The sequence below is a fragment of the Coregonus lavaretus genome (assembly GCF_964263955.1).
Source record: "Coregonus lavaretus genome assembly, chromosome: 16".
Classification (NCBI taxonomy): domain Eukaryota; kingdom Metazoa; phylum Chordata; class Actinopteri; order Salmoniformes; family Salmonidae; genus Coregonus; species Coregonus lavaretus.
In genome coordinates, this window is record NC_140003.1 from 21,157,453 (window position 1) to 21,445,810 (window position 288,358).

The following is a 288,358-nucleotide window of genomic DNA, read 5'->3' on the forward strand; positions in this document are numbered from 1 at the left end:
TTTACATGCACTCAATTAGTATTTGGTAGCATTGCCTTTAAATTGTTTAACTTGGGTCAAACGTTTCGGGTACCGTTCCACAAGCTTCCCACAATAAGTTGGGTGAATTTTGGCCCATTCCTCCTGACAGAGCTGGAGTAACTGAGTCAGGTTTGTAGGCCTCCTTGCTCGCACACGCTTTTTCAATTCTGCCCACACATTTTCTATAGGATTGAGGTCAGGGCTTTTGTGATGGCCACTCCAATACCTTGACTTTGTTGTCCTTAAGCCATTTTGCCACAACTTTGGAAGTATACTTGGGTTCATTGTCCATTTGGAAGACCCATTTGCGACCAAGCTTTAACTCCCTGACTGATGTCTTGAGATGTTGCTTTAATATATCCACATCATTTTCTTTCCTCATGATGCCATCTATTTTGTGAAGTGCCTCGGTCCCTCCTGCAGCAAAGCACCCCCACAGCATGACTGTAAGTCGCTTTGGATAAAAGCGTCTGCTAAATGGCATATTATTATTATTATTATTATTATGATGCTGCCACCCCCGTGCTTCACAGTTGGGATGGTGTTCTTCGGCTTGCAAGCAACCCCCCTTTTCCTCCAAACCTAACAATGGTCATTATGGCCAAACAGTTCTATTTTTGTTTCATCAGACCAGAGGACATTTATCCAGAAAGTACGATCTTTGTCCCCATGTGCAGTTGCAAACCGTAGTCTGGCTTTATGGCGGTTTTAGAGCAGTGGTTTCTTCCTTGCTGAGCGGCCATTCAGGTTATGTCGATGTAGGACTCGTTTTACTGTGGATATAGATACTTTTGTACCTGTTTCCTCCAGCATCTTCACAAGGTCCTTTGCTGTTGTTCTGGGATTTATTTGCACTTTTCGCACCAAAGTACGTTCATCTCTAGGAGACAGAACGCATCTCGTTCCTGAGCGGTATGACGGCTGCGTGGTCCCATGGTGTTTATACTTGCGTACTATTGTTTGTACAGATGAACGTGGTACCTTCAGGCGTTTGGAAATTGCTCCCAAGGATGAACCAGACTTGTGGAGGTCTACAATTTCTTTTTCTGAGGTCTTGGCAGATTTCTTTTGATTTTCCCATGATGTCAAGCAAAGAGGTACTGAGTTTGAAGGTAGGCCTTGAAATACATCCACAGGGACACCTCCAATTGACTCATGATGTCAATTAGCCTATCAGAAGCTTCTAAAGCCATGACATAATTTTATGAAATTTTCCAAGCTGTTTAAAGACACATTCAACTTAGTGTACAGTGAGGGAAAAAAGTATTTGATCCCCTGCTGATTTTGTACGTTTGCCCACTGACAAAGAAATGATCAGTCTATAATTTTAATGGTAGGTTTATTTGAACAGTGAGAGACAGATTTGACGGTACATGGCCCCGTCCATCGTCCCTTTGATGCGGTGAAGTTGTCCTGTCCCCTTAGCAGAAAAACACCCCCAAAGCATAATGTTTCCACCTCCATGTTTGACGGTGGGGATGGTGTTCTTGGGGTCATAGGCAGCATTCCTCCTCCTCCAAACATGGCGAGTTGAGTTGATGCCAAAGAGCTCGATTTTGGTCTCATCTGACCACAACACTTTCACCCAGTTCTCCTCTGAATCATTCAGATGTTCATTGGCAAACTTCAGACGGGCCTGTATATGTGCTTTCTTGAGCAGGGGGACCTTGCGGGCGCTGCAGGATTTCAGTCCTTCACGGCGTAGTGTGTTACCAATTGTTTTCTTGGTGACTATGGTCCCAGCTGCCTTGAGATCAAGATCCTCCTGTGTAGTTCTGGGCTGATTCCTCACCGTTCTCATGATCATTGCAACTCCACGAGGTGAGATCTTGCATGGAGCCCTAGGCCGAGGGAGATTGACAGTTCTTTTGTGTTTCTTCCATTTGCGAATAATCGCACCAACTGTTGTCACCTTCTCACCAAGCCGCTTGGCGATGGTCTTGTAGCCCATTCCAGCCTTGTCTAGGTCTACAATCTTGTCCCTGACATCCTTGGAGAGCTCTTTGTTCTTGGCCATGGTGGAGAGTTTGGAATCTGATTGATTGATTGCTTCTGTGGACAGGTGTCTTTTATACAGGTAACAAACTGAGATTAGGAGCACTCCCTTTAAGAGTGTGCTCCTAATCTCAGCTCGTTACCTGTATAAAAGACACCTGGGAGCCAGAAATCTTTCTGATTGAGAGGGAGTCAAATACTTATTTCCCTCATTAAAATGCAAATCAATTTAACATTTTTTACATGCTGGATTTTTTTGTTGTTATCCTGTCTCTCACTGTTCAAATAAACCTACCATTAAAATTATAGACTGATCATTTCTTTCAGTGGGCAAACGTACAAAATCAGCAGGGGATCAAATAATTTTTTCCCTCACTGTATGTAAACTTCTGACCCACTGGAATTGTGATAGTTAATTATAAGTGAAATAATCTGTCTGTAAACAATTTTTGGAAAAATTACTTGTCATGCACAAAGTAGATGTCCTAACCGACTTGCCAAAACTAAACTATAGTTTGTTAACAAGAAATGTGTGGAGTGGTTGAAAAACGACTTTTAATGACTCCAACCTAAGTGCATGTAAACTTCTGACTTCAACTGTAGATATTCCATTAAAAATCAGCCGTTTCCAGCTACAATAGCCATTTACAACATTAACAATGTCTACACTGTATTTCTGATCAATTTGTTATTTTAATGGACAAAAAATTGCTTTTCTTTTGAAATCAAGGCCATTTTTAAGTGACCCCAAACTTTTGAACGGTAGTGTACCTGTATTCCAAATTCTACATTTCAGAAATGTGACTGATGCATACAATTATTTAGAAAGTAGCATAAATGTAAGAAGCCTGAAAGCATAGCATTTCTGCTTGTATGTAATCAACCTCCCAAGTTCCAACAGCCTGAATTAGACAGATTTGATTGTTTGCATGGAGTCTACGAGGCTCTCTTTAAGTATCAAGCATGTTGGAATGAAGTGCACAGGTACAGTCTGGTCAGACTGGTATCATCCCTATCAATCAATGGATATCCATGGCAGGAGAACTATAATGACATCATCATTGGTCCTCTGTAGCTCAGCTGGTAGAGCACGGCGCTTGTAACGCCAAGGTAGTGGGTTCGATCCCCGGGACCACCCATACACAAAAAAAATGTATGCACGCATGACTGTAAGTCGCTTTGGATAAAAGCGTCTGCTAAATGGCATATTATTATTATTTATCATGAAGACCAGACGGAAGCTATCAACATGACCAGTTAGTGGCGCTGTTGCTAAACGGAGAGGATACAGTAGTTCATACAGTAGATATTTGGTCTGATTGAAATACTTTTTCCACTGACTACCATGATGCAGTTTAAAAATGTACAATTGAGGAATAATCTATGACCGAATGTACTGACTCTCTAGAAAGTATCTACTGGTTTGTCCAGTCCTCATAAAATCGGCATAATATGATACAATATGATAATACAAACTTGGGTAGATGTATTTGTAATGCGGTTCATGATTAGCTACATTGTAATCTCATGATCACTACTATAGAAACGCCCAACAATAGAAATATAATTCAATTTCTATGCAGTCGACCAATGACTGCACTCAACACCCTAATGTCCCTTTAAATGCAAATAGCAGTTTGTTTTGGATTTATTATGACGTCAGTTCCTGAGGGAAATCTTGCCTCCCTCTTTTCTTGGGACTTGTGAAAATTATCCCGTTAGAGTATCGATCGAGTAGGAAATACAGTAGAAGACTTAACAACCATGGAAACGTATTAGTTTTCATTTTGTAAAAGTGAACCATGCAAGTGGATTGGTTGTTACTTTAGGCAAGTCTTTCGTGAGTAGCTATTCCTTTCGGATCTACAAGTGGCCATCCGCGACAACAGCAGCAAGTGTATGTCGCCGGATTTCTTTCATCTGTTGCTTCAGTAAAGCGTCGTTTCACAAGAGGTAACGTTAGATTGCTAAACCTGTTGCTCTTGTTCATGATGGGGCTAGTCAAATACAATTTGTCGAGTTATTCTTCAATAGTTAATGCTGTAATGAAACGTATGAAATTTAACTAAGATAAAAATTAATACAGTATTTATTCGGGCAAAACTTCTAGCTGACTACTAATTGGTTAGTTAACGTTACTAGTTAGCTAGCTAACCAGCAAGTTAACTAGCATAACCAACCATCTGGTACCGCAGAACTAGCTAACTAGTAGCATAGTCTGCTAACTAGCAGTGATAAGTCACACCATTTTGATTTGCATACTAATGTGGCTTCTGTCACAGTACAGTATTTAACAGATTGTTTTAACATCACAGCCCTCTGATTGAGGAACACAACAGATTGTATCACTAATCCTTCCTCTCACATGAGCAGGTAGTGTTCACTAGGCCACCACCATGCTGAGTTTCCTCCGCCGGACGCTGGGCCGGCGGTCCATCCGTAAGCATGCTGAGAAGGCCCGGCTGAGAGAGGCCCAGCGGGCCACCACACACATCCCTGCTGCAGGGGAGGCCAAGTCCGTCATCACCTGCCGTGTGTCACTGCTGGACGGCACTGACGTCAGTGTGGACCTACCGGTGAGACTTTACACTACAAACTTTACACATAACACAGTGGGAAAGATTCTGAATCTAACCTGCTGTTCGAGGTTCAACTGATGTCAAGGCATGCCTCATGAGAAAGTAACAGGTGGGTATTGGGTCATCAAAAGTTATTTCAAAAGAAGGAAGACAGAGTAGGAGCATTTTTGGCATGGCAGATGCTCTCGCTCTGTGTGTCTGTGTTGGTTGATTGCCGTGTATAAGGTTCTGCTGTATAGTACTTGCTGACCAGCTCCCTCAATTGCTCCGAGATCCTGATCATGTTGTGGGGGTGGTAGCTAGTTGCCCTCCTCTCGCTGTGCTGTTAATGATTTACTGAGAGAGTCACCGTCAGGTCTTGGCTCACTGAGGTGTGACTAGGCCACATGAGAGGTGCGTGCCAGTGTGTTTATGTATAGGACAGTGTGTTGTTGTGTTGAGTGCTGCTGATCACCTGTAATTCCATGATCCCTCTACAGCACACCTGGTCACATGACCCACCCACTGCCAGGAGCCAAGTGAGTGGAGATACTCTTCTCAAATGGGAAGACTTGCTCTTGTCCCACAATGTCCTCTGATTTCTCAGGGTTGGAATTTCTAAGGCATTCCAGCTGTCAAACCAGTTGAATACGTGATCGTCTGATCCCACTCTGGTATTCTCCCGAGTGGCGCAGTGGTCTAAGGCACTGCATCGCAGTGCTAGCTGTGCCACTAGAGATCCTGGTTCGATTCCAGGCTCTGTCGTAGCCGGCCGTGACCGGGAGGCGGCGCACAATTGGCCCAGCGTCGTCTAGGGTAGGGGAGGGAATGGCCGGCAGGGATGTAGCTCAGTTGGTAGAGCATGGCGTTTGCAATGCCAGGGTTGTGGGTTCGATTCCCACGGGGGTATGAAAAATAGTATGAAAAATAATGTATGCACTAACTGTAAGTCGCTCTGGATAAGAGCATCTGCTAAATGACTAAAATGTAAATGTATTCCCACTCTGGTATTCCACTGTAAATGCTATAGGTCTATTGTTACAGAGCTTCTCCAATAGTTGATTCTGTTTTTTTGCAATGCCTCTGATTGCAATGCTGGTGGAGAGCTATTACAACATGGGATAGGCCAACCATGTTTATGTCTGACGAGTTTGTGGAGTTCAGGACATGAGACAGTGTGCCGTTTACTAATAGCTTTGTCATAGTCATGTGAAAATACATTTGAAAGGAACATTGAGAAATGTTAGGCTACCTGTATGTCTGGATCTATAGCTCTGCTATGTATGAGTTCTAGGCTAATTGATATAGTCTGATGACCGTTTATTCACTTGGTGGCTTTGATTAAGTGTTACAAAGCAGAACTGCTGGGTTGCATAAAACTGTCATTGTTTAGGCTGCCAATGGGCTCCCCAGGCAATAACTCACTGACTGATTTTGATTATCAAGGCCTTATGTTTTCTTTGTTCTTCTGAGACAGCTTTGGGCCTAATGGTCTTCGGGCCTAATGGTCTGTCCCTGTTGTTTAGATATTTTGTGTGATCTCTGACATGCATGTTGCTACTGTTCAGCAGCCACACTCGGGACTAGCTGGAATAGTGGGATTGAACAGAGTGAATAAACATGTTGACAAATAGGGCTAGTACAAGATGCTGGGTTTGGATTGATGAAACATAACATCTTGGACTTATTTCAGTAATAGTACAGTAGTCTCCTTTTTACTGTAAAGATACTTAGCTGACTCGAGCTGTGGATAGTCATTACCTAACCAGGCTAGGCCTTTGGTGAGGCCTATTTATTTTGATTAATGATGAGTCGGGTTTAGTGCTAGTCAGTAAACTGTCCAGAATGACTCTTGAAGAAAGAGTGTGGCGTAGCATGTTTATTGCTCTTACCAAGATGGTTGAGTGCTTGGTAAGTCAGCGCAAAGGGTTTCCTAGGGTTACTCCTCTGAAGCAGCAGCTATCCCTTTTGACGCAGACAGCACTGTAAATAACCTAGGAATAACCGTCTCTCCTCTGACACCACCAGTTCCAGGACTCAGTCCAGTCTGAATAAGGGAGCCTCAAGCTTTTAAAACTATGGGTGGGAAGAAGGAGGAAGGCTGCCATATTTCTTCCTCAGTCCTCCCCTCAGTGGCACTCCTCTGACTTGCATTCGGGGAGCAGCCTTAGGAATGTAACTGTGCCTCCAAAGGCAGATAGTTGGTTGGGCAGGCTGGAAACCTCTGGTGAACAATGCGACAGCGAGGCCTGGGGTTCACTGGAGCGCACAATGGCTCCTTTGTGTCCATTCTCCCTGGCCGCAGGGGCGCTTTGTGAGCTATGCCAACTCTATGGGGCCTGTGTGAGCGTCCGGCAGGCTTGGATTAACACTGGGGACTGAGGACTGTTCAATGGCAGCATCCTCTCCTCTCTACCCATCACGACCTCTCCCCCTGTATAACATACTGGACCAGAGCATGGCAGTGCAGGCCTGTGTCCTCACTGCTCATGTCAATGTTTGTTCCCCTGAAGGGTATTGTGTGTTTCACTGTGTGCTTTATCTATGTGCACACAGCAGTGTCACAACCAGTAATATGCTTGTTAGGTTTCAGCAATGCTGTTGCAGACTTTACTGTATGTGGTAACTTTTTATGCTTAACCTACATCTTTCCTGTTTTGAGTTTCCATTGTTGGTGGACTTGAAATCTGACGTTGCTTTTATTCATCTGAGAAACTCGAGGCAAAGCTCCCCATTTGAGCAGAATGGCAGTGAACTCTCCCAGCCACTGCAAGGGTCATTTTCACCCCTTCTATAAGCTTTGATCATTCAGTCACCTTGAACACAAATTAGCGCAGTCATTCAGCCCAGTGGAGTGACTGACCAACCACAGCTTTTGTTTTTGCCGTGTCTCACTCTGCTCTCTGGTGATGTGAGGCAGGACAAAGGGAGTGGGAGCGTTTTGTTTTCGTAGGCTGGCCTGTGGATCACTCATTAGCTGAGACTTCTCTACACGGCTACAGACTGTACTGTGTAGTCAGGCTACAGGCTGTACTGTGTAGTCAGGCTACAGGCTGTACTGTGTAGTCAGGCTACAGGCTGTACTGTGTAGTCAGGCTACAGGCTGTACTGTGTAGTCAGGCTACAGGCTGTACTGTGTAGTCAGGCTACAGGCTGTACTGTGTAGTCAGGCTACAGGCTGTACTGTGTAGTCAGGCTACAGGCTGTACTGTGTAGTCAGGCTACAGGCTGTACTGTGTAGTCAGGCTACAGGCTGTACTGTGTAGTCAGGCTACAGGCTGTACTGTGTAGTCAGGCTACAGGCTGTACTGTGTAGTCAGGCTACAGGCTGTACTGTGTAGTCAGGCTACAGGCTGTACTGTGTAGTCAGGCTACAGGCTGTACTGTGTAGTCAGGCTACAGGCTGTACTGTGTAGTCAGGCTACAGGCTGTACTGTGTAGTCAGGCTACAGGCTGTACTGTGTAGTCAGGCTACAGGCTGTACTGTGTAGTCAGGCTACAGGCTGTACTGTGTAGTCAGGCTACAGGCTGTACTGTGTAGTCAGGCTACAGGCTGTACTGTGTAGTCAGGCTACAGGCTGTACTGTGTAGTCAGGCTACAGGCTGTACTGTGTAGTCAGGCTACAGGCTGTGTATCGTGTGTGTGTAGTCAGTCAGGCTGCTCGGCAGAGAGTAAAGACTGACTGGGGTCACGCTGACTCGCTGTGCTGCGGCCTACTAACAAGTTGCCATGGCGACCCCAGTGCTGCCATTCTTCCTGCTGTTTTGAAGTATGCAGAGTACTGAACTAGCTAGTACAGCAGCAGGCTACAGGAGTTGGGCAGCTAGCACCCCGTCTGAGCAGTGCGGACTAGAGACTGGTACGACCTGTCAGACTGACTGCAGGAAACACTGAATCATAGAGTTCAAACTGCTCACCAGAACAGAAGGGCAAGACTAGACTAATACATGTGGCAATGTGCCTGATTTTAAAGTAGGTGAAGCCAGCAAAATAATGTGTTCTACTTAGCTCTTGTCTCTTTTTTTGTTTGTTTTCTAATCAGTTATAGAGGCAATGAAATCAACACTGTGTCTGGGGAATGTAGTGTCAGGGAAAAATACACAAACACCTAAAACAGATCTATATTTTCCCTTTTCCACCAGTGGTGACTTAGTGAAACTTCACTACAATTGCTCATTCCACTTGTTTTGTTTTGACCATAATAAATAACATTGAGCAACAGTTTACAAATATTTGAAATATTTAACTATTATTAAGATGCTAAAGAGAACACAGTGAAAAGTGTAGACCTAGTCTGTTGAATGATTGATGCCATTGCTTCCAGACTAATGACTGTGTGTGTGATGTGACCTCTGACATCTCTCCTGTCCTGTCAGAAAAAAGCCAAGGGTGAGGAGCTGTTTGACCAGATCATGTACCATCTGGACATCATAGAGAAGGACTACTTCGGACTGCGCTTCATGGACTCTGCACAAGTACCGGTAAGACCAGAGTGGCAGACGGAGTGGCAGACGGTCCTAGAGACAGACATACTTTTATTACCACCCACCCAACCTTATTCTGATTAGGAATTAAGAAGGGGTTTGTAATGGTTAGATTTATTCACTCAACTTGAATTGCTCTTCTCTGGAATAGTGATTTGAATAACAGTGTGTGCAGTTTACGTACAATCTGGGTTTTCTAATGTAGGGCTGTTCTTATGGAAAGTTCAAGTACAGTTCTTTGCAGAAAGTAATTTTTAAGTTCACAGACCCAGCAGCCAGGGCAAGCTGATATGGTGTGAAGGGCATGGAAGGAGTGAGAGAGGTAGTAGGGAGGGAGAGCTGGAGAGAGGAATGTGGGGGAGAGAAGTGTGAAAGAGGGCTGTGGCAGAGACCTTCCGTTCCCTCATCAGCATGAGCATCACCCCCCCACCCCTCTACTCACACACTCACTCCTAAACCCCCGCCCCTCCCTCCTACATTGTTCATGCCTCACAGACTCCCAACTCCCAGACAAGAGTTAGAAATCAGAAATTCACTTTCTAGTGACACAATCAAACTGTGTGTGATATCCTAAGTGAGGCTGCTGTCAAATTAATTCGTTGTTGGCCTTTCCAATGACGTGAATGCCCTTGAGCCTAGATAGTTGATTCTTTCCTGTCATTGAAATATGTTGTTATTTTCTCATCTCTTTTGCAGCATTGGCTTGACGTTACAAAAAGCATAAAAAAACAAGTCAAAAGTAAGTATATGTTCTTTACCTCGCAATCACTGGAGATACACAAGCTATATACCTTCTATTGCCTATTTTCTGTACCAATGTAGACCTAGAGATGTATAATGGATAAACTATTAACAGATGGGTGTGTTGATGGAACAGCCAGAAACAGATTGATTTCATTAGTGCCATTCTCATTTCAAACCTTTATTTTCTTCCGTTCCTCATCTATCTCTCTGTGCAGTCGGACCCCCATACTGCCTTCACATGAGGGTCAAATTCTACTCCTCAGAACCCAACAACCTGCATGAGGAGTTGACCAGGTCATCTTATTGTTGTCTTGTTATTACTATTCAATAATCATCTATTGTTTTTACAACATGATTTATGTTGATGAACATTGTATTTATTGTGGACATTTCTCTGGACTTTTTATAAACAAATGACCCTTTTATTCCCGCAGGTATCTATTTGTATTACAACTAAAACAAGATATCCTCAGTGGCAAGTAAGTAACCCTCCTCATTCAGACTGTTTTGCTCTTCCTATATTAGATATACAGTATATTAGATTAGTGTAGACTTCATGTGCTTCAATATGTTTAACATCGCTGATGTCTATAGGCCAAGTACATCATTAGATACATTACATGTTAGTTATATATGTTCTGTTGCATCATGCTACAGATGCTAAGAGGCTTACCTGCAGTAGTGGATTACACGTGATGTTTTAACGAAACTATTTACATTGATTAATAGATTGTGAATATTAGTATACATTTTCACTACATAGGGATTAGTGTTCATGTTGTCTGTCTGGCTATCCAATAACACAGGGTTGTTGTGTGTTAGCTCTGGAGAGAGAAACAGGCTGTTAGAAACAGGCTGCTATATCCTTGCCTAGTGTGTACTGTACCTTGTTGAAAGCAACAGCACTCAGACAGCAGCATTGTTTTCTAATGAACACTCTCCTCCTTGTCTCACAGGTTAGAATGTCCTTTCGACACAGCAGTGGAACTGGCGGCCTTCTCATTGCAAGGTAAGAACAACTATGGCCCAATGTCTTTGTGTGGTTGTCATAACTCTTCTTGAATGAGAACCACTGAGTTGCAGTTTTCTGAGGGGGTGGAATCTTTGCTATCAGCAGGAAGAGACCATAGCGCCACAGTAGCCTTTCAGAGCATGTAACATGGTGGAGTATTCATGGTAATAAAATATAGTTTGGGCTTATCGCTACCCTCTCTTCAAGAATGTGTGTGCTACTGCCGCACTGTCCAAAGGAGTTGGCACAAATGCTGGGGCTGCAGTCCTTGCTCAGTGTTCCATCTGTAAATGGGCCCTCCAGGGTTGTTCTTAATGGAAGTGAGCCCCCCCTCTCCCTCCCTCTCTTCCAGCTCCTCTGTGGGGTAAATGCAAGCTCATTAGAGCCCAGCTCTTTGCAAAGGCCCCCCTAATCCAGCCCTCTCCCTCGTCCCGCTCTCTCACTCCCTCTCTCTCGGTCTCTCTACCTCCCCTCTGAGTTCGCATGAAAATCATCCACAGCTCCAACACAGACCCTTTGACATACAGCAAAACCACTTTTTTTTCTCCAAACTCACTCTTTTTAGCCAGAACTCCAAATGGCCCTTCCCGAACAAAACTCACGGTTTGTCTTATGAATTTTAGGTAGAATAGATATCAGGATTTCAGACTGTATTCTGTTCTGCTAAATGGCGTAGCAAGTCAAATAATGGACACTCAAGCAGTTGGTCAAAGCCTCAGGTTTCAATGTAACACCAACTGAATGTCCGGTCGGTAGCTAGACTCCACTCTTTTTGGGAGCTAGGCTGGATGTCTGTCCATATTTCCCACACTGAATTTGATTTGTTGACCAATGACCAGGAGGAGGTAAGGCATTCCCTTCTCTGCCCTGTTAGAAACATCCATCCCTGTCATGGCCCCGCCCCCCTGAACCTTAGCCCCACGCTGAGCTCTGTGATGCATCACTACTCTGCCTTGGTCTGCAGCAGCACAGAGCTGGAGCACATCACTGATAACAAAGAGCCTCTCCTCACCTCCATTACCCAGATAACATACTGCTGCCCTATTTATCCCCCTGCCTGCAGAGTCAGACACGGTTATCTCCATGATGCTATGTAAGGAAAGAGTGAGGCGTCATTGGAGGTCTGTTGCTCCACTTAAATGTGATTTGGATGTCTTTTAATGTTGAAGGGGGCAACTTTAAAGGAATTATTCAAAATTACAAATGTCATTAATAGCTAACAGGTCATCTATAAATCCTAAATCAGTGACCAAAATGATGGGGAGAGAAGAATATATATACAGCTTCTCATTAGCATTACTTTCATTGCAAAACAAGCCCAGACCCCAGATAGCATGCCTTAATCAACCTTCTAGAGTGATTCAGAGAACTCATGTCTACGGTTGTGTTCCAGCTGAGCTGGGAGACTAACCCTGCGGAGCATGCTCTGGACCTAGTGTCTGAGTTAGGGTTAAAGTACTCAGTATGTAACCTGTGTTCCAGCTGAGCTGGGAGACTAACCCTGCGGAGCATGCTCTGGACCTAGTGTCTGAGTTAGGGTTAAAGTACTCAGTATGTAACCTGTGTTCCAGCTGAGCTGGGAGACTAACCCTGCGGAGCATGCTCTGGACCTAGTGTCTGAGTTAGGGTTAAAGTACTCAGTATGTAACCTGTGTTCCAGCTGAGCTGGGAGACTAACCCTGCGGAGCATGCTCTGGACCTAGTGTCTGAGTTAGGGTTAAAGTACTCAGTATGCAACCTGTGTTCCAGCTGAGCTGGGAGACTAACCCTGCGGAGCATGCTCTGGACCTAGTGTCTGAGTTAGGGTTGAAGTACTCAGTATTTAACCTGTGTTCCAGCTGAGCTGGGAGACTGTGACCCTGCCGAGCATGCTCTGGACCTAGTGTCTGAGTTAGGGTTAAAGTACTCAGTATGCAACCTGTGTTCCAGCTGAGCTGGGAGACTAACCCTGCGGAGCATGCTCTGGACCTAGTGTCTGAGTTAGGGTTGAAGTATTCAGTATTTAACCTGTGTTCCAGCTGAGCTGGGAGACTGTGACCCTGCCGAGCATGCTCTGGACCTAGTGTCTGAGTTAGGGTTAAAGTACTCAGTATGCAACCTGTGTTCCAGCTGAGCTGGGAGACTAACCCTGCGGAGCATGCTCTGGACCTAGTGTCTGAGTTAGGGTTGAAGTATTCAGTATTTAACCTGTGTTCCAGCTGAGCTGGGAGACTGTGACCCTGCCGAGCATGCTCTGGACCTAGTGTCTGAGTTCCGCTTCATGCCAGAGCAGACTGAGGCCATGGAGCTGGCCATCTTCAACACCTGGAAGGAGTGCAGGTAAGACATTGATATCACAGCAAATGTCTCAGTAACAATTTATGATGTCACCATTAAAAGGCTATTTATAAGGCATGTGTTAATGGTAAGGTATTGTAAAGTGTTACCATTGTCTAGAGGTTGTATAGCCCATCTTATACAGCAGAGATGTTCACAAGTCTTTGAGGTAAAATCCAAGTCAAGTCTCAAGTCTTTTATAATAATAATAATAATAATAATATGCCATTTAGCAGACGCTTTTATCCAAAGCGACTTACAGTCATGTGTGCATACATTTTTACGTATGGGTGGTCCCGGGGATCGAACCCACTACCCTGGCGTTACAAGCGCCATGCTCTACCAATTGAGCTACAGAGGACCTTTTGGCAATGGCTTTCTGCCTGATGTGGGTTAGGTCTATAAACCTTGTAAATTATTTGAAGAGACTCCCTTGTTCATTAGTCCATACTTGTATGAAAGTAAGCACATCAGGCACTATTTAAATCAAAATACATTTCCTTTTAAAATGTAGACAGTTTACATTAATAAAAGTAATTGTACCGGAAATGAAAAAAATAAGACATAATATTTAAAAGTGCATGGTAGTTTGTGGCAGACATGGTCTATATTTCACTTCATTCAGTCACACAAACAGAAAATCTGTAGGTGAGGGATGTATGAATGTAAACCAAAATGACAGACAACTGTTGAATAACTGCACTACTAAAGTGTCCTATTTTTCAAACGATCCCTAAAATATACTTACTGACCTGGACACTTAACAGAAATACAATTTCCTGTAACAAGTTGCAAATTACGTCCTGTGCCCTAAGACAAAGAACATTTCTGTTGCAGACAGGTTACATTTCAGATCAAGTTAGTGAGCCTGACATGATGAGGCCTCCATGACTAAACACTCTCTCCACTGGGGCACTGGTGGCAGGCACAGCCAACACGGTCATTGCTACCTGCTTGAGCCTTAAAGTCTTTTGCATGGATTCTCCCAAAATCCAAACAATCAACTTCATTTTCATCAGAAGATACTTGAATGTAGCGAATAATCTCTGCTCTGACAGATGACTTTATGTCTCCTTTCTTCTTGCTGATCTTGTTGCGGTAGCCAGAGAACAGTCTGGAGGTTTTGGCAGGTGGTTGTTCTTCTTCTTCTCCACTACTGCTCTCCGTAACGGTGACTTTCTGTGCCTCAGCCAAAACAAGGTCTGAAATAAACTCATAAAATGATGTATATGATTAAGAAATAACAATTTTCGTGGTCAAAAGTTTTGAGAATGACACAAGTATTGGTCTTCAAAGTTTGCTGCTTCAGTGTTTTTAGATATTTTTGTCAGATGTTACTACGGTATACTGAAGTATAATTACAAGCATTCCATAAGTGTCAAAGGCTTTTATTGACAATAACATTACATGTATGCAAAGAGTCAATATTTGCAGTGTTGACCCTTCTTTTTCAAGACCTCTGCAATCCGCCCTGGCATGCTGTCAATTAACTTCTGGGCCACATCCTGACTGATGGCAGCCCATTCTTGCATAATCAATGCTTGGAGTTTGTCAGAATTTGTGGGTTTTTGTTTGTCCACCCGCCTCTTGAGGATCGACCACAAGTTCTCAATGGGATTAAGGTCTGGGGAGTGTCCTGGCCATGGACCCAAAATGTCGATGTTTTGTTCCCCGAGCCACTTAGTTATCACTTTTGCCTTATGGCAAGGTGCTCCATCATGCTGGAAAAGGCATTGTTCGTCACCAAACTGTTCTTGGATGGTTGGGAGAAGTTGCTCTCGGAGTATGTATTGGTACCATTCTTTATTCATGGCTGTGTTCTTAGGCAAAATTGTGAGTGAGCCCACTCCCTTGGCTGAGAAGCAACCCCACACATGAATGGTCTCAGGATGCTTTACTGTTGGCATGACACAGGACTGATGGTAGCGCTCACCTTGTCTTCTCCGGACAACCTTTTTTCTGGATGCCACAAACAATCGGAAAGGGATTCATCAGAGAAAATGACTTTATCCCAGTCCTCAGCAGTTCAATCCCTGTACCTTTTGCAGAATATCAGTCTGTCCCTGATGTTTTTCCTGTAGAGAAGTGGCTTCCTCGCTGCCCTTCTTGACACCAGGCCATCCTCCAAAAGTATTCGCCTCACTGTGCGTGCAGATGCACTCACACCTGCCTGCTGCCATTCCTGAGCAAGCTCTGCACTGGTGGTGCCCCGATTCCGCAGCTGAATCAATTTAAGGAGACGGTCCTGGCGCTTGCTGGACTTTCTTGGGTGCCCTGAAGCCTTCTTCACAACAATTGAACCTCTCTCCTTGAAGTTCTTGATGATCCGATAAATGGTTGATTTAGGTGCAATCTTACTAGCAGCAATATCCTTGCCTGTGAAACCCTTTTTGTTCAAAGCAATGATGACGGCACGTGTTTCCTTGCCGGTAACCATGGTTAACAGAGGAAGAACAATGATTTCAAGCACCACCCTCCTTTTAAAGCTTCCAGTCTGTTATTCTAACTCAATCAGCATGACAGAGTGATCTCCAGCCTTGTCCTCGTCAACACTCTCACCTGTGTTAACAAGAGAATCACTGACATGATGTCAGCTGGTCCTTTTGTGGCAGGGCTGAAATGCAGTGGTAATGTTTTTTGGGGATTAAGTTAATTTTCATGGCAAATAGGGACTTTGCAATTCATTGCAATTCATCTGATCACTCTTCATAACATTCTGGAGTATATGCAAATTGCCATCATAAAAACTGAGGCAGCAGACTTTGTGAAAATGAATGTGTCATTCTCAACTTTTGACCACGACTGTACATTATGCATGGGAAACAAAAGCATGATTATTTGAATGCAAGTGACATAGAAAACGTTGCATGTTGCAATGCATTGTACCTACCAATCAGACTCTCCTTCAATTCAGCTTCATCTTCATGTGGTATGAGGACATCATGATCAAGCCAGAACAGGCAGAAAGATGGGTCCAGCAGCCATTATGTATACATTGTCACCAAATGGACGTTTTGTTGCCTGTTCATCCGTGTGCTCCATTCTGACATTCCCAAACACCCCATGGAATCGGCGTTTGAGGGACTGCTGCAGTGCTTTTACTAGACTGACTAGGTGACGACTTGTGCTCAGTATACTTTGCAGATGATAGTTGAGTGACAGTACACAAGGAAGGGCAGCACTGAGAGTCACCACTTTCACCCCAAGAGTAAGGTCGGTGGCCTGGACAAAAGGGTCCAAAATGTCCACTAGCTCCAATAGCTGGCTCCATTCCCTTGGTGATAAGCAGAGCTCCTTGTGTCCTTGGGCCTCAAGTAGAGAACTGAGGCTTTGTTGATTCAGATAGGTGACTGCTTTAACAAGCCGGAGGATGGAATTCCATCTGGTGGACACAGCAGCAGGGATACTACGATTGGCTCCGAACTCAGCTTCAAATGCTTCTTTCAGACCACAGGTAGTATGTAGTAAGCTGCAAAGTTTAGTTACCTTAGCCATCACACTGTTTATGATTTTTGTTTCCTTTAGTCCATCTCTAATCACCAGTTGTAATGAATGGGCAAAGCAGTGTAAGTGCTGTTGCCTGCAGTTGGTTTGGATAGCTTCAACATCAGCATTGTACTCTTCACCAAATTCTTCCTGTAGGCTGTGGTTATCCACATCATCATGATCATTGCTTGCTTTGGGGAAACAAACTGTGAAAGCCTTTTTTAATATTTGCAGCGTTATCACATATGATATAATCTCATTTATGTTTTAAGCCAAAATTATCACTGATTCTTTCCCCAGTGTGTGACCCTGTGAATCTATCACAGCTCAACAGAACTGACTCCAGTCTGGGAGTTTTCTTCTCTTCCATGGCCATGTAATGGGCCGTTACTCCCATGAAGCCCCACATGGTCCTGTCAGTCCATATATCTACAGTGACAGACACTGATTCCATCTTCTCTAACGCACTTTGTTCAGTCATGCAGGCACCTGGTCAACGTGGGCCTACTTACTGGTCTATATTTGTCATCTACCACTGACATGAAATGCCTAAAGTGAGGGTTGTCCACTAAGGACATAGGCAGGTTGCAGGAAATGATCAGGTCTTGCAGTATAGCCTCTGTTATGGCCTTCTGCCTGGGATGGCCCTGGCTGTACACATGGATACCTGTGGTGGTCAAGAATGAGTCAATGCTGCTCTGTCCTTCTGTCCCTGCGCTGGCCACCTTTCAGTGAACCTACAGATGAACAACATGATGGATAGTTGTTGCTGACTTGAGATGGAAGTACAAGGACACAAACAAATATATATGGTCTATTGGATTTTTCAGCAGAAATGTCCAAGAAGTTGCATGCTTTGAACTCTCGTTTTATACTAAATTACTTCCTAGGACCAGGCTACAACAGAAAGTATATTAAATCTCAGTGATTTGCATATCGCCGAGATGTAACTAAATCATCTCTGCTAAACAAGTAGGCCTAGCTATCTGACAACTCGCTTCTTAACCTTTCAAGAAATATTCTACAGTAATACATTTCTTGTTAGCTAAAAGATGACACATAAGAAAGCTAGCTATATCAAGCTGGCATCTGCTAAACAGGCTATTATTAGTCTAACCACATTGTAACGTTGTTAGCTAGCTAACCTAACTGACCTTTCGCGGTGAGTTTTCAAATGTCGGATGAAGTTAGATGTAGTTGCGCCAGCATCTTTAATGTTAAGTCCACAAGTTTTGCAAACAGCATTTCGTTTTTTGCCACTGGCATTATACTGCAGGTTCTTGTAACCAAATGTAATAATGAAAGCCTCACCACCTGATGACATTGTTGCTGATTATTGTTTAGCTGAAGTACTACAGTGACGTACAAATGACGCAGATGTTCTAGAACGCTTTTCAGCCCTCTGTATTAAACTACTTTCTCTGTGTTATAATGCCACCTGTTCCATGTTATCTGACAGAATGCACAACAGAAACGTATCCCAGTACTGACTTGCATTGTTCACGAGTCTCTCATCTAGAGTCCAAGTCAAGTCTCAGTTTTTGTTAGGTTACAGCCTTATTCTAAATTTTTTATTTTTTTTATTGTACTAATCAATCTACACACAGTACCCCATAATGACAAAGCAAAAACAGGTTCTTAGAATCTTTTGCTAATTTATAAAAAAATTAACGGAAATATCACATTTACATAAGTATTCAGACCCTTTACTCAGTACTTTGTTGAAGCACCTTTGGCAGCGATTACAGCCTCGAGTCTTCTTGTGTATGATGCTAATTTTGGCTTAAAACTGTTTTCGCTTTGTCATTATGGGGTAGTATGTGTAGATTGCTGAGGAAATGGTTTTATTTAATCCATTTTAGAATAAGGCTGTAACGTAACAAAATGTGGAAAAAGTCAAGGGGTCTGAATACTTTCCGAAGGCACTGGTTACAGCCAGGAGTTTGTCCTGTATTTGGGTGCCTATAGGGTTAGGCTATTTAAGCTACTCACGTAATGACCTTTCCTTGGGGAGCATAGGTCATCCACCGGCTATAGGGCACCTATATTATTTGATCACCCTTGATGTACTGTGGCTGGGGTATTCCCAGGAAGGGTTAGGTGCAGTTATTAGTTTTTATTGATTTTAAAGCATGTGTCAGTGTGGGCCGGTCTTGACCGGTGGTTACCCTGAGGTTACCTTGATGTAACAGATGCTAAATCTTGACAGTGCTTGCTCTTTAACCTGGAACACATGCATGAGCTACCTGTGATGTATGACTTCGTCATGGTTGAGATTTTAATGTCACCTATATGATTTATAATCAACAGTCGTGGTTAATCTCAAGAGTCAACATTCTTTGTATGTGACCTTATCTCACACACACCTCATCCCCTGTTTAACCCAGTATTCTGCCTCTTCTGCTCTGTCCCAGGGGCCAGATGCCATCGCAGGCAGAGATTAACTACCTGAACAAGGCCAAGTGGCTGGAGATGTACGGGGTGGACATGCACATGGTGAAGGTGAGGACAACAGAATGGGAGTCTCTCCAGCTCTCTCTCGCACTCTCTGTCTCTTTTCTGTCTCTCTCTCTCTATGCCTCTTGCTCTCGTGTTATACAGGGCTGTACTGGTATGAAAACAAAACGCTAGTGGAGATTAAGGATGGTGAGTAACATAAACGGTGACACTGCGCTGAATGGGTGTCTACTGTCCCTCCAGGCTCGAGATGGTAATGACTACCAGCTAGGACTGACCCCCACCGGAGTGCTGGTGTTTGAGGGAGAGACCAAGATAGGCCTGTTCTTCTGGTAAGACCATTGGCCATACTTGATCTCTACCTGTGTCTCTACTAGTTCAAGAACTAGTGGGTGTTGATCACTATCTCTTGTTTAACTGTCCCTATAATTGTGTTTTTCCATGTGTGTGTCTCAGGCCCAAGATCACCCGTCTAGACTTTAAGAAGAGCACACTGACCCTGGTGGTGGTTGAGGATGACGGAGAAGAGGCTCAGGAGACAGAAGAGGTAATGAACCAACCCTCCTCTGCCACAAACACACACAGTGGGGGTAGCCATGGTCCCTACTCTTACCTCCGACTCTTTACTACTGGGCCCTCTTCCCGTACACTTATCCACCCACTCAGACTCAGTCTCTCTGCTCTGAGGGCCCTAGTGTAGCTGGGGATTGTTTGTTCCGCCTGGGTCTGAATCTGACCTATCCATGCATCCATCCATATCCTGTTCTGTTTATCATGCTGCATCACTCTTTCTCTTCCATCATGCTGTTCTGTTGTGCTACCTTAGTGAATTATAGTGGCTGGTGTTGAAATGCGGTCCATTTTCTCCCACTGCTTTTCAATACAACCCAACGCCCCTGTACTTTTCTGTACAAGCTCCCGTCATTGCGGAGATATCCCTGCAGTTTTCCAGTCTCATCATGAATGGTCCTAAGGTCACTTGTTACTTAGTCATAGATATCATTTTCAGTAAATAGACTCTGTCATTCAGTTTTCAGTCAACGGATAGTTGATTACTCATGCTCTTTATATTGTGGTAGCGCTATTTGAAATGTGTAGCCTATACTCTCTGACCCTGTTTCTGTTCTGTTCTGACCAGATCATGTCAGTAAAGGCAGTTACTTTGTTCCAGTCCAATAAAACGGCTTTGTATTGAAATGAAAATGAAAACCCCTTATTATAGTACACCACCGGAGGCTAGAGCAGAGCTGTACAAAGCTGCTTTTATAACAATGTGCTGTGGTGGGGTGGGCCAGTCCTACATGGAATGTACTTAGTTTCACCTGTAGCAGGGATACAGTCAAGGAGGTAGGCGGGCATGCGGGGAGACAGGCGGGCGGGCATGCAGGGAGACGGGCGGGCGGGCATGCAGGGAGACGGGCGGGCGGGTGGGCAGGCAGGGAGACGGGCGGGCAGGCAGGCAGGGAGGGAGGGAGGGAGGCAGACTGGCAGGGAGGGAGGCTGGCAGGCAGGGAGGGAGGGAGGGAGGGAGGGAGGGAGGGAGGGAGGGAGGAAGGCAGACTGGCAGGGAGGGAGGGAGGCAGACTGGCAGGCAGGGAGGGAGGAAGGCAGACTGGCAGGCAGGGAGGGAGGGAGGGAGGGAGGCAGACTGGCAGGGAGGGAGGGAGGCAGACTGGCAGGCAGGCAGGGAGGGAGGGAGGCAGACTGGCAGGGAGGGAGGGAGGGAGGGAGGGAGGAAGGGAGGGAGGCTGGCAGGCAGGGAGGGAGGGAGGGAGGGAGGGAGGGAGGCTGGCAGGCAGGCAGGGAGGGAGGCTGGCAGGCAGGGAGGGAGGGAGGGAGGGAGGCTGGCAGGGAGGGAGGGAGGCAGGCAGGCAGGCAGGCAGGCAGGCAGGCAGGGAGGGAGGGAGGGAGGGAGGGAGGCAGACTGACAGGCAGGGAGGGAGGGAGGGAGGCAGACTGGCAGGGAGGGAGGCTGGCAGGCAGGGAGGGAGGCAGACTGGCAGGCAGGGAGGGAGGGAGGGAGGGAGGCAGACTGGCAGGCAGGGAGGGAGGGAGGGAGGCAGACTGGCAGGGAGGGAGGCTGGCAGGCAGGGAGGGAGGCAGACTGGCAGGCAGGGAGGGAGGGAGGGAGGGAGGCAGACTGGCAGGCAGGGAGGGAGGGAGGGAGGCAGACTGGCAGGGAGGGAGGCTGGCAGGCAGGGAGGGAGGCAGACTGGCTGGCAGGGAGGGAGGGAGGCAGACTGGCTGGCAGGCAGGGAGGCAGACTGGCAGGCAGGCAGGGAGGGAGGCAGACTGGCAGGCAGGCAGGGAGGGAGGCAGACTGGCAGGCAGGCAGGGAGGGAGGCAGACTGGCAGGCAGGCAGGGAGGGAGGGAGGCAGACTGGCTGGCAGGCAGGGAGGGAGGCAGACTGGCAGGCAGGGAGGGAGGGAGGCTGGCAGACTGGCAGGCAGGCAGGCAGGGAGGGAGGGAGGGAGGGAGGCAGACTGACAGGGAGGGAGGGAGGGAGGCAGACTGGCAGGGAGGGAGGCTGGCAGGCAGGGAGGGAGGCAGACTGGCAGGCAGGGAGGGAGGGAGGGAGGGAGGCAGACTGGCAGGCAGGCAGGGAGGGAGGCAGACTGGCTGGCAGGGAGGGAGGGAGGCAGACTGGCTGGCAGGCAGGGAGGGAGGCAGACTGGCAGGCAGGCAGGGAGGGAGGCAGACTGGCAGGCAGGGAGGGAGGGAGGCAGACTGGCAGGCAGGGAGGGAGGGAGGGAGGCAGACTGGCTGGCAGGCAGGGAGGGAGGCAGACTGGCAGGCAGGGAGGGAGGGAGGCTGGCAGACTGGCAGGCAGGCAGGGAGGGAGGCAGACTGGCAGGCAGGGAGGGAGGGAGGGAGGCAGACTGGCTGGCAGGCAGGGAGGGAGGCAGACTGGCAGGCAGGGAGGGAGGGAGGCTGGCAGACTGGCAGGCAGGGAGGGAGGCAGACTGGCAGGCAGGGAGGGAGGGAGGCAGACTGGCTGGCAGGGAGGGAGGCAGGCAGGAAGGGAGGGAGGGAGGCAGACAGACTGGCAGGATGCAGACTGGCAGGGAGGGAGGCAGACTGGCAGGCAGGCAGGGAGGGAGGCAGACAGACATATGGGTAAGGAGGGAGACAGAGGGAGGTAGGCAGGCAATAGCTGAAGCAGCCCATGTAGTGTAGACGTTTGCAATCAGCTGGCTGTCTGCCTCAACCCAGGAATCAGGATGTGCTCATTAGCAGCTAAGGAGAGCTGTGTGAGGAGGGCATTTAGAAAAGAAACATTGTCTGCAGGACTGCTAATGTGTGCTCTGAACTAGGACGTTTGCGTAGCTGTGAGGGTATGTGTGTGCGTGTATGGGGATTAGTATAGCCTAGGTCAGTTCTGAAGCAGAGGAATATCCTTGAATTTCCACACACCTCTAGGACGATATGTTTTGTCTATCTCCGAGGCTGCCTGGCTGGGCTGGCTCATCTCCAGGGATAGTTAATTAAAGCGTAAGCTCTTTCCCTCAGGCATCTGTGGCATCCACAGCCCTTACAGCAGCTCCTAGCACTCCATTAAACCAGGCTGTAGAGCTGTTAACATGGAAACACCCCCCGCCTGGCTGGGCCGGCACTAGACAGGCTAACAAGGCTTTGGCACTGGTTGTCTTTCTGTCTGTCACCTACACACTGCTGAACACCTGGGAGTGAGAGTTCTCTCCATGGTCAAAGATACTTCACCTTGTCAAGATGTTTTCAGACATCTAAAGTCATTTGTTGTGTGGATGCAGTTATACGCTATACCTCAAACCCAAATGATTTGGGAAAGAACTGAATGAGGTTTATTTGAAGCAGTAGTCAAAGGAATCGTACAATACATATTACATGGATGTGACTCGTACTATGCTATAGTGTTGCAACATGTACAGTATGTAGATGGAATCCCCTCAGAGAGGAAAGGCTAGACAGACAGTGTTGGAATGGGACAGTAGACTAGTTCAAATCATGACTAGTAGTTGATGGGGACTGCTGCTCAGCCATTCTGACAGGTGACCACTTGGAATGTGTTGCACCATCGGAATGTGGCCAGTGTCTTTACTTTGGGACATTTCACTAATCTCTGATGTGTGTGCATGTCTATGGAGGATGTGTGGGGGTCTGTGTGTGTGGGGGTCTGTGTGTGTGGGGGTCTGTGTGTGTGCATGTCTATGGAGGATGTGTGGGGGTCTGTGTGTGTGCATGTCTGTGTGTGTGCATGTCTGTGTGTGTGTGCATGTCTGTGTGTGTGTGCTAAGCCTATGCACATCCTGTGTGTGTCCGACACTGGACTGCACTTTCTCTCTCTCAAAGGTATTCTGGTTCTCATCTCCCGAGGTCTTTGTTTTCACGTCTTAATCCTCTGTACCCTGTTCCTGTGTCTGAATTAATGAAGCAGTGTTAGTAGAGCACTGAATAGGGCTGGCTAGCAGCAGGACAGAGCACTGAATAGGGCTGGCTAGCAGCAGGACAGAGCACTGAATAGGGCTGGCTAGCAGCAGGACAGAGCACTGAATAGGGCTGGCTAGCAGCAGGACAGAGCACTGAATAGGGCTGGCTAGCAGCAGGACAGAGCACTGAATAGGGCTGGCTAGCAGCAGGACAGAGCACTGAATAGGGCTGGCTAGCAGCAGGACAGAGCACTGAATAGGGCTGGCTAGCAGCAGGACAGAGCACTGAATAGGGCTGGCTAGCAGCAGGACAGAGCACTGAATAGGGCTGGCTAGCAGCAGGACAGAGCACTGAATAGGGCTGGCTAGCAGCAGGACAGAGCACTGAATAGGGCTGGCTAGCAGCAGGACAGAGCACTGAATAGGGCTGGCTAGCAGCAGGACAGAGCACTGAATAGGGCTGGCTAGCAGAAGGACAGAGCACTGAATAGGGCTGGCTAGCAGAAGGACAGAGCACTGCTGAGAAAGTTGCTACGCTGGCATAACTGATTAGGACACGAGAAGGGATTTAATTTGCCTCATCGAGGCCTGATGGAAAATTGCATTCATGAGCAAGTTATTGGAAACTGCACTGCAAGCAGCTTCTTCTCTGCCTGGCCATGCACTGACTCAAATGAAGGTTGGAATCACAGGGAATAGGGTTGTTTTATATTGTCAAGTTCATCCAAGGAGACATACTGTACTAACCCGTTCTTATTGCAAAATACATTTGTGTTCAATGAGCTTGTCTGAATCCATAACCGACCAGTTAAAACATGTCTACAACCAGACATATTTTTCCTGGCCAGCATATGCTGTCCTATGGCCAGTTTTTATTCTGGAAAAACATTAGGCCCTAGTTAGTTATAACATGCATGTATTATCCCACTGTCTAGTCCTACCACTGCTTCATGTCAATGCGTTTCCTCTGTCTCCCGGTCTCCTCTTGCTGTGACACTGATAGAAAAGTTATGCTAATGCTATGTTCCTGTCTGTCTCTCTCTCTCTTTCTCTCTCTCCGTCTCAGGGTAAAGAGCAGGAGCACACGTTTGTGTTCCGTATGGACCACCCCAAGGCCTGTAAGCACCTGTGGAAGTGTGCTGTGGAACACCACGCCTTCTTCCGGCTCCGCGGCCCCGTCCAGAAGGGCTCAGCACGCTCCGGGTTCATACGCATGGGATCACGCTTCCGCTACAGGTAGCTATTGAACAGCATATGTACACTACACTCTGCTTAGCATACTACTAACAGTATTCACTCCACACTACACAAGTCTCCACACAATTCAATCCCCAGTTCATTTTTATAATGCATGTTTCATCAGCTTATTAAAATTCCAACAATTTGCACATAAGACAAATCCACAGATTATAATTGTAATAGGACTCAACCCACCATATGCGCTCGTTAAGCTGACTGTGCCTAGTGAAACTGGCTAAACTTCCAACATTCAACTTGGCCCGTTGTGTAATAATAAGTTGTCCTGCTGCAGTGTAAACTTCGGACTGCTGAAACAGCAGCTGCAGGCTCTCTCTGGGGCCTTGTTGTTTCAAGGTGGGGTATTTCTAGTTGGATGGTTACAGAGTTCAGCAGGGGTCAGTCCCATATCCCAACACCTTGTCGAGGTGTTGAGCACTGAATGCCACCCTGGGGGTATGAGGGAGGGCTGGGGGTGAAGGATGGGAGGGGACAAGTAACGGCACACTGCACTGGTACACCCTCTGTTTATCTTTTCTCTGGAGTACCCCAGCGGTGGTTACAACAACACTGCTTCTCTGTCTGCTCCACTCTACCACTTGGCTATAGTCCATATTGCCAGGTGTGTTTCCATCCTGACCATGTGGCCTGACCAGTCAAAACTCTGGGATCAACCTAAACCATTCTCAGCGATTTTAAGGAATCTGATCACTTGCTGCCTGTGCCTTTGTGTTTTCATGTAGTCTCTTTTATTTGTTTCTCTATCTGAAGTCTCTTCCACAAACTGAACCTGACTCCAGGTCAGACACTCTTACCCTCTTTTTCTCATTACAACCATTACAATTACATGTGGTCAATTTCCAAGGCTCGCTAGCTCTTTTCATTTTAACAAAAGCTTTTCAGGGTGTCTGTCTCTGTTTGAATACAAGCTTTCTCTTCAGCTGGATCTAGCTAAGGATTTTCAATATGTTTAAGTAATTAACTAAAACAGTTTCCCTTTGTGGAATCTGAGCCCCAACAGATTCCACAAGTTCCAGTCATTATCTGAATCAGTCCTGGCAGTCTGAACCTCCCTATCTCTGCCTGTTTTCAGTCTTCACTGGGCACTCACTGCCTGACTGTTCCCTGCCTGGTGGTGGGTTGGTTGGTTTCACTCTCATTCCCCCTCCTCCTTCCTGTGTGTTGTTCTGGGTTGTATTCACTAGGAACGAAACCGAATAAAAAGGGCAGAAATGGGGAGGGGACTACCTGAACTTGTCCAATAATAAATGCTTGTTTACATTTCCCATTGTAAACCATTTTGCTACGGTGTGTACTAACGAATATGACCCTGTTATCCCCAGTGGGAAGACTGAGTACCAGACCACCAAGGGCAACAAAGCCAGGAGGTCTGCATCGTTTGAGAGGAGGCCCAGCAGACGCTACTCCAGGAGGACCATGATGAACCGGGGTGGGTGGATACACAATTTATACAGTACACACACAGTGTAATATATCGCTTATGGGTCTTATGGGTCTTTCTATAAACTAGGGTACCAGTGAGGATTTCCTACACTGGACAACTTGTTACAGCTGTTGATAAGGCATTTATAATAATCAACCAATTTCTTAATGTCATTACATTAATATATAAGGGGATTCAATACAATTCACGAGTTGATTTAAAGCCTATGTTTAACCCTTTATCATAGTTGGTGTCTGGATGGATTTGTCCAAAATTGTGTGACATAAAACATGTACTTTTCTGTCCTTACATTTATGGCAGTGTAAGTTGTCGTTATACCATATATTAAGCATTCATCAGTTAAATTAGACATTGACCTTGTTAGAATCCTGGATCTAGTTGTCGGACAGTTTTTTTGTATAGAGATCTCAGAATTACAGCGTAAGTACGTGTCTCCTTATGTTACGGTGTGTAAACAGTTTTCATGGGCACACAAATCCAAAATGATATATGCGATTGCAAAATCGAATGCTTCTAACTGAAAGAGTCGCCTTACCTTAATACTTAACCTAGATCCTGGCATTAACTTGGTTCTTCAATAATTATGCATGATACTTGTTGGATGCGCATTTGGGTTCCAGCAATTTTTCCGAATGACTGTCAAGTGACAAACAGATTTTGTGATAGCACTGGTTTAAGTGAGGAATGTCCAAAATATGTTTGTGTCTCATTCGTTACAAAGACAGTTGTGCCTGGATCCATGTTGGATCTAATATCCCTAGCCAATTAATGTTGATCATCTGTTGTCTGCAATGAGTTCTGGATATAATGACAACAAATTACATTACCTAGTGGGCTTATTCACAATATGATCTAGTAATGAAATAACATGACAAATACATGTTTTCCATGTTACACCTGCAATTAAAAAAAAAGGGGCTTGAAGTAGCTTACTTGAATTTGGAGCTCAGGACTGCTTGGAAAGTCCTTGTAATTATTGTAGCCAATTTATAAGTTCTCCTGCTCCCTTATAATTATCAGTGAATTTATTTATGATCAGTTTTTGTGAGAGATGTGGCCACTTTCGGTTTTTTCCCGCCACTTCAGTTGAAGGGTGTTCAGATAAAACCACGTGCGGTTATTATGAGGACGATAACATTTAATGTTGGCTTCAACTTGGCTTTCCATACAAATATAGTTTTTTGTCACTTTCTCATGATAAAAACAGTGACGGTGAGATGAATGCTACCGTTACTAATGGCTTTATTATGTGTGCCTGCGTCGGCCACATTGGCTACAGAAACATCACAGTGCATCCAATCTATTTATTCAGGCAATGTCCACATTATTTTCAGATATTTTAGAATGTAATAATGAATATCAATGCATTGGCAAGGCCAAAAAACCTAATTGTTCTTAATGTTATTGGCCTACTTTTTTTGACACTTTTTGCTTAAGGGGGGAGGTTCTATATGAGGCCCTATATGTATAATTATATAAATTATACAATTGTATAACATTGAGGTCCTTGAAAATTACAATTAAGTGCTTGAAAATGTCCCTGAAAGTCCTTGAATTTGACTTGCCAATGTCTGCATGAACCCTGCTTAAAGGATGCATGTTCCTAGGCCTATGTTGTATAGGTAGAGGGCAATTTGCATATATTCAATTTGCATATTCACAAAATGTTTCAAAGCATTATTACATTTTTATCCCAGTGTCACACATTGGCCTCATTATTTATAGAAAGACCCTTATACATCATACCTGACTCACTTTGATGTTCTTTCTTGTATTATTTCCCAGGAGCCAACAAGCCCCAAGAGTAAGTAAACATTTTTTCAGAACTGAATGTTTGGAATGGGCACTGATTAGTGATCCATGAGTAATCTCTTCCTCTAGCTGTTTATTATGGATATCTCTCCTCTGTCGTTGTGTGTAAGACTTGACTCATCTCAGTGTGATAAACATGACACACACACACAGTGAGAGACGTGCGCGCACACAAACTATATCAGAGTTTGTCACACACAGTCTGTACCCCTCTGGTGTGTAACCTCCTCCAGGCTTGCCTTCCGTTGGGGGTCTTTATCTCTCCTGTGTGCTGGGGAGGAGAGTACTGGTTATCATCACAACCACACAGAGTTCTCACAGTCCTCACTGTGCTGTCTGCCACAATAAGTTATTGCTCTCTGTACACTGTCTGTGATCAGTGTGCGTTATGTTTTCTTCCAAAGAGTTATTTGTGTGTGTGCTTCTGTGCTCTTTCAGGTAGTGACCTTTTTACATAGCAACAGCAATAAAACTTTGGGAATGAAATGTATACAGTGCCTTCGGAAAGTATTCAGACCCCTTGACTTTTTCCACATTTTGTTACGTTACAGCCTTATTCTAAAATTGATTAAATTAATGTTTTTCCTCATCAATCTACACACAATGCCCCATAATGACAAAGCGAAAAAACAGGTTTTCAGAAATGTTTGCAAATTTATAAAAAAATACAAAACTGAAATACCTTATTTACATAAGTATTCAGACCCTTTGCTATGGGACTCGAAATTGAGATCAGGTGCATCCTGTTTCCATTGATCATCCTTGAGATGTTTCTACAACTTGATTGGAGTCCACCTGTGGTAAATTCAATTGATTGGACATGATTTGGAAAAGCACACACCTGTCTATATAAGGTCCCACAGTTGACAGTGCATGTCAGAGCAAAAACCAAGCCATGAGGTCAAAGGAATTGTCTAGAGCTCCGAGACAGGATTGTGTCGAGGCACAGATCTGGGGAAAGGTACAAAAAAATTCTGCAGCATTGAAGGTCTCCAAGAACACAGTGGCCTCCATCATTCTTAAATGTAAGAAGTTTGGAACCACCAAAACTCTTCCTAGAGCTGGCCTCCCGGCCAAACTGAGCAATCGAGGGAGAAGGGTGACCAAGAACCTGATGGTCACTCTGATAGAGTTCCTCTGTGGAAATGGGAGAACCTTCCAGAAGGACAACCATCTCTGCAGCACTCCACCAATCAGGCCTTTATGGTAGAGTGGCCAGACGGAAGCCACTCCTCAGTAAAATGCACATGACAGCCCGCTTGGAGTTTGCCAAAAGGCACCTAAAGACTCTCCGATCATGAGAAACAAAATTCTCTGGTCTGATGAAACCAAGATTGAACTCTTTGGCCTGAATGCCAAGCGTCACATCTGGAGGAAACCTGGCACCATCCCTACGGTGAAGCATGGTGACGGTAGCATCATGCTGTGGGGATGTTTTTCAGCGGCAGGGACTGGGAGACTAGTCAGGATCGAGGGAAAGATGAACGGAGCAAAGTACAGAGAGATACTTGATGAAAACCTGCTCCAGACCTCAGACTGGGGCGAAGGTTCACCTTCCAACAGGACAACGATCTTAAGCACATAGCCAAGACAACTCAGGAGTGGTTTCGGGACAAGTCTCTGAATGTCCTTGAGTGGCCCAGCCAGAGCCCAGACTTGAACCCGATTGAACATCTCTGGAGAGACCTGAAAATAGCTGTGCAGCGACACTCCCCATCCAACCTGACAGAGCTTGAGAGGATCTGCAGAGAAGAATGGGAGAGCTCCCCAAATATAGGTGTACTAAGCTTGTAGTGTCATACCCAAGAAGACTTGAGGTTGTAATCGCTGCCAAAGGTGCTTCAACAAAGTACTGAGTAAAGGGTCTGAATACTTATGAAAATGAGATTTCAGTTTTTAAAAATAAATATGCAAACATTTCTATAAACCTTTTTTTGCTTTGTCATTATGGGGTATTGTGTGTAGATTGGGAGAGAAAAAACTAAACAATTTAATCAATTTTAGAATAAGGCTGTAACGTAACAAAATCTGGAAAAAGTCAAGGGTCTGAACTTTCCGAATGCGCTGTATATGTATAAGCTGGAAGTAGAAGCCTAAGTGTTTACTCCAATTAGGGAGTGGTGGTAGGGTTAGGGGAAAATAATCAAGGAGAATATATTTAAAATAATATATATTTACGCAAATAACAAATATATGGGGGATTGGAAATGACGCAGACAATTACATTGATAGAAGCCACAATCTATCTGCAATGTTAGTTGATCTACCCCTAAAAGAAACTTGGGAATGAGTAATGGCGAATGTCATGGAGGGAAGGGGTAGGCCTAATTATAGAATACAATAAGCCTGACATCCTCTTCTCACCATTCGTCATGTTCATGTTATCATGCATCAGGGTTATATCATGTGACAATTACGTAATAGTTAGTTAATTAGCAATGATGTCATGACTGGGATTGATAATGCTCACTTCAAGTGGATTGTCATGGCAACGAGTGATTAATCAAAGGCATAGCACTCTGTGACATTGCATGCCAAAAGCATGGGTCCTCCATAGCAGCCTTGACATGGCAGCCATGTCTTATAGTGAAAGGAAAGTGTGAAATGTGATTTGCTTCAGGGTTATATCAACATAAGCTCTTAAGGCTGAAAGGTCAAACTGTTAAAAAAAAAACAATATGTCCATTGACTGTTGATTTTAATGCTCTCTCTCCTCTCCCACCTCTCCTCTCTTTACCAGTCAAAACAATGGAGTGAACCCCAACAAAGACGCTAAGGTATGTTGCGCTCCTCTTCTTGAACTGGACAGACACTAGTGGCAAAGAGCTGGTTTCCCAGACACATTAAGCCTGGTATTGGACTAGGTAGCACTTTCTATGGAGAATCTCTATTTTTTATACTAGAACGAGGCATAATCTGTGTCTGGGAAACCGGTCTTTGGACTCCCACCCATGGTCCAGTGTCCTAACCCCTGCCCCTCTGTGTCTCCCCCAGCCCCTCCACATCAGAAGCCCCTGGTCTCTTCCCGTGGTCAGCCCTGCTCCCTCAGCCTCCACCAGTAGCCCCATGGAAATCGAAACCCTCCCCAGGAGTCCTGGCGGTGGCCAATCAGAGAAGAGGAGGTGAGCCGCTCGCTGTTCTAATGCCATAAGAGCGTTAAGCTGCCTAATCTGTCCATCCTGCTGTAACTTGGTACTGGGTGGTTGACACAGAGCCTGCATCCCAAATCACACCCTATTCCTATATAGTGCACTACTTTTCATCAGGGCCCATTTTTTATTGTCACATACAATGCCTTCGGAAAGTATTTAGACCCCTTGACTTTTTACACATTTTGTTACGTTACAGCCTTGTTCTAAAATTGATTATATTGTATTTTTCCCTCATCAATCTACACACAATACCCCATAATGACAAAGCAAAAACAGGTTTTTAGACATTTTTGCTTATTTATTAAAAATATTAAACTGAAATATCACATTTACATAAGTATTCAGACCCTTTACTCAGTACTTTGTTGAAGCACCTTTGGCAGCAATTACAGCATTGAGTCTTCTTGGGTATGACGCTACAAGCTTGCTATACCTGTATTTGGGGAGTTTCTCCCATTCTTCTCTGCAGATCCTCTCAAGCTCTATCAGGTTGGATGGGGAGTGTCGCTGCACAGCTATTTTCAGGTCTCTCCAGAGATGTTCAATCGGGTTCAAGTCCGGGCTCTGGCTGGGCCACTCAAGGACATTCAGAGACTTGTCCCAAAGCCACTCATGCGTTGTCTTGGCTGTGTGCTTAGGGTCGTTGTCCTGTTGGAAGGTGAACCTTCACCCCAGTATGCTGTCCTGTGCGCTCTGTAGCAGGTTTTCATCAAGTATCTCTCTGTACTTTGCTCCGTTCATCTTTCCCTCGATCCTGACTAGTCTCCCAGTCCCTGCCACTGAAAAACAGCCCCACAGCTTGATGCTGCCGCCACCATGTTTCACCGTAGGGATGGTGCCAGGTTTCCTCCAGACGTGACGCTTGGCATTCAGGCAATAGAGTTCAATCTTGGTTTCTCATGGTCTGAGAGTCTTTAGGTGCCTTTTGGCAAACTCCAAGCGGGCTGTCATGTGCCTTTTACTGAGGAGTGGCTTCCATCTGGCCACTCTACCATAAAGGCCTGATTGGTGGAGTGCTGCAGAGAAGGTTGTCCTTCTGGAAGGTTCTCCCATCTCCACAGAGGAACTCTGGAGCACTGTCAGGGTGACCATTGGGTTCTTGGTCACCTCCCTGACCAAGGCCCTTCTCCCCTGATTGCTCAGTTTGGCCGTGCGGCCAGCTCTAGGAAGAGTGGTTCCAAACTTCTTCCATTTAAGAATGATGGAGGCCACTGTGTTCTTCGGGACCTTCAATGCTGCAGACATTTTTTCCCCAGATCTGTGCCTCGACACTATCCTGTCTCGGAGCTCTACGGACAATTCCTTCGACCTCATGGCTTGGTTTTTGCTCTGACATGCACTGTCAACTTTGGGACCTTTATATAGACAGGTGTGTACCTTTTTCAAATCATGTCCAATTTGAATTTACCACAGGTGGACTCCAATCAAGTTGTAGAGACATCCACATAGCAAAGGGTCTGAATACTTATGTAAATAAGGTATTTCAGTTTTTATTTGTAATACATTTCTAAAAACTAGTTTTTCGCTTTGTCATTATGGGGTATTGTGTGTAGATTGCTGAATTTTTTTTTTTATTTAATCAATTTTAGAATAAGGCTGTAACGTAACAAAGTGGGAAAAATCAAGGGGTCTGAATACTTTCCGAAGGCACTGTACACCGGAAAGTTGCAGTGAAATTTTGTTATACAGGGTCAGCCATAGTAGTATGGTGCATCTGGAGAAAATTAGGGTTAAGTGCCTTGCTCAAGGTCACATCAATAGGTTTTTCACCTTGCCGGCTCAGGTATTCGAACCAGCGACCTTTCGGTTACTGGCCCAATGCTCTAACCACTATGCTACCTGCACTCCCAAAAGTAGTCAAAAGTAGAGGGAATAGGGTGCCATTTGGTATGCACATGGAGGCTCTGCCTAGTGCCTGCTCTGCTCTGGGACAGCTAGTGACCAGACGGGATACCTGGGCCGTGTTCATTAGGCAACAATTGGAAGAAATTGGACTGCAACAGGAGTGGGACTACCTGGACTTGTTCAATAAGAAACACACATTTTTGTTTTCCCTTGAAAAATGTTTTGGAACGTTTCCCATTGCATGCCCTAATGAACATGACCCTTGCTGCACTATGCACATCCTGGAGCTCTCAGGAAGTAGGGTGGTGGTGGTTTTGTCTGTGTGTGTTTGTCTGTGAGGATGGGGTACAGTGAGTGACTAGAATGTGAAGGGGGTGCATGTTTGGCAGTGTGCTCTGACACTGAGCAGATGGCTAGTGGTGGTAGTCCTGCTACTGCTGCATTGCTGCTGGCCATGGCCCCCGCTGGCTTGGCAACAACAAACTCTTGCTCTTCTAAGAAATACCTCATCCCTTTCCTCAACCCCCTCTCTTCTCCTCTTCTAAACTTTATCCCCAGAGGATTACTGCGCAACGAAAGGGGGTCTGCTTTAACTTCCTGAAATATGTCTGTTTCCTGTATTTGGTTGACTTTGAAGCTGTTCTCTTTTACGTTAAATCCCCATTTTAAAGCTCTACCTTTTTGTTCTAGTATGATGATGTACTGAAACCAAACAGGCCTTTTCTAAAGGCAAGGTATGTACCCTCCAAGTTATCTGTAGATTTGCTTTAACCAATCAATTTCTCTGGGCCTTCTGGGTCCTGTGATTCAGGACTGGTGACTGTCTCTCCTGCGGTAAACAAATAATCTTCCAGCCATGGTAATGCTTGCTCTCTGTGCATTGATCCTCCTTCAATACCAACCCAATCAGTGTAGATGTCATCACAGCTATGCCAATACTCTAGTGACCTTTGGTCTCTTTCCATGACCACCACTTGTTGTGATCTACTAATGATACTGTACACTTCTCCTCCTCCCCCTTTGTAAGTGAAATTTAATTTTGCCTCAATACCTGACATTGCTGCGGGGACTTCCTTCCATTCAGCCACGAGCATTAGTGAGGTTGGATGCTGATGTTGGGCGATTAGGCCTGGCTTGCAGTCGGTGTTTCAATTAATCCCAAAGGTGTTCAATGGGGTTGAGGTCAGGGCTGTGTGCAGGCCAGTCAAGTTCTTCCACACTGATCTCAACAAACCGTTTCTGTATGGACCTCGCTTTGTGCACGGGGGCATTGTCATGCTGAAACAGGAAAGGGCCTTCCCTAAACTGTTGCCACAAAGTTGGAAGCACAGAATCGTCTAGAATGTAATTGTATGCTGTAGCGTTAAGATTTCCCTTCACTGGAACTAAGGGGCCTAGCCTGAACCATGAAAAACAGCCCCAGACCATTATTCCTCCTCCACCAAACTTTACAGTTGGAACTATGCATTCGGGCAGATAGGGTTTTCCTGGCATCCGCCAAACCCAGATTCATCCGTCGGACTGCCAGATGGTGAAGCGTGATTAATCACTCCAGAGAACGCGTTTCCACTGCTCCACAGTCCAATGGCGGCAAGCTTTAAACCACTCCAGCCGACGCTTGGCATTGTGCATGGTGATCTTAGGCTTGTGTGTGGCTGCTCGGCCATGGAAACCTATTTCATGAAGCTCCCGACGAACAGTTCTTGTGCTGACGTTTATTCCGGGGGCAGTTTGGAACTCTGTAGTGAGTGTTGCAACCGAGGACAGACTATTTTTATGCGTTTCAGCACTCGGTGGTCCCGTTCTGTGAGCTTGTGTGGCCTACCACTTCACGGTTGAGCCATTGTTGCTCCTAGACATTTCCACTTCACAATAATAGCACTTACTGTTGACCGGGGAATCTCTAGCAGGGCAGAAATTTGACGAACTGACTTGTTGGAAAGGTGCTATCCTATGACGGTGCCATGTTGTAAGTCACTGAGCTCTTCAGTAAGGCCATTCTCCTGCCAATGTTTGTCTATGGAGATTGCATGGCTGTGTGCTCGATTTGATACACCTGTCAGCAACGGGTGTGGCTGAAATAGCCGAATGACCTAATTTAAAGGGGTTTCCACATACTTTTGTGTATATAGACTTCATTACGTTGTTAATGCAGTACTTTAGCCTAGTTGTTGCCGGTGTGTTTTGCTCTGCCACAGAAATAAGTCTAAGATTTGAATATAGCAACGACTGAGGAAAGATAAAAATGTCAGCCCCGGCCTATAAAAACTTAATTCACACTTGGTGCATATTTCATGACTCCGACCAAACAAGCCTGAAGCGCTCGGTGTAAACAGGCGATTAGAATTTAATGGAAGTTTACTGAAGGCCAGGAGATGTCTTCAGAATCACTTCATAGGCGCTGAGGCGATCAGATCAGGTGGTGGCAACTAAAATCCTCCTGTGATCTAATTCACCGTCAGTGGTAACTAGCAGGTCAAACATCAGTTCTGTATACATGCATGTATCTTATCTATGCTACTGAGGACGGCAGGGTTTAGTCTCACACACTTTCTCCGCAATAACCTGGGGACCATTGAACAATGTTTGATCTAATAATGAATCCCTTTGTTGTAAGGCTAGAGCAATACACTGAGTGTACAAAACATTAACAACACCTGCTTTTTCCATGAGACTGACCAGGTGAATCCAGGTGAAAGCTATGATCCCTTATTGATGTCACTTGTTAAATCCACTTCAATCAGTGTAGATGAAGGGGAGGAGGAGATGTGTTAAATAAGGAATTTTAAGCCTTGAGACAATTGAGACATGGATTGTGGATGTGTGCCATTCAGAGGGTGAATTGGCAAGACAAAAGATTTACGTGCCTTTGAACGGGTTATGGTAGTAGGTGCCAGGCGCAGCGGTTTGTGCCAAGAACTGCAACGCTGCTGGGTTTTTCACACTCAACAGTTTCCCGTGTGTAACAAGAATGGTCCACCACCCAAAGGACATCCAGCCAACTTGACACAACTGTGGGAAACATTGGAGTCAACATGGGCCAGCATCCCTGTGGAACGCTTGCGACACCTTGTAGAGTCCATGGCCCGACGAATTGAGGCTGTTCTGAGGGCAAAAGGGGGTGCTTCTCAATATTAGGAAGGTGTTCTTAATGTTTTGTACACTCAGTGTATGTACATGTAGCATGTTATACCTCTGAGTAAAGCAAGGTTTTCAAGGGAATTTTACTGTAAGGAGATTCAGAAACACTTTTAATGGAGACTATGTAGTAGAATTGAAGGATTTAGATCAGTCAGTGAAATTATTTACTGGTAGGCTATAGCTTCTACTTACTGTTTCCTAATAGCAGCTGTGGCCATAGCACAGTGGTAGGTGGGGAATTCACATTGATAAATGAGGCAGGGATTTGGCTGGAGCTCTGCATCTGATCATGTGGAGCTGACACACACACATACCAGGACCAGAGCATAGCCTTTAAGGACTAGTATCATGACTAATTTGTTTACTGATAGGGGTTTCAGAGGTCAGGCTCACTGAATAGTTAATTTGTTACTGTGTGTTTTTCAGGGGGTTTTGGTTTTGTTCCTTCCTTTAATTTGATAATCTCTTGCAATGATTCATGTTGAGATGAGAATTTGTTTGTTCAGTTACTGGCAATTAAGTAGACCTGCTAGATACATTCCTTAGGTTCTGTGCTGACTGCTTAGCGGTCCTGGCTTTACTTTGGAAGATATTCAAGATAACGTCATTGGTTGCGGTTTCAGTTGTTGAGCATTCACATAAGTGAGTAATAAGATGTAGGTAAGGCCTGTGTTCATTTTCAAGCCCTAAGAAATGGAATCTTACAGAAGCATAGGAGTTGCAATGAATTGGTCATTAGGTTACACCCCCCTCCCCACCCCAACCGGTGGTTGATTCTACATACTAACCTCAATCAACCCTTTTCTCCCTTCATCTTCTCTCACCCTCAATTCACCTGCATTAACCTCGACCGAACACACTCCCACTCACTCATCTGCCTGCTTTTCCACTAATCTAACCAACGCATGACAACCGCTTCAGCATGCAACACAAAAAGCACATTTATAGCTAGCTAGCTACCGTAGCTCCACGTTTGCTTAAGCCTGGTTTAGTTTATTTGCTGTCAAACTGTCCAACATGTCTCTGTTTGATGTGTAATGTCATCTTCATCTGAGTCCCCATCTGTTTTCCTGTTACCACCTCTTTGACCTCTGTTTCCCACTCAATAATACACACCTCATCATCCACCTTCTATAGAAGTACTGGAAACATATCATATTAAGAATTCAAACCCCTAACTAACATATACATGATTAGTAAAGCAGCACTGGCATGCATTTATTTAGCTTTTTAATCCCGTCTCTTCTCTAAAGAGAGGTTAGCCTAATGTATGGGTATTAAGAATGTACTATTTCTCCTTTTGAGTTGACTGAAGTGCTTGTTAAGCGGCATGCATAAGTATGAGAAACGCTCCCACATTGGTAGAGATGTTTCCTGTCTGCCTATAATCTGTGATTTGATATGCAGTGCTTCCATTCCACTGACATAGTTATGTTAGTAAAACACACTGAAGAATGTCAAGATTTTTCATGTGTCATAGAGATCATAATGGAGTGATATGTCAATATAATGTATGTAGTGAAGGAGCTGATGTAGGGTCTTTCCATCACTCAATAGGTTCATTTCAGCCTTTTCAACAGCAATGGTGACAGTGTAATTGGAAACAATCTCAAACTCTTTCTCAATGCTATCGTAAAACTATCATGTAAGGGAAGGCTAGCTTCAGGACATCCAGTTCACCTCTCTCTTGTACTTCATCACATAGTTTGCAGAAAGAATAGTCACACACAACAGATAGTCACTGAACACCTAATACAGGCAGGTTAAGTCCTATTCTGTACATTCTGCTATATTTCCTCCCTCTCCTTATCTGCTCTGCCACTCCCTCTCTTCCACACACTCCTCTTTTTGACTTCTACATTCCTCCCATCTTGTGTTAACTGTGCCATACCTCCTCCTCCTCTCTTTTCCTTCACCTTTCTGTCCAGGCCACTCCCCCCTCTCACCACCCAATGCTGACCCTCTCCTTCTCCTCCTGGAGGTGGGTTGGCGGACACCACTGGACCTTATCACAACCCTTCCCCTGTCTCACTAGCCTAATCTTCAACAAGAGACCGACCAGACAGAGACAGAGCTCTGTGGCTCTGAGCTCAGGTGACGTCACACTACCTAGACTTGTTCACTCCCCCGTATACCTCCTCCTCAGTCAACCACTGAAACTGCCATGCCACCCCCCACACCCCTCCCCAGTGAAACTTTCCAGGGCTGGCAAGATGGTACCGAGGGAAAGAAAGATTGACAATAACCAGCCTGTTGACAGGAGCCAAGAGGAGACCGAGAGAGAGCCTGAACTCACTGGACCACTGTTCTGTTCCATTATAGACAGACATCTATCTCTCTGAAGAATGACTTTATATTATCCAGGGTTATTAAATGTTCCTTTTTGGCCTTCACTGCCCCAAGCAGTTGGTTTTATCTGTTATATTTCATATGACTGTCTGCTGTCTGTGTCTAGTCTTAATCATCCAAAGATTTGATTCAACCCACGTTTTATGAGTGTTGATTTTTATCTATGTTGGTATGTTTTATGGATCTGCACGTTTCTAATGTCTAAATCTTGCCTTTTCTATGTTGAATTAATCCACAAATTATGAATACAGATAGAAGATGGAATTAAAAACTTATAACAGTGTACTGTTAGTTCCTAGCTGGTTAATTTGAATGTTCTCTATTATTTGTAAATGTTGACACTACTGGTACTTGCACAGCTCTACCAATGAAGATGATTTTTTATTTTAAATTAGCTTCCTGTTTACATTAAGTCATGTGACCAAATATTGTCTCTGTATCGTACTTTGAGACCTTTTGATAATGAACAGCAATAAAAAAGAACTCCACTTGTGAGTAGGCAGTTGTTTATGGTTTCAGTGTAGAGGGTCTGCACTCAGTTATTATTATGCTTATTTATTATTTTTCTAGAGGCAGCAAGTGCTGTTTGTGGCTGAAATATGGCCATGCTGTCACACTGGTCCCTGTGGGCTAATTATTAGCAGCAGGCAGCATGTTCTTTACCATGAGGGAGGGAGGGAAGGTGTCTCCTCTGTGAAAACTGAAACCAGTTGTATCAAAGCTTCTTACAGCCTGTAATCTCACTGCAGTCACTTATGGAATGTGTCTCACTAGCTAGTACACCTCCCCCACTGTCTACTCCCTCTACCCCTCTCTCCCTCCCTCCCTCTCCAACTCCATTCTCTTGCCTGTCTCCCTTTCCCTCCCAAACTGTCTGTGTGTGTGTGAGAGAGAGATTTTTCTAAGACCATCGTTCTCCCGACGTGGAGTTTGTATGGATGAGGCCCATGTCATCTAACATGATGCCTGGTGTGTCTGGTCTACAGGTCTTAAGGCAGTATGTGTGGTAATATTCTTCTAAGCTTTCACCAGGTCACACTTCCAGGCCCTCTGATGGAGGGAACAAGCTATTTCGTCATTCCCATACAGTGTATTCTTACTTGCGCTAACTTGAGGGCTGATAAAGCAACTTGAGTTACAATCGTAGTTATGGATATGAGGGCATTTCTTTCATCCATGTTTACCTGAGTTGGAGCCAGGTTGACTCCTGCATGGTGCTGAGCCTCATGCACTGTCAGTATGGCAAACTCTTCAGTCTTTGTCTTCCAGAGTGTTCAGGTAAGTCATACTTATGTTAAGGCCCTGGGTTTTTCCTGACCCTACATGTTGGTGTATCAGTGTGTGCCTCTGTCTGTCCTCATGTCCTGCCCTCCTCTCCCCCCTGCAGCATGCCGCTGCCCCTCGTAGCTGATCTGCTGGAGACATGCATCGATGATGTCATCCAGACACCTGTTCCCATGGTGACAACAGGTCTGCCTGAGGAGGCGGGGCCAAGCATGGCAGCCTCCGCCCCCAGCCTCACAGCAGACGACACCGTCTCTCTTGCCGGTGAGCTTACACACACACACACAGACAACAGTCATGCAAATACTAGGCTTACTGTAGATAACCGTAGTAGTAACAACCTCCATAAAAAGTACTCCCCCTTGCAAATTAAGTTATTTGGTAAGGTTGTATAATGTTAAGAAGAACAAAGGCATATTTTGTAATGGGAGGCTGAGTACACCAAAAACGGTCAAATTTTTTCTCCAATGTTATTGAAATGGAACTATGAAATGTATTCAATAGTTAGATTTTCTCTGTGTGCTCCACCAGGATTGGTGTTGGTGTATGTGCTGCGAGTAAAGACTTGTCTGTGTTTCTCCCACAGAGGCGGCAGCGCGGCTGAAGCAGCTGGAACTAGACAGTGCCCCGCTCCCTGTCCCTTCCAGAGCTAACGTCAACCTCAACATGAACAACCAGGTCAGTGCACTGAGCTGGGTGAGGGAGAGAGAAAGACAAAATGAAAGGGCGGATAGATTCTACATGCCCTCTGTGCTCAAATACGCAGAGACATGCATACTGGGTACACTCTCAGACACATGCACTCACACTACCAGGAACACAGACACACCACACTCTAAAGGGGAAAAAGCCTGGTTAGTGTCACTCACGCGAGCAGCGCTGCATTATAACATATGGGAACGGGAGCAGAGAGCTGCATGGACAGTCTCTGGTGGGAGTGGGACAGTTTGTCAAAAGCAAATGTGGGATGATATTTTATTTTGTATGTAAGGGCAGGGGGTTTGCCACTAGTTCTCAGGGAACCTAATGGGTTCCATATGCTGAGGCAAACAGTAGGTAACTATGACAGGCTAATGTATGGAAACAATGGCAGACAGGGAGCACCCCAGCTGGGTATGGGCTGGGGTGGCGAGCCATTGTATGGCAAGGGGGGCACAGTGTATCTGACTGCTCATAAAAGTTATTGGTAATTTGACAATGGTTACTAAAGTGTGACACTTCCTCATGTGTGCATCTGTGTATATTAGAAGGGTATGGCTAGTTTTAGGTACTAGTTTTCGACTATGCGTCGCAAATAAACATTTTCTGAAATAGTTGCCGCCCGAATGTGGGAGGCCAGACAAGATGTGAAGCTCCAACCTCCCGCCTCCTCTCAGCCTATCAGACCTCTCTTCTGTAATTTTACTATGTTTATTTCTCTTGAGAGAGGTGGAGGGCAAAGGAGACCACCTAACTACAATCTTTCCAGGAAGTGAATGACAAATAATGTAGCCTAACTCATCCATGTCCATGTCCATGTCCGTCTGTGTGTCTGTGTGTGTGTGTGCGCGTGTTTGTGTCCGTCTGTCTCGTTGTCCGTCCGTGTGTCTGTCTGCACGTTTGTGTGCGTGTGTTCCCCCCCACAAGGAGGACGTGGTGAAGCTCACAGAGAAGTGTCTGAACAGTGTGGGTAGCAGCAGCAGCCCTGTGCTCGCTCCATTGCGCCCCCCAGATGACCTGAAGAGCAACATCCTTAAAGCTCAGGCAGAGGCTGCCCTCAAGGTACTTCACTAGCACTCTGTCAGTGGACACTCAGAAATGATCTTGGTTCAACATAGAAATTGCATAGGGATGCTTTGAATTCTTAGATGTAGATGAGGATGTGTTGTATGAGTACTGTAAACCCTTGGATTACTTGGAATTTTGATACAGCTGCAATTTTATGTTTGAAAGACATGCAATCAGGCATATTGATTCTTCTAGACCTCTACTCAATGTACTGATGTTCTGTGCTGTATGCTTTAGGGATCACTGGAGGAGCACGTTGTGATCGGGGACAAGAACACCAACCTACAGGAAGCAGCAGCCAGGTGAGTGAGGTCACAGAAAGACACTATGGTTGTGTTCCTAGTCTCTACCCTTCACACAGAAATGTGCAGTCTTTCGCTCCCCCTCGTGCATTAAGAGCATTGGACGACCAGGCTTTATTGTACAGTATTTGATGACAAAGGAAACCCCTATCTAGGAATGATGGGCGGCTGGTAGCCTAGCGGTTAAGGGCGTTGGGTCAGTAACCAAAAGGTCACTGGTTCGAATCCCCAATCCGACTAGGGGAAAAAACATCTGTGCCCTTGAGCAAGGTCCTTAACCCTTGTCGCTCTGGATAAGAGAGTCTGCTAAATGGCTAAAATGTAAATAGATGTCACCAAGCCTCCGCTGTCTCCATCTCCCTGAGCCACCCCAACACTCCACAGCCAGCCTCAGCCAATCATAACCTCCCTGCCGTTCAAGGCCATTAACGGCTAGAATATTAATGAGGACTCTTAACATAATTATGTTATGACATCACTCCCTGAATCAACAGCTCATTCCCAGGGGCTGACCACTTGTCTGTGGGGCTGGACTCTTGCGGTTGATAGACAGTAGTGGTTCTTGCATAGAGGTAAAGATTTGTTTTGAAAGAGCTCAAAGCAAACAATGTGCACAACAACAAGAATTGATGCAACTTGTGTAATATAGTACAGTGTGACTCACCAAACTGAAACTGTGACTCATTGAAAATCTCAATTAGCCTCTACAAATAGTGAATGTCTAGGCTGAGTTTTGGTGTGGTGTAGATCTCTCTAAATGTCCGCTGCTCGTCTGTCCCAGGCTGAAGGTGCGTAGTGGGCGTATGGGCAGCAACTCGTCTCTGACTGGACGTCCTGAGAGACAGGAGTCATGGGACCTGCTCAAACCCACACTGCTGACCAATGCTGGGGCAAGGTGAGACTGGAAAATAAAGACCTCACACTCACTACAGTGCTATGAAAAAGTATTTGCCCCCTTTCTAATTTTCTCTACTTTTACATATTTGTGATACTGAATGTTATCAGATCTTCAACCAAAACCTAATATTAGATAAAGGGAACATAAGTGAACAAATAACACAACAATTACATTTTGATTTCATTTATTTCATAAACAAAGTTATGCAACACCCAATTCCCCTGTGTGAAAAAGTAATTGCCCCCTTACACTCAATAACTGGTTGTGCCACCTTTAGCTGCAATGACTCCAACCAAATTGTTGATCAGTCTCTCACGTCGCTGTGGAGGAATTTTGGCCCACTTTTCCATGCAGAACAGCTTTAACTCAGTGACGTGTGGGTTTTCAAGCATGAACTGCTCGTTTCAAGTCCTGCCACATCATCTCAATTGAGATTAGGTCTGGACTTTGACTAGGCCATTCCAAAACTTCCAATTTGTTGCTTTTTAGCAATTTTCATGTAGACTTGATTGTGTGTTTTGGATCATTGTCTTGCTGCATGACCCAGCTGCGCTTCAGCTTCAGCTCACAGACGGATGGTCTGACATTCTCCTGTAGAATTCTCTGATACAGAGCAGAATTCATGGTTCCTTCTATTAAGGCAAGTCGTCCAGGTCCTGAGGCAGCAAAGCATCCCCAAACCATCACACCATGCTTGACCTTTGGTATGATGTGCTTACTGTAGAATGCAGAGTTTGGTTTTTGCCAGGCATTACTGGAACCATGAACTTATGAAAAGGATCAGGCCTGCCTTTTGAACGTTTTTTCTATTGTTTTTTTTTGTGTTCTTGCTTAATTCTTCTTGAAGTGCCTTTGACGGTGCCTATGGGATGCTAATCTCCCTGTGTGTGCATGCGCGCTTGTGTGTGTGTGTGTGTGTGTGTGTAAAATGGTGTATGCGTGTGAGACGGAGGGAGGGAGTGGGCCACACCCAGATTAGACGGGGCCACCTGTCCCGTGTTTTCCCGGCCATAGGGTACCACGAGGCAGCCTCATGCACTCAGGATTACAGCTCCATCTGAGAGAATCATTTGAGGATATATACTGTATGTTACTACTTAGTTTCTAGTAGTTTTTAAGAGTACTCGAGGACTGGAGTTGGGAAACACGGTGGTAAGCTATTAGGCTATATGTCGCAGTACTCAAGACAAAAGCCCTTGTTTCTACACAGCTCTCTGCTGCTATCTGGTGGAGCATATGAGTCATGCGTGTGCCCATGTCACATGACTCAATTCTGCCTGGATACATATATTTTAGGGATGTGCATCTTTCCCTTTTACATCTACATTTTAGTCATTTAGCAGACGCTCTTATCCATCTAGATATTAACATTAAAATAAATGTGTACTATATATATATATATACATACATACATACATACAGTGAGGGAAAAAAGTATTTGATCCCCTGCTGATTTTGTACATTTGCCCACTGACAAAGAAATGATCAGTCTATAATTTTAATGGTAGGTTTATTTGAACAGTGAGAGACAGAATATAACAACAATCAATCAGAAAGATTTCTGGCTCCCAGGTGTCTTTTATACAGGTAATGAGCTGAGATTAGGAGCACACTCTTAAAGGGAGTCCTCCTAATCTCAGCTTGTTACCTGTATAAAAGACACCTGTCCACAGAAGCAATCAATTAATCAGATTCCAAACTCTCCACCATGGCCAAGACCAAAGAGCTCTCCAAGGATGTCAGGGACAAGATTGTAGACCTACACAAGGCTGGAATGGGCTACAAGACCATCGCCAAGCAGCTTGGTGAGAAGGTGACAACAGTTGGTGCGATTATTCGCAAATGGAAGAAACACAAAATAACTGTCAATCTCCCTTGGCCTGGGGCTCCATGCAAGATCTCACCTCGTGGAGTTGCAATGATCATGAGAACGGTGAGGAATCAGCCCAGAACTACACGGGAGGATCTTGTCAATGATCTCAAGGCAGCTGGGACCATAGTCACCAAGAAAACAATTGGTAACACACTACGCCGTGAAGGACTGAAATCCTGCAGCGCCCGCAAGGTCCCCCTGCTAAAGAAAGCACGTATACAGGCCCGTCTGAAGTTTGCCAATGAACATCTGAATGATTCAGAGGAGAACTGGGTGAAAGTGTTGTGGTCAGATGAGACCAAAATCGAGCTCTTTGGCATCAACTCAACTCGCCGTGTTTGGAGGAGGAGGAATGCTGCCTATGACCCCAAGAACACCATCCCCACCGTCAAACATGGAGGTGGAAACATTATGCTTTGGGGGTGTTTTTCTGCTAAGGGGACAGGACAACTTCACCACATCAAAGGGACGATGGACGGGGCCATGTACCGTCAAATCTTGGGTGTGAACCTCCTTCCCTCAGCCTGGGCATTGAAAATGGGTTGTGGATGGGTATTCCAGCATGACAATGACCCAAAACACACGGCCAAGGCAACAAAGGAGTGGCTCAAGAAGAAGCACATTAAAGTCCTGGAGTGGCCTAGCCAGTCTCCAGACCTTAATCCCAGAGAAAATCTGTGGTGGGAGCTGAAGGTTCGAGTTGCCAAACGTCAGGCTCGAAACCATAATGACTTGGAGAAGATCTGCAAAGAGGAGTGGGACAAAATCCCTCCTGAGGTGTGTGCAAACCTGGTGGCCAACTACAAGAAATGTCTGACCTCTGTGATTGCCAACAAGGGTTTTGCCACCAAGTACTAAGTCATGTTTTGCAGAGAGGTCAAATACTTTTTTCCCTCACTGTGTGTGTGTGATATATATATATATATATATATTATACACACACAGTGGGGAAAACAAGTATTTGATACATTGCCGATTTTGCAGGTTTTCCTACTTACAAAGCATGTAGAGGTCTGTAATATTTATCATAGGTACACTTCAACTGTGAGAGACGGAATCTTAAACAAATATCCAGAAAATCACATTGTATGATTTTTATGTAATTCATTTGCATTTTATTGCATGACATAAGTATTTGATCACCTACCAACCAGTAAGAATTCCGGCTCTCACAGACCTGTTAGTTTTTCTTTAAGAAGCCCTCCTGTTCTCCACTCATTACCTGTATTAACTGCACCTGTTTGAACCCGTTACCTGTATAAAAGACACCTGTCCACACACTCAATTAGACAGACTCCAACCTCTCCACAATGGCCAAGACCAGAGAGCTGTGTAAGGACATCAGGGATAAAATTGTAGACCTGCACAAGGCTGGGATGGGCTACAGGACAATAGGCAAGCAGCTTGGTGAGAAGGCAACAACTGTTGGTGCAATTATTCAAAAATGGAAGAAGTTCAAGAATTTTGGTCAATCACCCTCGGTCTGGGGCTCCATGCAAGATCTCACCTCGTGGGGCATCAATGATCATGAGGAAGGTGAGGGATCAGCCCAGAACTACACGGCAGGACCTGGTCAATGACCTGAAGAGAGCTGGGACCACAGTCTCAAAGAAAACCATTAGTAACACACTACGCCATCATGGATTAAAATCCTGCAGCGCACGTAAGGTCCCCCTGCTCAAGTCAGCGCATGTCCAGGCCCATCTGAAGTTTGCCAATGACCATCTGGATGATCCAGAGGAGGAATGGGGGAAGGTCATGTGGTCTGATGAGACAAAAATAGAGCTTTTTGGTCTAAACTCCACTTGCCGTGTTTGGAGGAAGAAGAAGGATGAGTACAACCCCAAGAACACCATCCCAACCATGAAGCATGGAGGTGGAAACATCATTCTTTGGGGATGCTTTTCTGCAAAGGGGACAGGACGACTGCACCGTATTGAGGGGATGATGGATGGGGCCATGTATCGCGAGATCTTGGCCAACAACCTCCTTCCCTCAGTAAGAGCATTGAATATGGGTCGTGGCTGGGTCTTCCAGCATGACAACGACCCAAAACACACAGCCAGGGCAACTAAGGAGTGGCTCCGTAAGAAGCATCTCAAGGTCCTGGAGTGGCCTAGCCAGTCTCCAGACCTGAACCCAATAGAAAATCTTTGGAGGGAGCTGAAAGTCCGTATTGCCCAGCGACAGCCCCGAAACCTGAAGGATCTGGAGAAGGTCTGTATGGAGGAGTGGGCCAAAATCCCTGCTGCAGTGTGTGCAAACCTGGTCAAGACCTACAGGAAACGTATGATCTCTGTAATTGCAAACAAAGGTTTCTGTACCAAATATTAAGTTCTGCTTTTCTTATGTATCAAATACTTGTCATGCAATAAAATGCAAATGAATTACTTAAAAATCATAATGTGATTTTCTGGATTTTTTAGATTCCGTCTCTCACAGTTGAAGTGTACCTATAATAAAAATTATAGACCTCTACATGCTTTGTAAGTAGGAAAACCTGCAAAATCGACAGTGTATCAAATACTTGTTCTCTCCACTGTGTGTATGTGTATATATATGTGTGTATATATATATATATATATATATATATATATATATCTCACACACAGTACCAGTCAAAAGTTTGGACACACCTACTCATTCAAGGGTTTTTCTTTATTTTTACATTGTAGAATAATAGTGAATACATCAAAACTATTAAATAACACATATGGACTCATGTAGTAACCAAATAGTGTATATTATATATTTTAGATTCTTCAAAGTAGCCACCCTTTGCCTTGATAACAGCTTTGCACACTTTTGGCATTTTCTCAACCAGCTTCACCTGGAATGCTTTTCCAACAGTCTTGAAGGAGTTCCCACATATGCTGAACACTTGTTGGCTGCTTTTCCTTCACTCTGCCGTCCGACTCATCCCAAACCATCTCAATGGGTTGAGGTCGGGGGATTGTGGCGGCCAGGTCATCTGATGCAGCACTCCATCACTCTCCTTCTTGGTAAAATAGACCTTACACAGGAGGTGTGTTGGGTCATTGTCCTGTTGAAAAACAAATGATAGTCCCACTAAACCCAAACCAGATGGGATGGCGTATCGCTGCAGAATGCTGTGGTAGCCATGCTGGTTAAGTATGCCTTGAATTCTAAATTAATCACAAACAATGTCACCAGCAAAGCACCCCCACACCATAACATCACCTCCTCCGTGCTTTACGGTGGGAACTACACATGCGGAGATCATCCGTTCACCCACACCGCGTCTCACAAAGACACGCCGGTTTGTACCAAAAATCTCACATTTGGACTCTAGACCAAAGGAAAAATGTCCACCGGTCTAATGTCCATTGCTCGTGTTTCTTGGCCCAAGCAGATCTGTTCTTATTGGTGTCCTTTAGTAGTGGTTTCTTTGCAGCAATTTGACCATGAAGGCCTGATTCACACAGTCCCCTCTGAACAGTTGATGTTGAGATGTGTCTGTTACTTGAACTCTGTGAAGCATTTATTTGGTCTGCAATTTCTGAGGCTGGTAACTCCTAATGAACCTATCCTCTGCAGCAGAGGTAACTCTGGGTCTTCCATTCCTGTGGCAGTCCTCATGAGGGCCAGTTTCATCATAGCACTTGATGGTTTTTGCGACTGCACTTGAAGAAACGTTCAAAGTTCATAATTTTCCGTATTGACTGACCTTCACATTTCTCTTTGCTTATTTGAGCTGTTCTTGCCATAATATGGACTTGGTCTTTTACCAAATAGGACTATCTTCTGTATACCCCCCCCCCCTACCTTGTCACAACACAACTGATTGACTCAAACGCATTAAGAAGGAAATAAATTCCACAAATTAACTTTTTAGAAGGCACTTGTTCATTGAAATGCATTCCAGGTGAAGCTGGTTGAGAGAATGCCAATAGTGTGCAAAGCTGTCATCAAGGCAAAGGGTGGCTATTTGAAGAATCTCAAATATAAAATATATTTTGATTTGTTCAACACTTTTTTTGGTTACTACATGATTCCATATGTGTTATTTCATAGTTTTGATGTCTTCACTATTATTCTACAATGTAAATTTTTTTACAAATAAAGAAAAACCCTTGAATGAGTAGGTGTCCAAACTTTTGACTGGTAGTGTAACAACACCTGCACAGGATTGGTACATCTGAACATGCGGGACGGGTACAGGATGGCTACAACAACTGCCCGAGTTACACCAGGAACGAACAATCCCTCAATCAGTGCGCAGACTTTCCGCAATAGGCTGAGGGAGGCTGGACTGAGGGCTTGTAGGCCTGTTGTAAGGCAGGTCCTCACCAGACATCACCGGCAACAACGTCACCTATGGGCACAAACCCACCGTCGCTCGACCAGACAGGACTGGCAAAAAGTGGTCTTCACTGACGAGTTGCGGTTTTGTCTCACCGGGGGGATGGTTGGATTCGCGTTTATCGTTGAAGGAATGAGCATTACACCGAGGCCTGTGCTCTGGAGCGGGATCGATTTGGAGGTGGAGGGTCCGTCATGGTCTGGAGCGGTGTGTCATAGCATAATTAGACTGAGCTTGTTGTCATTGCAGGCAATCTCAACACTGTGCGTTACAGGGAAGACATCCTCCTCCCTCATGTGGTACCCTTCCTGCAGGCTCATCCTGACATGACCCTCCAGCATGACAATACCACAAGCCATACTGCTCGTTCTGTGCATGATTTCCTGCAAGACGGGAATGTCAGTGTTTTGCCATGGCCAGCGAAGAGCCGGATCTCAATCCCATTGAACACGTCTGGGACCTGTTGGATCGGAGGTTGAGGGCTAGGGCCATTCCCCCCAGAACTGTCCGGGTACTTGCAGGTGCCTTGATGGAAGAGTGGGGTAACATCTCAAAGCATGAACTGGCAAATATGGTGCAGTCCATGAGGAGGAGATGCACTGCAGTACTTAATGCAGCTGGTGGCCACTCCAGATACTGACTGTTACTTTAGATTTTGACCCCCCCTTTGTTCAGGGACACATTATTAAATTTCTGTTAGTCACATGTCTGTGGAACTTGTTCAGTTTATGTCTCAGTTGTTGAATCTTGTTATGTTCATACAAATATTTACACATGTTAAGTTTGCTGAAAATAAACGCAGTTGACAGTGAGAGGACGTTTCTTTTTTTGCTGAGTTATACACAGTGGGGAGAACAAGTATTTGATACACTGCTGATTTTGCAGGTTTTCCTACTTACAAAGCATGTAGAGGTCTGTAATTTTTATCATAGGTACACTTCAACTGTGAGACGGAATCTAAAACAAAAATCCAGAAAATCACATTGTATGATTTTTAAGTAATTAATTTGCATTTTATTGCATGACATAAGTATTTGATACATCAGAAAAGCAGAACTTAATATTTGGTACAGAAACCTTTGTTTGCAATTACAGAGATCATACGTTTCCTGTAGGTCTTGACCAGGTTTGCACACACTGCAGCAGGGATTTTGGCCCACTCCTCCATACAGACCTTCTCCAGATCCTTCAGGTTTTGGGGATGTCGCTGGGCAATACAGTCTTTCAGCTCCCTTCAAAGATTTTCTATTGGGTTCAGGTCTGGAGACTGGCTAGGCCACTCCAGGACCTTGAAATGCTTCTTACTGAGCCACTCCTTAGTTGCCCTGGCTTTGTGTTTCGGGTCGTTGTCATGCTGGAAGACCCAGCCACGACCCATCTTCAATGCTCTTACTGAGGGAAGGAGGTTGTTGGCCAAGATCTCGCGATACATGGCCCCATCCATCCTCCCCTCAATACGGTGCAGTCGTCCTGTCCCCTTTGCAGAAAAGCATCTCCAAAGAATGATGTTTCCACCTCCATGCTTCACGGTTGGGATGGTGTTCTTGGGGTTGTACTCATCCTTCTTCTTCCTCCAAACATGGCGAGTGGAGTTTAGACCAAAAAGCTCTATTTTTGTCTCATCAGACCACATGACCTTCTCCCATTCCTCCTCTGGATCATCCAGATGGTCATTGGCAAACTTCAGACGGGCCTGGACATGCGCTGGCTTGAGCAGGGGGACCTTGTGTGCGCTGCAGGATTTTAATCCATGACGGCGTAGTGTGTTACTAATGGTTTTCTTTGAGACTGTGGTCCCAGCTCTCTTCAAGTCATTGACCAGGTCCTGCCCTGTAGTTCTGGGCTGATCCCTCACCTTCCTCATGATCATTGATGCCCCACGAGGTGAGATTTTTTATGGAGCCCTAGACCGAGGGTGATTGACCGTCATCTTGAACTTCTTCCATTTTCTAATAATTGCATCAACAGTTGTTGCCTTCTCACCAAGCTGCTTGCCTATTGTCCTGTAGCCCATCCCAGCCTTGTGCAGGTCTACAAATGAATCCCTGATGTCCTTACACAGCGCTCTGGTCTTGGCCATTGTGGAGAGGTTGGAGTCTGTTTGATTGAGTGTGTGGACAGGTGTCTTTTATACAGGTAACGAGTTCAAACAGGTGCAGTTAATACAGGTAATGAGTGGAGAACAGGAGGGGTTCTTAAAGAAAAACTAAGAGGTCTGTGAGAGCCGGAATTCTCACTGGTTGGTAGGTGATCAAATACTTATGTCATGCAATAAAATGCTAATTCATTACTTAAAAATCATACAATGTGATTTTCTGGATTTTTGTTGTAGATTCCGTCTCTCACCGTTGAAGTGTACCTAGGATAAAAATTACAGACCTATACATGCTTTGTAAGTAGGAAAACCTGCAAAATCGGCAGTGTATCAAATACTTGTTCTCCCCACTCTATATGTGTGTGTGTATGTATGTGTGTGTATATATATATATATATATACATACACACACACACACACACACACACACACACACACACACACACACACACACACAGTGAGGGAAAAAAGTATTTGATCCCCTGCTGATTTTGTACGTTTGCCCACTGACAAAGAAATGATCAGTCTATAATTTTAATGGTAGGTTTATTTGAACAGTGAGAGACAGAATAACAAAAAAAAATCCAGAAAAAAGCATGTCAAAAATGTTATAAATTGATTTGCATTTTAATGAGGGAAATAAGAATTTGACCCCTCTGCAAAACATGACTTAGCACTTGGTGGCAAAACCCTTGTTGGCAATCACAGAGGTCAGACGTTTCTTGTAGTTGGCCACCAGGTTTGCACACATCTCAGGAGGGATTTTGTCCCACTCCTCTTTGCAGATCTTCTCCAAGTCATTAAGGTTTCGAGGCTGACGTTTGGCAACTCGAACCTTCAGCTCCCTCCACAGATTTTCTATGGGAATAAGGTCTGGAGACTGGCTAGGCCACTCCAGGACCTTAATGAGCTTCTTCTTGAGCCACTCCTTTGTTGCCTTGGCCGTGTGTTTTGGGTCATTGTCATGCTGGAATACCCATCCACGACCCCTTTTCAATGCCCTGGCTGAGGGAAGGAGGTTCTCACCCAAGATTTGACGGTACATGGCCCCGTCCATCGTCCCTTTGATGTGGTGAAGTTGTCCTGTCCCCTTAGCAGAAAAACACCCCCAAAGCATAATGTTTCCACCTCCATGTTTGACGGTGGGGATGGTGTTCTTGGGGTTATAGGCAGCATTCCTCCTCCTCCAAACACGGCGAGTTGAGTTGATGCCAAAGAGCTCCATTTTGGTCTCATCTGACCACAACACTTTCACCCAGTTCTCCTCTGAATCATTCAGATGTTCATTGGCAAACTTCTGACGGCCGTGTATATGTGCTTTCTTGAGCAAGGGGACCTTGCGGGCGCTGCAGGATTTCAGTCCTTCACGGCGTAGTGTGTTACCAATTGTTTTCTTGGTGACTATGGTCCCAGCTGCCTTGAGATCATTGACAAGATCCTCCCGTGTAGTTCTGGGCTAATTCCTCACTGTTCTCATGATCATTGCAACTCCATGAGGTGAGATCTTGCATGAAGCCCCAGGCCGAGGGAGATTGACAGTTCTTTTGTGTTTCTTCCATTTGCGAATAATCGCACCAACTGTTGTCACCTTCTCACCAAGCTGCTTGGCGATGGTCTTGTAGCCCATTCCAGCCTTGTATAGGTCTACAATCTTGTCCCTGACATCCTTGGAGAGCTCTTTGGTCTTGGCCATGGTGGAGAGTTTGGAATCTGATTGATTGCTTCTGTGGACAGGTCTTTTATACAGGTAACAAGCTGAGATTAGGAGCACTCCCTTTAAGAGTGTGCTCCTAATCTCAGCTCGTTACCTGTATAAAAGACACCTGGGAGCCAGAAATCTTTCTGATTGAGAGGGGGTCAAATACTTATTTCTCTCATTAAAATGCAAATCAATTTATAACATTTTTGACATGCGTTTTTCTGGATTTTTTTGTTGTTATTCTGTCTCTCACTGTTCAAATAAAATTATTAAAATTATAGACTGATGATTTCTTTGTCAGTGGGCGTACGTACAAAATCAGCAGGGGATCAAATACTTTTTTCCCTCACTGTACATGTATGACAGCCATTCCATTCCAGTGTCTGTTGAATTCCAACACGGGCACACCTCATTCTACAGAATTAGGTACTGATTAGGTGATCACATGAACCAAATCTTATTTAACGAGGAAAAGTATAAAAACCACTGCTGTGGTCATCACTATCCGCTTGCAATAGGACCAGCTGGATGGCAAAAACAGTGCTAATAGTACCTCAAAAGTAATATGAATCAAAAAATAACTATTGACCATGCCAAAAAAGTTGAAAAGGAAAGTGTTGAGTGAGGAAAAGAAGGGTTCAATTCTGGCTTTACTGGTGGTTCATAAAAACAAGGTCAAGCAGCAGACATTGTGGACAACAATGCTACAGACCGGCAGAGGGCAAAAATGACACTCTACTGACCGGGATGACCGCCAACTCATTCGAATGTCACTCAACAACCGTAGAATGACATCAAGTGACCTACACAAAGAATGGCAAACGGCAGCTAGGGTGAAGTGCATGGCGAGGACGGTTCGAAACAGGCTCCTAGGGGCAGGGCTGAAGTCATGCAAAGCCAGAAAAAAGCCCTTCATCAATGAGAAGCATAGAAGAGCCAGGCTGAGGTTTGCAAAAGACCATAAGGATTGGACCGTAGAGGACTGGAGTAAGGTCATCTTCTCTGATGAGTCCAATTTTCAGCTTTGCCCAACACCTGGTCGTCTAATGGTTAGACGGAGACCTGGAGAGGCCTACAAGCGACAGTGTCTCGCACCCACTGTGAAATTTGGTGGAGGATCTGTGATAATATGGGGGTGCTTCAGCAAGGCTGGAATCAGGCAGATTTGTCTTTGTGAAGGAGGCATGAATCAAGCCACGTACAAGGTTGTCCTGGAAGAAAACTTGCTTCCTTTTGCTCTGACATTGTTCCCCAACTCTGAGGATTGGTTTTTCCAGCAGGACAATGCGCCATGCCACACAGCCAGGTCAATCAAGGTGTGGATGGAGGACCACCATATCAAGACCCTGTCATGGCCAGCCTAATCTCCAGAACTGAACCCCATTGAAAACTTCTGGAATGTGATCAAGAGGAAGATGGATGGTCACCAGCCATTAAACAAAGCTGAGCTGCTTGAAATTTTGCCCCAGTAGTGGCATAAAGTCACCCAACATCAATGTGAAAGACTGGTGGAGAGCAAGCCAAGACGCATGAAAGCTGTGATTGAAAATCAGGGTTATTCCACCAAATATTGATTTCTGAACTCTTCCTAAGTTAAAACATTACTATTGTGTTGTTTAAAAATGAACATGAATTTATTTTCTTTGCATTATTCGAGGTTTGACCAGTTGTTATTTTCTGCAAATAAATGCTCTAAATGACAATATTTTTGGGGGGAATTTGGGAGAAATGTCAGTAGTTTATAGAATAAAACAAAAATGTTACTTTTACCCAAACAAATACCTTTAAATAGTAAAACCAGAGAAACTGATAATTTTGCAGTGGTCTCTTAATTATTTCCGTAGCTGTGTGTGTATATATGTATGTGTGTATGTACAGTGGGGAGAACAAGTATTTGATACACTGCCAATTTTGCAGGTTTTCCTACTTACAAAGCATGTAGAGGTCTGTAATTTTTATCATAGGTACACTTCAACTGTGAGAGACGGAATCTAAAACAAAAATCCAGAAAATCACATTGTATGATTTTTAAGTAATTCATTTGCATTTTATTGCATGACATAAGTATTTGATCACCTACCAACCAGTAAGAATTCCAGCTCTCACAGACCTGTTAGTTTTTCTTTAAGAAGCCCTCCTGTTCTCCACTCATTACCTTTATTAACTGCACCTGTTTGAACTCGTTACCTGTATAAAATACACCTGTCCAAACACTCAATCAAACAGACTCCAACCTCTCCACAATGGCCAAGACCAGAGAGCTGTGTAAGGACATCAGGGATAAAATTGTAGACCTGCACAAGGCTGGGTTGGGCTACAGGACAATAAGCAAGCAGCTTGGTGAGAAGGCAACAACTGTTGGCGCAATTATTAGAACATTGAAGAAGTTCAAGATGACGGTCAATCACCCTCGGTCTGGGGCTCCATGCAAGATCTCACCTCGTGGGGCATCAATGATCATGAGGAAGGTGAGGGATCAGCCCAGAACTACACGGCAGGACCTGGTCAATGACCTGAAGAGAGCTGGGACCACAGTCTCAATGAAAACCATTAGTAACACACTACGCCATCATGGATTAAAATCCTGCAGTGCACACAAGGTCCCCCTGCTCAAGCCAGCGCATGTCCAGGCCCGTCTGAAGTTTGCCAATGACCATCTGGATGATCCAGAGGAGGAATGGGAGAAGGTCATGTGGTCTGATGAGACAAAAATAGAGCTTTTTGGTCTAAACTCCACTCGCCATGTTTGGAGGAAAAAGAAGGATGAGTACAACCCCAAGAACACCATCCCAACCGTGAAGCATGGAGGTGGAAACATCATTCTTTGGAGATGCTTTTCTGCAAAGGGGACAGGACGACTGCACCGTATTGAGGGGAGGATGGATGGGGCCATGTATCGCGAGATCTTGGCCAACAACCTCCTTCCCTCAGTGAGAGCATTGAAGATGGGTCGTGGCTGGGTCTTCCAGCATGACAATGACCCGAAACACACAGCCAGGGCAACTAAGGAGTGGCTCCGTAAGAAGCATCTCAAGGTCCTGGAGTGGCCTAGCCAGTCTCCAGACCTGAACCCAATAGAAAATCTTTGATGTATCAAATACTTATGTCATGCAATAAAATGCAAATTAATTACTTAAAAATCATACAATGTGATTTTCTGGATTTTTGTTTTAGATTCCGTCTCTCACAGTTGAAGTGTACCTATGATAAAAATTACAGACCTCTACATGCTTTGTAAGTAGGAAAACCTGCAAAATCGGCAGTGTATCAAATACTTGTTCTCCCCACTGTATATATGTATGTATGTGTATATATGTGTGTGTATATACAGTGGGGGGGAAAAAGTATTTAGTCATCCACCAATTGTGCAAGTTCTCCCACTTAAAAAGATGAGAGAGGCCTGTAATTTTCATCATAGGTACACGTCAACTATGACAGACAAAATGAGGAAAAAAAATCCAGAAAATCACATTGTAGGATTTTTTATGAATTTATTTGCAAATTATGGTGGAAAATAAGTATTTGTTCAATAACAAAAGTTTCTCAATACTTTGTTATATACCCTTTGTTGGCAATGACACAGGTCAAACGTTTTCTGTAAGTCTTCACAAGGTTTTCACACACTGTTGCTGGTATTTTGGCCCATTCCTCCATGCAGATCTCCTCTAGAGCAGTGATGTTTTGGGGCTGTCGCTGAGCAACACGGACCTTCAACTCCCTCCAAAGATTTTCTATGGGGTTGAGATCTGGAGACTGGCTTGGCCACTCCAGGACCTTGAAATGCTTCTTACGAAGCCACTCCTTCGTTGCCCGGGCGGTGTGTTTGGGATCATTGTCATGCTGAAAGACCCAGCCACGTTTCATCTTCAATGCCCTTGCTGATGGAAGGAGGTTTTCACTCAAAATCTCACGATACATGGCCCCATTCATTCTTTCCTTTACACGGATCAGTCGTCCTGGTCCCTTTGCAGAAAAACAGCCCCAAAGCATGATGTTTCCACTTCCATGCTTCACAGTAGGTATGGTGTTCTTTGGATGCAACTCAGCATTCTTTGTCCTCCAAACACGGCGAGTTGAGTTTTTACCAAAATGTTATATTTTGGTTTCATCTGACCATATGACATTCTCCCAATCCTCTTCTGGATCATCCAAATGCACTCTAGCAAACTTCAGACGGGCCTGGACGTACTGGCTTAAGCAGGGGGACACGTCTTGCACTGCAGGATTTGAGTCCCTGGCGGCGTAGTGTGTTACTGATGGTAGGCTTTGTTACTTTGGTCCCAGCTCTCTGCAGGTCATTCACTTTCCCCCCGTGTGGTTCTGGGATTTTTGCTCACCGTTCTTGTGATCATTTTGACCCCACTGGGTGAGATCTTGCGTGGAGCCCCAGATCGAGGGAGATTATCAGTGGTCTTGTATGTCTTCCATTTCCTAATAATTGCTCCCACAGTTGATTTCTTCAAACCAAGCTGCTTACCTATTGCAGATTCAGTCTTCCCAGCCTGGTGCAGGTCTACAATTTTGTTTCTGGTGTCCTTTGACAGCTCTTTGGTCTTGGCCATAGTGGAGTTTGGAGTGTGATTGTTTGAGGTTGTGGACAGGTGTCTTTTATACTGATAACAAGTTCAAACAGGTGCCATTAATACAGGTAACGAGTGGAGGACAGAGGAGCCTCTTAAAGAAGAAGTTACAGAAATCTTGCTTGTTTGTAGGTGACCAAATACTTATTTTCCACCATCATTTGCAAATAAATTCATTCAAAATCCTACAATGTGATTTTCTGGAGAAAAAAAATCTCAATTTGTCTGTCATAGTTGACGTATACCTATGATGACAATTACAGGCCTCTCATCTTTTTAAGTGGGAGAACTTGCACAATTGGTGGCTGACTAAATACTTTTTTTACCCACTGTGTGTGTGTGTATATATATATATATATATATATATATATATATATATATGTATATGTATATGTATATGTATATGTATATGTATATATATATATATATATATATATATATATATATATATATATATATATATATATATATATATATATATATATATATATATGTGTGTGTTTTATATATACAGTGGTGTGAAAGTGTTTGACCCCTTCCTGATTTCTTATTTGTTTGCATGTTTGTCACACTTAAATGTTTCAGATCATCAAACAAATTTAAATATTAGTCAAAGATAACACAAGTAAACACAAAATGCAGTTTTGAAAAGAAGGTTGTTATTATTAAGGGGAAGCAAAATCCAAACCCACATGGGGCAAACACTTTTTCACACCACTGTATGTGTGTGTGTGTGTTTATATTTTTATATATAAGGATATTTTATGCTGAAACCCTCATATTAAACACCAATGGTATTCACTAAGATGTTTTTTTTTAAATGTTTTACAACTTTGGCATTCTGTTTTATTTTAAATCATGTTATTTAATTATTTCATATATTTTACATGTGTTAAGGCCACACAGAGGACAAGAGATAATTAGACGCCTGTGATAATCTGTAGTACCCAAAGGACACTAGATGTAATTTTATAGACTTACAAATAAACCTTGAAAGTTACCAAAATTCGGATAGTTTACTGGTAAACCTTGAACGTTTCCAGTTATATACCCTCCTTTTGCAACTCTAGACATAGCCAATGAATATATAGCACAATTTTGGATTTCACACCCATCTCAAAATCGAATGGTATTGACCGTTTGGATGTGATTGCTGTCCTCGTTATGAAATTAGTAACTTGACCCTGTATATCTACATATGACCATATACACTGACTATTTAAAGCAAAACTACCAAAACTATTGCTGATGGTGAACCTGAACAATCACAAAATCAATTGTAAGCCCCGTTCAGCAGGTATAGCCAGATGAGTTGTCTCCAGTAGCTTACTTTTATTCCGGTAAACACCATTTTCAACAGCAGATAGATAACAATATCCTAGCAAATTACAGGTTGTCACTCTACTAATAAAGCCTAATATCACGAAAACCATTTTAGTATTTGAATGTTGAATGTGCCGTGCAAGATCAGGAACAGGCCACCAAGCTCGTGTTGGTCAGCGCGTCAAGCTGTTAGACTAGGCTACTGATTTCCTGGTGTTGTTCGGCATGCAAAATTACGTATAGATCAATGACTGTCAACACAGTTGCATGCTTAGTTCGACACTGAAGGAGAGGACGCATCAGTTCTCACAAAAGATGAGATGTATTTTCAGAAAGTAGAAAGAAAGTAATATGAGCAAAAAAAATGTGAATCGTGATTCGTAACGTTTTGAATCTATTTTTTCTGACAGATGCATGCTACATTTTGATCGGTTTGGGGTCCACGGACCGATGCACTGCTATCTTAAAGATTTTAATCGGGGACCGATGTGTATTGGTGAATCGTTACATCCATGTCTTAGCAAATTAAGCACATGTCAGTATTGTTTCCATTGATAATGTGCATGATAGCCTTGCAATGTTTCAGGACCTCATCAGACCCCAAAGGAATGAAAGAAACTCTTATCCATCTGTCCTCTGTCTTGTCCCTCTGTTCTCTTCAGTGTTGAGATGTTGGCTGAGGATCTCATGCCGTTAGCACCCATGATGGCTGCTGAAATACTTAATGAAGGACTGACAGCAAAGGTATCCAATTTAAGCTGTGTTTTTCTTTACCAGTTTCTCGCTTGCATTGCATATAGCAAAATACATCTGAATGCACAGAAAGAATTGTATGCCATTTGTGTGTATGTGTAAGCTGTTGGCTTGTCGCTACGCAGGCCAAACCTGAGGAGCTGGAGATGCCCACCCTGCCGCCGCTGCTGGCCCCGCTGAGCGATAACCTGATAGATTTCTCAGACCCAACCCCAGTAGTAAGTCTCTAGACCCCCATCTGCCATAAAATAACCCTCACTGTCTCGTGTTTTAGCTACTGTAGCTGAATGCTGTTGTCCACAACAGTCAAGGCTTAATAATAAACCAGTGTCCTAGACTTAAAATGTCTATCACAATAGGCCTACAGTATGTTGACAGATGTGATGCTTTGAGTGTAACTCTTGAATGTGAATCTCTTGTAGTTACCACCACCACCACCAGTGCAACCTAAGCCCATGATATCACCTCGCTGGATCGTCCCTGCTGCTGCAGTGAGTACTGGTGTCCTCTGGGCTTTAGTGCTCCTGTCTGTCTTTAGTCTGCCTGTTTGTCCATGATGGACTGTCCTCTGGGCCTAAGTCTCTTTTAGTCTGTCTCTAGACAGTCTATGTCAGTCTGTCCATAGTCCATCCCTCATGTAGTTACATCATGTAGAGACTGACCCAGTCCACTTTCCTTCTCCTCCCATTCTAATGCAGCCGCCCACTGCCATCTTTACTAACGGCCTCCTTGACCCTTCTGCAAAGACTGCCACCCCTCTCCAACCTGAAGGGGGGGCTCTTGCCCCAGCTCTGCACCCCCATCTCTTCTCTCAAACTCACAATGTGATTGCCACAAGGTAAATCAGTCATGACACATCATCATCACTGCCTTGACCTACTGCTCTTTTGATCATCTCATCTGGCCATTGTGGTCATGGTAGCAAGTCTTAGTTGCTATGTGCTTTTGGCACCATGTCATATGCTATGTTTAGTATGTTGTGTAGAGAGTAGACCATATAATTCCCCTTCTTGTTATTAATTGAAGCTTGTAGTGATTAACATCCCCATTGACTTAACTATGTTCCTGATGAGCTTCCATATCTTGTAATAATAGCATGGTGTAGGCTGGAGCTCGATTTTTCATTTTACACTACATCTCTGCAGAAGTTGTACAGTTTGGTTATACTGCTGAATAAAATCTGTTAGTTAGGGTTAATGTTGTGAACTCTAGAAGGTAGTAGGCTTTCTCATTAGTAGGGTTTCTCATTTTACAATTACATAAAAGCAGCGCTCGCATCAAGTAAATGGTATGATTTCTGCTGCAGACAGGTCTCCTGAAACAATATGCATAGGATGATGGATATGCACGTTCTCATTTTGGTTTCTCATTACATTGTGTTCTCTTGCATCACATTATACTGGTTAGCAATACAATATTACTATTATACATTACCGTATGTTGTGCACACTGAAAGGTAGGAGGACCAGGCTTTTCATTTTGTTGTGTTCTCCTCTCACCAGCATTGCGGCCCAGCCACCCAAGAAGGACTGCACAAAGCCCAAGGGTCTGTTGACCACTGAGCTCTGAGAGGAAACCGGGGTTCTAGCTTATACCCTGCTCACAACAAGTATGTCCTATTCCTGGGATTCCCAAACTAGGGGGCTACTTCCCACCCTGAACACAAGATTCATATTTTACTGCATTTCCAAAACTGGGGAAAGTTCCTACCCTAGTGACAACCAGCAACTCCTATGGCATTCCCAAACCAGCTGCAATCATGAGATTGGATTATTGGATTTCCTTCTCTCACTACATTCCAGTTTGGAGAAGTATTTATTCTCTTTTTTTTCTTCAGAATTTTAGTACTACAATTGTGTGTCACTGGTCCTCTCATAAGCATTCCTAATTATCTACACAGTGCACACACAGTTCTTTTAGATATGTTTTAAAGCAGGAAGGGACTGCAATAAATGCTAAGAGCTAATGAGGAGGACATCAAAGGACAAAGCAAAGATGACTATGTCTGACTGGACTCTTTGAGACAATTATTTGACATCCTTTGGCATTGGGTACATTCCTGTGTTCAGAACACCATCTCCACACAGCCCATTCAGGTAGATGATCTGTCAACCTGAGGCTGCCTACCTGGAGGAAGAACCACTGTCTCAAAGAACCTAGCCTCATCTCTGTACCTCAAACCACTGGATTAAATTGGAGCACTGGACCTGGACTCTTTTATAGGATAGGCAATGACTATCTAATGACATTTTACGATTTGTCCTGTTCTTTTTTCCCTTTGCATTTTTAAGTGAGTTGAATTGATCAAGCGCCAGCATTTAGTGTTCAGTTAGGACCTGGCTTTCACTCGAATTTTTTTATCCAGATTTATGACTCAAATCATCTGAGGATGACAACGGCAAGCTGTAGCATGCAGGAATGAATTGAGCCATGAACAAGTCATATCTAAAACATTATTCTGTATCCATATAAAAACACTGTAGCTACGACTTGCCTTATTTAGCTAGCTGACTGTGAAATTTTGATTTGTGTATCTTTATACAATAAGGAAATACTACTAATACTTCTACTATTACTGCTGTGTCAAGGCCTATACTGTACTTTTGTTTTTCATGTTAGTTACTGTAAGCCCACTGTATACTGTATGTGATGGTCATTTCTCATCATGTAATCTTGACACCGTTTCTGGCTGTGGTCATCAATGACTCTCATAGGCTGACACGGGAAATAGGCCTATCACAAACCGGCGCTCCATTGGTTCTTCTCCAGACTTAGCCGATCACATCTAGGATCTCTGGTGGTACGAATGAGTCAGTCAACTGTATTATTGACTCCCATAAGAAAATGTATTTCAGATATCAGACATTTTATATGTTGCCTCTGTGGGCGGTAGATCAGAAGTAGCTATTTTGTGAGACTGTGCAGTAGAGGTAAAAGCAGAAGTAATTATTTTAAATACTGCTAATTAGAACAAGTGAACTGTGAGCTATGAACAACACCCATCTCAATGGAAAAGTGGTAAACATCACATTTATTTTATTTTTGTGAAGTTCCAGATAAAATATTGATGGTTTCTTCTTGATTAAGTTTTCGCTGGAATACTTAAAAGAACCACTCAGCTAAGCTTTGTAATATTCTCTCTTTCTCTCTATTTGCTGTATCATGAATTATCTAAACTGATTTGCCTGGCAAGAACAGTGTAGCTTTTTTTTAGGCTCTATCTGAGATGAAACTTTTCTTAGTTAACTATATAAAAAAAATCTCTGCTGTTAGAAATTATACTTCACCATGTAAGTGCAATTTTGCTGTAGCTCTTACGTTAATTTATTCCTCTTTTTTTAAGAGCACCCTCATTCACACTGTATTTAAGTGTATTTTAGATGTAAAAACTGCTCTAGATATTGTCACCACACCAATTTGTATCATGTATGTACATTGATCATCATTACTCTTGAAGGATATGTAGACTATTATGCCAGTAGCAATTTTGTACAATGTAGTAAATTCTTCAAGTAAAAAAGTATAATAAAAATGTAAAAAGTTTGAATTATTCCATTTTAATATATCTGGGTCTCTACTACTACAAGTGAAAGAAATGTGAATCATATGTCCATCAGCATCAATTGGAACTATTTCTTGGTACTGCAGGAGCTGTAATTCTGTGTTAACATTCTAACACTAGATGGCAACATTAGGTGATGTTGGACTGCAGCTTCATCAAGCTTTATTATCAACCCTGTCTGTTATTAAGTGCTCTGGTTTAACCCCACAATGCATTTGACCCGTGGGATTGGTCTTTAAAAATATATATTTAATAATTGTAATTTTGTCATGTGAAGGCAAGGCCTATTTCTTAACATGTAGGCTAAAGTGTAGATTGATACCAAGTACCGTTTATGTAGTAGTTGTGTTGTCTAATATAGTATCAGGTCAACAACCACGCCAGGCTGATACTGATCACTTTCTTTTACATGTTCATTTTGAATGCATAAAAGGTACCATTTGATCACTTTGTTTTTTTCTATACAGTACTGAGCATAATAATGAAGTCGTTCCAACAATAGTCGCCCACTACCTTATCCCCAGAATAGCCTGCATTCTGCTTAGGCTCCCGTGGCTCTCTCACTCACACTCTCTGTTGGTGTCCTGTCAAGAGAATTTACGCTCGAGACCCAGCAGTTCACTGGAGGCGCAGGCTCTGTTCTGGCTCAGTGCTTCTCGTTCGCGCATGGTTGGTTGGAGTTGCCAAGTACCTCGTAGTGAACACTGATCTTGCGCAAGGTTTTTGAACTCGTCTAATGGACTGTGTAATCTTTGACTTGTCCAGCCGCGATGGTAGCTGCATTCATTTAAATGATAACGAATCTATTTCTTAAAGACAACTGACCGGATAGGTTCGGAAAGGGAACTCCTGACGACCCGAACCATGTGTACGTCTCCGGAGTTTTTTTGCGCAAGGTGATAGTGACCGTGACGACAGTTGAGCTGCCTTTTATAGTTGGCTAAAAGGAACGAGTCAAATACTTATGGATTACTACCCAATGGTTCTTTGACAGGGTCGTCTCGATCTTAAAGTGGAACATTAGGGAGGACAATTGTGAGGCTTTATCGTCTGTTTTACACATTTTAACGCTTTTCCAACTTCTAGCATTGGACAACAGTTTTGAAGGAAGACCATGGCATCGGATACCACTCCAGTGTTGTCGAAACAGGTGTTACTTTGGCTGGTTGTAGGTGAGTTTTGGAGAGACGCACAAGCGTAGCGCAGGCCATCGCTATCCCTACATCCCTCTCAAGGCGTTTGTTCCTTTTCTACAGCTGATGGCCTGACATGAATGGGATATCATTTATGAATGATGACCAAAACATGCGATAGAAACTGCAAAAGTGATTATCATAAAGTATTGAAATAACCCTTTCCAGGTGGGGTAACAATAGATGCAACCGAATAATATTATTCAAAAATAGATTATCTTATATTCAAGAATAATAGAAACATGCGAAATAATAGATTCATTCTAACGAGCAGGCCTACATTTGCTTGTCTGATGCCATATGGTTGACTTATATGGAAAGTAATTCTCATGAAGCCTAATTATAAAATATCATATGTGTATTTGCATAACATTTCGTGAAAGGAGGATGATCCAGACAAGAAACTTAGGTTTACGGCTTGTCAAAATTGCATGTCTTTGAATAGGACAACATTTTGACTTACACTCTAAAAAGTAAAGGTTCATGGAGGATCCTTTAGGAGATCTTCATATTGAAACTGTGGGGGAACCCCTATAAATTCTTCGAAGAACCCTTTAAAAGGGTTTTAATGGATCCTCAAATAATATTTTGAAGAACCTTTTGGGGTTAATTTTGAAAGACTCCCCCCTCCCCTATTATTAGTAGTAGTAGTAATACGCCTAACAATAACACAATATTTTAGTTGTCAGTGTTTATTATGATTTTAGTGGCAAAGCAGAATTAAAAAATCAAAATATAAGGTAAACTCCCAGCAGAGCACCAAGTCCAATGGTAATATCCTCTGGCATGTTGATGTTAATGTGCTGATGTTCTTCGTATCCATAGTCATAATGATTTTGCAGTATATGGTGATCGAAGAGGTTTCCTGTTATATTCATCAGAGGTGTAGGGAGGGTGAAGTCTGTGAATCCAAAAAATAGTAATTATACAGATGTTTAACAAAACATGCACACAACAGTATTCATATCTTAGTTTTTGTGGTAAATGTGAATGGAAAAAACTATTTTGATAATGGTTTTCATACACATACCAAGTCCATAATGAAGAGGCCTATGGGATTTTCATTGAAGAGGTAAGGGAGGAGGATGGTACATGTGATCTACATAACATACCAATACCAATTGACTTACCTTTGTATGCCTCCTCGTCTGTATACCTGCAGACACAGACACAAAAGTGAGCAGTTCATTCATCTGCACCCAATACAGCTAGCCTTGAACATATTCTTATAGCATACATATTGTTACCTCTTTGTTGATTGATATCCATTGAATTATGTCAATTTTCTGTTTTAGAAAGATTTGCACAAATGTGAAAAGATAGATGGTATTATCATAAAATAATATACATTTAGATCATACAAGGGACAAACCTTACCTTCAATTGAGGAGATCTTAAAACATTTAGTTAAGTGCCTGCACCTGCTGTCCTTTCAAATCCAAATGTTTCAGTTGGGCAGTTAGGTTCCTGCAAGAACCCCCACCAACTAAGGAGGTACCTCGATGAACCCCACCTCCTGTGGTGTTCTTGGAAGAACCTTTTGGGGGCCATTTTCAGTGCCAAGAACCCTAAGGTTATTCAAAGAACTTTGAGGATCTTAGAAGAACCCTTGTTGAATCCCTAATTTTTAGAGTGTAACAGCAAGTTGGAGGTGCTCAAAACAGACCTATCCACACGGGTCAATTATCTAATGTTTTAATAATGCATGGGGCCCTCCTGCTGTAGAGAAATTGTGCACACTTATCTTAACCAGCCTGCTGTGCTGAGGGCTGAAGTCTGACTAGGTGTGCTGCTGTCTGTGCACACCTAAGGGTCCAACTCAAAGTGTCATAAAAACGAAATGCCCCCCAATGTAAAAAATATTTTCATATGACCCTCCCCTTGTGCTGAATTAACTCAAAATGATGTTTACGACCACAAATAACAATATCTGTAGTGACCCTGTGTTTATAAATGTGGAAATCGATTTGTTTCTATTCAGCTTGCTTTTGTGGCACAGTTAATGCCACGCAGGGCTACGGGCCAGAAGGTTGAGGGTTCACCGACGAGCTCACTCTCCCTGCCTGTTTCATTAGGCCTACACTACGATCTGAGCCGGCTGCAGACAATGATCAGCTGTGGAAAATCAGATGTTCAACATTTTGATGCCATATTTATAATTATATAAAATATATGCAATGAATTTTCCACCAACAGGTTTCTGTGCCAATGCACCACACAACCAATAAACAAATCATACCGACTTCAGGAGCTTCAATATCATGGTTTGTGTTTTCAACAACACATTAAATAGACTATGTCAATCTCAACCAAAAAAAGAATGCATCCCTCCCTACCTTGTAGGCATACCCAGTATCAATGGTTTGGCAATCTCCGAATGTCATTCAACTTGGGGGCGTTTGGTAACATGTCTCCTTCCATTCATCAAATACCCACTGCACAGTTTGGATTGTTTGATTAATTTTATCTGACAGTTAAAAACAACTATACATAGATTTTAGTACAAAGATTTTAAAAAGCTACCAGGATTGAGCAATAAAGTCGGGGATTTATTTCCATTCTGGTCCCTATTTTGTTTTACATAAATACCTATACAATTACATAGATATAGACACAGTTCAGAGATATAGACAAAAAAAGGTTATACTGTTCACACCTTAGCCAGCTTTTGACATTATTTTTAAAGTGGTTATGGTTGTTATAGCTTTGAGTTGCTGTGTTAGTGTGTTCCACTTAACAGCGCAGGTATATAAAAATTTGTTCTTATCAGATAGACTCATATTTAAAACTGTGAATATTAGAGTCTCTGGCTCTGGTATTATACTGGTGGACATCTCTAACAAATGAAAAATAGTTGGATATCAACCTGGGGGCTGAGTCCGTGATAATTCTGTGGACCAGACCAAGTTGAAGTAATACTACAATTTTTTTCCACAGATAGCCAGCCTAGCTGCTTAGAATGCTTGACCTCCAGATGAGTATGAGGGGGAGTTTAAGTACAATTCTTACAAGCTTGTTTTGGTTGGTCTGTACACTTAGAAAAAAGGGTTCCAAATGGGTTCTTCAGCTGTCCCCATAGGATAACCCTTTTTGGTTCCAGGTAGAGGCCTTTTTGGTTCCAGGTAGAACCCTTTCGGGTTCTATGTAGAACCCTCTGTAGAAATGGTTCTACATGGAACCCAAAAGGGTTCTACCTGGAACCAAAAGGGTTCTACCTGCATCAAATGGTTCTTCAAAAGGTTATCCTATGGGGACAGCCGAAGAACCCTTTAAGGTTCTAGATAGCACCTTTTTTTCTAAGAGTAGCTTATTCTTTAGATGTTTAGGGCTGCTGGTGAACCATGATGTGCACGCATAATCAAAATGAAACTGGACTAGCGCACTTGCCAGAGTCTTTAGGGTGTCTACAGTTAGGTTTCCATCCAATTGGCGACCGATGTTCATGTAATATTCTAAAATCTGCATAAAAACAATATGCGCATTTTCCCATCAGTGTTGTTTCCATCTAATTGACTTGTTGCAGATAAGTCTGAGCATAAATACTTTGTGCACATAAAAATAGCTTTTGCAGTAACATTTTCATGTACCAAATAAAAAATACAAGAAGTATAGTGACGCACCCGTGCGTCAATCTAATTAACATAATAAAAAATCCCCATTAAAATCGTCAGTTTAAGCTAGAGATCTGTTTATTTTTGCATGGGTTGTGTCGGCCTTCCACATCTGCGGTGGAAAGTGGCGAGCTATATCGCTGTTTGTCAGACCAGGAGACATACCGAAAATCGGTCTTCTCACGAAAACGTGTGTAGCGTCCGAACGTTATGGCCTGTTAACTAATAGGACCCCATTATAGAAAGACCCATTATGACTCTCAAAAGGACTTGTCTGAAGTTAACCCATACAAATGAATGGAAGTATGGCGTTAGTTTTGTGCCAACAAAAAAGGGGTTAAATATGTGTCCCAAAAATTTTTTTCCTGAGCTTTCTTATATCTCCTAGATATAGGACACTTCAAAAACGAATTCCTTATGATTTTTTTTTACTGTCTTTTTTGCCATTTATGAATGTGTTATTCAATGTGTTTCTATGGGCTATAGTAGTAAAGGCCAAATTCAATATTTTTATATATTATTTTATACATAAAATTCAAAATAAAAAAGCTTAATGATCCATTGTATGACCATCTTAAAACAATTCCATATGCTAGCTGGTTGTGTTTATGCCGCATATAAAAAGTAATGCATTTAAAAAGTTACAAGACAAATATTTAGGCTATATTGAAGCATTAGGTTCTAGGTTCGCAAGGAATAGCCGCTCAGATTGGAGAGGAGGCCGAACTTGCATTAAGCTTTCCTGAATAACTGGGCCTGCCAGGAGCATATGTGGCCACACTATTATAGGACGACTTGGGAGAAGGAGGATCTGAAACAGACAGCACATTCAGTATCAGAAGTAAAAATACAGCCAGACTGGCCTGCTACTGTGCCTGTCTAGACCTTATAAACTGTCGAGAGTAGACCCACAACTGATCCAAATGGAATTAAACATTCAAATCACAGGGATTTTGCGTCATTATTCAAATAACATTTTCACTGCTGCCTAGAGTATAATTTTGTACTCACTTGAAAATAATAATGCAATTACTCATTGCATTGTGGTGTTCTAGGCTAGTGCAGGTAGGATAATTGTATTGTCCCTAAACAAGATCAATAGGGGAGATTTTTGAGCGCATCTCATGTCTTCGCTGTTCTTGTGGATTCATATTGGAAATTGATGCAGCTTTGAATGCTTTCACGTGTGGTATGATTGCTAGTTAGTCTATTGCAGATATGGACAAACGATCCACCTACCACTATTGTCACTATGAATGGTGGATGGAGGGCAGGATAGACAGTTAGACTGGTAGACTATTGACCTGGGCAGGATAGACAGTTAGACTGGTAGACTATACTGACCTGGGCAGGGTAGACAGTTAGACTGGTAGACTATACTGACCTGGGCAGGGTAGACAGTTAGACTGGTAGACTATACTGACCTGGGCAGGGTAGACAGTTAGACTGGTAGACTATACTGACCTGTGATATAGTAAAAGTTAGCACACGAAAAGCGTAGTGCATAAGGGAAGTACCAAATGTAAGGGTTGGGGTGAGGTGTGACCCAGGTGCGGCGCAGGATATACAGTAGGCAGTAGGCAGAGAAACAAGGATCTTTGCTGGTGGTCCCGAAGCCAAAATACAAAATAACGAACTTATCACACAAAAAAAAGGCGCCGCAAATAAGTCTCCAAAAACCATCCGACAGAAATATGAAATACTACTACGACGAACCTGGGGGACAGGTTCCTGGACTCCACGCGGAGTTAGATCCCACGTGGAGAGTCACACCCTCTGTCCCGGGCGAAAGACCGGGGCCGGGCGACGCCTGCGGTTGGCCTGATGTTGAGTCCTGACCCGAGGTCCGCTTAAGCGCCGCCCGTACCTGCCTCCAGGTGCGGCGACAGCGACTGATGTGGGCCTGGACCGACGGGACCACCTCCTCCTCTTGCTTGGGGAATAGGGGGGGTTGGTACCCGTATTGGCACTGGAAGGGGGACAGGCCGGTGGACGAGCAGAGAAGGGTGTTGTGGGCATACTCCGCCCACGCCAGTTGCTGTCTCCACGTAGCTGGGTTGCTGGACGCGTAGCACCTCGGCACCCCCTCCAGATCCTGGTTTACGCGCTCCGTCTGCCCGTTCGACTGGGGATGGAAGCCAGAAGACAAGCTGACGGAGGCGCCGAGGCAGGTGGCGAACACCTTCCAGAACCTGGAGGCGAACTGAGGGCCCAGAGCCGACACCACATCTTGGGGAAGGCCATGGACCCGTAAAACGTGCTGCACCACCAACTTAGCCGTCTCCCGGGCCGACGGGAGTTTGGGAAGGGGAATGAAGTGGACAGCCTTCGAAAACCGGTCCACAACGACCAGGGTGACTGTGTATCCATCAGAGGGGGATAGGGCGGAAATTAAATCCAGCGAGATGTGGGATCAGGGGCACTTGGGGATAGGCAGGGGTCGGAGCTGAGATGGTGAACCGGATCATGGTGAAGAAAAACGCCCACCTGGCCTGGCGCGAGTTGAGCCTCTTGGCCCCCTGAATGTAGGCTAAGTTCTTGTGGTCAGTCCATACGACGAATGAATGGGCGGCCCTCTCTAGCCAATGCCTCCACTCCCTCAGGGCGAGCTTGACCGCTAGCAGCTCACGGTTCCCCATGTCATAATTCCGCTCCGCCGGGGACAGCCGATGGGAGAAAAACGTGCAGGGGTGAGTCTTACCGTCCGTGAGGAACCGCTGGGACAGGATTGCTCCCACCGTAACGTCTGAAGCATCCACCTCCACAATGAACGGCAGGGACGGATCAGGATGCCCGAGGACCGTGGCCGATTTAAAGCGCCGCTTAACCGCATCAAATGCGTTCCCCGCTTCCGGGGTCCAGGCGAAGGAACGTACGCTCATCTGGGTGAGGGCTGTCAGGGGAGCGGCTAGGGAGCTAAAATTGCAAATAAATCGGCTATAAAAATTAGCGAACCCTAAAAACCATTGTAGTTGCTTGAGGGATGAGGGTTGGGGCCAATCCAATACCGCGCTGACCTTGGCTGCGTCCATCCGTAGGTCCCCCTGGGTGACGATGAACCCCAGGAAGGAGACTGTCTCTGTGTGGAACACACACTTCTCCGCCTTGATGTAGAGCTGGTGATGAAGAAGGCATGGAGGACCTGCCGAACGTGCTGCTGGTGTTCACTCATGTCCTTCGAAAATATTAGGATGTCATCCAAATACACGAAGACGCTGTAGTCGAGGAGGTCCCGGAGCACGTCATTGACCAACGCCTGGAACACCGCAGGTGCGTTGGCTAGACCGAACGTCATGACTTGGTACTCGTAATGCCCACTGGCTGTATTAAAAGCCGTCTTCCACTCGTCCCCCTCCTGAATCCTCACGTGATGTCGTTGAGCGCCCGGTAATCAATGCACGGCCGCTGCCCACCGTACTTTTTCCCCATGAAGAAGAAGCCCGCGCCCGCGGGTAAGGTAGGGGGATGGATGTGACCCTCGACGAGTGCCTCGTCGATATGCTCCCTCATAGCCAGCGTCTCCGGCAGGGACAAGGAAAACAATCGCCCTTGTCAACTGCAGTAGGCCACTGTGTGATATGACCCATACCACAGCTCCTACCTTTAAATGAGGCTGTCTCACATGTCTCATTTAAACTCTCAAAACTGAGAGCATAGAAATGGGAAAGTGTCATGCCAAAACATTCCCCCCTTGTGTTTTGTTCATTACAGAACCTCAATCAATACCCATGACCTTTTGTGCTAAATGCTGTGTCCACACACTACGAGTCTCATTTAAACTCTCAAAACTGAGAGCGCAGAAATGGGAACGTGTCATGCCAAAACATTCCCCCTTGTGTTTTGTTCATTACAGAACCTCAGTCAATACCCATGACCTTTTGTGCTAAATGCTGTGTCCACACACTACTGTACTCAGAGCCCTGGCTGAACATCACAAGAAAATCCCATTCAAAATGAGCTCAAATAGCATTTAAATGGCCTGTCTCGGTCTCTATCATCTATTTCCCTGTTGTCTAAATAAAGCTTTTAAAAAATACCTGAGGGTGGAATTCCACTCTCCTTTAAAAAAGTAAGTTAGCAGTTTGTTTTTGAGGAGGGTGGAATTCCACTCTCATTTAAAAAGGGAAGTTAGCAGTATGTTTTTATAGTTTGTGATATCCCTCCTGAACTGGGGTTGATCCATGCTTATAGCTTAGCTGCAGTGTGCTTCTAATAAAAAATGTAAAATGTAGAAATCACAAAAGGGCTCCTGCTCCTGAATAATGAGTGACTGTGAGGGCCGGTGCTGGATTAGAAGTAGCATTCTTGGGTGACGCAAACACTTAAAATAATAAACACTATAATGCATCTTTAAACCCAGATTATGCTGCATCCTCCCCATGAAGCACACCAGCATTTCTTTCCCATATGAGGTTATGCTCTGGCAAGGACTAAAATCTCAAACTGAATTAAGTTTATATGCATGTTGTCATGTTGCAAAGCCATCTCTCCTGTTATTTCTCAGTTCTGTTTCTTTGGAACATACCTTTGAACCCTGTTTTTCATCATTACATGACCACTGAGAGGGAGTTTATCAAGCGTTCAATCAGAGGTGCTGACAAGGCTGAGGTATTGACTTGGAGCGGAGGAGGAGGGGGTAGGAAAATTAGAGGAGGAGAAGGATAAGGAAGAGGGAGGTGAAGCTAAGTAGCTTAGGAGACAGAGCGATGGTCTACCGCTGGTAGGGAATAAAACCATGACCCCATGGGGATGACGACAGCAGGGAGAGAAATGTCAAGTGTTCCTCTCCTCCCATTCAGAGCTGGCTTTGTGTGGCAGTCACCATTGAGCCTCTCATAGATTTATTACCCTCACAGGAGAAGCAAGTGGCCTCCCCACTACTCTCTCTGGCCCTCTCCCTAACACACATAGACATACAGTTTAAGTCGGTCTTCTGTCTTCACTAGTGTGGGGTTCTTTACATTTGTTTTGGACACACTTTGCCCCTCTCCAACAAAGCATACTTCACTATTCCTGGGAGAAGGAATCAGATGACGTGCAAGAATCTGAATAAATCTCCCTGTTTGGCGAAGAGAATTCCTCTTAACAGGAGAGAATAATAAGAAATGGTGGAGGCGGGACCGAGGTAGGCAGGATGAACAAGTGGAGATTGATGTTTTGCTTGTTTATGACTTCACAGTTGTCAGCTTTGCTTTGTTCTCATATCCAGTTGGACTCGTGAGACAGGTCCACCCACTTGTCATTGGACTGATTGGATTCATCTGGCATAACCTACACTAGGTGTGGAGAGATCAGAAATAAAACCATGCCTTCTTTTGTGTAGTTGTGCTCAAGTGTAACATGATAAATACAATGAGGGAAACAAGTATTTGATCCCCTGCTGATTTTGTACATTTGCCCACTGACAAAGACATGATCAGTCTATAATTTTAATGGTAGGTTTATTTGAACAGTGAGAGACAGAATAACAACAAAAAAAATCCAGAAAAACGCATGTCAAAAATGTTATAAATTGATTTGCATTTTAATGAGGGAACAGGGACGGCCTGTTCAATAGGGCGATATGGGCGACGCACTGCCAAACGGGAAAAGGAAGGGATTTTTTTTCTAATCAATTATATCACTGCAACAGTAGTTATCAGTGTTGTAATCTATACGTCTGATCTGCCACAGTGCCACACTGCCACTAAATGTCGAATCAGGCTAAAGTCGTGCTTCAAATGGCTCCACCCCCTTTTGGGGCGATTTCAGTCAGATTGAAAATCGCCCAGAACTTCTGTCATAGACTCCCATGTAAAATCTATTTTTTTCAAATTTCAGAGCCTTCAATACAATCTCAATGGGTGTCTGTGGGCTTGCACTTACGCGCTTTCGTCATACGTTACGTAACCATGAACGTAACTGAGAAAAGAGTGGATTGTTTGAAAGAAGTTCCTTTTTGTCGGCGAACAAATTAAGATAAATTGGCAACGAAACAATTAGGACCTCCCAGACCAAATTTAATAATTCAACAGGTTTCTACTAAAGGCGGAAAGTCCTACACCCGAGGATTTTCCAAAAATTGGTACGAACGAAAAAAGACATTGCCACTCACTCAACTGGATGACGAGGGATACAGGCTAGCTGTCCGCCGCCACAACGATGAGGTTAGTGTTGATAATCACAAGTTTACTGGATGTGGATATGGTGTAATAAAGGCAGTTTATTCAGAGGTAAATATATCTGGAATCGCGTTCACGGACCCGTTCGTCAAACTCTTAGGGAGCTATAAATTAAGCCCCATTACTTACCATATCAGATAAGAGAAATTGCTGCAGCTACATATATTTTACATCCTGGCCCTACATAGTTCACTATTTGCATCACTTACCAAAATATTACATGTGGTCATATATGCTTGGAAAGTGGAGATGCCATAGAACGTCAAAAAAGTAAACATTGCTGGAGACACATTGCCGTTTTGGAGAAGACATCGCGTTTGCTAGCGAAGAGATTTGTGGCAAATGAATTTGGGCTGGGAATTGCCAGGAACCTCACGATAAGATATATGCATCAGCATTGCGAGTATCATGATTCTATACGTATTGCGATTCGATACTGTGATTTTATTGCGCACCATATGTCTGTTGCAGAGGGATCAGAAAGCCATGAGAACGAGTTTTGATCAGTAATGGAAATAAAAGTGCTGAAAACAAATTGGCTCCCAATGTGAAAAGATTGAGAACAAGCTATGAAGGAACAATAATGGTGTTTTGGTGCAGGTACAGCCAACTAGCGCTAAAATATTGCGATATTGTCAATACAGTATATCGTAAAGTATCACTATGTAACTCGATTTCTTTCACCCCAATCCCTCAAATTAACGGTAAATAACTGAATTGTTTGCCCCACATTTAGCTAAGATGATTAGCTAGCCAGCTAAAATGTTTTAGTTAGTTAGCAGTCGCATCTACAATAGTTTACTGTCAATAACATGTCTCCAAAAATGACGTGGTGTCTCCAATTGTGTTGACATTTTACAATTGCAATGCGCATCCATGAGTATCCACTTTCTGTAGCTCAGCTGGTAGAGCATGGTGCTTGTAACGCCAAGGTAGTGGGTTCGATCCCCGGGACCACCCATACACAAAAATGTATGCACGCATGACTGTAAGTCGCTTTGGATAAAAGCGTCTGCTAAATGGCATATTATTATTATTATTATTATTATTATTATCTGAAGAGAGCCCCGAAACATTGTGTGCAGACATTTTATGCAATAAATGAAGTAGGTTCAATCTAGTAGTTCTGATCTTCTGATTGGTCCTGATGAGTTGGGCGAGGTCCCCTGCAGGCTACTGTCACTGTTGCATTGGCTCTGAGTCGGGTTCTCTGTCTTCAAATGTTCAGCCTAAGAGAGGGGATTTTTGTGTGTGTGTGTGTGTGTGTGTGTTTAACAGTGATGATGTGTGTGTGTGTGTGTGTGTTTAACAGTGATGATGTGTGTGTGTGTGTGTGTTTGTGTGTGTGTGTGTCCTCAGAGCAAGAACTCGTGAGTTGGAAGAACTGAGAGGCCTATGGCGTGGGTGTTGTCCTTGGCCACCTGCTGACAAGGCTGACAAGATAGGACCCTTTTGTCCATTGTTATTGGATAGGAACAGAACTTATAACCAGCTCCTGACCTAAATAGATCTTAGCACAACATTTTACTCAACATATCATATTCCATATTCACTATAACAAATATATTTACTACGACATTAGCAAGAACCGCCACATCCTCAGCCGGCTAATCCAGTGTGTGAAGTTTTGCGGAGTGTTTGAGTTAGCTTTGCGAGGCAAAGATGAAACTGAGGGCTCCACCAACCCTGGTAAGCCAACACTTTTGAGATCAGTCAATAAATGCTTCTGGTATTGACTTATATGCTGCCCCTGTCTTCATGTTGTTGCTGGACATATCTTTTTTAAAATGTGTGTAGGTCACCTAAATCATCAGAAAAATTGCCCCTCCTGAGAATTTTTTCAGGAGCCGCCACTGTGAGGGAAATAAGTATTTGACCCCTCTACAAAACATGACTTAGTACTTGGTGGCAAAACCCTTGTTGGCAATCACAGAGGTCAGACGTTTCTTGTAGTTGGCCACCAGGTTTGCACACATCTCAGGAGGGATTTTGTCCCACTCCTCTTTGCAGATCTTCTCCAAGTCATTATGGTTTCGAGCCTGACGTTTGGCAACTTGAACTTTCAGCTCCCTCCACATATTTTATATGGGATTAAGGCCTGGAGACTGGCTAGGCCACTCCAGGACCTTAGTGTGCTTCTTCTTGAGCCACTCCTTTGTTGCCTTGGCCGTGTGTTTTGGGTCATTGTCATGCTGGAATATCCATCCACGACCCATTTTCAATGCCCTGGCTGAGGGAAGGAGGTTCTCAACCAAGATTTGACGGTACGTGGCCCCGTCCATCGTCCCTTTGATGCGGTGAAGCATAATGTTTCCAAAGCATAATGTTTCCACCTCCATGTTTGACGGTGTGGATGGTGTTCTTGGGGTCATAGGCAGCATTCCTCCTCCTCCAAACACGGCGAGTTGAGTTGATGCCAAAGAGCTCGATTTTGGTCTCATCTGACCACAACAATTTCACCCAGTTCTCCTCTGAATCATTCAGATGTTCATTGGCAAACTTCTGACGGGCCTGTATATGTGCTTTCTTGAGCAGGGGGACCTTGCAGGCGCTACAGGATTTCAGTCCTTCACGGCGTAGTGTGTTACCAATTGTTTTCTTGGTGACTATGGTCCCAGCTGCCTTGAGATCATTGACAAGATCCTCCCGTGTAGTTCTGGGCTGATTCCTCACCGTTCTCATGATCATTGCAACTCCACCAGGTGAGATCTTGCATGGAGCCCCAGGCCGAGGGAGATTGACAGTTCTTTTGTGTTTCTTCCATTTGCTAATAATCGCACCAACTGTTGTCACCTTCTCACCAAGCTGCTTGGTGATGGTCTTGTAGCCCATTCCAGTCTTGTGTAGGTCTACAATCTTGTCCCTGACATCCTTGGAGAGCTCTTTGTTCTTGGCCATGGTGGAGAGTTTGGAATCTGATTGATTGATTGCTTCTGTGGACAGGTGTCTTTTATACAGGTAACAAACTGAGATTAGGAGCACTCCCTTTAAGAGTGTGCTCCTAATCTCAGCTCGTTACCTGTATAAAAGACACCTGGGAGCCAGAAATCTTTCTGATTGAGAGGGGGTCAAATACTTATTTCCCTCATTAAAATGCAAATCAATTTATAACATTTTTGACATGCGTTTTTCTGGATTTTTTTGTTGTTATTCTGTCTCTCACTGTTCAAATAAACCTACCATTAAAATTATAGACTGATCATTTCTTTGTCAGTGGGCAAACGTACAAAATCAGCAGGGGATCAAATACTTTTTTCCCTCACTGTACCTGCCTTTCTCTTTAATAACTACAATATCTACAACTCTTTGTAAGGTCATTCTTACATATCGATAGGCCCATGTTTTAAGTTTTAACTCTGTTTTTGGGGCCCCACAAAACTTAGAAACAGCAGCATTATTTATTTCACTTTCAATTTTACAGCCCATTGGCTTTAATGCCTGTCTTATAAATCACATTTAACCTTACATAACAAAAGGCACAGCAGCACTGTTAGCTGCAGACAGAGACAGCCAATGGCTTCTCATTAGTGACCCAAAGTCCCCCAGGTAGAGAAGTAAGGAAAAGAGACTCCTCTCTTCCATCACCACCTCCGTATTTAGATACAGTATTGCTGCAGCCTAAATGGCTCTATATTCCCATTATAGTGCACTACTTTTGACCAGTGCACTACATAGGGAATAGGGACGCAAGCTACATCTCTCCACAGTTTAACTACTGGTCACAGCTGGCTGGGAGAGAGAGTCAGTACAATACTTTCAGAGGCCATTCATTCAGTGAGCAGCCAGCCACATATCTGGGCCTTAAAGGTAATGAAGTGTATTTGTGGAGCCTGGCTGCTTGGCTGTTTCCCATTGAAGCCATGCTTCAACTCTCTCTGAAGCCCCCTGTGTGTGCACATAGCAGCACTGCTTCAAGCACTTAGCTGGTCAACTCATTGGGTACCGCTTGCTCTCTGATCCAAGGGAGCTGCATGCTACGTATTAAGAGATTGCACACAGCTCACAAAAGTATGCTTAGAGGCACGCACACACGGACACACATATTTCTGTCAATTTGTGGTTTTGTTCTGCTTTTACCAGATTGCTCAGGACAGTTTTTTTCCCTAGATTGTTATAATTTATGTAATGTTGAGTATCTTGGCACATGAAGGTTATGACTGTCTTTGTAGTATTCTCACTGAGTTAACATTTGAGTGAAGAGCAGTTTATGACGATAAAATACCACAATGAATGAGTGAGCCATAAGCAAAAACCAGTGGCACCTGTCTCAATGGCTGAGTACAACAGGTAGCCATGAAAAGCAAAAACGAAAACCTGTTCACTGAAGGCTCAATGGAACTCCTGAAAGATTCAGGATGGGGCTATCGTTTAGCTGCTTTAAGGGACAGGTGGAAGCTTAGTGGCTGGTGAATATTTTATGAATATTTTATGGGCCCTGTTCAAAAGTAGTGCACTATAGGGAATAGGGTGCCATTTGGGACACAGCAGAGCATAGTTCAGTGGGCTGGTTCCTGGCTGGCAGCTCCCTGCCTTAGCTAATTATTCATTATGCAGATCTGGGCTCACCCAGTCTCATGTCGGCCCAGCGCTGCTGCAGCACAGCGTTAATTTATTGAGGACAGAAAAGAAGGAGAGGCAGGATTCATCTCTCTCTCTCTCTCTCTCTCTCTCTCTCTCTCTCTCTCTCTCTCTCTCTCTCTCTCTCTCTCTCTCTCTCTCTCTCTCTCTCTCTCTCTCTCTCTCTCTCTCTCTCTCTCTCTCTCTCTCTCTCTCTCTCTCTCTCTCTATCTATATATATATATATATATATATATATATATATATATATATATATATATATATATATATATATATATATATATATATATATATATATACAGTACCAGTCAAAAGTTTGGCACACCTACTCATTCAAGGGTTTTCTTTATTTTTTATTATTTTCTACATTGTAGAATAATAATGAAGACATCAAAACTATGAAATAACACATATGTAACCAAAAAGGGGTTAAACAAATCAAAATACATTTTATATTTTAGATTCTTCAAAGTAGCCACCCTTTGCCTTGATGACAGCTTTGCACACACTTGGCATTCTCTCAACCAGCTTCACCTGGAATGCTTTTCCAACAGTCTTGAAGGAGTTCCCACATATGCTGAGCACTTGTTGGCTGCTTTTCCTTCACTCTGCAGTCCAACTCATCCCAAACCCTCTCAATTGGGTTGAGGTCGGGTGATTGTGGAGGCTAGGTCATCTGATGCAGCACTCCATCACTCTCCTTCTTGGCCAAATAGCCGTTACACAGCCTGAAGGTGTGTTGGGACATTGTCCTGTTGAAAAACAAATTATAGTCCCACTAAGCGCAAACCAGACGTGACTTTCAAAGTTCTTGATGTTTTCCAGATTTTTTTACCTTCATGTCTTAAAGTAATGATGGATTGTCGATTCTCTTTGCTTATTTGAGCTGTTCTTGCTATAATATGGTCTTTTACCAAGTAGGGCTATCTTCTGTATACCACCCCTACCTTGTCACAACACAACTGATTGGCTCAAACACATTAAGATGGAAAGAAATTCCACAAATTAACTTTTAACAAGGCACACCTGTTAATTGAAATGCATTCCAGGTGACTACCTCATGAAGCTGGTTGAGAGTCCCCTGTAGCTCAGTTGGTAGAGCATGGCGCTTGCAACGCCAGGGTTGTGGGTTCGTTTCCCACGGGGGGCCAGTATGAAAATGTATGCACTCACTAACTGTAAGTTGCTCTGGATAAGAGCGTCTGCTAAATGACAAAAATGTAAAATGAGAGAATGCCAAGACTGTGTAAAGCTGTCATCAAGGCAAAGGGTGGCTACTTTGAAGAATCTCAAATATAAAATATATTTTGAGTTGTTTAACACATTTTTGGCTACTACATGATTCCATATGTGTTATTTCATAGTTTTGATGTCTTCACTATTATTCTACAATGTAGAAAATAGTAAAAATAAAGAAAATTCCTGGAATGAGTAGGTGTGTCCAAACTTCTGACTGGTACTGTATATACATACAGTGCCTTCAGAAAGTATTCATACCCCTTGACTTATTCCACATTTTGTTGTGTTACAGCCTGAATTAAAAAATTGATTAAATATTTTTCTCTCACCCATCTACACACAATACCCCATAATGACAAAGTGAAAACATTGTTTTTAGAAGTGTTTGCTAATTTATTGAAAATGAAATACAGAAATATCTCATTTACATAAGTATTCAGACCCCTGAGTCAGCACCTTTTTGTACTCCTGAACTTATCTAGGGTTGCCATAACAAAGGGGTTGATTACTTATTGACTCAAGACATTTCAGCTTTTCATTTTTAATTAATTTGTAAAAATTTAACATTATGGGGTATTGTGTGTAGGCCAGTGACAAAAAAAATCGCTACTTAATCCATTTTAAATTCAAGATGTAACACATTGAAATATAGAAAAAGTAAAGAGGTGTGAATACTTTCTGAAGGCACTGTCTCTCTCTCTCTCTATTCAATTCAATTTAAGGGCTTTATTGGCATGGGAAACGTATGTTAACATTGCCAAAGCAAGTGAAGTAGATAGTACACAAAAGTTAAATAAACAATAAATATTAATAGTAAACGTTACACACAGAAGTTCCAAAAGAATAAAGACATTTAAAATGTCATATTATGCCTATATACAGTGTTGTAACAATGTGCAAATAGTTAAAGTACAAATGGGAAAATAAATAAACATAAATATGGGTTGTATTTACAATGGTGTTTGTTCTTCACTGGTTGCCCTTTTCTTGTGGCAACAGGTCACAAATCTTGTTGCTGTGATGGCACACTGTGGTATTTCACCCAGTAGATAAGGGAGTTTATCAAAATTGGGTTTGTTTTCTAATTCTTTGTGGGTCTCTGTAATCTGAGGGAAATATGTGTCTCTAATATTGTCATACATTTGGCAGGAGGTTAGGAAGTGCAGCTCAGTTTCCACCTCATTTTGTGGGCAGTGTGCACATAGCCTGTCTTCTCTTGAGAGCCAGGTCTGCCTACGGCGGCCTTTCTCAATAGCAAGGCTATGCTCACTGAGTCTGGACATAGTCAAAGCTTTCCTTAAGTTTGGGTCAGTCACAGTGATCAGTTATTCTGCCACTGTGTACTCTCTGTTTAGGGTGAAATAGCATTCTAGTTTGCTCTGTTTTTTTGTTAATTCTTTCCAATGTGTCAAGTAATTCTCTTTTTGTTTTCTTATGATTTAGTTGGGTCTAATTGTGTTGTTGTACTGGGGCTCTGTGGGGTCTGTTTGTGTTTGTGAACAGAGCCCCAGGACCAGCTTACTTAGGGGACTCTTCTCCAAGTTCATCTCTCTATAGGTGATGGCTTTGTTTGGGAATCGCTTCCTTTTAAGTGGTTATATAATTTAACAGCTCTTGTCTGGATTTGGATCATTAGCGGGTATCGGCCTAATTCTGCTTTGCATGCATTATTTGGTGTTTTCCATTTTACACAGAGGATATTTTTGCAGAATTCTGCATGCAGAGTCTCAATTTGGTGTTTGTCCCATTTAGTGAATTCTTGGTTGGTGAGCAGACCCCAGACCTCACAACCATAAAGGGCAATGGGTACTATAACTGATTCAAGTATTTTTAGCCAGATCCTAATTGGTATGTCGAATTTTATGTTCCTTTTGATGGCATAGAAGGCCCTTCTTGCCTTGTCTCTCAGATCGTTCACAGCTTTGTGGAAGTTACCTGTGGCGCTGATGTTTAGGCCGAGGTATGTATAGTTTTTTGTGTGCTCTAGGGCAACGGTGTCTAGATGGAATTTGTATTTGTGGTCCTGGCAACTGGACCTTTTTCGGGAACACCATTATTTTGTCTTACTGAGATTTCCTGTCAGGGCCCAGGTTTGACAGAATCTGTGCAGAAGATCTAGGTGCTGCTGTATGCCCTCTTTGGTTGGTGACAGAAGCACCAGATCATCAGCAAACAGTAGACATTTGACTTCAGATTCTAGTAGGGTGAGGCCAGGTGCTGCAGACTGTTCTAGTGCCCTCGCCAATTCGTTGATATATATGTTGAAGAGGGTGGGGCTTAAACTGCATCCCTGTCTCACCCCACGGCCCTGTGGAAAGAAATGTGTGTGTTTTTTGCCAATTTTAACCGCACACTTGTCGTTTGTGTACATGGATTTTATAATGTTGTATGTTTTTCCCCCAACCCCACTTTCCATCAATTTGTAGAGCAGACCCTCATGCCAAATTGAGTCAAAAGCTTTTTTGAAATCAACAAAGCATGAGAAGACTTTGTTTTGGTTTGTTTGTTTGTCAGTTAGGGTGTGCAGGGTGAATACATGGTCTGTCGTACGGTAATTTGGTAAAAAGCCAATTTGACATTTGCTCAGTACGTTGTTTTCACTGAGGAAATGAACTAGTCTGTTGTTAATGATAATGCAGAGGATTTTCCCAAGGTTGCTGTTGACGCATATCCCACGGTAGTTATTGGGGTCAAATAGGGTGATCAGTCCTTGGTTCCAAATATTGGGGAAGATGCCAGAGCTAAGGATTATGTTAAAGAGTTTAAGTATAGCCAATTGGAATTTGTGGTCTGTATATTTTATCATTTCATTGAGGATACCATCAACACCACAGGCCTTTTTGGGTTGGAGGGTTTGTATTTTGTCCTGTAGTTCATTCAATGTAATTGGAGAATCCAGTGGGTTCTGGTAGGCTTTAATAGTTGATTCTAAGATTTGTATTTGATCATGTATATTTTTCTGCTGTTTGTTCTTTGTTATCTCCAAAAAGATTGGAGAAGTGGTTTACCCATACATCTCAGTTTTGGATAGATGTCTCTTCGTGTTGTTGTTTGTTTAGTGTTTTCCAATTTTCCCAGAAGTGGTTAGAGTCTATGGATTCTTCAATTACATTGAGCTGATTTCTGACATGCTGTTCCTTCTTTTTCCATAGTGTATTTCTGTATTGTTTTAGTGATTCACCATAGTGAAGGCGTAGGCTCAGGTTTTCTGGGTCTCTATGTTTTTGGTTAGATAGGTTTCTCAATTTCTTTCTTAGGTTTTTTCATTCTTAATCAAACCATTTGTCATTGTTGTTACTTTTCTTCGGTTTTCTGTTAGAGATTTTTTAGATTTGATAGGGAAGCTGAGAGGTAAAATATACTGTTTAGGTTTTCTACTGCCAAGTTTACACTTTCACTATTACAGTGGAACGTTTTGTCCAGGAAGTTGTCTAAAGGGGATTTAATTTGTTGTTGCCTAATTGTTTTTTGGTAGGTTTCGACACTACTTTCCTTCCAGCTATAGCATTTCTTAATATTATTCAGTTCCTTTGGCTTTGATGCCTCATGATTGAGTATTGCTCTGTTCAAGTAGACTGTGATTTTGCTGTGGTCTGATAGGGGTGTCAGTGGGCTGACTGTGAACGCTCTGAGAGACTCTGGGTTGAGGTCAGTGATAAAGTAGTCTACATTACTACTGCCAAGAGATGAGCTATAGGTGTACCTACCATAGGAGTCCCCTCGAAGCCTAACATTGACCATGTACATACCCAGCGTGCGACAGAGCTGCAGGAGTTGTTAACTGTTTTTGTTGGTTATGTTGTCGTAGTTGTGCCTAGGGGGGCATATGGGGAAGGGAATGCTGTCACCTCCAGGTAGGTGTTTGTCCCCCTGTGTGCTGAGGTTGTCAGGTTCTTGTCCAGTTCTGGCATTTAGGTCACCACAGACTAGTACCTGTCCCTGGGTCTGGAAATGATTGATTTCCCCCTCCAGGATGGAGAAGCTCTTCATTAAAGTATGGTGATTCTAGTGGGGTGATATAGGTAGCACACAGGAGGACATTTTTCTCTGTTGAGATAATTTCCTTTTGAACTTCTAGCCAAATGTAAAATCTTCCTGTTTTGATTAATTGAATAGATGAGTTAGGTCTGCTCTATACCAAATTAGCACACCCCCTGAGTCCCTTCCCTGTTTCACACCTGGTAGTTTGGTGGATGGGACTACCAGCTCTCTGTAACCTAGAGGGCAACCAGTGGGTCTGTCTCCTCTATACCATGTTTCTTGTAGGATGACAATGTCTGTATTTCTGATTTATTTGGTGAAGTCCAGGTTCCTGCTCTTTAGCCCAAAGGCAGATGACAGGCCTTGGATATTCCAGGATGAAATAGTGAAGGCTTTGTGTTCCATAAAGTGTCTAATGTCGTGTGGTTTGGCCTCTCTCTCTTTCTCTCTCTCTCGCTCTCTCTCTCTCTCTCGCTCTATCTCGCTCTCTTGATGTGGCCCATGTTGACTCCAATGCTTCCCACAGTTGTGTCAAGTTGGCTGGATGTGCTTTGGGTGGTGGACCATTCTTGATACACATGAGAAACAGTTGAGCATGAAAAACCCAGCAGCGGTGCAGTTCTTGACGCACTCAAACCGGTGCGCCTGGCACCTACTACCATAGTCCGTTCAAAGGCACTTAAATATTTTGACTTGCCCATTCACCCTCTGAATGTCACACATACACAATCCATGTCTCAATTGTCTTAAAGCTTAAAAATCCTTCTTTAACCTGTCTCCTCCCTTTCATATACACTGATTGGAGTGGATTTAACAAGTGACATCAATAAGGGACCATAGCTTTCACCTGGATTCACCTGGTCAGTCTATGTCATGGAAAGAGCAGGTGACCCTAATGTTTTGTATGCTCAGTGTATATATATGGACTCTGGAGCACTGGAAACACGTTCTCTGGAGTGATGAATAACGCTTCACCATCTGGCAGTCCGATGTTCGAATCTGGGTTTGGCAGATGCCAGGAGAACGCTACATGCCCGAATGCATAGTGCCAACTGTAAAGTTTGGTGGAGGAGGAATAATGGTCTGGGGCTGTTTTTCATGGTTCGAGCTAGGGACCCTAGTTCCAGTGAAGGGAAATCTTAATGCTACAGAATACAATGACATTCTAGACGATTCTGTGCTTCCAACTTTGGGGAAGGCCCTTTCCTGTTTCAGCATGACAATGCCCATGTGCACAAAGCGAGGTCCATAAAGACTTTTGGCTATGTAGTGTATCTCTGTTTGTCACAAAGTTTATCTTTCTCTCTCTCTCTCTGGATCAGCGAGCTGCTTGCATGCGTGTGTGTGTGGAGCTGAATGTGCCCAACGCTGCTTCTTAACACTGTGCTAAGAGAGGATCATTCTTGATGGTTGCCAGGGTGGCCAGTGGACCCAGTCCATTACACAAAATGGCACCCTATTCCCTATACAGCTCACTACTTTTTCCCCAGGGCCCCAAAATGTAGGCATTAGGGTGCCATTTTGGATGCACCCCTATCCTTATCTCATCACTGCACCTCTGGCTAGTGCTACTCCCTTTTTACAGTCTGCAGTGTCTCAAGTAAGTGTACTTCACCCTGGTGAGATTGAGCTGTAGCCTGACTTACTTTGTGTAGCCTAGCATTATCTATTTTCTGCACCTCTGTCTACTCTCTTCTCCAGTAACTGTGTAGGGCTGAGAAAAGAGATCCTTCTCAAAGCCCAGAGAGAGAAATCTGATCCACTTGACTGGTCTCTAGTCTAGTGTTTACCAACTCCGTTCCTCAAGTACTCGCAACAGTACATATTTTGGTTGTGAGTGGCGCAGTGTTCTAAGGCACTGCATCGCAGTGCTAACTGTGCCACTAGAGATCCTGGTTCGAATCCAGGCTCTGTCGCAGCCGGCCGCGACCGGGAGACTCATGGGCGGCGCACAATTGGCCCAGCGTCGTCCAGGGTAGGGGAGGGAATGGCTGGCAGGGATGTAGCTCAGTTGATAGAGCATGGCGTTTGCAACGCCAGGGTTGTGGGTTTGATTCCCACGGGGGGCCAATATAAAAAAATATGTATTCACTAACTGTAAGTCGCTCTGGATAAGAGCGTCTGCTAAATGACTAAAATGTAAAAATGTAAAATGTTGTGGCCCCGGAAAAGCACACCTGATTCAACTTGTCAACTAATCATCAAGCCCTTCAGGTGTTTTTCTCCGGGACCGGAGTTGGGAAACGCTGCTCTAGTCTATTGCCCCTAAGTGTTAAGCCAGACAGCTGGACATGGCAACAATAGAGGTGTATTTATTTCTCTTTGGATTGTACTAGGCAGGAAACATGAACACAAATGTTCTGTCAGTCAGGGTAATTCAGTATTCTGTCCACCACGCACAGCAAGCTGAATTTTCGACAAAGCTTTGTGAGTCACTCTACCTTGAATTGATCTGGCACCCACCCCTCAAAAGCCCCTTGTGTGAGCAAATCGTAGTGTCACCTTAATTAATGTGTAGGTGTATTCATGTAGAGACCATAGAAATGCACTGAAAATGAAAGCCTAATTTCTGGCCGGACTCCAAAGTTTATGAATATATGTGTCTGTGTGAATGTTGCAAAAGTTTCTGTTGACAGCTCGTATCAAATAAAGAGAGCACAGAGAGGGCTCCTGGCAGCTAGGGACATTGTGTAATTGTATTCTTCCACCGTCATCCACCTCTCCTTCTCCTCTGTGTCTCTCTCTGTTGTGTCTCTGTCGTGAGGTGTCTCATCCAGTGGTGGGAACAACCCCATCTCTCGGTCTGTCTCTCTGTACTCATCATGTATTGTAGCATGATGCAACCAGGAAGTGAAATCTCAGACTCTGATAGCTCTTTTCTTTTTTACTCTGAATCTTAATCTATTGTGTACAGCAGAAAGAGAGTAGCTGCAGGCTTTTTTTCAGTCAAACGTCTGCCACTGCCGTGTTGAAACAATTACATTTGCCTGATGCTGTATGAGTTATGAATTTAATCACTTCCAAGTGTCACAGTAAAATGTTGAAGTAGTCACAACATTATTATATAGGCTACCTGCTCACTTCTCTGAAATGGACACAGAAGCTTTGTAGAGGCTGTGTATGGGTTGCATGTGTGGTTAGTCGTGTGTCCATTGTCTATCCCCCAACAAATTGTGCGCAATTAGAATGGCGCGAGAGAGAGAGAGAGAGAGAGAGAGAGAGAGGGGCAGGCAGTCTGTGTTTAATTGCTGGCTGCTGCAGGCCTAATGGGGATGTGGAAGGTGTAATGGATGTCAGTGATCTATCATCAGCAATGCACAGAGAGGTGATAGATCAGTGCCACAGTAATTACCATAACACATAGGGTAGACATCACAGAGATCTAATTTGTGGTGTGCGTGTCTGTCTGTGAGTGTGTGTGTATGTTTGTGTGTGTGTGTGAGAGAGAGAGAGAGAGAGAGAGAGAGAGAGAGAGAGAGAGAGAGAGAGAGAGAGAGAGAGAGAGAGAGAGAGAGAGAGAGAGAGAGAGAGAGAGAGAGAGAGAGAGAGAGAGAGAGAGAGAGAGAGAGAGAGAGAGAGAGAGAGAGAGAGAGAGAGAGAGAGAGAGAGAGAGAGAGAGAGAGAGAGAGAGAGAGAGAGAGAGAGAGAGAGAGAGAGAGAGAGAGAGAGAGAGAGAGAGAGAGAGAGAGAGAGAGAGAGAGAGAGAGAGAGAGATTGAGAGAGAGAGAGAGAGAAAAATATAGGTGTTTATGGGGTCATTAACTTTGTCATTGTGCAGTTTTTATGACCTCTTCAAAACGGCAGGCCTATAAAATGTAAAACCAATTTAAACTGATTAGAATGTATTTTCTTGCATATAAATGGCAGCTCTCAAACAGTCATACGTTTGCCATTTGACTCTTGGAATTACCTTGTTTGAACGACTTAGTATCTCATTCAAATGACTTAGTATCTCATTTGAATGGCTTAGTATCGCGTTTGAAGACTTAGTATCTTGTTTGAATGACTTAGTATTGCGTTTGAATACTTTTTTAAACTAAGTCGTTCAAACGTGATACTAAGTTGTTCAAACAAAATACTAAGTCGTTTTAACAAGATACTAAGTCGTTCAAACAAGATAATTGTTATTTTGTCTAATTAGGCCTAATTTGTTATGCAGCTTGTCAGATCATGTACTGGTTGCTGCAACCATTCATTCACTGATTCCATCCATTGATATGATTTGACAGTTCTTTGATAGCCTAAAGCATGGCTGCTTTTGAATACCAGAGCATGTAAGTGGGCAAGTGTGGAGCGAGTAGCAGAGCTAATTGAGCAGATTTTTTTATGTGTCTATTGTGCTATTTTGGGGGGGATTTAGAGAAAGAAAACAAGTAGACTGCCAGTATGGTGCAATAAACATTAGTGAACGATTTACAGAAAATATATACAAAATAATACATATAGGAGCAAATCAGCCTGAATATCAGGACGCACAAACTGCAACGTGTTTCGACTACTAATTCAAATGCATATTGCATCTGAAACTGTTCTTTAGAGATTGCAACCCCGCTGTCCACACGAAAAGTGTGTTTAGGGCTCCATCTACGTTCATTCCACCTGGGCTTATTGACTTAGTTGTGGATACGAACAGTACTACAGACTGGTGCGTAAAGACATATCCAAGCTAGAGGCAATAGAAAATGTCAGGAATAACTTTACCCGCTCTGAGAAACAACCCCTTAAATCTCCAGAATGACACATCTATAGTCATCCTCCCAGCAGACAAGGGAGGCGCTGTTACTGTACATGACTACACTGTCTATAAGACTGAAGACCATGGTGCTTGCCTATGGAGCTGTGAGGGGAACGGCACCTCCGTACCTTCAGGCTCTGATCAGTCCCTACACCCAAACGAGGGCATTGCGTTCATCCACCTCTGGCCTGCTGGCTCCCCTTCCTCTGCGGAAGCATAGTTCCCACTCAGCCCAGTCAAAACTGTTCGCTGCTCTGGCACCCCAATGGTGGAACAAGCTCCCTCACGACGCCAGGACAGCGGAGTCACTCACCACCTTCCGGAGACATTTGAAACCCCACCTCTTTAAGGAATACCTGGGATAGGATAAAGTAATCCTTCTACCCCCCCCCCCAAAAAAAAATAAAAAAAAATAAAATAAAATAACAATTGTAAAGTGGTTATCCCACTGGCTATAGGGTGAATGCACCAATTTGTAAGTCGCTCTGGATAAGAGCGTCTGCTAAATGACGTAAATGTAAATGTAAATGTAAGTACTCAGGCAACTGATTGATCAGAAGTTCTATAAGAGACTCACTACTAACCCCACAAAACAGGTTTTGGCTGTAATCGAACAGACTGTCATCAAGGGCATGCACAATGGTGATATCACCAAAAGAAAACACAGATTATTGGTGTATAAAAACAGCTACTCACCAGTAATCTGCAGTCCCTAAATTACTGTTTAATTATCTAAATCCCAAAAGGGACAGGACATATCTTATTTGCGATTTCAGATTAGGTTTGGCAGAAGACATGAAGATCTCTGCTTGGCTTCAAATGCCCTGATTGATAAATATGCCCCTATGTATTGTGTCACTTTTGTTTACCAAAGACACAATTAGACAATAGTTCAACTTCTTCCCGCTAATAAAAACGACTCCACACAACATTATTGTCCAAATAATCTGTGCGCACCTCCAAATCTTTTTGCACAGTAGGTGGCTTTTGACTATAGCTTGAAGTATTTAAAATAGCCTAATTGGTCAGCGTCAGCCTGCGCAGAATAGTAAGGTAGTAATAGTTTATTATTATTATTATTATTATTATTATTATTATAACTGCTACTAATGCATGAGGCTATAAAACTGCATGCCACAGCAAGTTGATCCCTGCAATGGGAGAATATATTTTGCAACCCGTCTGCCAAATCCATCCATTATGCATGGTTCACCCTTATCATCAAATTAGGTATTTCTCATCGGTGCTATTGAAAATCGGATAGCTTCCTTATGTTTCAGTAAACCATTAGCCAACACTTCAATGATTAAACGAAGTGTCATCATGAAAGTTTGCTATCTCTTCATTTTGTTTTGGTGAATACATTTATTTTTTCCTGTTATTGTGAACTGTAGGCTATAACAAGTTAAACCTTTTAATTGAAGGCCTATCACGAACCTCTTTTTGTTGGCGATTCTGGTAGGCTAATAAAAGCATGTTGTTCACAGCATAAATCAGCCTATTTTTTCTGAAGTTCATTCATTTATTGGTGATGGATACTTTAACTGTACGTTTAAGCTACTGTTAAAGAGCTCACAGGCTACTTTTCTGCCAGAGCGTGTGCGGTCTAAGCAATTCCCTTAGGATATCACCTTAACCCACTACACATAGGTGGCGTGTCCATAAGGTTAGGGGAAGCTTTCCCTAAAGTAAATTGACATATTTGCCTAAATTATAAAGCCTAATTAGCCTAATCCTGTCTATACAGAAGTAAATACAATAATTCAAAATAGGCTACTAAAGCATGATTTGGCCACAGAGGATCATTAGCTTCTTAAAAAAGTAATATTTGTGGATTGTTTTGAATCGCATTGCCTACAGTCGGAAGGAAAGGTAGCATGAGCAATTTGGGCAGCTCGCACAGCAAATACCAAATAGATGATTGATAAGTTGTGACTGTCAGTGAAAAGTAGAGAGACCCAGCCAGGCATTTCGCAATATTTCAAAATACAATCGCGGGAAAACATAGTTTGGAAAGCAAATGGCTATTGCTGTAAAGAGAATACAATGAAAAGACTAATCTGTCTTTTAGTTATCCAAATTCTGAACTTAATTAAGCAAACAACAGTATAGCCTATCTTATTGGCACCAGTGGAGAGCATCGGCCATATCCCCGGTGAGTGCGCACTGTGCATATTCACACCTTATCATTGTTGGGTCAGTGCCACTTAAAAATGTCCTCCTCCATTTTAGATGGACGTCATATTCTATTTGTGGCTCCCCTTCTCATAGGCCTATTATATGGACAACGTCATTTTTATTGATCTGTTTGTCAGTGTCAGCAAAGTAGGCTACCCTGTAATTTGTCGTATTAAAAAAGATTCTGCTAATGTCTCCAGCCATATAAAGTGTAGTAGAATTGCATAAAATGTGTTTATAAAAAGGCACATTTTTTCTTGTGCAAAGAAAGAAGAAACGTATTTGATATAGGCTAGCTATAGCCTAGGCCTGCGCTATTGTATTTGTGGTCAGCCATGCATTGAACGGCAAGGTGCCTCAGCTGAGCTCCTTTACGCATAGATTTTCCTTCGTACCATTTGTTTGCCATGCGTCCTTGATAAAAATAGCCTTTATTCCAATGCATTAGATTTATCCGTTGATTTATCATTGTTTGCTTTTGTCAGTCAGCTGTTTAGAGCGCTCATTGTATTGGTTTTCAGGTGAGCGCGGGTACTTGTGTTTGCTGTGCCATCCGTTGGCAGAAATAGTAGACCATTTATGTAGCTTTATTATTTTCTATCAATATTTGTTTTATTTCCTGATGATGGTTGACAATATCCCTAGACAACTAGCCTACAGCTAGACACCAATGCACATCCAATCCATCCAACAAGTAGGCTATACTTTAATGACAGTAGGCCTATAAGGTGACTCTTTCGGTTAGAAGAGTTTTTAACGTCCGGTTAGAATCATTCGATTTTGCAATGGCATAGGACTACATTATTTTGGATTTGTGTGCCCATGAGAACTGTTTTCATGGCGAAACATACATAAATGTTACGTAGGCATAGTTGCACTAACATTGCATTTTACGAGATCTCCAAGATCCATGATTCGTACAAGGTTTAAGTTCAATGTTTTAAATCAATTGTTAAATGCTTAATAGTGTAACTAATGTAAAGAAAGAAAGGTAGTGTTTTATGTCACACGATCTGTGAAGACTCCAAGCGTTAACTCATGAATTATGGACAACTCTGAATTAGGGTGTAAGACATGTTTTGATTCAGCTCATATTAGAATGTCAGGACACCTGAAATGTAGGCTACCTGTTCTGCATATATTCATGTGTGTAAAATTGCCTTGGCTGAGAGGGTAGGCTACCGGCAAGTGGTGTAGGCCTAGTGGAGGGTAAACGCTGTTTACCCACCTTTTTCAGAAAAATGCATTGTATAGGGAGAGCTACGTTTTTTTACTGCGACAGAGTTTAACCACCAATCTTTTTTACCACTACATCACTGGCTACCGGTAGGCTTCTTTGAAGTTCATGGTAATACACATTGCAGCCTATTCTAGAAAGTTGACCATGTGTGTTAGGGTGACCATCCCATTTTTCCCGGGACAGTTTCAGCCCCATTTCAGGTGTCCCGACTTTTCATGCTACAAAAAAGGTAAATGTGTTCATATAGGCCTAATCAATGGCATTAGGCACACTTTTTGGTGTTTTGTAACAGATGTCTATTTCCATTCATCAAATAGAGCAAATATACATGCAGTTTGGATGCTGGAATTATTGGACGGCTTCATCTCAATGTATTTTTTAATTTGAGGCTTTTCGAATTCCATTTTCCTTTCCTCTTGTTCATATTATGGCTGTATTCCCACCAATATTATTTTATTTAACGAAGCTTTTACATGTGTAAACTAGATGTAGGCTACTGTGAGTGTGGTAGGCTAAATAATTACAACTGAATGGGCCTAATTAAAAGAATAGTGATAATGGAAATGAAATATTCTAGGCAGAGCATGCCTAAAGCTTGTGGCGGAGCAGTACCAGAGCGAAATTGAAGCTGGAAAGAAGGCCGACAGCTTCAGGGCTGTCAGTTCTGTCAGTCAGACTACTGTTTTTCCCCCAGAGGATTCCTAATTAAATTATATGTCAAAATATTTTTTTCTGCATCTATGCATTATGTAATGTTGAGATTAGTATATCTAAATTGTTCACCCTATGGCCATAGAGCTGTGCTGAAACAATATTACACTATCTGTGTCTGACAGACTCTATTTGCTCTAGCACACAAAGGACGGGGTTGGGAGGTGGTGGTGATGGGGACATCCAACACCGGAGGCAGTTCTTCCACCAATTATTTGGTTGTTACTTTCCCCAGAGCACGATTGCTTGTCAAGGTGACAAAAACCAATTTGATGGTATCTTGATGAATCAGGGCACATTTTGCTATGCATATAACTCTTTTTCCCTCATAGCAATTGTGGTGGCTTGTTGCTGAATGTAATGGGTAAAACATCCTTGATGTGTGATTTGATCTAGGACCAATTAATTTCTGTGAAGGTTGAGATATAGATGGAAATGCTTGTGTTCTTATTGACTCAAAGCGACAGGCTTTTCCCTCAAATCTCAACTCACTGAACATAACCACTTTACCATTTCTCATGATTGTATTTAGTAGAAATAGACCAATGGAATTGTGAACCATATACTATACTCAGTTTGTGTGATGCAGTCATGAGTTTGAATCTATTTTATGCCTAAATAAGGAATTTGGACAGTCCAGAATAAATGAAGGTAAACAGATAACCAGTCCGTTCTATAAACAACAGGTTTTGAATAAAACAATTATATGAGATAATGGTGCTCTGCAAGGCATCTCTCTGGGTTATTTTGGTCTGAGTTAGTCTGGTTCTGCTGGGTTGCTAATGAGAAATAGCTTGTTCATAGGGGAAGCAGTTATAGTGGTTGTATATCCTATAGGACACTTGTGACTGTGTGAAGTGTCCGTTCATGTAAATGTTTTAAACACTGTAAACACATTTAAACTCATTCTAAACATGGTACTTGTCTGGTGTGACAGTATCTCTCCATCCAAACACAGTGGACATTTAAAGCGTGTCTCCCTTTGCACCAGTGGATATCCTATACTGTACATTTAAGCCCTGTGTACTGTACAGGCTTTCTGCCCTATTTAAATTCACTGGCTTGTTTGTGTGCTTTATGCAACTGTTAAAGAGCGCTGAGAGAGAGCTGAGAGAGCACTGAAAGAGAGAGAGAGAGAGGTAAAAATGCATGATTTCATGTGCATCCCACACACTGCAGTCCTGATGAATGATAGATGTTGGCCTACTAATAGGAAGAGTTTTAGGGATCAAATGTTCATTTTGAAGCAAGCCAGAGATACTCTCCCTCTTACTCTTGCTCTTATTCAATGTCTATGACTGGCTTCATTCAATTCTAAGGATGTAAAAATACATTCTTAGTCAGAAGTGGTGTTGCCATGAGACCCATCTGTCTGTTTGGAAGTAAAGCAGTTCTTATTGGTATAAGAATGAGGAGTATTCAGACCCCTTGACTTTTTCAACATTTTGTTACATGACAGCCTTATTCTAAAATGGATTCAATTAAACGTTTTCCTCATCAATCTACACATAATACCCAATAATGACAAATCGAAATCAGGTTTTTATAAATCTTTGCAAATAGAACAAATAGAAATACCTTATTTACATAAGTATTCAGACCCTTTGCTATGAGACTCGAAATTGAGCTCAGGTGCATCCTGTTTCCATTTATCATCCTTGAGATGTTTCTACAACTTGATTGGAGTCCACCTGAGGCAAAAAGGACAGGATTGTGTCGAGGCAGAGATCTGGGGAAGGGTACCAAAACATTTATGCAGCATTGAAGGTCCCAAGAAACACAATGGCCTACATCATTCTTAAATGGAAGAAGTTTGGAACCACCAAGACTATTCCTAGAGCTGGCCGCCCGGCCAAACTGAGCAATCGGGGGAGAAGGGCCTTGGTCAGGGAGGTGACCAAGAACCCGATGGTCACTCTGACAGAGCTCCAGAGTTCCTCTGTGGAGATGGGAGAACCTACCAGAAGGACAACCATCTCTGCAGAACTCCACTAATCAGGCCTTTATGGCCAGGCAGAAGCCACTCCTCAGTAAAAGGCACATAACAGCCCACTTGGAGTTTGCCAAAAGGCACCTAAAGACTCTCAGACCATGAGAAACAAGATTCTCTGGTCTGATGAAACCAAGATTGAACTCTTTGGCCTGAATGCCAAGCGTCACGTCTGGAGGAAACCTGAGACCATCCCTACGGTGAAGCATGGTGGTGGCAGCATCATGCTGTGGGGATGTTTTTCAGTGGCAGGGACTGCGAGACTAGTCAGGATCGAGGGAAAGATGAACGGAGCAAAGTACAGAGAGCTCCTTGATGAAAACCTGCTCCAGAGTGCTCAAGATCTCAGACTGGGGCTGTTATGATGAGTTTCTGGTATCGAGAGGTTCAGTATGTAAGAGAATATGGGACACAGATGGAGAGTTGATTCAGTCATTATTTAATGGGTACAATAATGTATTCAATGACAGGCGGTACGGACGTAGCCTCCTGCCATCTGAATGACTTCCCTATAAAATCTCTCAGTTTATATAATGCTCTCCGAGCTGCTTCTTCCAACATCTGCCAACCATCATTGAGTGTCACTCATCTACCACAATAGCATCCCCATACTTGGTATTGTCACCCTAGACAGGCCATTCTATCACATACACCTTCTAAGATTAGCACAAGTGGCCCCCAATCTATCTTGGCACGCAGACCTTCTGTCCATCACCAGTGACCTCTATAACACATGGCGTGTCCTTGTCCTCTCTCCCTCACATACATCTTATGAGTTTTACAGACATTAATGAATCTTGTATCACAAGTCATTATAACAATCCCTAATTTTCTTTCTTTTTGTTATTGCAAGAAGAATTCCATTAATATAACATTAATTGAACCATACAAACAAAACATACAAATGAATTCCTAACCTCCTGACATCATCCCAGAAAATACATTGATTCATGACAATTTGTAAGTTGCATGGAAATTATAATATATTCAAATGAATATATCCCAATAAAATAACTTCAGTCTTGCCATCCATGTTCCTATTGAATTATCACTAAAAACCATGAAAAGACACCAACAGCGTTTAAATTACCATATTTCCCCACAATCTTTGCATCTCTATTCGTACTCTTAATACCTTCCTGTATGTCTCTAATATTTCTCATAGCTTTAGTTAAATTCCCAAGACCTTCCTATTTTGATGGCAATTATGTACAACCTGATTCTCCCCCTATAATCACATACATTCCCCCTTTATCTACTATAATAGCATCCAATGCTATGCGATTATCAATTGCATAGTGTCCCATGAGTGACATTTCAGACCCAATTGCTTGAAAACCCAAAACTGTTAATAGTTACAATATTCAACTCTGTTCAACCCTGACTCTGTTCCCCTAATATGCCTGAGATAGAGATAAAGGATAACACTTTGTTTTCAGTCCCTGTTAAATCAGTACAGCCTTGAACTAGTTAGGATTGAGTAATTCAACCAAAGGTCAGATCAAATGGAAATATAATAAACATTCCTATGTCACAAATATCAAAACCCCATGATAGGAACCAATTACGTTCTTGCCTAGCAACAGAGATATGTACCACTCTAAACATCCATATCAATACCACCCAACACTTCAAATGTATATAGTGACTAATATGTGAATACGGTAACTTAATAATCAACATGTTCATGATATCCGTCATAATCCTTACATTAATTTACATGTTTCAAACAGTAAGATTCAAAAATGTCTACTCAAAATACATCATATAAGAGTATCCTAATACATTACCATAATCTATCGCTGTTTTAACCATAAAATCTATATAAGACAGTTATCTCAATTGTACAAGCAATACCCCTCATGCTGAAAATAGTTAGTTACTAATATATACTAATGATTTACTTAAATCACTCAGTCATCTTATGCATTATAACCAAAACCAAATTACTTAACTCAACCAAATTTAGAATGACAATTCTTATTGATTCACTTGGCCCTTATCAATCAAAGTTAAAACCCTCAACTTTATCACCCATTACAACTGTCACAATGTACACTTACTCAGTTGGTAGAGCATGGCGTTTGCAACAGTGGACTCCTGTCACACTCTCTCGATATAAAAACATGAGAAAATCAGTTGATAGCTTCGATTGGCTGTTGTACACCGGTTGCAGGTAGAAGTGGTGCTGTATAGGAACGTCTTCAACGCCTCTTATGTTCATCTTCAGCCGGTTCAGAGATTGTTTCTTTTTATAGGTTCACACCATTCTAGACCAAATTATCCATGCTATGCGTCAATACACCATCTGTATTTACCTCACTAGAAGACAGAACATAACAGTTTAGTTGGTCTGCTAAATGATGTAAATGTAAAAATTTCATTTCTAATCCAAGAAACCATATAAGCATTGACTATATGACAAATTATTATGTTTTACCAATTATTCTTAATACCAATTTCTAATATACTTCCCAATTTCTGTTAGGTAAACCCTCCAAATACAGAGAAATTAATGATGTGACAGTCGATTCTTGAAATTCTGGAAGATCTTGAAGTTCTTGGATGTTCTTGTAGGTCCGTCCATCCACCCAGAGAATCAGCCATCACCCGTAGCTCATCAGTAGCATCCCCTTATAATCGTCTCCCATCACCTGATCCTTGTCAGCTCCTGCATCCTCATCTCCCTCATCTCTAGGTCATTGGTTTCCTCTTAGTACTCTGTTGCATTGGTTTAGATGATACCAGATCAATCTCCCCTCTATCCATACATCCGTTGGTGTAGACTGGGTGACGATGTATGCTCCTTTTAGATCTGACCCTTCTTCCTTCACTATGGTCTAGGATCATGCAGAGTCCTTCTCCATTTATCAACATCGCTCTGTGGAGTGTGTCCTTCTTGCAGCGTACCAATAGGGAAGTTGAGAGTCCCTGCTGCAAAGACACATAGACAGACACAAAAGAAAACAATGCTCCGCAGTGGCGATGCCATCTTCCTCCTCTGATTTGGAATACTCCTACAGTGGGACAAATAGATGCAGGTATCTCTCTCTGCTACTTTCCCCTCCATCGAGATAGCCAGCAACACCTAGTACTGACCTCCCCACCTAGGTTTTGTCCATCTCTGACTACTTTAATCCTTTACCGCCAGTCTCCCAGGTGCATACAATGCCCAGATTCTCCTGCTAGGTTTGGCAGAGAAGCCTTCACCCTTTGGAAGAAAGTCTTAGCAACATTGTTAGGTGAGACACCATATGCTACTATATCCTGTCTTCATATCAGTCAGTAGAAACCTTGATATTAGGAAGTGCACATCCTTGCAGCTTGTTATAGGTCACTAGTTTCATAGACAGGCTTCCTCTACATACTGCCTTATACCACAAATACACTTTCACCTAAAAAATGTAGTCTAACCCATAACACATTAATTACTACTGCTCATATTCTTAATACAATTAGCATATTTACCCAAAATCCTCATGCGATCAGTACTTCCCCCCTGTGGACACATGACTCACATCATGATTCATGCGTTCAAAAACAAAACAACAACATTGTTTGTTAAACCAAAATAATAAATGAAATTAAAATGACAACCTTTGATAATACCTTAACTTAATTGTATCCCATAAGGTAATTCAATAATAGTAACACTGACTAGTGACAGGTATCCCTCATTCAGGGATAGCGCTCTCTCTCTGTCCTTGTCATCGTCCGAATCATATATATATATATATATATAAGACTATTGCCAAATTATAAACTTCTTCATAATTATCAGTATTATAAATGTTCCTCAACTCGGTATAATAAATTACCTTAAAATCCTAATCCCATGCCTCTAGGCTTTCCAGTGTGGGTGATCAAATCACACTAGAAAGTCAGGACAGAGTTCAGAGGTCATTCAAACCCTTCAAAGAAATGTTCCATTTTATAGTATAAACTAATCAGTAACAACAGTCAAAACATTTCATAAATGTTATGTATCCCAAGCATACAGTAAGTCCTCATGACATTTATTCTCAAAAGAAATCACGTGTTTACCCGAAACGTACTCATAAAAGAAAAAAACGTCATAAAGCTCAGTGTGTGTGCTCCTTTAAGGCTTATCATCTTTGACCCGTTAAAACCCCCTAAATTCAAAATAACAACCCTATATTACCATTGTAATAGGTGGGTTGTGTGTGGTTATTTGAAAAACCCAATTGGAAAACAACAAACAAAAATAGCCAGGCCTGACTTAATTAGGTAACTCCCTTTTACGACCTAATTATAAAACTGCCTAATTTTACTAACTGCTCCCCCTAGCCCATAGACTTAGGAAACATCCCAATGAGAGATAAGGAAATCCCCATTTTCCTGGAAGAGAAAGTATACATTTCGTTAATGTTAAATTATAATCAACAATCCAAAAAGATAAATTACACCCCAAAACATGATGCATATATACCCTGTCCTATCTCACATCAATAATCGTTTGTTTTAATCTAATTCCTCATAACTACTCCAGAAGAAGATGACATACAATCTCTCAAAAGATGAAAACCACTCAAATGTCTCTGAGTTTACAATGAGTATGTTTAATTGATTACCCTTCAGACTTCATCCTCTGTAATTCTCACAATGATTATTCAACCCCTTTTGATCCCATATCAAATTATCCTAGTATCATTACTTGATCAACAACATAGGAAATATCTGTTTCCCATTATATTGTTCCTGTCACCCCTCATATTTTATTCATTCGCCAATATATTCAATTACTCTGCGTAAGGAAGCCGTGATATCTTATCCCAGGCATCTATTAAAACATTTGTTTGAGACGTTGTCTCCTACTTTCCCTTAACATATACTGTAGGGGACTTCCATCTCTCATTGTTCAACATACCAGAAACAGATAATCGTTTTTAGAATTAATTAACTGTCTGCATAACTCACTGGTGTTTAAACAAACTATAGAATTTAATAATAATAATTACAAATTGTCAAAGAACGTTCCCTATTCAACTATCTAGATGTCTGCTCCACATTACCCTCTGCGTCCTTTACATCCTGATATAGCACAGCCAGCCCGACTCTCTTTCACCCAATTTCAAAATCATGGCATTAGTAAATTATATCCACAAACCACTACTACATAATAAAATATTTTAATTGACCTTACTAGAAATAATTATTTTAATACCAGTCTACTTAAACAATCCAATGCAACATTTCTCATCTTCCAATTAACCTACTTTCTTTTTAACACAGAAAACCCTCTACAATCTCTTTTATCCTCTACCGCTGTCTTTCTATCTAATGGTACTTTAGCAGATGACAAATAGTCAAAACAAACAAAACATCTATTCACAGGTATGCCACTTTAATTACTATGTTATCCTATGCCACAATGGGTTGGTAGGACAATCTCTTTCGTATAATCTTATCAATTCACCCAGTGATCTAGGTCAATAGCATCAATGTAACAGTTTTGCTTCTTTCCCTACATGGGCTTGAACCAGGTACCCTCTGCACACATTAAAAATAGTCACCCTCGAAGCACCATTACTCGTCATTCAAGTAAGTTACGTCTATAACTTCCACTCCTTATGGGCAGTTAATTTCTTAAACCTTATCTCTATCAAAGGATCTAACAACGGTACAAATTTAGAAAACCCGTATTCATTATTTCCCACCCATGACGTACGTCTACGTCTGGGTGAGCAAGTTAATACATACATAGCACTCTAATTATGATTTTCTCACTTCTCGAGTAATCGATTACACACATAAACTTCATCCTATTTTCACATCGTCACAAACTCCATATAGAACGTTAGAAACGTCTAGGTACTCACATCAAACAATCCCTTCGTGTTTTATTAACGATCCTCACTCAACACAAATCAACTTCTTCAAACATACTCCCAGCGGAACCAAAAAAACAGACTGTAGTTTCAAGGACACTGACCTTCCTGTCATTGGATCCTCACCGGTTCTCTAACCTTCAGGAAACCCCTTCAAAGTCAAGCCTCCCCTTAAAACATATACTTTTCCCCTACACTCTAGAATAACCTCACGTTCTCCATACCACTCCTTGATATTATATGATGGGCATTGATGTACGGAACCACAATATAATGTTATATCAAAGCTTATTATCCAAACTTATATCAACCTATCATACACATTCATATAATTTATTATGCACCCTTTCAAATTAAAATTACTTTCTGTTTTTTGTTCATAAAATAGCCTGTTGTTCCATATACCTCGGTTGCATCGAGTTTACTTAAAAGGTCTCTTCCCATGAATGCCATAGTAGTTGTAGCGTTTACTATAAATGAATGTTGATCATTAATATCCTCCAAATCAATTTGTAATGGGAGAGATATTGTCACGCTCGTCTAAGGAGGAGGACCAAGGCGCAGTGTTGAAGGCAAACATCTTCTTTATTTGATAAATGATCACACGATCAAAACAACAAAACGAAACCGTGACGTCCCTGGTTACATACACCAACCAACACGGAACAAGAAACCACAAACACAAAGTGAAAGACAGACAGTTAAATATGGCTCCCAATCAGAGACAACCAGCTGACACTCGTTGCCTCTGATTGGGAGTCACTCAGGCCAACATAGAAATACAAACATAGAATTACACACCCTGGCTCAACATAACAGTGTCCCCAGAGCCAGGGCGTGACAGTACCCCCCCCCTAAAGGCGCGGACTCCGACCGCGCCAACTAAGTACCACAGGGGAGGGACCGGGTGGGCACTCCGCCTAGGCGGCGGATCCGGCTCCGGGCATGATCCCCACTCCTTCTCTAACCCCCCAAAGTACCCCTGGTCCGGTCTGGCCCTGCTGACCAGAGCTGAACTGAACACTGGTGGAGCGGATTGCTCTAGCTCCGGCGTGACGCAGCACCTGACCGGTGCCGGACCCGCCACCGGTGGAACAGGCACGGGCCGTGCCGGACTGACGACGCACACCACTGGCTTGGTGTGGGGAGCAGGAGCGGGCCGAGCCGGGCTGACGAAACGCACCACTGACTTGGTGCGGGGAGCAGGAGCGGGCCGGACCGGGCTGACGAAGCTCACCACTGACTTGGTGCGGGGAGCAGGCCGTGCCGGGCTGACGACGCGCACCACTGACTTGGTGCGGGGAGCAGGAATGGGCCGGACTGGGCTGGCGACGCGCACCACAGACTTGGTGCGGAGAGCAGGAACGGGCCGGACAGGGGCTGACGAAACGCACCACTGACTTGGTGCGGGGAGCAGGAATGGGCCGGGCCGAGCTGGCGATGCGCACCGTAGACTTGGTGCGAGTGGCAGGAACAGGCCGGACCGTACTGGGAACACACACCACTGGCCCTACGTGGGGATCAGGAACAGGCCGGACCGGACTGGCAACACACGCCAGTACCTCTCGCCGTGCCTCTACATCTTCCACCCCCTCTTCGACCAGTGGCCCCCGTAACCTGGCGGCCTCCTCTGCCAATCCGCTGGGCCGCTCTGCCGCGGTCTCCTGCTGGCCCGTCGTCCACGGCGTTAGCCCCCCCCTAAAAATTTTCTGGGCTTCACTCCTACCCGTGGCCAAGGTCTCCATGTCCCTCGCCAGCCGTTCGCCCTTCTGCCACAATGTCAAGCCCCTCTCCTCCTCATCCGGCTTGACCCAGTCGAGGAGGCGAAGGAGATCTGTTAGAGATCTCCCTGGTGATGGCTCCTGGACACGCTGCTTGGTCACATCTTGGTGGTTTCTTCTGTCACGCTCGTCTAAGGAGGAGGACCAAGGCGCAGCGTTGAAGGCAAACATCTTCTTTATTTGATAAATGATCACACGATCAAAACAACAAAACGAAACCGTGACGTCCCTGGTTACATACACCAACCAACACGGAACAAGAAACCACAAACACAAAGTGAAAGACAGACAGTTAAATATGGCTCCCAATCAGAGACAACCAGCTGACACTCGTTGCCTCTGATTGGGAGTCACTCAGGCCAACATAGAAATACAAACATAGAATTACACACCCTGGCTCAACATAACAGTGTCCCCAGAGCCAGGGCGTGACAGATATATGATCAATTTGCGTAGTTCCACTAATTCTGATACACTGGACTTTCTGTTTACTTAAAGGACACCTTCAATCTTGTTGAATATATCACCCAGCTTCTCCTCTCTAGGTTTATTCGGGGAATTAGGGTGCGGTTGGGCAGGAGTCCAATTTCCCCCTCTCTATCTCCCTCGATTATTATCGTTCCCTTGCTTCAATGAAAAATTCATAATTTAATTTGCTAATCTATTGTTTAAATCGACATTTTGGTTTTGTTTGATTATTGTAAATATCATGTTATATTCATTTCCCACACACTCTCTAGTAGATCTAATTTTTTCAATGTTTATTCGTCCTGTATGACCTCTAAACTTTCTTTCTGTCGTTTCAAAAGCTCTACCAAACCTTTGTAACCACAATGCCCTGCATTCCTCGCGCCACAGTCTGACCTCAAAGTTATCTGTTTTAGCTATAGGAAGCATGTATGTTGACCTGATTTTAGGAATAGCCCATGTGGACTGACTCTTTTCATAAGGTAGATTATGTTGCTCCATTACCAAATTACGTAATGTCTTAACTGACTTTTCCTCCTTCCTAATTATATTTACCAGCCATTGTGCACTCATTAAATTCCATGCTTTATACTACTCTTTCATATAATCTAAATCCCATTTTGGGTTGCTTATGGCTGTATTATCAATCATATACTTTTGCGCTACTTGTAATTTATCCCTTTTAAAACTACCGTCTTGAGGATAGTCATTATCTGTCCATGCTGACCTATCACTAAGATATGGTTCCACATAGAAAAACCCTAATTTAATTTACATCCATTTGCACATTGTCTGATTTTCACTACTTTTACAAGAGACTTGTTCTAAATGCGGATTTGCCTGTAATAATTTCGTCATTTCCTTTCTCTCTCTTTGAGGTAAATGAAGCTCTGCTTTACTCTCAATGGTGACTGTTTTTCCAGATACCGGTCTACTAAGCTGGCCATTCATTACTTCTATTAGTTCATGCAATATTAGTAATCAAATACTTGAATCAAATCCCCAACTTGATCTTTATTAAAATTTTGTTTGCCTATTTTGCCATTGGTGCCATGATTCAACATGCTTAATTGTATCTGCTCTGATTCTTCATACAGTATGAGTTATTGTTCACTCTCTCTCCTCTCCTGACCATTTTGAGTAATTCACACAGGACTAATTCTCTCTTCACCAAAGTGCTCTACCTCTTAGAGGATTGAACCTCCTTAAGTTATACTTTTCCTCTATAGTGCGCTTAATCAATGATGTCTTATTTTAACTGTAACCTTCTACCAAGGACTTTAATCTTCATCCCTAAGCTTGCTGATGACTTGAACCTCACAACTTTTCACATTATAATGTTGTCTTTCTACCAAGGACTTTAACCTTCAAACAAGGACTTGAACCTTCAACAAAATACTAATTTTCCTAAGCTTGCTGAGGACTTGAACCTCACAACTTTTCACATTACAATGTCATCTTTTTACCAAGGACTTGAACTTTCAACCAAGGACTTGAAACTTCAACATTAACCTTCAACCAAGGACTTGAACCTTCAACTTTAACCTTCAACCAAGGACTTGAACCTTCAATGGTTGAGGCCTTGAACCTCTTCACATCTAATATATCTCTCTCACTTAGGACTTGAACCTATCTTATCACTTATTTCATGACTTATTCCATGATGATACTACACATCTCTTTAAGTCCTACACCCACTCCTGTATTCTCTTTTGTCTTTGTACTCATTACTCTTAACACACCCTGTTTCGAATCATAGCACCATGTCATTGTGTAATTTGATATTTCTCCTTACATCTATTTACGTACTCGAATACCACTCATCTGTTCCCATAAAAAAAATTGAATTTTAAACGTTTGTTACAGCTCAGCTTTACCACAGATAAGCTGAATTTGACATAATCAAAAAAATGACAGTCTGCTTACCTGTTAGTACGGCTGTAAACTGCATCCTGTTCGTTTAGACGTCAATCTGTTATGATGAGTTTCTAGTATCGAGAGGTTCAGTATGTAAGAGAATATGGGACACAGATGGAGAGTTAATTCAGTCATTATTTAATGGTTACAATAATGGATTCAATGACAGGCGGTACGGACGTAGCCTCCTGCCATATGAATGACTTCCATACAAAATCTCTCAGTTTATATAATGCTCTCCGAGCTGCTTCTTCCAACATCTGCCAACCATCATTGAGTGTCACTCATCTACCACAATAGCATCCCCATACTTGGTATTGTCACCCTAGACAGGCCATTCCATCACATACACCTTCTAAGATTAGCACAAGTGGCCCCCAATCTATCTTGGCACGCAGACCTTCTGTCCCTCACCAGTGACCTCTATAACACATGGCGTGTCCTTGTCCTCTCTCCCTCACATACATCTTATGAGTTTTACATACATTAATGAATCTTGTATCACAAATCATTATAACAGGGGCGATATAGCACATCTTCCAACAGGACAACGACCCTAAGCACACAGCCAAAACAACGCAGGAGTGGCTTTGGGACAAGACTCTGAATGTCCTTAAGTGGCCCAGCCAGAACCCAGACTTGAACCCGATTGAACATCTCTGGAGAGACCTGAAAATAGCTGTGCAGCGACACTCCCCTTCCGACCTGACACAGTTTGAGAGGATCTGCAGAGAAGAATGGGAGAAACTCCCCAAATACAGGTGTGACAAGCTTGTAGCGTCATACCCAAGAAGACTCGAGGCAGGAATCGCTGCCAAAGGTGCTTCAACAAAGTACTGAGTAAAGGGTCTGAATACTTATGTAAATGTTTTTGCTTTGTCATTATGGGATATTGTAGATTGATGAGGGAAAAAAACAATTTAATCAATTTTAGAATAAGGCTGTATCATAACAAAATGTAGAAAAAGTCAAGGGGTCTGAATACTTTCCGAATGCACTGTATATACACACCATATACACACTCACTCACACACACTACATTGACACTCGCACACGATACCCACAAACATTCACATACAATACATATCCACATACACACACACAAAGCACACACACGCATACCGACACAACACAAACACATATACATACACATTAAACATTCACACACTCACAATTTTACACTCATAATTTGCTTCTTCTACACTGTTCTTTATTTTACTCTTATTATTATCTATCCTGATGCTTAGTCAGTTTACCCTGCCTTCATGTACAAACTGCATGTACTTCAAATACCTCGTACCTCTGCACGTTGATCTGGTACTGGTACTCCCTGTATATAGCTCCATTCTTGTGTATTTTATTTTATTCCTCTTGTGTTACTACTTTATTATTTGTAAACTCGTAAGCAAGCATTTCATGGTAAATAAAGTCTACACCAGTTTTATTTGGCGCATGTGACAAATAAAATTCGATTTGATTTTGATTTCACTTCATTTGATTAAGACGAATGTACCAATGTAACAATGGATGTGGAAATTGCCTTTTCCATTTTATTGGGTGTAATTGCCAATTGGGTAATTGTATGGTCCTGGGAGGGGTCAAGTATTATAAACTCAGCAAAAAAAGAAACGTCCTCTCACTGTCAACTGCGTTTATTTTCAGCAAACTTAACATGTGTAAATATTTGTATGAACATAACAAGATTCAACAACTGAGACATAAACTGAACAAGTTCCACAGACATGTGACTAACAGAAATTTTATAATGTGTCCCTGAACAAAGGGGGGGGGGGGGGGGTCAAAATCTAAAGTAACAGTCAGTATCTGGTGTGGCCACCAGCTGCATTAAGTACTGCAGTGCATCTCCTCCTCATGGACTGCACCAGATTTGCCAGTTCTTGCTCTTCCACCAAGGAACCTGCAAGTTCCCTGACATTTCTGGGGGGAATGGCCCTAGCCCTCAACCTCCGATCCAACAGGTCCCAGACGTGCTCAATGGGATTGAGATCCGGGCTCTTCGCTGGCTATGGCAGAACATTGACATTCCTGTCTTGCAGGAAATCACGCACAGAACGAGCAGTATGGCTGGTGGCATTGTCATGCTGGAGGGTTATGTCAGGATGAGCCTGCAGGAAGGGTACCACATGAGGGAGGAGGATGTCGTCCCTGTAACGCACAGCGTTGAGATTGCCAGCAATGACAACAAGCTCAGTCCGATGATGCTGTGACACACCGCCCCAGACCATGACGGACCCTCCAACTCCAAATCGATCCCACTCCAGAGTACAGGCCTAGGTGTAACGCTCATTCCTTCGATGATAAACGTGAATCCGACCATCACCCCTGGTGAGACAATACCGCGACTCGTCAGTGAAGAGCACTTTTTGCCAGTCCTGTCTGGTCCAGCGACGGTGGGTTTGTGCCCATAGGCGACATTGTTGCCGGTGATGTCTGGTGAGGACCTGCCTTTCAACAGGCCTACAAGCCCTCAGTCCAGCCTCTCTCAGCCTATTGCGGACAGTCTGAGCACTGATGGAGGGATTGTGCATTCCCTCACTGTATATAGTGCACTACTTTTGATCAGCGCCCAAAAGTATTGCACTATATAGGGAATAGGGTGCCATTTGAGACGCAGCTGGGCTCTCCTCTTCAGGTTCAGGTTACACATTCTAAGCACCTGGGTCTCTGTGCTCCTTAGTGCAATGTCCATGTCCCATTCTCCCTGGGCAGCCTCAGGGTGATGTAGAAGGGACACACTGACAGTCAGACAACTTTGCCTTGGTCTCCTCCTGAGAGCTCTCCTTTATCTACACAGCTGTGGACATTGGAAGTTGAACTACTAATATACAGAGAATGTTCACTGAAAATATGTTAAGTGCTCTGACTTTTCCCCTTCTCTTAGTACAGGAGTTTATTTCCAGTGATATATGTTCATGTGTTTCCAAGCTGCTAAAGGCAGGCAGAATTCACTTGACAATCTAAGTTTGTGCTTTGCCAACATCCACCAAATGTTTGCATTTCAACAATGCTTGTCATCTTCCTCAATTAGTAAAGGCAACCAAATTGGACAGAGGGGTTGATTGTGGACAGAACGATTTGATTGTGAATGAATGTTTATGTATGAAGCTTATCTGCCACCAAATTGAAAACAGCACAGGACATTTTCCTTGAAGACACTGACTAGAAATAAACGTTGGCTATGATAAGACATTTCTTTCTACTCTAATATTTTGTGTATGGGTGAATCAGATGTTCTTTGCTTCGTTGCTCCTCCGTTTCTTCTTTCTCCAATCTCTCCTCAAGTCTCTCACATATCTCAGCTTGGATTTCTTATGAGAAAAATATTTTCCTGTTAAAATTTTATTTTCGTAGGCATGCATCCTCTCTTGGCAAAGCACCAACACCGATAAAAGGCAAGAAGCGAAGCACTCAATGATGTGATAGTTTTGATAAATTCTGGAGTCTCTATATGCGGTGCGCATACTGAAGCCTTTGAATAAGCAATACGCTTTGAAGAAATCAAAAGGCCTGGGTCAGAGGAAGAGGATGGAGGAGATGTTATATTTGTAGCCAGATACAGACTTAACACACTCCGTATTCACCGCCTTCTGAGTCTTACAGCACACTACAGTGTAAATTAGCTGCTGGCAGGTTCCTATATAAAAGAACAAACCATGTTGAGACATCTTTCTGTTCATCTTAATAGTCGAGAGGTGAAGAAGGAAGACCTTTTGTCTCTCTCATGACCATGCCTTCCACAGACAGATGTTATATGTGTTCTTACAGATGTAGGATCTTAATTTGATCACTCTTTTGTTTCTGATCATTTTTCTGCACAGCAGGAAATGCAAACCTGTAGTGTATTTGAGGTTTAAAAAGGCTTCTAAAGTTTGTCATTTCCACTTTCAAATGCCAGACTTGATTTGCCCTAACAAAAAATTCATCAACCCTGAAAAAATTGCCATTAATTATAATCCACAAAATAATGCAAATTGTATGTTGCTGCAGAATTATTTTCCTGCTCTAGAAAACTGGATCAAATTAAGATCCTACATCTATAGAACACTGTTCTTCCTAGAACATCCATTCAGTGAGTTCACTTTGTCATTATGGGGTATTGTGTGTAGATGGGTGGGTAAAAAAATCTATTTAATCCATTTTGAATTCAGTCTGTAACACAACAAAATGTGGAATAAGTCAAGGGGTATGAAAACTTTCTGAAGGCACTGTAGCTAGAGACAGGGAGGGAGGGAGGGAGGGAGGGAAGAAGAGATAGAGAGAGAATAAAAATATGAAATAATAGCGTTGGCTGGCGAGTCAAACCGTCAACAGTCATTTGAAAAGGTAAGCCCATTCTGTCAGAGTTAATTAGATAAGTCTATTGTTCTCTCTCTCCACTTTTTCTTTTTCTTTCCTTTCTTTCTTCTGTACAGACTATGCTATACCATCTCGGCACTCTGCTCTCTGTACCCCCAGCTTCTGTCAATGCTTTTCACCATTAGCTGCAGGAATTTAAAGGAATAAGTTTGTATGCATTGTAGTGCACACAAAATGTACTCATTCGCTAAAGTTTTCATGTACCGAATAAAAATCTAAAGTTCAATGTGTTTCCATCGCATTTTGCGTTAAATAGCAAATGTGTCTACTCTGGTCTTGGCACATGCGCTCTAACCAACAGCTCGCAGATACAGTGCGGGTAGGCTAGTCTACATGATGAGATTATTATGGATAAGAGCAATAATATTTGTATTTGTCAAACGGCAGTCAAGCACCGATCAGCATGTCGCCAGAATCAGACCCTAAATATTTATTGTAAAGGAGCATCAAGATCACCTTGCACTTTCACCACCCTGTGAAGGTCATCCTAACTTATTTCATCTGTAGCCTAATAAACTGCATGGTTTCCCGAGTCAGTGGGAGGACCACACAACATATCACAGCGTGACTCGATATGATGGTTATTATATCAATATTTGCATAATTAATTTTACTTACACAAAAAGATCCCACCATGTTGAACTAATTATCAGCATTTATACAATTTGACCGAAAATTCCTGTTTCCATCACAGCTGTTGCGATAAAAAAAAAAAAAGGTATAACTTTACTCGCATAAAAACTGTGGATGGAAACGTGGGGTTATGTCTGTGATATATGGTTGTCCCACCTAGCTATCTTAAGACTAATGCACTAACTGTAAGTTGCTCTGGATAAGTGTGTCTGCTAAATGACTAAAATTGAAATGTAAAATGTTAAGGCTGAAAATGTTCCCCCAGACTAAAGATTGAGTCAGCAGAACTGAGTGAGCTCAAACAAAGAGGACATTTGGCCATAATGACCATCGTTATGTTTGGAGGAAAGGGGGGGGGGTGGCTTGCAAGCCGAAGAACACCATCCCAACCGTGAAGCACGGGGGTGGCAGCATCATGCTATGGGGGTGCTTTGCTGCAGGAGGGACCGAGGCACTTCACAAAATAGATGGCATCATGACGAAGGAAAATTATGTGGATATATTGAAGCAACATCTCAAGACATCAGTCAGAAAGTTAAAGCTTGGTCGCAAATGGGTCTTCCAAATGGACAATGACCCCAAGCATACTTCCAAAGTGGCAAAATGGCTTAAGGACAACAAAGTCAAGGTATTGGAGTGGCCATCACAAAGCCCTGACCTCAAGCCTATAGAAAATGTGTGGGCAGAACTGAAAAAGTGTGTGCGAGCAAGGAGGCCTACAAACCTGACTCAATTAAACCAGCTCTGTCAGGAGGAATGGGCCAAAATTCACCCAACTTATTGTGGGAAGCTTGTGGATGGCTACCCGAAACGTTTGACCCAAGTTAAACAATTTAAAGGCAATGCTACCAAATACTAATTGAGTGTACAGTGGGGAAAAAAGTATTTAGTCAGCCACCAATTGTGCAAGTTCTCCCACTTAAAAAGATGAGAGAGGCCTGTAATTTTCATCATAGGTACACGTCAACTATGACAGACAAAATTTGAAAAAAAAATCCAGAAGATCACATTGTAGGATTTTTAATGAATTTATTTGCAAATTATGGTGGAAAATAAGTATTTGGTCAATAACAAAAGTTTCTCAATACTTTGTTATATATCCTTTGTTGGCAATGACACAGGTCAAACGTTTTCTGTAAGTCTTCACAAGGTTTTCACACACTGTTGCTGGTATTTTGGCCCATTCCTCCATGCAGATCTCCTCAAGAGCAGTGATGTTTTGGGGCTGTCGCTGGGCAACACGGACTTTCAACTCCCTCCAAAGATTTTCTATGGGGTTGAGATCTGGAGACTGGGTAGGCCACTCCAGGACCTTGAAATGCTTCTTACGAAGCCACTCCTTCGTTGCCCGGGCGGTGTGTTTGGGATCATTGTCATGCTGAAAGACCCAGCCACGTTTCATCTTCAATGCCCTTGCTGATGGAAGGAGGTTTTCACTCAAAATCTCACGATACATGGCCCCATTCATTCTTTCCTTTACACGGATCAGTCGTCCTGGTCCCTTTGCAGAAAAACAGCCCCAAAGCATGATGTTTCCACCCCCATGCTTCACAGTAGGTATGGTGTTCTTTGGATGCAACTCAGCATTCTTTGTCCTCCAAACACGACGAAATGAGTTTTTACCAAAAAGTAATATTTTGGTTTCATCTGACCATATGACATTCTCCCAATCCTCTTCTGGATCATCCAAATGCACTCTAGCAAACTTCAGACGGGCCTGGACATGTACTGGCTTAAGCAGGGGGGCACGTCTGGCACTGCAGGATTTGAGTCCCTGGCGGCGTAGTGTGTTACTGATGGTAGGCTTTGTTACTTTGGTCCCAGCTCTCTGCAGGTCATTCACTAGGTCCCCCTGTGTGGTTCTGGGATTTTTGCTCACCTTTCTTGTGATCATTTTGACCCCACGGGTGAGATCTTGCGTGGAGCCCCAGATCGAGGGAGATTATCAGTGGTCTTGTATGTCTTCCATTTCCTAATAATTGCTCCCACAGTTGATTTCTTCTAACCAAGCTGCTTACCTATTGCAGATTCAGTCTTCCCAGCCTGGTGAGGGTCTACAATTTTGTTTCTGGTGTCCTTTGACAGCTCTTTGGTCTTGGCCATAGTGGAGTTTGGAGTGTGATTGTTTGAGATTGTGGACAGGTGTCTTTTATACTGATAACAAGTTCAAACAGGTGCCATTAATACAGGTAACGAGTGGAGGACAGAGGAGCCTCTTAAAGAAGAAGTTACAGGTCTGTGAGAGCCAGAAATCTTGCTTGTTTGTAGGTGACCAAATACTTATTTTCCACCATAATTTGCAAATAAATTCATTAAAAATCCTACAATGTGATTTTCTGGATTTTTTTCCTCAATTTGTCTGTCATAGTTGATGTGTACCTATGATGAAAATTACAGGCCTCTCTCATATTTTTAAGTGGGAGAACTTGCACAATTGGTGGCTGACTAAATACTTTTTTTCCCCACTGTATGTAAACTTATGACCCACTGGGAATGTGATGAAAGAAATAAAAGCTGAAATAAATCAGTCTCTCGACTATTATTTTGACATTTCACATTCTTAAAATAAAGTGGTGATCCTAACTGACCTAAGACAGGGAATTTTTACTAGGATTAAATGTCAGGAATTGTGAAAAACTGAGTTTAAATGTATTTGGCTAAGGTGTATGTAAACTTCAGACTTCAACTGTATACACCTGTTCTGAAAGGCCCCAGAGTCTGCAACACCACTAAGCAAGGGGCACCACCAAGCAAGCGGCACCATGAAGACCAAGGAGCTCTCCAAACAGGTCAGGGACAAAGTTGTGGAGAAGTACAGATCAGGGTTGGGTTATAAAAAAATATCAGAAACTTTGAACATCCCACGGCGCACCATTAAATCCATTATTCAAAAATGGAAAGAATATGGCACCACAACAAACCTGCCAAGAGAGGGCCACCCACCAAAACTCACGGACCAGGCAAGGAGGGCATTAATCAGAGAGGCAACAAAGAGACCAAAGATAACCCTGAAGGAGCTGCAAAGCTCCACAGCGGAAATTGGAGTATCTATCCATAGGACCACTTTAAGCTGTACACTCCACAGAGCTGGGCTTTATGGAAGAGTGGCCAGAAAAAAGCCATTGCTTAAAGAAAAAAATAAGCAAACAAGTTTGGTGTTCGACAAAAGTAATGTGGGAGACTCCCCAAACATATGGAAGAAGGTACTCTGGTCAGATGAGCTTTTTGGCCATCAAGGAAAATGCTATGTCTGGCGCAAACCCAACACCTCTCATCACCCCGAGAACACCATCCCCAAGGTGAAGCACAGTGGTGGCAGCATCATGCTGTGGGGATGTTTATCATCGGCAGGGACTGGGAAACTGGTCAGAATTGAAGGAATGATGGATGGCGCTAAATACAGGGAAATTCTTGAGGGAAACCTGTTTCAGTCTTCCAGAGATTTGAGACTGGGACGGAGGTTCACCTTCCAGCAGGACAATGACCCTAAGCATACTGCTAAAGCAACACTTGAGTGGTTTAAGGGGAAACATTTAAATGCCTTGGAATGGCCTAGTCAAAGCCCAGACCTCAATCCAATTGAGAATCTGTGGTATGACTTAAATTATACAAACCCCCCAAAAATCAATTTTAATTCCAGGTTGTAAGGCAACAAAATAGGAAAAATGCCAAGGGGGGTGAATACTTTCGCAAGCCACTGTGTCATGTAGTAAAAGTCGTAAAATAGCTTGGTGTCTTTCTGTGGAGGTTTGGTGGTAATACTTGAACTACTAAAGTTCAGCAACAGAAGAAGAAGTCTGTAGAAGTAGGAGATTTTTAAACATTCTCTGCTGACAATAACAGTGTTCTTTTGAAGTATTCTAAAATATTAATACTATTTTAACAGTAGATTTTCTTAGGAACCACTTGTGACCTAATCCCGGAACCCAGACCAAATCTTGTGTGAACTGGCCAGCTAACAGTGTGCCATGAAGGAGTACTTGAGAGACCTAATTAATCTTTTTAGCCAGAAGCCAACTTTTTGCCCTATGATTCCTCCCTTTGTTTCTACTCCTCTCAGAGGTTCAGTTTGGGCTGACCCTGAACTGGCCAATTTGTAAATTCCTCCCCTATTACAGAGATATCTCTAACACAGAGTGCTTTTCCCAGCTCTGAGCCCTGGGGCAGTGATGCTCTGCTCCTTGGAGTTGAGAGTGTGTTTGTGCCCTTTTAACAGTTTAAAGCAATCTCCCAGTCCAGCAAGCCTTGTCAAACAGTGAGAAACTGCTACCACATGGTGTAGTGTAGACCGCACTTAGAAAGCCTCTCAAAGCCAGAGCTCTGAAGCTTTCTACAGCATCTACGGGTATGAGGTTTTAACCTGTCAGCACTGTGTCAGGTGAGATCTTTCCAGAGCTCTGTTGGATCTCAGAGATAAAATGTTAAGCAGTGTCCTCTATTTAATATATAACTGATAGATCCCCATACCTCTGCTCATCAATATGAAACATCTGTGAATGAGAGCTACACTGGCTCAGACCGATAAGGTGTACCATGTGGCTATTGAGATGTAAGTCTATGGTGTGAGACTACCATGTAGATAAAGGTAAAAAAACAAGACATTTATCTGAGTCTCTACACTACATCTCTGTTCTAACCCTCTGTCCCCTCTCTCTCTCTGTTACCTCAGTGTGTTATGCTGTTTTGGTCTACAGTACATCTCTGTTCTAACCCTCTATCCTCTCTCTCTCTGTTCCCTCAGTGTGTTATGCTGTTCTGACCCTTTCCTCTCTCTACTCCCCAGCGTGCCAGTCTGTGTCGGTGATGGCTTGTGGCGGGACCTATGAGTACGCCATCGAGGAGTTCTGCCTGGGGAAATTCAGACTGGACATGGAGGAACTTGACCAGCATCACTGGTGCAGCTGGGAGGATACAGTGGAGTGAGTATTCTATGTAGCACTAATGTAGTATCTTAGTAGTATTCTATGTAGCACCTATGAAGTATTCTTATATTCTACAGATGTAGGATCTTCATTTGATCACCCTGTTGCAGGAAATGTAAAACTTGTAGTGTATTTTCGGTTTAAAAAGGCTTCTGAAGTAGACTTGGTTTTCCCTTACGAAAAATGTATCAACCCCAACAAAAATGTCCATTAATTATAATTTCATAATAATTCACATTTCCTGTTGCTGCAGGATCATCTTCCTGCTCTAGCAAACTGGCTCAAATTAAGATCCTACATCTGTATAGCATTCTATGTGTTGTAGCACCTCCATGTCATTAACATTACAGTCACTCCTCTACTGGGAGGGAGGTAATAGGGATATGTAACGTTTATTTAATTAGTATGTGCACAACCTTTGGCCTGACAATACTTGCAATTTGAATATGCTGGCGATAGGTTTTCACCTTTTCAACTTACCACCCTCTCTTGGCATCTTATTTGCATATCATTAAACTCTTGGAGGGTGACCAAAATGAATCCAAATGTAATAAGCGCAGCCAGTTCATATTTTAGTCATAAATGGCAAGTTCAGGGAAGGTCAGCTTCTTCTTTAGGCTCATATGGTTGAACGTTTTCGGGAGGATCTGAATGACTTAAGGCGGGCTGTTAACTCTAGGAGTAGCATCTTAAATGGAGACTGGGTCTGTGTCCAAATGGCACCCTATTCCCTATTTACTGGGGTACCACATACTATGCTAGTATACACCACTACGGTGGTCATCAGTCCAGTCTAGTGTCCTCCCACCATGAACCAGGAATGCTGGGTTGACAGGTTGTTTGTTGCCTGTTTGTCTGCCCCCATGGCTGGGGTTTTTCCTCTCTGGCTGTAATGTTAGTCTGGATTTGTCAAGCGGAGCCTTCTGGAGGGTGACACTGGCGTCACAGCTGTCAGAGCAGGGCCAGGACACTCAGCCCTCTCTTGTCATTGACAGAACAGTCACCTGTCCCCCTCCCGTCTGTGTACTTACATAAAAATTACTCTTCCCTATTTCTCTCCCTCTATCCGTCTCTCCTTCACATCATCCCTCCGTCATTGAGGCTGGAAATGTTGATTTCTCATCAGGGGAATTATCTGTAAAGGTGTTTATTTTTCTAAATTCTTTGTGAATGGCTGCACTGATACAGTGCTCTGGGGATATGCAGCTCAGAGAGTATCTAATGCGGAACAGCTCAGCAACATCCCCAGTTCAGTTACTTGTCTTGGACATACACACCAGAACAGTACCAGTGTCTGTCGTAAGGCAAGGCAGACCACCCAGTGTTCACCACAGGAACCATGGGGAGCAGTCTCCTGATCAAGATGCAGTAAGGGCTACAGTAACCTTTCACTGTCTATATCACATCTTGGCAGGCCCTTTTATATTTATTATTTTAGTCAAATCTAGTCAGGTTCATGCTTAGAGGGGGAGATAAACCCACACTGGGTAAGGGAATAAACCAGTTTCAAGCAGTATTTGTATATGTTTTCTAGCAGCCAGTAAGAGTATTTGTGTATGTCAGGCCAGTGTTTTCATGCACACAGCCGGTGAGAGTGTTTATGTCATTCAAGCAGGCAGGCAGGGAGTCAGACAGGCAGGCAGGGAGTCAGACAGGCAGGCAGGTAGTCAGACAGGCAGGCAGGGAGTCAGACAGGCAGGCAGGTAGTCAGACAGGCAGGCAGGGAGTCAGACAGGCAGGCATGGAGTCAGACAGGCAGGCAGGGAGTCAGACAGGCAGGCAGGGAGTCAGACAGGCAGGCAGGTAGTCAGACAGGCAGGCAGGTAGTCAGACAGGCAGGCAGGGAGTCAGACAGGCAGGCATGGAGTCAGACAGGCAGGCAGGGAGTCAGACAGGCAGGCAGGTAGTCAGACAGGCAGGCAGGGAGTCAGACAGGCAGGCAGGTAGTCAGACAGGCAGGCAGGGAGTCAGACAGGCAGGCATGGAGTCAGACAGGCAGGCAGGGAGTCAGACAGGCAGGCAGGGAGTCAGACAGGCAGGCAGGTAGTCAGACAGGCAGGCAGGGAGTCAGACAGGCAGGCAGGGAGTCAGACAGGCAGGCAGGTAGTCAGACAGGCAGGCAGGGAGTCAGACAGGCAGGCAGGGAGTCAGACAGGCAGGCAGGGAGTCAGACAGGGAGTCGGGCAGACAGGCAGTGTCAGTGAGGGGCTGTTGGTTGCTGTTTTAAACACAGGTTGTTCCTCAGGGCAACGAAGACCCCCTGGTGTGTGTTCTGATGTACCCAGGGAGAAATGACCCCTGTCAATGCCTCTCATTTTCAAACCAACATATTGAGTCTCTTTGCTTATAGTATTGTGAGCTCACAGACACTTTCATTCCTGTCTTTCAATGCAGACATAATTAAAAGTTTGTTCTGTTTCGCAGCATGTGTATGTACTGTGTGTGCGCGTCCACCCCCCTACACCAGAGTTGACCTAGACAGTGATGGCATGTTATTGTTGTATCATGTTAGCGTTACCAACACTGCAGTAGAACAAACACAAGAGTGCAGGGTGAAAGGCACAGCCTCCTTAGTGATGATATATCTTTGTTGTAAAAATGTGATTCAATTTCATCACACTTTGACAGGCATATACTGACCTAATTTTATGACCTTACACGTCCCATACAGTAACGTAATACAGTATTTTACAGAATTTATTAGATATGTAAAAACATTGTCATGGGTCTTTTAACATAGGTCTGGCACTCCCTGTTATGCTCAGACTGGCAAAAGCAATAGGGAAAGCAACAAGTCACAAAGCCTGTACAGCTATGAACCGATTCCCAGATAGGATTCTTTCCAAACTATTTTATACATTCTCCGCTCATCAACAGTGAGAACAAACAGGGCTAGTATAAATTAATAGTTAGCGTGTCATGCCTGGCTTGTCTGTGTGTGGTCCTTTGAGGTGAGGTGGTTATGCTTGGCTTGGGCTCCAGTCCCACTTGGTCTCTCAGCCGTGAAAGGACTCATTAAAGTATGCATAGCCCCCTGGCTGCCTCAGCTCCTCCATAATACACACTGCACTGTTAGCATTGTTTTCAGGACAGTCAACCCATCACTGTTCTGAGAGGACTGCCTAGCAGGTTTAGTTAGCACTGGTGACTCAGCATAGACTGTCAAACCCACCTTAGCAAACCTGCACCAATGTGACTTGACGATTGAACCTCAGACACAGAACTTCACTTATTGTGAGAGTACAGTGAGCAGGCAAGATGGGCTCCTTTTCAATGTTGTAGTGTTTCTGCAGTCTCAGTCCCAACAATACAGAAACCCATTCTCTATCACAGAAAAACACATCTAGCAGAAGGCTGCACACCACTCCACTAGCATCATTATAGAGACAACCTGCTGGCCACAGTGTAGAATACATCACGCACTCTGCAGAGTCTAGTAGCTAGCGTAGAGCTGCACTGCTCCAAAGGTCCCTTCGCGTGCAAACTGCATGGGGCCACATCACCTGCCCCAGGCCTGAGCTCTGTAAACTCCACTCTGTCTTCTCTCAGCAGATTGCATCTCCCTCTCTCCCTCTCCCTCTAAGCACGCTATGATGACCAATAGGCTAAACAATCTCCCTCAGCTGTTAAATCACACACAAAAAAACCCAGGACCATATCACCAGGGTTGACATGATGTAGAGAGAGAGAGAGGAGGATAGGACAGCGTTAAGCACCCAGGCTCTGTGTCACACTTAAAACATTTCCTAAATTTGCTGTGTGTTACAGGACCCGCAAATAGCTGAAGTAGTGTATTTGTTATCTTCACCCAGCCTCCCTTGATATGAAAGTTTGATCTTTGTTCCTGAGGTAGAGGATGTGTTCTATGGCCATCTGAGAATGAGGTGACCTTCATGTTGGGTCAAAGAACGCTATAATTTAACTAACTAACGAACGGGCAGACGGACAGACAGACGGACTGACTGACGAACTATCTAACTAACAAAATTTGCTATTTTCCTTGATCCACTCTTCCCTTTCCTTCTCACTCTCTCCATTCAGCTCCAAGTTCATGTTCTATATAGTTTATGATCAACTCTCTGTGATCAGTCTGTTGAAAGCTGTGGTTGTCTGTCATGCCTGTTTGGGAATCATTCATGATGTAGATATGCCTGTATGAGTTTACTGGCCAATAAGCTTCATCATATCGGCGCCAAATCTTATGAGCTCAGTTGTTTGGAAATAACTGAGGTTCTTGAACCCCTATGATTGCATCGCTAATTACACTGTAATCAGAGGAATTAAATTGTGTTTTTACACAGCTCTCCAGATGGCTGCTAGCCAGAGAGTTAGCCTACTGCTCTAAAATAAGGCGGCCAGGTGGTTTATTCTCTTTGTCTCTGTCCCAAATGGCACCTTATTCCCTATTTAGTGCACTGCTTTTGACCAGGGCCCATATGCACTATATAGGGAATAGGGTGCAATTTGCAGCTCTTAATCCAAGCAGCTCTTTCTCTGTGCTCTCCTGATCAATAGCCAGAATGTTCACCTTGGGACCTAATGTTCCCACTGGATCTTCGTTCAGGGAAAAGGTAAAGTCGGATGCTATTGCCAGGGATATCAGAGACTTGTCTTGTCTGTCTCCACATCCCCTGCCTGCCTTTAGTTGAAATCAGTCAGAGTTGCTCAGGAAAGATTAGTTTGGCTGGTGGAGCGTCTCCGGCCAGATCTGAAGGCTCAGCTTTGATTCCCCTGTTTTTGGTTGATAAGTGTTCTCTGTTTTGATGTCTCTCTGATCTGGCTAATGGAACAGTATGTTAAGGGACGCAATATAAATTATTATTCTTTCAGCAATGGGTCAACACGACTTAGTACTCTGGTCAGGAGGCACAGTTTTTTAATGTTTGTTGAGTCATGACTCGTGACTTGATTTCATTTTGTGACAGTTGAGGGAATCATTTTTAAACCTTTATACCATGGCATTGTTGAATACTCGTTTCTGATTGGCTTGAAGGGCATTCTAGAGCGTGCATTATTTAAGAGATAATGCCCGAGAAGCCGGTGTTTGGAGGATATATTGGCACGGGTGTTGTTAGGCCGAGACGAAGTGCCAATATATCCTCCAAACACCGGCTTCAAGGGCATTATCACTTTTATACAACGGGTTACCAACATATTCAAATAATGATTGACATATTTTCATTAAAAACATTATTTTCATGAATTTATTCACACTATTTCATCCTTCCACAAGACATAGTCCCGACATACAGTATATCTAGGGTTGCTACCCAAGCCGGCTGGTCGTTCTACCCAGTCGTTCAGTCTTTTGGTTCTGTATCTAGTCATTCATTCTTAATGTTCCATTGCCATACTGGCTGGCAACATTCGTATCCCTTGTTTGCTAGCTAGCCAACTACAGATAATTTACAGCCAGAATAACAGCAAAGCTGCATTTGAATTTGTTTAAGCTGTTTTTTAGTGACATTTATTTGGATACATCCACAACAAGGAGCTAATGAGGCGCGATTTCGCCTGCCATTGAAAATCTGCTAATTCATCAGGACGCTGATGTTCAGAAGAGCTAGCCAACAACACAGCTAACACAATCACTTCAAACTTAAGCTGGAAAGACCGCAAACTAGCTGCACTTCGTTTAGTTTGAGCTTTTTTCAATTGACATTTCCTTGTATATATCCATAAAAATTATGCCAGCTGATTCATGATTTCGACTAGCTGAGAAACACTGTCTGCCTGTCTGTCTCATCCTGACTGCTGACAAGTTCATTACTATGGGACAGCTGGAGATCGAATTTGAATATTGAAACAATGTTGCAAATGTCGGAGAGACAGACAGCAAGGTTTATACAAATCTCTGCTGTTGAAAACTAAATGTTAGTCTAAAAGAAATGTGAGATAATAATAATATAATAATATGCCATTTAGCAGACGCTTTTATCCAAAGCGACTTACAGTCATGCGTGCATACATTTATTTTTTGTGTATGGGTGGTCCCGGGGATCGAACCCACTACCTTGGCGTTACAAGCGCCGTGCTCTACCAGCTGAGCTACAGAGGACCACGATAATGTCTAGATGCTTTTTGTAGTGAAGATCAAGTTTATAAATTGCCTGGCTGGGCTGATGAGACAGGGAATTGCGCAGTCAGATGGAACAGAGTAAATAGTCATTTTAACGTCATAGATTTAGCCGGTGGTAACTTGTGGAATAGACACCGGCTGGGATGCGCTTTTAACCAATCAGCATTCAGGATTAGACCCATCCGTTATATAATTCCCTATAACGCACAGTATATTTGCATGGTAGAATTCAATGGCTATGGGTCATTCTTACATGTTTTATGTTTGAGCTGCTCTTGAAAGTAAAAGTCGAAGTGAAACATTGTTGAATTCGATTTTCATAATAGCAAGCTTGGACTGATGATTTGGTTAGCTAAACTAGCAAGTCTGTTTGGTTACCAAGGCAACTACTGTTGCTATCTAGTAAACTTGCTAGCTACTTCAGTGGATGTTGAACACATTTCTAGTGGCACATGTGTTCATTTCTAGCCTTGGTATAAAATGGATAATCAACTTGTGGCTCTATGTGTTCTCTGGAAAATAATGCAACTGTGTGGAAGGTAAGTTAATGGGGGGTAAAAGTCCATAAACTGTAATTTGTCTTGCTTTTTCATGAATTTGTATGTATGATGTTATGTTCTTCCTATCACAGTGCATTTTCTTATATTCAAATATTTGTGAAAAACAGACAAGAAAGAAATATCTAATCGACTCTATTCTGGCAACATTGGCAACAAACTTGACATACAGTACCTAACCACTGAAAAAGTTTAACATCTTTCAATCAAGCACAGGTTTTTAGCTTAGTCTATACAACATGCGCATGTTTGAGATACACAGGTTATGTGTAGGTCCGCACAGATCAACAGATATTTACAATGCCTGGAAAAAAGTCCTATCAAGTGCCATAATAATCATACAGTGCCTTCGGAAAGTATTCAGACCCCTTGACCTTTTCCACATTTTGTTAGGTTACAGCCTTATTAAAAATTTATTAAAGTGCCTTGCAAAAGTATTCATCGCCCTTGGCGTTTTTCCTATTTTGTTGCATTACAACATGAATTTTAATTGATTTTAATTTGGATTTCATGTAATGAACATACACGAAATAGTCCAAATTGGTGAAGTGAAATGAAAGAAATAACTTGTTTCAAAAAATTCTAAAAAAAAGTGGTGCGTGCATCTGTATTGACCCCCTTTGCTATGAAGTCCCTAAATAAGATCTGGTGCAACCAATTACCTTCAGAAGTCACATAATTAGGTAAATAAAGTCCACCTGTGTGCAATCTAAGTGTCACATGATCTGTCACATGATCTCAGTATATATACACCTGTTCTGAAAGGCCCCAGAGTCTGCAACACCACTAAGCAAGGGGCACCACCAAGCAAGCAGCATCATGAAGACCAAGGAGCACTCCAAACAGGTCAGGGGCAAAGTTGTGGAGAAGTACAGATCAGGGTTGGGTTATAAAAAAATATCAGAAACTTTGTACATCTCACGGAGCACCATTAAATCCATTATTCAAAAATGGAAAGAATATGGCACCACAACAAACCTGCCAAGAGAGGGCCGCCCACCAAAACTCACGGACCACGCAAGGAGGAAGTTAATCAGAGAGGCAACAAAGAGACCAAAGATAACCCTGAAGGAGCTGCAAAGCTCCACAGTGGAGATTGGAGTATCTGTCCATAGGACCACTTTCAGCCGTACACTCCACAGAGCTGGGCTTTATGGAAGAGTGGCCAGAAAAAAGACATTGCTTAAAGAAAAAAATAAGCAAACACGTTTGGTTATCGCCAAAAGGCATGTGGAGGACTCCCCAAAAATATAGAAGAAGGTACTCAGGTCAGATGAGACTAAAATTGAGCTTTTTGGACATCAAGGAAAACGCTATGTCTGGCGCAAACCCAGCACCTCTCATCATCCCGAGAACACCTTCCCCACAGTGAAGCACGGTGGTGGCAGCATCATGCTGTGCGGATGTTTTTCATCAGCAGGGACTGGGAAACTGGTCAGATTTGAAGGAATGATGGATGGAGCTAAATACAGGGAAATTCTTGAGGGAAACCTGTTTCAGTCTTCCAGAGATTTGAGTCTGGGACGGAGGTTCACCTTCCAGTAGGACAATGACCCTAAGCATACTGCTAAAGCAACGCTTGAGTGGTTTAAGGGGAAACATTTAAATGTCTTGGAATGGCCTAGTCAAAGCCCAGACCTCAATCCAATTGAGAATCTGGGGTATGACTTAAAGATTGCTGTACACCACCGAAACCCATCCAACTTGAAGGAGCTGGAGCAGTTTTGCCTTGGAAGAATGGGCAAAAATCCCAGTGGCTAGATGTGCCAAGCTTATAGAGACATACCCCAAGAGACTTGCAGCTGTAATTGCTGCAAAAGGTGGCTCTACAAAGTATTGACTTTGGGGGGGGGTGAATAGTTATGCACGCTCAAGTTTTTAGTTTTTTTTGTCTAATTTCTTGTTTGTTTCACCCCAAAAAATATTTTGCATCTTCAAAGTGGTAGGCATGTTGTGTAAATCAAATTATACAACCCCCCCAAAAAATCAATTTTAATTCCAGGTTGTAAGGCAACAAAATAGGAAAAATGCCAAGGGGGGTGAATACTTTCGCATGCCACTGTATATTGTTTTTTTCCCTCCTCAATCTACACACAATACCCCATAATGACAAAGCAAAAACAGGTTTTTATATTTTTTTGCTAATTTATAAAAAATAAAAAACATAAATATCACATTTACATAAGTATTCAGACCCTTTACTCAGTACTTTGTTGAAGCACCTTTGGCAGCAATTACAGCCTTGAGTCTTCTTGGGTATGACGCTACAAGCTTGGCACACCTGTACTTGGGGAGTTTCTCCCATTCTTCTCTGCAGATCCTCTCAAGCTCTGTCAGGTTGGATGGGGAGCATTGCTGCACAGTTATTTTCAGGTCTCTCCAGAGATGTTAGATCGGGTTCAAGTCCGGGCTCTGGCTGGGCCACTCAAGGACATTCAGACTCGTCCCAAAGCCACTCCTGCATTGTCTTGGCTTTGTGCTTAGGGTCGTTGTCCTGTTGGAAGGTGAACCTTCACCCCAGTCTGAGGTCTTGAGCGCACTGGAGCAGGTTTTCATCAAGGATATCTCTGTACTTTTCTCCGTTCATCTTTGCCTCGATCCTGACTAGTCTCCCAGTCCCTGTCGCTGAAGAACAACCCCACAGCATGATGCTGCCACCACCATGCTTCACCGTAGCGATGGTGCCAGGTTTCCTCCAGATGTGACGCTTGGCATTCAGGCCAAAGAGTTCAATCTTGGTTTCATCGGACCAGAGAATCTTGTTTCTTGTGGTCTGAGAGTCTTTAGATGCCTTTTGGCAAACTCCAAGTGGCCTGTCATGTGCCTTTTACTGAGGAGTGGCTTCCGTCTCCTGATTGGTGGAGTACTGCAGAGATGGTTGTCCTTCTAGAAGGTTCTCCCATCTCCACAGAGGAACTCTAGAGCTCTGTTAGAGTGACAATCGGTTTCTTGGTCACCTCCCTGACCAAGGCCCTTCTCCCCCGATTGTGCAGTTTGGCCGGGCGGCCAGCTCTAGGAAGAGTCTTGGTAGATCCAAACGTCTTCCATTTAAGAACGATGGAGGCCGCTGTGTTCTTGGAGACCTTCAATGCTGCAGAAATGTTTAGGTACCCTTCCCCAGATCTGTGCCTCAACACAATCCTGTCTCGGAGCTCTACAGACAATTCCTTTGACGTCATGGCTTGGTTTTTGCTCTGACATGCACTGTCAACTGTGGGACCTTATATAGACAGGTGTGTGCCTTTCCAAATCATGTCCAATCAATTGAATTTACCACAGGTGGACTCCAATCAGGTTGTAGAAACATCTCAAGGATGATCAATGGAAACAGGATGCACCTGAGCTCAATTTCCAGTCTCATAGCAAAGGGTCTAAATACTTATGTAAATAAGGTATTTCTGTTTTTTATTTTTTATATATTTGCAAAAGTTTCTAAAAACCTGTTTTCGCTTTGTCATTATTGGGTATTGTGTGTAGATTTGAGGATTTGTTTTATTTAATTCATTTTAGAATAAGGCTGTAATGTAACAACATGTGGAGAAAGTAAAGGGGTCTGAATACTTTCCAAAGGCACTGTATATTCTATGTATCGTATGCCGCCGCCGCTTAAAAAGAGGGCCCAAGTGCTGCTGGGATTGTTTCCATGTGTACCTCTCCAAGTGAAACGCTTCCGACTGTCGTGGGGAGCTTCTAAAAACATAATCCACCCCCCCCCCCCCCCCCCCACACACACACAGCTCCACTTCCCTCCTCCTCAACCTCCCTTCATCTATATTATCTGATGACCCACGGTGACATTAAAGACTTTGAGCACACAGACAGAGAGACAGAAGGGTGAACAGACAGACAGAGAGAACAATTCAACACTACGAGTCATCTTCAATAACAATAGGCTTGTCGTGCACTACCTACCTCCTTGAATCACTTTGCTGATTGCTGACTGTTGTGGTGAGTTGAAAATGAAAGAGAGATGCCAAATGCTCAAGACCCTCTGAGTTTCTCCCTGTATAATTCACTACACTCTTAGAAAAAATGGTGTGCTCTAGAACCTAAAACGGTTCTTCGGCTGTTACCATAGAAGAACCATTTGAAGAACCCTTTTGTGTTTCAGGTTGAACCCTTTTGGTTCCAGGTAGAACCCTCTTGGGTTCCATATATAGCCCTTTTTACAGAGGGTTCTACATGGAACCCAAAAGGGTTCTCCCTGGAACCAAAAAGGGTTCTACCTTGAACCAAAAAGGATTCTCCTATGGGGACAGCCGAAGAACCCTTTTGGAACCCTTTTTTCTAAGAGTGTAGGAATGAGGGAGCATCAGCAGCACCTCCTGCTTAGACTGAGAGTACTAACAGAGAATATTCCCTTATAGCTAACTCATACTGTCAAATGATATATTTATTCTAAAAAGTACTTGTATTTCTGAATATCTGAATAATTCCATTGGCATTACAGTAACTCATTCCATAGGAAGAAGTCTTTGGCATAATTCACTTGAATCTATGACAATGTGATCATATACAGTAGTATCTTTGAAGAGCTGGCACTAAGCAGCTGCAGGAGTGTTCATTGCTATGCAGACCAGGCTCTGACCAGAACAGAGCAGAGATGAAGAACTGCAATGAATGCAGAACATGTGTAGAGCTTCCGCAGGGCAGCAGAACTGTTCTATGAACATATAGTACTTATAGATATTAGAAGTACAGAAGACAGTGGAGCTGGCTGTAGAACTATTGAACTGTTGAACTCTGTAACTCTATAATTTAAGAACTAGAGATTAAAGTTGCACAACTTTTGTACAGAGCTCTAGTAGAACTAGAGAGGTGGGTTAGCTGCTGCTGCTCCACACATAGACAAGAGAGGGACAAAGCCAGGGTACTGTTTCTCCCATAAACTGCTACAGAGATACAGGCAGCTAACTTGATGAAAGAGTTTGACAGAGTGGCCTGTTTGGGATGCTGCGGTTTGCAAAGAAGACGAGGAGGAGAAGTAATTTGGCATTCTCTGTGCTGCTGCCTCAAAAGAGAGGAGTGTGGCAAACTTTGTGGTGAGGGGTGACAGAAATCCATTTCAGTTTAGATGCTGAATCAAATAAAGTGCTTTGAGAGGTGGCTTTGATGGGAGAAGACTCTCTTGTCATCACACAGTTCCAGTTGAAAGACTGCACTCAAAGTACTTCAATAACACAGATGCTTCCTTCAATACAAAATGCAGGGTTGTGAAAAACCGGTTGTAAAAGATTTCCCCTTAGCAAGACAATGTCCATGTGCATATCAGAAGTACATCAAACACCAGGTCTAGATGATATCTCTGTCTCCTCTGACTTCTCTGTACAGTTGGTACGATGTAGACTCAAACAAACGCTGAGGAAAGAACACTTTAGAAATGAAGAAGTTCATGCAGATGTTAGATAAAAGAAAATGAACATGGAAAAACTATTGACCTGCAAACAGTACTGAGTTGCATGTATAAGGAGTTGTCCCCTATTTCTAGTTGAGAGTAAGTGGAAGTATCTTGCTGCTAAGCTACAGTCACATCCCTCTCTGTGTTGACGTTAGTCCCTATCCCTCCTTGTCCCTCCACCCAGTTATATTTAGTGGTGTTAAACCCTCCTGTAATTCAATCTGGTGACTTATGGAGGGAAAATGTGCCGGAGGATTTTCCCACCTCATGTCCATCTGAATGGAGAGAGCTGGAGCATATCCTGGACCTCCCTGCTTTAGACACAGGAGAACATAAACTGGTCACAGGGAATCTAAACTAGTCACTGTGTTGTCTTGACTCCGTTTCAACAGCTACGCTAACAGCTGAGACTTACAAAGTCAGCTTTGGCATGTTTCAAGGTGAAAAACGACTGTTGAAAAGGTTAGTTAGTAGCGTATCTCACCAAGCAAACGTAATCTTGGAAACCTAGAAACTAAATATTGCGTAATGTTGGGAGATCCGTAGCAACATGTTGCACTGAAGATCCGCTTTATAAAGCGATTGACAATTAAAGGCAATGTTCCCACGGTCACGGAGACTGTATTCAGGGAAAGCACTGCATATATCGGCTCAATCGGAAATGACCTTTACATTTTCACACGGATCTTCCACGATACTTATACGGATTGAATCCAGCCCTACGTAAACTAATCTTTGTTGTTATATTTCTAACAAAACTAACATGATCAGCCTGCTCTAAGTGAAACACACACACAAAAAAAGATTCAATAGAAAATCTCAATAATACAGATAGTAAAATGTAATGTCTTACTGTTACCTTTCAGGATCCCCTTGACCCATGTCTTCTTCTCTGCAGTAAACAAACTCACTAGGGATAATATCTTTCCACTGATGTGAGAATAGAAATTGCATTACATGGATCTGACTACACGTCAGCATTCTTCAATATCCCCTATGTTTATTGCAGGATCTGCCTAGCAGCACAATAGCCTGATCATTCATAACAGAAATATGAATATCCCAAACAAATTTAATGACACAGTGAACCATGATGACAAACACAACAAAGGCTGGTTATAAATACTCTCCAAAATATCCTAGTCTTCGTTTTTATATCAGGAAATAAGAACATCTATTTTTTTCCCATCCAAACAAAAAAACAGAGGCATCAGGAGAATTTCTGTCATTGTTTATTGTTTTGTAAATACAATACAAGGCACCAGAGGGGTATACTACAACTATCACGTTTCAGGAGAAGACCCAGATGCAGACAGTGTTGAAGTAACAAAAGTTTATTACAAAAACAGCGGGCAGAAAAACAACAGGTCAAGGGCAGGCAGCGGTCAGTAATCCAGATCAGAGTCCAAAAGGTAAAGAATGACAGGCAGTCTCAGGGTCAGGGCAGGCAGAGGTCAATAATCCAGGGTGGTGTAACAAGGTACAGAACGACAGGCAGGCTCAGGGTCAGGGCAGGCAGAATGGTCAAAATCGGGAAAACTAGAAAACAGGTACTAGAGAAAGACATGAGCAAGGGGAAAACCACTGGTAGGCTTGACGAAACAAAACAAACTGGCAACAGACGAACAGAGAACAGGTATAAATACACTGGGGATAATGGGGAAGATGGGCGACACCTGAAGGGGGGTGTAGACAATCACAAAGACAGGTGAAACAGATCAGGGTCTGACAACAACACAGGATCAATGAGTTAGCCAGCTAACTTTGATTTAAAAAAACAGATAACTATTGATTTTCTGGTTCATTTTAGAAAGCTAAACTTAGATATGTTTCTTTGGTTGTTGAGTCTATTTGACCATGCCCATTTCAAGCTTATCTTTCAAAAAGATAGGAGAGGTATTTATTCCCATTGTGTTTCCAGTCAGTGGAGCAAACAAACCCTAAACAAACTGGGCTCTTCCTCTATCTCGACAATTACCAGAACACATCTCTTTGTCTCGTTCTCTGTTACAGAAACAACGGTTTCAAAGTAATTTATTTGGAAAATGTATGTGATGTCATGGAATGACATAACAGGTGCAGGAAACAAGTGATCTCAGGAGTTGAAAGACATCTCTTTCAATCATTCAACATTCCGTTTTCAATAGCAAGTAGCAACAGGCAGAGTCAGATACGGCACTCCAAATATCTGTAATGACTATCTTATGGATGTCTGTTTAGTAAAAATCTTGAATGATGAATTGGCAGAGAGACAGTCTGACATACAGTGGGGAAATAAAGTATTTAGTCAGCCACCAATTGTGCAAGTTCTTCCACTTAAAAAGATGAGAGAGGCCTGTAATTTTCATCATAGGTACACGTCAACTATGACAGACAAAATGAGAAAAAGAAATCCAGAAAATCACATTGTAGGATTTTTAATGAATTTATTTGCAAATTATGGTGGAAAATAAGTATTTGGTCAATAACAAAAGTTTCTCAATACTTTATTATATACCCTTTGTTGGCAATGACACAGGTCAAACGTTTTCTGTAAGTCTTCACAAGGTTTTCACACACTGTTGCTGGTATTTTGGCCCATTCCTCCATGCAGATCTCCTCTAGAGCAGTGATGTTTTGGGGCTGTCGCTGGGCAACACGGACTTTCAACTCCCTCCAAAGATTTTCTATGGGGTTGAGATCTGGAGACTGGCTAGGCCACTCCAGGACCTTGAAATGCTTCTTACGAAGCCACTCCTTCGTTGCCCGGGCGGTGTGTTTGGGATCATTGTCATGCTGAAAGACCCAGCCACGTTTCATCTTCAATGCCCTTGCTGATGGAAGGAGGTTTTCACTCAAAATCTCACGATACATGGCCCCATTCATTCTTTCCTTTACACGGATCAGTCGTCCTGGTCCCTTTGCAGAAAAACAGCCCCAAAGCATGATGTTTCCACCCCCATGCTTCACAGTAGGTATGGTGTTCTTTGGATGCAACTCAGCATTCTTTGTCCTCCAAACACGACGAGTTGAGTTTTTACCAAAAAGTTATATTTTGGTTTCATCTGACCATATGACATTCTCCCAATCCTCTTCTGGATCATCCAAATGCACTCTAGCAAACTTCAGACGGGCCTGGACATGTACTGGCTTAAGCAGGGGGACACGTCTGGCACTGCAGGATTTGAGTCCCTGGCGGCGTAGTGTGTTACTGATGGTAGGGTTTGTTACTTTGGTCCCAGCTCTCTGCAGGTCATTCACTAGGTCCCCCCGTGTGGTTCTGGGATTTTTGCTCACACCGTTCTTGTGATCATTTTGACCCCACGGGGTGAGATCATGCGTGGAGCCCCAGATCGAGGGAGATTATCAGTGGTCTTGTATGTCTTCCATTTCCTAATAATTGCTCCCACAGTTGATTTCTTCAAACCAAGCTGCTTACCTATTGCAGATTCAGTCTTCCCAGCCTGGTGCAGGTCTACAATTTTGTTTCTGGTGTCCTTTGACAGCTCTTTGGTCTTGGCCATAGTGGAGTTTGGAGTGTGACTGTTTGAGGTTGTGGACAGGTGTCTTTTATACTGATAACAAGTTCAAACAGGTGCCATTAATACAGGTAACGAGTGGAGGACAGAGGAGCCTCTTAAAGAAGAAGTTACAGGTCTGTGAGAGCCAAAATCTTGCTTGTTTGTAGGTGACCAAATACTTATTTTTCACCATAATTTGCAAGTAAATTCATTAAAAATCCTACAATGTGATTTTTTGGTTTTTCTTTCCTCAATTTGTCTGTCATAGTTGACGTGTACCTATGATGAAAATTACAGGCCTCTCTCATCTTTTTAAATGGGAGAACTTGCACAATTGGTGGCTGACTAAATACTTTTTTCCCCCACTGTATCTCAGAGTCTCAACCTTTACACTGCTGATTAAATCTGTAACCATATACAGTAGCTATGTCAGGAGGTCAGGAGGGCTGATAGGGAGATGAGAAGCAGCTCTCAAGACATTGTCCAGAGCAGGGACTTCAGTAAATGTCACAGAGCCACTCGCCCATTGATATGACTTACATAGGGTTGCCCTCGTGCCCTTTTTAAATGTGGTGTCATGCCATTTCAAGTGGGCAGCTAGCCTGTGTCAGGTTCTGAAGAAAAGCCTGTAGCTGTTATGTAAGCTACATCAAGGAAGGTCAGGGGACTTTAGACCTATTGGTTTATAACCCACTAAATGCAAGGTGCCATTATTTTTGTCATGGAACGGGAACTGGGTGATCGGAGCAGAGGTAGTGAAATGTTAGCTAACCGTTTATAGCAAGCAATGTGAACACTAGGTACAGCTTTGGAGTGTGAATCTTGTTGCGTGGATACATGGTGTGTGTGTGTGTGTGTGTGTGTGTGTGTGAGCGCCTGTCTGTGTGTCAAACTGTCAAACCATCTGTATGTGTGTCTTTCCGTCTGTCTGTCAACAGCTTCCAATGCCTCTCATGTTGCAGTATGGAAAATGGACATTAAAGATGACAGTATGTGAGAGAGGAGGGAGTATTTACACCAACATGTTTCCTGGAAGAGCAGGAAGGACGGGGATCCGTAGAAATAATAAAAGGGGAATAACACTAGCCACTGTTCCAACTATACAGACCAACATTCTACCACACATATTCCATTTGCAAACCTCCACATAGCTCAGCAGGTTATTGTAACACAGGTCACATAACTAAACTGTATTAGAGGAGCCAGTGTCGAAATACTTTACATAAGGTCATGCAAAGGTACGCCACGTACAGATACGATTACAGTTACTGTACTGTACAAGCATGTTTTAGTGGTGTGTGTATGTGTTGAGACAAGATAAGTTAATACTGACAAGAGAAATTACAAATTACCTCGGACCAAGTTAGAGCGCCTTCAGAAAGTTTTCATACCCCTTGACTTATTCCACATTTTGTTGTGTTACAGACTGAATTCAAAATGGATTGAATTTCTCACCCATACACACACAATACCCCATAATGACAAAGTGAAAACATATTCCTAGAAATGTATTGAAAATGAAATACAGAAATATCTAATTTACATAAGTATTCACACTCCTTTGCAATGATGCATCCAATTCCCTTTGATTGTCCTACAGCTTCATTGGAGTCCACCTGTGACCATTTAAATTCTTTGGACATGATTTAGAAAGAAACACACCTGTCTATATAAGGTCCCACAGTTGACAGTGCATGTCAGAGCAGCAACTATACCATGAAGTCCAAGGAACTGTCCGTAGATCTCAGAGATAGAATTGTGATGAGGCATATATCTGGGGAAGGGTATAAAACAATTTCTAGAGTGTTGAAAGTTTCCAAGAGCACAGTGGGAAATGGGAAATGGAAAAAATATGGAACTACCCAGACTCTGCCTAGAGCTGGCCGTCCGACCAAATTGAGCAACCGGGCAAGAAGGACCTTGGTCAGGAAGGTGACCAAGAACCCAATGACCTCTCTGACAGAACTACAAAGTTTCTTGGCTGAGATGGGAGAACCTGCCAACAGTCTCTGCAGCAGGGATCATCAACTAGATTCAGCCGTGGGCCGAATGGTTGAGGGGCCGGAACATAATTACAAATAATTTGTAGACTGCAAATGGACCGCAAGCAGCACAAACAGATATAATATTTGACTAAAACATAATAATTTCAAAACGTATATTTGTTATACGGTCACATGTCTCTCTTATGCGTGGGAATATGTGGGAACAGATTTCCAAAATTAAAATAATTTGGAGCTGATTTCCTGGTGTTTTACAGTCTTATGTTCAACTAAGGAAACAGAAATATATATATATACACATTAACCCTTGAATGAGTAGGTGTTCTTTCTTTATTTTTACTATTTTCTACATTGTAGAATAATAGTGAAGACATCAAAACTATGAAATAACACATATGGAATCATATAGTAACCAAAAAAGTGTTAAACAAATCAAATTATATTTTATATTTGAGATTCTTCAAGTAGCCACCCTTTGCCTTGATGACAGCTTTGCACACTCTTTGCATTCTCTCAACCAGCTTCATGAGGTAGTCACCTGGAATGCATTTCAATTAAAAGGTATGCCTTCTTAAAAGTTAATTTGTGGAATTTCTTTCCTTCTTAATGTGTTTGAGCCAATCAGTTGTGTTGTGACGAGGTAGGGGGGTATACAGAGGATAGCCCTATTTGGTAAAAGACCAAGTCCATATAATGGCAAGAACAGCTCAAATAAGCAAAGAGAAATGACAGTCCATCATTACTTTAAGACATGAAGGTCAGTCAATACGGAAAATGTCAAGAACTTTGAAAGTTTCTTCAAGTGCAGTCGCAAAAACCATAAAGTGTTATGATGAAACTGGCTCTCATGAGGACCGCCACAGGAATGGAAGACCCAGAGTTACCTCTTCTGCAGAGCATAAGTTACCAGCCTCAGAAATTGCAGCCCAAATAAATGCTTCACAGAGTTCAAGTAACAGACACATCTCAACATCAACTGTTCAGAGGAGACTGTGTGAATCAGGCCTTCATGGTCGAATTGCTGCAAAGAAACCACTACTAAAGGACACCAATAATAAGAAGAGACTTGCTTGGGCCAAGAAACACGAGCAATTTACATTAGACCGGTGGAAATGTGTCCTTTGTTCTGGAGTCCAAATTTGAGATTTTTGGTTCCAACCGCCATGTCTTTGTGAGACGTGGTGTGGGTGAACGGATGATCTCTGCTTGTGTATTTCCAACCGTAAAGCATGGAGGAGGAGGTGTTATGGTGTGGGGGTGCTTTGCTGGTGACACTGTCTGTGATTTATTTAGAATTCAAGGCACACTTAACCAGCATGGCTGCCACAGCAAGACTGTTGGAAAAGCATTCCAGGTGAAGCTGGTTGAGAGAATGTCAAAAGTGTGCAAAGCTGTCATCATGGCAAAGGGTGGCTATTTGAAGAATCTCAAATATAAAATATATTTTGATTTGTTTAACACTTTTTTGGTTACTACATGATTCCATTTGTGTTATTTCATAGTTTTGATGTCTTCACTATTATTCTACAATGTAAAAAAAATTAGTAAAAATAAAGAAAAACCCTTGGATGAGTAGGTGTGTCCAAACATTTGACTGGTACTATATATATATATACACTGCTCAAAAAAATTAAGGGAACACTTAAACAACACAATGTAACTCCAAGTCAATCACACTTCTGTGAAATCAAACTGTCCACTTAGGAAGCAACACTGATTGACAATACATTTCATATGCTGTTGTGCAAATGGAATAGACAACAGGTGGAAATTATAGGCAATTAGCAAGACACCCCCAATAAAGGAGTGGTTCTGCAGGTGGTGACCACAGACCACTTCTCAGTTCCTATGCTTCCTGGCTGATGTTTTGGTCACTTTTGAATGCTGGCGGTGCTTTCACTCTAGTGGTAGCATGAGACGGAGTCTACAACCCACACAAGTGGCTCAGGTAGTGCAGCTCATCCAGGATGGCACATCAATGCGAGCTGTGGCAAGAAGGTTTGCTGTGTCTGTCAGCGTAGTGTCCAGAGCATGGAGGCGCTACCAGGAGACAGGCCAGTACATCAGGAGACGTGGAGGAGGCCGTAGGAGGGCAACAACCCAGCAGCAGGACCGCTACCTCCGCCTTTGTGCAAGGAGGAGCAGGAGGAGCACTGCCAGAACCCTGCAAAATGACCTCTAGCAGGCCACAAATGTGCATGTGTCTGCTCAAACGGTCAGAAACAGACTCCATGAGGGTGGTATGAGGGCCCGACGTCCACAGGTGGGGGTTGTGCTTACAGCCCAACACCGTGCAGGACGTTTGGCATTTGCCAGAGAACACCAAGATTGGCAAATTCGCCACTGGCGCCCTATGCTCTTCACAGATGAAAGCAGGTTCACACTGAGCACATGTGACAGACGTGACAGAGTCTGGAGACGCCGTGGAGAACGTTCTGCTGCCTGCAACATCCTCCAGCATGACCGGTTTGGCGGTGGGTCAGTCATGGTGTGGGGTGGCATTTCTTTGGGGGGCCGCACAGCCCTCCATGTGCTCGCCAGAGGTAGCCTGACTGCCATTAGGTACCGAGATGAGATCCTCAGACCCCTTGTGAGACCATATGCTGGTGCGGTTGGCCCTGGGTTCCTCCTAATGCAAGACAATGCTAGACCTCATGTGGCTGGAGTGTGTCAGCAGTTCCTGCAAGAGGAAGGCATTGATGCTATGGACCGCCCGTTCCCCAGACCTGAATCCAATTGAGCACATCTGGGACATCATGTCTCGCTCCATCCACCAACGCCACGTTGCACCACAGACTGTCCAGGAGTTGGCGGATGCTTTAGTCCAGGTCTGGGAGGAGATCCCTCAGGAGACCATCCGCCACCTCATCAGGAGCATGCCCAGGCGTTGTAGGGAGGTCATACAGGCACGTGGAGGCCACACACACTACTGAGCCTCATTTTGACTTGTTTTAAGGACATTACATCTAAGTTGGATCAGCCTGTAGTGTGGTTTTCCACTTTAATTTTGAGGGTGACTCCAAATCCAGACCTCCATGGGTTGATAAATTTGATTTCCATTGATCATTTTTGTGTGATTTTGTTGTCAGCACATTCAACTATGTAAAGAAAAAAGTATTTAATAAGATTATTTCATTCATTCAGATCTAGGATGTGTTATTTTAGTGTTCCCTTAATTTTTTTGAGCAGTGTATATATATATATATATATATATATATATATATATATATTGCTCAGAAAACTTGGGGTGACAAATAAAACCACCCTCGGGAACCCTGCTCTACAGCATTTTACCAATCTGGGCTTTATGGGAGAGTGGCCAGACGGAAGCCACTCCTGAGTAAAAGGCACATGACAGCACGCCTAGAGTTTGCCAAAAGGCACGTGAACGATTCTGAGATAAAAGATTCTGTGGTCTGATGAGACAAAAATGGAGAAAACCAGGTACAGCTCATCACCAGTCTAACACCATCCCTACCGTGAAACATGGTGGTGGCAGCATCATGCTATGGGGATGCTTTTCAGCGGCAGGGACTGGGAGACTGGTAAGGATAGAAGAAACAACAAATGGAGCCAAATGATGTGAGATGTGCAAAGCTAATACAGTAATACCCAAGATGACTCAAAGCTGTAATCGCTGCCAAAGGTGCTTCTACAAAGTATTGACTCACGGGTGTGAATACTTATGTAGATAAGATATTTCTGTATTTCATTTGTAAATTATTTGCCAACATTTCTAAAAACACGTTTTCACTTTGTCATTGTGGGATATTATGTGTAGATGGGTGTGACATTTGTTTTATCCATTTTGAATTCAGGCTGTAACACAACAAAATGTGGAATAAGTCAAGGGGTATGAATACTTTCTGTCGGCACTGTAGTGGAGCTCTTGACATTGTACCATATATTGGCTGTTATACAGTTCTTAGTTCTCAGTACTGAATAGATTCCAGTCAGCAGGCCCTTAGGAGGAAATATACTGTACCAGAGATGTTTTGGAAGAACGTACAGGGAGAGAAAAGGGACTGTCTAGGAACGATCCATTTCCTCCGATGATTAAATGTTGCAGATGACGGGACTTTGGTAAGCATCCCATTTCAATAAAGCAGCGGTAATATAAAGGTAATCAATTCTGTCACGTAAATAATGGTTAATCTGGAGTAATAACATTGGCCATGGTCGTACGCCTGTCATGGATAAATGTCAGAGGAGAGAATAGGGGCTTGCTCATATTTCTATTCCCTGTAGGGGATCTAATTTTACACTCCTTCCTGTCTCTCAACCATACCTCTCTCTCCCCCACGTTCCTTCACTGTCTATGTACCTCTCTCTCTCTCGCTCTCGTCTCCCCGCTGCCCCTCTCTACTTTTGTCATGCTGTTCCAATTTTATTAAATTAATGAATTCATTTGTGCCTAGATATTGTTTATTCCTGTCCATATGTCTGCTGCCACTGTACTGTTGTACACTTTTTGCCAAGTCATTATTGCAAAATAGAAAGTATTCTCATCTCAATAACCTACCTGGTTAAATAGAGGTCATATGATATTGATGATAGTGTTTCCACCAGCTGTGCATCTGAAGATGATTAGCATGCATGGATATAATGTAGTAGGATAGCATGGATATAAATAGTCTGCCTTTTACCCCATGTATCACTCTCCCACTGGGGGAAAGTGCTAGCTGGGACTGGGTGGTTGGTGGGAGCAAGGCAGGGGGCTAAAGTGGGTTGGAGGGAGCAGAGTAGGACCCATTGGTTGTGTAAGGAAACCTGGGGATTATAAAAAGGTCCTAACTATGCCAGACATTCCATGCCAGGGAGGATGTGGGTATAAATAATAGGGCATGTGGAGGGCATGTTCCGAGGAGAGGGGGGAGAGGGGGCCCTTCAATCAGAGACCTGTCAGGAGGAGGGGAGCGTGTGTGTGCATTTTTGAGAGTTTTTTTTATGTATGGGGTGGACCCTCTGTCATTACCATGGATCATTACTCTCAATCATGGCAGGGCTATACAGATTGGGTGAAGGGGCACACACACACGTTATGTTCTTCCATCCTCGTGGGGACCAAAAATGAATTTCCATTCAAAATCTTATTTTCCCTAACCCGTAACCCTAACCCTACATCATGTGCATTTAGAACACACACTTTGGAGCCCCTAACCTTCCTACATGTCTATTCAAATATGTAGGCTATTATTTACCCTCATTATGATATACATATATTTTTTTTTACATTTTAGCAGATGCTCTTATCCAGAGCGACTTACAGGAGCTATTATTATAAGTGCCTTGCTCAAGGGCACATCAACAGATTTTTCACCTAGTCGGCTCAGGGATTCAAACCAGCAACCTTTTGGTTACCGGCCCAACACTCTTAACTGCTAGGCTACCTGCCGCCCAACAGTATGAACCTTGTCCCCATTCGTTTGATTTGACCTCCTTCTCTCTCTTTGTCTCTCCATACAGACCTTACGGTGAGCTCACCAACTGCACCTACCTGATCGCCCTGAAGATGGACTGTTTCTGGCCCAACCGGCAGGTGGACGAGTTCTTCATCCGCATCCACAAGCAGTACTTCCACGACTGCTCTCTGTCGGGACGGCAGCTGCGTGATCCACCCAACCGTATCCTTGGGCCATTCATTGTGGTGCCCATCCTTGTCACGCTGCTCATGACTGCCCTAGTGGTGTGGAGGAGCAAGCGCAGCGAAGGCATTGTGTAACCGGGGCCAGCCCCAACCTCCAGGCCCCCAGCCAGGGCAGAAGAGGTCTAGAGGAGGCCCCCTCCACCCATGACAGAGACAGGTATACATAACGCTGCTGCTTCTACAGAACAGACATCATGGACCAGGCAAGGGACTGGGAGGACTATCAAAGCCTGTATCAAGGTCAACATTATAGACCATCTATGGTACTGTCACTCTGTTGGAGATGACACTGAGCTACAGCCACAGGATATAGGAAAGGACACAGACTACAAGATGAGGATTCATAGAACTACACTGATTATACCCTGCAGGAGGACTGGTTTAAAAATGGAGTGCCTGCTTTCATTACCTTTTATCTGCAAATCCAATCTAGGTGGAGCATCACAAGCTGTTTTCCATGAAGGACAGATGGTGTCTGATTGGTTTGAAGGACTTCCTGGGCATGAGGTCATTTCCTGTGCAGTGAGTTGGGACACTTTGGCACAGCTCCTGAAGTGGACTTTTGACAGTCAGTCACCGATTGGTTGATAAATAGCATCTTCCTATCATCTCTCTGCTTTATGGATGATGTCTGTGCACTCTGTACTCACCTCATAAACACTGTCTGGATCCAATATCCCCTGTCCCTGCACCTGTCCCTGTCCCTGCACCTGTCCCTGTCTCTGCCCTGTCCCTGTTCCTGTTCATAACTGCCAAGACATTTCTACACTCACCCTTCAAGTCCTTACTTTGGCATTGTGCCAAAATGCTGTCAGTTATCAAAAGAATATAAATAATAAAATGAGCCATGAATAGAAAGTGAATATGAAAAAGAGGTGATAAAAAATGACTGATGTATGTGAGACTGAGGTACAGCATACTGTGCAAATGATGGTTGGGGGTGGGGTTGAACCCCAACTTTGGTGTCATAAAAAAAAGATAATAAAAAAAGAATGATTTTATGTGTGGTATGATTGCTAGTTAGCCTATTGCAGATCTGGACAAACGATCCACCTACCACTATTGTCACTATGAATGGTTGATACAGGGCAGGAAATATCACCCCCCCCCCCCCCCACCCCCACCTCCCCCATGTAAATGTTGACTGTGTACAACAAACTTGGATTAAAAACAAAGACGTGACATTGTGAATCAGTTGCTTTGTAAGGACATGCTCCGGAACTTTGGCGACTAGTAAGTATTTTTTCAACCTCTCGCTTTGGGCTGGTTGTGTCAATGTGTAGTTCATACAGTGCATTCAGAAAGTATTCAGACCCCTTTACCTTTTCCACATTTGTAGCGTTACAGCCTTATTCTAATATTGATTAAATAGTTTTTTTCCTCATCAATCTACACACAATACCCCATAATGAAAAAGCAAAAACAGGTTTTTAGACATTTTTGCAAATGTATACAAATAAAAAAACGGACATATCACATTTACATAAGTATTTAGACCTTCTACTCAGTACTTTGTTGAAGCACCTTTGGCTACGATTACAGCCTCGAGTCTTCTTGGGTATGACGCCACAAGCTTGGCACATCTGTATTTGGAGCGTTTCTCCCATTCTTCTCTGCAGATCCTTTCAAGCTCTGTCAGGTTGGAGATGACCGTCGCTGCACAGCTATTTTCAGGTCTCTCCAGAGATGTTCTTTCAGGTTCAAGTCCGGGCTCTGGCTGGGCCACTCAAGGTCATTCAGAGACTTGTCCTGAAGCCACTCCTGCGTTGTCTTGGCTGTGTGCTTAGGGTCATTGTCCTGGTGGAAGGTGAACCTTCGCTCCAGTTTGAGGTCCTGAGCGCCCTGGAGCAGGTTTTCATAAAGGATCTCTCTGTACTTTGCTCTGTTCATCTTTCCCTCAATCCTGACTAGTCTCCCAGTCCCTGCCGCTGAAAAACATCCCCACAGCATGGTGCTGCCACCAACATGCTTCACTGTAGGGATGGTGCCAGCTTTCCTCCAGAAATGACTCTTGGCATTCAGGCTAAAGAGTTCAATCTTGGTTTCATCAGACCAGAGAATCTTGTTTCACATGGTCTGAGAGTCTTTAGGTGCCTTTTGGCAAACTACAAGTGGGCTGTCATGTGCCTTTTACTGAGGAGTGGCTTCTGTCTGGCCACTCTACCATAAAGGCCTGATTGGTGGAGTACTGCAGAGATGGTTGTCCCATTTCCACAGAGGAACTCTGAAGCTCTCTCAGAGCGACTATTGGGTTCTTGGTCACCTCCCTGACCAAGGCCCTTCTCCCCCGATTGCTCAGTTTGGCCAGGCGGCCAGCTCTAGGAAGAGTCTTGGTGGTTCCAAACTTCTTCCACTTAACAATGATGGAGGCCACTGTGTTCTTGGGGACTTTCAATGCTGCAGACATTTTTTTTACCACAGGTGAATTTTTTACCTCATTGAATTTACCACAGGTGGACTCCAATCTAGTTGTAGATACATCTCAAGGATGATCAATGGAAACAGGATGCACCTGAGCTCAATTTCGAGTCGCACAGCAAAGGGTCTGAATGCTTATGTAAATAAGGTATTTCTTTGTTTAATATTGAATAACATTTTCTAAAAACCAGTTTTTGCTTCGTCATTATGGGGTATTGTGTGTAGATTGATGAGGATTTTTTTTTTTTAATCCATTTTAGAATAAGGCTGTAACGTAACAAAATGTGGAAAAAGTCAAGGGGTCTGAATACTTTCCGAATGCACTGTACATGCATAATCTGTGAGCAGAATTACTGTTTTACCTCAATTAGCCATGAAATCCCTAGTTTGAAAGCAACGGTTTTATGGAAGCTGTGCGGAGCCATTTTGCCTACATTTTCCTCCTCCACGTGGGCCAGCCCCCTAGCAATTCCAGTTCTAGCCAATGAGCTTCAGCTCCTCGCCATTTGAGTGACAGCTCGCAAGATGCACACACAGCAGAGCGATAGAGAAAGCAATGATGTGGTCCACATATCTGCACATAGGTGACGCAGTATGCAATTTTGGCTCATGAGTGATATTTTCAGAATTACTGGCTAAAAAGTATACAAAAGTATCGGAGAATCTCTTAACAGTGGTTTGGTGTGATGACTCTTGTCTGCGTAGTCACACAAGGCATAAGGTTAGAAGATTGTTTAGTAAGTTACTGACACACTGTCATGTCTGTGTAACAGCAGTGTTGAAGATTGGTCCCTTTATTGGGTCCTAAGCAAGGCTAATGGCGTCATCACCCGATAGAGACATTGCCTTTAAGAGCAGAGCATCCTGCTTATGGAATTTTCTGATGTACTCTTTATCTTATTAGTACTGAGAGGCAAAGCGTCTATGTGTCCGGCTGCTTTTCAAATTGCCTTTATATTACTATGGCTGAGACCTGGTTTTGCCGTCTACAAGACCTGGGCTCCCAAAGCCCCCAAAGCTACCAGTTTACTCCTCTTCACAGGGCAATACTCTCTCTCTGATCTCAGCGACCTTTCCACACAGACTTCAAAGCACCTTGATTGCTTTAAGAGATTTAATAACCTTTTCGGTCCTCTGCTCAGCTCCCGTATTCAAAACCCTCCCCTTCATTATGAGTCTTGTCAGGCTCGCATGTAGAACATAGTGTACTCCGGGAAACGGGGTAAAAGACCACCTGAAGGATAACTGCCTGGTACTGGGAATCTTAGTCCAATGAGACTACTGGTCAATTCAGTCTTTAAGGCATAAAATATGGAGGGAATGTTTATCTAATTATAATTTAATGGTGTTTTAATGAGGTCACTCTCCCAATTATAAACCGTCTTACTGAATTGAGAACAAAACGTTTCCTACATATTTCTGTCTTTGTTTGGGGCTGAAGACATCAGCACCTTTTAAAAATAGATAAATATCTGAGACAGGCTATTAATAATATAATAATATGCCATTTAGCAGACGCTTTTATCCAAAGCAACTTACAGTCATGTGCGCATAATTTTTTTTAAACGTATGGGTGGTCCCGGGGATCGAACCCACTACCCTGGTGTTACAAGCGCCGTGCTCTACCAGCTGAGCTACAGAGGAACACTATTAAAATCCTAGAGCATAATCTGCAGATAAAAGTTTACTTCTCACTCTTTAAAACAGTTGCATTCAGCACAATATAGTAAATAGAAAATAAGCCAATATGACTTAAGTATCTCCATACAAATAAAAGGCCCTATCTTCTCTTAGTCAGATGCACAAGCATTGGTTCTCCATTCTGCAATGCTCTGCGCTTCGACATGTGTTGTAGATAAGGATAGGGCTTGTTAGGGTCATACCTTAGCTGTATTAAAAGTTGCAGATTCTCATGCATATTTTATGTAATTTACAACTGATGTGATGACATGATAATTACCAGCAAATCAATAAAACTAAGAAATCTTGAGGAAAGGACTATGGGAAAGCCTGTGGGTTGGGATTGAGGTTGGTAGTGTACATGTAATTACATTTACAGAATGTAGGCAGAGTTACACAGTGCAGTGTCTCATGACAGAGCTGGTACAGAGCTGACAGGGATGTGAGATTTCAGTGTGCTATATTTTCCCTGCCTGTGGAGTGTTACTGGGTTCCTCACAGTAGTTATGCAACCGGGGCAAACCTCTATCTCTTCCTCTTTCCTCTCCCTCTCTCCCCTTCTCTCCCCCTCTCCTCTATTTTCTCTCTGTCTCTCTGTCTCTCTCTGTCTCTCTGTCTCTCTGTCTCTCTGTCTCTCTCTCTCTCTCTCTCTCTCTCTCTCTCTCTATTTCTCTCTCTATTTCTCTCTCTCTCTCTCTCTATTTCTCTCCTCTCCCTTGTCTCTCTCTTAATCTCTCCCTTAGAGTTTCATCAGGCAGAGCCTGACTGTGCTCGGGGCAGAACAGACACAACCCCCAGAGAGGAAGAGAGGGCACTATGGGACAGAACAGAGCAGAACAGCCGTAGAGACCGTGAGACAATCCTAATGAAAGTGCTGCTCACTGTGGCTGTAAAAGCTGAGATGGCACTGACACACACACTTTCATGCATGCTCCAATGCATACTGTAGACACAAAATAAACACACACACATACACAATATACCATTGTGGGTTAAATAGAAAAAACTAGTTTGCTGTGTTTTGATAAACTTTTTTGGATATTTTTTGTATGACATTTCTGTTCCCTCACAGGAACAACTCAGTGAAAGTTTGTTCATGACAGAAATATGCCACAGCCCCAACGGGAGACGGAGATAAATTGGATTTTGCCACACAGACTTAACACTGAGAATAAACTGATATAATGTGATGAAAGACAGACATCTGTAAATGATATTACAGACATGTTATCCACTTTGCCACGGCCTAGTGCCCTACTCTCTAAAGAAACATCACAACTTGACAGGTCTTCCTTGTTGTGTTAGCCAGAGGGATAAAGTCATAATATCATAACGCCACACACCAGCTACTGTCGTTAGAGCGCTCACACTGAACCGATTACGAAATCATTATGAAAGGATAGGTGGACAATGGAACATATGATGGTAGCCTATGTCCAGGGTTGGGTAAGTTACTTTCTAAATGTAATCCGTTACAGTTACTAGTTACCTGTCCAACAATGTAATCAGTAACGTAACTTTTGGATTACCCAAACTCAGTAACGTAATCAGATGACTTTCAGTTACTTTTAGATTACTTTCCCCTTAAGAGGCGCAGGTTAGTGGCTGGCACAGCCACAAAGTCATAAAATCAGATTTGAAACCTAAACCTAACCCAAACCTTAAATTAACACCAAAAATATTTTGGGGATTTTCAATTTTGACTTTGCAGCTGGCCTATCTAGCGGAAATCGCTCAGTTCTGCCTCAAGGACAAGACTCATCCCAAAATACGTCAATCTGCTTAAGAGGCATTAGAAGCAGACAAAAATAAATATGACCAATTGAACAACATCTATTGCAGGATAAATCAATGTTAGAATTGACATAGCTGGTCATAAATGGATGTTGCATTTTACTTTATGGGTTGGTTATGTAGGATTATTCTAACCCATTGCTTTCTACTACAGATACAATTAGGATATCTTTACATTAAAAAAAAAACTGAGTCTGTCAGATTCCAATTAATTTAATACCCCTTGATCTTAAAGAATAGTACTCAGAAATATGGACATATAGATTAACCAAATAGTTTTACTTGAGTATAACCCAAAAACTAAGGACTAATTAGCCTACTCTGTTGTTTATGATTTTGTTGTCATGGAGGACTGATTGGGCTCATTGCTTCTAATTGAAAAATAAATGCTGCTTTCGGAATGTCATGTTTTGAGCACTACCGAAAAGTGCTATTTGCATGTAAAAAATGTATTCCATTTGCTGCATTTGCTATAGGCCCATTGTTTACGCTTTTGTTAGGGACTTCGATAATTTGCAGCTGTTTAAATCTATCTAAAGTGCGCGTGTTTGAGCACGTGCCCGTTAGGCCTATGGATTGGCACGAATTAGATTGACCAATAAAAGCCCCTCTTAAATTAAACTCAATCAATCAATCAAACTTTATTGGTCACATACACATATTTAGCAGATGTTATTGCAGGTGTAGCGAAATGCTTGTGTTCCTAGCGCTTGTAACGCTAAGGTAGTGGGTTCGATCCCCGGGACCACCCATACACACAAAAAAAAAATGTATGCACGCATGACTGTAAGTCGCTTTGGATAAAAGCATCTGTTAAATGGCATATTATTATTATTATTAATACACACAAATCTAAAAGTAAAAGAATGGAATTAAGAAATATATATATATTACGACAAGCAATGTCTGAGTGGCATTGACTAAAATACAGTAGAATACAGTATATACATATGAAATGAGTAAAGCAGTATGTAAACATTATTAAAGTGAGTTGTGTTCCATTTAAAGTGACCAGTGATTCCATGTCTATGTACATAGGGCAGCAGCCTCTAAGGTGCAAGGTTGAGTGGTAGCCGACTAGTGATGGCTATTTAACAGTCTGATGGCCTTGAGATAGAAGCTGCTTTTCAGTCTCTCGGTCCCAGCTTTGATACACCTGTACTGACCTCGCCTTCTGGATGATAGCGGGGTGAACAGGCCGTGGCTCGGGTGTCCTTGATGATCTTTTTGGCCTTCTTGTGACATTGGGTGCTGTAGGTATCCTGGAGGGCAGGCAGTGTGCCACCCTCTGCAGAGCGCTGAGATTGCGGGCGGTGCAGTTGCCGTACCAGGCGCTGATACAGCCTGACAGGATGCTCTCAATTGTACATCTGTAAAAGTTTGTGAGGGTCTTCAAATCAAATCAAATCAAATTGTATTGGTCACATGCGCCGAATACAACAGGTGCAGACATTACAGTGAAATGCTTACTTACAGCCCTTAACCAACAGTGCATTTATTTTTAAAAATAAAACAACAACAAAAAAAGTGTTGAGAAAAAAAGAGCAGAAGTAAAATAAAATAACTGTAGGGAGGCTATATATACAGGGGGGTCTTAGGGGCCAAGCTGCTGTTGCGCCTTCTTCACCACACTTTCTGTGTGGGTGGACTATTTCAGATTGTCAGAAATGTGTACGCCGAGGAACTTGAAGCTTTTCACCTTCTCTAGAGTGTCAGGTAAGGTGGAGGTGATATGATCTTTAACTAGTTTCTCAAAGCACTTCATGATGACAGAAGTGAGTGCTACGGGGCGATAGTCATTTAGTTCAGTTACCTTTGCTTTCTTGGGTACAGGAACAATGGTGGCCATCTTGAAGCATGTGGGGACAGCAGACTGGAATAGGGAGAGATTTAATATGTCTGTAAACACTCCAGCCAGCTGGTCTGCGCATGCGCTGAGGACGCGGCTAGGGATATCGTCTGAGCCGGCAGCCTTGCGAGGGATAACACGCTTAAATGTTTTACTCACGTCGGCCACGGAGAACAAGAGCCCACAGGCCTTTGAAGCGGACCGCGTCGGTGGCACTGTGTTATCCTCAAAGCGGGCAAAGGTGTTTAGCTTCTCAGGGAGCAAGACGTCAGTGTCTGCGACGTGGCTGGTTTTCCCTTTGTAATCCGTGATTGTCTGTAGACCCTGCCACATACGTCTCGCGTCTGAGCCGTTGAATTGCGTCTCTGTACTGACGTTTTGCCTGTTTGATTGCCTTACGGAGGGAATAATTACATTGTTTGTATTCAACCATATTCCCAGTCACCTTGCTATGGATAAATGCGTTGGTTCTCAGTCTCCTGAGTGGCGCAGTGGTCTAAGGCACTGCATCGCAGTGCTAGCTGTGCCACTAGAGATCCTGGTTTGAACCCAGGCTCTGTCGCAGCCGGCCGTGACCGGGAGACTCATGGGCAGCGCACAACTGGCCTAGCGTTGTCCAGGGTAGGGGAGGGAATGGCCGGCAGGGATGTAGCTCAGTTGATAGAGCATGGCGTTTGCAACGCCAGGGTTGTGGGTTCAATTCCCACGGGGGATCAGTATGAAAAAAAAATATATATGTATTCACTAACTGTAAGTCGCTCTGGATAAGAGCGTCTGCTAAATGACTAAAATGTAATGTAAATGGTTCGCGCTTTCAGTTTTGTGCAAATGCAGTCATCTATCCACGGTTTTTGGTTTGGGTAGGTTTTAATAGTCACAGTGGGAACAATATCTTCTATACACTTCCCGATTAACTCAGTCACCGTGTCTGTGTACACGTCAATGTTATTCTCAGACCAGCGTTCAATAGACCTTAGCACGGGTACTTCCTGTTTGAGCTTCTGCCTATTGGGAGGGAGGAGCAGAATGGAGTCATGATCTGATTTACCGAAGGGAGGGCGGGGAAGGGGCTTGTAGCCATCCCAGAAGGGAGAGTAACAATGGTCGAGAGTTTTTGTAGCACGAGTAATGTGTTGATAGAACTTCGGTAGCGTTTTCCTCAAATTTGCTTTATTAAAATCCCCAGCTAAAATGAAAATGCGACCTCAGGATATATGGTTTCTAGTTTCCACAAAGTCCTGTGTAGTTCCTTGAGGGCCGTTGTGGTATCGGCTTGAGGGGGAATATACATGGCTGTGACTATAACTGAAGAGAATTCTCTTGGGAGGTAATACGGTCGACATTTGATTGTGAGATATTCTAGGTTGGGTGAACAAAAGGACCTGAGTTCCTGTACATTATCACAATCACACCATGAGTAGTTAATCATGAAACATACACCAACGCCTTTCTTCTTCCCGGAGAGTTCTTTATTCCTGTCTGCGCGATGTACTGAGAACCTAGCTGGCTGTATGGACGGGAACAGTATATTCGGAGAGAGCCATGACTCCGTGAAACAGAGTATGTTACAGTCCCTGATGTCTCTCTGGAAGGAGATCCTCGCCCTGAGCTCGTTTACATTATTGTCCAGGAACTGAACATTAGCGAGTAAAATACTCGGAAGCGGTGGATGGTGTGCACACCTCCTAAGTCGGACAAGAAGTCCCTCCGAATACCTATTTTCTGCCGGCGGCGTCTTGGAATAGCCTCTGGGAAAAGTTCAATTGCCCTGGTGGGTACGAACAAAGGATCCGTTTCTGGTTTGCGCCAGACATAGCGTTTTCCTTGATGGCCAAATAGCTCCATTTTAGTCTCATCTGACCAGAGTACCTTCTTCCATACGTTTGGGGAGTCTCCCACATGGCTTTTGGCGAACACCAAACGTGTTTGCTTATTTTTTTCTTAAAGCAATGGCTTTTTTCTTGCCACTCTTCCGTAAAGCCCAGCTCTATGGAGTGTAAGGCTTAAAGTGGTCGTATGGACAGATACCAAGCTCCGTGGGATGTTCAAAGTTTCAGATATTTTTTTATAACCCAACCCTGATCTGTACTTCTCCACAACTTTGTCCCTGACCTGTTTGGAGAGCTCCTTGGTCTTCATGGTGCTGCTTGCTTGGTGGTGCCCCTTGCTTAGTGGTGTTGCAGGCCTTTCAGAACAGGTGTATATACAGTGGGGAGAACAAGTATTTGATACACTGCCGATTCTTCAGACAGCATTGAGGAGTACACCACATCAGTCACTGGCTTCATCAATAAGTGCATCGATGATGTCGTCCCCACAATGACCGTACGTACATACCCCAACCAGAAGCCATGGATTACAGGAAACATCCGCACTGAGCTAAAGGGTAGAGCTGCCGCTTTCAAGGAACGGGACTCTAACCCGGACGCTTATAAGAAATCCCGCTATGACCTCCGACGAACCATCAAACAGGCAAAGAGTCAATACAGGTCTAAGATTGAATCATACTACACTGGCTCTGACGCTCGTCGGATGTGGCAGGGCTTGAAAACTATTACAGACTACAAAGGGAAGCACAGCCGCGAGCTGCCCAGTGACACAAGCCTACCAGACGAGCTAAACCACTTCTATGCTCGCTTCGAGGCAAGCAACACTGAAGCATGCATGAGAGCACCAGCTGTTCCGGATGACTATGTGATCACGGTCTCCGTAGCCGATGTGAGTAAGACTTTTAAGCAGGTCAACATTCACAAGGCCGCAGGGCCAGACGGATTACCAGGACGTGTACTCCGAGCATGTGCTGACCAACTGGCAAGTGTCTTCACTGACATTTTCAACATGTCCCTGACTGAGTCTGTAATACCAACATGTTTCAAGCAGACCACCATAGTCCCCGTGCCCAAGAACTCTAAGATAACCTGCCTAAATGACTACCGACCCGTAGCACTGACGTCTGTAGCCATGAAGTGCTTTGAAAGACTGGTCATGGCTCACATCAACAGCATAATCCCAGAAACCCTAGACCCACTCCAATTTGCATACCGCCCCAACAGATCCACAGATGATGCAATCTCTATCGCACTCCACACTGCCCTTTCCCACCTGGACAAGAGGAACACCTACGTGAGAATGCTATTCATTGACTACAGCTCAGCATTCAACACCATAGTGCCCTCTAAGCTCATCACTAAGCTAAGGATCCTGGGACTAAACACCTCCCTCTGCAACTGGATCCTGGACTTCCTGACGGGCCGCCCCCAGGTGGTAAGGGTAGGTAACAACACATCTGCCACACTGATCCTCAACACGGGGGCCCCTCAGGGGTGCGTGCTCAGTCCCCTCCTGTAATCTCTGTTCACCCATGACTGCATGGCCAGGCACGACTCCAACACCATCATTAAGTTTGCCGACGACACAACAGTGGTAGGCCTGATCACCGACAACGATGAGACAGCCTATAGGGAGGAGGTCAGAGATCTGGCCGTGTGGTGCTCTCCCTCAACGTGACCAAGACAAAGGAGATGATTGTGGACTACAGGAAAAAAAAGAGGACTGAGCACGCCCCCATTCTCATCGACGGGGCTGTAGTGGAACAGGTTGAGAGCTTCAAGTTCCTTGGTGTCCACATCACCAACGAACTATCATGGTCCAAACACACCAAGACAGTCGTGAAGAGGGCACGACAAAGCCTATTCCCCCTCAGGAGACTAAAAAGATTTGGCATGGGTCCTCAGATCCTCAAAATTTTTTACAGCTGCACCATCGAGAGCATCCTGACTGGTTGCATCACCGCCTGGTATGGCAACTGCTTGGCCTCTGACCGCAAGGCACTACAGAGGGTAGTGCGTACGGCCCAGTACATCACTGGGGCAAAGCTCCCTGCCATTCAGGACCTCTATACCAGGCGGTGTCAGAGGAAGGCCCTCAAAATTGTCAAAGACTCCAGCCACCCTAGTCATAGACTGTTCTCTCTGCTACCGCACGGCAAGCGGTACCGGAGTGCCAAGTCTAGGTCCAAAAGACTTCTCAACAGCTTCTACCCCCAAGCCATAAGACTCCTGAACAGCTAATCATGGCTACCCGGACTATTTGCACTGCCCCCCCACCCCATCCTTTTTACGCTGCTGCTACTCTGTTAAGTATTTATGCATAGTCACTTTAACTCTACCCACATGTACATATTACCTCAACTATCTCAACTAGCCGGTGCCCCCGCACATTGACTCTGCAACGGTACCCCCCTGTATATATAGCCTCCCTACTGTCACTTTATTTTACTGTATATATAGCCTCCCTACTGTCACTTTATTTTACTTCTGCTCTTTTTTTCTCAACACTTTTTTTGTTGTTGTTTTATTCTTACTTTTTTTGTTTAAAATAAATGCACTGTTGGTTAAGGGCTGTAAGTAAGCATTTCACTGTAATGTCTGCACCTGTTGTATTCGGCGCATGTGACCAATAAAATTTGATTTGATTTGATTTGATTTTTGCAGGTTTTCCTACTTACATAGCATGTAGAGGTCTGTAATTTTTATCATAGGTACACTTCAACTGTGAGAGACGGAATCTAAAACAAAAATCCAGAAAATCACATTGTATGAATTTTAAGTAATTTATTTGCATTTTATTGCATGACATAAGTATTTGATCACCTACCAACCAGTAAGAATTCTGGCTCTCACAGACCTGTTAGTTTTCTTTAAGAAGCCCTCCTGTTCTCCACTCATTACCTGTATTAACTGCACCTGTTTGAACTCGTTACCTGTATAAAAGACACCTGTCCACACACTCAATCAAACAGACTCCAACCTCTCCACAATGGCCAAGACCAGAGAGCTGTGTAAGGACATCAGGGATAAAATTGTAGACCTGCACAAGGCTGGGATGGGCTACAGGACAATAGGCAAGCAGCTTGGTGAGAAGGCAACAACTGCTGGTGCAATTATTAGAAAATGGAAGAAGTTGAAGATGACGGTCAATCACCCTCGGTCTGGGGCTCCATGCAAGATCTCACCTCATGGGGCATCAATGATCATGAGGAAGGTGAGGGATCAGCCCAGAACTACACGGCAGGACCTGGTCAATGACCTGAAGAGAGCTGGGACCACAGTCTCAAAGAAAACCATTAGTAACACACTACGCCGTCATGGATTAAAATCCTGCAGCGCACGCAAGGTCCCCCTGCTCAAGCCAGCGCATGTCCAGGCCCATCTGAAGTTTGCCAATGACCATCTGGATGATCCAGAGGAGGAATGGGAGAAGGTCATGTGGTCTGATGAGACAAAAATATAGCTTTTTGGTCTAAACTCCACTCGCCGTGTTTGAAGGAAGAAGAAGGATGAGTACAACCCCAAGAACACCATCCCAACTGTGAAGCATGGAGGTGGAAACATAATTCTTTGGGGATGCTTTTCTGCAAAGGGGACAGGACGACTGCACCGTATTGAGGGGAGGATGGATGGGGCCATGTATCGCGAGATCTTGGCCAACAACCTCCTTCCCTCAGTAAGAGCATTGAAGATGGGTCGTGGCTGGGTCTTCCAGCATGACAACGACCCGAAACACACAGCCAGGGCAACTAAGGAGTGGCTCCGTAAGAGCATCTCAAGGTCCTGGAGTGGCCTAGCCAGTCTCCAGACCTGAACTCAATAGAAAATCTTTGGAGGGAGCTGAAAGTCCGTATTGCCCAGCGACAGCCCCGAAACCTGAAGGATCTGGAGAAGGTCTGTATGGAGGAGTGGGCCAACATCCCTGCTGCAGTGTGTGCAAACCTGGCCAAGACCTACAGGAAACGTATGATCTCTGTAATTGCAAATAAAGGTTTCTGTACCAAATATTAAGTTCTGCTTTTCTGATGTATCAAATACTTATGTCATGCAATAAAATGCAAATTAATTACTTAAAAATCATACAATGTGATTTTCTGGATTTTTGTTTTAGATTCCGTCTCTCACGGTTGAAGTGTACCTATGATAAAAAATTACAGACCTCTACATGCTTTGTAAGTAGGAAAACCTGCAAAATCGGCAGTGTATCAAATACTTGTTCTCCCCACTGTGTACTGAGATCATGTGACAGATCATGTGACACTTAGATTGCACACAGGTGGACTTGCACCAGATCTTATTTAGGGGCTTCATCGCAAAGGGGGTGAATACATATGCACGCACCAATTTTCCGTTATTTATTTTGTAGAATTATTTGAAACAAGTTATTTTTTTTATTTCACTTCACCAATTTGGACTATTTTGTGTATGTCCATTACATGAAATCCAAATAAAAATCTATTTAAATTACAGGTTGTAATGCAACAAAATAGGAAAAATGCCAAGGGGGATGAATACTTTTGCAAGGTATTGATAGGTATTACTGGGCTATATCAGCGAATAGGCTAGACATAGTTTGAAGACAGCTGAGTTGGATAGACTCTTGAGCTATGTTTTGTAGCCTACCTTTTAACGGCGCTTCATGGTCAATCCGACATCTGCATTGGCCGTGCAGCATTTACAGTGATATGGCCTCTGCAGAAGTCAGAGCATTCATACTTCTTGCGCTTTGCCGAACAGCACAGAGCTGTTGTGAAGGAAGTTGTCAAGGAAGTGTGTTTGCGTTTATATAGAGACATCCTACCCTCACCTACCGACAACAAATCATGTCAATGTGGAGCTATACAGAGCCCTCCGCACTACAAAATTTGAGAGGAATTTGAGAGGCGCACAGTGATGCGGTATGGAGCTCAATTTGGCCTCTGCGTGCCTCCAGAGGCACTGCAATTGCGTCACACCATCCATAAGGCACCTTCGACCACATTTTCGGATTAGGCATAAATTGGTTGTTAGTAGTGGGACGATTTTCAGATGGAGACAAATATGGGTGATCAATATTTACTTATTCTAGGCAATGTACAGTCGTGGTCAAAGGTTTTGAGAATGACACAAATATTGGTCTTCACAAAGTTTGCTGCTTCAGTGTTATGAGATATTTTTGTCAGATGTTACTATGGTATACTGAAGTATAATTACAAGCATTCCATAAGTGTCAAAGGCTTTTATTGACAATTACATTAAGTTTATGCAAAGAGTCAATATTTGCAGTATTGACTCTTCTTTTTCAAGACCTCTGCAATCTGCCCTGGCATGCTGTCAATTAACTTCTGGGCCACATCCTGACTGATGGCAGCCCATTCTTGCATAATCAATGCTTGGAGTTTGTCAGAATTTGTGGGTTTTTGTTTGTCCACTCGCCTCTTGAGGATCGACCACAAGTTCTCAATGGGATTAAGGTCTGGGGAGTTTCCTGGCCATGGACCCAAAATGTTGATGTTTTGTTACCCGGGCCACTTAGTTATCACTTTTGCCTTATGACAAGGTGCTCCATCATGCTGGAAAAGGCATTGGTCGTCACCAAACTGTCCTTGGATGGTTGGGAGAAGTTTAGACCAAAAAGCTTTTACGTTCTTAGGCAAAATTGTGAGTGAGCCCACTCCCTTGGCTGAGAAGCAACCCCACACATGAATGGTCTCAGGATGCTTTACTGTTGGCATGACACAGGACTGATGGTAGCGCTCACCTTGTCTTCTCCGGACAAGGTGTTTTCCGGATGCCCCAAACAATCGGAAAGGGGATTCATCAGAGAAAATGACTTTACCCCAGTCCTCAGCAGTCCAATCCCTGTACATTTTCAGAATATCAGTCTGTCCCTGATGTTTTTCCTGGAGAGAAGTGGCTTCTTTGCTGCCCTTCTTGACACCAGGCCATCCTCCAAAAGTCTTCGCCTCACTGTGCGTGCAGATGCACTCACACCTGCCTGCTGCTATTCCTGAGCAAGCTCTGCGCTGGTGGTGCCCCGATCCCGCAGCTGAATCAACTTTAGGAGACGGTCCTGGCGCTTGCTGGACTTTCTTGGGCGCCCTGACGCCTTCTTCAAAACAATCAAACCTCTCTCCTTGAAGTTCTTGATGATCCGATAAATGGTTGATTTAGGTGCAATCTTACTAGCAGCAATATCCTTGCCTGTGAAGCCCTTTTTGTGCAAAGCAATGATGACGGCACATGTTTCCTTGCAGGTAACCATGGTTAACAGAGGAAGAACAATGATTTCAAGCACCGCCCTCCTTTTAAAGCTTCCAGTCTGTTATTCTAACTCAATCAGCATGACAGAGTGATCTCCAGCCTTGTCCTCGTCAACACTCTCACTTGTGTTAACGAGAGAATCACTGACATGATGGTAGCTGGTCCTTTTGTGGCAGGGCTGAAATGCAGTGGAAATGTTTTTGGGGGATTAAGTTCATTTTCATGGCAAAGAGGGACTTTGCAATTAATTGCAATTTATCTGATCACTCTTCATGACATTCTGGAGTATATGCAAATTGCCATCATCAAAACTGAGGCAGCAGACTTTGTGAAAATTAGTATTTGTGTCATTCTCAAAACTTTTGACCACGACTGTAGAAATAGCCTAATCATTTAGGAAGTGCATTTCCTTGTAAAGATAACTGCCCTGTGCTTCTCCGCACATGCATAGGCAGCCTAGTCTATTTCATTGAGACCACAATATAGGCCTATTCGGTGTGCTTGATCTAGCACGCCCAACTAGGAGAGAAGAGGTAGTCTACTTAACTTGAAGTAGCGAATTCTGAGTGTGTGAATAATGTGACAAAGATGTGCTTTTAATACAATAGGTAGGCTAACGCATACAAAGACATTTCCAAATAATCTGTAGGACAACAAAAATATTTGCATCCCAAAGTTGTCTGATCTGACCGCTGCCTCCCAACTGCAGCATTGAAATGCTGACCGCACCACAATTATCTCTGTCGGACCAGCAGGTCCAGCGGGATGCGAATGCAGCCCTCTACCTCCAAGCATTTATTCAAGTTGGATAATATTTGGATGCCGACAGCAGTCGCACCATTGTAAAACATAGCATGGACTGTAGCCTACAAAAGCCTATTCATGCTCTTTTCCTGTGACACATTAATACATTTGGTGTCTCTGTCATCATAGTGGTCTCTGACATGTGGTCAGACTTGCTCACTAAAACTTTGACCTTTTTTCAGAAATGTGTCAAATATTATTTTCACAAACATCATTTATGAATTTAAAAGTAATGCTAGAAGTAGGCCTAATTATCTAGTTTTTCAAAAGTATCTGTAATCTGATTACAATATTTTTGCTGCTAATTACAGTTCTTTTTTTGTAATCCTTATGTAATCCATTATTCCCCAACCCTGCCCATGTCCACACTACCACAATACAAAACCTTATAATTAATGGACAATATTGCCCATGCTAATCACAACTGCATGATTCTGTGTCAATACACACCTCAGGGGAGACAGTGTTTGACCATTCACGCTTCAACATGCTCTCTGTATCAGACGTCCAGTTGGTTATCTATAGTAACTCCTGTTGGACTTATCAGGACTGGTACAGTATGGCAGATCCAAGGCTGACTTCTCTTATACCAGGAGGCCCAAGCATGTTGGATCTATAATGGCCATATCTGCTACTGTATAAACACACTATGTAGCAGTGTAACACTGATCTTGTTGTTTTAGCAACAGCGATACACATACAGTGCATTTGGAAAGTATTCAGACCCCTTGACCTTTTCCACTTTGTTACATTACAGCCGTATTCTAAAATGCATTAATTAGTTTTTTTCTCCCCATCAATCTACACACAATGCCCCATAATGACAAAGCCAAAATAGGTTTTTAGACATTTTTGCAAATGTATAAAAAAAAACCCCCACTGAAATACCACATTTACATAAGTATTCAGACCCTTTACTCTGTACTTTGTTGAAGCACCTTTGGCAGCGATTACAGCCTAGAGTCTTCTTGGGTATGACTCTACAAGCTTGGCACACCTGTATTTGGGGAGTTTCTCCCATTCTTCTCTGCAGATCCTCTCAAGCTCTATCAGGTTGGATGGGGAGCGTCGCTGCACAGCTATTTTCAGGTCTCTCCAGAGATGTTCGATCAGGTTCAAGTCCGGGCTCTGGCTGGGCCACTCAAGGACATTTGGAGACTTGTCCCGAAGCCACTCCTGCGTTGTCTTGGCTGTGTGATTAGGGTCGTTGTCCTGTTGGAAGGTGAACCTTCACCCCCAGTATGAGGTTCTGAGCACTCTGGAGCAGGTTTTCATAAAGGATCTCTCTGTACTTTGCTCTGTTCATCTTTCCCTCAATCCTGACTAGTCTCCCTGTCCCTGCCGATGAAAAACATCCCCACAGCATGATGCTGCCACCACCATGCTTCACAGTAGGGATGGTGCCAAGTTTCCTCCAGACGTGACGCTTGGCATCCAGGCCAAAGAGTTCAATCTTGGTTTCATCAGACCAGATAATCTTTTTTCTCATGGTCTGAGAGTCCTTTAGGTGCCTTTTGGCAAACTCCAAGCGGGCTGTCATGTGCTTTTTACTGAGAAGTGGCTTCAGTCTGGCCACTACCATAAAGGCCTGATTGGTGGAGTGCTGCAGAGATGGTTGTCCATGTTCTATATTTAAAAAATTGGATTTGTGTTGACTGTGATTAGGGCATGGGAATGTCAGAGAATCTGCTAGGCTAAATTAACAAACTAGAAATGCATAGCTCACTGCAAAGACTGGCCAAGCTCATGTTTCTAAAAGTGAATTCAAAGGAACTTTAGAATGACTGTATAGCCTAACAAGGCATTTTTCTTTCATTTTTCTTTCATTCTAAGTAATCCTTTTTTTTTACATTTCATTTCATACAGCCTAAATGTGAAATTTATAGGCATGTTGTTCAAGTGCTGTTGTTTTCAAAATCTTTGCCAACAAGGGCCTATGCTTTTAGCCATTTTCTTTAACAAAAGCCAAAATACCCTCACACACCCCCTTAATTCGAGCCCTGGTTTTAACTTAACACACCAAGTCCTTCACTGACACTGAAATATTTATTTGTCAAACATGTAGGCCTAATTCTTATTTCTTGAATATGAAGAAATAGGCTCAAACACAAAGCCCTCGTTGTAAGTAGCCTAAAGTCAAATTAAAAGGAAGACTGTTTAAATGAATTAGGCCTTCTTCAATTAGCCTACTTTCAGCACCCATGTGCTGTCCATCTTCGCGGCTGCCACTTCATAGTAATGTAAGTTATGTAAATTACTCAAATATGGCTTATTGTGAGGTCAATAACTCTGATAAATAGCTTCATTATGGGCAAGGAAACATATTGTTTTTATTAAAATCAATTATAGCAGTAGCAAGCTTACCTCCGGTTCCCCTTCTCATCTTCGTGCTCTCCCTCTCAAACTGAACAGGACATCAGTAGGCACAGATATATACTTTTTTGGACAAATAAAAAAAATGTTTTGTACACAGCACAGCCATTGCTGATGCAGCACAGAAGGGTTTACATCAGCAAAGGCAGGGCAGGGCTCATGATTGGGATAGCCTATCCATTGCAGTGTGTAATGCAGTGTAGCCTAGTTTTATGTACACCATCCTAGCAGCACAAAAACTCGGGAAGGTATAGGCTATGGATCATTTGATTGAGACCACACTAGGCACACTTCATATTGCACGCCCAGCAGAGAATCAGGGATGAGGGGCAGCACCGGGCACACATAGAGATATAATACAACTAATTCTCATACACTTTAATAGATTACAAATTACATGACCTTCCCCATGGACTAAATAAAAAATACTAAACCCTCCCCCTGACTGAAATTGAAAAAACATGACCCTCCCCCATTTTCCTCCGGGTAACAATTGCGTAAATGTCGACCGCTCTGTAACTGGCCTATGGTGAGAAACAACATGTATTCAATAGTCAAAACACACTACAGTCAGAGACATCACAAAGATGAAAGACACATTCAGAATCATTAATAAAAGGACAGAAAATATAATCCCTAATCTCCTTGCTAATGATTCAAGGAGTCGTTAGTCAGTGAAGTGGCACAGGCCTAATTGCAATCACACAGCAGTTGTGTTATTTTTGGGGTAGACTGACATGAGAGATTCTGGAGGGGACCCAGCAACGTATTAATTGCCAAAGAGCCAGTTCCACAGAGAGACAGAGAGAGAGAGACAGAGAGAGAGAGAGAGAGAGAGAGAGAGAGAGAGAGAGAGAGAGAGAGAGAGAGAGAGAGAGAGAGAGAGAGAGAGAGAGAAAATAGCGAGAGACAGAGAGAGAAAGATGAGGAGTGGAGGAGAGCAGAACTCACAATGACAGTGTAATTAATCACTTTGATGCATTAGAAATCAGTAAGAACTGAACCAAGACCTGACCTTAGCTGATGACTTCAAAAGGGTAATTGCAGACTGGAAATGCAGCTGTTTAATAATCAGACTTGCAACCAAAGGAAAAGGTCAGTTAGTCTGAATATTTGACATAACACTCATAGTCCACAACATATCTCATCATCATGGGATGAATGTTGTCAGAAAACATAAATATAAAATGGTGAAAGATGTAGTTTGACCTGAATTCATTCTAATATCTTCAATATTAATATCTATAACAATATCCAATAATAACTAGCATATTAAAAAGTGATAAAAAAACTGAAACGGGTCAATAAAATTAAAGTAAACCCTTTGGATAAAAGAGTGCATGGATCAAAGCCCTGGAGGAAGCGAGGAGCATCATCTTTGTCTCCAGTAATATAATCTATCCCTCACACAGACAGCTCAGATTAGCTAGCAGAGGATGAGCACAAATTACATTTTTCAATTGAGCACATTTGGATCAGGCCTTGCAGCTATGTTCAGTGGCCCAGATTCACAAGGCAGAGGCTGAGACTGCTGATATCACAAGACACTCAATTTTGCATCCCAAATGGCACCCTATTCCTTTTACAGTGCAGTACTTTAACCAGGGATCAAAAGTAGTGCAAACAAGTAGTGCACTATTTAGGGAATAGCGTACCATTTGGGATGCAGACAGTCATAGACATTCATATTCATTGAAGAGGATGTACTTTCAAAGTACTACTGTAGGCATATTCATTGTCACATTTCACTTCTGAATCACCTGTTGTTTCAGAGCAGTTATAATAATTTCAGCATTCCATCGTTTCTTTGTGAATGGGGATTGTCTGATATAGAAAACAATGGGGTGATAAAGACAAACTGAGGGAAGGTACAGTATATGAATATTAATGATTAAATTATGATTTTTGTTTGAAATAATACCTTTGATACTTTTCAAAGTGAGTGTGAATGAGAGAGAGCGAAAGAAAGAGAGCGAGAGGGAAAGGGAAAAAAAGAAAGAAAGAGAATATTGAAGTGTATGTACAGTGCCTTCAGAAAGTATTTATACCCCGTGACTTATTCCACATTTTGTTACAGCGTGAATTCAAAATGGATTAAATATTAATTTTTTCACCCATGTACACGCAATAACCCATAATGACAAAGTGAAAACATGTTTTTAGACATTTTTGAAAATGAAATACAGAAGTATCTTTTACATAAGTATTCACACCCCTGAGTCAATACTTTGTAGAAACACCTTTGGCAGCAATTACAGCTGTGAGTCTTTCTGGGTGTCTTTAAGAGCTTTCCACACCTGGATTGTGCAACATTTGTCCATTATTCTTTTCAAAATTATTCAAGCTCTGTCAAATTGGTTGTTGATCATTGCAAGACAACCATTTTCATGTCTTGCCATAGATTTTCAAGTAGATGTAAGTCCAAACTGTAACTCGGCCACTCAGGAACAATCACTGTCTTCTTGGTAAGCAACTCCAGTGTAGATTTGGCCTCGTGTTTTAGGTTATTGTCCTTCTGAAAGGTGAATTCATCTCCCAGTGTCTGGTGGAAAGCAGGCTGAACTTTAGTGCCTTGTTGCAAACAAGATGCAAGTTTTGGAATATTTTTATTCTGTACAGGCTTCTATCTTTTCACTCTTTCAATTAGTTTAGTATTGTGGAGTAACTACAGTTGAAGTCGGAAGTTTGCATACACCTTAGCCAAATACATTTAAACTCAGTTTTTCACAATTCCTGACATTTAATCCTAGTAAATATTCCCTGTCGTAGGTCAGTTAGGATCACCACTTTATTTTAAGAATGTGAAATGTCAGAATAATAGTAGAGAGAATTATTTATTTCAGCTTTTATTTCTTTCATCACATTCCCAGTGGGTCAGAAGTTTACATGCACTCAATTAGTATTTGGTAGCATTGCCTTTAAATTGTTTAACTTGGGTTAAACGTTTCGGGTAGCCTTCTGACAGAGCTGGTGTAACTGAGTCAGGTTTGTAGGCCTCCTTGCTCGCACACACTTTTTCAGTTCTGCCCACAAATTTTCTATAGGATTGAGGTCAGGGCTTTGTGATGGCCACTCCAATACCTTGACTTTGTTGTTCTTAAGCCATTTTGCCATAACTTTGGAAGTATGCTTGGGGTCATTGTCCATTTGGAAGACCCATTTGCGACCAAGCTTTAACTTCCTGACTGATGTCTTGAGATGTTGCTTCAATATATCCACATAATTTTCCTTCCTCATGATGCCATCTATTTTGTGAAGTGCACCAGTCCCTCCTGCAGCAAAGCACCCCCACAGCATGATACTGCCACCAACGTGCTTCACGGTTGGGATGGTGTTCTTCGGCTTGCAAGCTTTCCCCTTTTTCCTCCAAACATAACGATGGTCATTATGGTCAAACAGTTCTATTTTTGTTTCATCAGACCACAGAACGCGTCTCCTTCCTGAGCGATATGACGGCTGCGTCGTCCCATGGTGTTTATACTTGTGTGCTATTGTTTGTACAGATGAACGGGGTACCTTCAGGCATTTGGAAATTGCTCCCAAGGATGAACCAGACTTGTAGGTCTTGGCTCATTTCTTTTGATTTTCCCATGATGTCAAGCATAGAGGCACTGAGTTTGAAGGTAGGCCTTGAAATACATCCACAGGTACACCTCCAATTGACTCAAATTATGTCAATTAGCCTATCAGAAGCTTCTAAAGCCATGACATCATTTTCTGGAATAATCTGTCTGTAAACAATCTTTGGAAAAATGACTTGTGTCATGCACAAAGTAGATGTCCTAACCGACTTGCCAAAACTATAGTTCGTTAACAAGACATTTGTGGATTGAAAAATGAGTTTTAATGACTCCAACCTAAGTGTATGTAAACTTTCGACTTCAACTGTACAATGTTGTTGATCCATCCTCAGTTTTCTCCTGTCACAGCCATTCAACTCTATAACTGTTTTAAAGTCAACATTGGCCTCATGGTGAAATCCCTGAGCGGTTTCCTTCCTCTCCGGCAACTGAGTTAGGAAGGACACCTGTATCGTTGTAGTGACTGGGTGTATTGATACACCACCCAAAGTGTAATGAATAAGTTCACCATGCTCAAAGGGATATTCAATATCTGCTTTTTCTTTTTTTAGCTACCTTCTTTGCGAGGTATTGTAAAACCTCCCTGGTCTTGGTGGTTAAATCAGTGTTTGAAATGTACTGCTCGACTGAGGGACCTTACAGATAATTGTATGTGTGGGGTACAGAGATGAGGTAGTCATTCAAAAATCATGTTAAACACTATTACTGCAGTCCATGCAACTTATTATGTGACTTGTTAAGCAACTGTTTACTCCTGAACGTATTTAGTTTGGCTTGCCATAACAAAGTGGCTGAATACTTATTGACTCAAGACATTTCAACTTTTCATTTTTCATTAATTTATAAACATTTCTATAAACATAATTCTACTTTGACATTATGGGGTGTTGTGTGTAGGCCAGTGACAAAAAAAATCAAAATGTAATCAATTTTAAATTCAGGCTGTAAGACAACAAAATGTGGAAAGAGTCAAGGGGTGTGAATACTTTCTGAAGGCACTGTAAATGTACAGTCACAACAAAGTTATTGGCACCCTTGATAAAGATTAGCAAAAAATACTGTATAAAATAAATAATACAAATACTGAGCTATATTGTATGCTCAAAAAATTTGAATTTTATATTAATACAATTGCTCAAGGGAAAATATTTTGTTTAACAAGTAATACAAACAAATAAATAAAAGGTAAGTGTCAAAATTATTTGCACCGGATAACGACACTTTCTAAAATGGTTTATGAGACTGAAGAACACATTGAAGGGGATTCCTTAATACAGAATCTTTCCAGATCCTTGATATCCTTCGGTCTGCGCCTTTTTCAATGGGGTTCAAGTCCGGAGACTGAGATGGCTATTGCAAAATGTTGTTTTTGTGGTCAATAAACCATTTCTTTGTTTATTTGTTATGTGTGCTTTGAGTCATTGTCTTGCTGGAAGATCCACTTATGGCCAAGTTTCAGCCTCCTGGCAGAGGCAACCAGGTTTGTGACTAAATATCCTAGTTTCTGATGCCATTGACCTTAACAATGGCCCCAGTACCAGTGGAAGCCAAACAGCCCCATAATAGCAAAGATCCACCACCATATTTTACAATAAGTACGAGGTTCTTTTCTGCTTATGCATCCTTCGTTCGAGGCCAAAACCACCACTGGTGTGCGTGGCCAGAGCTCTATTTTCATGTCATCTGACCATAGCACCCAGTTCCAATCCAAGTGCCAATGCCGTTTAGCAAACTCCAGGAGTTCACATTTGTTGGTTGCTCTCAATAAAGGCTTTTTTATGGCAACCCTTCCAAATAGCCCATTGGCATGGAGGTGTCGTCTAATTGTAGATTTGGAGACTTGGTGACCCCAGGATGCGACCTGTAAGTTCTGTAATTCTCCAACTGTGGGCCTTGGTCTTTTCTTTGCCTCCCGAACCATCTTCCTCACTGTGCATGGGGACAAGATACACATGGGTCCTCTTCCAGGCAAGTTTACCACTGTTCAGTGCTTCATTCTATACAGTGCCTTCAGAAAGTATTCATAAACCTTGACTTATTCCACATTTTGATGTGTTACAGTCTGAATTAAAAATATATGAAATCGATTTTTTTTCTCACCCATCTCTACAGAATACCCCATAATGACAAAGTGAAAACATGTTTTTAGAAATTTTAGCACATTTATTGAAAATTAAATACAGAAATATCTCATTAACATAAGTATTCACATCTCTGAGTCAATACATGTTAGAATCACCTTTGGCAGCAACTGTGAGTATTTCTGAGTAAGTCTCTAAGAGCTTTGCACACCTGGATTGTACAACATTTGCACATTATTCTTTAAAAAAGTATTCAAGCTCTGTCAAGTTGGTTGTTGATCATTACTAGACAGCCATACATTGTCAAGCCAATTTAAGTCAACACTGTATCTAGGCCACTCAGGAACATTCAGTGTCTTCTTGGTAAGCAACTCCAGTGTATATTTGTCCTTGTGTTTCAGGTTATTGTTCTGCTGAAAGGTGAATTTGTCTCCCCAGTGTCTGTTGGAAAGCAGACTGAACAAGGTTTTCCTCTAGGACTTTGCCCGTGCTTAGCTCTATTCCGTTTATTTTTATCCTAAAAAACTCCCTAGTCCTTGCCAATGACAAGCATACCCATAACATGATGTAGCCAGCACCATGCTTGAAAATATGAAGAGTGGTACTCGGTGATGTGTTGTGTTGGACTTGCCCCAAACATAATGCTTTGTATTCAGGACGTAAAGTTAATTTCTTAGCCAATTTTTTTGCAGTGGCCTCATGGTGAAATATCTGAACGGTTTCCTTCCACTAGTGCAACTGAGTTAGGAAGGACGCCTGTATCTTTGTAGTGACTGGGTGTATTGATGGTTTCACCTCTTTTCTGAGTATATAACCAGCTTCTCAGGCTCCATCTCAGTGTGCTTCATTCGATAGGTAGAGGACGCCTGATATCTCCAGGAGTGATAAGTATAATTTTCGTATTTATCTGTTGTTGTCTAGAACTGTCTTTTTGCTGGATAGGGCCATCTACTTTAAGTGCTGCCTGTCTTCCCAGTAGCCTACTTAGTGTGTGAACTGCTGACTGCTCATAACTTGCAGATTATTGTTTACACATCAACCAGGATTAAGGGGCAGGGCAATTTGTGACTGTTGTTGTTTTTGTAATCAGTGGCTGTATTGGAGGGGGAGTGGTTTCTCCTCTCCTAGGCAATCAGCAATTGGTACCGGGAGGTGTGCTATTCACCTTTGCAAGGCAATTAGCAATTACCTCAGTGTCCCGTTTTCTCAATGGCAGCTGTAAGCGGTGGACGTGTCAGCGGCGGTTTCGTTGCAAAACTAAGACCGTCACCAAAACAAAGACAGTTCTGCCGAGTTGTTCTGCCGAGTTATTCGAGGAAGGAAAGAGAGGAAGGCTCCACACCACTCTCTCACTTTAGTATCTTACCTAGTTATTTTCAGATGATCTCATTTTACTCTTTTGTAGATTTGGCAACTATGTGTGTGTTTTCTATACCTGTTTGCTCCTCTCCATGTAGGCTTTACAGACACCTTGGCTGCAACCCTTCTGATATAGTGTACCCTGCACGCACAACCCATGTGGAATTCCTGGTCTCTGGCAGCGTTCGGAACGGCCGATCTGCGGTCAAGAACGCCGAGCTCATCTCAGCCTATGCTGCCATTCAGTCCCTTGACTTTTTGGCCCTGACGGAGACATGGATCACCCCAGAGAACACTACTACTCCAGCTGCTCACTCTTCATCTGACTACGTTTTCGCTCATAGTCCGATAGCATCTGGTCATCGCGGTGGTGGCACAGTGCTACTCATTTCTTCTAAGTGGAGATTTTTCTATTTTCTCCCTCTCTCACCTGTCCATCTCCTCATTTGAATTCCATGCTCTCACTGTCACTTGTCCACTCAAGCTTAACATTGTTGTTATCTATCGCCCACCAGGTGCCCTTGGAGAGTTCCTCAGTGAGCTGGACATCTTGAGAAGCTCATTTCCTGACGATGGCTCACCACTCTTCGTACTTGGCAACTTCAACCTCCCGACGTCTGCTTTCGATTAATTTCTTTCCAACTCTCTCTTACCGCTCCTTGCCTCTTTTGACCTCACTCTTTCCCAATCCCCTCCAACTCACAAGGCAGGCAATATGCTTCACCTCATCTTTACTAGAGGCTGTTTGCCTACTAATCTCACTGCAACCCCCCTCCAGGTCTCTGATCACTACTTTGTTTCCTTTTCTGTCTCCCTTTCCTCCAACCCTAACCACTCAGCCCCTACCCAGATGGTCATGCGCCGTAACAATCTTTGCTCTCTCTCTCTCTCTCTCTCTCTCTCTCACTACTCTCTCCTCACTACTCTCTTCTATTCTATCATCTCTCTTTTCTGCTAAAGCCTTCTCCCTCCTGTCTCCTGGTTCTGCCTCTTCGACCCTACTCTCCTCTCTTTCCGCATTCTATGACTCGCACTGTCCCCTTTCCTCCCGGCTGGCTCGGCCCTCCCCTCCTGCTCAGTGGCTGAGTGACTCACTGCGAGCTTACAGAACAGGGCTGCGGGCAGCTGAATGAAAATTGAGGAAAACTAAACTTCCGGAGGACCTATCATCTGTTCACTCCCTCCTTCTCTTCCTCTATCCGCTGCTAAAGCCACTTTCATTCACTCTAAATTTCAAGCTTCTGCCTCTAACCCTAGGAATCTATTTTCCACCTTCTCCTCCCTCCTTAATCCTCCACCCCTCCCTCTCTGTGGACGACTTTGTCAACCACTTTGAAAAGAAGGTTGACGACATCCGCTTCTCATTCACCTATTGAGTCCACTGGTCCACTCACACAGAACTACCCTACGCCTTGACCTCTTTCTCCCCTCTCACTCCAGATGAAATCCTGGAACTAGTGAGGTCTGGCCGCCCGACAACCTGCCCGCTCGACCCCCCCTCCTCCACATTTTGGGATCAAGCATAAATTGTCTCGAACCCTTATTTTAAACATAACCCTAACCGTAACCTTAGCAAGCAGCTGCTTATCAACAGATAGTTTGTGGATAGTATGACCATCTGTAGAGCATCTACGAATGGACAATCCGGACTATCCAAATAAAGTGTGACCATGAGGTCTTTGCCTTTCCCAATAGTGATGGATGAAAAATGGATTACCTCATTTTTATACCCTAGTGAAACAGGAAGCCATGAAAGGCCACAATACAGTTCCTTAAACTGAGATTAACTTAAAAAGTAGAATGTTATTGCAGATTCAATTTTGTTTAATTGTATTTATAAGAATCGTTAGGGGTGCCAATTATTTTGACACCTATCTTTTTTTAGATGTTTTGTATAAGTCTAAAATAATATATCTATTTTAATTTCGGCATACAATATAATATAGCTCAGTATTTCTATTCTTTATTGTATATATTCTTTATCAAGGGTGCTAATAATTTGGGTCGCAACTGTATGTGTGCTGTGAGTGCATGCATGCGTCTCCTTCTTTATCCGCTACCACAGTGTTGAGTGGGGGAGAGACTACAAGTTGCCTCTTCATCAGTTCTAAGTGGAATGTGGAGTCCATAATGACCCTCTCTATGAGACAGACTTCATCCCAACTAACCCTCTGAGGAGTGATCTTGAGGTGTGTGTGTGCGTGTGTTTGTTTGTGTGTGTGTGTGTGTTTCTGTGTGTGTGTTTCTGTGTGTGTTCACCCTAATCAACCCTTGAGGAATTACCTTGTCGTTGGCACCAGGACAATGACAGACACTGAAGAGTGGATATTACTTCTAGACTTGTGTGTGTGCATGCATGCGTGTGTGTGTGTGTGTGTGTGTGTGTGTGTGTGTGTGTGTGTGTGTGTGTGTGTGTGTGTGTGTGTGTGTGTGTGTGTGTGTGTGTGTGTGTGTGTGTGTGTGCGTGCGTGCTTTCAAGACAAATCAGCAGGAGTACGTAGGCTGAAGGAAGAGTAATATAGTAATATAATGTTAGACTTGGAAGAGAAGTCAGTGGTGCTCTCTACAGACTACAACAGTATTAACCTCTATGTCTAACCCTGATCCTGTAGGCCAGAGGTGTCCATCACCCTCTGTTCTCTGTCAGTACAAAGCATACATAGTATCTCTCACATACACGCACATACACGGTCAGTGGGCTGCTTCTGGAGTACCTAAAGCACACTCAGGTATTCTCTTTGATCTTTCTAGTTCTAGTGACCCCACACATCCAAATGCTCTTGTATACTGCTACATCCAGACTCCAACAATTCCTGAGACCAACAGAGCTCCTCTCATCTTTCCTAATATGATCCTTTCAAACTGTAAGTCTCTTCTCTTACCTCACTGATATCCTAGTGGCTAGTGTCACGCTACGTAACCTTGGGGCCTTGCCATTGTAACCTACACCTAATTAAGCCCAGCACTCTACAACACCTCCTCGGTACAGGGAGAAAGATGCCATTCAAGTGTTTCAGTGTCCGTTTAACCGCCACATTGTTTCCTCTACCCAATCCCCTGCTCTATTTCTTCAGTTTAAATTGGCATCGCCAGGAGCTCTTTGTTTGTAGGAAGTCTAATCTCTCCACAATACCTCCCACATGTGGAATACATGTGTGGGTTTATTTTCCCAACGAGAGGACCGCTCTACACAACTCTCTCTCTCCCTTTCCCTACATGTGGGTGGTTTTGATGAGATGAAGAGAGATAATCTAAGTGACTGCCTGACTGGAGATTGGGTGAAGCGAAGCGTCCGGTCGGTTGCTGCACGAGCTAGCAAATCACAATGTCAACATTCAATGCCAGTAAAGTTTGGCTGAGCAATAACACATTGTACACAGCAGGCAGCAGTGCATGATACACGGCATGCAATAACATGTAAATGCCTTTATGTCTGTCTAGACTGTAGTAGGTTAAGTTCTCTATAAGGAACATAACCCCTGCATCATGAACCATGTACAACATGTACTAGCCCTATTGCCTAGTCATTACTTATACTTTCATGCACAGATTAACCATGAACAAAATATAACATTCACTGCAAATTGCTTCAGTGACCCATTTCCAAAGACAGCTAAGCATTGATATCAAAGGGTAAAGTAACAGGAACTCCTATAGAGTTGGACACTGACCCATACAGCAGCTCAGTACAGACTAGTAAAGTGTTCCAAGGGTTATTTTATCCGGGGTGAGGCTGTAACAGGGGTTAGAACACGAACAGAAATAGCCAGCAGGAGCTCTCGCTAACCTTTTCTCACTATCCACGCACGCACCCACGCTTGCACACACGCTTGCACACACACAAACACTTCACTACATAATTCCCCAATGGGCGGCAGGTAGCCTAGCGGTTAAGAGCGTTAGGCCAGTAACTGAAACCTACTACTAGTCATTTAGCAGACGCTCTTATCTAGAGCGACTTACAGGAGCAATTAGGGTTAAGTGCCTTGCTTAAGGGCACATCGACAGATTTTTCACCTAGTCGGCTCGGGGATTAGAACCAGCGACCTTTCGGTTACTGGCACAACGCTCTTACCCACTAAGCTACCTTGCTGGTTTGAATCCCCGAGCTGACTACGTGAGCAAGGCACTTAACCCTAATTGCTCCTATAAGTTGCTCTGGATATGAGCCTCTGGTGTAAAAGTACTACTGAAGTTGTTTTTGGGGGTATCTGTACTTTACTTTACTATTTATATATTTTGACAACTTTTACTTTGACTTGACTACATTCCTAAAGAAAATAATGTACTTTTTACTCCATACATTTTCCCTGACACCCAAAAATACTAATTACATTTTGAATGCTTAGGACAGGGAAATTGTCAAATTCACACACTTATGCTTAATTTGTAATGTGTTGGAGTGTGCCCCTGGCTATCTGTGAAAAAAGAAATAAAAAAAGCAGCTGTTTGATTTGCTTAATATAAGGAATTACAACCCCCCCCCTCCTCCTTTTTTAACCAGATATTTTTAACCAGCTCATGTTGGGGGAAAAAAGTATTTAGTCAGCCACCAATTGTGCAAGTTCTCCCACTTAAAAAGATGAGAGAGGCCTGTAATTTTCATCATAGGTACACGTCAACTATGACAGACAAAATGAGGAAAAAAAATCCAGAAAATCACATTGTAGGATTTTTAATGAATTTATTTGCAAATTATGGTGGAAAATAAGTATTTGGTCACCTACAAACAAGCAAGATTTCTGGCTCTCACAGACCTGTAACTTCTTCTTTAAGAGGCTCCTCTGTCCTCCACTCGTTACCTGTATTAATGGCACCTGTTTGAACTTGTTATCAGTATAAAAGACACCTGTCCACAACCTCAAACAGTCACACTCCAAACTCCACTATGGCCAAGACCAAAGAGCTGTCAAAGGACACCAGAAACAAAATTGTAGACCTGCACCAGGCTGGGAAGACTGAATCTGCAATAGGTAACCAGCTTGGTTTGAAGAAATCAACTGTGGGAGCAATTATTAGGAAATGGAAGAGATACAAGACCACTGATAATCTCCCTCGATCTGGGGCTCCACGCAAGATCTCACCCCGTGGGGTCAAAATGATCACAAGAACGGTGAGCAAAAATCCCAGAACCACACGGGGGGACCTAGTGAATGACCTGCAGAGATCTGGGACCAAAGTAACAAAGCCTACCATCAGTAACACACTACGCCGCCAGGGACTCAAATCCTGCAGTGCCAGACGTGTCCCCCTGCTTAAGCCAGTACATGTCCAGGCCCGTCTGAAGTTTGCTAGAGTACATTTGGATGATCCAGAAGAGGATTGGGAGAATGTCATATGGTCAGATGAAACCAAAATAGAACTTTTTGGTAAAAACTCAACTCGTCGTGTTTGGAGGACAAAGAATGCTGAGTTGCATCCAAAGAACAGCATACCTAATGTGAAGCATGGGGGTGGAAACATCATGCTTTGGGGCTGTTTTTCTGCAAAGGGACCAGGACGACTGATCCGTGTAAAGGAAAGAATGAATGGGGCCATGTATCGTGAGATTTTGAGTGAAAACCTCCTTCCATCAGCAAGGGCATTGAAGATGAAACGTGGCTGGGTCTTTCAGCATGACAATGATCCCAAACACACCGCCCGGGCAACGAAGGAGTGGCTTCGTAAGAAGCATTTCAAGGTCCTGGAGTGGCCTAGCCAGTCTCCAGATCTCAACCCCATAGAAAATCTTTGGAGGGAGTTGAAGGTCCGTGTTGCTCAGCGACAGCCCCAAAACATCACTGCTCTAGAGGAGATCTGCATGGAGGAATGTGCCAAAATACCAGCAACAGTGTGTGAAAACCTTGTGAAGACTTACAGAAAACGTTTGACCTGTGTCATTGCCAACAAAGGGTATATAAAAAGGATTGAGAAACTTTTGGCACAAAAGTGAATAGGATGTGAAAAGTGCCATAACCAAAGTGACTAAATCTGGGTCTGAAAAATGTATCATCCCTGAGTTTTTTATATCTCCTAGATATAGGACAGACACTTCAAAACCTTATTCCTTATTATTTATTTTTTGACCGTCTGTTTTGCCATTCATGAATATGTTATTCAATGCGTTTCTATGGGCTATAGCAGTAAAAGCCAAATGCAATATGTTATTAAATCTTTTTTATTTTTTTATAACTACAAGGGTCCAAAAATGCCATATTTAATAGCTAAATGATCCATGGTATGACTATCTTAGAACAATTCCATATGTTAGCTTAGTAGATATCGAGAACCAAGGGCTTAAACTTACAGGGGGTAAATGCATCACCTTTTATTGAGGCATTTTCTGGCTGAAAGGTTAACCTGTGATCATAACCTTGCCCTACCCAAAAACTCTGCTCTAAGAAAATTAGGAACATGAAAAGAGAAAAAGAGAATCAAAGACTACAGAGACAATGCTACATAAAGACTTGAACATTACCACTTTCAATTACCACTGCCTTAAATAGGTAAATCATTTGGTTAAAAACAAAGCAATGCTGTTTAAGCTCCAAACAGAACAGATCCATGATTGAAGCAGACACCAGTGTTGAGTGATGGAGGCGTTAAGGCAGGGAGACAGCTGTGCAACTAGAAGCTGGCCCATACGCCTACTGGGTCATTACACACCAAACAGACAGAGATAGAGACCAAACACCAACAGAATAAAGAGAAGATTAGAGAGGGAGTCAGAAGCTGTTCTATATCGTGGAGCTCCGCCCCATAGGGGAGCTCTGCTCCTAATGGTTTACCCTCTGCCCTAAGGCAGCAGCAGCCTGAGACAAAATTATGCACACACCTACAGCCAATAGGAGTACAGGTGTCCCTATAAGAGGGGGTGCCTCCCCTCAATCAGCCTCCCTTTTTCTTCAGCGACTGGATGACTAGACTGAAGAGCCAAGAAGAGACGAAGCACGAAGACTCAGGACGAAAACGCCGTTGATATTCCAGTCATCAACGTCGTCTAAATGAGCACACCGGGAGATTTTCCACCCCCAAAAGCTCTTTTCAGAGCTCAGTGCAGATGCACTTCCATGGCGGCCGGTGACCACCACGACTTATGTTTCGTGTGTTTGGGATCCCAGCATGCCAAGGAAGGCGTCTGTAGTCCCCCGAATTGCGCCTCCTGCGCCCTCCTTTCTTTAAAGGAGAGGAAGCAGCGTTGGGCGTTTTTCAGGGAGGACATCCCCCTTGAGGATGTGTTGTCGATACTAGCCTCTGCTTCACAGGCGTCGTCCGACGGCGCAGACTCGGGGGAAGATAGGGATTTTGAGGAGGGGTCTGGCATTCCAATGGAACAGTCGGACCCCGTCCCTCATACTTTCATGCCCCCCTTTCCTTTGGAGAGCGAGAGGGCTTGTAGTCCCTATAGCGAAGGGGATACGAGCTCTGAGAGATCAGAAGCTCTCTCTTTCGCTGCAGCCTCTCTGAGAGCGGATTTTCCGGGTCTCATTGAGAGAGCTGCTCAACGGCAATAAAGCTGCCCCCTCTTCCCTCCGCACCGGAGGTTGATATGATGGAGGGCGGTCCTTATTCCAGGCCAAGGAAGGCGGCAGAGCCAGTGGCTCCTGCCATGCCTTCTTTGGCTAGGTACGTTGGAGGCTCGTGGGAGGCACCTTTAGCGGCGCATTCGCCTGTAAAAGCGTATCTCCCATTCACGAGAGTGGAAGGAAGACTTCAGGGTCAGGGAATCCCCAGGTTAGAGAGCGCCATGGCGGCGTATCTCGTACCGGGTTCGAGCCCTTGGCCCTCTTCCAAGAAGGCCACGTTGCCATCCCAGAAGGACCGACTCACAGCGCCGCTGTTAGAGAAGTCTTTTGGGTTGGGAGCCCAAGCTGTAGCAGCAGCTAACAACATTGCCCTCTTGGCGGCCTCTCTGTCCCGTTTAACCACGGGTAAGACAGAGATGGCACCGGAGGAGGTGGAGGAGGCGTCCAGAATTTCTGGCGCCATACTCCACCTTACACAGGCGTCCGCAGTCTGCGCGGGGAGATCCATGGCCACTTCGGTGGTCGGGGAACGACACCTCTGGTTGTCTTTGACTTCCATGAAAGAGGCAGACAGGACGTCTCTCTTGAACGCCCCCCTCTCTGACGACGGCCTCTTTGGGGTCGCAGTCAAAGAGGCGACGGAGCGTTTTTCGAAGTTGGAGGAGGAGAAGAAGCAGTTGGCCAAGCACCTGCCATTGGCAGGACGACTCGGCCCCCCTCCTCCCCAAAGGCCATCTACCTCCGCCCCTCTAAGTAGACCGGGGTCTACGACGAGGCGGCGTAATCGGCGTCATCCGGCGGCCACGAGCAGCAAGGGAGCGGGCTCGGCCCTCCCAGCAGCTACGGTAGCCCCACTACAGCCAGCGAGGGAGGTGACGAGGACGCCGACCTGGCCCTCCAAGGGAGGCAAGAGGAGGCGTACATGACGGGACACGGGGGAGAGGATGGAGGACGCATCGATGGTGTCGAACGTGCCCACTGTTCCCCCCCACCCTTCGGTTGAAGGGACGGGTGCTGATGTAAATGCTTTTGTTGATGTGTTTAATAAAGAGTTGGCTCCACCTGACTTTGTAAAAAAAGAGCCTCTTTTCCATAATACGTCCGAGAGCGTTCAAATCTCACCCTCTCTTCCTTACCTCTCTAAGAGCCGTTCAGCCCACCGAGGGTGCGTTGCTGAACAGGCACTAAGAGTAGGTATCCAGAAGACCTCAATCAGGTCGTCACATCACACTTCACGTATAAGAAGTGCTTTACATAGAAGGCAGCAGTCCCGGTCAGATTCTGACATGAGGATGCAGCCGCTATTTGGGGATGGCGCACTAGCACAGACTAAGGTCTCCACTAGTACGAGCCAGACCCATGCTGCGTTCACGGAGGGCCCGATTACCGCGGTCACCAAGGTGCCCAGAGTATCGGCGCCCACAGGCATTGTAACACAGCAGCTATCTGGGGACGGCGCATTATCGCAGTCCAAGGTCTCTGTTAATGCGATTCAGACCCATGCTACGTTCACGGAGGGCAGGATTACTAGCGTTATGGGTATAACCAAAGTATCAGCTCCCCTGACAGAACGAGCCAGTACTCACCACACTGAGCGTGAATCAACCCACCAGGGGTGCAGAGTTGAACACACACAGAAGGTGAAAGTTAAGAAGGTATCAAGGCGCCGCCTTGTTTTACCTCATAGAGACCTCATACTACAGACTTCTAGGAGTACTGTAGTGAAGAGGCTCTGATAGCGAATTGCAGTCACCTAAGATGACGCAATCGCTTGCTGGGGATGGTGCCCTGCCGCAGGCTGTGGCCTCGGTCAGCGCAATTCAGACCCGCGATGCGTTCAAGGAGGGCAAGAATACGACGGTTACGGGTTTAACCGACGTCCCTACTCCTCTTTCTTTCTCAGAACGCATTTCCTCTCCCTTTCACGGGAGGCCCACCTTGGGCTGTTCCACCACTTCAATGTTGGGGAACAGTGGCGGTAAGGGCCATAGAGGAATACAGGTCCTTCCTACTGGATGCACCACAGCTTCGCGCCCAGCCACTTTCTCTGCATTGCTGGCAGTGGCGAAGAAGCTGCACCCTCTCACGCTGGCTAGAACAGACATTGCAGAAGGGTTATGCTCTCCAATTCCACCGGACCCCACCCCCGTTCAGGGGAGTGGTGGAGACGGTGATGAAATAATATCCGACAATACCTTTTTAATTCTATGCGCTATACATTTTGCTAGAATTTTTGCATCACAACACTGAAGTGTAAGGGGCCTCCAATTTTTAAAATGGACTGGATCTTTATATTTTCCACTTGTATCCTGTTTCAGTAATAATGAGATCAGACCTTCTTCTTGAGTGTCAGATAATCTGGTTAAAACATAGGAGTGGTTAAAACATGCTAATAGCGGTCCTCTTAGTTTATCAAAAAAGGTTTGGTATACTTCGACTGGTATGCCATCCAACCCTGGAGTTTTTCCAGACTTAAAGTCTTTAATTGCATCCAGAAGTTCCTCCTTTGTAATTTCACCTTCACATGAGTCTTTCTGTTTGGCTGTTAATTTTACATTATCAATAAAAAAAAAATCTCTACAATTAGCTTCAGTTAGAGGAGATGGAGGCGACTGAAATGAAAACATATGCTTAAAGTACCTTGTTTCCTTCTTCAGAATATCATTTGATGAATCATGGGTTACTCATTTGGTTAATCATGGGTAGCATTCCTATGTTGAAGATTAAAAAAGAATTTGGTGCATTTTTCCCCATATTCCATCCTGTTTGCTTTATTTCTATAATATATTACACTTGATCTTTCTTGAGTAAGTTTCTCCATTTCTTTTAGTTTTTCCTCTAATTTATTCTGAGCCTCTATGTTACAGTTTTTATTGCCATCTATCTGTTCTGTTAGACTTTCTATTTCCTTTGTTAGTATAAACTCTTTTGACCTAAATTTATTTTGTTTTCGAGATGAGTACTGAATTGCATGGCCTCTAAAGGCACATTTAAAGGTGTCCCATACAATAAGGGGATTTGCTGTACCTATGTTATGTCGGAAAAAGTCAGTTATAAATTCCTTTGTCCTAGTTAAAAATAAATTATCATCCAATAGGCTTTGATAAAATTTCCAATATCCTTGCCCACGTGGAAATTCAGTAAGAGTAATGTATATGCCAATTATATGATGGTCTGACCGCATTCTGTCCCCTATCAACACTTTTTAAACTTTTGTTGCCAAAGAGAATGAGATAAGAAAGAAGTCAAGACGACTAGCTTGATTGAGTCTCCGCCATGTATATCTCACTAGATCAGGATATTTAAGCCTCCATATATCTACTAGTTCTAATGTATCCATGACATTCACGATTTCCTTAAGAGCATGTGGGTGATTGTTTGTGGTGTGATTTCCTTTACGGTCCATTGAGCTATTTAAAACAGTATTATAATCCCCCACCATAATAATATTGTCTTGAATTGCTTGCAGGGTTGATAATGTATTATATATATTGTCAAAGAAGTGTGGATCATCATTATTTGGTCCGTAAATGTTAATGAGCCATATCTGTTTATTGTCCAATAACATATTTAAAATAATCCATCTACCTTGCGTATCTATTTGGACAATTTGCACATTCGGATCGAAATTGCCCATGGGAGAAGTATATTTCGCTCCCCCATTCCTTTTTCCACACAACTTCATCTAGAATTGTTGAATGAGTTTCCTGTAAACAATATATATTATATTCCTTCTCTTTGAGCCATGTAAATATTGTTCTTCTTTTGTTATTATCAGCTAAGCCATTACAATTATAACTGGCTAATTTCATCATACACCATAATGAGATACAAGTTTCAAGTCTATTTATCATTATATATGTTTGTAAATTTACCATAAAAATGATTGAGTGTCCATATAGCTGTACCATGATATTTGCATTGCTACTAAGTATCCCTTCAATTGTTCTCCACTAATTCCACCGCTAAAGCCCCTCCCCATCCCAAGTTGAGCCGTCATCCCAGTGATCGGCATCCCACCCACATCCCTCCGGATCCCTAGGGTCCCGAGAGGCCAGGACCCATCCATCGAAAACAGCACACAGTGCCACGCACAAAACAGAAGCAGATTAGCCACCAAAAGCATTTCCAATGCTGTCACCTCTATATAAGTACATGTCCAGGCCCGTCTGAAGTTTGCTAGAGTGCATTTGGATGATCCAGAAGAGGATTGGGAGAATGTCATATGGTCAGATGAAACCAAAATAGAACTTTTTGGTAAAAATTCAACTCGTCGTGTTTAGAGGACAAAGAATGCTGAGTTGCATCCAAAGAACACCATACCTACTGTGAAGCATGGGGGTGGAAACATCATGCTTTGGGGCTGTTTTTCTGCAAAGGGACCAGGACGACTGATCCGTGTAAAGGAAAGAACGAATGGGGCCATGTATCGTGAGATTTTGAGTGAAAACCTCCTTCCATCAGCAAGGGCATTGAAGATGAAACGTGGCTGGGTCTTTCAGCATGACAATGATCCCAAACACACCGCCCGGGCAACGAAGGAGTGGCTTCGTAAGAAGCATTTCAAGGTCCTGGAGTGGCCTAGCCAGTCTCCAAATCTCAACCCCATAGAAAATCTTTGGAGGGAGTTGAAAGTCCGTGTTTGTCACGATCGTCTAAAGGAGCGGACCAATACGCAGCGCGTGGAGTGAACATGATGACTTTATTAAATAAAGCACAACACGAGAAAACAAAACAAATGACGATACGTGAAGTCCTCTGACACCGACAGAAACATAGAAACACTGGAACAATAACCCACAAAACAAAGGAGAAAACACACAGAATATATATGGCTCCCAATCAGAGATAACGAGCCGACAGCTGACACTCGTTACCTCCGATTGGGAGTCATATGACTAAACAAGCACAAAACCCAAACATAGAAATGAAACAACTAGATCCCCAACATAGAAATACCCTCAAACAAACGAAAATGAACAACCCTGGCTCAAATATCCAAGTCTATGGAGCCAGAGTGTCACAGTACCCCCCCCTAAAGGTGCGAACTCCGGGCGCACCAACATCAGGACTAGGGGAGGGTCTGGGTGGGCGTCTGTCCACGGTGGCGGCTCTGGCCCCGGTCGTGATCCCCACCCCACCACAGTCACAACCTGCTTCGGTAGCCTCCTCCCAATGACCACCCTCCAACTAACCCCACCTGGACTAAGGGACAACACCGGACTAAGGGGCAGCATCGGCCTAAGGGGCAGCACCGGGATAAGGGGCAGCACCGGGATAAGGGGCAGCACCGGGACAAGGGGCAGCACCGGGCTAAGGGGCAGCACCGGACTAAGGGGCAGCACCGGACTACGGGGCAGTACCGGACTAAGGGGCAGTACCGGACTAAGGGGCAGTACCAGGCTAAGGGACAGCACCAGGATAAGGGACAGCACCAGGATAAGGAGCAACACCGAGCTAAGGGGCAGCACCTGACTAAATGGCGGATCCTGGCTGGCTGGCTCTGGCGGATCCTGGCTGGCTGGCGGATCCTGGCTGGACGGCTCTGACGGATCCCGGCTGGACGGCTCTGGCGGATCCCGGCTGGACGGCTCTGGCGGATCCTGGCTGGACGGCTCTGGCGGATCCTGGCTGGACGGCTCATGGCTGGCTGACGGATCTGGCTGCTCATGGCTGGCTAACGGATCTGGCTGCTCATGGCTGGCTGACGGATCTGGCTGCTCATGGCTGGCTGACGGATCTGGCTGCTCATGGCTGGCTGACGGATCTGGCTGCTCATGGCTGGCTGACGGATCTGGCTGCTCATGGCTGGCTGACGGATCTGGCTGCTCATGGCTGGCTGACGGATCTGGCTGCTCATGGCTGGCTGACGGATCTGGCTGCTCATGGCTGGCTGACGGATCTGGCTGCTCATGGCCGACTGACGGATCTGGCTGATCCTGTCTGGCAGAAGGCTCTGGCTGATCCTGTCTGGCAGAAGGCTCTGGCTGATCCTGTCTGGCAGAAGGCTCTGGCTGATCCTGTCTGGCAGAAGGCTCTGGCTGATCCTGTCTGGCGGAAGGCTCTGGCTGATCCTGTCTGGCGGAAGGCGCTAGCGGCTCCGGTCTGGCGGACGGCTCTGATGGCTCATGGCAGACGGGCGGCTTTGCAGGCTTTGGGCAGACGGGCAGTTCAGGCCCCGTTGGGCAGACGGCAGACTCTGGCCGTCTGAGGCGCATCGTAGGCCTGGTGCGTGGTGCCGGAACAGGAGGTACCGGGCTGAGGACACGCATCTCAGGGCTAGTGCGGGGAGAAGCAACAGGGCATGCTGGACCCTGGGGACGCACCGTAGGCCTGATGCGTGGTGCCGGAACTGGAGGTACCGGGCTGAGGACACGCATCTCAGGGCTAGTGCGGGAAGCAGCAACAGGGCATGCTTGGCCCTGGGGACGCACCGCAGGCCTGATGCGTGGTGCCGGAACTGGAGGTACCGGGCTGAGGACACGCATCTCAGGGCTAGTGCGGGGAGTCGGAACAGGGCATGCTGGACCCTGGGGACTCCCATAACGCCTAGTGCGGGGAGCCGGAACAGGGCATGCTGGACCCTGGGGACTCACCTCACGACTAGTGCGGAGAGCAGGAACAGGCCGGGCTGGGCTGGCGACGCGCACCGTATCCCTGGTGCGAGTGGCCGGAACAGGCCGGGCCGGGCTGGTGAAGCGCACCGTATCCCTGGTGCGTGGAGTAGGAACAGGCCGGGCTGGGCTGGCGAAGCGCACCGTATCCCTGGTGCGTGGAGTAGGAACAGGCCGGGCTGAGCTGGCGACGCGCACCGTATCCCTGGTGCGAGTGGCCGGAACAGGCCGGGCCGGGCTGGCGACGCGCACCGCATCCCTGGTGCGAGTGGCCGGAATAGGCCGGACCGGACTGGCGTAGCACACCGTGGACCTGGTGCTTGGAGTAGGAACAGGCCGGTCCGTACCGGGAACACACACCACTGGCCTCAACCGAGGATCAGGAACGGGCCGGACCGGACTGGCAACACACATCAGTCCTTCACGCCGTGCCACACACACTTCCCTCCTTCCACTCGCCAATGGCTCCCGTACTCCGTTAGCCTTCTCTCCTTTTCTCCCTGTGGCAGCCTCCTGCTGCCCAGCTGCCCAAGCCATGTGCCCCCCCCAAAAAATTTCTTGGGGTTGCCTCTCGTCCTTCCGACGAAAAACCTGCTGCCGCCGTTGCTCCTCTCGTCGTCGCCTCTCCACCGTCTCGCTCCATGGTCGGCGATCCATACCGTCCAGGATCTCCTCCCAAGTCCAGGACCCTTTACCGTCCAACAGTTCCTCCCATGTCCAGACCCTTTGCTCCTGGACGCGCTGCTTGGTCCTTTTATGGTGGGTTATTCTGTCACGATCGTCTAAAGGAGCGGACCAATACGCAGCGCGTGGAGTGAACATGATGACTTTATTAAATAAAGCACAACACGAGAAAACAAAACAAATGACGATACGTGAAGTCCTCTGACACCGACAGAAACATAGAAACACTGGAACAATAACCCACAAAACAAAGGAGAAAACACACAGAATATATATGGCTCCCAATCAGAGATAACGAGCCGACAGCTGACACTCGTTACCTCCGATTGGGAGTCATATGACTAAACAAGCACAAAACCCAAACATAGAAATGAAACAACTAGATCCCCAACATAGAAATACCCTCAAACAAACGAAAATGAACAACCCTGGCTCAAATATCCAAGTCTATGGAGCCAGAGTGTCACAGTGTTGCCCAGCGACAGCCCCAAAACATCACTGCTCTAGAGGAGATTTGCATGGAGGAATGGGCCAAAATACCAGCAACAGTGTGTGAAAACCTTGTGAAGACTTACATTGACGAAATACTTATTTTCCACCATAATTTGCAAATAAATTCATTACAAATCCTACAATGTGATTTTCTGGAAAACATTTTTCTCATTTTGTCTGTCATAGTTGACTTGTACCTATGATGAAAATTACAGGCCTCTCTCATCTTTTTAAGTGGGAGAACTTGCACAATTGGTGGCTGACTAAATACTTTTTCCCCCCACTGTATCTATTCAAATATCTTGCATATCTTATTTTCTATCATTATCAATGAATATGTGTAATAATGTCGGCAGTTCATACGTAGGATTTTAACATATAACCCGGATTGCCATTGTATTACATTTAATTTATTGACAAGCAATTATTATCCTAGCAAATAATTACCGTGGTCCATCCCATACCACCCCCCAACATCCCCACCCCCCACAACAGATGCCGGACAAACACACACGCATATACTCACATACTCCAACACACTCATCCCCCCTCCTCCACAATCCACCATAAAATCAGATACTCAACGGTTGTTATATCCCAGAGCCCAACTCAAGAAAGGACCTGATTTACGAGTGCACATACAGTTACAGCTGATTGAGAAAGCATGCAAGATTGATCAGAAATTGACAACAATGTCAGATTTGATTAATCTACTTAATCTATGTCAAGTGGTCATACTTACCATGTAGGTTTATGGAAGGGGGTGAGGCCTACGAGCCTCCTAGGTTTTGTATTGAAGTCAATGTACCCAGAGGACAGAAGCTAGCTGTCCTCAGGCTACACCATGGTGCTGCCCCAGAGAGTGCTGTTGAAGTTACTATAGACCGTCATTGCAAAACAGTGTGTTTTAATCAATTATTTGGTGACATATGAATATATTTAGAATAGTTTTATCAAAAAATGATCACTTTTTTAGTGTTTCACAATTTTTACTGAGGAGGATGGTCCTCCACTTCCTACTCTGAGGAGCCTCCACTGCAGTAAAGACAATTATCCCTGTTTTACATGGCTTCAACTATGTGAAATTAGTGAAAATCTAATTTTTTAAGTATATAATGATGTGACATAACACACTGCGCACTGCAGACAGACTGTGGTTGGTCGTTAGTTCTGGGATTGGATGTGGTGGTTGATGATGATGGTTATCCACAGATTTGACTGATGATGAGTCATCATACTACACTTCACTGTACTGTTTTTAGAAACTGAGCCCTATTGCCCAGTCATTACTTATACTTTCATGCACAGATTAACCATGAAATAAATAAATAAACATTCACTGCAAATTGCTTCAGTGACCCATATCCAAAGACAGCTAAGCATTGATATCAAAGGGTAAAGTAACAGGAACTCATATACAGTGAGGGAAAAAAGTATTTGATCCCTTGCTGATTTTGTACGTTTTCCCACTGACAAAGAAATGATAAGTCTATAATTTTAATGGTAGGTTTATTTGAACAGTGAGAGACAGAATAACAACAAAAAAATCCAGAAACACGCATGTAAAAAATGTTATACATTGATTTGCATTTGAGGGAAATAAGTATTTGACCACCTCTCAATCAGAAAGATTACTGGCTCCCAGGTGTCTTTTATACAGGTAACGAGCCGAGATTAGAAGCACACTATTAAAGGGAGTGCTCCTAATATCAGCTTGTTACCTGTATAAAAGACACCTGTCAACAGAAGCAATCAATCAATCAGATTCCAAACTCTCCACCATGGCCAAGACCAAAGAGCTCTCCAAGGATGTCAGGGACAAGATTGTAGACTTACACAAGGCTGGAATGGGCTACAAGACCATCGCCAAGCAGCTTGGTGAGAAGGTGACAACAGTTGGTGCGATTATTCGCAAATGGAAGAAACACAAAATAACTGTCGATCTCCCTCGGCCTGGGGCTCCATGCAAGATCTCACCTCGTGGAGTTGCAATGATCATGAGAACGGTGAGGAATCAGCCCAGAACTACACGGGAGGATCTTGTCAATGATCTCAAGGCAGCTGGGACCATAGTCACCAAGAAAACAATTGGTAGCACACTACGCCGTGAAGGACTGAAATCCTGCAGCGCCCGCAAGGTCCCCCTGCTCAAGAAAGCACATATACAGGCCCGTCTGAAGTTTGCCAATGAACTGCTAAGGGGAGAGGACAACTTCACCGCATCAAAGGGACGATGGACGGGGCCATGTACTGTCAAATCTTGGGTGAGAACTTCCTTCCCTCAGCCAGGGCATTGAAAATGGGTCGTGGATGGGTATTCCAGCATGACAATGACCCAAAACACATGGCCAAGGCAACAAAGGAGTGGCTCAAGAAGAAGCACATTAAGGTCCTGGAGTGGCCTAGCCAGTCTCCAGACCTTAATCCCATAGAAAATCTGTGGAGGGAGCTGAAGGTTCGAGTTGCCAAACGTCAGCCTCGAAACCTTAATGACTTGGAGAAGATCTGCAAAGAGGGGTGGGACAAAATCCCTCCTGAGATGTGTGCAAACCTGGTGGTCAACTACAAAAAACGTCTGACCTCTGTGATTGCCAACAAGGGTTTTGCCACCAAGTACTAAGTCATGTTTTGCAGAGGGGTCAAATACTTATTTCCCTCATTAAAATGCAAATCAATTTATAACATTTTTGACATGAGTTTTTCTGGATTTTGTTGTTGTTATTCTGTCTCTCACTGTTCAAATAAACCTACCATTAACATTATAGACTGATCATGTCTTTGTCAGTGGGCAAACGTACAAAATCAGCAGGGGATCAAATACTTTTTTCCTTCATTGTAGAGTTGGACACTGACCCATACAGTAGCTCAGTACAGACTAGTAAAGTGTTCCAAGGGTTATTTTATCTGGGGTGAGGCTGTAACAGGGGTTAGAACACGAACAGAAATAGCCAGCAGGAGCTCTCGCTAAATCAATCAATCAATCAAATGTATTTATAAAGCCCTTTTTACATCAGCAGATGTCACAAAGTGCTATACAGAAACCCAGCCAAAACCCAAAACAATGCAGATGGAGAAGCACGGTGGCTAGGAAAAACTCCCTAGAAAGGCAGGAACCTAGGAAGAAACCTAGAGAGGAACCAGGCTCTGAGGGGTGTCCAGTCCCCTTCTGTCTGTGCCGGGTGGAGATTATAACAGTACATGGCCATTAAGGACAGATTTTTCTCCAAGATGTTCAAACGTTCATAGAATGACCAGCAGGGTCAAATAATAATCACAGTGGTTGTAGAGGTTGCAACAGGTCAGTACATCAGGAGTAAATGTCACTTGGCTTTTCATAGCCGGGCATTTAGAGGTTGAAATAGCAGGTGCGGTAGAGAGAGAGAGTTGAAAACAGCAGATCTGGGACAAGGTAGCACGTCTGGTGAACAGGTCAGGGTTCCATAGCCGCAGGCAGAAGAGTTGAAACTGGAGCAGCAGCACGACCAGGTGGACTGGGGACAGCAAGGAGTCATCAGGCCAGGTAGTCCTGAGGCATGGTCCTAGGGCTCAGGTCCTCCAAGAGGGGAGAGGGAGAGAGAGATAATTAGAGGGAGCATACTTAAATTCACACAGGACACCGGATAAGACAGGAGAATAACACCAGATATAACAGACTGACCCTAGCCCCCCGGCACATAGACTATTGCAGCATAGATACTGGAGGCTGAGACAGGGGGGGGGGTCGGGAGACACTGTAGCCCTGTCCGACGATACCCCCGGACAAGGCCAACCAGGCAGGATATAACCCCACCCACTTTGCCAAAGCACAGCCCCCACACCACCAGAGGGATATCAACAGACCACCAACCTACTACCCTGAGACAAGGCTGAGTATAGTCCACGAAGATCTCCTCCACTGCACGAGCCCGAGGGGGCGACAAACCGGACAGGAAGATCACATCAGTGACTCAACCCACTAGGGGTGTAACGATTCGTTTTAACAACGATTCGATTTGTATCACGATTCGTGGTTGTCGATACGATTCAAGGACGATATTGGTTCATTTAGAACGATACGATCCGAAACGATTCAGTGACTTGAAATCGATTCAGTAACCTTTTAGCCAAAAATTCAACCAGTGTGACTGAAATAAATACCTGGATACTGGACAGTGCAGGTGAAGTTTCCTAGATTCCTGTTTCTTGTAAGGACCGCAATGGTGGCTTGATAATTTCTCGCTCGTCGGCTTCTCCTCTGTCGTCCGCCATGCTATGTTTTGTTGTCTTTGCGCCTTTGCGCTGCTGCTGGCGCGGGGCGATGACGTCACGGATAGGCAGACTGAATCGAGTAATGTTTAAAGCCTTTATCATTAAAAGTGCTAAGAAAAAACATCCATATAAAGTCTGACGTGCTTAAATCCAATGGGTTATTTCCTAGTATCGATACAATCGATTTATTACATTTTAAAACGATATTAGATTGATATATGTTGTCCAAAAGGCCAACTCGCCGAGCACAGATCGATGTAGTTGGATCATAGGAATATAAATCGATACATCGATGTAGTAGATGGATCGTTACACCCCTACAACCCACTCAAGTGACGCACCCCTCCTAGGGACGGCATGGAAAGCACCAGTAAGCCAGTGACTCAGCCCCCATAATAGGGTCAGAGGCAGAGAATCCCAATGGAGAGACGGGAACTGTCCAGGCAGAGACAGCAAGGGCGGTTTGTTGCTCCAGCGCCTTTCCATTCACCTTCGCACCCCTGTGCCAGACTACACTCAATCATAGGTCTTACTAAACTTTTCTCACTAACCACACACACTTCACTACATAATCCCACAGTGATTTATAGGCTGTGTTTCCTGACTGCTGTCGGATGACTGGGGGTCAGGGGAGGTCACGGAGGGACGTACCGATCTCTGCCGTCTCACCCTATCACACTACACCTGCTCAGCACTTCCCAGTGGTGGCGGTCCAGGCGGTGATGTGAGAGGAACAGTGTCTCCTTTCCTTTCCCTGCGCTATGAATGATGCTGGGATCTCCAGGTCAATCTGTGATGCTGGGAGGGAGAACTCTTTCCTCCATTTGGTCAGGATGGACGTCAAAAGACTCAGGTGTGAAGTCCACCTCCTGGCCTGAGTCCTGTTGTTACTATATGTCCTTCAATGGCTATAAAAGTCTATGATGATCATTAGGTAAAATAAGGGTAGATGGATTATGGAAGCTCCTTGTTTGCCCTTGACATGGTACAGTGTCTCCGGCGAACAGCTTATACTAAGTGTTCTAATGCATTATAAGTGCATCATTCGACATTATAAATGCACCTATAAGGCATTGTGTGTGCCTCATAAAAAGTTCCTTGTTTGCCCTTGACATTGTATAGCATACTGTCTCCACTCATGACCTGAGTGTTCTCAGTAAAAACAGTTTACACAGCTAGCTCCTGAAGATCTGTGTTCCCTGTAAAACCATGGCTACTGCGTGACTGGGAATAATTGAGTGTGTTTTTACAGAGGCATACAGAACATTTCATAACATACCCTTACCAAAAAAACAGGCTTCTGGGCAAGCAGTTGTGGCAAACATTTGGCCAATTTGCAGCAAATTTGCGGCAAGCTGTGAACTTCTGGCAAACAATTCTGGGAAACTTGTGGCGAACCTTCTGTTTGCTGCAAACTCAGTATAAATATCCAAATTAGATCAGATTTCTGGTTACTGTTTGTTAACAACATTGAAATGTTGTATCTACATAAACCAAATCACAACTTGAAATGAAATTACTTCACAGAGAAAAAAAAACATACTAAATGTAGTAAATATACTAAACAACATGTATTCAATGTATTTAACAGATACAAATAAATCCAATACATCTTGAAATCAGCATGGTAATAAAGAAAACACTGGATATTTCCCAAATAAATTGTTGAATCTTTCTATGTAGCTACAACATTTACATGAGAGAAATGTGAACACTATGGGGATGTTGATCTTAGGATGTTTAAAGGGACAATTACATAATTATTTACAATAATCTCAAAGTGCATAAAATAAACAAAAACCAAATAGAAATAAAATTGACACAACTAGACAGGGCAACTGACACAAAGAACCCAACTGACGCTACAAGGGACAAGGACACCACAGAGCACAGCTATCAACAGAAAGCCTTCCTAAAGAGAAAAGTCTGATTTAAAGGAGCCCAGAGTCTGTGGTGCCTTCAGGTGGTCCGGGAGGGCATTCCGGAGGATGGGGGGCGGTCGAGCTTAAAGCCCGATCCCCCAAGGAGCGGCGCTTGGTCCAGGGGTCGTGAAGGAGCAGTCTTGACCTGAGGGTGTGGGTGGGGTTATGGCGGGAGAGCAGTTCTTTGAGATAAGGAGGGGCTGGAAAGTCAGTAGGAGGGTTTTGAATTCAATCCGGAATGAGACGGGGATCCAGTGCAGCGATGCCAGGATGTGGGTGATGTGATGGTGTTGCCACACTCTCATCAGGCAGTTTCTACATACAGTTGGGTGTCATCAGTATAGCAGTGGAATGACATTCCATGCCAGCTGATGACACGACCGAGAGGGAGCATGTACAGGACGAACAGGATGGGTCCAAGAACAGATCCTTGTGGGACACCGCAGGTGACATGGTGGGTCCAGTACCTGGAAACACCTAGCGACAAATACTCAGTCCTGTCAGAGAGGTAGGAGTGGAACCAGCTCAGAGCTGGTCCTGACAGTCCGATGGTGTCCTGGAGGCGTTCCAGGAGGATGGGGTGGTCAACTGTGTCAAACGCTGATCAGGAGACAGGGGGTGCCTGCATCAGCCGCCATCAGCAGGTTGTTGGTGACCCTGATTAGGACCATTTCAGTGCTGTGGGCCGGCCAGAAACCTGACTGGAACTTCTCAAAATGTAATAGGTTGTTATGATTGAGATAGGCCTGGAGCTGTACAGCAACCACTTTTTCCAACACCTTGGAGAGGAAGGAGAGGTTGGATATTGGCCTGTAATTGGCCAGCACTTCCAGGTACAGGGTGGGCTTCTTCAGAAGGGGGCTGATGACAGCGGTCTTAAATGCAGGTGGGACACTGCCAGATTGGAGGGAGTGGTTAACAATATGGATTATGCAGGGGTGCATAATTTGAGCAGGGCTGTTGGAATAGGATCCAAGGTACAGGAGGTTTTCATTATGGAGATAGTTTTCTCAATACCTCCCTGGGTGACTTCAAGGAAGCAGGCGAGAGACCGAGGTGCCGTTGGTGGAGGGTCAAGGGTGGGAGGAGAGAGTAGTAGAGCTGGAGATGAGAGACCTTATGTTGCTGACCTTTGTTTAAAAAAAGTAAATGAAGCTGTTAAACTGCTCTTCCGTTGTCTCGATGGGCAACTGGGACTGTGGTTTCAAAAGATGGTTTATGGTGGAAAACAGGTGCTTTGAGTTTCCAGGAATGTCTACCGTGCCTCGTTCAGGGCCTTGGAATAGGCCCTTTGGTGCTCTTGAAAGGTCCGTTTGTAGACGCCGGTCCAGGATGCGTCAGTGGATTTCATTTTTTAGTTCTGGAGTAAACCAGGGAGCTGAGCGAGCAAATGCGACGTCCTGTGTTCTTATGGCATGGAGGTCAGGCACACTGCTCAGGTATTGGTTGTAAAACTTCACAGTTTCATCCACTGACAAAACAAGCTGTAGGAGACAGGTTCAATATGTCCTCTGACAGGCTGGGTCTGTTTTTCCAGTTCCGGAAACACATGCAATGCTTGGACTTGGTTAGAAGGGGAAAGAATGTCAAGTCCAGTGTGGTCAGACACATCGAGGTCATAGACCTGAATGCTTTTGATGAGGGTGGAGTCAGTGATGACCAGGTCAAATATGTGCCCACGGGTGTGAGTGGGGACATCATTGCTTTCATGGCTTCCACTTTGTGAAATGGGTGAAAATCTATTTTGAAAGCAGATAATGTGACAAAACACACTGTGCACTGCACTGCAGACAGACTGTGGTTGGTCATTAGTGCTGGGTTTGGATGTGGTGGTTGATGATGATGGCCACCCTTAGATTTGACTGATGACTCATCATACTACACTCTTCATGGTACTGTTTTTAGAAACGGGAGAGTGGGTGACTGAGTGAGGGAGTTAGGTTTGTATGGGTATAGGCATGACTGACTGACTGTTCAGATACCATGCTCTCCCAGTTTAACACAAACGTTTTTTGCTTTGTTTGCATAAGACCTTCACTTTTCATTATCATCACAATTGCTGTACAGCAATTTAACACCCACCGAAGTGAACTGGCCCAATCAATAAACAACATAATTGTGTATATGAGCACATCTTTAAAGGCTCAGTGCAGCCAAAAACATGATTTTCCTGCGAGGTTGGAATAATACAGTGAAATTATGGAAATGCCCTTTTAGTGTAAGAGCTATTTGAAAGGACCGCCTGAAATTTCAGCCTGTTTTGGTGGGATCAAGTTTTGGACTGCCTGGTGACATCACCAGGCGGTACATTAGTTAATAGAACAATAAGACAGAGTTCCAAACCTCTCTGACAATAACTAAATACATTTTGTTTCTTTTTGACAATTTACATTTAAAACAATCACTTTAAGTTACTTAATTGTTACCCAGAAATGATTTGATATTGAGATAAAAACAGCTGCATTGGACCTTTAATTCTCAGTGCTAAGAGCCTGGATTTGAATCACAAGCTAAAAGAGAATACATTTATTAGGGGAATCAGAATAAAAATTGAATAAATCGAATCTCTCCACTCTGCTTTGTAATGCCTATTACTTTACTAGAGATTCATATTTTGATATAAAAGCATATTATGGAAATAGACTAATGCTACATAGAATTTATATCAGTGCTTTTCAAGGACCCAAAGGCAGTACTATGAATATGGAACATGGATTATTTAAATGAGGACTTGTACAGTAAGTGGGTTGATACATTTTTGAGAGGCATCCTCCTGACGGTTTCTTTCAGGACACCTCTGTGTGTGGGAGTACCACGCATGCGCCAAATCGAGGTATTCGGGGGAATGCGCACGGTGGAGGTACTGTCTGGACTTTCCACCGTGGTTGCACCAATGGAAACACCGAGACACCTACCCTGACACTCCTGCGACCACCCCGTGAGAACCCTCTGCGGCCATGAAAAGGTGGGGTTGTGGAGTGCTAACCAGGGAATACCTAACACAACATGGAAGCAGGAGACTCAATCATAAAAAAAAGTGACTTGCTCGCGATGAGTCTTGTGTGTAACCATAGTGACTGGTGCTGTAACCTCCCTAACGAACCCAGACCCTAATGGTCGACTGTCAAGTGCTCTGATGGGGAGTGGAATGGATAGGGGAACCAATGTAATGCCTAGACTGTGTGAAAATGACCTGTCCATAAAGTTCCCAGCTGCGCCTGAATCGACCAGCGCCTTACTCTGGGGAACTACAATGTAATCAGGAAAGTGGATGGGTAGGGTAGAGTGCAAGGCAGAGGGCTCTGAACAAGTGTTGGTGGTCGATACCTGGGGTGACGCGAGAGTGCCCTGCCTGCCGCCTCCACCTTCTCATTCTACGATGGGGCCGGGCTGATGCTGGAATAGTAAAGCTCCAGTTGGAGGAGGAATCCCTGGCAGAGAGCAGCTGTCCCGTCGAAATCCCGTGGTCGGGATATATGGATCACTCTGGGTGCTGGGGTGTGGGTGGCTGGATCCGGTCGCCCAGCTAGTCCCGACAGATCGGGTCCTCTCCTCTCCAGGCGTTGGACGACCTGGAGAACCTGATCCATCGCTTCTCCCAAGCTGGCTAGCATCGTCGAATGCTCCTAGACCAGTGCCACGACTCCAGGCATGCGCTCCTCTCCTGCTGACTCCATGGCGGGTGTGTGATTCTGTGTTCCGGAATCAATTCTGTATTCTGTGATTTACCCTCCTGCGCCTGACTCCTTCAAAACACCCATCACAGAATCACACACCAGGACAAGAGGGCAGAGGGATACTTATACAAGTACTAATGAGAGAATATGAACCAGGTGTGTATAATAAACAAGACAAAACAAATGGAATGATGAGATGAGGAGCGGCAGTGGCTAGAAGGCCGGTGACGACGAACGCTGAAGCCTGCCCGAACCAGGAGAGGCGGCAGCTTCGGAGGAAGTCGTGACAACCGCGCAGGAAGGAGACACGTTCTGTCTCCTAGAGATGAACGTATTTTGGTGCGAAAAGTGCATATGAATCCCAGGAGAGCAGCAAAGGACCTTGTAAGGATGCTGGAGGTCACAGGTACAAAAGTATCTACAGTTGAAGTCGGAAGATTACATACACTTAAAACTTGTTTTTCAACCACTGCACACATTTCTTGTTAACAAACTATAGTTTTGGCAAGTCGGTTAGGACATCTACTTTGTGCATGACACAAGTAATTTTTCCAACAATTGTTTACAGACAGATTATTTCACTTATAATTCACTGTATCACAATTCCAGTGGGTCAGAAGTTTACATACACTAAGTTGACTGTGCCTTTAAACAGCTTGGAAAATTCCAGAAAATTATGTCATGGCTTTAGAAGCTTCTGATAGGCTAATTGACATAATTTGAGTCAATTGGAGGTGTACCTGTGGATGTATTTCAAGGCCTACCTTCAAACTCAGTGCCTCTTTGCTTGACATCATGGGAAAATCAAAAGAAATCAGCCAAGACCTCAGAAAACAAATTGTAGATCTCCACAAGTCTGGTTCATCCTTGGGAGCAATTTCCAAATGCCTGAAGGTACCACGTCCATCTGTACAAACAATAGTACACAAGTATAAACACCATGGGACCACGCAGCCATCATACCGCTCAGGAAGGAGACGTGTTCTGTCTCCTAGAGAATAACGTACTTCGGTGCGAAATGTGCAAATCAATCCCAGAACAACAGCAAAGGACCTTGTGAAGATAATGGAGGAAACAGGTACAAAAGTATCTATATCCACAGTAAAACTAGTCCTATATCGACATAACCTGAAAGGCCGCTCAGCAAGGAAGAAGCCACTGCTCCAAAACCGCCATAAAAAAGCCAGACTACGGTTTGCAACTGCACATGGGGACAAAGATCGTACTTTCTGGAGAAATTTCCTCTGGTCTGATGAAACAAAAATAGAACTGTTTGCCCATAATAACCATCGTTATGTTTGGAGGAAAAAGGGGGTGTCTTGCAAGCCGAAGAACACCATCCCAACATTGAAGCATGGGGGTGGCAGCATCATGCTGTGTGGGTGCTTTGCTGCAGGAGGGACTGGTGCACTTCACAAAATAGATGGCATCATGAGGAAGGAAAATTATGTGGATATATTGAAGCAACATCTCAAGACATCAGTCAGGAAGTTAAAGCTTGGCCGCAAATGGGTCTTCCAAATGGACAATAACTCCAAGCATACTTCCAAAGTTGTGACAAAATGGCTAAAGGACAACAAAGTCAAGGTATTGGAGTGGCCATCACAAAGCCCTGACCTCAAACCTATAGAACATTTGTGGGCAGAACTGAAAAGTGTGTGCGAGTAAGGAGGCCTACAAACCTGACTCAGTTACACCATCTCTGTTAGGAGGAATGGGCCAAAATTCACCCAACTTATTGTGGGAAGCTTGTGGGAGGCTACCCGAAATGTTTGACCCAAGTTAAACAATTTAAAGGCAATGCTACCAAATACTAATTGAGTGTATGTAAACTTCTGACCCACTGGGAATGTGATGAAAGAAAAAAAAGCTGAAATAAATCATACTCTCTACTTTTATTCTGACATTGCACATTCTTAAAATAAAGTGGTGATCCTAACTGACCTAAGACAGGCACATTTTTACTAGGATTAAATGTCAGGAATTGTGAAAAACTGAGTTTAAATGTGTTTGGCTAAGGTGTATGTAAACTTCCGACTTCAACTGTATATGCTATCTTATTGAACAAGCAACATAACTAAAATAATGATGTGTGCGCTAGGCATCTCTCTCCAGCTCTCTCCAGGTTGTTGTGCTGCTTGGCTGGCCTGCTGCTGCCTGTGCACGAGCTGAGCGCCTGCTGCTGACGTCACTCACAATGCACTTTTGCAGCCAGGCACGTGTGTTGTGACTGAGTGTGTGACAGAGAAAATCGGTTTTGTGTCATTTAGAGGGAAAATGCGTGTATTTTAGCGTTTGAGTCACTTTTCAAAGGTTGCTAAAAGTTCCAAATACATTTTTAAAAGTAGCTACATTTGTTGCTAGGTGGTGTTTAAAAAAAAAGTTGCCAGGGTAGTCTGAAAAGTTGTTAAATCTAGCAACAAAATTGCTAAATTGGCATCACTGGTTGAGGCAAGCTGAAGTTCGGAAACCGAAGTCTACGCCCCTATGTCAGTGACGGGTCAACAGTAGGGATTCTTCAATTAAGTGTTTATCATTCAACGACAGACGAGTCGTTTTCATGCAAATCTTTCACTTGAGAAATTCTGCACCAAACATCTTAGTTAGATGTAAAATTGCAAGACTAAGACCTCTTTTGAAAAAATTGCAGAACTAATGACAGAATTAATTCTACAGCGTCTCAAGATGGACAAACAGTACTATTGATGATATTTCTCATTTTTCAAGTGATGGTCTTTTAAGGGTGTATGTGAACACACTCGTTCGGTTCGCCTAGCCAAGTTTGGCTAAGCGCCAGCCGAATCAAAGCATGTGGAAGCCTTAAGGCAGTTGGGTGTGTGTGGGAGTAACAACTAGCAAACCTAATCTACCGACCATGACAGTCACAGTGGGTCCCCTGAGACTACCCACTGTCAGCAGTCCAGAGGAACCTTCATTCAGGCCCTCTACACAGACAGGTAGGGAGGCATGTTGCCAAATGTCAGTCAGTAAGCAAGTCCGTCAGTGAGTGTGGAGACAGTCCGGAGACAAAGATTTGGAGACACAAACATTTTGGCTCTGTTCTACACAAAATTTATAACATCTCTTTCAGATGGCCGTGAACAAAGGGGCCAGAAAAATTTGACGGAATCAGCACTTTTCCTAAATTAAAACTGTCCTCAAGGTTGTAGAGTGTGCTAAAGAAGGTACAGGCTACGTGCAGAGGAAGCAAAAGTGTGTGGGTGAATAGTTCTGGGTGTATACCCGTTAGGAAGGCAGTAGCAATGAGAGGAATCTTTCATAGGGAGAGGAAGAAGCTTCGATCCACTGTATAAGACAGTACAGCAGGGTGTGACAGAATAAGGTAAGATGGCCTTCTTCCTGACTGCTCTGTACCTGCATGCCTCCTGCCTCAGCACAGCCTTCTCCCCCTTTTTAGAAGAAAGTGTGGGGCGGTACTTATGGAGCCAGATACCTGCCAAAAGGTTGAACGTACGTATCATTAGGATCGTAAGAAAATCCATATGTAAAATGTTAGGATCGTAAAAAAAGCCATGTGTGAAACATGAAACGTAAACATTAAAATAGATCTGTAAACATACAAACCCTATGTTACGACTATGAATTAACATTTACATGTTCAATTCTTACTTTACGTCTCCCTTTACTCGGTTACAGATCTTTTTTATGCGTACAAACTTTTGTCATCTGCAAAGGACATTAACCGAACGTAGCTAGTCAATCAAGCAACTCTAGCCCAGACGTTAGAGTTGCTTTGCAGCTTCCAGTTTCATTTCCAAAATAAAAGTCTAGTGCTGGTTTTAGAACTGCATTCAATATCGACGTTATACCAGTAGATGACGTAGTATAGGCTTGGGCCTTCAGTAAATGACTTGTGTGAGAATGACAAAGACACAGAAGAGCCTTGTCTAGAATAACCGCTTGAGCTGCAAAATAGAAAGTAAATATGATTTAGGCTAGGCCTATTCCACTATCTAAATATGCCATGCTGTTGTGTGTTATTTAATGGCCATATAATTGCATAATTGATATTTTTTATAGCCGTGTGGGGCTATTGTGGTGATCATGTAACCTAATGAATCACACTTTTTCCAGTATTTGGGAACATGGACTGTAGGCCTTATATTAGGAATTTTGACTGTTGTGTTACTGAATTCCACTCCGTATGAAGGCTTGTTATAGCCATTTGCGTTGCACAACCCCATCACACAGAGGTTGTATGAAGGCTTGTTATAGCCATTTGCGTTGCACAACCCCATCACACAGAGGTTATAGCCATATCAATAAATGAGACAGAACAAAATATTGATTAAGTCTTGACTATAACCTGTCCTGAGCGAAATAGCCAAGGGGTCTCAAATGGTCAAGACTATCTATAGCCTATTCTTATTGCCAGATATGTTTTCCCCATCAGCCACTGCACGTGCTTCTTCAACTATTTAGTAAAAAAATTATTTAGAGGCTATATTTAGAGGCCTGTGAGCTAGGGTCTCTTTTCAAAGGGAGCGCTATAATAAAAACAGTTATAAAACACACACAGAGTTCTAAGATTATTCCACAAGACACCAGTACCCAACATGCAATGCATACAGGTTGAAGGCCTATTTCTTATTTGGAAAGGCCTAAATTAAACATTGAATTATTAAAATGATAGGCTTTAGAATTTTGGAGAACTTAGATCATTTTGAATACACATAGATTTCAATAAACAAATGGATAAGACTTATGTTCTCTTTGATTTAGCTCCTATTGCAACTCAGACAAATGACTGAATGGATGACATACTGACTGACTGAACTGAATGAAGGATTAATGAATGGTTCAAATACTTTGCTCTGCACTTTATTTGTCTAGCAGGGGTATAATGACTATGACTGCATACCTCCAGAAGGGCATCTTCTGAGGCTGAGGGGTGCTTTTCCGAAGGCGCATGGTGCTGTGGTGCTGCATGGAGATCACAAGCTCTTCAACTGGGCAGCAGTGTCGCAATGGAGGGAATAGCCTATATGGAGACTACCTAAGACCACTGCAACAGAGTTATTGTGAAGTGTGGGAATAAGCTTATGCCAGATTTAGCCTATGTTTAACCTCTCCCTTGTTCATTTCAAAGTCCATATACTAATGACTCAATTCATATAAATCGCATGAAATTATTTTAAATTCATATTAACCCCTCCTACAGAATAGGCTTTGGCAAGATTTTGAGTGATTAAATAAATATAAAAATATTCTATAAAAAAGAAATATTTTGGGTGGCAAAAACTACAGTCGTGGTCAAAAGTTTTGAGAATGACACAAGTATTGGTCTTCACAAAGTTCGCTGCTTCAGTGTTAAGAGATATTTTTGTCAGATGTTACTATTGTATACTGAAGTATAATTACAAGCATTCCATAAGTGTCAAAGGCTTTTATTGACAATTACATTACGTTTATGCAAAGAGTCAATATTTGCAGGATTAAGGTCTGGGGAGTTTCCTGGCCATGGACCCAAAATTTCTATGTTTTGTTCCCCAAGCCACTTAGTTATCACTTTTGCCTTATGGCAAGGTGCTCCATCATGCTGGAAAAGGCATTGTTCGTCACCAAACTGTTCTTGGATGGTTGGGAGAAGTTGCTCTCGGGGGATGTGTTGGTACCATTCTTTATTCATGGCTGTGTTCTTAGGCAAAATTGTGAGTGAGCCCACTCCCTTGGCTGAGAAGCAACCCCACACATGAATGGTCTCAGGATGCTTTACTGTTGGCATGACACAGGACTGATGGTAGCGCTCACCTTGTCTTCTCCGGACAAGGTGTTTTCCGGATGCCCCAAACAATCGGAAAGGGGATTCATCAGACAAAATGACTTTACCCCAGTCCACAGCAGTCCAAACCCTGTACCTTTTGCAGAATATCAGTCTGTCCCTGATGTTTTTCCTGGAGAGAAGTGGCTTCTTTGCTGCCCTTCTTGACACCAGGCTGTCCTCCAAAAGTATTCACCTCACTGTGCGTGCAGATGCACTCACACTTGCCTGCTGCCATTCCTGAGCAAGCGCTGCACTGGTGGTGCCCCGATTCCGCAGCTGAATCAACTTAAGGAGACGGTCCTGGCGCTTGCTGGACTTTCTTGGGCACCCTGATGCCTTCTTCACAACAATTGAAGTTCTTGATGATCCGATAAATGGTTGATTTAGGTGCAATCTTACTAGCAGCAATATCCTTGCCTGTGAAGCAATTTTTGTGCAAAGCAATGATGACGGCACGTGTTTCCTTGCAGGTAACCATGGTTAACAGAGGACAAACAATGATTTCAAGCACCACCCTCCTTTTAAAGCTTCCAGTCTGTTATTCTAACTCAATCAGCATGACAGAGTGATCTCCAGCCTTGTCCTCGTCAACACTCTCACTTGTGTTAATGAGAGAATCACTGACATGATGTCAGCTGGTCCTTTTGTGGCAGGGCTGAAATGCAGTGGAAATGGTTTTTGGGGGATTAAGTTCATTTTCATGGCACAGAGGGACTTTGCAATTAGTAGCAATTCATCTGATCACTCTTCATGACATTCTGGAGTATATGCAAATTGCCATCATCAAAACTGAGGCAGCAGACTTTGTGAAAATGAGTATTTGTGTCATTCTCAAAACTTTTGACCACGAGCATCTGGCTCCATAGGTACTGCAGTCTACAGTCTCTCTGCAAGCCTCTCGTGGCACATACCTGCAGGCCAGTGTGTCTGTGTCAGTGTGTGTACACTCCGGCCCAAGCCCAGCAACCCAGGAGAAGTTGTGTGTGAGTGATTGACAGCTGTCGGCTGAGAAAGTGTGTGTGTGTGTGAGAGGTTGTCCAGTGAAGTGTGTGTGTGAGAGAGAGGTGAGGGGAGGTTGTCCAGTCTGCTGACACTGATCACCCTCTTTCTCAGGAGACTGACTCACTATCTGACAGCCTGGATTAACATTCTGCTATGGTCATCACTAAACAGTGCTGTGTGAGACCTGGGGTGTAATCATTAGTCTAAAATGTTTTGCAACTAAAACTAGAGTTTCTATTGGACAGATTCAGGTAGGTCCTTCCCTGTTTTGTTTGCTTCTGTTTGGTTCCTAGTGAATACACCCCTGAGAACTAGTGTGCCAACATGAGTAATTAGCTTAATATGTCACTAACATTGTTGTATACAGTACAGTTATAACATTGTAGTTCCATTAACATTGTTGTCAGCCATTACAATCCATGAATGTGTGATAAGGACATTGAATGTGGAAAGAAAGAAAAAACACAATAAGTACATGTTTTTCCTTATTATATCCTCTTTAATATATCTTAAAAAATGGATATACAATCTGAGAAAGAAAATAAGGATTTAAACTGAGGGACAGACAGACCCTCCCGAGCCCCACAGAGAACTAGGCTAGCTGGACCAGTAAAAGAAGGAGTGTGGGGCTAGGAACCAACGCATGCTAACAACAAGTCACACGTGAACCCCTGTCCATTTGAACACACACACACACACACACACACACACACACACACACACACACACACGGGCACAGAAAAGCATGCACACACACACTCTTCAACACACACTCTTCTAACATACCTACTGTAAAATACACCACCTCCTGGTCACATACATTTTGCCTCATGCAAACATGTGAATACAATTTAATACAGTGATGATACTGAATCTTATGTTCCAATATGCACACATACAGGCACAAAGCCAGCCCAGGCAAAGCGAAGCAACAAACCCACACACTCAAAGATATACATACCTCTCATAAACACACACACACACACACATACACATACAGAGAGGGACAGACAGACACACGAGGACATGCATACAGAGGAGATAGGCCTTCCCCCTTAGACACCTCACTTGCATCGAAACAGAGGACTCTCATACACAACCTAGCAGAGAGAGCCCTCGTATTCCCCCTACCTCCATGGGGGCAGAAGAGAATGCATGAGTGGGGTGGGGCCTAAGAGAGTGGAGGGAGAGACGACAGGATGGAGGGATGGAGCAAGAGAAAGACAGACAGACTTTCAGAGGCACAGTGCCCTCTACGTTTGGCTTCCCCAGAGGTCAGGGGAGCTGAGATAAGGTCAAGGTTCAGGTGTGGTGGTACAACTTGTACTGTGGTAAAGCTTGAGTATTTTCCTAGGAGCTTCATCTGGACAGTGTTACAGTGCGTCTGGGGCACCGTTAAATTGTGTGCCCCCGTGGATGAGTGAACAGAACAGACAGGAAGTGGGCGTGTCTGAAATGGTACCCTATTCCCTATGTAGTGCACTACTTCTGACCAGGGCCTATAGGGCTCTTGTCAAAAGTAGGGTAATATACAGGGATTAGGGTGCCATTTCAGACGTATGCTGAGTGAAGTGGACAATAGACTGGGGACTGACTGGGTCGGTGGCACTTGTCATTCACATGCTGTCTGATGAGGTGGGGGTGGGCGGGGGGTGCAAGCCTTGAATGAGTGACATAACAGAGATGTTGTTTTTCCAGCTGTGTGTGTTTCTGTGTGGATGGGTGGGTGTGCATGCACAACCAAGTGCTATGTGTTGTGAGTAGCTAGTTGAGTGTGTTTGCTTTTCAATGTGCGTGAAGGGATTCCGTGTGTGTGTGTGTGCTCGTGTGCATTTTCTTTGCAACCAGACATGGCAGGCACTAGAACTGAGAAATACTAACAGATAATCTTTCTCTTTGATTCGTCAATTCTTAAATAACAGCTAACTGGATTGGTTAAATCCCGGGTCCTCACTGCCACATGGGCTCACTATTATTGGCTCAGACACACAGAGAGGCCCTGTCATTGGACAATCCCTGTGGTGACGCAGCATAATTACTCTAGGCCACTCAGGGCAATTAAAGCATATTCAAACTTTTAAAATTTGTTTTCTCTTTTAAATCATTTTTTCTTTCAGCAACATCGTATTGCAGTCAGGGTGTCAGCAATGCGCAGCGGTTGGTTGGTTGACGAGACGTTAGGGGGCGGGGTTCAGCTGCGCAGTCGAAGAAAGGGGGGTTGCAGGCAGCCGGCGCAGCTGACACAGTCATCATCTGGCATAGTGCTTGATGTAATCTTGAACCTTATTCCGGAAATCCTCCTAGAGCAAGACACACAAACAACAACAGTGAGCTTTGCTGGATCTACTGTATATCCTTGTTTCGTTTTTACAAACATCTTACCTCCAACTGCTCTGAAATTCTTTAGGCCAACATACAGTTCATCAGTTTAAATGACTTTGAGGGAGACATTCAATAACAATGCAGTAAGCGGCATCAGGGGTTGATGCCAGTAAACAGTGGGATGAAAACATTACCGACAAACCCTGCGCACTTCCTGGCACGTAAAAGATGATACGACCACTGAGGGCACGGCAACAGCCAGAGCTATGAAACCATTAACCACAGAGCGTCCGTCCGGCGAGGGAATACGGTCCCCATAGCCAGACTGTGGAGATGGAGGTAGATATGGAGGGCCCTGCTGCACTGCTAAAGCTCTGGCTCCAGGCAAACAGCCTCCAACAAGATGTCTGAGAGCCTGAGAGGAATCCAGGAGGGCCCAGGATTCTTCACATAACTCTGCTGGCCTGTTGTTCTGTACCCAGTACCAGGCTGTAAATAACCCCAGTCTACAGTCTGGAGGAACACAGTGAATGGCCCATCTTTGCACTGTCTTTCTGTCTGTCTGTGACCACCTCTGTTTCCCCAGCTGGTGCATACACAGTGTCTAGGCCTAATTGATCCTTCTGAATGGTATGGAACACTACAGTGCAGTACCTGGGGAGTTATAGCCTGGGCCTGAGTGTGTGTGTGTGTGTGTGTGTGTGTGTGTGTGTGTGTGTCTGCCATGAGGGTGTGTGTGTGTGTGTGTGTGTGTGTGTAAGCGTGTGTGTGTAAGCGTGTGTGTGTGAGAGAGAGATAGAGAGTGTGTGTATTCTGTGCGTGTGTGTAGGGTTGAAATTAAATAAAGTCAAATTAATTCCCATGAGCCTGTCTGGGGACAGTGTGCTAGATGATTGAGAGGAGAGATGGAGCCAGGTTGGCATGGCAGCGTACGTAGCGGCCCAGGTGGCGGGCAGCAGCTCAAAGCGATTGATATCCTTGGCTCTGTTTGTCTCTCCTGGGTCAGCTTGCCCCCTGCCCTTTCCTTTTCCAGGGCCAGCTATATTAAACCACACGAGCTCAGGTCACGCACAGCTCTGAGAGCAACAACAAACGCATCAAACAAAAGCCTAGTTCCTTCTCTTCTCACTAGTGGTCCAGGATTTGGGTTCGATTGGGAATTGATGAGGTTAGTAGGGGGTGGTGTCCGCTAAAAGACTACACAACCCTGGTATCAGGAGCCAAGGCAAGTGAAAGAAGCAACTGTAAACCCTCCTCCAATCTGCACAGGGACCTCCCATTGACATCAATGCATTATTTACCCATCAAGCTCCAGTTTCACAGATGCACATTTCCCAAGATGGGATTAATTCCTTTGAGAATAAGCTCAGAATGAGGCTTGGTCAGGGCTGGAAAAGGCCAGAAGAGTCTCAGACAAAAACAACAACAAAGATGTCAACCATGGCAACAACAACTTAAGGAGATAAGCGCGAGACTTAATGCTTTAAAATGGTGACAACTTTAGGACAAATGTGTGTGGCTGACTTACAGTTGACATTTTAGTCATTTAGCAGACAATCTTATCCAGAGAGACTTACAGTTAGTACTAGACTTAGTTCCCAGCATGCCTCAGGGAAAAACAATTAGCACTACAGATCTCTCTCTCCGTCCGACGTTGCACGAAAGCTTGTATGTAAATCCACTAGGCTGTTGATGAAAATCACAATCAGACGGCTGGTTGGTAACCTGCTATTTGAGTCATAATCCATCCTACTGGGTCTCTACAGTCCTTAATGAAAGCCAGATAAATTATATTTTAAACAGTAATAACTAAAACAATTATGACCTGGGGGCAGCTTTACTGAGAGATTATGACGTCGGTCTCTTATGTGAAACTCCAAGGACGTGGGGAGGACAGAGACTGATATGAAGGAGGAAAGCAGTACTGAACCATGTCACCTTTCCTACTCAATTAGCTCACATCCTCCCAGCAGGCAGGTACACCAGTGTTCAAAACACCTCTTCTGTTCAAAACACCTCTTGTACTTCGCCTTGGGTGGAATGTGCTAGAGCTTTACAGTCAGGCTATAGCAACAGAGCAAAGCAAACAGCACTAAGTTAAAGAGGCCTCAGCACAGCTAGGCAGACAGAACAGAGACTTAGAACTAACAGTTAGAACAGGGACCCCGGAACACCCCAAGCTGAGACCTTGGGGGATTCTATTGCTGCACCCCCCTTCCTGGCCCCTCTCCCCCCAACCCCCCCATGTTACATAACTATGCAGCTTTGCTAAATATTTTGGCAGCGACTCAGCAAGCTGAGCGCAGCACAGAGCAGAGCTTTAAATAGCCCCCCCCCCCCCCCCCGTAGTTCTGCGTATTAACCTGCCCCATTATAACAATCTGAAGGTTTTGTGGTCGTGTGGTTAAGCCGATTGGGCCTTGCCTTTCTTCCCTGGCTAATTGCTTTTTGTTACACCTCCGTATGCAGAATGTTACAAAGAAACAGATATTGGGGGGAGGAAGATTTATATTAGGCTATACTACGACTACTCATCATAACAATGGAGATGAATGATGACATTCAGAATAGTTCTCTGACATACAAGTCAATGTCCTCAAACGAATTCAAAAGTAAAAGTGCAGATACAGTACCAGTCAAAAGTTTGGACGCACCAACTCATTCCAGGGGTTTTCTAAATGTTTTACTATTTTCTACATTGTAGAATAATAGTGAAGACATCAAAGCTATGATATAACACATATGGAATAATGTAGTAACCAAAAAAGTGTTAAACAAATATATTTGAGATTCTTCAAAGTAGCCACCCTTTGCCTTGATGACAGCTTTGCACACACTTGGCATTCTCTCGCAGGGGTGGGAGGGAGGAAGGGGTGGAGAGGTGGTAAACGAGACCTCCTGATGGCACTCATCTCGCACTCTATCACTTCGAATTCCCTCTTCCCCACTGCAGAGCTAGGGATAGAGCATTTCAGAGTCCGCAGGCTTACCTGGTAACGTGATCAGTTTGGACCGATTCAGGTCAGATCATGTCAGGTAGAACTAGCGCTGAAGGTGGCCCACAGCCAGCAAGGTGTTACAAACACTAGATAGTCTGACAGGAGATCACACAGAGGCCAGATAATGAGCTAGTGATTTCACAGAATTATTGACAGAAAGTTGACAAACTACTTCTGACAACATTTCTTTACCGTCAAAGTTTTCACTTCACGAAACTGACACTGTCTATACTAGGCGCTAAAGACCACCGTGGTACAACCATCCAGAACCAGACACAGTCACATGGATGCTGGGTTCTTTTCACGTGTAAACAAACAGCCGGTTGATTGGCTATTGATCCAGTGTGAGACAGACTGATAGCACAGTGAAGATACTAATTATGGGTTGGATGGAGATCCATAGATCTGCATTAGGATGCAGTCAGAAGACCACAGGGTCCCTCAGGAGAGCATTATGCAAAGCCTTTGCTAAGCCATCGGACTGGGGCTCATCAATGGAGCAGCATTGCTGACCATGCTAGAACACCTGAGTGACTAATCATATCAGTCAAAACGTGGCTGTTAGTTTGCTGTGGCCAACCTTAAATAAACCATTTTCTGTGGCATTGCTACAGCTACAGTGATGTCCAAAAGTATTTGGACAGTGATACATTTTTTGTTATTTTGGCTCTGTACTCCAGCACTTTGGATTTGAAATGATACAATGACTAGGTTGAAGTGCAGATTGTCAGCTTTAATTTAAGGGTATTTTCATCCACATCGGGATCGAAAATACAGCACTTTTTCTACATAGCCGCCGCCCCCCCCGCTCCCGCTCCCCCTTCCCAAATCATGTCCAATCAATTGAATCTACCACAGGTGGACTCCAATCAAGTCGTAGAAACATCTCAAGGATGATAAATGGAAACAGGATGCACCTGAGCTCAATTTCGAGTCTCATAGCAAAGGGTCTGAATACTTATGTAAATAAGGTATTTCTCTTTTTTATTTTTTAATAAATTAACAAAACATTCTAAAAACTTGTTTTCGCTTTGTCATTAAGGGGTATTGTGTGTAGATAATTTTTTCATCAAACAATTTAATCAATTTTAGAATAAGGCTGTAATGTAACATAATGTGGAAAAAGTCAAGGGGTCCGAATACTTTCCGAATGCACTGTATGTGTATTAAAGTAATGTAAAGTTTTGTATTTGGTCCAATATTCCTAGCACACAATGAGTACATCATGCTTGTGACTCTACACATTTGTTGGATGCATTTGCAGTTTGTTTTGGTTGTATTTCAGATTATGTTGTGCCCAATTGAAATGAATGGTAAATAATGTATTGTGCCATTTTGGAGTCACTTTTATTGTAAATAAGAATAGAATATGTTTCAATCTGAACACTTGTAGATTAATGTGGATGGTACCATTATTACGGATAATCCTGTATGAATCGTGAATAATGAGTGAGAAATTTACAGAGGCACAAAGATTATACCCCCAAGACATGGTAACCTTTTACGATTACCAATAACAGGGGAGGTTAGCATTTTTGTGGGGGTATGATATTTATGCCTTTCCCACTCACCATTATTCACGATTCATTCATGATTATCCGTAATCTTGGTAGCGTGCACATTAATGTAGGAGTGTTCAGAAACATATCCTTTCCTTATTTACAATAAAAGTGACTCCAAAATAACACACTACATTATTTACCATTGGGTACAACATAATCCGAAACACCTAAAATGGGGGGACTATGTACAAAAAGTGCTGTAATTTCTAAACGGTTCACCAGATATGGATGAAAATACCCTCAAATTAAAGCTGCACCTCAACCTCATATTGTATCATTTCAAATCCAAAGTGCCGGAGTACAGAGCCAAAACAACAAAATGTGTCACTGTCCAAATACTTTTGGAACTCACTGTATGTACGTATACCACAATGACATGTCCAATATACCTTTGTGTTTGTGACAAAGACATAACATAAAGGTCACGAAAGACTTCATGCCTGGCTAATCATCGATCTCTTTAGTTTTCAGGTCAACAGTCAAATGGCAGCCACATGTGGGTTCAGCCTGCTCCGTTCTGGTATGTTCCATCTCCCACAGCACAACTGTATGCCCCCCGCCCCCCCCCCCCCCAGCTGACAGTAGAATAGAATAGACAATAGAATAACAATGCAGTCAGAGAGCATTAAGCACTGGGGGAGTTCCACTTTAAGCCTACTCTCTCTGCGGTTGTTGCTGAGCCAACAATAAAGCTGGAAACAGGGCCTGTTTCTCAGTAGGAGGTCAGATCCATTTTACTGGATGGCTGTTGTTTTTCCTACTGTGCGATGGGGTATCTGCACTGCTGCAACATGACTGTGTTACTATTAAAAGCCCTAGTTTCCTCTCAGAGAGAGAGAGCAAGCAAGTTTGAGGCAGAGCTGCCTGGGACGAGACTAAGGGGGAGTCAGTCAGCAGGGGGACCTCTGCATCAGTATGGTGATTACATGCTCATTTACAGTGCCTTGCAAAAGTATTCATCCCCCTTGGTGTTTTCCTATTTTGTTGCATTACAACCTGTAATTGAAATTGATTTTTATTTGGATTTCATGTAATGGACAAATTATTAATTACTTGTTTCAAAAAAGTCTAAAAAATAAATAACTGAAAAGTGGTGCGTGCATATGCATTCACCCCCTTTGCTATGATGCCCCTAAATAAGATCTGGTGCAACCAATTACCTTCAGAAGTCACATAATTAGTTAAATAAAGGTCTGTAATTTTTTGAAAATCACATTGTATGATTTTTAAGTAATTAATTTGCATTTTAATGCATGACATAAGTATTTGATACATCAGAAAAGCAGAACTTAATATTTGGTACAGAAACCTTTGTTTGCAATTACCGAGATCATACGTTTCCTGTAGGTCTTGACCAGGTTTGCACACACTGCAGCAGGGATTTTGGCCCACTCCTCCATACAGACCTTCTCCAGATCCTTCAGGTTTCGGGGCTGTCGCTGGGCAATACGGACTTTCAGCTCCCTCCAAAGATTTTCTATTGGGTTCAGGTCTGGAGACTGGCTAGGCCACTCCAGGACCTTGAGATGCTTCTTACAGAGCCACTCCTTAGTTGCCCTGGCTGTGTGTTTCGGGTCGTTGTCATGCTGGAAGACCCAGCCACGACCCATCTTCAATGCTCTTACTGAGGGAAGGAGGTTGTTGGCCAAGATCTCGCGATACATGGCCCCATCCATCCTCCCCTCAATACGGTGCAGTCGTCCTGTCCCCTTTGCAGAAAAGCATCCCCAAAGAATGATGTTTCCACCTCCATGCTTCACGGTTGGGATGGTGTTCTTGGGGTTGTACTCATCCTTCTTCCTCCAAACACGGCGAGTAGAGATTAGACCAAAAAGCTATATTTTTGTCTCATCAGACCACATGACCTTCTCCCATTCCTCCTCTGGATCATCCAGATAGTCATTGGCAAACTTCAGACGGGCCTGGACATGCGCTGGCTTGAGCAGGGGGACCTTGCGTGCGCTGTAGGATTTTAATCCATGACGTAGTGTGTTACTAATGGTTTTCTTTGAGACTGTGGTCCCAGCTCTCTTCAGGTCATTGACCAGGTCCTGCCGTGTAGTTCTGGGCTGATCCCTCACCTTCCTCATGATCATTGATGCCCCATGAGGTGAGATCTTGCATGGAGCCCCAGACCGAGGGTGATTGACCGTCATCTTGAACTTCTTCCATGTTCTAATAATTGTGCCAACAGTTGTTGCCTTCTCACCAAGCTGCTTGCCTATTGTCCTGTAGCCCATCCCAGCCTTGTGCAGGTCTACAATTTTATCCCTGAAGTCCTTACACAGCTCTCTGGTCTTGGCCATTGTGGAGAGGTTGGAGTCTGTTTGATTGAGTGTGTGGACAGGTGTCTTTTATACAGGTAACAAGTTCAAACAGGTGCAATTAATACAGGTAATGAGTGGAGAACAGGAGGGCTTCTTAAAGAAAAACGAACAGGTCTGTGAGAGACGGAATTCTTACTGGTTGGTAAGTGATCAAATACTTATGTCATGCAATAAAATGCAAATTAATTACTTAAAAATCATACAATGTGATTTTCTGGATTTTTGTTTTAGATTCTGTCTCTCACAGTTGAAGTGTACCTATGATAAAAATTACAGACATCTACATGCTTTGTAAGTAGGAAAACCTGCAAAATCGGCAGTGTATCAAATACTTGTTCTCCCTACTGTAAGTGTCACATGATCTCAGTTTATACAGTGAGGGAAAAAAGTATTTGATCCCCTGCTGATTTTGTACGTTTGCCCACTGACAAAGACATGATCAGTCTATAATTTTAATGGTCGTTTTATTTGAACAGTGAGAGACAGAATAACAACAACAAAAAATCCAGAAAAACGCATGTCAAAAATGTTATAAATTGATTTGCATTTTAATGAGGGAAATAACTATTTGACCCCTCTGCAAAACATGACTTAGTACTTGGTGGCAAAACCCTTGTTGGCAATCACAGAGGTCAGACGTTTCTTGTAGTTGGCCACCAGGTTTGCACACATCAGCACGGATTTTGTCCCACTCCTCTTTGCAGATCTTCTCCAAGTCATTAAGGTTTCGAGGCTGACGTTTGGCAACTCGAACCTTCAGCTCCCTCCACAGATTTTCTATGTGATTAAGGTCTGGAGACTGGCTAGGCCACTCCAGGACCTTAATGTGCTTCTTCTTGAGCCACTCCTTTGTTGCCTTGGCCGTGTGTTTTGGGTCATTGTCATGCTGGAATACCCATCCACGACCCATTTTCAATACCCTGGCTGAGGGAAGGAGCTTCTCACCCAAGATTTGACGGTACATGGCCCCGTCCATCGTCCCTTTGATGCAGTGAAGTTGTCCTGTCCCCTTAGCAGAAAAACACCCCCAAAGCATAAAGTTTCCACCTCCATGTTTGACGGTGGGGATGGTGTTCTTGGGGTCATAGGCAGCAATCCTCCTCCTCCAAACACGGTGAGTTGAGTTGATGCCAAAGAGCTCAATTTTGGTCTCATCTGACCACAACACTTTCACCCAGTTCTCCTCTGAATCATTCAGATGTTCATTGGCAAACTTCAGACGGGCCTGTATATGTGCTTTCTTGAGCAGGGGGACCTTGCGGGCGCTGCAGGATTGCAGTCCTTCACGGCATAGAGTGTTACCAATTGTTTTCTTGGTGACTATGGTCCCAGCTGCCTTGAGATCATTGACAAGATCCTCCCGTGTTCCGTGCTGATTCCTCACCGTTCTCATGATCATTGCACTCCACGAGATGAGATCTTGCATGGAGCCCCAGGCCGAGGGAGATTGACAGTTCTTTTGTGTTTCTTCCATTTACGAATAATCGCACCAACTGTTGTCATCTTCTCACCAAGCTGCTTAGCGATGGTCTTGTAGCCCATTCCAGCCTTGTGTAGGTCTACAATCTTGTCCCTGACATCCTTGGAGAGCTCTTTGGTCTTGGCCATGGTGGAGAATTTGGAATCTGATTGATTGATTGCTTCTGTGGACAGGTGTCTTTTATACAGGTAACACACTGAGATTAGGAGCACTCCCTTTAAGAGTGTGCTCCTAATCTCAGCTCGTTACCTGTATAAAAGACACCCTTGAGCCAGAAATCTTTCTGATTGAGAGGGGGTCAAATACTTATATCCCTCATTAAAATGCAAATCAATTTATAACATTTTTGACATGCGTTTCTTTCTGAATTTTGTTGTTGTTATTCTGTCTCTCACTGTTCAAATAAACCTACCATTAAAATTACAGACTAATCATTCCTTTGTCAGTGGGCAAACGTACAAAATCAGCAGGGGATCAAATACTTTTTTCCCCTCACTGTATACACCTGTTCTGAAAGGCGCCAGAGTCTGCAACACCACTAAGCAAGGGGCACCACCAAGCAAGCGGCACCATGAAGACCAAGGAGCTCTCTAAACAGGTCAGGGACAAAGTTGTGGAGAAGTACAGATCAGGGTTGGGTTATAAAAAAAATATCAGAATAATTTAACATCCTATGGAGCACCATTTAAATCCATTATTAAAAAACGGAAAGAACATGGCACCACAACAAACCCGCCAAGAGAGGGCCGCCCACCAAAACTCACGGACCAGGCAATGAGGGCATTAATCAGAGAGGAAACAAAGAGACCAAAGATAACCCTGAAGGAGCTGCAAAGCTCCACAGCGGAGATTGGAGTATCTGTCCAATGGACTACTTTAAGCCGTACACTCCACAGAGCTGGGCTTTACGGAAGAGTGGCCAGAAAAAAGCCATTGCTTAAAGAAAGAAATAAGCAAACACGTTTGGTGTTCGCCAAAAGCCATGTGTGAGACTCCCCAAACAGATGGAAGAAGGTACTCTTGTTAGATGAGACTAAAATTGAGCTTTTTGGCCATCAAGGAAAACGCTATGTCTGGCACAAACCCAACACCTCATCACCCCGAGAACACCATCCCCACAGTGAAGCATGGTGGTGGCAGCATCATGCTGTGGGGATGTTTTTCCATCGGCAGGGATTGGGAAACTGGTCAGAATTGAAGGAATGATGGATGACGCTAAATACAGGGAAATTCTTGAGGGAAACCTGTTTCAGTCTTCCAGAGATTTGAGACTGGGACAGAGGTTCACCTTCCAGCAGGACAATGACCCTAAGAATACTGCTAAAGAAACACTTGAGTGGTTTAAGGGGAAACATTTAAATGTCTTGGAATGGCCTAGTCAAAGCACAGACCTCAATCCAATTGAGAATCTGTGGTATGACTTAAAGATTGCTGTACACCAGTGGAACCCATCCAACTTGAAGGAGCTGGAGCAGTTTTGCCTTGAAGAATGGGCAAAAATCCCAGTGGCTAGATGTGCCAAGCTTATAGAGACTTGCAGCTGTAATTGCGGCAAAAGGTGGCTCTACAAAGTATTGACTTTGGGGGGGGGGTGAATAGTTATGCACGCTCAAGTTCAGCTTTCTTTCACAAAAAAAAATATTTTGCATCTTCAAAGTGGTAGGCATGTTGTGTAAATCAAATGATACAACCCCCCTAAAAATCCAGGTTGTAAGGCAACAAAATAGGAAAAATGCTTTAATTTCCTTGGCATCCACATCACTAAGAACTTAACATGGTCTGCACACACCCGCATAGTCGTGAAGAGGGAATGACAGTGCCTCTTCCCCATCAGGAGACTGAAAAGATTTGTCAACGGCCCTCGGATCCTCAAAAGAAGTTCTACAGCTGCACCATTGAGAGCATCTTGACTGGCTGCATCACTGCTTGGTATGGCAAATGCACCGCCCTTGACCGCAAAGTGCTAGAGAGGGTGGTGCGGAGAGCCCAGTACATGGGGACGAGCTCACTGCCATCCAGGACCTCTATATCAGGTGGTGTCAAAGGAAGGCCCGAAAAATTGTCTCCAGCCAAACAAGCCATAGACAGTTCACTCTGCTACCGTCCGGCAAATGGCACCGGAGCATCGGCTATCGGACCAACATTTTTGCATTTTAATGAGGGAAATAAGTATTTGACCCCCTCTCAATCAGAAAGATTTCTGGCTCCCAGGTGTCTTTTGTACAGGTAACGAGCTGAGATTAGGAGTGCTCCTAATCTCAGTTTGTTACCTGTATAAAAGACACCTGTCCACAGAAGCAATCAATCAATCAATCAGATTCCAAACTCTCCACCATGGCCAAGACCAAAGAGCTCTCCAAGGATGTCATGGACAAGATTGTAGACCTACACAAGGCTGGAATGGGCTACAAAACCATCGCCAAGCAGCTTGGTGAGAAGGTGACAACAGTTGGTGAGATTATTCGCAAATGGAAGAAACACAAAATCTCCCTCGGCCTGGGACTCCATGCAAGACCTCACCTCGTGGAGTGGCAATGATCATGAGAATGGTGAGGAATCAGCCCAGAACTACACGGGAGGATCTTGTCAATGATCTCAAGGCAGCTGGGACCATAGTCACCAAGAAAACAATTGGTAACACACTACGCCATGAAGGACTGAAATCCTGCAGCGCCCGCAAGGTCCCCCTGCTCAAGAAAGCACATATACAGGCCCGTCTGAAGTTTGCCAATGAACATCTGAATGATTCAGAGGAGAACTGGGTGAAAGTGTTGTGGTCAGAAGAGACCAAAATGGAGCTCTTTGCCATCAACTCAACTCGCCGTGTTTGGAGGAGGAGGAATGCTGCCTATGACCCCAAGAACCCCATCCCCACCGTCAAACATGGAGGTGGAAACTTTATGCTTTGGGGGTGTTTTTCTGCTAAGGGGACAGGACAACTTCACCGCATCAAAGGGACGATGGACGGGGCCATGTACCGTCAAATCTTGGGTGAGAACCTCCTTCCCTCAGCCAGGGCATTGAAAATGGGTCGTGGATGGGTATTCCAGCATGACAATGACCCAAAACACACGGCCAAGGCAACAAAGGAGTGGCTCAAGAAGAAGCACATTAAGGTCCTGGAGTGGCCTAGCCAGTCTCCAGACCTTAATCACATAGAAAATCTGTGGAGGGAGCTGAAGGTTCGAGTTGCCAAACGTCAGCCTCGAAACCTTAATGACTTGGAGAAGATCTGCAAAGAGGAGTGGGACAAAATCCCTCCTGAGATGTGTGCAAACCTGGTGGCCAACTACAAGAAACATCTGACCTCTGTGATTGCCAACAAGGGTTTTGCCACCAAGTACTAAGTCATGTTTTGCAGAGGGGTCAAATACTTATTTCCCTCATTAAAATGCAAATCAATTTATAACATTTTTGACATGCATTTTTCTGGATTTTGTTGTTGTTATTCTGTCTCTCACTGTTCAAATAAACCTACCATTAAATTATAGACTGCTCATGTCTTTGTCAGTGGGCAAACGTACAAAATCAGCAGGGGATCAAATACTTTTTTCCCTCACTGTATATCCCAGGACAAATAAGCTAGCAACAGCAAACTAGCTAGTTAAATGTCCATGAATGTTTTATGTGTTTTGACCTGTCTCCAAATTAATATAGTTGGTCCAGAGTTCGTTTTGATATTTCAACCTGTGTGTCCTGATCGCGTCTGGTGTAGATGGACAAAATCAACATGCGCGTGCCCGGTGTAGTCAGCATGTTAGAGGGAACATTGCTCCGGACATTATTTTGGCCTGTTCCTTCCTTCCTTCACTTACTTTCTCTGGCCTCTTTTCCTCTAGTTTATGTTCCGCTAGCCCAGTCTGGGTTTTTGGACGGGGCTTGGGGTGTTGGTGTGTGAAACCAACCAGAGTGACCCTGTCAAAGCCAGGCAGTCTCCACTCTACACAGACGGAGAGAGTGTGATGAAGACTATGCTCATATTGACCCGCTGTGAGTGGCAAACAGTAGCGAGGCATCAGGCATGATCTTAACTGTAAACCACAGCCCTGCTGTTGACATACTAAGCTGCTCTTACTCTCTGCAGCACACACTGTCTGTCTGGGGACTGGGGAGTACTGCGAGCCCCAGCCGAGTTCCACTTGGGAGAGAGTGTGAGAGGTCCCAGACAGGTCTGTCTCCTGCCGGGCATGGATAGCCCAGGCAGAATGAGACATAACGTGCATCACAAATGGCACCCTATTCTCTATATAGTGCACTACTTAGACACACACAGTGAGACATAAACTACAGCACAGTACCCAGTGGTTCTGAATGATCTGTTTGACCCACTCACAGTCAAGTGTTCATGAGTGAGTTCTACAGAACAGCCCCACATTCCACTTCTAGAGCTTTCAGACCTTCTAAACACGTCCTACTTACTGCTGCCCATGTAAGGTCATGGACAGGACATAGGGAAGATGACCTCCCTCCAGGTGGGCTGGTTGGTGTTGTTACCTTATCGCGCAGATGATGCTCGGCCGCGTCGATGTTCAACGGGTCATCGAAGTTCAGTAGATCCTGAATGAAATGAAAGAGAGAGAGTGAGCTCGAGTCAGCGAAAGTTTACTAAAAACTGATTCAGATAAACTAAAACCAGCTAACCCTGATGAAAACAACATTTGCCAGACTATTACATGTTGTTGTTGTTGTCTGATACTAACAGCCACTGGCAGTATGCAATGTCACCCTGGATTTAAGTTAAAAGACAAACAAAGTAGTGTAATTAGCCGGTTGCCGTAGGGATGGCGAGGCAGGATGTGTTATTAGGGAGATAAAATGGCGGCTAGGCCTGTGTGGAGAGCGCCTCACTTCCTGATTAAGAGCTAAGCCTCAGGGCATGACTGAGCATCAGGCTGCATCATCACTGTGGGAAGCAGCCAGGAGAGGAGCGAAAGAGATGCTATCAACCCAATCAACCAAGCAACAACAGTCACTTACAGGAACACTTAACACGCTCATTCTCCTTACCTACCTGCTTTCTCCTCAATGTTTACAGAAAATGTTTGGGGAATTGCTCGGAAACAGGTTTGTTTGGTTTTATAAATAAAAGAGATAGGCTTTACGGTAACAACTCAGTCTACCTGTTGTAGTCATGATAAGCATAGAAACACATTTTAACAGATGTCAAATGGTTTTGATTAAAAAGGTACTTACGGTAAACAAGGAGTTCAATCCCCAGACTACATCCTGAAAGACACAGACGCAACAGACAAAACATTCAGCAGACATCCATAGAACATCATATTAAAAAACTAGCCAGTAATAACCAGGCCAATCAGTGAGCATTTTTGAGCCAACAAATTAACACAAACAAAATCGTTGAATGCCCCAATTAGATAAAAGCATGGAATTCTATCATCTAACCAGTTCCATTGTATCTAACGAAGACGGAACCTTTCTGATTATGCAAGTGGATTGCCTCTGGGAAACGTATTAGGCAAATATCCTTGATGATCAAACACTGTGAAGAAGGGTATGATGGGTATCATTAACATGTATATTTTGAGGACATTAAAAGAGGAAACTGGCTCTTTTAATTGAGCGTCTCAGTCTCGGCAAAGGGTGTGTTAATTCATGAATCATAAACCATTATGAGATGCCAACGGGCGACGTGTAAACAATTACCCTTCCATAATAGCTTAATGTATTAATGTATTCTAGCTTCACTTCGAGGACGTCAGTGTGGACATTCAACTCTATTCCCCTGCCAAATGATAATGTCATAGACTTGTCACACATGGAGGTTTAATACGTATTGACACATTATGGAAATAACCAAACTGAAGAGGGGAAAATAAAACATGTTTTTGTTTTCTATTTAGTTGTCAGTTGGCTATGAGCTGAGCTGGATGAGGAAAATAATGATCCAAAGCCCTGTCCAGTTTCATTCTTATTTGTCTTGTTTGAGTAACAGGGTTAAAATATGGACACTCCTCAGGGAATTATAGGGCCAATATATAGTGTACTCCTTAGGGAGTCATAGGGTTTAATCAAGAACACTCAGTTAAATTGAGTACACTCCTCAGGGAGTGATGGGGTTAAATCAAAGACATTCAATGCACTGAAGGGGAGGATGAGGATGAGGGGCTCATTAGAACAAGGAAACATTACAGTTAATGGATACTTTCCCTGATGGGGCTTTCTAATGGTAGTAGCTACACATCGAAATGCAGATATATGCCTCGCAGAAAACAGGTGATGGGCCCAATTTGCTCTTATCACTTTGCTATTTCATTATAAAACAAAGGGTGGTCCCATCAAAGAGCAGAAGACAATTGAGTGCCAGGGAAGAAATAAAACGCACATGGAATGAAAAGAACAACTAATATTTTCCTGGGCTGTGATGCAAACTGCAGTGCTGTCAGAGGCCATGATTGACAGTTGGTGGATTTGCATTTAAATTAAATATAGTCAATACCTTTCTCTACAGGACCTGCTCTCTGTTTTAATGATCTTATCTCTCCATACTGTTGATCCCCATTTGGGATATTTCTCTAACAAGGTCCAGCTCTTGACCTTGAAAATACCACTGTGCATAATTAGCCTGATGTTTACATTCCTTACCAAGGTCGGATTTGATTCTAATGCAGGACCCACAGCTTGATGAATTAGTGGCCTACCGTATCCGTTTTGAATGATGAATAAGAGAACGCATATTAACAAATAGGAAGACAGTCACCAGTCGTTGCGCTTTCTCTATCCTTGACATTTCTAAGGTGATATCCTACAGGGAAACTAACCCACAAAAGGCTCCATAAGACCACACAGTTGAGGGCTATGGGACTTATCCAACAACTATATTTATTGTATTTTTATTTTACCTTTATTTAACTAGGCAAGTCAGTTAAGAACAAATTCTTATTTACAATGACGGCCTACCCCGTCAACTAGATGTTCCAAGCCTTCCCTTGCTTGTGATTGCACTTAGCCTTCCTATACTACTCAGTTTAGGAATATGGACTCTCCACTGGTTCAAGGGGGCCTGGAGTTCTGGATACTATATGTAGAGATATGGATCAGATCTGACTGCAACTACCAAAGAGCACTAACAAAGCAATAAGGATAACCTAACCACTTGCATAAGCTAAAGGAGTCTATTTTTGAGTGAGTAGTAGACCATGTGAGACAGTGGGAGAAAGTGTGGAGGAGGAAGAACTGAGGTTATGAAAGAGAAATGAGAACATGTAAGTAAGTGTTGGTGGTGAATACGATGGATAGACAAATTATGAAAAACTCTTCTCTTTTGTCAGGCAGGATGCCGCTTCAAAATGAGTCAAGCACTGTGTGTTAGTGTGTGTTAGTGTGTGTGTGTGTGAGTGAGAGAGAGAGTGTGTGTAAAATAAATAGCTAAACATCTAAAAGTGTGTGTCTATATCTATTTGCACAGATGTTGTGCGCCTGACTGTGTGTGTGTGCCTTCAGAAAGTATTCACACCCCTTGACTTATTCCACATTTTGTTATGTTACAGCTTGAATTCAAAATGGATAACATATATTTTTTTCTCAACCATCTACACACAATACCCAATAACGAGAAACTAATAATATGTTTTTAGAAATGTTTGCAAATGTATTGAAAATGAAATAGAGAAATATCTAATATCTACCAGTCAAAAGTATGGACACACCTACTCATTCCAGGGTTTTTCTTTATTTTTACCATTTTACCAAAATAGTGAAGACATCAAAACTATGAAATAACACATGCAATCATGTAGTAACAAATGCAAATATATTTTATATTTCAGATTCTTCAAATAGCCACCCTTTGCCTTTATGACAGCTTTGCACACTCTTGGCATTCTATCAACCAGTTTAATGAGGTAGTGACCTGGAATGCATTTCAATTAACAGGTGTGCCTTGTTAAAAGTTAATTTGTGGAATTTATTTCCTCCTTAATGCATTTGAGCCAATCAGTTATGTTGTCACAAGGTAGAGGGGGTATACAGAAGATAGCCCTATTTGGTAAAAGACCAAGTCCATATTATGGCAAGAACAGCTCAAATAAGCAGAGAAACAACAGTCCATCATTACTTTAAGACATGAAGGTCAGTCAATACGGAAATGTTCAAGAACTTTGAACGTTTCTTCAAGTGCAGTCGCAAAAACCATCAAGCGCTATGATGAAACTGGCTCTCATGAGGACCAGAAACCATACCATGATGTCCAAGGAACTGTCCGTAGATATCCGAGATAGAATTGTGATGAGGCATATATCTGAGGAAGGGTATAAAACAATTTCTAGAGTGTTGAAAGTTTCCAAGAGCACAGTGGTCTCAATCATTTGGGAATTTAAAAAATATGGAACTACCCAGACTCTGCCTAGAGCTGGCCGTCCAACCAAACTGAGCAACCGAGCAAGAAGGACCTTGGTCAGGAAGGTAATCAAGAGAACCAATGACCACTCTGACAGAACTACAGAGTTCCTTGGCTGAGATGGGAGAAACTGCCCGAAAGGACAACAGTTTCTACAGCCCTTTACCAATCTGAGCTTTATGGGAGAGTGGCCAGACGGAAGCCACTCCTGAGAAAAAGGCACATGACAGCACACCTGGAGTTTGCAAAAAGGCACGCCTAAGACAGAGCATAAGGCAAAATATTCTGTGGTCTGATTAGACAAAAATTGAACTCTTTGGCCTAAATGCAAAGCGCTATGTCTGGAAAAAAAACAGGCACAGCTCATCACCTGTCGGACACAATCCCTACCGTGAAGCATGGTGGTGGCAGCATCATGCTATGGGGATGCTTTTCAGTGGCAGGGACTGAGAGACTTGTAAGGATAGAGGTAACAATGAATGGAGCCAAATACAGGCAAATCCTTGATGAGAACCTGCTTCAGAGTACAAACGACCTTAGACTGGGACCAAGATTTACGTTCCAAGAGGATAATGACCCCAAGCATACAGCCAAAACAATGCTGGAATGTCTTCAGAACAATAATAAGAAAGTCCTTGAGCGGCCCAGCCAAAACCCAGACTTGAATCCCATTGAAAATCTGTGGAAAGACTTGTAGATTGCTGTTCACCGCCACTTACCATCTAATTTAACAGAGCTTGAGAAAATCTGCATGGAAGAACAGGAGAAAATTCCCAAATACAGATGTGCAAAGCTGATACAGACATACCCAAAACGACTCAAAGCTGTAATCTCTACCAAAGGTGCTTCTACAAAGTACTGACTCGGGGTGTAAATACTTACGTAACGGAGATATGTCTGTATTTCATTTTCAATACATTTGCAAAAATGTCTAAAAACATGTGTTCACTTTGTCATTATGGGGTATTGTGTGTAGATAGGTGAGATTTAAAAAAATATTTAATCCATTTTGAATTCAGGCTGTAACACAACAAAATGTGGAATAAGTCAAGGGGTATGAATACTTTCTGAAGGCCCTGTATGTGTGTGTGTGTGAGAGAGAGCTGCCTGGTCGAGGAGGTGACAGGAGCTGTGTGGGTTGGAGCTGTGCTGCACAGGAGAGAGGTGACAGTGAAGTAGGGACAGCGTCACCCTCTCCACAACACAACACACTTATCATAGAGAATGCCCCAGGCCAACTTCTACAATACAAAAAAGTGTCCCGTTTTTTACCTGCTCTTTTCTAAATTTAGTTTGATCTTCATTTAAAGCAACCTGGTAGGACTGTAAAGTAACAACAATATACACTACTTCGGTCTACCGCAACTACATGATAAAATGTGTATGTCGCTCTAGTGAAATAAATGTCTCATCATTCCTTGGCACATGTATGAGGGGGAGTACAAGGTGGAGGTCAAGGGTAAACTCTCACCCAAACACAATCAAGTCCCTATCTCACTCTCCCAACTCTCTTTACAGTGTGTAGGCTGGATTAATCAGTGGAGAACATTTGACCTGGCCCTCGCCTGTCATTAGACGTTTGAGTTCCGGATCACAGAACAAAGTCAAATCTCACAGCAGACTACAGGTTCAGAGAGAGGACCAGTGATCCATACTGTATGGATTGGTGGGGGACAGTGGGAGAGGCTGGGAGAGAGGTGCAGAGAGGAGCAAGAAAAAGTGCTGGACAGAGGGAGATAGCTGGGAGCTCAACAGTTTAAAAGGACTAGAGGTATAAACTTCTAACAGTGAACATGAGGCTAGGGTTAGGATGAACTGTATGAATGAATGTAGACACAGTCGGAGGGCTTTATTATACAAAATCTGGTAACCCAGATGTTCCAAAACAACACTTGCTTGGATTCATCTACCCAACAAGACAGTGTCATTAGTGTGTGGGGTTCTCCTAAGCTATATGGAATTGTTTTAAGAAAGTCATACCAACGATCATTTTGCTATTTGATTTTGAATTTTAAGACCCCTTAAAGTAAAAAAATAATATATATATATATATATATATATATATATATATATATATATATATATATATATATATATATATATATATATATATATATATATATACACACACACTGCTCAAAAAAATAAAGGGAACACTTAAACAACACAATGTAACTCCAAGTCAATCACACTTCTGTGAAATCAAACTGTCCACTTAGGGAGCAACAATGATTGACAATACATTTCACATGCTGTTGTGCAAATGGAATAGACAACAGGTGGAAATTATAGGCAATTAGCAAGACACCCCCAATAAAGGACTGGTTTTGCAGGTGGTGACCACAGACCACTTCTCAGTTCCTATGCTTCCTGGCTGATGTTTTGGTCACTTTTGAATGCTGGCGGTGCTTTCACTCTAGTGGTAGCATGAGACGGAGTCTACAACCCACACAAGTGGCTCAGGTAGTGCAGCTCATCCAGGATGGCATATCAATGCGAGCTGTGGCAAGAAGGTTTGCTGTGTCTGTTAGCGTAGTGTCCAGAGCATGAAGGCGCTACCAGGAGACAGGCCAGTACATCAGGAGACGTGGAGGAGGCCGTAGGAGGGCAACAACCCAGCAGCAGGACTGCTACCTCCGCCTTTGTGCAAGGAGGAGCAGGAGGAGCACTGCCAGAGCCCTGCAAAATGACCTCCAGCAGGCCACAAATGTGCATGTGTCTGCTCAAACGGTCAGAAACAGACTCCATGAGGGTGGTATGAGGGCCCGACGTCCACAGGTGGGGGTTGTGCTTACAGCACAACACTGTGCAGGACGTTTGGCATTTGCCAGAGAACACCAAGATTGGCAAATTCGCCAATGGCGCCCTGTGCTCTTCACAGATGAAAGCAGGTTCACACTGAGCACATGTGACAGAGTCTGGAGACGCCGTGGAGAACGTTCTGCTGCCTGCAACATCCTCCAGCATGACCGGTTTGGCGGTGGGTCAGTCATGGTGTGGGGTGGCATTTCTTTGGGGGGCCGCACAGCCCTCCATGTGCTCGCCAGAGGTAGCCTGACTGCCATTAGGTACCAAGATGAGATCCTCAGATCGCTTGTGAGACCATATGCTGGTGCGGTTGGTCCTGGGTTCCTCCTAATGCAAGACAATGCTAGACCTCATGTGGCTGGAGTGTGTCAGCAGTTCCTGCAAGAGGAAGGCATTGATGCTATGGACTGGCCCGCCCGTTCCCCAGACCTGAATCCAATTGAGCACATCTGGGACATCATGTCTCTCTCCATCCACCAACGCCACATTGCACCACAGACTGTCCAGGAGTTGGCGGATGCTTTAGTCCAGGTCTGGGAGGAGATCCCTCAGGAGACCATCCGGCACCTCATCAGGAGCATGCCAAGGCGTTGTAGGGAGGTCATACAGGCACGTGGAGGCCACACACACTACTGAGCCTCATTTTGACTTGTTTTAAGGTCATTACATCAAAGTTGGATCAGCCTGTAGTGTGGTTTTCCACTTTAATTTTGAGGGTGACTCCAAATCCAGACCTCCATGGGTTGATACATTTGATTTCCATTGATAATTTTTGTGTGATTTTGTTGTCAGCACATTCAACTAAGTAAAGAAAAAAGTATTTAATAAGATTATTTCATTCATTCAGATCTAGGATGTGTTATTTTAGTGTTCCATTTATTTTTTTGAGCAGTACGTACATACATACATACATACACACACACACACACACACACACACACACACACACACACACACACACACACACACACACACACACACACACACACACACACACACACACACACACACACACACACACACACACACACACACACACACACACACACACACACACACACACACACACACACACACACACACACACACACACTAACGGTCAAAAGTTTTAGAACACCTACTCATTCAAGGGTTTCTCTTTATTTTTACTATTTTCTACATTGTAGAATAATAGTGAAGACATCAAAACTATGAAATAACACATATGGAATCATGTAGTAACCAAAAAAGTGTTAAACAAATCAAATTATATTTTATATTTGAGATTCTTCAAATAGCCACCCTTTGCCTTGATGACAGCTTTGCACACTCTAGGCATTCTCTAACCAGCTTCACCTGGAATGCTTTTCCAACAGTCTTGAAGGAGTTCCCACATATGCTGAGCACTTGTTGGCTGCTTTTCCTTCACTCTGCGGTCCGAATCATCCCAAACCATCTCAATTTGGTTGAGATCGGGGGATTGTGGAGGCCAGGTCATCTGATGAAGCACTCCATCATTCTCCTTCTTGGTAGAATCACCCTTACGCAGCCTGGAGGTGTGTTGGGTCATTGTCCTGTTGAAAAACAAATGATAGTCCCACTAAGCACAAACCAGATGGGATGGCGTATCAATGCAGAATGCTTTGGTAGCCATGCTGGTTAAGTGTGCCTTGAATTCTAAATAAAATCACTGACAGTGTCACCAGCAAAGCACCCCCACACAATCACACCTCCTCCTCCATGCTTTATGGTGGGAAATACACATGCGGAGATCATCCGTTCACCTACTCTGCGTCTCACAAAGACACTGCGGTTGGAACCAAAAATCTCAAATTTGGACTCCAGACCAAAGGACAGATTTCCACCGGTCTAATGTCCATCGCTCGTGTTTCTTGGCCCAAGCAAGTTTATTCTTATTATTGGTGTCCTTTAGTAGTGGTTTCATTGTAGCAATTCGTCCATGAAGGCCTGATTCACACAGTCTCCTCTGAACAGTTGATGTTGAGATGTGTCTGTTACTTGAACTCTGTGAAGCATTTATTTGGGCTGCAATTTCTGATGCTGGTAACTCTAATTAACTTATCCTCTGCAGCAGAGGTAACTCTGGGTCTTTCTTTCCTGTGGCGGTCATCATGAGAGCTAGTTTCATCATAGCGCTTGATGGTTTTTGCGACTGCACTTGAAGAAACTTTCAAAGTTCTTGAAAATGTCCGTATTGACTGACCTTCATGTCTTAAAGTAATGATGGACTCTCATTTCTCTTTGCTTATTTAAGCTGTTCTTGCCATTATATGGACTTGGTCTTTTACCAAATAGGGCTATCTTCTGTATACCACCCCTACCTTGTCACAACACAACTGATTGGCTCAAACACATTAAGAAGGAAAGAAATCCCACAAAGGCACACCTGTTAATTGAAATGCATTCCAGGTGACTACCTCATGAAGCTGGTTGAGAGAATGCCAAGAGTGAAATGCTTACTTACAAGCCCTTAACCAACATTGCAGTTAAGAGAAATAAGTGTTAAGTAAAAAATTGATAAGTAAAAAATAATTAAAATAATTAAAGAGCAGCAGTAAAATAAAATAACAGTAGGGAGGCTATATAAAGGGGGTACCAGTACAGGTTAGTTGAGGTAATTGAGGTAATACGTACATGTGGGTAGAGTTAAAGTGACTATGCATAGATAAACAGAGAGTAGCAGCAGCGTAAAAGAGGGGGTGGGGGGACAACGCAAATAGTCTGGGTAGCCATGATTAGCTGTTCAGGAGTCTTATGGCTTGGGGGTAGAAGCTGTTAAGAAGCATTTTGGACCTAGACTTGGCGCTCCGGGACTGCTTGCCGTGCGATAGCAGAGAGAACAGTCTATGACTAGGGTGGCTGGAGTCTTTGACAATTTTTAGGGCCTTCCTCTGACACCGCCTGGTATAGAGGTCCTGGATGGCAGGAAGCTTGGCCCCAGTGATGTACTGGGCCGTACGCACTACCCTCTGTAGTGCCTTGCGGTCGGAGGCCGAGCAGTTGCCATACCAGGAAGTGATGCAACCAGTCAGGATGCTCTCGATGGTGCAGCTGTATAACGTTTTGAGGATCTGAGGACCCATGCCAAATCTTTTCAGTCTCCTGAGGGGGAATAGGCTTTGTCGTGCCCTCTTCACGACTGTCTTGGTGTGTTTGGACAATGATCGTTTGTTGGTGATGTGGACACCAAGGAACTTGAAGCTCTCAACCTGTTCCACTACAGCCCCGTCGACGAGAATGGGGGCGTTCTCAATACTATTTTTCCCCCTGTAGTCCACAATCATCTCCTTTGTCTTGATCACGTTGAGGGAGAGGTTGTTATCCTGGCATCATACGGCCAGGTCACTGACCTCCTCTCTATAGGGTGTCTCATCGTTGTCGGTGATCAGGCCTACCACTGTTGTGTCATCGGCAAACTTAATGATGGTGTTGGAGTCGTGCCTGGCCATGCAGTCATGGGTGAACAGGGAGAACAGGAGGGGACTGAGCATGCACCCCTGAGGTGCCCCCGTGTTGTTGAGGATCAGCGTGGCAGATGTGTTGTTACCTACCCTTACCACCTGGGGGCGGCCCGTCAGGAAGTCCAGGATCCAGTTGCAGAGGGAGGTGTTTAGTCCCAGTGTCCTTAGCTTAATGATGAGCTTTGAGGGCACTATGGTGTTGAACGCTGATTTTGATTTGTTTAACACTTTTATATATATGTGTTATGTGTTATTTCATAGTTTGATGTCTTCACTATTATTCTACAATGTAGAAAAGAGTAAAAATTAAGAAAAACCCTGGAATGAGTAAGTGTGTCCAAACTTTTGACTGGTACTGTATATGAACAATTATATCTTTGGCCTTACTGCTATTAGCCCATACAAACACATTGAATAACAAATTCACCACATGGAACATCAGATAACCATTGTGCTCGTGAGAGTCTCCTATTTCCATAGAGGGGTCATAATAGTTATGTAGTCCAAACCGTTTCGGACGCTTTTGTGAGAAGACCGATTTTCGGGATGTCTCATGGTCTGACAAAACACTCTAGCTCGGTCACCTTTCACCGCAGATGCGGAAGCGCGACATAGACGGATGCGGTGGATTGAGATGCATCTAATGCAAAAAAACAGATCTCTAGCATAAACTGACAAAATGTTATGGGGATTTTTTTATTATGCCAATTAGATTTCAGCGGGGGTGTGGACATCGATGTTAGGGGGTTAAAACGATAAGATAAAATCATAATGAATTCACAATGCAGATATGGTCCTGAGTATGACCGCTAGGGGGCAATGCAGTTCAATCTACCGCAGTCATGGCTCCCAGACGGCGCTCACCTTACTGCTGTCCCCCACCCACTCAGCAACGATGGTAGTAAATGATGCTTTTGGGTTATCTGCTACCTCTCCTCCATGTTCTCAGTGGTCAGTACATGGGACTTCATGTCCCACTTCTCATCGATGAAATGGCTCATTGAAGTGATGTATGACATTGTGTTCATAGACGTCCAACAATCTGTTATTAATGCCATGTATGGTGTTTGAGAGCTCACACTTTGTACTTGCAGAGCAATCATTGTACAATTTCTCCATCCAGGCCATCACGTAGCATCTTGTAGTCTGGTTCTAGGTATTCCATCAGGGTATTGAAGCCGACATCCTCTACCATTGACAATGGCGGCATATAAACTGCAATCATTTCTGTAATCAGCGCTGTGATTTTCTCACGCCGTCCCTTATCGCACTTCTTTTGTGTGAAGAGTCTGTCTAACGTCTGTTGTTGGGGGCCTGCACTGCTGCCAACAATGGTTTGGGTCCCACAGTGCCTCCGTTTTAGATGGTTAAGCTGCCACTGTAGCTCAATTCCACCTCGCAAAGTATGCATTTCACCACCTTTTCAATTAAGTATTGCCATACAGGACTTCACTGCTGTCACTTCCCTGTCTCACTCTCTGCCATTATTATAACTGTTAACGATAAAAACATTGGTTAGGGATTTTTTCTAAAAGTTAATGATCCCAATTTTGTTTAAATGTTCACACCCATTTGTCTGTCTGTAATTGTGCAAGGGTAGAAACTGGGGTCTGCAGAGTACAGCCTGGGAACAGGTTTAAGAAATATTTGAGCTCTGCCTTAAAGTAACTGTCCAGTGAAAATCTCACTTTTAAAATGGTATATTCTGTTAACTCATACCCAAATAATGTTGTTGACTCGTCCTATACTCATGTGTCCAAAGCATAAATTGGAGAAATAAAACACTTCAAAAACCCCAGCTCAAACTTGCATTTCAAAACTATTTCCTCATAGTATGATGTCATACTCCTGATGAGGATGAGCTGGCCAATCAGCAGTCTAGAGGATGAGCTGGCCAATCAGAAGTCTACTCGCATGAATATATTTTACATTCTGTTGTTGGACGCCCACACCATTCTAACACAGAAAAGCTGCTTTTTAACATACTTAACAACCATTTTTGGGAAGGAAAACTATTTCACTCATATTGTAGGTAATTATAGGTCATATTTCACAGAAATCTAGAAACACTGGACAGTTACTTTAAGACACTACCTTAAAGCTAGCTCAGTGTGCTTTTATGTGATGTTCATTTGATAATCAAAGGCAATCGAAGGTTCTTTTACATTCCTCTGATCAGACATTTAAGGGAAAAAAATGAAAATGGCATAGTGCCAAAATGATTAATGTTTTGGCCTGTACGGTTTGTCACAGAAGGAAGACAGGACAGAGAAATGTAAGGGAGAGGACAGGAGAGTGGAAGAGGGCAGAGGAGAGGAAGTCCAGACATCCTTATGTCTCCAGGATACAAAAACAGATAACTCTGTTGATAGCCTTGTGTTTGAGAGAAGACTTTCAGAGGCTGGAGTTATTCTCTCCACTGATTCAATCAACTGATTGGCCATGGTCACCGCCTGATGATTGAATGATAGTCTCTTTTGTTTTGCTCACTCCAGCTCAAGGTTGTACAGACCGAGGGGTCAATTGGATGAGAAGCCTTTCGGAACAGTGGAGTTAAAGATTTGAATGGAGCAGAAGATAGTGCATTCAAAAAGTATTCAGACCCCTAGACTTTTTCAAAATGTTGTGACGTTACAGCCTTATTCTAAAATGGATTAAATTGTCATCAATCTACACACAATACCCCATAATGACAAAGCAAAAGCAGGTTTTAGAAATGCTTTCAAATGTAAAAAAAAAAAAAATACATTTACATAAGTATTCAGAACCTTTACTCTACTTTATTGAAGCACCTTTGGCAGCGACTACAGCCTCGAGTCTTCTTGGGTATGATGCTACAAGCTTGGCACACCTGTATTTGGGGAGCTTCTCCCATTCTTCTCTGCAGATCCTCTCAAGCTCTGTCAGGTTGGATGGGGAGCATCGCTGCACAGCTATTTTCAGGTCTCTCCAGAGATGTTCGATCAGGTTCAAGTCCGGGCTCTGGCTGGGCCACTCAAGGACATTCAGAGACTTGTCCCAAAGCCACTCCTGCGATGTCTTGACTGTGTGCTTAGGGTCGTTATCCTGTTGGAAGGTGAACCTTCGTCTGAGGTCCTGAGCGCTCTGGAGCAGGTTTTCATCAAGGAGCTCTCTGTACATTGCTCCGATCATCTTTCCCTCGATCCTGACTAGTCTCCCAGTCCCTGCCGCTGAAAAACATCCCCACAGCATGATGCTGCCACCACCATGCTTCACCGTAGGGATGGTGCCATGTTTCCTCCAGACGTGATGCTTGGCATTCAGGCCAAAGAGTTCAATCTTGGTTTCATCAGAACAAAGAATCTTGTTTTTCATGGTCTGAGAGTCCTTTAGGTGCCTTTTGGCAAACTCCAACCGGGCTGTCATGTGCCTTTTACTGAGGAGTGGCTTCCGTCTGGCCACTACCATAAAGGACTGATGGGTGGAGTGCTGCAGAGATGGTTGTCCTTCTGGAAGGTTCTCCCATCTCCACAGAGGAACTCTGGAGCTCTGTCAGAGTGACCGTCAGGTTCTTGGTCACCTCCCTGACCAAAACCCTTATCCCCCGGTTCCTCAGTTTGGCTGGGCGGCCAGCTCTAGGAAGAGTCTTGGTGATTACAAACTTCCATTTAAGAATGATGGAGGCCACTGTGTTCCTGGGGACCTTCAATGCTGCAGAAATGTTTTGGTACCCTTCCCCAGATCTGTGCCTCGACACAATCTTGTCTCTGAGATCTACGGACAATTCCTTCGACCTCATGGCTTGGTTTTTGCTCTGACATGCACTGTCAACTGCAAGACCTTATATAGACTGGTGTGTGCCTTTCCAAATCATGTCCAATCAAGAAACATCTCAAGGATGATCAATGGAAACAGGATGCACCTGAGCTCAATTTCAAAGTCTCATAGCAAAGGGTCTGAATACTTATGTAAATAAAGTATTTCAGTTTTTATTGTTATTTTTTACGTGCAAAAAAAAATAAAATGTTTTCGCTTCGTCATTATGGGGTATTGTGTGTAGTTTGATGAGAAAGAACATTTATTTAATCCATTTTAGAATAAGGCTGTAAAGTAACAAAATGTGGAAAAAGTCAAGGGGTCTGAATACTTTCCGAATGCACTGTATTTAGTGTGTTGTGCGACTTTGGGGTGACATGGTCTGAAGAGCTATTTGTCACATTGAAGATTTATGATTTGAAAGGAGAAAATGTACGATTTGAAAGGTGCATGCATTGTGTTTCTTGTATTTTCATCTAGCTAATCTCAGAGGGTGATTACACTCGTCCAGTCTCGCTGTGACATTTTGTGCTTGGATATTTTGAGCCAAATCTTGAGGGGGGCTGAACCTGAAAAATGTAAGATTTGAAAGGAGCAAGCAATGCATCCCTGTTATTTTCATCTAGCTAATCTCACAGGGTGATCACACTTGCCCAGTCTCACTGATATTTTGTGCCGTGATATTTTGAGGGGTTAAATCTAAATCAACACAACATTGTCAGAGACTCGCAACAATATATGCACAGATGAAACTTTCCTAGCATTTCAATAGACTCGTATGATTTAGTAGAGTAGGAGTTTGGGAACAGAAGGACTGGGATAGTTGCTTCTCATCTTGGTCTAATATGTACCGTGTGAGAAAGACACAGAGCGAGAGAGAGCGAGAGAGAGCGAGAGAGAGCGAGAGAGAGCGAGAGAGAGCATGAGATGTACCGAAATCTATTATAGCTGCTAACACCTTAGGTGCTGAGGGAGTGACTAGCTCATTGATCCAGAGCCCTCCTGAATCCTCTTACTGGTAGCTAATAGAGAGCTTGTTCCTACGGGCCAGCTACTGGTAGCTAATAGAGAGCTTGTTCCTACGGGCCAGCTACTGGTAGCTAATAGAGAGCTTGTTCCTATGGGCCAGCTACTGGTAGCTAATAGAGAGCTTGTTCCTATGGGCCAGATACTGGTAGCTAATAGAGAGCTTGTTCCTATGGGCCAGCTACTGGTAGCTACTAGACAGCTGGTTCCTATGGGCCAGCTGCTGGTAGCTAATAGAGAGCTTGTTCCTATGGGCCAGCTACTGGCAGCTAATAGAGAGCTTGTTCCATGGGCCAGCTACTGGCAGCTAATAGAGAGCTTGTTCCTATGGGCCAGCTACTGGTAGCTAATAGAGAGCTTGTTCCTATGGGCCAGCTACTGGTAGCTAATAGAGAGCTTGTTCCTATGGGCCAGCTACTGGTAGCTAATAGAGAGCTTGTTCCTATGGGCCAGCTACTGGCAGCTAAGGGCTCAGACACACCAATAGCATTTGCTGGCTGAGAGTACTTCAATGTAATTTGCAAACCGAATTTACATCGCGTTATTGCCCTGTTGAAAGGTGAATTCATCTCCCAGTCTGGTGGAAGGCAGACAACCACGTTTTCCTCTAGGATTTTGCCTGTGCTTAGCTCCATTTAGTTTCTTTTTTATCCTGAAAAACTCCCCAGTCCTTAACGGTTACAATGATAGACATAACATGATGCAGCCACCACTTCGCTTGAAAATATGGAGAGAGGTACTCAGTAATGTATTGGATTGGATTTGCCCATAAACATAACACTTTGTATTCAGGACAAAAAGTTAATTGCTTTGCCACATTTTTTGCAGTATTACTTTAGTGCCTTGTTGCAAACAGGATGCATGTTTTGGAATATTTTTTAATTCTGTACAGGCTTCCTTCTTTTCACTCTGTCAATTATGTTAGTATTGTGGAGTAACTACAATGTTTTTGATCCATCCTGAGTTTTCTCCTATCACAGCCATTAAACAGTGACAAAAAAAATCTGAATTTGATCCATTTAAAATTCAGCCTGTAACAAAACAAAATGTGGAAAAAGTAAAGGGGTGTGAATACTTTTCTAAAGGCACTGTATGTCCGAACCGCTGCTGGGAAGTCTGTCTCACTGTCTGTGTGTTCTGCGGTAGGACAGATAGAGTGCAATCACTGCAGCTGTGTATCCTGTGTTAGTGGGCAAGTGAGCATTGTCGAAATCAAAACCCAACCCTCAAGTAAGTCATGACGAACTCACTTACAAAACTCTGTTTTGGACGAGACTGACCTTGTGACGAAAATTATCCCATTTACACTTTGTAGTACCTTTTGACAGTAGAATAAATGTTTCTGACTAATATCGATGCTACATAGGTTGTTTTCTATCAGAGAAGTTGTTCATTGCCTAAAGCGAGCTCTATTTTCGCATACCCAAAACACCTACTATTTAGAACACAAGAATGGGTATTCAGACACGGCAACAGGTCTCGGCCAATAGTAAGTAGGTTATGTCCCAATGGCACCCTATTCCCTATATATTGAAGTACTTTTTGAGCGCTATGGGCCCTGGTCAAAAGTAGCGCACTACATAAGGAATAGGGTGCCATTTGGAAAGCAGACCTTGTACATCAGCAGATTACCTCAATTACTAGGCTCACTAACTGACACGCAAAATCACAGGTGTCCAGTAGAAACCGCCTGAACAGGCAAGGAAACCAACCCTCGCCATCACTTTAGGTACTGACTGTTAAATCACCTCCTCCTTCTGACTGACTGACACCACCTCCTAAAGCCTAATGATTACAATCTTCTCAGAACTGACAGTTATTACTCATCCAGTTCATCCTCTCTAATAGTTACTGTACTGCTGCTAGATGTACATCACTACCTAAAGTCAGGTCCTATAGGAGTTTACTGCCAGCTGTCCATAGTCCAACTGACCTTTTACACCAATATGGGTGAAACCCTTTCTCACACCACCACAGCTTTGCGACTGCAGAAATACAGTGGGGGAAAAAAGTATTTAGTCAGCCACCAATTGTGCAAGTTCTCCCACTTAAAAAGATGAGAGAGGCCTGTAATTTTCATCATAGGTACACGTCAACTATGACAGACAAATTGAGAGAAAGAAATTATAGAAAATCACATTGTAGGATTTTAATGAATTTATTTGCAAATTATGGTGGAAAATAAGTATTTGGTCACCTACAAACAAGCAAGATTTCTGGCTCTCACAGACCTGTAACTTCTTCTTTAAGAGGCTCCTCTGTCCTCCACTCGTTACCTGTATTAATGGCACCTGTTTGAACTTGTTATCAGTATAAAAGACACCTGTCCACAACCTCAAACAGTCACACTCCAAACTCCACTATGGCCAAGACCAAAGAGCTGTCAAAGGACACCAGAAACAAAATTGTAGACCTGCACCAGGCTGGGAAGACTGAATCTGGTATCTTAGGTATTGTCTAACCTTCATGTCTTAAATTAATGATGGACTGTCGTTTCTCTTTGCTTATTTGATCTGTACTTGACATAATATGGACTTGGTCTTTTACCAAATAGGGCTATCTTCTGTATACACCCCTACCTTATCACAACACAACTGATTGGCTCAAATGCATTAAGAAATAAATAAATTACACAAATGAACTTTTAAGAAGGCCCACCTGTTAATTTAAATGCATTCCAGGTGACTACCTCATGAAGCTGGTTGAGAGAATACCAAGAGTGTGCAAAGCTGTCATCAAGGCAAAGGGTGGCTATTTGAAGAATCTAAAATCTAAAATATATTTTGATTTGTTTAACACTTTTTTGGTTACTATATGATTCCATGTGTTACATCATAGTTTTGATGTCTTCACTATTATTCTACAATGTAAAAAAAAATAGTAAAAATAAAGAAAAAACCTTGAATGAGTAGGTGTGTCCAAAGTTTTGACTGGTAGTGTATTACAAAATGGTAAAGGCTCTCTTTTTTATTTTTTTATAGCTTGGTCTGTGAGAAAAAAATTAAGAAGATGTCGTGTGGTAAGTGTTGCAAAACATTACAATTCTACTGCATTACACATGTACAGTGGGGAAAAAAGTATTTAGTCAGCCACCAATTGTGCAAGTTCTCCCACTTAAAAAGATGAGGCCTGTCATTTTCATCATAGGTACACGTCAACTATGACAGACAAATTGAGAAAAAGAAATCCAGAAAATCACATTGTAGGATTTTTTATGAATTTATTTGCAAATTATGGTGGAAAATAAGTATTTGGTCACCTACAAACAAGCAAGATTTCTGGCTCTCACAGACCTGTAACTTCTTCTTTAAGAGGCTCCTCTGTCCTCCACTCATTACCTGTATTAATGGCACCTGTTTGAACTTGTTATCAGTATAAAAGACACCTGTCCACAACCTCAAACAGTCACACTCCAAACTCCACTATGGCCAAGACCAAAGAGCTGTCAAAGGACACCAGAAACAAAATTGTAGACCTGCACCAGGCTGGGAAGACTGAATCTGCAATAGGTAAGCAGCTTGGTTTGAAGAAATCAACTGTGGGAGCAATTATTAGGAAATGGAAGACATACAAGACCACTGATAATCTCCCTCGATCTGGGGCTCCACGCAAGATCTCACCCCGTGGGGTCAAAATGATCACAAGAACGGTGAGCAACAATCCCAGAACCACACGGGGGGACCTAGTGAATGACCTGCAGAGAGCTGGGACCAAAGTAACAAAGCCTACCATCAGTAACACACTACGCCGCCAGGGACTCAAATCCTGCAGTGCCAGACGTGTCCCCCTGCTTAAACCAGTATGTGTCCAGGCCCGTCTGAAGTTTGCTAGAGTGCATTTGGATGATCCAGAAGAGGATTGGGAGAATGTCATATGGTCAGATGAAACCAAAATATAACTTTTTGGTAAAAACTCAACTCGTCGTGTTTGGAGGACAAAGAATGCTGAGTTGCATCCAAAGAACACCATACCTACTGTGAAGCATGGGGTGGAAACATCATGATTTGGGGCTGTTTTTCTGCAAAGGGACCAGGACGACTGATCCGTGTAAAGGAAAGAATGAATGGGGCCATGTATCGTTAGATGTTGAGTGAAAACCTCCTTCCATCAGCAAGGGCATTGAAGATGAAACGTGGCTGGGTCTTTCAGCATGACAATGATCCCAAACACACCGCCCGGGCAACGAAGGAGTGGCTTCGTAAGAAGCATTTCAAGGTCCTGGAGTGGCCTAGCCAGTCTCCAGATCTCAACCCCATAGAAAATCTTTGGAGGGAGTTGAAAGTCCGTGTTGCCCAGCGACAGCCCCAAAACATCACTGCTTTAGAGGAGATCTGCATGGAGGAATGTGTGAAAACCTTGTGAAGACTTACAGAAAACGTTTGACCTGTGTCATTGCCAACAAAGGGTATATAACAAAGTATTGAGAAACTTTTGTTATTGACCAAATACTTATTTTCCACCATAATTTGCAAATAAATTCATTAAAAATCCTACAATGTGATTTTCAGGAATTTTTTTCTCATTTTGTCTGTCATAGTTGACGTGTACCTATGATGAAAATTACAGGCCTCGCATCTTTTTAAGTGGGAGAACTTACACAATTGGTGGCTGACTAAATACTTTTTTTCTCCACTGTATCTGGATGTTATCACAGCATGAAAACTAACTGAGTCAGGCTAATGAGAATAACTTTATATAATTTGCTTTTGAAACAGTCTCATGCCACGGTAATGGCTTTTGAAACAGTTTCATGCAGTAAATGACCCTGGCTGGCTGTGGTTGTCATCGTTAGCTAAGTAAGATGTTAGTTAGCCAGGGAACCGCCTGAGGAGGACGTCATGGGGATATCAGAGCTGTTAATTACACCTCAATCGCAGAAACAGAAGATGATGAGCGAGCCAGGGAGAGTGTGCGTGTGTTCCTGTATGTGTGCCTGTGTGTGTGTGTACCTGTGTTTGTGTGTGCCTGTACCTGTGTTTGCCTGTACCAGTGTTTGTGTGTGTACCTGTGTTTGTGTTCCTGTGTGTGTGTACCTGTGTCTGTGTGTGCCTGTGTGTGTGTGTGCCTGTGTGTGTGTGTGTGTGTGTGTACCTGTGTTTGTGGTATAAGGTATAGCAACTGTGACATCACAGGTACAACAATAACAGCTAGCCGCCTTTCACAGTGTCACCTCATCTCCCTCACTGTCAATTTAGTCAATACAGTTTTGAGTTTAGGGCCTTTAAATATTCAGTGGCTGTGACACTACAAACTGAATCCATTCGAGTGGTACTGTGTCTCAGTGTGTCAAAGGGGAAGAGAGGAGACAGAAGATGTGACGTAGGCATGACACAGAGAGATGGGTTAGGTTGAGACTCACAGCGGCTTCTGATAAGAGAAACACCAGTGAGAGACAATCAAAGCCTCAGGGTTGACTTGATAGTCAATTCATGTCTCCTGTCTGCAAATACACTTGAATATTACCATAAAGATGCACAGGCACGTTCCTAAATTGTTTTATTGGTATGTGCTGGTCATAAGTCACATGAAAAGATTAATAGATTTAACACATCTTTAAATAGGCCTAGGTTTGGAGTTTGAAACACCCAATGACCTTTTGACAAGGGATCTTAAATCTATCTGGAATTGCAAAGCAAGTTCAATGCATAGCACATATTCAACACCATGGCTCTTGGGTCAAGCATGTGCCATTTATCAAAGGAAAACCATTGGGGTTTTCAAGCAAGGAGCCCTGCTTCATAGTGAGCCAACTCCCTCAGGATCAATAAATGACTATACCTGTTACCAGCAGACCACCACCACCACTGAGAGTATTATGGGGCCTCGTTCTGAGAAATCACAGTTTCTTTGGTTCAATAACACACACCCCTCAAAAGAGAAAGGCTTAGCAAAGTTCACCAGGTCTAACAGAGTGAGATTTATCCTACATTCTCAGTCCCACCATCTACCAAACGGAAGGTAGGGCTGATCGCATTAAACTCTAACACAATTGAAAGTGCCCTCCTTTTCAGAGAAGACTGAGTTCTTTCAATAGTAGAGATGAGAAAGGCAGGTGGGAAATAGAGTGTCATGGTTCATGCATAGTTTAAAGAACAAACTTTAAATGCTTGTTGAGATCTTAGAAGGAACCTTGAGAAGCAGGGAAGGGATTAAGAAAGTCAGCCAGTGAGCGCTTCACAATCGCTACTTCCACATTGAATGGCAATTTCCACTCTACGCATACATTTGCATACTTTTATGACGTACACAGCTCTTTTTAGACTAGGGCTTCCATGTTCTCCTCCCCCTGCAGTAGTAGCCATCGCCCTCTCAGAGCATGGGGAAGAGGGTGAATTAAGCAATAAGGCCCTCTGGGGTTTGTGGTATATGGCCAATATACCAAGGCTAAAGGCTGTTCTTACCCACAACGCAACGCCTGGATACAGCCCTTAGCCGTGGTATATACCACAAACCCCAGAGGTGCCTTATTGCTATTATAAACTGGTTACCAACGTAATTAGAGCAGTAAAAATACATATTTTGTCATACCCGTGGTATATGGTCTAATATACCACGGCTGTCAGCCAATCAGCATTCAGGGCTCGAACCACCCAGTTTATAATGGTGCTTTAAAGATATATTACTAGTTTAAGAGAAGGGGCATTGGGACCAGAGAGGTTCATTAAGATGGGCACTGATACTCTGAGCTATAGGTGCTGGTGTTATAGGGATTAAAAACTCACCTTTAATGTTCTGGTAGGGGCCCAGCCAGTGCTGTCGATAGAGTGCTCCCGCAACAAACTGGGAAAATAGAAACCAGCAGACATCAAATCTCCATCATCACATCGGAAATCATGGGGAAAGAAAAAGAACAATATAAAAATACCCTACTACTACATTCAGACATTTCTTGCCCAGGACATCCTCACTTGTGATGTGTATTGCTCTATAAATGATTGGACATCACAAATGAAAGTGAGCCAGCCAGGCATCTTAAAATATCTGCTTTTCTTGACCTTTCATGTGCTGATGACTACAGTGGCTTGCGAAAGTATTCACCCCCCTTGGCATTTTTCCTATTTTGTTGCCTTAGAACCTGGAATTTAGATGAATTTTTGGGGGGGTTGTATCATTTGATTTACACAACACGCCTACCACTTTGAAGATGCAAAATATTTTTTATTGTGAAACAAACAAGAAATAAGACAAAAAAACAAAACTTGAGCGTGCATAACTATTCACCCCCCCCAAAGTCAATACATTGTAGAGCCACCTTTTGCAGCAATTACAGCTGCAAGTCTCTTGGGGTATGTCTCTATAAGCTTGACACATCTAGCCACTGGGATATTTGCCCATTATTCAAGGCAAAACTGCCCCAGCTCCTTCAAGTTGGATGGGTTCCGCTGGTGTACAGCAATCTTTAAGTCATACCACAGATTCTCAATTGGATTTAGGTCTGGGCTTTGACTAGGCCATTCCAAGACATTTAAATGTTTCCCCTTAATCCACTCGAGTGTTGCTTTAGCAGTATTCTTAGTGTCATTGTCCTGCTGGAAGGTGAACCTCGAGGCGGGATGGTGTTCTCGGGGTGATGGGTTTGTGCCAGACATAGCGTTTTCCTTGATGGCCAAAAAGCTCAATTTTTGTCTCATCTGACCAGAGTACCTTTTTCCATATGTTTGGGGAGTCTACCACATGGCTTTTGGCGAAAATCAAACATGTTTGCTTATTTTTTTCTTTAAGCAATGTATTTTTTCTGGCCACTCTTCCGTAAACCCAAGCTCTGTGGAGTGTATGGCTTAAAGTGGTCCTATGGACAGATACTCCAATCTCCGCTGTGGAGCTTTGCAGATCCTTCAGGGTTATCTTTGGTCTCTTTGTTGCCTCTGATTAATGCCCTCATTGCCTGGTCCGTGAGTTTTGGTGTGCGGCCCTCGCTTGGCAGGTTTGTTGTGGTGCCATATTCTTTCAATTTTTTTATAATGGATATAATGGTGCTCCGTGGGATGTTCAAAGTTTCTGATATTTTTTTATAACCCAACCCTGATTTGTACTTCTCCACAACTTTATCCCTGACCTGTTTAGAGTGCCCCTTGCTTAGTGGTGTTGCAGACTCTGGGGCCTTTCAGAACAGGTGTATATATACTGAAATCATGTGACAGATCATGTGACACTTAGATTGCACACAGGTGGACTTTATTTAACTAATTATGTTACTTCTGAAGGTAATTGGTTGCACCAGATCTTATTTAGGGGCTTCATAGCAAAGGGGGTGAATACATATCCACGAACCCCTTTTCCGTTATTTTTTTTTTTTGAATTTCTTGAAACAAGTTATTTTTTTCATTCCACTTCACCAATTTGGACTATTTTGTGTATGTCCATTACATGAAATCCAAATAAAAATCAATTTAAATTACAGGTTGTAATGCAACAAAATAGGACAAATGCAAAGGGGGATGAATACTTTTGCAAGGCACTGTAGATGTCAGTGTGTTAACATCATAAAGAGATGTCTTTTCACAGCTGTGCTGTTTTGTTGTACGGTCTCCAAGGTTCTGAGAATAACTAGAGACTTGACAGACATAAATTCTGCCTGTAAATGTCTTCCTCTCTCCAGCCCCAGCTAGCCAGCCAGCCCAGCCTCTCTCTCTAGCTCTCTCTCTCTCTCTCTAGGGCTCAGCTGGGAGAGAAGCTGCTTGGCATTGGCCACTGCTGGGGCTCCTGTGTCCACTAACCACACTTTGGAATCTGTCCATGTAGTCCACTTCTGAATCGCCACCCTTTAAAACACACACACAGAGGATGAATTGCCAATCAGTGTTTGGCAATGTGAAAAGGAGTTCATTACCTCAAACAGATCTCCCCCGTCTCAGCGATGTTGGGGTGCCATATTCTGGTCTGGCATTTCACTTTGGGAGGCTGGGGAGAGAAACATGGGAAAGATTAGGATTAATCTCGTCCACCAGCAAGCTCTCCCTTGAGCCTGAGGAAGAGGTTAAGACCATTTTTACCGCAAAGTTTGATTGGGACAGTATGGAACACATAGGTTCGCCTGAGGCAAACCAACCTCCACAAACCAACAAACAATGATGCAAAGCACAGCATAGCTCAGGAGGAGACTTACTTTCATATGGTGCTGAGATTCTTCAAAAGAACCCCCTGTATATTTTCTCCCTCAGACTGAACCAAACATGAAAACAAAAACAAACAACACAAACACCACAAAAAAAGCAGTCTTCTTTTTAACATTGTTTATTTGATTATATGTCAGCCTTAGACCTCATTAGTGCTCCTCAAAACTGTGAGATGAGGGTGGCACCGTGGCAGAGAAATAGATCTTTATACAAACAGTACAGAGAGAAATAGAAGTGTCAGTCTGCAATAGTTGATCAAAGAAGCCTCTAGAAGACAGAGTCCCAGGCAATTTGCTAAGTGGACAAAAACAGTTTGGAATTTCTTCAAGTGTTTGGACGCACATTGGACTTTACCTTTCTTAAAATACCACTCTCTGCTCCAGTCAATTTCCCAAATCTTGCCTTTTTTTTTATTTTACAGTGCACAATGATACAGTTGAAGTCGGAAGTTTACATACACCTTAGCCAAATACATTTAAACTCAGTTTTCCACAATTCCTGACATTTAATCCTAGTAAAAATTCCCTGTCTTAGAGCAGTTAGGATCACCACTTTATATTAAGAATGTGAAATGTCAGAATAATAGTAGAGAGAATTATTTATTTTCTGCTTTTATTTCTTTCATCACATTCCCAATTTGGTAGCATTGCCTTTAAATTGTTTAACTTGGGTCAAACGTTTCGGGTAGCCTTCCACAAGCTTCCCACAATAAGTTGGGTGAATTTTGGCCCATTCCTCCTGACAGAGCTGGTGTAACTGAGTCAGGTTTGTAGGCCTCCTTGCTCGCACACGCTTTTTCAGTTCTGACCACACATTTTCTATAGGATTGAGGTCAGGGCTTTGTGATGGCCACTCCAATACCTTGACTTTGTTGTCCTTAAGCCATTTTGCCACAACTTTGGAAGTATGCTTGGGGTCATTGTCCATTTGGAAGACCCATTTGCGACGAAGCTTTAACTTCCTGACTGATGTCTTGAGATGTTGCTTCAATACATCCACATAATTTCCCTTCCTCATGATGCCATCTATTTTGTGAAGTGCACCAGTCCCTCTTGCAGCAAAGCACCCCCACAGCATGATGCTGCCACCCCTGTGCTTCATGGTTGGGATGGTGTTCTTCGGCTTGTAATCGTCCCCCTTTTTCCTCCAAACATAACGATGGTCATTATGGCCAAACAGTTCTATTTTTGTTTCATCAGACCAGAGGACATTTCTCCAAAAAGTACGATCTTTGTCCCCATGTGCAGTTGCAAACCGTAGTCTGGCTTTTTTATGGCGGTTTTGGAGCAGTGGCTTTTTCCTTGCTGTGCGGCCTTTCAGGTTATGTCGATATAGGACTCGTTTTACTGTGGATATAGATACTTTTGTACCCGTTTCTTCCAGCATCTTCACAAGGTCCTTTGCTGTTGTTCTGGGATTGATTTGCACTTTTCGCACCAAAGTATGTTCATCTCTAGGAGACAGAACACGTCTCCTTCCTGAGCGGTGTGACGGCTGTGTGGTCCCATGGCGTTTATACTTGCGTACTATTGTTTGTACAGATGAATGTGGTACCTTCAGGCGTTTGTAAATTGCTCCCAATGATGAACCAGGCTTGTGGAGGTCTACAATTTGTTTTCTGAGGTCTTGGCTGATTTCTTTTCATTTTCCCATGATGTCAAGCAAAGAGGCACTGAGTTTGAAGGTAGACCTTGAAATACATCAACAAGTACACCTCCAATTGACTCAAATGATGTCAATTAGCCTATCAGAAGCTTCTAAAGCCATGACATCATTTTCTGGAATTTTCCAAGCTGTTTAAAGGGACAGTCAACTTAGTGTATGTAAACATCTGACCCACTGGAATTGTGATAGTGAATTATAAGTGAAATAATCTGTCTGTAAACAATTGTTGGAAAAATTACTTGTGTCATGCACAAAGTAGATGTCCTAACCGACTTGCCAAAACTATAGTTTGTTAACAAGAAATTTGTGGAATGGTTGAAAAACAAGTTTTAATGGCCCCAACCTAAGTGTATGTAAACTTCCGACTTCAGCTATATATTCCATAAAAGAGACATGGAATGAAATAACTTGCAAAATCACAACTTTTGCTCCCTCTTGTTTTTGTTTATGCTAGAATGTCTAGCCTGTGAGAAAGGCTAGGGCCTCAGTAACTTTAAGCAACTACTTTTCCCTAAAGCAGCCAGATGAAAATATTCCTGATGGCTCCCATTCTCTAACAAAGGTGAAGTAGAGAGGGAAAGATTCATGAAAAAGTGACCAGTTGGCAATGCCAATACTCTGAGATGACAATAACTGTCCTGGAATGTGCAGTGCAAACTTTTTGTCTGAAGTGCCAAAATGGATTTAAGATAACCTTAGATTCTGTAGTCTGTAACAATGCTCTTTCATTCCCCAGAATTGAATGCTAATGAGGCCAGTCTTGGCTAAGAGTCTGTCTTTAAATTCCAACCCTACTGTCATCTTACACCATTATCAAATGCCTCAGTTTACCACCTTACAACAGCCTTAGAAGGCTTAGAAGAACCAGTAAAAGTAATTATTAATGGCTGGGATCAAGACATTACAAAACTCATAAAAACGAAAATAATATAATATCGATTGAACATCTTTGTACAATACTGTGGCCCAGTTTGCCATAATGGTCAGATGTTCCAATAAACAGAAGGTGTTTAGTATCTAGGGGCTAGGCCTACTGAAAAAAAACAAAAAACTAATGTTCTTTATGAGTCTATTTCAGGCCGTTTACTAGCTCTCATAAAAGGATGGTAAATCCATACAGGCAGGCGGTAAACACAGCCTTTACTGCCTGTCTAATTATCCTCCATTAAGATAAAGCACAGAGCGCAAGGTCTTTGTAGAAACAGGCTGTAAATTCACCATTCAAATAAAGCACAGAGCGTAACGTCTTCGGTAGAAACAGGCTGTAAAGCACAGAGCGTAAGGTTTTGGAAGAAACAGGCTGTAAATTCAAAACCTGGACTGTTCCTGATGACACACAGGAGTGTGTGTGTGTGTGTGTGAGTGTGCACGCGCCTGTGTGTGTGTATTAAGACGAGCAGTGTGAGGTGAGATAAAACGACATCCAGGATGGATGGGTGGCATATAAACAAGGAAGAGAATTGAGGGAAAACTAAAGGCTGAGACTCTGCTCTGTGTGGGGCTGTAACTACCCTGCATCCCTGCCACCTCCATGCTAGGCTGTTTACTGAGAGGACATGTACTCACTTTCTCCTGATGGAGCTGTGGACGGGAGGCAAACTGGGAGAGCGTAAATTACCCATGCTGCTGCACAGCCCCGGGGTTTTATCTCCACAAAACTACTGGGTTTCATCCAAAATGGCACCCTATTCCCTACATAGCGCACTACTTTTGACAAGGGCTCTGCTCAAAAGTAGTTCACTATGTAGGGAATAGTGTGCCATTTTGGACACAGACCTGGTATATATTGGCCATAGGGACATTCAAATGGAAGGGAGGATCGGAACGGTTTCCTAAATCATGACCCTGAGTTGGCCTAACGCGGTGTGAGGGTGGGTGACATAACTCAGAGAGAATTAGCCATGGAAATGGATACCACTAAACAATGAGTCCTCCTCTCCATCCCTCATCACCTGTTCTCAGTGCTCAGCAGCACCTCCATCTGACACACCAACACATAAACACACTATTTATAATGAGACATGACAGGACCACTTACCACCATGTTGTAAGCTTCAGGGACGTTTATTTCAAACTGGAATTTTCCACTCTGGTAGTAGCCTTCATCTGCAGATGAAGAGAGAGAGAGAGAAAGAGAAAGAGAGAGAGAAAGAGAGAGAGAGAGAGAGAGAGAGAAAGAGAGAGAGAAAGAGAAAGAGAAAGAGAAAGAGAAAGAGAGAAAGAAAGAGAGAAAGAGAGAAAGAGAGAGAGAAAGAGAGAGAAAGAGAAAGAGAGAAAGAGAGAGAAAGAGAAAGAGAAAGAGAGAGAGAGAGAGAGAGAGAGAGAGAGAGAGAGAGAGAGAGAGAGAGATACAGTGAGCAGCAGTGGAGGTTTAGCCGGTGGAATTCCCAGCTGTCTCCCGGGGGACCTGTGTTGTCCGTCAGCAGAAGGATTGATGGCGGGGCCAGGCTCAAGTCACTCTAGTCTAACGCACTGGTTGAGCAACGTTGGCCCAGTAATGAGCTGTTCTCTAGGCACTGTCTCCAGCATACCATGCTGCCTTAATAGAGGGCAATAATTGGGATGACGGCCAATAAAATCCTATGTGATCCTGAGCCTTGATGGGCCTGTGATTGAGAGATGGCTATAAAACCAGAGCTGTTCCCTCCCTCTGGGGAAGGCTCTCTTAACCCTGAACAGACCTGAGCGGAGGGAAACGGACTGCTAGGTCTAATTAGCAGCAGCTTGACGCCAGACACACTCATTATGAATCAGCATTGGAACCCCTCTGAGAAAACACTGGTTCTGCTCTGGTAAACTCATCTTAAGCCCTTAAAAATATTAGCCGCTTGCTTTAACGACTTTTAATATGTTGTGCAGCCTATTATTAGTGCACGCTCAGGCACACACCACACATAAACACTGGCTAGGCTATATGGCCTTCAGAATTTGTACAACCTTACGGAGTAGAAATAAATAATTGTAAAATAACAGAGAAATCTACCTGGGTAATAAAGCATCGACCAATATAACATCTTCAAACCTGAAACCTGGAGGTGTCTCAACCTAAGCAGTTCGCTAAAAAGCTATCATTGCCCCATAATTGCAGGTTAAGGCAGATTTCCATGCAATATCTGTGGGATATGGAGGTTGGCTGGTTCACAAATGACTTCAGTCACTGTGAAATCAGCAGGTCTGACCCCATCACTCTCATCACCAAAGTATGGCTGATGAGTCAGAGCCAGCAGGCGTAGAGCGCAGAGACACTGACTGGGGAGTCCGAGCCAAAAAGAAGCAGCTGCATCGCCAGGCCATCTCCTGACAGAAGTAACCACTGTGCTGCTGCCATGACGGCTACAGAGAACCCTATTCCAGCTGCACTGGCACAGCGGGTAGTAAAGTGCAGAGTGCACAAATGGCACGGCAAAGATGCTAGAAGGGAATGGGGTCCAGGGCCATGTTCCTTTCCAGATGACACGCCCACACATCAGTAGAAGCCTACCAGATGCTTCCACTGAAGATTCCATGCAGTCAAAAATGTTAAATAACAAGAGCTTTTTAATGACACTTAGCACTTGGATGTTGTGAAATGCGCTTACATTTTCGACAACAATGTATTAGACCGATTCCTTATATGAACATCTTGCTTGATATAAAATAAAACCATCTAATGCTGTTGCATTTCATAGGCAGCTGAAACATCTTTGTGAACATTGAATGCCATAACTTTTCCATGTCCAGGTTCTCCACAGCCTTGATACCATGGGCCCTGCTCCTTCAAACCTATTTCACTGAGATGCAGGGTGGGTGCAGCAGAACCAGAGAGATCTGATGCCCTGAGTGAGTGATCAGCCCCCGAAGCCTATTAAGTTTCTACAGCCTGGCCCACTATCAGGAGAATAGGCTGTGTAAGCTGTCTACTGAGCCTGTGGAGCATGAAGGACCCTGCTCTAAAGTCTAGCTGAAAGCTGATCTAGTCTCTAGCAGCACACACCTCTCCAACGCTCTTCCTCCTGCTCACCTCACTTACAGAGGTAGGCTATTAGGGGACGTTCTTCTCTCCCACTTTCTCTCCCCAGTCCCCACACCGATCAGATATCTTCACACAGCTCAGGATTGATGGAGAGACTGAATTCCACAAACCAATTTCACACGGCGAGAACAACTGCTAGAGCACCACAGCTACACCTTCCAGCACATTTTCGCAGTCATCTCACAGAGGTTAAAAAGCCAATCCAATTCCTGGCCCTTAAAGTGTGATGTCTACATTTCACTTGCAGATTTAGGACAATATCCTCATCGTCAGCAGCCTATTTGGCATAGAGTTGAATAATGGCAGGCTAAATGCTGTGAGAATGAGGATGGCACAGACACAGGCCAGGGTGGGGATAATAATACTGTGGTCCTTGCTCTGCTCTCTCCATGCCTACTGCATCCTAATGACTACAGAGGGTTCCCACTGAAGGAATATTTAGGCCTCCCATCTCACACACCATGTTTCTCTGGGTAGTCAGAACAGGACGCTTAGCCTCACCTACCAGATGGGGATCTCTGTGTGATAAGTAGAACGGGTAAATTATTACACACGTATTTGAGCACTGTGTGTAAGCGTTTAGAAGAGTAAAAAATTGTCAACCAAAGTTATTTTTTACAAGGCAGAAATCTAGCCTAGGATTGAAGTAGGCTAAAGTGTGGATTCAGACCATGGATGGTGTAGCAGTGCAGGATCATACCATGGCCCAGGTGTAGCAGTGCAGGATCATACCATGGCCCAGGTGTAGCAGTGCAGGATCATACCATGGCCCAGGTGTAGCAGTGCAGGATCATACCATGGCCCAGGTGTAGCAGTGCAGGATCATACCATGGCCCAGGTGTAGCAGTGCAGGATCATACCATGGCCCAGGTGTAGCAGTGCAGGATCATACCATGGCCCAGGTGTAGCAGTGCAGGATCATACCATGGCCCAGGTGTAGCAGTGCAGGATCATACCATGGCCCAGGTGTAGCAGTGCAGGATCATACCATGGCCCAGGTGTAGCAGTGCAGGATCATACCATGGCCCAGGTATAGCAGTGCAGGATCATACCATGGCCCAGGTATAGCAGTGCAGGATCATACCATGGCCCAGGTGTAGCAGTGCAGGATCATACCATGGCCCAGGTGTAGCAGTGCAGGATCATACCATGGCCCAGGTATATCATCTTCAGATTATGTCCATGTTTGACAAGCATCTGAGGTCAGTGCCAGCCTGTCTGACTATAACATAATGGAAAAACAACATCCAAGACGTTCCAGATCAGAGCTTACCCACAATGCTGTCTGTCCACCAGGACGTCGAGGACAACCAGCCACCTACCATCACAAGCCAGATATAACTCTAGTGACAGTGCAGTACCTAATCAGGCCACACAAAGGGCCTTTATCCATTATGGATGTGTGTAAAGGGAGAGAAAGCGTCTTGTGGCTAATAGCAAAATAGGATGAATTAGTAATGGTGGGCACAAGGGTTATCAGTCTTTCCATCAGGGGTTAGGCCAGGGACAAGACTTTGTTAACTATCCAGAGCAATCATATTCTTCCGGTTTAAAAATAGCTAGTACACAAGATATTGCAACAGGCTGCATTGAGCAACAGCTGTTGAGAGGAAATTACTGATACTGAGGCCGCTGAATAACTAATTTATCTTGTGGACTACTGAAAGATCATTCCAGAGGAGCTATCTACACAGCAACAGTTGGTGAGAGACTATATTGTAACTGATCCTAAATCTCCAAAACATACAATATTACAATAAAGAGTAGCCTAATATTATCATTACAAAGGAGATATAGGCCTAGTCTAATATTCATGTTGGGCAGGTATTCCCGTATGGCATATATTGTCAACAGAGACAAAAGCCTATCGATAGATTCTTTTTAACACCCCAAACTCAATATGGCACCCTTTCGTTGCCATTTATGTGAGAGTTTTTGGGGGATATTCAAATTAGCTACTAACTCCACCTGGAGCAGGGCTGCAAGTACTGGCTAGCAGGCTTGTTTTGTTTGACCCATGCAGCAGCTTAAATATGCGTTATAAAGGTTTTGTATAATTTCAAATCAGTAGTTTTGAAAGTAGCACTCACGAGTCAAAACCAGTCCCTGAAAATGTTGTATGATAGACCACTGCGCCACTCAGGAGACATAAGGCACTGCATCGCAGTGCTAGCTGTGCCACTAGAGATCCTGGTTCGTATCCAGGCTCTGTCGTAGCCGGCCGTGACCGGGAGACCCATGGGGCGGCGCGCAATTGGCCCAGCGTCGTCCAGGGTAGGGGAGGGAATGGCCGGCAGGGATGTAGCTCAGTTGATAGAGCATGGCGTTTGCAACGCCAGGGTTGTGGGTTCGATTCCCACAGGGGGTATGAAAAAAAAATAATGTAAGTCGCTCTGGATAAGAGCGTCTGCTAAATGACGTAAAATATAAAAATATAAAATATATGTTACATCCTGCAATTCATATGATATGTTACAAATTTGTAAGTATTTAAGATCCCATTCAATCTCTTTAACCAACTCAAATAGCTAGTGTGGATGGACTCAGGATTTGTAAAATCATTATGGAACTACTAGGGCACTTTACTATAACAACAATAAATGTAGACTGATTATTTCACAAACGTGAGTCTAGTGATGGGAAGTTCAACTCTTTTTACTGACTCTGATCTTTTAAACTCGTTCAGTCAAAATAACAAATCTTTCGACTCATTTCGTTAATTTGAATCAGTAATGCCCAGAGCACGCAGGACCCCCTACCAGCAAACAATGAACTAAAAACTTGAAAGAATCATGATTCTACAAGCCTCTCGCTCACTATATCAGGCTTATTGGAGCTGTCATTTGTGACTGAAACTTATAAAAGTGTGCTTCAAACAATGTACATTTGTGATTGCTAGGCATACAAATAAGATTTATTTATTGACATCTTTGAAACGAGGTCTAGTTGCGGCCGCAACCTGACTATATTGTGAACGACTCTTGGTGTAATGCAATTGATTGAGTGATTAGCACAATATCGTTCACAAACTGCAGCAGCCCCAAAAGATTGGTTCTCGAATTTGAGCTTGTTGAGCAGAGGCAGGTTGTAGCCTACATAGGTTTTGGTTCTACAAAGCTGTGTCCATCGATAAAATTCAATAACCAATTAATTGTATTTATTCTTGTACCATGCGATCAATTATCAGTTCTAAAACATTTATTTTTCTTCTCTATGCTGCTTGCAGCATTATCAATTATCCTGCCAGGGTTTCCTTTAGCCGGTAATAGCCGGCTTTGGTCAGATGTGTTTTTTGGAAAAGCCAATAAATAAAATTGCCGCCGGCCAATTGTCTGGGAGAAGAAAAGATCCCATTGCGAAATAATTCATTTTTTGCATATTAATTGATGGAAATACCAGTCAATGTAAATACATTTGAGAGGTAATTCTTATCGGTCTATAGGTTAATTTGCATAATTTAGTGAACTTAAATTGCCGCGTGTACAGTATATTCTTTATAAATCTTATTTATCACAGGCTTACAGCACACAGAGCCTTTGAGCGGAAAATCTGTCAGACAGCGCGAGAGCTGTTGCTACAAACAGCAAATACATAGGCAACGGAAGGCAGACTTCATCATCGCGTCACACAACACTTTACAATGAGGAGTAAGGAGGCAGTAAGCATTTTGAAAACATATACTTAATTGTTTGAAACCTGAACGTTTTACTACATATTATGAGGCATGTCTTACTTACATTGCTTCAAAGTAGCCTAGCCAAAATGCATATGGGTCCGGTAAATTTCACAAATGTTCAGTAAATTAAAATGCTGCTGTTCAAATGTCCGGTGCCACATTTTCCTAACGGAAACACGGTTTCCTGCGCGCACATATGATAGACAGTTGGTGGTCGGCGCATGTCTCTGGAGCTACTGAGCCAGAGGAGTGCGTACTGCATACGCTATTAATCCTGCTGTATTCATTGCAGCCAGCAGGTCAAAGAAATAACAAGATTGAACAAATCATTGGAAAAAAAGGAATCATGAAAGTCGAGTCAGTAAAAATAGTTCAAAAATAACTAATTGTTCGCTAACTGAACATCACTAAGTGAGTCGTTTCTGTCCACTGCTTTGTCACTATTTCTGATATTTTTGTTGTTAGCTAGCTTTGATTGCTAGCAGCTAAGCTAGCTACTGCTGATACCTACATATTTTTTTTTGCCTATTAATTGATAATACCCAATAATGTCAAAGTGGAATTATATTTTTCCAAATTGTTACAAATGTATAAAAAATGAAAAGCTGAAATGTCTTGAGTCAATAAGTATTCAACAGATATAGCCTCTGGTTCTCCTCAGACTTGACTGCCCTTGACCAGCACAAAAACATCCTGTGGCGTACTGCATTAGCATCGAACAGCCCCCGCGATATGCAACTTTTCAGGGAAGTCAGGAGGCTAGCTTTTTCAAACAGAAATTTGCATCCTGTAGCACTAACTCCAAAAAGTTTTGGGACACTGTAAAGTCCATGGAAAATAAGAGCACCTCCTCCCAACTGCCCACTGCACTGAGGCTAGGAAACACTGTCACCACTGATAAATCTACAATAATCGAAAATTTCAACAAGCATTTTGCAAAGGCTGGCCATGCTTTCCACCTGGCTACCACTACCCCGGCCACCAGCTCTGCACCCTCCGCTGCAACTTGCCCATGCACCCCCCCCCCCCACCCCACCCCCCCCCCCCACTTCTCCTTCACACAAATTCAGACAGCTGATGTTCTGAAAGAGCTGAAAAATCTGGACCCCTACAAATCAGCTGGGCTAGACAATCTGGACCCTTTCTTTCTAAAATTAGCCGCCGAAATTGTCGCAACCCCTATTTCTAGCCTGTTCAACCTCTCTTTCATAACGTCTGAAATCCCCAGAGATTGGAAAGCTGCCGCGGTCATCCCCCTCTTCAAAGGGTGTGACACTCTAGATCCAAACTGTTACAGACCTATATCCATCCTGCCCTGCCTTTCGAAAGTATTTGAAAGCCAAGTTAACAAACAGATCACCGACCATTTCGAATCCCACTGTACCTTCTCCGCTATGCAATCCGGTTTCCGAGCTGGTCATGGGTGCACCTCAGCCACGCTCAAGGTCCTAAAGATATTACAACCGCGATCGATAAAAGACAGTACTGCGCAGCCGTCTTCATCGACCTGGCCAAGGCTTTCGACTCTGTCAACCACCACATTCTTATTGGCAGACTAAATAGCCTTGGTTTCTCTAATGACTGCCTCACCTGGTTCACCAACTACATCTCAGATAGAGTTCAATGTGTCAAATCGGAGGGCCTGTTGTCTGGACCTCTGGCCGTCTCTATGGGGGTGCCACAGGGTTCAATTCTCGGGCCGACTCTATTCTCTGTGTATATCAATGATGTTGCTCTTGCTGCTGGTGAAGCTCGGATCCACCTCTATGCGGACGACACCATTTTGTATACATCTGGCCCTTCATTGGATACTGTGTTAACAAACCTCCAAAACGAGCTTCAACGCCATACAACACTCCTTCCTTAGCCTCCAACTGCTCTTAAACACTAGTAAAACTAAATGCATGCTCTTCAACCAAACGCTGCTTGCACCCGCCCACCTGACTAGAATCACTACTCTCGACGGGTCTGACCTAGAGTATGTGGACAACTACAAATACCTAGGTGTCTGGTTAGACTGTAAACTCTCCTTCCAGACTCACATTAAGCATCTCCAATCAAAAGATAGATCTAGAATCGGCTTCCTATTTCGCAACAAAGCCTCCTTCACTCATGCTGCCAAACATGCCCTCGTAAAACTGACTATCCTACCGATCCTTGACTTCGGCGACGTCATTTACAAAATAGCCTTCAAAACTCTACTCAGCAAATTGGATGTAGTCTATCACAGTGCCATCCGTTTTGTCACCAAAGCCCCATATACTACCCACCATTGTGACCTGTACGCTCTTGTTGGCTGGCCCTCACTACATATTCGTCGCCAAACCCACTGGCTCCAGGTCATCTATAAATCACTGCTAGGCAAATCCCCGTCTTACCTTAGCTCACTGGTCACCATAGCAACACCCACCTGTAGTCTGCGCTCCAGCAGGTATATCTCACTGGTCATCCCCAAAGCCAACACCTCCTTTGGCCGCCATTCCTTCCAGTTCTCTGCTGCCAATGACTAGAACGAACTGCAAAAATCTCTGAAGCTGGAGACACTTATCTCCCTCACTAACTTTAAGCATCAGTTGTCAGAGCAGCTTACCGATCACTGCACCTGTACACAGCCATTCTGAAATTAGCCCACCCAACTACCTCATCCCCATATTGTTATTTATTTTGCTAATTTGCACCCCAGTATCTCTATTTGCACATCATCTTTTGCACATCTATCATTCCAGTGTTAATACGAAATTGTAACTATTTTGCACTATGGCCTATTTATTGCCTTACCTCCATAACTTACTACATTCGCACACACTGTATATATATTTTCTGTTTGTATTTTGGACTTTATGTTTTGTTTATTCCATATGTAACTCTGTGTTGTTGTTGTTTTTATCGCACTGCTTTGCTTTATCTTGGCCAGGTCGCAGTTGTAAATGAGAACTTGTTCTCAACTGGCTTACCTGGTTAAATAAAGGTTAAATAAAATAAATAAATAAAAAAACACTTTGTTATGGCAAGCCTAAATAAGTTAATTAGTAAACATTTGCTTAACAAGTCACATAAGTTGCATGGACTCACTGTGTGCAATGGTAGAGTTTAATATTCTTTTTTAATGACTACTTCATATCTGTACCCCACACATGCAAGTATCTGTAAGGTCCCTCAGTCAAGCAGTGAATTTCAAACACAGATTCAACCAAAGACCAGGGAGGTTTTCCAATGCCTTGAAAACAATAATTGCAAATCAATGATCTCCTTCTACATCCCAGCTTACTTGAAAGACAACCTTTGTTGTTTTAGACCAAGCAGAGAATAGCCTAATAAGCAAGTCTCCCAAAATATCTGTTGTCTGGCAGCTCTTTGCCTTCACTGTCTCCATTTCTAACATTGATTCTAATGTAACCATGTGGAGAGCTCATACAGTAGGACGGTACTAGTAGAGGAAATCTGGCATGAGCTCCATAAAAAGGGCTTTATAAATACATTTGATTGATTGATTGATGTTTGAAAATGTAATTTGTGAAATGTTTACCTCTTTTCCTCTATCTCCTGTGGGCTTTGCTACAAGTCGAAATGCCTCAGTCAATAGCCTTCATCAAATGCATCAACAACTTCTTGTTTCCCCAGCCTCCCTCCTCAGAGACTTTGGATTCTGAACTGACTGTCCAGTAAACATTCAATCAGCCAGCCTTGTATTCACCATTCCTAAGGTTGCAAAGCTACTGGTAATTTACCAACGTTATGTTACTAAACTTCTGAGACCCATTGTAAATTAAAAACAGAGAGCCAATGAATATCATTCTGACAGAAAATAGTCATGGTTGAATTCCGGCAACAAAGAGGTGACCCATTTATGGAAACATGGGGAATTGTGAAATCTTGAACAAATCGTGAGCAAGAACCTTATGGTGCGGAGAGGTTTAATGATTTATCACAACTGATACTAGCCTATAGATCAGGGGTACTCAACTCCTATTTGAGAAGGTCCGGTTACACAAATTTCCTAGGTGGCAAAGGTCCGGATGGATATTGTCATTTATCGGCATAGTAACAAACCCCCCACCTCGCGACCCACGTGACCACAAACTGTTCCACACACCCCTCTTGCTGGCAGAAAAACATTTTCAGTTAAGCTCAATTGTACACATTTTGCTTTTGGCAGAGGGAAAATTTTACAGTTTTAAAGTGAATTTCCTGCAATTCTACACATTTGGCCATGTTTTATGTGTGTTCATATGATACCTGAGTGCCTCAACAAAATCAAAGAATGGGGGCCCACATGGGCACATAATCTGGCCATGATAACTAAAAGATTGAGATCCACTACATGACCAAAAGTATCTCATTCCAAAATCATGGGCATTAATATGGAGTTGGTCCCCCCTTTGCTGCTATAACAGCCTCCACTCTTCTGGGAAGGCTTTCCAATAGATGTTGGAACATTGCTGCGGGGACTTGCTTCCATTCAGCCACAAGAGCATTAGTGAGGTCGGGCACTGATGTTGGGCAATTAGGCCTGGCTAGCAGTCAGCGTTCCAATTCATCCCAAAGGTGTTCAATGGGGTTGAGGTCAGGGCTCTGTGTAGGCCAGTCAAGTTCTTCCACACCAATCTCGACAAACCATTTCTGTATGGACCTCGCTTTGTGCATGGGGGCATTTTCATGCTGAAACAGGAAAGTGCCTTCCCCAAATTGTTGCCACAAATTTGGAAGCACAGAATCATCTAGAATGTCATTGTATGCTGTAACGTTAAGATTTCCCTTCACTGGAACTAAGGGGCCTAGCCTGAACCATGAAAAACAGACCCAGGCCATTATTCCTCATCCACCAAACTTTACAGTTGGCACTATGCATTGGGGCAGGTAGCGTTCTCCTGGCAAACCCAGATTCGTCCGTCAGACTGCCAGATGGTGAAGCATGATTCATCACTCCAGAGAACGCGTTTCCACTGCTCCAGAGTCCAATGGCGTGGAGCTTTACACCACTCCAGCCGACACTTGGCATTGCACATTGTGATCTTAGGCTTGTGTGCGGCTGCTCACCATGGAAACCCATTTCATGAAGCTCCCGACGAACAGTTATTGTGCTGACGTTGCTTCCAGAGGCAGTTTGGAACTCGATTGTGAGTGTTGCAACCAAGGACAAATGATTTTTACACACTACGCACTTCAGCACTCGGCGGTCCCGTTCTGTGAGCTTGGGTGGCCTACCACTTCACGGCTGAGCCGTTGTTGCTCCTAGACATTTCCACTTCACAATAACAGCACTTACAGTTAACTGGGGCAGCTCTAGCAGGGCAGAAATTTTACAAATTGACTTGTTGGAAAGGTGGCATCCTATGACGGTGCCACGATGAAAGTCACCGAGCTCTTCTGTAAGGCCATTCAACTGCCAATGTTTGTCTATGGAGATTGCATGGCGGTGTGCTCGATTTTATACACCTGTCAGTAACGGGTGTGGCTGAAATAGTCGAATCCACAAATTTGAAGGGGTGTCCACATACTTTTGTATATATAGCGTAGCTGGTTGATGGGCTAGTTGATCAACTGGACATTTCTGACAGGTTATAAATAGCTCTCTAAGGTCTGTCAATGGATGACAATGTAACAAGAGGAAAACTGCCCAAGCACTACCAAATTTCGAAATTGCACCTTGTGCACGCTACTATTGCAACTCTCAAAAGTATTAAATTGAAAGCCTGACTGAGTTTCGGTCCGTCAATTTATCCGCCTGTTGAATATGGCTACTATAGATTATCACAAACATGGAGATGGGGGGAGTTCTAAGCAGGATAAATTGATAACCTGTTTCTCTGCTACACCCATTCATTAAGTAATGCCAACCCTTTAGTCTACATTTACACCTTGCACACATACATACACTGGCCCTGTGTTAAAGTGATGCTCGGCATGCAGGTCCATGCCTGACACTAATCACATTGGAACATAAAGAGGAGAGTCCTTGTATTATGCACGGGAGATCTCCGTCCGCTCCCCTGGAGGTTATTATCTTACAGGCTTTACATACGTGGGGAATCAGTTCCAAATGGCGCCCTATTCCCTAGTGCACTACTTTTGACCAGAGCCCTATCGGCCCTGGTGAAAAGTAGTGCACTACACAGGAAATAGGGTGCCATTTGGGACGCAACCAGGGTTTCTCCATGGTTCCTCAGACTTATTGTCTCTGACCCTGCATACATTACAGCAGGGGAGTCAAACTCATTTCCCCCGGCGGGCCCATTAGGTCTTCACAGAGGTCCGGATGGCCCAACTCAATAATGCTCTATCCTTCACTTTTTGAATTTTTGATGCTCTCCGACTGTCCAGCTTTCGTTTCAATGACTGTTAGCAAGCTGGACAGAGAGAAGAGAATATAAATGTAAGTCCATTATAATTTCTACACACTTTCAATTTGGTTTTAGTCATTTCAATGTCGATTGAGAACGTTTTTTTCCCATAAAAACATTTCAACCACCCACAAGCCTAGAGTTTGTCACATGTGCATTACAGGAAATGGCTCAGGCTTTCGCAGTGCTGCTAAGAAGACAACATTTCTCCTTGTTTTGACACCTTTATCAAAACTATGTTTCTAAATATGCCATACTACAAATATAGAAGTAAAAAGGTGATTAGTATCAGGGCCCTTATTCATAAAGCGTCTCAGAGTAGGATGAGTGCTGATCTGGGATCAGGTCCCCTCGCCTGTCCATCTGTTATAATCTAATAGGCAAAACTGATCCTAGATCAGCAGTCTCCTACTCCGAGTTCTTCTTTGTGAATATGGGCCCAGAGCTCAACTTCACAATGATCTCATAAGAACTCCAAACTGGACTGTGCCTATTCAGGCCAGGCATCCCAGCATCTTGCTCCAATTGTTTAGAGCTAATCCCCTGTATAAACAAGCATTGATGTTTTCTGCTAATAGCTTCATATCCAACCAGCCACACATGGGGAAAGGTCTCCACTCATAATGGCTACACATAGGCCAGAACAAAGCACCAAGTGAACCCAAGCTGTCGGTGTCCCAGTTCTGAAGAGAGACACTGAGATATACAGTGATGTAAGAACACAGGGGACAATGGTTGAGAGGATGAATCTGTGGTCAGTAGGGCCAGGGAACAGTTTTGCTGTCTCCCCTCACTTTGGGTTCACTGTTAGGGTAGACCACATCCTGAAACCGGCATGTACACTATGTACTTGCTCATCCATCAGAGATTGCTTTAACGGAAGCTAGGTAGATCAAATATGGGGCTCGGGATGCTACATCAACAACAATTACACATACGGTATATTGAATCATTCATGTATTGTGATTTCACAACAGTGGTTGTTGGTGTTGTAGCTGTAAGCATTTACTGTTGCAAGGAAAATAAACATTGGCATACAAGCGTTATTTTGATGACGCAGATATTCCAGGAAGCTATTGCTTAACTATTTAACTAACTAGCAGTCTTATAGCTTGGGGGTAGAAGCTGTTCCGGGTCCTGTTGGTTCCAGACTTGGTGCATCGGTACCTCTTGCCGTGCGTGTCGCAGAAAGAACAGTCTATGGCTTGGGTGACGGAGTCAGACAATTTTTCGTTCCTTCCTCTGACACCGCCTGGTATAGAGGTCCTGGATGGCAGGGAGCTCGGCCCCAGTGATGTACTTGGCCGTACACACTACCCTCTGTAGCACCTTGCGGTCAGATGCCAAACAGTTGACATACAAAGCAGTGATGCAGCATGTCAAGATGCTCTCAATGGTGCAGCTGTATAACTTTTTGAGGATCTGAGGGCCCATACCCAATCTTTTCAACCTCCTGGGGGGGAAGAGGTATTGTCGTGCACTCTTCACGACTGTGTTGATGTGTGTGGATCATCATAGCTCTTTAGTGATTTGGACACCGAGGAACGTTAAGCTCTCAACCTGTTCCACAACAGCCCCGTAGATGTGGATGGAGGCGTGCTCGGCACTCCCTTTCCTGTAGTCCACGATCAGCTCCTTTGTCTTGCTGACGTTGAGGGAGAGGCTGTTGTCCTGGCAACACACTGCCAGGTCTCTGACCTCCTCCCTGTAGTCTCATTGTCGTCGGTGGTCGTCTGCAAACTTAATGATGGTGTTAGAGTCGTGTGTGGCGACGCAGTCGTGGGTGAACAGGGAGTACAGGAGGGTAAGCACGCACCCCTGAGGGACCCCCGTGTTGAGGGTCAGCGTGGCGGATGTGTTGGTGCCTCACCACCTGGGGGGCGGCCCGTCAGGAAGTCCAGGATCCAGTTGCAGAGGGAGGTGTTTAATCCCAGGGTCCTTAGCTTAGTGATGAGCTTGAAGGGCACAATGGTGTTGAACGCTGAGCTGTAGTCAATGAACAGCATTCTCACTTAGGTGTTCCTTATGTCCAGGTGAGAAAGGGCCGTGTGAAGTGCAATAGAGATTGCATCATCTGTTGATCTGTTGGGGCGGTATGCGAATTGGAGTGGGTCCAGGGTATCTGGGATGATGGTGTTGATGTGAGTGCTACGGGGCAATAGTCATTTAGACAGGTTACCTCAGCATCCTTGGGCACAGGACTATGGTGGTCTGCTTGAAACATGTACAGTGCCGTGAAAAGTATTTGCCCCCTTTCTGATTTTCTCTATTTTGCATATTTTTGATACTGAATGTTATCAGATCTTCAACCAAAACCTAATATTAGATAAAGGGAACATCAGTTTGCAAAAAATATATAAAAAAATGATACTCATGCAGAGCAGAATTCGTGTATCGACGTGTATCGTTCTAAACATGGTCAGGGGTGAAAGTAGCTTTAATTTCTTCCCAGTACAGTACCTCCAAAACAAATCCCTATTAATGCAATAGGATCTCTGTGGGCATAATAGTAAAGATTTGTAGTTTTAACTTTGAAAATATTTTACTTTTTCACTTTTTAATGTGGCATTAACATAAGCCATATGTTTTCATCTGATTGTCAAACAATCACTTCAAAAGGCTCTTGTAAGCCTGCCTACCCGCCCACATTCCTCCACTCTAAAATAATTCCCGCATCCATACAGTGCACTGTGCACCCGCCATTTGAGGAATGGAAAGAGGCATCTGTAACAAAATAACAAAAAGTGTAATGAATGACATTCAGTGATTGTCATTCATTAGGTCTACACTTGTAACCTGAAATGTGTCCACTGTACGCACTTCTCAGTCTCAGCCACTCGTCTCTGCCTTTGCAAAATGTCACTGTTATCATAGAACCACACCACATTTAGGTGCGTATTCCACACATTTTCAAGTCCTATCGCACATTGTTAATGTGGGTGACATGCGGTAATGATACACATTAGTGTAATAGCCTACAGTTATCTTGGCATCTTTGTTTGAATTATTGTGATAGGCTCATGTTCAACCGGTATGGCGTAACCTCACTATTTATTTTACCGGTTCTCTGTACCAGCTTACTTTCAACCTTGAACACGGTACGATACAAACGGCATTCAATATCTACCTGACCAGGGTGGACAGATATGAATGGATGAGCAAAGCACCAATAGCTAAATATATCCTCAGACATGTACTCTTCTCATTTCCTGTCTGTCTACAAACCTAGTCCTCCATGATTACTGAAACCAGATTAACTCCAACAGTGTAGCACACACTGCAGGTGAATGTAATTACACCCATCTACCCACACACACCCTGCCCCATCTACATGTATCCCTACACACTCACAAATATGAGAAGGGGTGATCTGATCTCTACATGTTCTGACTTGCTGCCCTTTCAATGGGCACAGAAGCACAACATAATCTAATAAGGCTGTGTTTGTTTGGCAGACGCCGCAATCCTCATCTAAACATCTCACATAATTTCTTAATACCGCTGAGGCGGACCATCTTTGACCAGATATAAGCTACTGCATATAGGCTCATGTGTCTTCTGTTGGACAACAAATATAATGCATAACGTGTTCTGTGGGGTGCTTAAAAACAAAATCTACCTTTGCCCCAACAGCTTTTCTGATTTTGTTTACTGAGTTTGCATAAAGTTTGATTCCAGTGAAAGTTCTTCAGTTTGCAGGTCAACGCTGACAAATGATTACTGGAAAATACATGTTTTTTGGGGGCAGCCGGGAAAAAATTAACAAAATAACAGATGATTTGTTTCCGACAGTATTAACCCGATTTTGCTCCATCTCATATTCCTACCAAAGTCCTGTGCCTTTCCCACGTCCACTGAGAGAAGGCTACATATCACTATGACAGCTCCCCTGCAGTTTTATCAACAGCCTTCAAATAGCAGTTTCCAGTCAAGCATCTACTGCCAGCCTCCATGTCTAAGTCTTCCCCAGAGTGATTGACAGAAACTCACAGAAAAGATGGGGAAGAAGACTTGATATCATCCAGACGTCCACCCACAGCCTGAGAGAAGAGTGAGAGACAGCTTCAGGAAGGAGAGGATGCTAAAAGACAAGGATGGAGGACTGGGAAGGAAAATATAGTAATTATGATGTTTAAGGTAAAAACTGATTATGAAAGCAGAGAAATCTCTCTCTTGGACTCATTTAGTAACCAAAGAAGTGTTAAATAAAATATTTTATATTTGAGATTCTTCAAATAGCCAGCTTTGCAAACTCTTGGCATTCTCTCAACCAGCTTCACCTGGAATGCTTTTCCAACAGTCTTGAAGGAGTTCCCACATTTGCTGAGCACTTGCTGGCTGCTTTTCATTCACTCAGCCGTCCGACTCATCCCAAACCATCTCAATTGGGTTGAAGTCGGGGGATTGTGGCGGCCAGGTCATCTGATGCAGCACTCCATCACTCTCCTTCTTGGTAAAATAGCCCTTACACAGCCTCGAGGTGTGTTGGGTCATTGTCCTGTTGAAAAACAAATGATAGTCCCACTAAGCCCAAACCAGATGGGATGGCGTATTGCGGCAGAATGCTGTGGTAGCCATGCTGGTTAAGTGTGCCTTGAATTCTAAATAAATCACACCACAAAGTGTCACCACAAAGCACCCCCACACCATCACACCTCCTCCTCAATGCTTTATGGTGAGAAATACACATGCAGAGATAATCCGTTCACCCACACCGCGTCTCACAAAGACACTGCGATTGGAACCAAAAATCTCAAATTTGGACTAATCAGACCAAAGGACACATTTCCACCGGTCTAATGTCCATTGCTCATGTTTCTTGGCCCAAGCAGGTCTCTTCTTCTTATTGCTGTCCATTAGTAGTGGTTTCTTTGCAGCAATTCAACCATGAAGGCCTGATTCACACAGTCCCCTCTGAACAGTTGATGTTGAGATGTGTCTGTGACTTGACCTCTGTGAAGCATTTATTTGGGCTGCAATTTCTGAGGCTGGTAACTCTAATGAACTTATCCTCTGAAGCAGAGGTAACTCTGGGTCTTCCATTCCTGTGGCGGTCCTCATGAGAGCCAGTTCCATCATAGCGCTTGATGGTTTTTGCGACTGCACTTGAAGAAACGTTCAAAGTTCTTGACATTTTAGGTATTGTCTAACCTTCATGTCTTAAATTAATGATGGACTGTCGTTTCTCTTTGCTTATTTGATCTGTACTTGACATAATATGGACTTGGTCTTTTACCAAATAGGGCTATCTTCTGTATACCCCCCCTACCTTGTCACAACACAACTGATTGGCTCAAATGCATTAAGAAATAAATATATATATAATATAATAATAATATATAATATGCCATTTAGCAGACGCTTTTATCCAAAGCGACTTACAGTCATGCGTGCATACATTTTTGTGTATGGGTGGTCCCGGGGATCGAACCCACTACCTTGGCGTTACAAGCGCCGTGCTCTACCAGCTGAGCTACAGAGGACCACCAAAATTACACAAATGAACTTTTAAGAAGGCCCACCTGTTAATTTAAATGCATTCCAGGTGACTACCTCATGAAGCTGGTTGAGAGAATACAAAGAGTGTGCAAAGCTGTCATCAAGGCAAAGGGTGGCTATTTGAAGAATCTAAAATCTAAAATATATTTTGATTTGTTTAACACTTTTTTGGTTACTATATGATTCCATGTGTTACATCATAGTTTTGATGTCTTCACTATTATTCTACAATGTAAAAAAAATAGTAAAAATTAAGAAAAAACCTTGAATGAGTAGGTGTGTCCAAAGTTTTGACTGGTAGTGTATTACAAAATGGTAAAGGCTCTTTTTTTTTATTTTTTATAGCTTGGTCTGTGAGAAAAAAATTAAGAAGATGTCGTGTGGAAAGTGTTGCAAAACATTACAATTCTACTGCATTACACATGTACAGTGGGGGAAAAAAGTATTTAGTCAGCCACCAATTGTGCAAGTTCTCCCACTTAAAAAGATGAGAGAGGCCTGTAATTTTCATCATAGGTACACGTCAACTATGACAGACAAATTGAGAAAAAGAAATTCAGAAAATCACATTGTAGGATTTTTTATGAATTTATTTGCAAATTATGGTGGAAAATAAGTATTTGGTCACCTACAAACAAGCAAGATTTCTGGCTCTCACAGACCTGTAACTTCTTCTTTAAGAGGCTCCTCTGTCCTCCACTCGTTACCTGTATTAATGGCACCTGTTTGAATTTGTTATCAGTATAAAAGACACCTGTCCACAACCTCAAACAGTCACACTCCAAACTCCACTATGGCCAAGACCAAAGAGCTGTCAAAGGACACCAGAAATAAAATTGTAGACCTGCACCAGGCTGGGAAGACTGAATCTGCAATAGGTAAGCAGCTTGGTTTGAAGAAATCAACTGTGGGAGCAATTATTAGGAAATGGAAGACATACAAGACCATTGATAATCTCCCTCGATCTGGGGCTCCACGCAAGATCTCACCCCATGGGGTCAAAATGATCACAAGAACGGTGAGCAAAAATCCCAGAACCACACGGGGGGACCTAGTGAATGACCTACAGAGAGCTGGGACCAAAGTAACAAAGCCTACCATCAGTAACACACTACGCCGCCAGGGACTCAAATCCTGTAGTGCCAGACGTGTCCCCCAGCTTAAGCCAGTACCAGTGGCGGCTCCTGAAAAAATTCTCAGGGGGGGCAATTTTTCTGATGATTTAGGTGACCTACACACATTTTAAAAAAGATATGTCCAGCAACAACATGAAGACAGGGGCAGCATATAAGTCAATACTGATATACACATTACTTGCTTCAAAAAGGCCTCATGGTTGAATTGGAAATATGTGCACCTGAGCATAATTCACAACAAGCAAGCAGGAGCTTTTGATAGAGGCTACTGAAAACATTGATGCAAGTTATTGGTAATAAGAAATTTTTATAGACTTCCATATTCTGCCCTCTTGTATAGATTTGTGAAAATGAACAGTGATAGACATTTTGCCTGAAAACAGAATTTGAAAATAATTTATAGAAAAGGTAAACACAGCTATCTGTATGGCTTTGTAAAAATGAACAACCATATTCTGGCCAATTGTATAGATTTGTAAATATGAACAACCATATTCTGGCCAATTGTATAGATTTGTAAAAAAAAAAAAATTTTTTTTACTTTTTTTAAAATGAAAAATAACTATTTTAAACAACATCAACTGTGAACTGATTTGGGCGTGTGTGTGTTAAAGAGACAGACAGGGAGGGACAAAGAGAGAGAGAGGCTACATTACTTGTACTGAAACTGTTCTAGCTTGCTGCATGATCAAATTCAGCTGATGCGCATAGCAATGCACGTAATGGGCATTCTTGAAATGCTCACGCACATTTTGCTGCACACCAGCCTTCTCTCACATCACACTGGCTCCATCGTAAGCTTGCGCAATGAGTTTGACTTTCTCGTCGTCGGCAAAAAGACCGTTCAGTCTCTCCAAAAGCACACTGGCGATTGAGACTGAGGTTGATTCCGAGATGGGAAGGAACTCAAAAAAGCGCTCCTGCACTTTGTGGTTGCTATCTATGTACCTCAGCACAAGCACCAGCTGTGTCTGTGTAGAAACGTCCGTGGTCTCGTCAGCTTGGATAGCTACGAAGTTCGCCGACTTCACCTCCTCCACAATATGTTCCCTCATGACCGCTAGCATACACTCCAGTAGCTCGTTTTGAATGGTCTTTGATGTGCCCTTGAAAACTTTAGCATTTTTAAAATGGTCATCAAACACCTCATCTAATTGTGCCACAAAGTTGACAAGTCCAAGAAAAATACCAGGGTTGGTGGAGCCCTCAGTTTCATCTTTGCCTCGCAAAGCTAGCCATCTTGACAGTTGTACGTGAATTGATTGACGCTGCTACCCGCTCTTTTCTTAGTTATGTTCATGGTTACTTATGTTACGTATGACGAAAGCGCGTAAGTGCAAGCCCTCCCGGAACCCATAGAGATTGTATTGAAAGCTCTGATATTTGAAAAAAAAAATATTTTACATGATAGTCTATGAGAGACTCATGGGCGATTTTCAACCTGACTGAAATCGCCCCAAAAGGGGCGGGGCCATTTGAAGCACGACTTTAGCCTGATTGGACATTTAGTGGCAGATCAGACGTCTAGATTAGAACACTGAAAACTACTGTTGCCGTGATATAATTGATTAGAAAAAAAATCCCTTCCTTTTCCCATTTGGCAGTGCGTCGCCCATATCGCCCTAATGAACACACCGCCCCTGGCCAGTACATGTCCAGGCCCGTCTGAAGTTTGCTAGAGTGCATTTGGATGATCCAGAAGAGGATTGGGAGAATGTCATATGGTCAGATGAAACCAAAATATAACTTTTTGGTAAAAACTCAACTCGTCGTGTTTGGAGGACAAAGAATGCTGAGTTGCATCCAAAGAACACCATACCTACTGTGAAGCATAGGGGTGGAAACATCATGCTTTGGGGCTGTTTTTCTGCAAAGGGACCAGGACGACTGATCCGTGTAAAGGAAAGAATGAATGGGGCCATGTATCGTGAGATTTTGAGTAAAAACCTCCTTCCATCAGCAAGGGCATTGAAGATGAAACGTGGCTGGGTCTTTCAGCATGACAATGATCCCAAACACACCACCCGGGCAATGAAGGAGTGGCTTCGTAAGAAGCATTTCAAGGTCCTGGAGTGGCCTAGCCAGTCTCCAGATCTCAACCCCATAGAAAATCTTTGGAGGGAGTTGAAAGTCCGTGTTGCCCAGCGACAGCCCCAAAACATCACTGCTCTAGAGGAGATCTGCATGGAGGAATGGGCCAAAATACCAGCAACAGTGTGTGAAAACCTTGTGAAGACTTACAGAAAACGTTTGACCTGTGTCATTGCCAACAAAGGGTATATAACAAAGTATTGAGAAACTTTTGTTATTGACCAAATACTTATTTCCCACCATAATTTGCAAATAAATTCATTAAAAATCCTACAATGTGATTTTCTGGATTTTTTTTCCTCATTTTGTCTGTCATAGTTGACGTGTACCTATGATGAAAATGACAGGCCCCTCTCATCTTTTTAAGTGGGAGAACTTGCACAATTGGTGGCTGACTAAATACTTTTTTCCCCACTGTATGTTGCTGTACCAGGAGCAGTGAACACCTGACTGGCGGGCTAACCAAAGATCCTCCTGAGCCTGGACAGGGCAGGTTAAATGCATGGGGCAGCTAGCCAAGCCTCCTGGCTCCACAGAGGGAGAACATCAACTATCCTGTCCCCAGTTCCCACTACTCACTCCCCAGCTAAATCACACACTGCCCTCTGTGTGACCTCCAAACAGGCTGTCTTTGAATACCCCCGGAGTAACACTGCTTTAATGGTGACAACAAACACCTTGCATGAAGAGAGAATCTGCTGATACTGCACTTTATGAAGGCTAAAGGAAGGAACAGAGCTCATTTAGTAAGAGAAGAAAGGAGGGGCACACACCTGGAGAAGGGTGAGTGTGTGCGTGATGAATTTCACACAAGCAGGCACACACACACACACACACACACACACACAGTTAGGAGAACAAAGCCTCCTAAGGCATGAATAATTCCAGGCTGCTCCAGTAACAGTACATCTTCAGACTACAGTATACAGGACAGGTATGCAGTAGGCAGCGCTCTAAGAAGACAGGACCTGCCTGGGGAATAATGATGGCTGCCTGCCTTCCTGCTGGAGACAGGCTGCATTTAAATACAGGGAACAACCACTTAGACTAGAACAGGACACGCTGTCATAGATGTGATCCAGGACTCTCATTTACCTTCCTGAGGAGCAGAGCTTTTGCCTAGAGAGCAGTTCTCAATAGGGGACTATAGAATACCCAAGAATAAGTTTGTACTAGTACAGCTTGTCATTGGTGTGAGCTACAACTTTGGATAATGGTGACAATAGTCAGAAAAGTACAGCACATGATTGTATTTTTATCAGTGTGATACTTAGCTGGCGTGGAGTTTACGCCGTTTATAAGCACTGCAGTGTGCAGAAATGAGAGAAATCGCTGACGTAGTCACTCTTAGACTTGACCTCACTGATCCAGAGGTCACTGCTGGTTTAACTCTCAGAGGTGGTCAACGGTTTGGAGAATACACTTACTTAAGCGCTGCCACTTATTAAGCGCCTACTTCTAAAGATTGACTGAAGGGATTATAAACAGCTTCCAGACTGCCATATTACTATCCTAGTAACTAGCTCACTGCACACTTGTCTTATACAATTGTTATTTATGTAGGTCTACATTCACACAGGTTGGCTATTAGTGAGATGGGGGCTGGCGGGGTCTTACCTGGAGAGACAGCCAGCTGAAAGTGATGTAGCTTGTTCTCATCAGGGAAGCTGGCTTTACACGTACCTAGGATGGGGAGGAGGAGGTGGGAGAAGAGAGAGAGATAAGAGCATATATCTCAGTTGTTATTTGACAACATTTACATTTCTTTAGATATTTTCTGGAAAATGTACATAGATTCATATAGATTAAGATAACTATGTGTATATTATAAATCTAGGTCTACGCTATCTTTGTTATCTCTATGTTATGCTAATATATATAAATGAAGCACTATATTTGGCTATGGAAGTAAGAGGTAACTGCGTCTATGATCATCATCTATCTGCCAGTGGCGCTGTATCTTCCCCTAGTGTTCAGACGGGAGCACTACAGCTGAGCCATCCACCGCTGCCTGCACCTGCCTCTTGGGTTACTAACGAGCCATGGGAACGTCAAACACATTCACATGAATCCGCAATTTATTTTATGTTACACTGCATACACTTACTAGGAAGGTTGGCTTCAAGTTCTGCAACTTCTGCAATATGAAAGAGAGAGAGAGTCATCAAACTAAACAAACTAAGAATCCTGTGTGCGTGGGTAGCTAGTAGAGAGCAGTCAGTGGTGTGCAGAAAATCCTAAAGGAACAACACATCATATCCCACACTCCCTTCCCTCTCAGCCCTGTGTTGTTTGAATGCTACAAACTTACTAGAGGAGATTCCCAAAACACCCCTGCAAAAAAGTTACCTCATCATTCATTCATCATTATTCCCCAGCCTATGTCATTCATAGGCTGAATGTGTGACTGAAACAAATATTATGAAATGGTAGCTACACAGGTTGTAAATTAATCAAACAAAGACAATAAAGACGATAAACCTGCAGACAGTTCAGCAAATCATTTGTACCACAGTCAGGTTGTCTACAGTTTCAATTAATGTCACGTACACAAGCACAGTGAAATGCCTTTCTTGCAAGCTCCAAATCCAACAATACAGTAATCAATAACAATGTAATACTACAAATAACATTAGGTAGAACAAAAAAACACACAAGCAATAAAAATAAGAAGAACACGAGAAAGTAAGTAAGCATACTATATACAGGGTCAGTTCCAGTTCCATATTTACAATGGGCAGGGACACTGGATCGATAGAGGTAGATATGTACATTATAGGGGTAAGGTGACTAGGCATCAGGATATATGATAAACAGAGTAGCAGCAGCGTATATGATGATTATATGTGAGTGGGTGTGTGTAGAGTCAGTATAAATGTATGTGCATATTATGTGTGTATGAGCAAATGTTTGAGTGAGTGTTTGTATGTGTGTTGGTATGTCAGTGTACGTGTATGGCCCTGAGAATGTGCATAGAGACAGTGCAAAAATAAAATACAAGGGTCAACTCACTAGGGAGTCCTGTTGGTCCATTTCCATTTTACATTTTAGTCATTTAGCAGACACTCTTATCCAGAGCGACTTACAGTTAGTGAGTGCATACATTATTTTTTTATTTTTCATACTGGCCCCCGTGGGAATCGAACCCACAACCCTGGCGTTGCAAATGCCATGCTCTACCAACTGAGCTACACCCCTGCCAGCCATTCCCTCCCCTACCCTGGACGACACTGGGCCAATTGTGCGCCACCCCATGGGTCTCCTGGTCGCGGCCGGCTACGACAGAGTCTGGATTCGAACCAGGATCTCTAGTGGCACAGCTAGCACTGCGATGCAGTGCCTTAGACCACTGCGCCACTTGGGAGGTTTGGTCCCGTTTCCTTACAATCTCTGCCGGTGCTGAGGTGAGAAGTAACTTATCTTGCTCTGGCTACAGTATAGGAGCTTTGATACAGTGCTGTGTAAGCAATATTAAAACAATAAATCATGACACAATTGTGAATGGACAGTCTGTACTGCATATGTATTATCAATGGGTACTGGGCTATTTCCACCAATACAATTCATTGGACTGGTGTATTTTCAGCTCCACACTGTCCAGCAAGAAAAGCATGTTCCCTCCCTCAGATCTCAGAGGGAGTATCCGACTGTGTACTTTGTGAAGAACTGCCTTCAGTGGATGTTAGCGTGAATGATTAAAAGAGGAACTTGGGACATTATGCATCAGTGGTAGGACACAAAACAGTAATAGCTACGGACAAGGACTGAGGGAGGTAGAGAAAGAGGAGGGAGGATAAATCTGAATCTGTCAAGGAGTCTAGAGCTGATGATGATGCTACATCCGGACAGCGTTCCTGTCCTGCTAACATTCAAAGCCCACCTTCTCAATCACTAGACAGATGGGCACTACAAGAGATGTTTGACTCTAGCTAGCTATTCAGGAAAAACTAAAGATGAAGTGGTCAAATGTGACCTGGCACGGTATCGGCTCTGCACTGTGTAGGCTAAGAGCATCCAAACATAACATAAAACTCAAATGAAAGACAGAATTTAACAACTTTATTTGCCCTTGAGAGGGAATTTGTCTTGACCTGACCGACCCAGGAAATGAACAAAAAGAAGAAAAGCCATTAATCTAAATCAAAGAAAAACAATACTTGGAGGAATCATGGGGCAGAGACTGAGGAAAGAACATCCAAAGTGATTGTGAACAGAAAGACATCCATCTCCTTTGCATAAGATGGGCTTCTGATTTGAATGGATTTTTAAACAAAGTAGAACTACAGAGCTTGAGACAGAACATGGAGTGTGGAGGAACAAAATGAGAGGAGATTGGTCTAGGACAGAAGATTAAGGGAATGGGATGGAGAGACTATACAGAAGAAGAGTGAGCGACAGGAAGATAGGGATAAAAATGTAAAGAAAGAAAGACCGTATGAAAAGAAAGGTAGAAGACAGAGATGGACAGATGGAACCTTTGAAATTCATGAGAAGATCATTAGGTTCACCCAGATGCTAGTAGTCTGAAAATAGTAACTGGAGGAGATGGATAGATACATGTAGAGAAGGTCATGTGTATTGTACCTTTGATGAGCAGCCGGTCCCTGATAGAGACCCTGTGTGAGGAGTCGGAGGGGCCCCCAGGGGCCCTGCCAGTCTTCACCCCCTCGTCCCTCTTCAGCTTACTGGCCAACGTCAGCATGGCTGCTCCGCGCTCTCTCCTGAAAACACACAATGACAGCAGTGGATCAGTGTATGACATAATGCATAAGAGACAGGGATGTAGTGATATTACAATAAAACGTGACCAATTAATAATAGTAGTAGGCTATAGATCATGATATAGACACACAACAACATGACAGGAGAAATAAATAACAAAATAAGTAAGCACTCAAAGCCCTGAATACACTCAATCTTTGCTTGATGTTCACCTTACAGGAAGTAAAGTATTGCCAGAGCGTGTACAGGTGCTACTCACTGCCACCCACCAAGCCCTTTGTCCACCAGCGTGTGGCTGGATGTGTTAGTTATGGCTTTTTGTCCCCTGCAGGCCAAGTGGAATTGGGACACTCAGCACCCCTGTGACCCACAAAGTCACTGCACTCCCAAAAGCCACTGCAGGAACAAAGTTGCTGAGAACAGCAGTGGCTCCTCAATCACATGACCTGATGACTTATTCATGCAACTGCAACATTCACTGTCAATAGGAACTATATGTGATGTTTGATAGACTGGCACAGTGGCACACCTAATGGAATGAATCCAAAAATCACTTATCTTGGCTGTCGGAACCCAGAACCAAGGCAGCTACTTGATTTCAACACTGTCATGCGAGACTACACAATCAGAGTGGCATTCAATTAAAACAAGACTTCTTTGTCGAGCTACCTTCCTTTGTACTTTCTTCAGTACAGTTAGTTAGCCTACATAAATAGAGTTTTAGACAGTTTAATAGTGTTTAGTCATTCAAGTCAGAGTTAATTCAAGCATTACTCTAAAACACAAAGCCCATGTCTGACAGCTCCTCTGTGTGTTTTAATGGGCTGAACTTCTCCTCAATCACTTGCCTAGGCTACATTCTACCACCATAGGTAAGAGACCAACCAACCAGCTCTTGACCTTTGGCCAACAGAAACAATGTTATCCAAAAAAAACAAATCTAGCTATTCTATTCCCCCTGGCATTCCCTTAAGGTGTGCAGTTGGACATAGGCTAGGTGTAAGCAATGTCCCAGTTGCTTGGGCAGGGGCCAGGCTAGGGTAGAGGCATAGAGGTTAGGTGTTGTTGTTTTCAAACAAAGTCCCAACAGTATTTCACAAGTCAGCCCTTATGGACCTAGATTAGTCCTAGCCTAATTCCTGTCTGTCCCAGATGTACCACAAACGACATAACTGCTTAAAAAACGTAAGGGGAGAGGTAGTATTCACTTCCCAGCTGTTCCTGCCTTTGATCATGATGAGTAGACTAATTACAGTCAGGCTAATTAAGAGGGAATAATAAAGTAGTTTACACTGATTAGGTGTTCTAATTCCAATTAGACTGACATTGAAAGAGATGGTACACAGGGCTGCAGGCACTCTTTAAGGGGTATTTATACCCTACGGAGACGCAAGATTCGGAGCGTTCACAAAAAGGGCGGCTTCTTGTACTACGCTCTGACATTCGGCGTACAGTACTCCTGTGCAGACACTCACCATCGCAGATTGTTCTGAAATCGTTTCTGTAGTTAGCAAAATATCAAATTTGCATTCCTGGAACATTAATTTGTTGAAATATAATTTGATCTGAGAAATTAAGCTAATTGATTGCACCCAAATTGGCCATTTGAATTGATAGGATTCATATAATCGTCAATAAATATAGTACCTAACATCCGATTTGGACCATAGGTCTAATTCTTCCTAACAATGAGGAATCCAATACAATTATAAAAAGCCACCCATGGAACCCATGCCAATCCCACCCCAACAACCAGTATACAGTATCAGTTATCTATAGTCATCCTTTGTAATGTAATCCATGTGAATCTGGTGATGTTTTTTTCCCCTGTTCTGAGAAATTAGTCATTGAAGTCGCTTGCATTATTTACCATAAATGTGTGTTAAAGTACCATGTTTTGCCCACTAGATGCCGCTGTTCCTGCTACTGCAACCATATCATTTTATAAATGTTGCTGGTCTCTTGTGTTTATTAAATGGATCACAACATTTTCTTTGCAACTTTGGGCAGAAACCAATAGCTTTTGCTCATGATGAAAATAAATTGTGTGGTCATCGTCACAATTCAAGACAGTCCTCCAAGAAAGCAATTCAGTTTGTTGTTCTCTTAGATTGAATTTGTGTCCAGGAAACAGCACCTCACTGTGTGGTTTATTCCCTTTTAAAAAGTATAGATTAGTTAGACCATTCTTGACAAACAAGCAAACCATTAGGCTACAGCAGTTCTAATGGTTTCAATGTTATGGTCTCTAATGGTCTAAGTCCCAAACAGGCCATGAATAGTGTTTTGCAATGGTATTGGGTTGGGTTTAAAGGTATACTTCGGGATTTTGGCAGAGGCCTTTCATCTACTTCACCAGAGTCAGATTAACCCGTGGATACCATTTTTATGTCCAGTACGAAGGAAGTTAGATGTTGTTTCGTGAGCCAATGATAACTAGCATTAGCGCAATGATTGGTAGTCTATGGGTATCTGCTAGCATTTTCTAATAATTTAATTGAAAAACAAATGACTGCCATGCAATGGTTTATAATTGTATTATTTTATTAGGGTTGTCAACATTTTAGTCACTAGCCCAGTTATCCATTAAAGTTTTCGGCTTGTAGAATAAGTCTTCATATGAGAATTACACCATACGGATAGCCCTCTCAGAGAGCTGCCATTTGTTGGACTATTCAAGGACAGTTGGGTTGAATTAGGTTGCTAAGAGAAGGTTAAACTGAATTGCTTTCATGGAGGACTGGCTTGACCACAGAATGTATTTTCATCATGAGTAAAAGCTATTTGTTATCTACCCAAAGTTGCAAATAAAATGTTGTGATCCATTTAATAAACACAAGAAACCATTTTCACACTAATTTACGGTAAATGATGCAAGCGACTTCAATGGCTAATTTCTCTAAATGGGGAGGGGGGGGGCTGTGGGGGGCATCACCAGACTCACAGGGAATACACTACAAAGGATTTAGAAGCAATACTCCAAGCTACAGGTCCATACTACCTGTCAGACATAGAGAACTGATACTGTAGTGGTTGTTTGGGTGGGATTGGCATGGCGTGTGAGGGGGTCCATTGGTGGCTTTTGACCATTTTATTGGATTCCACACATCTTACTCAATGGTAGGAAGAAGTTTGGTCCATATCGGATGTTGGATACTATATTTGTTGAATATTATGTGAATCCTATAAATGAAAAGGGTTGTATCGGCCTTTGGACTCATTTTCCTTTAATCAGCTTGTTTACTAAGTGTTCTCAGTGGTCAGCTTAGTCTCACAATGAGCAGATGGTTGGCATCATGCAGGTTTCAACTCTCCTCAGTCAACACACCTGGACGCACAGTTATCTAGGACCATCGATGAGCTGTGTTGCTGAAATCCCAAAAAATAGCTTGGCAGCAGAAGACAAACTGTCAGGAGGGGTGCAGCACAGAAGCACAACAATACAGCGGCTCAGTCTGACCAGCCTTGTCATTTCTGTATGAGTCATTCGCCCGCTGTGAGACTGGCTGGCCGATGTGGTTATTCTCTTAGTTCATCTGAGTGGCTGTCATAGTTGGCTAGTGGTTGGACTGCTACCCAGAATAATTAAAATAGTTCAGCTTGACTTGAAGAATCACTGACTGACTAGCCTACTCAGTTTCATACAAAGGAATGGAATGTGTCTGTGAATCTGTATGCATGCATGCTGCAGTAAGAACAGTGAGAACTGCAGTTAAGCCTGTTCTTGAACAAGTTCACGGCCGAGTTTATACCAGACTATGATTAAGTTGTTTCAATCCATCATATCATCATCCTTGTTCTGAATGTAATAGGAACAGCCCCCAGGCCTGGGATGTCTGCATCTGAACCAGAATATCAACCCCAAAATCTTTAAAATGAATAGGCCCTGTGCCTATGTGGAGTGAGCGCTTGTGTTTAGAGAAGTGTGTGAGTGAGTGGCCTAGGTATCAGATATCAGTGTGTCCATGAAATGTGCCAAGTCTGACCCCCACCTGCTTCAGCTGTCCCTGCCTGCCTGCCAGCCAGCACTACAGGGCAGGCTCACATACTGTAGCTTTGTCCCCCAAAAAGGGATTCTGTTGTTGGGTCATTGGGCATGTAAAAACAGCTAGCTGGAGCCATCTGAGCAGTTGGCTATAGATTCCCTCACCTGCTAGTGACTTAATTCTGATTGACTAAAGTTATGACTCGCTACAGGCTGTCCAGCAAAAATAAGGCAGATGTTCCATATCCAGAGTTGTATTCTCTTGGTCACCACCACACAGTTGAACACACATACACATTTACAACAAATAATTAATCTTGTGGTTCTATAAAAGGAAAGAAACAAACATATAAACCATAGTAATGGAAGCTAATACAACTGGATCTGTACATAGCCAAAGATCTGTATCAGCCCAATGTCCCAACAGAATCCCTTGATGCGGCACGAAGCTAGCTCACAAAGCGCAGTCTGCACAGGGCCTACATTCAGGCCTAACTTAGAACCCACTTATGTTTACAGACAGACAATGTAAATAATTCCACAGCATGTTCAAAATAGACTGACAGGTTGTTAATTTCCCACAGCACAGCTGCTAGTTTCTTTCTTTCGGGATTTCCTTGTATTCTACTTACTTTCCGGTTGGTCCTTTTGCAGGTAGGAACGTGAGACAATATATCCACAGGAAAGTGGAAACGTTTCAAAACACTGGTAGAGCTTTCAGATTTCTATCACCTGAAGCATGCCCACAGGATGAAAATACACGCAGGCCACGCATGGATATTTGCCGAGGTTGTGCACACGTTTACATGGTTCTGCACATGCTTCAGATGATAGAAATCTGAACGCACTACCAGCGCTTTGGAAAGTTGATTGAATTATACTTTCCTGTGGATATCTTGTCTCACATTCCTACTTGCAAAAGGGCCAACCGGTAAAGTAAGTTAAAATATAATTGTATTCAACATTCTGGCTTGTAGAGATCGTGCGAGGAAACTTTTGCCTGTTCTTAACGCTCATTTATGTCAGAAGTTGAATCCAATTAAATTCAACGTCGGGTCTCCAGGCTACCAGTTTCTCAGCTAAATGAAAGCAGGGCAGAGCTGCATTGCACCAATGCAGGCAGTCAGATAAACTAACACCCCCCCCCCCCCATAATAGTTAAGTAATGCCAGGATTATGCTGCTTTAGACAACCTTTACAGATTTGTAAATTGACAAATAAACAATAAGTGAAGTTCAGTTAGGACGAAGTAAGGTTGTGGCAAGCAAGGAAGGGGAGACTTGCAACAGATAGCTAAACAATGGCTAGTTACACAGCTAGAAAATACTGATAACTGTAACGTTAGCTAACGAGGATAAATATGAGGTTAGTTATGTGACATCAGTGTGGGAACATATTTAGCTAACATTAGCTAGCTACACAATATTTTCCTGTGTAGTGTACTAGTTAGACACTAGTGCTAAAAATGCAATGACATAGCTAGCTAACATTTAAAGCTAGCTAGGTAGTTAGACAAGTGAGTAATTAGGAAGCTACTTATTTAAATCACTACAGCAATCTAGTTAACTAGGGGTTTAGTTCAGCTAGCTAACGTTATTAAGCTACATCTCAACCACATAGCAGGCTAGTTGAGGCGTTAACGTTAGCTCGCTAGCAACCTAGGCTAGCTTTGCTTGTACTAGCTAGGTAGGTAGCAAGAAACTTAACGTTAGCTACCAGCTGGCTAGCCGAAATATGCACACACTTTCAGTGTTACAATGTTAGACTGGGATGACAACTGGAGCAATTCATAAAAATACACCTAAGGGTGACAGCTACGTTTCTATCAGAGACATCTAGCTATATAGCTATTGTTTTTATCGAATGGAATGTCACTTGGCTTGCTAGCAAGCTAGGTGAACATGCTAGCTAATGTCTGCCCCGATGTTTACCTGCTGTCTCAGAGAAAGCGCTCCCTCTACACCATAATCAACGACACTCGGAAGCAAGCCTCTGGCTGCACCTGCAGCGACAGATTAAAACTGAACTTCAGTCGCTAAACAACCTCTCGAATATATCATGAGAAATGTTAATACTGAAATGTAAAAAAGCTGACAATCAGCTGTAACAACTCCGCTGCCGGTGTCATTAACGGAAGTGCAGGGATTGTTCCGTTTGTTATTGTTGTCCGGCCAAATATCAAATGTTCCGCTAGACAAAGCAAAGAAAATAGGCAACACAGTTGGGAAACATAAGTATCATTATTATGTTATGTAGACAACAGCAAGATGCTGAATCACTCATGAACACATATTGTTTTTTATATAGTAAGGTGATTAATTGTTGGAAAAATATGCCAGCATGTTCATCATTGCTTTGTCTCACTTGCACAGGCAGATGGGCTGGATAAGAATTAATTCAACATTGTCAAACACCTTATGGATATTATAAACATATCAATATGTTGTGTAATTTTCAGCACAGGATACATTTCAGTAGTTGTCTTTTTTCCAGTTCCAGATTGCAGTCACAATTGACAACTGAATGCATAAAACAGATCCGAAAAGTCATTCACATAAAATACGTGAAATCGCCATAAGAATTGTTTTGGAAATTATGTTTTCTAGTTACATACCATGTTAAGATTCAGATTCAGATCAACTTTATTATCCCACCAGGGGGAAATTAATTTGGTAATGTGCTTAAAGAGACGGTACATAAAACATGAAAACACAGAAACTACACAATATAATTCATTCAAAGTGCTATACAGTGGGGGAAAAAAGTATTTAGTCAGCCACCAATTGTGCAAGTTCTCCCACTTAAAAAAATGAGAGAGGCCTGTAATTTTCATCATAGGTACACGTCAACTATGACAGACAAAATGAGAAAAAAAATCCAGAAAATCACATTGTAGGATTTTTAATGAATTTATTTGCAAATTATGGTGGAAAATAAGTATTTGGTCAATAACAAAAGTTTCTCAATACTTTGTTATATACCCTTTGTTGGCAATGACACAGGTCAAACATTTTCTGTAAGTCTTCACAAGGTTTTCACACACTGTTGCTGGTATTTTGGCCCATTCCTCCATGCAGTTCTCCTCTAGAGAAGTGATGTTTTGGGGCTGTCGCCGGGCAACACGGACTTTCAACTCCCTCCAAAGATTTTCTATGGGGTTGAGATCTGGAGACTGGCTAGGCCACTCCAGGACCTTGAAATGCTTCTTACGAAGCCACTCCTTCGTTGCCCGGGCGGTGTGTTTGGGATCATTGTCATGCTGAAAGACCCAGCCACGTTTCATCTTCAATGCCCTTGCTGATAGAAGGAGGTTTTCACTCAAAATCTCACGATACATGGCCCCATTCATTCTTTCCTTTACACGGATCAGTCGTCCTGGTCCCTTTGCAGAAAAACAGCCCCAAAGCATGATGTTTCCACCCCCATGCTTCACAGTAGGTATGGTGTTCTTTGGATGCAACTCAGCATTCTTTGTACTCCAAACACGACGAGTTGAGTTTTTACCAAAAAGTTATATTTTGGTTTCATCTGACCATATGACATTCTCCCAATCCTCTTCTGGATCATCCAAATGCACTCTAGTAAACTTCAGACGGGCCTGGACATGTACTGGCTTAAGCAGGGGGACATGTCTTGCACTGCAGGATTTGAGTCCCTGGCGGCGTAGTGTGTTACTGATGGTAGGCTTTGTTACTTTGGTCCCAGCTCTCTGCAGGTCATTCACTAGGTCCCCCCGTGTGGTTCTGGTATTTTTTCTCACCGTTCTTGTGATCATTTTGACCCCACGGGGTGAGATCTTGCGTGGAGCCCCAGATCGAGGGAGATTATCAGTGGTCTTGTATGTCTTCCATTTCCTAATAATTGCTCCCACAGTTGATTTCTTCAAACCAAGCTGCTTACCTATTGCAGATTCAGTCTTCCCAGCCTGGTGCAGGTCTACAATTTTGTTTCTGGTGTCGTTTGACAGCTCTTTGGTCTTGGCCATAGTGGAGTTTGGAGTGTGACTGTTTGAGGTTGTGGACAGGTGTCTTTTATACTGATAACAAGTTCAAACAGGTGCCATTAATACAGGTAGCGAGTGGAGGACAGAGGAGCCTCTTAAAGAAGAAGTTACAGGTCTGTGAGAGCCAGAAATCTTGCTTGTTTGTAGGTGACCAAATACTTATTTTCCACCATCATTTGCAAATAAATTCATTAAAAATCCTACAATGTGATTTTCTGGAATTTTTTTCCTCAATTTGTCTGTCATAGTTGACGTGTACCTATGATGAAAATTACAGGCCTCTCTCATCTTTTTAAGTGGGAGAACTTGCACAATTAGTGGCTGACTAAATACTTTTTTCCCCACTGTAGCTACACATTTAAAGTGAAAGTGCAATATGCTGTATACTCGAGGGACCAACAGACGATCTATTATACAGCCTAATGGCTGTTGGAATAAGAGTCCCTATATCTATGTTTTAATTTTCTTTTGAAGAAGTCTCTTTCCCCTTGTTCGGCTGCTGCTGTGACTGAATTTTGAGTGAAGGGGATAAGTACTGTCCTGTAAAATGCTTTCAAGTAATAGGAGGAAATGTTTTGTGTACAGGTTGGTGGCTGATTCTTGATCTATACCAATTATCCTTCCCGCCGTCTTAATCAAGCGCTGAAGCTTGAGTTGGTCTTGCACTCGCATGTTTCCAAACACGCATATCAGACCAAAGGACAGCACAGTCTGCAGGACAGATTTATAGAACATTTATGTGATATGGCGGTCGACATTAAAATGGTTTAGTTTGCGTTAAAAAAAAATGCATTCTCTGCTGCAATTTCTTCATCTTTGCAAAGGCACAGTGATTTTAATTTAAGTTTATTGTCTATTTCGATTCCCAGGTACTTATATGTGGTCACTCTATCGACTGATTCCACATTATCTTCGTAGGGGGGTTTTGTTCCTTCTGAAATCAATTTCCTTCTCTTTTGTTTTCTTAACGTTTATTTCAAGAAAGTTATCTGCGCATCACTGGTCGAATTTGGCCGCTTCTCTGTTAAAACCTTGAAGAGAGGTTTGGTCTGGGTGGAGGAAACCAACAACAGCGGTGTCATCTGCATATAAAAAAAATGTGTGGGCTGCGTCAGAGGCTTGACAATCATTTGTGTACAGTCTGTACAGTATCCGTGAAAGTACGCAACCTTGAGGGGCTCCGGTATTCACCGTTCTAGATGTAGAGATGGCGGAGTTAAACGTTACTTGTTGAGTACGGTTCACAAGGAAACTATTAATCCACTTGATCAGTAGAGAGCTGACACCAGTTTATCCACCTACTGGATGGTGTTAAACGCGTTACTGAAGTCAATGAAAACGATTTTCACTAGGCTATTTGCCTTTTCTAAATGTTCGTAGATATTGTTCAGCAAGACCAGTAACCATGGAGGCACGGTAGGCGAACTGGTTTGAGTCTCATTGGGATGAGAGACCAGAGATAATTTGTTTTTGAATAACATTTTCAAAAAATGTCATAGGTACAGATGTCAGGGATACATGCGTAACTCGTTATTTTCTTTTGGCCTGTTGTTTTGAGGTATTGGGACAATCAGCGACTTTGTCCATAAATCTGGAATTATCCCACTGTTCAGTGACAGCTGCAACATCTTCTGAAACGGTCATGAGAGCTGGTCTGCGCATGCCTGAAGTGCCTTGCTGCTGACGCCGTCTGGAACGTATGATTTCCGTGTGTTGAGACGTTGAAAGTATTGATTGATGTCATTCACAGAGGTCTGTATTTCAACAGCTGGTAGGTATGCTGTCTATACTGTCCAAGGCCACTTTCTGCTGAATGTAAAATCACACATGTCAAACCTGCAATAGAAACTGTTCAAATAATTTGCAAAAACAAGGTCATTTTCGACGGTGATACAATGTCTCGTTGGTTTGTAGCCTGTGATGGTTTGTAGCCCTTGCCAGGCTTTCCTACTGTCCTTGAAAAGGTTTTCAAATTTGACTTCGTATGCTGCCTTGCACTCCTTGATTTTGCTTTTGAGTTGCCTCTGAATATTTTTCCTTTCGTCTTTACTGCCACCTTATTTAAACACTATTTTTTTCTGGTTGAGGAGCTCTTTTAATTCCCGAGTTACCCAAGGTTTATTATTGGGGAAGATGTTGACTTTCTTTTGGGAATAATGAGATCCTCACAGAAACGGATGTACTCAGAGACGGTATCTGCTGCCTCTTCCAGGTCAGGGCTGCCCAGTCAGTGGACTCAAAACAGTCCACAGAGATAACATTTTACTTTTTGTTATTAGAAAATGTAAATACTTTTGTGTAAAAAAACGTATCTTCTCCTCCGCCATTCACAAGAACTTGCAGCCTTAGCTAACTTTCACACAATGGTAATTTCCCAATCCTCACAATGCTACATAAACCTACTGTACTATATTCACACACACACTAACACCAGACTTGCAGTGTTTGGGTTTCTGTACCAATTAATGTCAGTTAGGATTTCCAAGCACAATTGCCCTCTTGCTCTTACTGTCAAGGCCTGCATTAGGTGTCTCATGAATGGTGCTCCACTGTCTATGTTAGAGCCAAGAGATACCTTTTTTGTTTTACCCAAGTGTGACAGGCAGCAGAGCTAAATAAAGACTCAGCGATTATGAGCATGAGAGAAAATGAGCAATCCATCATCCAAATAAACCTAAAACAAAATGTGTCCATATCTGGCATATGTACAGTTGAACTCGGAAGTTTCCATACACTTAGGTTGGAGTCATTAAAACTCGTTTTTCAACCACTCCACAAATGTCTTGTTAACAAACGATAGTTTTGGCAAGTCGGTTAGGGCATCTACATTGTGCATGACACAAGTAATTTTTCCAACAATTGTTTACAGACAAATGATTTCACTTATAATTCACTGTATCACAATTCCAGTGGGTCAGAAGTTTACATACACTAAGTTGACTGTGCATTTAAACAGCTTGAAAAATTCCAGAAAATGATGTCATGGCTTTAGAAGCTTCTGATAGGCTAATTGACATCATTTGAGTCAATTGGAGGTGTACCTGTGGATGTATTTCAAGGCCTACCTTCAAACTCAGTGCCTCTTTGCTTGACATCATGGGAAAATGAAAAAAATCAGCCGAGACCTCAGAAAAATAATTGTAGACCTCCACAAGTCTGGTTCATCCTTGGGAGCAATTTCCAAACGCCTGAAGGTACCACATTCATCTGTACAAACAATAGTACACAAGTATAAACACCATGTGACCACGCAGCTGTCATACCGCTCAGGAAGGAGACGCGTTCTGTCTCCTAGAGATGAACGTACTTTGGTGCGAAAAATGCAAATCAATCCCAGAACAACAGCAAAGGACCTTGTGAAGATGCTGGAGGAAACAGGTACAAAAGTATCTATATCAACAGTAAAACGAGTCCTATATCGACATAGCCTGAAAGGCCGCTCAGCAAGGAAGAAGCCACTGCTCCAAAACCACCATAAAAAAGCCAGACTACGGTTTGCAACTGCACATGGGGACAAAGATCGTACTTTTTGGAGAAATGTCATCTGGTCTGAGGAAACAAAAATGGAACTGTTTGGCCATAATGACCATCGTTATGTTTGGAGGAAAAAGGGGGTTCCTTGCAAGCCGAAGAACACCATCCCAACCGTGAAGCACAGGGGTGGCAGCATCATGCTGTGGGGGTGCTTTGCTGCAGGAGGGACTGGTGCACTTCACAAAATAGATAGCATCATGAGGAAGGAAAATTATGTGGATATATTGAAGCAACATCTCAAGACATCAGTCAGGAAGTTAAAACTTGGTCGCAAATGGCTCTTCCAAATGGACAATGACCCCAAGCATACTTCCAAAGTTGTGGCAAAATGGCTTAAGGACAACAAAGTCAAGGTATTGGAGTGGCCATCACAAAGCCCTGACCTCAATCCTATAGAACATTTGTGGGCAGAGCTGAAAAAGCGTGTGCGAGCAGGGAGGCCTACAAACCTGACTCAGTTACACCAGCTCTGTCAGGATGAATGGGCCAACATTCACCCAACTTATTGTGGGAAGCTAGTGGAAGGCTAACCGAAACGTTTGACCCAAGTTAAACAATTTAAAGGCAATGCTACCAAATACTAATTGAGTGTATGTAAACTTCTGACCTACTGGGAATGTGATGAAAGAAAAAAAAGCTGAAATAAATCATTCTCTCTACTATTATTCTGACATTTCACATTCTTAAAATAAAGTGGTGATCCTAATTGACCTAAGACAGGGAATTTTTACTAGGATTAAATGTCAGGAATTGTGAAAAACTGAGTTTAAATGTATTTGGCTAAGGTGTATGTAAACTTCCGACTTCAACTGTACGTACAAGTGTCTATGGGTTTTCAGCAGTATTCAGGCATTTGTCATTGCTGAAGTGAGGAACTCATACTTTCGTTTGTTGAAATCTGTTGCTGTACACAACACGTAAGGATGCAATTCAATCTATTTTCTTAAATGCTTCATATTTCCACCAACATTGAATGAGATGTCAATGCTTTCCCCTCTGTCATCATCAGTTCCATGATAGAGCTGCTAGCCAATTGGCCCTCTGACAAAGCAAATAAAACTTGGTGCAGCAGGTCTGACAATGAGGGTATGCTCTCTCTCTCAAACAAACGTCTGTTCACGACAAGTCAGCCTCTGATTGATGGCCATCCACTTCCACAATATACATCCACAGAGCAGGCTGTGTTCAGATGTATTATACATCTTTTGTTTTTATGTGTCAGCATTATTCTGTAGACTCTGAGGCCCCAAAGACAGTAAATATCCCAGATCTGAGGGTGTATCTTTACATTCTTTACTCCTGCGGTCTGGTAATGGTCTGGACCCACTCCGACCGCCTGGTGTGACTGTGGCTCCAGACGTGATGTGGGACTGAGGGATAGGAGTTTATCACTCTTTTGCCCCCAGCTTGTCCCCCTTATTCAGAGGAAGTATGGATGTGAAACCACCCGCTGTTCCCTGGCCTAAATCATACATAAACACACAAGCACATACACACACACACTTTCCATGCTTTGAGGGGTTTGACATCCGGCACAGCAAGCTGCTTATTTTGGTCCAGGAGTGGAACCCACTTTCTACTGAATGTTCTGGTTGGCTTTATTTTACAAAACATTGTGATGGACTCAAGGGGTATGGAGAGACATATTTTCCTAAGGCAGGATTATTTACTATCTCCTCTGTGATCGTTTTTACAGATGGAGGTAATTACTGTATGTCCCAGCTATGCCCATGCAGTTAGGACAAGCTCCGGTGACATCCGCTCTCTCTACATCTAATCACACACACACACAGATACTTACATGCAGGCTTCTACACACACACACACACATACAGATCTTCATTCATCACTATTTAAATTGGCAATATTATAGAGCTGTGAGAGACTTTACATGATATTGTATCATCAAATATCTCAAAGGGAAAGAAAAACACAACAACAGATGATATGAGCATATAACAATGGACAACTCAATGCTTGAATAAAGAAAAAGTGGAACCAAGGCTGAGTCATTGAAAAGAGAAGGAGATTGACATTTAATTAAATATATCCAATGTGGGATTATTTTTATTGCCTTTCAGGTCTGAGGAAATTGTATTGACTGAATTAATAAAAGGGATAAACTAATGAAAGAAAACCTCTGCAATAATACAAACTGTTCTATCCTAAGAATGAATTATAGAACAGGGCAGAGGGCAAAGCTTGTTTTCGCATGGTGAAAGGAAAAACCCCATATCATTTCTGCTATTGAGTATTTTCAGTTTGTTTTGAAATTATGATAACAGGCATGGAAACTCATTTTTCATATAGTCAGTGTCATCAGTCATGAATCAACAGCTCATTCAACTTAATAGGCAATCAAAAACAATAGTTTATCTGAAACTATGTTTGCCTATGTTTTTTCTGCTGGTCAAATCACCATTGTGACATTTCAGCACACTGTGAAATGCTGGCAGGCAGGGGAAAACAATTTTCAGGCTAGATTCATTATTTATACCCCAATGTGGATTTGACCCAAGTTAGATTAGAAACAAGCCAACCAGTGAGTCAGTCAGTCAACACTGCAGCCAACATCATTTCCTGCTACAAATGAAAGCCACCAGCAGTCTCCCTTGGCACTCCATCCATGCCAGGCTTCAGTTGACAGAATATTAAAATAGGAGCTACAGTGCCTTCGGAAAGTATTCAGCCCCCTTAACCTTTTCCACATTTTGTTTTTTCGTTATACTTATTCTAAAATTGATTGAAAAAATAAATAATTCTCATCAATCTACACACAACACCCCATAATGACAAAGCGAAAACTGGTTTCTACAAATTTTAGCAAATGTATTAAAAATAAAAACCAGAAATACCCTATTTACATAAGTATTCAGACCATTTGCTATGAGACTCGAAATTGAGCTCAGGTGCATTCTGTTTCCATTGATCATCCTTGAGATGTTTCTACAAGTTGATTGGAGTCCACCTGTGGTAAATTCAATTGATTTGGACATGATTTGGAAAGGCACACACCTGTCTATATAAAGGTCCCACAGTTGACAGTGCATGTCAGAGCAAAAACCAAGCCATGAGGTTGAAGGAATTGTCCGTAGAGCTCCGAGACAGGATTGTGTCGAGGCACAGATCTGGGGAAGGGTACCAAAACATTTCTGCAGCATTGAAGGTCCACAAGAACAAAGTGGCCTCCATCATTCTTAAATGGAAGAAGTTAGGAAACACCAAGACTCTTCCTAGAGCTGGCCGCCCGGCCAAATTGAGCAATCGGGGGAGAAAGGTCTTGGTCAGGGAGGTGACCAAGAACCCGATGGTCACTCTGATAGAGCTCTAGAGTTCCTCTGTGGAGATGGGAGAACCTTCCAGAAGGACAACCATCTCTGCAGCACTCCACCAATCAGGCCTTTATGGTAGTAACCAGACGGAAGCCACTCCTCAGTAAAAGGCACATGACAGCCGGCTTGGAGTTTGCCAAAAGGCACCGAAGGACTCTCAGACCATGAGAAACAAGATTCTCTGGTCTGATGAAACCAAGATTGAAGTCTTTGGCCTGTATGCCAAGCGTCACATCTGGAGGAAACCTAGCACCATCCCTACGGTGAAGCATCGTGGTGGCAGCATCATGCTGTGGGGATGTTGTTAAGAGGCAGGGACTGGGAGACTAGTCAGGATCGAGGCAAAAATGAACGAAGCAAAGTACAGAGAGATCCTTGATGAAAACCTGCTCCAGAGCGCTCAGGACCTCCGACTGGGGCGAAGGTTCACGTTCCAACAGGACAATGAACCTAAGCACACAGCCAAGACAACGCAGGAGTGGCTTCGGGACAAGTCTCTGAATGTCCTTGATTGGCCCAGCCAGAGCCCAGACTTGAACCTGATCTAACATCTCTGGAGAGACCTGAAAATAGCTGTGCAGCGATGCTCCTCATCCAACCTGACAGAGCTTGAGAGGATCTGCAGAGAAGAATAGGAGAAACCCCAAATACAGGTTTGGCAAGCTTTTAGTGTCATACCCAAGAAGACTCAAGGCTGTAATCACTGCCAAATGTGCTTCATCAAAGTACTGAGTAAAGGGTCTGAAACTTACAGTACTAGTCAAAAGTTTGGACACACCTACTCATTACAGGGTTTTTCTTGATTTTTACTATTTTCTACATTGTAGAATAAAAGTGAAGACATCAAAACTATGAAATGACACATATGGAATCATGTAGTAACCAAACAAGTGTTAAACAAATCAAAATATATTTTATATTTGAGATTCTACATATAGCCACCCTTTGCCTTGATGACAGCTTTGCACACTCTTGGCATTCTCACAACCAGCTTCATGAGGTAGTCATCTGGAATGCATTTCAATTAACAGGTGTGCCTTGTTAAAAGTTAATTTGTGGAATTTCTTTCCTTCTTAATGCGTTTGATTCAATCAGTTGTGTTGTGACTAGGTATGGGTGGTATACAGAAGATAGTATTTTACCAAATAGGGCTAAGTCCATATTATGGCAAGAACAGCTCAAATAAGCAGACAGAAACAACAGTCCATCATTACTTTAAGACATGAAGGTCAGTCAATCCAGATAATTTCAAGAACTTTGAAAGGTTCTTCAAGTGCAGTTGCAAAAACCATCAAGCGCTATGATGAAACTGGCTCTCATGACGACCGCCACAGGAAAGGAAGACCCAGAGTTACCTCTGCTGCAGAGGATAAGGTGAAGTAACAGACACATCTCAACATCAACTGTTCAGAGGAGACTGCGTGAATCAGGCCTTCGTGGTCGAATTGCTGCAAAGAAACCACTACTAAAGGACACCAATAAGAAGAAGAGACTTGCTTGGGCCAAGTAACACAAGCAATGGACATTAAACCAGTGGAAATCTGTCCTTTGGTCTGATAAGTCCAAATTTGAGATTTTTGGTTCCAACCACCATGTCTTTGTGAGACGTAGAGTAGGTGAACGGATGATGTCTGCATGTGTGGTTCCCACCGTGAAGCATGGGGGAGGAGGTGTGATGGTGCTTTGCTGGTGACACTGTAAGTGATTTTATTTAGAATTCAAGGCACACTTAACCAGCATGGCTACCACAGCATTCTGCTGCGATACGCCATCCCATCTGGTTTGCGCTTAGTGGGACTATCATTTGTTTTTCAACAGGACAATGACCCAACACACCTTCAGGCTGTGTAAAGGCTATTTAACCAATAAGGAGAGTGATGGAGTGCTGCATCAGATGACCTGGCCTCCACAATCACCTGACCTCAACCCAATTGAGATGGTTTGGGATGAGTTGGACCGCAGAGTGAAGGAAAAGCAGCCAACAAGTGCTCAGCATATGTGGGAACTCCTTCAAGACTGTTGGAAAAGCATTCCAGGTGAAGTTGGTTTAGAGAATGCCAAGAGTGTGCAAAGCTGTCATCAAGGCAAAGGGTGGCTACTTTGAATAATCTTTTTTTGGTGACTACATGATTCCATATGTGTTATTTCATAGTTTTAATGCCTTCACTATTATTCTACAATCCTTGAATGAGTAGGTGTGTCCAAACTTTTGACTGGTACTGTATGTAAATGTGATATTGCAGTTTTTTTTGTGTGAATAAATTAGCAAACATTTCTAAAAACCTGTTTTTGCTTCGTCATTATGGGGTATTGTATGTAGATTGATGAGGGGGAAAAAAACGTTTTAATCAATTTTAGAATAAGGCTGTAACGTAACAAAGTGGAAAAAGTCAAGGGGTCTGAATACTTTCCGAAGGCACTGTTGATTAAGTAAAGGGAATGAAGATAAGATCAGATCTGGGTGTAGACAGACCCCACTGCAAATGTTGCTGATATTTGTCAATTCAAAAAGATGTTTGTTGTGTCTCACAGTTTTCATTGTATTTGCTAGACAGTTTCCACTAACAGGGGACAGGACATCCCTTTAGCAGAGTGACATATGTCTGTCATACAAGATCATGTTGTGACAACCTGATGAGGACCATAGTCTACTGGTCTAGGACCAGAGTAAACTCTGTCTGTCAAATAAGATCATGGTCGTAACGTCAGGATGTGGACTGTATCTACCGGTCTAGGACCAGGCTTTACCAGCTGCCTGACAGACTCATGTGACCCAGTTGTAGAAGAGGTGGGTCAACCCTAGATCAGAGATAGTGTCATGCAGGATCAGTCAGAACACATGGCTAATACTGACAGATTCACTAACTGGCTAGCTACAACAACAGGAAGTGACATACAGTGGGGAGAACAAGTATTTGATACACTGCCGATTTTGCAGGTTTTCCTACTTACAAAGCTTGTAGAGGTCTGTAATTTTTATCATAGGTACACTTCAACTGTGAGAGACAGAATCTAAAACAAAAATCCAGAAAATCACATTGTTTGATTTTTAAGTAATTAATTTGCATTTTATTGCATGACATAAGTATTTGATCACCTACCAACCAGTAAGAATTCCGGCTCTCACAGACCTGTTAGTTTTTCTTTAAGAAGCCCTCCTGTTCTCCACTCATTACCTGTATTAACTGCACCCGTTTGAACTCGTTACCTGTATAAAAGACACCTGTCCACACACTCAATCAAACAGACTCCAACCTCTCCACAATGGCCAAGACCAGACGGCTGTGTAAGGACATCAGGGATAAAATTGTAGACCTGCACAAGGCTGGGATGGGCTACAGAACAATAGGCAAGCAGCTTGGTGAGAAGGCAACAACTGTTGGCGCAATTATTAGAAAATGGAAGAAGTTCAAGATGACGGTCAATCACCCTCGGTCTGGGGCTCCATGCAAGATCTCACCTTGTGGGGCATCAATGATCATGAGGAAGGTGAGGGATCAGCCCAGAACTACACGGCAGCACCTGGTCAATGACCTGAAGAGAGCTGGGACCACAGTCTCAAAGAAAACCATTAGTAACACACTACGCCGTCATGGATTAAAATCCTGCAGCGCACGCAAGGTCCCCCTACTCAAGCCAGCGCATGTCCAGGCCCGTCTGAAGTTTGCCAATGACCATCTGGATGATCCAGAGGAGGAATGGGAGAAGGTCATGTGGTCTGATGAGACAAAAATAGAGCTTTTTGGTCTAAACTCCACTCGCCATGTTTGGAGGAAGAAGAAGGATGAGTACAACCCCAAGAACACCATCCCAACCGTGAAGCATGGAGGTGAAAACATCATTCTTTGGGGATGCTTTTCTGCAAAGGGGACAGGACGGCTGCACCGTATTGAGGGGAGGATGGATGGGGCCATGTATCGCGAGATCTTGGCCAACAACTTCCTTCCCTCAGTAAGAGCATTGAAGATGGGTCGTGGCTGGGTCTTCCAGCATGACAACGACCCGAAACACACAGCCAGGGCAACTAAGGAGTGGCTCCGTAAGAAGCATCTCAAGGTCCTGGAGTGGCCTAGCCAGTCTCCAGACCTGAACCCAATAGAAAATCTTTGGAGGGAGCTGAAAGTCCGTATTGCCCAGCGACAGCCCCAAAACCTGAAGGATCTGGAGAAGGTTTGTATGGAGGAGTGGGCCAAAATCCCTGCTGCAGTGTGTGCAAACCTGGTCAAGACCTACAGGAAATGTATGATCTCTGTAATTGCAATCAAAGGTTTCTGTACCAAATATTAAGTTCTGCTTTTCTGATGTATCAAATACTTATGTCATGCAATAAAATGCAAATTAATTACTTAAAAATCATACAATGTGATTTTCTGGATTTTTGTTTTAGATTCCGTCTCTCACAGTTGAAGTGTACCTATGATAAAAATTACAGACCTCTACATGCTTTGTAAGTAGGAAAACCTGCAAAATCGGCAGTGTATCAAATACTTGTTCTCCCCACTGTAGGTAGCCTTACAATTAATAGTGCTGTACAGGGTTTGTGTTATCACGTTGAATAGTATAATGGTTTTTACTGCACTACCATTTGCCACTAATACCTCTCTACCACTGAGAATGATGATGGTAATGGTAGTAATTAGTGTACAGCCTTGAGGTTGGCTTGCAACACAACACCTTTTGTGAAGCCATTGAGCGAGCATCTTTCCGTAATGGAAATGAATCACAACGCGTCTGTCTGCTGTACAGATACATACTGTAGTTATTATTCTGATGTTCACAGTGGATTATCATATATGGCCTGCAGAAAACATCCAGAGGGTGTATGATATTACATTTAACCTTGTAACATGATTGTTTTCCATTAAACTAATTTCATATGTCAGGTGAAATGTTGTCAGGAAAAATATATACTTAATGCGTATCACACGATATGGCAGAAAGTTGGATAAAGCACCAAGAGAAACCTTGATATGACACCAGCTAACTCCTCTGCCATGTGGAATGTTGGCACTAGTGTCATAAGAGATCAATGTAATGTATACTTGGGTAAAGAAACCTTTATATTGCCATGAAATATTACTACAATTATATCTTCTGTTGCCACATTATTTCAGAGGACAAGGCCTCTCTAGTGGAATTCACAACTTTTGTGATACAAAAAAACAAACAAAATAAAATTAATCAGTAGGCTATTTGATAGAGAGCTGATACAAACCAGACTCTATTCCGTTCCTCTAGGTCAGTGCATCTTCAGTTGGTCCCACGGAAACTCCATTAATGCTTATCAAAAGCAATGAAGTGGAAAGTAATGGTATGATCTGGCTCAAACTCAGAATGGAAAATGTGGATATATACCTCTAAGGCAGTCTGTGTGTGGGGAAAACATCCCATTTTGATTGGAGGTAGTGTAGTTACTGTAGATCACCTTGATTAAACACTGACCTCTAGTGACCATAGTTGGAACGGCACCTTAGTCAGTAGAGCACTAATCTTGGACACCCAGAACTAAAATCTCACGTAATTGCATCAGATTTTACATGAAGGGAATCTGTTCATGAGAGATTATTAGAGCGCAGGTAGCAGCTATACAAATGTCATGAAACCTGGTGGAAAAATACACATTCAGTAATGGCAACAATAAAATGTCAGGACAATATTTTGTAGCTAAAGAGACTGCCATATTGGAATTTAGAAATAGAGAATTGTGTGATTGACTTCTCCCTCCCAGACAGAGGCATAAACACGCATGCACGCGCTCGCACACACCCATGCTGGAAAGTAATTAACTCAGCAAAAAAAGAAACGTCCCTTTTTCAGGACCCCGTCTTTAAATGATAATTTGTAAAAATCCAAATAACTTCACAGATCTTCATTGTAAAGGGTTTAAACACTGTTTCCCATGCTTGTTCAATGAACCATAAACAATTAATGAACATGCACCTGTGGAACGGTCATTAAGACACTAACAGCTTACAGATGGTAGGCAATTAAGGTCACAGTTATGAAAACTTAGGACACTAAAGAGGCCTTTCTACTGACTCTGAAAAACACCAAAAGAAAGATGCCCAGGGTCCCTGCTCATCTGCGTTAACGTGCCTTAGGCATGCTGCAAGGAGGCATGAGGACTGCAGATGTGGACAGGGCAATAAATTGCATTGCCCGTACTGTGAGATGCCTAAGACAGCGCTACAGGGAGACAGGATGGACAGCTGATCATCCTCACAGTGGCAGACCACGTGTAACAACACCTGCATAGGATCGTTACATCCGAACATCACATCTGCGGGACAGGTACAGGATGGCAACAACAACTGCCCGAGTTACACCAGGAACGCACAATCCCTCCATCTGTCTGCAATAGGCTGGACTGAGGGCTTGTAGGCCTGTTGTAAGGCAGGTCCTCACCAGATCTCACCGGCAACAACGTCGCCTATAGGCACAAACCCACCGTCGCTGAACCAAACAGGACTGGCAAAAAGTGCTCTTCACTGACGAGTCGCGGTTTTGTCTCACCAGGGTGATGGTCGGATTCGCGTAATTATCGTTGAAGGAATTAGCGTTACACTGAGGCATGTACTCTGGAGCGGGATCGATTTGGAGCTGGAGGGTCCGTAATGCTCTGGGGCGGTCGAGTCACAGCATCATCAGACTGAGCTTGTTGTCATTGCAGGCAATCTCAACGCTGTGCGTTACAGGGAAGACATCCTCCTCCCTCATGTGGTACCCTTCCTGCAGGCTCATCATGACATGTCCCTCCAGCATGACAATGCCACCAGCCATACTGCTCGTTCTGTGCGTGATTTCCTGCAAGACAGGAATGTCAGTGTTCTGCCATGGCCAGCAAATAGCCTGGATCTCAATCCCATTGAGCACGTCTGGGACCTGTTGGATCGGAGGGTGAGGGCTAGGGCCATTCCCCCCAGAAATGTCTGGGAACTTGCAGGTGCCTTGGTGGAAGAGTGGGGTAACATCTCACAGCAAGAACTGGCATATCTGGTGCAGTCCATGAGGAGGAGCTGTACTGCAGTACTTAATGCAGCTGGTGGCCACACCAGATACTGACAGTTACTTTTGATTTTGACCCCCTCAAATGGATTTTTATTTGGATTTCATGTAATGGACATACACAAAATAGTCCAAATTGGTGAAGTGAAATGAAAAAAATAACTTTTTTGAAAAAGTTCTAAAAAATAAATAACGGAAAAGTGGTGCATGCATATGTACAGTGGGGGAAAAAAGTATTTAGTCAGCCACCAATTGTGCAAGTTCTCCCACTTAAAAAGATGAGAGAGGCCTGTCATTTTCATCATAGGTACACATCAACTATGATAGACAAATTGAGAAAAAAAAATCCAGAAAATCACATTGTAGGATTTTTATGAATTTATTTGCAAATTATGGTGGAAAATAAGTATTTGGTCACCTACAAACAAGCAAGATTTCTGGCTCTCACAGACCTGTAACTTCTTCTTTAAGAGGCTCCTCTGTCCTCCACTCGTTACCTGTATTAATGGCACCTGTTTGAACTTGTTATCAGTATAAAAGACACCTGTCCACAACCTCAAACAGTCACACTCCAAACTCCACTATGGCCAAGACCAAAGAGCTGTCAAAGGACACCAGAAACAAAATTGTAGACCTGCACCAGGCTGGGAAGACTGAATCTGCAATAGGTAAGCAGCTTGGTTTGAAGAAATCAACTGTGGGAGCAATTATTATGAAATGGAAGACATACAAGACCACTGATAATCTCCCTCGATCTGGGGCTCCACGCAAGATCTCACCCCGTGGGGTCAAAATGATCACAAGAACGGTGAGCAAAAATCCCAGAACCACACGGGGGGACCTAGTGAATGACCTGCAGAGAGCTGGGACCAAAGTAACAAAGCCTACCATCAGTAACACACTACTCCGCCAGGGACTCAAATCCTGCATTGCCAGACGTGTCCCCCTGCTTAAGCCAGTACATGTCCAGGCCCGTCTGAAGTTTGCTAGAGTGCATTTGGATGATCCAGAAGAGGATTGGGAGAATGTCATATGGTCAGATGAAACCAAAATATAACTTTTTGGTAAAAACTCAACTCATCGTGTTTGGAGGACAAAGAATGCTGAGTTGCATCCAAAGAACACCATACCTACTGTGAAGCATGGGGGTGGAAACGTCATGCTTTGGGGCTGTTTTTCTGCAAAGGGACCAGGACGACTGATCCGTGTAAAGGAAAGAATGAATGGGGCCATGTATCGTGAGATTTTGAGTGAAAACCTCCTTCCATCAGCAAGGGCATTGAAGATGAAACGTGGCTGGGTCTTTTAGCATGACAATGATCCCAAACACCGCCCGGGCAACGAAGGAGTGGCTTCGTAAGAAGCATTTCAAGGTCCTGGAGTGGCCTAGCCAGTCTCCAGATCTCAACCCCATAGAAAATCTTTGGAGGGAGTTGAAAGTCCGTGTTGCCCAGCGACAGCCCCAAAACATCACTGCTCTAGAGGAGATCTGCATGGAGGAATGGGCCAAAATACCAGCAACAGTGTGTGAAAACCTTGTGAAGACTTACAGAAAACGTTTGACCTGTGTCATTGCCAACAAGGGGTATATAACAAAGTATTGAGAAACTTTTGTTATTGACCAAATACTTATTTTCCACCATAATTTGCAAATAAATTCATAAAAAATCCTACAATGTGATTTTCTGGATTTTTTTTTTCTCATTTTGTCTGTCATAGTTGACATATACCTATGATGAAAATTACAGGCCTCTCTCATCTTTTTAAGTGGGAGAACTTGCACAATTGGTGGCTGACTAAATACTTTTTTCCCCCACTGTATTCACCCCCTTCAAGCCACTAAATAAGAATTAGTTAAATAAAGTCCACCTGTGTGCAATCTAAGTGTCACATGATCTGTCACATGATCTCAGTATATATACACCTGTTCTGAAAGGCCCCAGAGTCTGCAACACAACTAAGCAAGGGGCACCATGAAGACCAAGGAGCTCTCCAAACAGGTCAAGGACAAAGTTGTGGAGAAGTACAGATCAGGGTTGGGTTATAAAAAAAATATCCAAAACTTTGAACATCCCCAGGAGCACCATTAAATCCATTATTAAAAATGGAAAGAATATGGCACCACAACAAACCTGCCAAGAGAGGGCCGCCCACCAAAACTCACGGACCACGCAAGGAGGGCTTTAATCAGATAGGCAACAAAGAGACCAAAGATAACCTTGAAGTAGCTGCACAGCTCCACAGTGGAGATTGGAGGTGGTGGCAGCATCATGCTGTGGGGATGTTTTTAATCTGCAGGGACTGGGAAACTGGTCAGAATTGAAGGAATGATGGATGGCGCTAAATACAGGGAAATCCTTGAGGGAAATCTGTTTCAGTCTTCCAGAGATTTGAGACTGGGACGGAGGTTCACCTTCCAGCAGGACAATGACCCTAAGCATACTGCTAAAGCAACACTCGAGTGGTTTAAGGGGAAACATTTAAATGTCTTGGA

The 288,358-nt window shown here is 43.4% G+C and overlaps 3 protein-coding genes across 3 annotated transcripts; 2 read left to right on the forward strand and 1 right to left on the reverse strand.

Annotated features, from left to right (window-relative positions):
* The first annotated feature begins 3,693 nt into the window (after nucleotides 1-3,693).
* epb41l5 (erythrocyte membrane protein band 4.1 like 5) lies at nucleotides 3,694-62,922 on the forward strand. The gene is made up of 26 exons (XM_084179291.1): nucleotides 3,694-3,969; nucleotides 4,390-4,592; nucleotides 8,952-9,056; nucleotides 9,756-9,798; nucleotides 10,019-10,097; nucleotides 10,238-10,282; nucleotides 10,760-10,812; nucleotides 13,014-13,134; nucleotides 19,032-19,119; nucleotides 19,318-19,406; nucleotides 19,531-19,621; nucleotides 24,548-24,717; nucleotides 26,061-26,167; nucleotides 27,968-27,986; nucleotides 30,735-30,771; nucleotides 30,989-31,116; nucleotides 39,869-40,029; nucleotides 40,352-40,443; nucleotides 41,392-41,526; nucleotides 41,770-41,834; nucleotides 42,616-42,729; nucleotides 59,289-59,370; nucleotides 59,505-59,597; nucleotides 59,802-59,870; nucleotides 60,078-60,217; nucleotides 60,882-62,922. Exons 2-26 carry the CDS (start codon nucleotides 4,413-4,415, stop codon nucleotides 60,946-60,948), a joined length of 2,373 nt encoding a protein of 790 aa, XP_084035417.1. The 5' UTR covers nucleotides 3,694-3,969; nucleotides 4,390-4,412; the 3' UTR covers nucleotides 60,949-62,922.
* A 639-nt stretch (nucleotides 62,923-63,561) lies between these two features.
* LOC311143345 (receptor activity-modifying protein 1-like) lies at nucleotides 63,562-138,870 on the forward strand. Its single transcript, XM_084179186.1, has 3 exons — nucleotides 63,562-64,113; nucleotides 114,367-114,502; nucleotides 137,509-138,870. The coding sequence occupies exons 1-3, from the start codon at nucleotides 64,056-64,058 to the stop codon at nucleotides 137,762-137,764; spliced, it is 450 nt and encodes a 149-aa protein (XP_084035312.1). The 5' UTR covers nucleotides 63,562-64,055; the 3' UTR covers nucleotides 137,765-138,870.
* A 57,242-nt stretch (nucleotides 138,871-196,112) lies between these two features.
* On the reverse strand, nucleotides 196,113-270,142 carry LOC311143695 (NEDD8-conjugating enzyme UBE2F). Its single transcript, XM_084179567.1, has 10 exons — nucleotides 269,922-270,142; nucleotides 263,868-264,004; nucleotides 261,391-261,420; nucleotides 260,901-260,966; nucleotides 238,567-238,634; nucleotides 234,578-234,648; nucleotides 232,470-232,527; nucleotides 211,513-211,545; nucleotides 210,814-210,876; nucleotides 196,113-197,929 (listed from the first exon to the last, which is right to left on the reverse strand). Exons 2-10 carry the CDS (start codon nucleotides 263,983-263,985, stop codon nucleotides 197,879-197,881), a joined length of 558 nt encoding a protein of 185 aa, XP_084035693.1. The 5' UTR covers nucleotides 263,986-264,004; nucleotides 269,922-270,142; the 3' UTR covers nucleotides 196,113-197,878.
* Between the last annotated feature and the right edge of the window lie 18,216 nt (nucleotides 270,143-288,358).

What these genes read in the sequence shown, in the direction of transcription:
- epb41l5 (XM_084179291.1), top strand. Translation starts at nt 4,413, where the DNA reads ATGCTGAGTTTCCTCCGCCGGACGCTGGGCCGGCGGTCCATCCGTAAG. An exon ending in TGGACTCTGCACAAGTACCG is followed by an intron (nt 9,057 to 9,755) that starts GTAAGACCAGAG and finishes TCTCTTTTGCAG; the next exon opens with CATTGGCTTGACGTTACAAA. An exon ending in TGGACATGCACATGGTGAAG is followed by an intron (nt 19,120 to 19,317) that starts GTGAGGACAACA and finishes CTGTCCCTCCAG; the next exon opens with GCTCGAGATGGTAATGACTA.
- LOC311143695 (XM_084179567.1), bottom strand. Translation starts at nt 263,985, where the DNA reads ATGCTGACGTTGGCCAGTAAGCTGAAGAGGGACGAGGGGGTGAAGACT. An exon ending in CCCCTACCAGAACATTAAAG is followed by an intron (nt 211,546 to 232,469) that starts GTGAGTTTTTAA and finishes TGTGTCTTTCAG; the next exon opens with GATGTAGTCTGGGGATTGAA. An exon ending in GATTGAACTCCTTGTTTACC is followed by an intron (nt 210,877 to 211,512) that starts GTAAGTACCTTT and finishes CATTTCATTCAG; the next exon opens with GATCTACTGAACTTCGATGA.
- LOC311143345 (XM_084179186.1), top strand. Translation starts at nt 64,056, where the DNA reads ATGGCATCGGATACCACTCCAGTGTTGTCGAAACAGGTGTTACTTTGG. An exon ending in GTTACTTTGGCTGGTTGTAG is followed by an intron (nt 64,114 to 114,366) that starts GTGAGTTTTGGA and finishes TCTACTCCCCAG; the next exon opens with CGTGCCAGTCTGTGTCGGTG. An exon ending in AGCTGGGAGGATACAGTGGA is followed by an intron (nt 114,503 to 137,508) that starts GTGAGTATTCTA and finishes CTCTCCATACAG; the next exon opens with ACCTTACGGTGAGCTCACCA.